At 41.0% G+C, this 288,358-nt stretch overlaps 2 protein-coding genes across 5 annotated transcripts; one reads left to right on the top strand and one right to left on the bottom strand.

The window, feature by feature from the left end:
* Nucleotides 1-32,549: 32,549 nt before the first annotated feature.
* Nucleotides 32,550-54,854, bottom strand: ZBTB10 (zinc finger and BTB domain containing 10). Its single transcript, XM_062502622.1, has 5 exons — nt 53,931-54,854; nt 45,967-46,864; nt 37,387-37,560; nt 35,304-35,479; nt 32,550-32,855 (listed from the first exon to the last, which is right to left on the bottom strand). Exons 1-5 carry the CDS (start codon nt 54,852-54,854, stop codon nt 32,550-32,552), a joined length of 2,478 nt encoding a protein of 825 aa, XP_062358606.1.
* Nucleotides 54,855-144,441: 89,587 nt separating this feature from the next.
* Nucleotides 144,442-265,886, top strand: TPD52 (tumor protein D52). 4 transcript variants are annotated; one of them, XM_062489814.1, is made up of 8 exons: nt 167,654-167,825; nt 172,825-172,940; nt 174,562-174,710; nt 175,597-175,698; nt 176,732-176,758; nt 181,108-181,149; nt 182,518-182,566; nt 183,690-185,031. In XM_062489814.1, exons 1-8 carry the CDS (start codon nt 167,654-167,656, stop codon nt 183,804-183,806), a joined length of 774 nt encoding a protein of 257 aa, XP_062345798.1. In that variant the 3' UTR covers nt 183,807-185,031. The 4 variants fall into 4 exon arrangements, with proteins under 4 accessions (XP_062345787.1, XP_062345798.1, XP_062345807.1 ...); XM_062489803.1 differs by lacking the exons at nt 167,654-167,825; nt 176,732-176,758; nt 181,108-181,149; nt 183,690-185,031 and adding exons at nt 144,442-144,509; nt 203,928-204,109; nt 265,595-265,886; XM_062489823.1 differs by lacking the exon at nt 176,732-176,758 and having other exon boundaries at nt 167,702-167,825.
* The last annotated feature ends 22,472 nt before the right edge of the window (nt 265,887-288,358 follow it).

Genomic DNA, 288,358 nt, shown 5'->3' with positions numbered 1-288,358 from the left:
AAAAAAAAGAAAAAAAAAAACCCAGACAAAACAACAGAAAAACCCCACCAAACAAAAAGCCCGGCAGACACCGGCACTGCGTGGCGCTGCTTTCTCTCCGCTCGGGGCTGGGTTCTTGGGCTCTCCCAGCCCCGGGCCGGGCCCGGCCGACGTTTCCATGGCGGCAGCGGCTGCTGAGGCGGCCCCGGCGCGGGAGAGGCGGCCCGGCCCGGCCCGGCATCCCCTCCAGAGGCCTCTCCGGCGAGCCGGGAGGGAAAACTTCAGGGAAAAGCAGAGATTATAGGGGCAAATCTTTGTTTTACACCCCAGAGGATTATGCAAGCTCAGGGTAGGGCCTGTGAGAGGGGCTGAGCACCTCAGTGCAGCCCTTTCCAAGTCAGTATTTTTTCCCATCCCCGGTGGATTAGCAACATCAGCTTGTTTTTTTCCAGGGGGAGGCTGGTTTTTCCCAGGATATTTCTGTGTCCCTGTGGAAAGCACACTGTTGGCTTCCCAGGGGCAGAAGTGGGAAGCTGTGGCCAGCACACAAGCACTTGTGCCAGGGAAGTCTGTGAGCCACTGGGAATGTGAGTCTCCAGGACAGCTCTTTTCCAAGTGCACTTCAATACTCCACCCTCAACCGTTCAAGATTTTACTAAAGTAACATATTTAATGGAAAACTCAGCGATCACTATCTCCTCGAAGGTGCCACTGCTCAGGATCAGTGGGGGAACAACATTGTAGTCAAATTGTTCTGAAACAAAAATCATTATTCATTCAAGGATATCTGCATTTTACTACTCATAAGCAATATTTCAGTCACAAGAAAGACCAGCAACCACAGTAGCACAGTCAATTATTTTCATTTTGTTCACTGTTTTGCTACTGAAATCTTCCATGAAAATGGAGAACGAAGTGTTTTTCCAAACACTAGGGTTATTGAAATCATTTAACTTTAAAAGATCAAGAGCATTAAATATAGGCATCAACAGTGTGTTGCTAGTGCTATGTCATTGCATGCATTATGTCATGTCTTATTCTAGGAAACTCAAGGAAATCCACTGCTTCCAAATGATTCACTCCTCCAGCCTGGCACCCAGTTTCAAGTGAGTAGTACAGAAGAGTAACACATCCTACACATTCCCTGCAAACTTCGTTTAAAAGTCAACTTCAGGAATCCAGGATGGGCAATGCTCTGCCACAGCCAAACTATATACAGATACTGCCTTGTGCAGAAGCCTGCTTGGCTATGTAACTGTATAAACTTGTTTGATATTTTGATTGTTATATTGCTGCTAAGAACTCTCACCCAAATTAAATAGTTTCAGAGAGCTTCTTTTCCAAGCACATGTGAAGATTAGAAGCCCCTTAAAGTTCCATTTATGGGCTATTTCTTCTTCTTCTTCTTCTTCTTCTTCTTATTATTATTATTATTATTATTATTATTATTATTATTATTATTTATGTAATTCTCTTCTGTGCTTAAGTACTTGTGACTGCATGTGCTTAAGGAGCTTACTGGAGGGATTCCAAAGTGAGGATGTTGCAAAGGAGGAGAGGGAAGAAAAAGCCTGCTGCTTCTTAGGGGAAAGCAGCATGTTGTGTAGGCCTCCTAGAAGAAGTTGTATTGAAGCATATAAAAGGAGGAAAGCATAAGAAGAAGGGACACTAGAAGGGTTTCAGGTGTGTGCGAAGACAGTAGGAACAAGAAGGTAAATTCACACTGGTGATTTAAAAGACACCAGCACTCCTTTGAACCTTAACTTTTAAGTATAGCAACCACAGATTTGAAATGAGCCCTGTTCCCTCCTGAAATGCCTAATGTCAGCAAACTGAGCAGGGGTCTTTCCAAAATAGCTGTAGGAAATGCCAAGGAGAGAGCCACAAGTTAACCCAAGGGGCTAAGGGGCTTAGGCTCAGATTCTTAAAGGTAATTAGGTACCTTTAAATACAAGTTAGACATCTAAATCTTTGAGGCTCGGGATCTTACTTAACTAACTCTGGACTGGAGGAAGTCTCCTTAATGGATTCACAGCCATGAACTCTTTCCTGGATTTGTCTTTGTCTTGTTTTGTCTTGCAGAAACTGAACAGGGCATAGTTTTATGATGACAATTAGGCTGGTGTGGTGACAAAGACTCTCTAGGAAACAAGAGATAGACATTTAGGGCAGTTAGGAAATGTATAATCACTGGTCTCATGTGGGGAAAAAAAATACTACATGGCTTTTGGTCAGCAGTGAGATTTTCTTAGTATAAGAAAGCCAGAAAAAGTAAAGAGAAAAAGCCCCAATTTATCATGGCATGGAGCAGGATCTCAGAATTCTCATAGGCCCTTTATTTTGATGGACGTTGCTCATTTCACCTATATTCCTGTATCCTTGGAACACAGCAAACTTGCTTTTATTAATCTCAGGCATAAAGAGCCTTGAAATTGCAGTATCAATAATTTACACTACACACAGGAATCTTATAGTATTTATAATTAATTCCTTGAAGTATTTGTATGCGTTCTTTGGTTTGGGCTTCTGGCATACATTGCATTCCACACACATGTCTTAAGGGATTCAAAAGGATTCTGACAGCTACATTATTAGAAATACAGTCATATATTTGCTTCTGTATAATGTTCAGCTTCTAATAAATTACCTTCTCTTTTTGTCTCTCTCTTCTGTCCCTGCTGCCTACTGTCATAAACCTACAGTTTTTCTCTTTAAGAATCTCAACATTCATTGTTTCGATATTATTTGCGGTGTAATATTCAGTATTTATGAACCCTTTCTTGCTGTAATGTTATGAGGTAAATAAAGAAGAGCTAAATTTAAAAGCATCAAAGCTCATTTTAGTACCACATGAGAAATTAATAGTAATAGAAAGGTTTCTGTGATTTGAAATCCAATTGAAATAGCTTTCTTTTAAGTTCCCTGAAGCGTTTACAGCCCAAACATTACAGTGTTGCAATATTAAATGACATACCTGCAAGAAATATAGTGTGAAAATACTTGTTTCCTTTCAGTCACTGATGGAGCAAGTCTGGAAAATTGATTTCATTTTTCATATTTCCATTTTTAATAACTTGAAATACAGCAAGCGGAAGAAGTCACCTCCTGAATAATGATGCACTGAACTAATTCGCTCCCTTTTCCACAAAAAAGATGTCAAGGAGTCTGAAGCACACTCCTCTTTCTTGATGAGCTTCCTGTGCAACATCTCCTCCCAAAGGACTGCAGCCCTTTGCACCTCCTTTCCTGATCTCCACACAGCTACACAGCTCACCTCTTCCTGCCCCTTCTCCCAACTTCTTTCTGTCTTGCAAGCCTTTGCAACCTCCACACCTGGTTAGAGTAGACCTGTGTATTTGTCCTCATGCTCTGTACCAGGGAACAGCACAGGAACCCTGCCAGTGACTAAAGATCACATCAAGGCCAGGCCATGGCAGCTGAGGAATTGTGAAGGATCACAACGAGAGCACAGAACTGTCACATCTTGAGTGCTGTATAGCACAGTCATAAACACTCCCACACCTGTAGCTGTTGTGCAGCTGTGTTCACTGTGGTGACTCTTAGGTACTATTTGGGCTGCTGGGATGAATCAAAGGAATTCAAGGGCTGCTGAAACAGATTCACTTCTTGATGTGTGCTGATCCCCTAGAACCCAAGCAAAAAAAGAGCTGCCTTAGTATGTTAAGCCACTTCTGCATCCCATTCCCCATCTGTGCCTTTGAGAGATGATACAGCTCAGCATTTGGTGTCTCATTATCCAAGTGAGCAGATCTGGTATAAATCTAAAAGATTTTCATGGCAGGAAGTAGTAGGTGGAAATAGCCTAAGGACCGGAGCAAAGCTAAGACACAGCTGCCAGGAAAACTCGGGTGGGTGAGTGGGTGGGAGGAGGCAAGAACATCCTGGCAAAAGAGTGCCTTCCCAGGGGTGAGCACAGCTGACAGAAAGTGAATGAGAGAGTGTAACTGTGCAGCAGGGGTGGGCTTTGTCCCCTGCTCACTTTAAGACCAGATGTGGAATGCAACTCCCTCCATTGTGCTGTAGAGAACTGAAACAGGAGAAGTGTCAATCTCCTCTCTTATCTCTCCACCTTTCTCCTCCCTCCAAGTAGAAGAGGAAATCTTATGGAATGAGGGCATTATTTCCTTAATGCAAAAAACAACCTTTTCACTCCTTCCCATATTCCTTTCACATTGTTAATTGATTGTGCTGCTGTTACCAGCAAAAAAGTCTGAGGAGCTCTTGTCTCTGCTGCAGCCGAAAAATGTTCTGAACTGAGGCCTAGCCCTCAAGTTTAGAAATGGAAAGTGAGCATCAGATGACACAAATGGAAATTCCAGCTGTGTTACTTTCTTTATAGGGCCTAACTCTATTTGTCTTGAAAGCAACTCTGAGGAAGCATCACTAGGAGGCTGCTGGCACCTTCCAAGGACTGAGTGGGCTGGTGCACCTACAAGCCACTGCTGTCTACAAGGGTATTGGGAGGATGTTTGAGATGCAGGCTGGTCAAAGGCCATGCTCCCACTAAATCTGATTGCTTACCAACTTCTCCAAGGGAAAAAAAATCACTAATAATTTGGTCCTGATTTTATTGGGAGATCTTGCAACAGTAATTGAGAGGTCTGCCTGTGGGCTAAAACAGCTCTTAGAAAGTTGCAAGTAAGGACTTGATACAAAGCACTTCTGTAGGAGAAAAATCCTAACTCCAGGTGGGAACTGTAGACTTGCACATTGTCAGCTGTGTCCAGGTGCTCACAAGCTGGCATTACAAGTAACATGGAGGTAGAGCTGTCCTTCCTGGAACTGGAGCGCAAGGGTGTATCAGCTATGGGTTCTGAGGTGGTTTTTCACATTCATGTGAGTGTAACAATCTTTGACCTTGGTTGTAAGGTTTATAAAGCTTGTTATTCAGCAAAAGGGTAATAGAGCTAAAGCAGATTAGACAGTGGTTAGGACTATTTTTTTCTTCTCTTTCCTAAACAAGTTGTACACATCTGGGTTTGGTCCCTTTGTTCTGGAGCAGTAGCAAATATTTGTCATGTGAACATACTCTCTACAAACTTCAGATGGTTTGTATTTAAAAAAAAAATGCTTTGCAGCTTGTTACTGCAGACGAACAGATTCTCCCAAATCAATCAGGGCAGCCAGTACAAAGAAGCTAGAGAAACAAGTCTGCCTACTGGGAGTGGAGACTTCGTTTCTATATCCTTTTGCAAAAACAAAACTGAAAGCATAGGACTACAAAATGCTGTAGTGAATGTGTTTATCTAGGAAAGTATAGTTAAGTCTCTTCCAGGGGAAAAATTATTAATTTGACTTACAATAGGAAAAGCAGATGATTTCCTTTGTTTAAGACCCAATGGACAATTCCTTATTTGGAAACTGTGCAGTTCCCCATATTTGGGAGAATCTGTTTGCTGTTTCCTGAGGGTGTGTTTCTAACTGTGAGACCAGCCTAGATTTTAAAAGCAGAGGACTTCCTGCTAGAAATGCAGGCTACCAAGCTGCTTCAGCTGCTTCTGTGTCCAACTGAACAGTTGTCTTTCATCTGAATGTTGAGTTTAGTTATCTGTTTGGAGAATACAGATTGAATTACCATCTTGTTACTGTGTCCTCTTTGGACTGTCATCTTTAAACAGATAGTAGTTTTAGTCATTTATCTGAAACAACAGGTGGTTTTTGATTAGGAAAGTACAGGATCTAGCAATAGACAAGAGATTATGCAGCTGGAATAAATTAAGTAATGCAGAAATCTATATTTACCATGGCTCCAAGAGTGTTTTACAATCATTCTCTAAAGTGACAGCATGGGATTTTGCAGAATGCTGTTTTTATGCATGGCAGAAAACTAGTAAATGTCGATGTGACTGGGAAAATTCCTTAGGATTTATGTTTTGAGTTAATGCTTAATCAGACTTTGCAAAAGTCAACCAGTCTGATAGAGTGGTGACACAGGAGTCAGGACAGACACAAAATCCCTATTATAATATCAGTAATAACATTATAGCACCATAACTAGTAGCTTTGTTTTCAAAGTATGCTGTAAAATGTATTCTGAGTTGAAATACAGTGTATGTAATTAGATTTTCCTGAAAAACTTGTTTCTGGAGGGCTAATACTTCCAACTGCTCTGGGTCAAAAAAAATCAGAGAAATGCTATAGAAAACGCATCAGAGCTCCATACAGAATGAAAAACCCTAAGTTTGCAATCTTCATGGTCTAATTAATCTGTAGGTACTTCTGACGTCTCCATTTCTGCAGTGTCAGAGTTCAGCTGCATCTCACTGCTCACCAAAAAATTGCTGGGATCAAATATAAAACAACTGTTTGACTTCATCAGAATTGTATTGAATATTTGCCTGTTACCTGATCACTGTATTTTCTCCTTGCGTGGCTGTGGCATTCATTGGAGGGGATCTGCAAGCCCAAGAGCTGGGTGGTGGGACCTGGGTAGATGCTGCAGGTTGCAAGATTAGAGGGAACTCATGCAGGGAGGTAGGTAAGTGCAGGGCTTCTCTTTCTTGTAGAACAGTCATGGTCAGATGTCTATTCCAAACCTAAAGAGCTTGTGGGACAGAAGAAAAGAAGTTACCGGTCTTTATCCTGTTCTGGGATAAAAGTAGCCATAGGCCTTATTTTCATGTTCTGTGTGTGGTCAGTAGCTGCATCTATGAAAGACACAGCATGGACACTGTACATGGGCTGCCCATTCTGCATCCAGAAAAGTTTCTCCTGGCAAAATGAAGAGCTGTTCCTGAAACAGCTGGGGGTCATGCTGTACTGTCAGTCCCCCCTGAGGACTGAAGGGGAAATTAGTCATCTACCATGGAGCAATTGGAACAAAAAGATGATAAACAAAAGCAAAGTCACATGAATTTTTTTCGTTTTATTTTTAAACCTGTACTTTCTTCTGGTAAGAAAGTCAGAAGCCAAGGATTTTGAAGGGAGGAGAGATACAAAATCATCCTGTTTAACATCTCTACTGATGACCTGGAGGAGGGGATTGAGTGCAGCATTAGTAAATTGGTGGAGAACTCCAAGTTGTGTGGGAGTGCTGATCTGCTGGAGGGCAGGAAAGCTCTGCACGGGGATATGGACAGGCTGGATAGATGGGCTGAGTCCACCTGTACGACTTTCAGCAAGGCCAAATGCTGGGTCCTGCACTTGGGTCATGACAACCTCAGGCAGTGCTACAGGCTTGGAAAAGAGTGGCTGGAAAGCAGCCCAGTGGAAAAGGACCTGGGGGTGCTTATTGAGGGCCCAACAGAATCACTGTGTGCCCAGGTGGCCAAGAAAGCCAGCGGCATCCTGGCTTGTGTCAGCGAAGGTGTGGCCAGCAGAATCAGGGCGGTGATCACCCCCTTGTTCTCAGCAGTGGTGAGGCTGTGCTGAACTGTGTCCAGTTTTGGGCCCCTCACTACAAGAAAGACATGGAGATGCTGGAGCCTTTCCAGAGAAGGGCAATGGAGCTGGGGAAGGGTCTGGAACACAAGTCCTGTGAGGATCAGCCAAGCAAATGGGAATTTTTTAGCCTGAAGGAAAGGAGGCTCAAGGGAGACCTTATTACTCTACAACTTCCTGAAAGGAGGGTGTAGCCAAGTGGGGATTGGTCTCTTCCCTGAGGCAACCAGCGACAGGACAAGAGGGTATAACCTCAGCCATAACCAGAGAGGTTCAGGCTGGTCATCAGGAGGAATTTCTTCACTGATAGAGTGGCTTAAGCACTGGATCAGGCAGCCCAGGGAAGTGGTAGAGTTGCCATCTCTGGAAGTAGTGGAGTGCTATAGTTTAGTTGGTGTGGTGGTGTTTGGTGAAAGTTTGGATTCAATTATCTTGCATGACTTTTCCCAACTAAATGATTCTGTGATTCTATCATAATTGTAGGTGAACTTGGCTCTTTCTGCTCTCCTCTTCAGTGGAGTATTGCAACTTCTTTCCTTTCTGCACATCAGATCAAGTAAACTGAAGAGTGTCTGTACTGCTGTGGAGAAATGTGAAAAATATGCTGCAGCCTCACATTACCTGAAGCCCACAGGCTCCCCTCATCACTTGGCAGCTAGGCAGAGCAGATCTTACCCACCCATGCTAGGGGCACAGTTTTGCCTTTAGAACTCTGTAGTTAAAATATAAATATGCTCATTCTAGATTCCTCCTTATGATAGCATGAAGATACCTGAAACTTTGCAATAACTAACTGATACTAAAGTATTCTGCTGTTTACACTTGGCAAGTCCCTTCATTACTTGTTCTTCCAATATTTCATGCTTTTGTAGAGATTTGGCCCTCTAATCACTTTTATGTTTCTGCTAGTTTTTTTCATTACAGCTATTATTTTCCTTTTGAAGAAATTGCATAAACTACTTCAGTGCAAAATTCTCTCAATGTATATCAGTCTCCTTGGTTTTATGAGTTTGCAGTTTTGGTGGTATTGGTGATTTTTTAAGAGATCACAGAGTTTCAAATCTTTAATATACAACTGTTAATTAGATTCTGCTGCAATTAAATCTAAATAAAGGTTTTCTAAGATATTTAGCTCTGTTAAGACTCTTCAGGTATCAAATAAATGTGCTTTGTTCTTATACCCAAACAGCACAGACCATGAAGATTCAAAGAAGCCCCTAAGCCCCTAAGACTGTTAGCAGACAGCTTCACATCTCAGAAAGAAATGTAAAGTTGCACTATTCATCAAGTTCTGATCAAATCAATATGGGCCTGAGCAGACAGTACTTCTCACAAAATAAGGGCAGTATTATGTTTGTGTGGCAAGTTTTTGGTTGCAGGGGGGCTACAGGGGTGGCTTCTGTGAGAAAATGCCAGAAGATTCCCCTTGTTCAACTGAGCCAATGCCAGCTGGCTCCAAGATGGACCCACCACTGGCCAAGGTTGAGCCCATTAGCAATGGTGGTAGCCCTTCTGGAGTAATGTATTTTAGAAAGAGAAAAAAAAAGCCAAAACATCAAGTTTGTTTGGGAGAGAGGAGTGAAAATATGTGAGATAAACATTTTTGCAGACACCGAGGTCAGTGCAGAAGGAGGGACAGGATGTGCTCCCCGCACTGGAGATGGGATTCCTCTGCAGCCCATGGAGCGGACCATGGTGAGGCAGCTGTGCCCCTGCAGTCTCTGGAGGACCATGGGGATGCAGAGATCCACCTGCAGCCCGTGGAGATGCAAGCCAGAGCAGGTGGATGCCCAAAGGAGGCTGGACTGCATGGGAAGCTTGCACTGGAGTGGGCTCCTGGCAGGACCCTGTGGCCCCATGGAGAGAGGAGCCCATGCTGGAACAGGTTTCTTGGAAGAACTTGTGACCCAGCAGGGGACCTATGCTGTAACACCTCGTGAAGAACTTCAGTCCATGGGAAGGACCCCTGTTCAAGAAGCTGGTGGAGGATTGTCTCCCATGGGAGGGCAGGGGAACAAGGAGAGAAGTCTTCTTGCTGAGGAGTAAGTGGCTTAGACAATGCTTGATGGGCTGACCTCAACCTCCATTCCCATCCCTCTGCACTGCTGGGAGAGAGGAGGGAGAGGAAATTGGGAATAAAGTTAAGCCCAGGAAGGAGGGTATGAGTGTGTATAGGCAGTTTAAGGTATGTTAAGATTTAGGTTTTATTTCTCATTATCCTACTCTGATTTGATTGACAATAAATTAAGCAAATGTCCCCAAAGCAGGTCTGTTCTGCCCATGATGGTAACTGGTGAGTGATCTCTCCCTCCCCTTCAACCCACGAGCCTTTTGTTGTACTTTTTTCTTCCCTGTCCAGCTGAGGAGTGGAGTATTAGAGCAGCCTCGGTGGGCAACTGGCATCCAGCCAGGGTCAACCCACCACACTGTTTTCCAAGTTTATCAGCACTTTAGACAGAAGTAATTTTATAGACAGTTGTAATCTGAAGTGAGAAACGCGAGGTGATGATTAAGGCTGGCTGAACTGTAAGAACAAACTTACTGTCATAATGTTCCTCAAGCCCTCTGGAAATAGCCCCCGCTCAGTTATTTTCAGAGCACATATTTGTGTCTCTATTAGGTCGATCCATTTGGTCTAAGTTAGGAGTGTTAATCTTTTGTTGGTTTGAGCCAGTCATTCTGACAGCTACTTAACAGTTTGCTCAGTGTTCATATGATCACCTTCTTTAGCCTAATGTATTGTCTTGATACTGAAATGTTACAAGCCAGCACTAACCCATGGAACAAATATAAAGAAATAATATGACATTTTCTGACAAATTTTGGCAAACTTGCTCAAACAGTTGCCATGAGTATGAAAGCAATTAGAAGATGAGCCCATTTACTTGTTAGCAGCTGTCATTGTTTTATCCTTGGTCTTGCACCATGAGTGGGTTTTTTCCCCATAAAACCACAAACTGCATCATTGGAGCTAAGATTATGCAGGAATTTAGCCTTTTATTTTCTTTGCCACTGATAATTCTAATGGTTGCAGAGAAAAAAAAATTGTATTCCCTAAAGCATCGGAATTTAGAAAGAAAAAAGCAGTGCTTAAGTTTTTCATGGCTTCTGATTTAGGGAGGCCAGACTTACTGTGACTGAGTGCTGCACATGGCTATGCAGGTACTATGATGGCAGGGAAGCCATGGAAGGAAGTTTACTAATTATTTTACAACATTATTAAGTGTTTATATTTCTCTATATGCATTTTTCTTAGTTGCTGTAGCTGATTCTTAGATTAAAACAAAGTGGTTGGATAAACATATTCCCAGGATTTCAGTAGAAGGTTTGTTTGGCATTTCAAGTCACTTCTTTGCAGAGCACTCACCTGTGACAGATTACCATGACTACTAATTTATGTCTCAGCCTGTTTTACATTAGTTGTCCCTTCCTGACTCCAATAACAATTTGTTTGTTTACTTTGTGGCAGATGTGCCAAGCTTGAGGATTAAAAAAAAATGAATAACTTCTCCACACGTCCCCCAGTTAGGTGCCTCTACACTGCGGTTATTTATTTTGGGCAACATTATTAGGTTCTTTTATTTGCCTTTTGGTTTCTGAGCTTGACAGTGGACCTGACTCACATTTTCCAAACGCTGTACAAGTGCTAGGAGGGATTGTTTGGGTTTTTGGTTTTCTTTTTCTTTAGCAAAGTTCTGTTCTACTGCAGTCTCCCTAGTCCTGCAACCCAGAGAAAGAAAACCTATTATAAAATGAGATGCAGAAAACCCACAGAAGCTGGCATCTTAGTCTTGAGCATTACTTAAACAAGACAGAGAGCTCAGAAGCAGTGCATGGTGGTCTCTTGGTTGCAAGATGAGAACAGTAGCTATCCATATTAGTTGCTGTGTCAAAATATTATCTTCCAGCCAGAAGTAAGACAGTTACAGCTGGTATGTGATTCCAGTTATCACGTGATCTTTGGAAAAAACAAACCTGTACTGCTTTATGGACAAAACAACAATTCCTGAACAGTAATTTATAATGCAAGCAGGCCAAAAAGGATACCAGCATCCAGCCAAAACCCACCACTCATGCAGAACAAGACTTGCAGAAGATGAAGGTAATTTTTTTTAATTCTAAGTACTTACAGCTCCCTGTTGTATTAAATCTCTGAAGTGTGACTCCACAGCTCACTGACAGGGGCCTCTTTCCCCTCGAGATGTTGTTTCTCTGGTGGCTGCCCCTGCTACACTTCACCCTCCTCCCCAACCACTTTGACAATGCTGTACAATCACCTCCAGTCCCTCCAGCCTGACTGGCCTAGTTTATTCAAGGAACTGTTACAGTTCTGGCTACAAAGCTATTATTCTGCAAAGAATCTGAGAGTAAAAACTTTCATTCAAGTGTACATGGTGAATTTCCACTCCCTCAGATGAAGCAGCCTAGTAGAATTCATTCCTTCCCTTTTCCTGAGATGTAAGTGGGAAAATATATTGCAATACATCACATTAAGGAAAATTGCTGGAGGATGTAGAGATTTTCTCTCAGTGTGGTCCCAATTACATTTATGTTTTACTTTAAATGTGGCCTAGTGTGCTTATAGCAGTTTCAATGCTAGAGTGCTCTGCGGTGGTCCCAAATAGAGCTTTGTGTATCCCAACTCCATTTTGTGATTCCATCAGTCACATATATTTGCCCAATTTTTTCTTCATGTCGGACAGACGCTGAGAGCCTAAAAATGCAAAACCAAAGCTTTAAACCATTGCAAACCCATTAGAATAGAAGGTTTGGAGATGCAACTCTCACTGCTAAACCAGTTATTGCTTACAATTTGCTACACAGCTCACAGTTTGCTACACTGGTCTAATTCCAGGTAATTTCAGGTATCATTTGTCCTCCTCCAGCATAAAACCACCTTAAAGGAAGAAAAGAACCTATATGGACTGGTCTGCAGGTAATATGCTATAGAGCTGTGGCATTAGGCGTATAAGCCCATATGTTTCTTTGAATTTAAAGTAGGTTTGTCATTCCCTATGCTTAAGGAAAGTAAATTATGTCTATGTCTGCATGCAGAAAAAGAAAAACTAGAAATAAAATACTGAAAATCTGACTGCAAAAAAAAAAAAAGCCGTGATTTGACCAACTTTCTGGAGCCTCTCAGCCACAATACTAAAATCTTAATGCAAATCAGCAGTCACAAGCAACATACTGTGTTTACTCTGCAATCAGGACAGAGAATGTGCCAGAAATGGCTCCTGAGGAGGAAATGAGGGTGCTCAAGAGTCCCATAAATTCACTGCAGGAGGTGCCAGGCTGGTGCTGCTTTTGGGTCTCAGCGCCGTTCTACCGAGTTAAATAAAACCAGTGTGGCTGATTCCCTCCTTCCTGGGGTGTCAATGGGCCCAAAAACAGGAAACCACAGAATCTCTGAATTGTTTGGATTGCAAGAAACCTTAAAGATCCTGTCGTTCCAAGCCCCCTGCCAGGGGCAGGGACACATTCCACTAGACTGGGTTGCTGTTTCAGCTACCTCTGGGGAGAGTGGATTAAACAGATAAAAGGAGTGTCACCAAAGACACAGGTAAGGGCTTGGATCTCCAAATGCACTTTTAGATACCTTGCTGAGTTTGGTATTTGTTCTGCAGAGCATGCCAGTACCAGCATCAAAGTACACGATAAACCTCAAGTTCTTTCCTTCCAGCAGCTACAGCAAATCTATTCCATCACTGGGAGATGGAAACTGGTAGGCAAACACCTCCATTTCTGGCTACCTAAAAACCGAAGTATCAAGACACAAACGTTAAGGCAATTTATGACTTCTCTTGCCTATAATGGCACTGTTTTCCAAATCTCTTCAAGTCTCCTTTTGACAAAAGACAATCTGAACCTTTTTAATACCAAATTTGTAGCTCCTCAGAAGAACACATACTGTCCTTTGGGATGGGGACAAGATGGTTAACAGACAATAGAGGTGCATACAATTTAAATTTGCTATTGTGTTGTCTAATTTAGAAAATATGTTATAAAATTGAAACTGAAGTTGATGGAGTTTGCAGTGGATCTAACATGACCAGTCCTTTGTAAAGAATTATACATGGGAAACTCCAATAACTGTACATACCTTTATGCAAATGCTTAACACGTGCACTGGGAAAACTGTGTTCTTCACCCAGATTTGATGATGACCCCAGGCCCTTGTCACTGTTGATGTATCTTTATAACAACACAGTTAGGAAGAGAAAAACATTTCAGATACCAGCATTTCAGCTTATTTTGCTTTTATTTATGGTACTGTACCTAAAATTTAAAGAGAAAAGCATGTTATTAAGGTTCAAGCTTTACTCCAATAATTAAAAAGCCTTGTGAAATGCTGAGAGAGGGAGCCCTGGCTTTTCTTTTACAGGCACTTGGCAGGTAATAAATAAAGCATGAAAGAAACAAAGGAAGTAAAATTGTGCCAGCCCCCAAAGCACCTTAAGGTTCATTTAATTGCCAGAACAATTTTCCCAGTGAAGGCAAACTTGTGTAAAGCAAGATGCAAAGCAATTGATACTGGCACTATTCAGTTTGCCTATATCTTACCTGTTTTGTTTCATTTTTCTGTTTCACTTTTTTTTTGAGGTGTTAGCAGCTGCAAACAGGGTTAATTTCAGGTTAGATTAGTAACGAACATGCCCTTAAAAATTCCAGTTTTTACTGCTGTGAGCAGTCAAATGCATTGTGATCAAACATGTATTGGATAGTTGAGCATGTCTAATAGATCAAGCATGTGGCTGGGGCAACCTACATCTTTGTGAAAGGGTCTGACTTGCAGTATGGACTGTTCAGCAGCAGTCTTCACCCCTCAAAAAACCCACAACTCAAAACTGAGGAAATCTTCATATCAGTCAGTTCACCCCTTTATGCATCCATGATTTGCCAGTTTGTTTTAATACAGTTCAGTTTTACTTTAATTCCTCCATTTAGTTTATTCAATATTCACAAAAGATGTCCATGATGGATTTTTGTCTGTTCTGTATAATTTGTGGTGCCTGATTTTGTGAAAAATTTAAATCAATTGAAATGAAAAGTAGTGTGTAAAGAATCCCTCACCACTAGTTGCTGAAAAATGCAGAAAGTTTTTTGCAAGTTACTTTGCATATTTTTAAAAGAAGCTGGGTCCACTGGATAGATAATTGAAATATAATCAGATATAGAGAACCAAAATTAATCCTCAGCTACAGATACAAAATTTCATTGACTACCAAGTGCAACTGAGAGTTAAACTGATATCCTAGGTTTTAACCTGTTCTATAGGCTTTTATTCTGATTATTTTTTATTATGAATCTGCTGTTGTACCTTCATTCATCCTGAGCTCATCCATGTCTGTCATGAGCTATCTGTATATTGTGTACAATACTTACTTGGATCTACAAGACCCAAAAGAAAGACCCTGTGCTGCTTCAAATAACATCAACGAGCAGTTTTAGTTCTCAGTCTAGAGAACCTGCTTAAAAAGCTTGACATTTTGCACAATTTTAGCCAAGTCAGTGGGACTGGCTTCAGATGGGACTTAAGTGTTCTCCTGCCTTTAAAAGAAGAAAGCCGTAATAACAACTTCAATTTGAAAAGGAATGAAGTGCAAAAAGTTATATATATATATTTACTATTGTACTCTGTTATTCTAGGACTGCACTGGCACATACCTCAGTTTCCAGAAGAAATGCATGAGACTGTGTGTATTTAAACTTCTTTATTAGACCTTTTATGAGAAAATATGACAGACTTGACAAGAAATTAATAGCTAAATATAACTTTACAGCTACATGTATTTTTACAGCTTCCTGAAAGCTGAAGTTTGTACAGACTTGCTTTAATTACCTAATTATAAAACAATACATAATGCCAAAAAGCTATCAGTTGACATTATCTGTGTATGTCAGCACCTGTTTGTTTCACTGAACTTTTGCTTAACTCCTGACTCCCTTTAATTTTTGTACTCTGTGGATCTATTACAGGTAAATAATACAGCTTTGCCCACAATAAATACTATGATATTTTCTGCACATCAGCATTAAGAATCTTACCGTAAGCAGCAGCCACTTCTAAAGAAGTTCTGATCTAAAGAATTGGATTCCAATCTGAAGATTTCCTTGGCAGACGTAGCAGTGCCTGATTTTCAGTGTCACTCTTTGCCATGTCTAACTCATACACACGTGAGAGTTGTTCCACCACATTGTTTTGTGAAATTAAGAATAAGGATAAAGGAAAAGCCTTACTCTTTGGCCCAAGTAGCTAAAAACCCTGGAGTTCTCTGGATTGGTGAAGGCAACAGTGGACTGGTTTTTCCATGCATCCCTATAAACTAACAAACCCTGATCTCCTCATCAGAGAACAGGAGGGAGCACCACTGTACATACCAGCACTTTAGCTGGCAAAAGCCTTTTCCAGGACTTTCTCAAGGTGCTGTTGCTGTGGGCTCCTGGCCATCAAGCCAAGCTCCATCCTATGGAGTCAATTCAGTATTTCAGTTCTTCAAACACCCAGATGGCTGAGATCGTGTGAGAGCTGCAAGTCACACACCCACCTGGCCAGCAGATGAAGGTCAAGGGAGGTATCCTCGAACATCTGAAATCAAGCACCTTTCCCATGAAAGGGGGTTCTTTTATTACAATTAAGAAAGCATAAGCAGCTCCTGGGTTAAGTATATGTTTTTAAGCAGACGTGTGAAATGGATGAGGTGAGCACAGAGAACCTGGGTAAGATGCAATCCAGTGCCGACATAAATCTGCACCTGACTTTGATTGCATGGAAAAGCATTCCTGTGTTAAGGGGAGAAATTGTGAATACTTAATATACATCATCATAAACTAAGAGTAGCAGCCACATTCTTCAATGCTAATTAAATGTAACTCTTCCAGTCTTCTCAGTACATGGAAGCAGATTCTTTTTCCTTTAGCTAAAAAATGTTTGCCTGCATGCTTTCTCCTTCTTTTTACTTAAGTTTACTGTTTGTTATAATGTCTGGCCTCTTTCCAGAAGGAGGAAGCTTTGATGACTCTCCTGCTGGCACAACCCAGAGAAACACATGGAATTTTTATTCTTCATTTCCATCTTAGTGGCAGCAGTCAGAAATAACCGTCCAGCTAACACATAGAAAGAATGACAGCCACACAAAGGTTTTAGGGACAGAAAAATCAAACTCTGCAGAAATGTCTGTCAAGGATTAAAACAGCATTCTAGAGACAGACCTGGGGATACCAAAAGGGTGTTTTGTTTACCAGAGGACCACTTTTATTTAAGAATATGAATATGCATATTAAGTAAGATAATTAAATACAGAGAAAAGGCTCTATTTGAACTAGTTGTGTTTTCTAAGAAGGGCAATAAAGCTGGTGAAGGGTCTGGAGCACAAGTCCTGAGAAGAGCAGCTGAAGGAGTGCCACACACTTCAGCAGTAGCCAAAGGCAGTTGCGTGGGTACAAGCGTGGGAGCAACACGGGATATGCCACATTTCCCTGGAAGCAACAGCAGCTCAGGGACTGGAGAGTATGAGACAGCACTGCACAGAGGATCACAACAGTATGATTCCACAACATGGGGAGCTTTAAAATCAATACTGGAATTTGATAAAGAAGTAAAGATAAATGGACTTTCTTGGTAATTTCACCATGGTAATTTATAAAAGAAAGATGGCAGACGAAGGACTAGCTCTTGCTGCTTCTTCATTTAGACACTTATAGCTGGGTCCATGCAGATTCCTGCAAATCAAAGCTACTGTTCCTACTTCACTTCTTAATGAGGATCTAAACCAAATATGCTCTGAGGAGATGCTTATAAGGCAATAGAGTGGGATTTCAGGAAGATATTTATCTCTAAAAAAAATAACTAATTGTTCAGTTAAAATGATCTCTAAAATTGACTTTGAAAGAAGGCTTTCTATCATTCTTAACACATTCCAATTTAATTGCAAACACTCTGTCCCTCCATCTCATTTTCCAAAAGGCTATCCAATACAGCAATTTAATGAAAAGTTAATTTCAGAATCCTTTGTTCCAATCCAACCTAAAGAACACAGATTAGAATCTATGCAAAAGCTATCTGAATGACTGAATATCTTGCAAATGCAAACAACAGGCAAGCTCTTTCTAATGAAAGGTGCTACACAGCTGAAGATAGTTGGAATTTCCATTCAAGACATTCCACAAATAAAGAAAATACCTGCAAGAACTACTCAAAAATGTCAGCTATGGAGGAAAAATAAAAGAACATGACATCCATGTTTTCAAAAATAAAGTTAGATAATTTCTTCACAATTCCTAAATTAATTTTCATGGATTGTTACAAGCTGGAAATAGGATGCTCAATCTAAGGTCTACCAGCCAGTCTAGTTAGAAAGCATTTGGAGAGTGAAGGTCTTCCCTGCATCCTTTGACTGATTCCTACAACTATCTTTTAGATTAGTTTTTTTTCTTCTCTACTGCATTAAAGCATTTGCAAACTCTTAGGACCATCAAGCAATTCCCCAAGACTCTGTGTAACTTGAGGTAGTGAATATTTCAATAGGAGTTCAGCATTTAAGGCTATGCAGTAAATTTCTGTCAGACTGGTCACTATCTTCGCATCCTCAGTGATCAGTATCACCCATCTCCCCCCCTCCCCCCCCCCCCACAGATACTTTCATAAATTAAGATCTGGATGTTTGAAGACATTTAAAGTAAAAATCAAGTGGTTTGAAAAATCAGGGTCTACAAACTTGTCAGATTTAATGAAACATTTGACTAAGCCTCTTCAAATTAAAGAACTTGCATTTTAAGAAGTTGAAATTAATGATCCAGAATTAAATATTTGCTTTGGATTTGCCAATTATCAAGAGTAACACAGATTTACTGTTTGTATCAGTAAGACTGTGCACAACCAGACAAACTAGAATGTTCCAATTCCATTACAAAGTGAAGCCCCTCAAAATCAGGGTAGTTGTTTTCAGAATGTCTCTTTGTACATGCTGCCCTGGTTGTTGCTGCTTTACAGTGACAGCCACCCTTCACTGTCTTACATGGGAATCACAGAACAACTAACTTATATAGGTTCAAAACGCTGAGGATAACCAAAACGATTTTTCATGCAGGCATAAAGATCCCCCACTGCATAACTGAACTAAGACACTGAGGCTTAACTGGTGTGCCTCTTTTGCTGGAGTCGGCTGGAGGGCAGGGGCTATGACATAGGAACTCAGAACCTAAAGTAACCCCCCCCCAGATCATTCTTCCCTGAAAGTATAGCAGCAGCAGGACACTCACCAACTGCCACAATCAAATAAGGGATTGAAATTCTTCCCCTGAATTTGCATCAGGTCCATTTAAGAGAAGCAAAAATACTGTTTGTCCTGCATAACCCAAGTTTCACCCTAGCCCAGCATCTATGGAGGGCAAACACTTTTAATCCTGGTGGGTAACAGACACTTCCACAATTAATTCAGCATCTGTTGGCCACTTGGAGTCACACCTAACAGATGGGCCACATCAGCTGAGAAAAAAAATTAAATGTAAAGGGCATCTCATCAATTCCCTGACTGAAATACTTTGTGACATACTGCAAATGGCTATTAAAAAGGAAGGAAGACAGCTGTAGGGGAGGATGTTATCTTTAAATTGTATCCATTAATACTGTGCAGGTAGGAAAAAACCCAGACTCAGTTTTGAATCCTGCACCCCAAAGCCATCCCCTTCCCCCTGTTCCCTCTCAACCTCACTCTCTTAGCCTGGCAAAAGGTGGCAGCTTGCTTCCTACAGCTGTAGGCATTCCACCCTCCGTCAGGGAGGTATGGTTGCTGCCTGCTTTGCATTATCACAGGACAATCAATCTCATCTCTGGAAGGTGCCCAACTTGTTTAAAATATGTCTATGAAACCTGCTTGATGAAATTTCCCACTTTGTGTGATCAATGAGAGTTTGATTAGTGATTTTTGTGACACCAGAAAAATTAGATGGCTGGTTTCCGAGCTAACCCTTGTTATGAGCACACACAGTTGTACTTCGAACAACTGGGCACAAGAACAATCAAGTACAGCTTAGCTTCTCACATTACCAGTCATCTTTTTCATTCTCAACCTGTTTCATAAATATTAATGATTGCCTGTCAAAATGTAGCTTGTACAAGTGCGATGAAGATTTAATCAGACCAAAAAACATTTACACAATTTACACTGACTGTAAAATCAGTGTTATTGTGAGCACTTAATGCGACAGAGACACAGTAGAAATTTTCTGAACAAGTTCTGCACTATAGAAATGCACTCCCTTGTGTTAAGTGACATTTTGACAAAATAATTGAAGTAATTTGTTGTCCTTTCTAGGACCCAACCTTCAACTCTCAGAATAAGAACGAAATTACTTAGTTTGAGAAATGGTACTTTAGCCAAGAGACAGGACATAAAAGCCAATGGTTACTCGGCTCTTCTTTGAGAGGTTTATTAAAAATAATTTAAAAAAAAGGATTCCAGGCAGGTCCAATCAGAGGCCTAAAGAGCTGCTGAGTTTCATCAGCTTTAGCTCTGTGTCTGCAAATAATTTTGCAGTTGTTTCTGTCCACCTTCCCCAAACCGGTCTTTTATAGACAAAACACAGAAAAGGCACTCAGGCTGACCCAGACAGCTCCTTCTGCATGCATGACTCACCTGGACATTGCTTGTGCTGCTCTCTCAACCAAAATTACCACACAGAGCACAAGGAAGTATTGCTATTGGATCCCATGCTCAGTCAGTGCAATTCCAAGAAGTATTCACCATACAGCCACAGAAAAGCACTAAGTGAGGGTTTCCGTTGTGGCAATAGCTGTTTCCCAGACAAACTTCTCCAGCAACATGCTCAGCAAACAAAGCACAAACAAACAATTTTATCCCTAGTTTTCAGAGGGATATTGGAAGCCCCTGTGAGAGCAGAGGCATTACAACTATTACAGCCATGAATAGTCTCCTGAAAAGCTCTAGGACAGAGTGGTTGTGAGTTCTTCCCCTGCACCATGTTAGAAATAGGCCACAAAAAAATACATCCATAACTTAGAACTAATCCTGCCATGGCGACTCCCCCCACCTTAGTCACTATTTCCAGTAAAGACACTGTCTGCACCAGAATGGTTCTAAAATGAAATGTAAATATTTTAACCTTTAAAGACATTTTGTATTGAAAAAGCCCCTAAGCCACAGCAGGATACTGAAGCAAGACAAAATAAGTGAGGACATGAAAGATTGCAGGTACTGCTTCATCAGCAGGAACATAAATACTCCTCTCACTCCCAGCCTGTGCAGCATCACACTGCTAAAGAATTTGGGTAGGGAACTCTACCAGTAGTTATCATGGTTTGTAAATTTTTTTTTTTTTTTCAGTAATTATTTTGGAAGTTCAGAAATTGTATGCCCTCATTTTGGTCTTTGGTAGAGTCTATGTAAGCAAAAGCAGCACAGCTCTAAGGTAGCACCATTTGCCTATGCCTTTCAGTTCTACGATCTCATAAAAGAAGATGTGTAAGCAGTTGTCCAGCCTATACACATTTCTAGGAGACTTTTCTTTAATTAGCTTTAATTTGGTCTTACAGACAGGGAAGTATGTGTGGTTGGAGCATATCAGGAACACTCCTGAAGTATGTCTTCAATTAGTTTTGTCCAAAAGGAATTCAATGAAGTGTTCAGGGAGCTCTGCAATGAAAACTACAGGTGATGGAGAGCTGAGATTCAGAAGTGACCTCCTGATCTAAACTAACTCAAGACCTGGATGCAGGTACTTCTTCTTTGACAGACTGCTCTGGAAAGCAGCACCTTTTCTTTGCCCAAACATACACTAAACTAGTTGAAATGTCTGCACCTTGACTCTGTAAGAGCTACAGGACAGCTCAAGTCCTGTGGTCTCTCTTGTCATCCCAGAAACAGCCCAGGGAAATGACAATGACCACCTGGGGTGTGTGAGGTTTTAATAGGATCTGGATGGAAGATCATCATTATTTCTCCCAGCACCAGTTTTAGACAGTTCTCTTCAGTTGCAGAAATAACCTGAAAAACGATCTTCTTTGCCTCCTCATCCCTTTGGATAGGAGTTATTAACATGCAGATAGTGCCCAAGATATTCAAGAACAGGAGCAAAAATTCCCAACCCTAGGGTGCGGTTGTTATATTGTGGGTTTTTTGTTGTTGGTTGTTTTGGTTTTTTTTAACTGAGCAATTATTTGCATTTCACTTTTGCAAGGTGAAAAAGTTAGATCCAAAAACTAGATCAGCTTTCAATTTCAATGAGAATGTGGTTCAAGTGGTATTTCAGAACAGTACATCAGATGAATTTATATACTTCATAAGGAAGCCAAAAAACTTCTGAAAACAGGTCAAAGAAAAGGGGGTGGGAAAAGAAGACTAGAAAAAGTGGTTGTAATTGCCCTAGATTTTGCTGGGAACAAAAAAGAGTGGCCACAATTACACAAGAAACTGGGCATAGATAAATTTTCAGCAAACAATTTTTGTTATTCTGAAAAGAGAGGTCTGAGTACAGTACCTTCTAAATAAGGTAGACCCAAGTAACAGCAGAGTTGCCTGTTTTACAGTATTTGTGCCAACTCCAGTATTTGTTTTACATGGTAATGATGTGGCAAGGCTGGTTTGTACTTTCCTTGACTTTAACAATAGTAACAAACTGATAAAGCTTAAGAGTAAAGTATTATTAGCACTGGCAGCTTAGCCAGAAAGCATCATAAAAAGGACTTAAATCAGAAATTGCATCTGTGCCCCTTGCTTTTGGCTGATAACAGCAAAATACAGAATACCAACAACTCAACTACATCAATCACCAACGCTGTGAACACTGTCAAGGAGCAAGATTAGTGCAGACCTGACACAAGATCTGTCACACTGAGCCTGTTACCCCTATCACCCACACAAGGTGTCATCTCTGTTAAAAGGTAAGGGAGAGCTTGGTGTCAAATTTGATAAGATGAACATAAACCACTTCTCATGGCAGAGTTTACTAAACATCTAAGTCTCAACACCGTCATACCCTGCCCTACATTATTCAAAGAAGAGTGCAACCCAAGTAACAGCAAGCTCAAAAGAATAACCCTCTTCCCTGGGGAGAGCACTGGATGCCTGATGCACTTGCCTTTTGTCCCTCGGGATGATGCCCAGGAGAAAGCCACACACAACAGAGGGTGAGAGTTCCTTCTTGGCAGAGAGCAAACACAGACCTGACCAAGCTTTCAGAGAAGCTTTCCATGTCACAAGGCTGGTGATGTTTGTGTCCCAGCAGCCCAAGCTTTAGCAACACCTTGATTTCTCCCACTTACCAAAAAAATCTGCTGCACTTTAATACCACCACATTCTGTACCATGTTTTATTCATAATTACAACTGTGCCTGAGGGCACACACCTCAGCGTGGAACCACAAGACATTATTTCAAGGCAAGCTGGCATTAAATTAATATTACCTACATTGATAATATATTCCTTGGGCCATCCTGAACACAAAGACTTCATATGTTCAAGAACAATCTCTATTTCAGCACCTGAAAAACCAGTACAAACACACAGCTTGCTTTTTTCTTTTCTTGACAGAATCTATGTAGAGTAAAAAATACCAAGTTTCAATCTGTGTGCTTACCAAATAAAGCTAAACATGGTATGAGAAGTTTGATGTTTGATTTGGTACAGGAAACGCAGCTGAGAGAGGTGGAGAGCAGCTGCATTTCAAAGGGAAATCCTGATCAAGGGTCCTCACAGGAACAAAGGGACACAACCTGAGCTCCAACTCGCTTATCTAATAACTGCAAGTTGAAAAACAAAGCCCTGTTGCATGTGAAAATGTACTGCATATATTATCTTTTATGTATCAATTTCATTCAACACTGAATACAAAGTATCAAACAGTGGATTCTGCTTTGCTCAATTAAAAACACCATTAGAAAAAAATAGTTAACCCTTAAGATGGGAATTGAAGTCACACTAAACCTAAAATCTGACCTCCACATAGCTACAGCAGGTTGCAGACTTACTGCTCCAATGCACTGAACTCTTATATACTTTTAAAAGGGATGCAGTGTAAGCTCAGACTTGGAATCACTGAAGCGCCCTAGCACAAAAGTTCAAATTCCAGCCGAGCTGACTCAGTCCTTCCGCCTTCCAAAGTACATAAATCTCATTCCATGTAGTTTTACTGTGAAAGGAACTCTTAAAAAGCAGGGGTCCTCCTCTTTGTGTTTGTGTCAAAGCTGAGGATTCCCTCTCCTATATTTTCAACTGTTCCCTGCCATTTTCATGCTAGAACTGACAGGCAGGGTCCATGTCAGATCCATCAATCAGGAGGTTTCTTGTTGACACTAAACATGCTGCTTTGTGAGCTCAATATCAAGTTACAGAAATACAACTGACCCGGTGCAGTAATCTACAGTTAGTGCATTTTAAGATGCATAACCTAAAACATTGTAGAACCAAATCCAAAATTTAAAAGTTACTGTTTACTTTCTTAGAAATACTTCACTTGCAAAGAAATGTTTTAGAATGCTAGCAATGTTCAGGATACACCAAATTTGCAATTTACAGGTAGAATTGTTTTGGCCAATGTCCATGATGCAGTCACAAAGGATTTACTGCAGCTGTTCTACCTTCGTTATGAGATGTGGGAAAGTAAATGATCTTCATTAACATCAGCAAAAGCAAGGCAGCATCACAACAAAATGCATAAAAGACACTAATATTAAATATTTTCATTATTCCTTTTCTATCAAGTGGGTTTTGCAACTATGAGCTCATGCTGAACAGACCCAGATCTCCCTAACTCCACTGAGGTTCTTTCCTACAGAAACTCATTTCCAGCATTTTTGCATCTCCAGCAAGGAAATAAGGCAATAGACCTAGAGAGACAATCACTTAAGAGCCAGCTAGTAGAAGTGAAAAAAAGATAAGCATATGCTTAATTGAAGCAACCCAGCAAGTGAAGAGAAGGGAAGAAAAAGAAATAAAAAGGGGAAAAAAATGTATCTGGTGCTAGACCAACAGTAGAAGTGTGTCTGAGAGAACAGTTGTTTGAGATTTTATCCTGTGATGATAAAAAAATGAGTCATCATCCATCACTATGAATAAACTCTAAACTTAAATCATTTGATGTGGTAACTTAAAACCACATTCAGTTTTAGATTCTTTTCTAAAGCTACATCAAAGAACAGGAACTTCCAATAATTCTCATTAAACACCACAGATTTTCACAGGTACTACAGTACTTTAGCTCTTCAAAAACAATTTTCTCAGTGCTTCAGGAGAGCTTTATGAAATCTCTCAGGGAAAAGACAAGGATCTGCTCGGGGAAATGACACACATGGCAAAATCATCTCCCAAACATTACCTAGCAGGCCACAGGTCAAAAGGCAACAAAACAGCTTTAAGAGTCCTGTCAAATGTGGTAATCACATTCACCACTTCAATAGCCATGCAAATGCAATGCAAATAGCAACAACCAAACTTAAGAGTGTTCAGCATTATGAGTTCATACTTTCATTAATTTAAATGGTGCATGAGCATCAAATTACGCATTCAAACTTCCTAGTGGCCTCTTCACAATACGGTGCTGGTTTCATACCAAAAATGCTTCAGAACAAGGTGTAAGAAATTCCAAGGGAATTCTACTTCCAGTATGAAAATATATACATCTTTTTTTTAGATGGCAAGGGATTTTTTTAGCCCTATGAGTATATAGTGGTCACCATGCTGCTTTCCATATCTTCCAGATAAAAAACAGCATTCAAGGAGGAATCCAAAGCAGAATAATTATCAACAGAAACCCATTGATGACTTCTTTGTAAACATAAAATTATACCTTACTGTTTCTAGAAAGCCAGTAGATCCTCCATAGTTGCAATTTATCTCAGAGGTATCACAGGAAAGATAACTTTGAGATAAGCTCGCAAAAGCTATGACTGAAAATGGCAATAGTAATTTTTACAAACTTTGCCAGAGTAATATAATATATCCTATGCAGCTTATGAACATCTTGGCATATCCAGTCTCAGTAAGATTTAAAAGCAATCATTTCCCTGAATTCAAATTACTCAAAGGTTAGAGAAAAACCTTCCCACTCCCCCTCTTCCAATTACCTCAGTTTCTTAAAAAGATTATAAAAATGTATAGACACATCAATATGATATCCCAGGACCTCAGTAGTGTGATCTCCAAGTGGATGCAGAGGATAACTTGCAGAAAGATAGCACGACAACATCTAAAGAACACATGCAAGTCACTCACTAAAGCAGCATTTCTTAAGGAAAATAGTTACTTAAAGAATGTTTCAATTAAAGAAATGCTTCAGAAATTTATTTCCCACATTGCAGCAACGTGAAACAGGAAAAAACAGTCCCAGGTAAGATTTATTTTATGACACTTCTTCACTGATAAACTCAGGAGGAACTTAAAGCTAGTTTGAACAAGATGCAACCTATGCAGACAGTATCTCAGGAGAATGCAGCACACACTGACTCATAAAGGCAACGTTTCCAACCTAGAGGCATCCTAGGTTTATTGAAGTGGGATGCAGCTACCATTTCTTGTCAAGCTGGCAGTTTTGGCATTCAATATCAATAAAATTTCTGAAGGAACTGGACTAATACTATGCCTCTACTGCATGATTTTTTGGAAATAAGTGCAGTGAAGTGGTATAATCACTTACATGCTCAAAAAACCCTCTTAATTTAATCTGAAAATAATTTGGCTATTTTCTCAGCATTATCTTGGTATGTATCTCTTAACAGTTAATCCTGCATGCATTTCCAAGCTAAAGGGAGGCTGACTACTTTGAAGTTTGATGTTAGGTCTATACCTTAAAGGGCAGCATTTAAAGTGTTAAAGGTCTTACAGCAACATGAACTGAGCCCTGCTGCAAGATGAGCACCTTTTCCTTGCTGAATGCAACCAGACTTCAGGCCCATTAACAGAGCTGCTACATTCATGCAGCACTGGCTTTTCCATCACCCTCCCTCTAACTTTGCAGTTTATCTTCTAGAGCTCCTTGCAGTCCCAATGTTCATCCTTATTTAATTATATTGAATTTGCTGAATTTTAACAAACATACCTTTTCTGCAGCTTTCTAGCTACAAATTTAACACTATTATGTGGACTCTAAAGCTCTTTTCCTAATAGATTTAGACAAAATATAATAGTTCATATACATTAAACAAAAATACCCCCATATTACTGTATCACACTTAAAAAGTTTAAAATATATTCAAGTCTAAAGACAACTCTCTGAGAAACACCATTCAGATAATTAAAAATAATACTGAAGTTTGTTCAATGGCCTGGAAGTTATTTTCCAGGCTCTTCCCAAACTGGAGCTATAGTCCCCCACAAGACCATTTCCCTGCATGCTCTAGATACAATCAGATGTGCAGTGTACAGATCTAGGGAATAGGAAAAGCTAACTGGACAGAGGCCTTTGATTTTCAGTATCCCTGGTATGCCAGCCAAGACACACAGGCAGACTTGCCTGTCCAGGATATCAAACCGAAAGCTTTCTCTACAGGGCAAACAGAAAATTTCAAAGGATTCAAATCTTTCAAAGGCTCAAAGGACTGATCATCCAACTGAAGAAACCCACTTGTGTATAATCTACCAAAAATAACCCACAATTAGAAGATAACAGAAACCAATGCACTAGTTTAAACACACATCCAGCATTTTTCAGACAAACTTCTTTTGATAAATCCAGTTGAAATCACTTGCTTCAAAATTCTCAGGTTGGTGAGCTGGAGGGAGGAAAAAAAACTGCAAGAGAAAGCCTCTGGGCACACACAGCACTACTGCATTTCTGAAGGGGTCCAAACCTTCTGCAATGCACCAGACTGGGGCTGAAGCACCCCATCTGCAACCTGCTCAGCTTTGCATCAGTTTGTCTAAAATCCAGTTTTAGGTACCACCTTATCTGGATTCTGCTTTTTGGAAACAAGTCATCTTTAAGCAGGCATAATAATGTGTGTCTAAACCTGCCTTATTATGAGAGAAGTTTAAAAATACAGCTTAAAATAACTATTTTCTATGACTTCTATGTCAGAAGCAGAAATTATCTGCAGCAAGTTTTTGTTTGTTTGTTTTTGGTTTTTTTAAGAGTTGAATCTTAACACTTAGCCATCCAAAGAAATCCCTGCATCTACTTGTGGAGGGTGAGAAGGCAAGGCATGGAAAAATAGATAGAATAAAATGGTTATTTCTTCAATTTATTTGCAGCATGGTAACTTAAAGACTGGTGCACAGAGTATTAAGTCTTGAAATTATGTTTACACACCAAAATGTTAGTGAGAAGTTACTTATGTCTGTATCCTGAAGTAGCTATTCCCAATTGATTCAGGTAAGAAACATTATGTATAGCTTATTTAAAACATTCACTTCAAATTGCAATAATGTCAAATACAAAGTACTTGATAAGCCAATTTTATTTTCAAGTTTAAGTCAGCTCTCTAGTGTAGTTTTATGTTTTTTTCCCCAGATAAAATTATTTTTAAACCCCATGGAGAATTACACATGGAATCTTTAATGTTAAAGTGTTCTGCTCAGCAGCACCCCTTCCCCTGGATTTCAAACCTGTATTTTCTTTATTACAAATGAATATATTACAGGTTTGTTAAAAGATAATAAATGAAAACCAACTTATTTCTCTTTATCCATTGTGTCATTATTTAACCTTTACCATACTGTTCAGTGATGCACAGTAATGTGCTATTAAAAACGTATAAAACACAAAGAAGCAAACATTTATCAAATAAAAATGGGTAACAGATCACACAGTGAAGAGGATCTACAGTAAGATATCACAGTAAGATATCCACAGAAAGCTACTCAGTGCTACTACCTCTGCAGAGCCTGAACCACATTCTGAAGACACTGAATAAAGTCAAACCGGGCTTCTTGCATAGCTTCTGACGAAGAAGGTTGTCACCAAACAGTGCTAGAGAAAAGTACAGTGAATTGTCCAAAACATTCAAGTAACAAACCAGAGGAATTGTAACAATGCAAATTCAACAGCCTTTGTCTTAGTACATTGCACTTCAGGTTTTGCTTTTTCACTTTCTTTTGGCACGTGTTTTTTTGGGCTGCTGGTGGTATCAATTGTCTTGCTTTCATTTCAGTTTCTAAAGCTATTTAAATACAACAAAGTATAAAGGAACACCAAACAAAGTACAGTACTTCCAAAAGTTAATTTTTCTTCTAAGTGGAATCAGCAGACTACAAAAGTATTTTGGAATAAGTGGGAGACTTGTGTTACTGGGTGGCAAGAACAAGAAAAATCAAGTGAAACAGAACTCAGAAGCAAGCTAACAACCGAGATTGGCCTCATTAAACCAAATCCTATTAAAAGCCTTACCAACTTAAAGCTAGGCAAGGAAAGCATCTTCTGCTAGCAGCATTACTGCTGTGACCCACAACTAGGAGCATACAGCTCATGCCAGTGTCCCGGCTCCCAACTTCTCTTCACTTGATAATGCTTATTCTTTTGAGAGAAGAGTAGTGACATGCAGTGATACCTGAAAACTGCATTTGCAGAAGGCTACACGTCAAAAAAAACCCAGCCGTACACTATGGGAACCAGCAATTGCAACTTATACTTCTTAGGATGCATGCTGACAACTAAATACATACTAATACAACTAAATTCTGGTTTTCAAAACTGGTTTCACAGCAAAAATTACTTTACTAGAGAATTGTTTGCAAGCTGAACTACAAAATGTATCTAAGTAATTGGAAAATGCCATTTTCCCTGAAAGATGCATCTGTCATTGCAATTGAAAAATGCTTTCTAATGTACTATAGGAACATTGACGTAAGACATACACATTTTACATTGTGTGTCTTCCTTACATCATTTAACATACTTTAGCCAGAACTTCTAATTGTGAATCTAAAGTGAATTTACTTACTGATTTAAATTTTGTCCTGCATCACAGTGCCCTGCCAGAAAGTGAACTCTATGATTATCTCTAAAAGATACCCACCACTCCTTGAAGAGAGCAGAAAGCAAACAAAAACCCACAGAGAAAGGGGGAATCCCATCAGACAAATTTTGTTTTAATGACATGATTCTTTTCATAAAACTACTTGTGTGGCATTGCCCAAATACACAAATTGCAGACATTTGGGATAAAAATTGTTTCATCAGAAGACAAAGTGAAAGACAGTGTCTTTTCATTTGATAAATATGACATTTTAAGGGCATCAGTCTTCTTTTAAAACAGAAAAAAATCTCAAAACAGACAAAATCCATTGCTGTGTTACAGCAGCATAACTTCAGCATTTTTTGAGGGAAAAAATTTCTTGCACAGAGAGAAATCTCTTCCTAATTCTTATAATAGTGAAGAAACTTGGGTTGTCCCTCAAGAAGCAATTCCTCAGAAGTTTTCTTTTATTAGTTTAGAACTACCCAAGCTGAAATATTTAAAATAACTTCTAAATAAAACAACTCAGAAAAGCCAGACTGGAGATAGCATCTGAATTCTTATGGTTCTCCAAGTCAAGAACAGTGGACCTTCACTTAAGTATTTCACACCATCTCACTTCCTAGAGACAGTCACCCCTCTCTCTCCAACCTACCATGGGCAATAACATGAAACTTCTAAAAGCAAGCAGTTAAGCTTTACTAAGGAAATCATGATTGTCACAATGCAACAGAACATTAAGGCCAGTGAATAAAAACTGAATAGTAATAAATAACACAAATGTATACTAAAGCCTGCTTTTCCAAATAGAACCAGAACAAAAGCACAACAATTCTGTAGTGTACCAAGTGTATATTTCAATTTACTGTAATGCAGTCTAACAACAAATTTGGTCATAATTTACCAGATATACATAAATGATTTAAGTAGTAAAAGAAAATTCAGTTCCAAGGGAATAAGTTCATACTTTGAGGAAAAAAATCCCAACAAAACAAGGGGGGGGGCAGGGGGAGAAAAGGAAAAATACATTAAGAATGTAGAGCCAGGTCCAGTTTCTAAGCATTAAGTGAGCAGTATTCTAATAAAGCAGATTTAGGTGAATTTCAGATATATATATATATATATATTTATATATATAGACAGATCTACCAGTTGTAAACTATGTTTTTAAAGGGATAAATGGGATGGAAAAATCTTTATGCTATACTTACATATTCACAAAGCAGAACATTACTTTAACGTTTAAAATACTTTTTCATTCATATCATCTTTGCCCAACTAATTTCTACTTTGGACCCCACCAGAATTACACATTACTCATTTCAGTCTAGAACAATGAGAATAAAATGTAATCTTCAGTGTAAGAAAAGGTACCCCGCCCTCCCCACCTTCCCCAAAAAAATGTCATGTCAGGTTTACAATGATGTGGAAACTACCAATGAAACAGTGGATGATAAAAAAAAAAAAAAAAAAGATTTTAATTCCCATATAACTGTAGTTCAAACTTATCATCTCAGTTTCAATCAGCAAAAACAATGTCTTAACATTATGTTACTGTTCTCTGGACAACAGTAAAGCTTGTCTCTTTAAATACATACCAGCTTTGATCATATGGAGCACCAGTAAGATTTTGTCCATCAAAGCATAATTCAAAGTTATCCACACAACTACCATAATTTAGTTACCTGACAAAATTGGAAAAATAGACTCATTTTAAAATTAAACAAAGTTGAAAAATATGGTGACCCTCAATTGTTTTTTTACAGTACTGTCACACTGGCCTAGCTATGTGTCATGACAAATGCTCTGCATATTTATTAACTGTGACATAATAGTACATCAGACTTATTGTTCCAATGATTGCCTGAATTCACATGCCTTAGGCTAGACAACACAGATGAGTTTAAGGTGAAGGTGTAATGCCCTCCCCTCCTATGAAAGGGGCCTGAAATCATTGGTACTATACTATAAGCTTAGGGGGGGGGGACAGAACAAAACCAAAAAACCCCAAAAAACTACGTGGCTACAAAAATTCAAGTTTCAATGCCTCCTAGAAAATCTGAAACAAAGAGCATAGGGAGCATATCCTCCTGAAAAGTAGACAACTCAGAGTATTATTTTGCTTTGGACTTTTGGTTTTTCTTTAAAAAAATTCCAGCAAATGAGCAAGTTAAATGTAATTTGTTTATATTAAATACTAACAACAACCCATGAAGTACAAAAGAATAAAAAATAGTTTGTGTTCAATGATGAACGATGAGCACAATAGCCTAGTGTCCAATTCACATCACATCAACTAGCCAAAAAACGGACAAGTAAGAAATTATTGACCAAAAAGTTGTTTTAATATGACACTTTCTCCATTCCTTGTATTTTTATTCTGTGGGACTGAGGTATACACCAGGGAAACCAAAAAGTTTTGAGAAGGGGGGCCTTAGAAGAGGGAAGAAACATTATTACATCAGATACCTTTTAGCATGACTGTCTCTTTTGACAAGTGGCACAAGAGTTACCCATGCTCTGATCAGTCTATTATTTTCATTACTGGTCATTTCTTTCGCATTGTCATTTTGAAACTGATGAATCAACAACAACCTCCTTTAAAAACAGACACTAAATTAATGCCATTAACAACTTCTCCAGTGCATATCACCCATAGCACCTGCCAGCACAGAGCCAAAAGTTTTCAACCCAAATTTCAATACGATGTTGGCAATATCTGTGACATATATTTAAATGATTGGCTTTCACCTATCAGATTATGGGAGAGGTAAGGTTTGTATGGCAAAGACATGCTTGTGGAAAATGAGCCACTAGCCCAAATTAGCTTCACTGACTCACTGACAGAAGTAGAGTGGATTTGGGAAAGCTGTCTTTGTATTTCCATACCAAGTTGCAATTTTCTTCATTCATGTTAACAGATACATGAATGTGTTAACATAATTACAGTTACTACTATGTCTGAATAGAACCCAAGTAGCTATAGCCTATAAATAATAAAAAATACATTTTTCTTTTGATAACTGACTGTAGATGTGAGGACTCTGTATAATTCAACCAAATGGTTGTATGCTGTACAGTCCTGTGCAAATATCATAAAAAAATTAATAATCCTTTTTTGCTATAAGGCTTTGACCCTACATTTTCACAGCAATGTAACTACCATCCAGCCTGTACCATATTTTGCAAGCCTTCAGTCCAAAAATCCAAACAGTCAATCCATACAGTGTCCATTTGCAGCACCCTGAAGTCATATGCTCTGTCAGTCATCTAAAGGCATACAAACTTCCCCGCCTTCATCCCATCGAGACTGATCATTCTGTTCTTCTACATCATCACCGAGCTCCTCATCGCCTTCTCCCACTTCATTTTCTTCATATTCTTCATCCCTAGGGAAATCTGTGTCCTGCACCTGGTCTGCTCCTTCTTGCCCTCCAGGCTGAGATTTATCTGCACAGTCTACACAAACTCCGTAACGTCGTGATCCATGTCTTATTCCAACGCTGGCTGCTAGCATGAAAATCTTCTTACACACCATACACTTATACTTTTTATCCTTTTTATGCACCTATGGAAGAGAAATTTGAACAGCTGAATATAGGCATATCAGGTTACATTCGCATATAGCACTAGAAAAATATTAATAATAACAATAATAATTATTAATATAAAAATTCCCATTTTTAACTTTTCCAAAAGATACTCCACACTGTTCAGAGTAAGGAAGGACTACTGGAGATCTATTTATGTATTCCTCAACAGATATGTGCTACTGGCCACAAACAAACCACCTCGTTGGAGCTCAGCAGGTCCCCTGTTCTGACTTGGTCAGTCAGTTCATGACTTCTCAGAGTACAGAACAAGGCTCAGAAGCAATGACAGAAACACAAACTTACTCTGCACACAAGATAGCTCATGAGGGAAAATGCTTTTTACGATTTTAAATCCTACAAATATTAAGAACAAGCAAGAGCTACTAAATTCAAGAATTCAAAGAGCAAAATTCTTCCATGATTCCTCCCTCCCAACACACAACGAAAACCAACTTTCCAAATCCCTTAGGCAATTTCTTTGCCCTGTATTTGAGTCTGCGTGCAAAATTAGAAGGCTGCTGTTGACTAACCATAAATTTTAATTTTTAATTTGGAAATGTGTTGCTTGTACAAGTAACTGAATTCAGCAACCATGTATATTAGTTATTATCTGTGAAAAAAATTAAGTTGAAGACTTCCTTCTTCTGTCTGGTGTTTCCACAACAGATGACAATTATGTACTTAAATGCCTCATTTGAAATCCCACTGAAAAAGTTACAATTTTAGATAAAAGAGAAATTACCACCCAGATAAGGGGGAAAAGAAATTAGGTCATGATACAAATAGTTACTTCAACTCTGCTGTATAATCTGTACAGCTGATACATGTGCTTTCTTCAGCCTTTAGACTCCTTACAATACATCACACAAGCCAAAATGTTTGAGGTTTGTTGAACTGAAAGGGAAGGGAAGGAGGTGAATAAAACCAAAACAACCCAGAAAAAAAGTGTTCTGACTTCATCAGGGAAAGTACACTTCAGTTAAAGCACTAAGTTCTCTCCACAGCTGTTTTCAGACTGTCTGACTTCATCTCCTTTCCTGGAGGGAAAAAAACCTTCAGCTACAAGTCCTGGTCAGGCACTGCAGGACAAAACTGGAGTCCCACTCTACTCTCTCTACTAGACCAACTAAATTCCCCTGTTGCTGTCTTCTCTGGTGAGCCACAAAGGAAGGAGCATGGCCATCAATGAGGCAATAACGTCCTAATTCTCTCAGCCTTTCTTCACATGAGAGATGCTCCATCCCTTCAGTGATTTGCATAGGCCTCCTCTGGAGTAGCTCCAACAGTTCCATGTCCTTCCTGTCTTGGGGACCCCAGAGCTGGATGCAGTTCTCCAGGTGGGGTCTCATGAGGGGCAGAATGCCTTTCCTCACCCTGCTGGCCACGGCGCTTTTGATGCAGCCCAGGATCCATTTGACTTTCTGGGATGAGAGAGCACACTGGCAACTCATGTCCCACCTCTCACTCACCAGCACCCCCAATCCTTCCCAGCAGAACTGCTCTCAACATGTTCATCCAACAGCAGGGATAGATACTAAGAGCTGCACCAACCCAGATGCAGCACCTTGGAGAAATGCAATTTATCCCCCTCCATGTACTAACCTTTTCTATCTAGAAAATATCGTGCAAAATTGAGTGGATTTTTTAAATCACAGCTTGGAGAAATACTATTTTCTTGCCACCAACATGAGCTTGATTTATTACTGCCCTAAAACACACCTTGGATTTTATATAGTATATATTAAAATGAAGTCTTAATTTCCTTATAGACTAGATACAAAGTACCTACAAAATGCCCAAGACAGATAATACTTTCTCTGGATCCTCAGATAAACAAGTACTCAAGTCAAATCCTGTGTTATGCAATGTGCACAGGACAGGGCAAGATGAACTGCTGGTTATGGTACTGGCAGAATATAAGTCAGACAGATGTTTACTTTCTGGATCAGATATTTTTCATTCTTTCCTAATCTCAACACAGATACCATACCATAGCTTTGTCTAGCTGTGAAATAAACATCTCAACTACCCCAAGATACTGTGCAATTGCTGAATTAACAGGGTACCCTCACAGAAAATGACGATGCAGCATTATAGACCAAGATGTGTTCTACTGCAGTAAAGCTAAGCCAAAACTGCTTTTCCCCTATCTATAGAATATTTATATGCACTATATCCCTTTATCACATCACTTCCAAAATAATCTTTACTGTCTTTATTGACACAGCATTTTCCATAAAGAAAACAAGAGGCACAGCTATCCAAGAAATGTTTAACATCATCCATTTCAGATCAAAATACAACAATTTACATTATGTCAAATCTGAGAACAGTTTGTTACAATTACCAAAACACCTGAAAAACCCCATAAAACCCCACTTGTACATGTGCATACATATACATGAATACTTGAGATTACCTACCAAGGAATGTCTCTTTACATGCTCTCTTCGTGTAAACAGCTTCCCACAGATGTCACAACTGAAAGATCTCACGCCTGTGTGAATGAGCAAGTGTCTCTTTAGTGTTCTTCTGTATTTGGCTACATAATTACAGTGTGGACACTTCAACTTATTCATGATTAAAGCAGAGGAATCACCTACAAGATAAGAAGCCATCAGGAGAAAAGATGATGAAACGCACAAAAAATATTTAAATATGTTCTGCCTGGTGCACAAAAATAAACAGGTGCCAAATAATAAAGCAAAACACATGACTTTTCATCAGACAAATCAGGACAATGCCTGTCTGCAGAAATCACAAATGCTGCTAAGATCTGCATGTACAATTCTATTACCTACTTGTAACCAAGGTATTTTTACCACAGAAGTCTTATTTCATGAATTGAATTAACCTAACTACAACTTACCAATATACCATTTTCCTAGACATCAGTTATACCAGAAGAAAACTTTCTGCTCAATTAGAAATCCTCTAACTCTTCAGCATTTAGACAGTCACAATCTACTCTCACAATATTCTACTTAAAAGTACATGCAGGAACTCTGTACCAAGATCTGACTTGACAAATCAATAAAAATAAAGTATAAGTAAGAATGAATATTGAAAAGAAGAGTAGGACACTAAGAGGTAGCCAAATTCTGAAATTCTCAAAAAGAAGGTATTGGTTCAAATTTTACTTATTTTCTACTTTGATCTAACAACAGAAAAAAAAAAAAGCAGAAAAAAATAAAAAGAGGCAAAAAAACTTCTAGAAACAGCAATATCTCACTTCTTTCTTATGATGGAGAACTCTTTATATAGTTTGCTCAAAGTATATATTTAAAACAGGTTTAATACAGCTGTCTATTAATATGTGAAAAGAACAACACAGGATTTTATGACATGGACAAGGCCACACAGGAATACAAGGATGATTTTGATAATAGCATACTGACTCAACTTCCTACACTTAAGAATTTCTGAACATAATTATAGCCATCTAGAAGCATCCATAAAGCACTGGTTAAGGCTACATGATTATGCACAAGAGTTTCTAATGCTCTGGCTGGCAGCAAGAAAATCTAAGTAACTGGGCATTACATGCACATGCTCTCAGGCCTGTATCTAGAGTTGCCTCCTTTCAGCTTCTAAATCCATCATAACATGGAAATTACATTTTGCTAATATTCACGAATTTGCATATTGGAGCACTCTTGTGAGTTGCATGTCAACATAATGCCACATAATGGCTTACAAGGAGAAAAGTAAGTCCTACAGAGGCAGATGTCAGGGCAGTAAGATATATTGGAGTTTAATGGTTTAAGAATAGGCAGACCTCCCAAGACCCAGCTTCTAATTTCTTGACTGCTAGCAAATTTCACCTTCTGATGACCAAATTTCTTCAATTGTAAACCCCAAAATACTTAAAATAAACCATAAGCCACATACCAGTAACAGCTCAAAGTTAAAGAGAAGAGGGAAGCATTACTATTACCCAGTACTTGATATCTTCTTTTTACCGAAGACTTTATGTATTGTAGGAATAATTGTTTTCAGTATGTTTTCAGACAGAAAAATAATTAAGATAATTTCTTGCTTGAAGAGACAGAAGAAAGCTTAATTACAGCTGCACTGATCTAAAGACATTTATTGCAATGAAGTTTTTTATTTTTAATAGCAAGACATATGCCGAACCTCCTTTTAAAATGATACTTAATTCCATATCTTCACCACCCAAGTTTTCAATTTCAAACGCCATTTATTTAGCTTACTAAAGTGGGGGGCAGCTATCAGGTTATTAATGGCCTCAGGTACCTTCATAATCAGTCACAATACAAGAACTGATATAAATCACATTCTGTTTTGACTCTTCCATACATTTGAATTCCTCTTCCTTCCTCCAAGGAAGTACATTATCCAGAAAGACAAATTATATAGAAGAATATGAAGTAATCGCATAACCCTTCAAATGAATGAATCAAATATTACAAGCAGTGACACAAAAGATAGAGAACCCCTATCAGAGGGAAAAAACCCAACCTACTCTCCATCAGATACACTTACCATTTTCCCAAGCTTCTTTTGGCCAAGATTCTGGCAGCAATCCATACTTAAAATCACTTGAAGTACCCGGTAGCAGCCCATACTTGAAGTCATTTGAAGTACCCGGCAGCAATCCGTACTTGAAGTCATTTGAAGTACCCGGCAACAGTCCATACTTGAAGTCACTTGAAGTAGCTATTAAAGACACATTCTTACTTTAGCTTCCTGTGTTCTAATCAGTCATCAATCTAATCTGTTTAGCGAAATACATATCCTTTTAAAACTGTGACAAAAAAGTTTCTAACCTTGAAACAAAAATTATAGTATGTTTTCACATAATATTCAATACTCAAACAAGAAATAACTGCATTCCTAATCTCAAGGAAAAGAAACCCCTGAACTACTCTCCACTACACCATTTCTTCTCACCCTGAGAAAAATTCAAAGCCTTTTTCATACTACAGGAACTTTGATGGTAAGGATATGTATTCCCTCACTATCATCATGAGGGGGCTGAAAGGTTTTCCACTGGATTCTCTTTAGAACTGTTTCATGTAGTGACTTCACCAGTCTAGCTGGTACAAAAGTGAGTATTTTCTACTAGAAGCATGGGGGTTTTTTATTGCCTTAAAATATCTCCAAGGTACATATATAGTGTTTTAAATACCTTTATTTACATAAAGGATCCTACAGCTATGTCTAAATCCTTTCCTGAATAATCATCTCCATTACTCCATAACCACACCAATTCAAGAGACCATAATTACTTTGAATATAACAGCTTAAAAGACTAGTTTGCATATTTACTCTTGCTCTTAAGATCTTTTGCAGTTTATGTTGTCTGTGTATCCTTTTTTCCTCTTTAAAAAAATGAAACTATTCAGATGTGAGCAATGCCTTAAAAAGATCTTTGCTTGTTTAATTCCATACTTTATAAAAAGGAAGAATTTCATCAGTGAACATGGCATCACTATGAGCACAGAGAAGAACTATAAATAGTACACAATAAACCTACAATAAGAATTCAACAAAATCGTATTTGTTGGGCAAAAGCTCTTGTGGCAATAGTGCAAACTGATGTTTGCCCCAATCTACAAGACAGGAGTTTGCTAGAAAACATGAACTTATAAATCCTTTACTTTTCTCACAGGCAAACAGTTGTTAAATAAACAAACTGCAGTGGTAACTGGCAGATTTCCTTTTATTTCTCTAGATGGTAGTTGGGTCCTCCCACAGGATTCCCAATTTTTCACTGTGAAAAGTCTTGAGGAGATGTATTCTTGCTTTCAAACCTGAAATGATATATTTTAATAGTACAACGACCTCTTTTTATCCCTACACTGTTCTAAGGATTTTCTGGGGAAAGGAAATTTTCTTAGGCTAAACCAGAATTTCATGCAGCTAGGGCAAGCTGCATATTTAAGCACTTCCAACTTGCAGTTTTACTGGAAAAAAGTCCAGATTACAAATCCTCACAGCATGAGATACATACAGTAGTTTCATTTACCGCTCAGGCAGCATTACTGTTGGCAGCAGTGACTGGTCTGCAACATAAGACAACAGTTCAAAAGGATATCACTTAACAAGTAGGAAGCTTATAATTCTATCCTATCCATTAGACAACAGCAAACAACAAGCAAAGCTGGGTCATGACTGCCAAACTAGGCATTCCACTAGAGCTTTTAACAAGCAGAGCTTGAGTGAATGAAGAAGAGAAATAGCAGTATTTTAACTCATCTAACTACCAATTTTGCTAAAAAAGAAAGAAGAAGGAAGGGAATAAACCTCCCTCAAGAAACACAAAGCAGAGAGGAAAACAATTACTGACTCTAATTTAATTACTGACATAACTTCTGTTATGTCCAAAAGAGGCAATAACTCCTTATACTAATTTGGAGTGATGGACTCCAGCAATGGCATCTCAACAGCTCAAGGAATAGAACACAGATACCCTATAGACATGCCAACTACACATTCCTTTGAGGTGAGGAGTAAGACTTCCTTCTGTAATACACAAGAAAGGATTAGTGAGGAAGCAGCGTTGAACAGTCTGGGTAAGAGCAAAGATAACTTGATTTTAAATGCTAAAAGCCTCCAAATTACAGCAGGCTTCAGGATCTAGCAGAAGAAAAAAAAACACCTACTTTTATAACGTTTAAAGTATTAGATATTCTTTTTTTATAAATTTTTCTCCCTGTATTAGAACAGCAGCTGAATGTAGCTGAACAGTGAAAGGTCAGTCCATAACAAAATATTTTAATCACTTTTCCCTCCTTTATAGGATGAATATCTTTAAGATCTTTACTGCACACAGATGTAACATTATGCAGCATACAGGCACATAGCTTCTTTCAGAATAAGCATACACCAAAGACTGACCACAGGTAAGAGTTAGACCAAGCTGAACACATTTTATAACACTGTCACTTTGACATCTCTTCTGTATTTAAGAGGACAAAAACTACATTTCATTAGGAAAATTTATGTACACAGCTGGCATTTAAGTTTGAGGAAACTTAGGAGCTCAAACCCCTGCATAATTCAAGATCTTAGCACAAGACTCAGCACAGAGCCAACAGATTTAAGAGCTGTCATCTAGTATAGGTAGTAGCTACTAAATCTTTCAACCTCCACCTGGAAGAGGAGACCCAGTATAACATGAAAGAACACCAGCACAGATACCACAACAGATAAGGGGTTGGTACACATGCTTCAGTCCCTGTATACATGACTAAGTAGATAATAATTAACCTAATGCTTATTCTTAGAATAATTCATTGACCTAGAAAACCTGCTTTCTAGATTAAGCACATATTTAGTGTGTTCAAAACAAAACCATGAAAAAGGCATCTTTAGTGTCTAATTGCACATCCAAACAGGGTAGACTTGAATTACACACAGACTGGAAGCTGGAATTGCAATACCTAGCCTCTACTACCTTCCCCAGCTGGATATAGAGCACACAGTCAGGTAAGCTTCCAGAACGTAACATATTTACAGATCCCTGTAGTTCATAATATCTCCTCCCATTTCTCCTCTCACCCAGGCTACTGCCCTCTGAAACTTGCTTGCAAAACTAGACATAATCATCATCTGACCTGCTCTGGTCAACTTAAAGCCAGATGATAGCATCTTGATAGGAGGCTGAAAGCAGCTATGAATGCAGTCATACTGGTAGACTGGGGATGGGGTGCAAAGGGGAAAAGTAAAGACAGGTAAGGTAGATCTTTGGGGGGCGGGGAAACAAACAAACAAACAAAAAAAACCCACTAATTACAAACAGTAGTATTCTGTGTCTCCAGACTAAGCCACCTGACCACAACTTGTCTCTGATCGAAGGTTACCATTTTACACTTTAGTTGATTTCTAAGAGTTGCAAGTTAATAATCCAAATGTCAATTAACCTCAAACATTTACCCATTCTTGTAGCCTGCATGGATAAAAGGCTATCAATAATCTGCTCTTTAATAGAAGTCAACAACAAGCAAAGCCAAAACAATAAGAAATAAAACAGAATACAAAGAAGCTGATTAACCATCATCACTAAAATTAACACTATGTTGATTTGTGAAGAGATAAGGACAGCGTGAAAGAAAATGAAGTGGTTGCATGGCTTTTACACCACTAACTAAACTCTCAAAAACACTGTGAAAGGATTTTGTTGTACTGCATTTGTTCTCAGGTAAAAGGATAACCAGAAGACAGGTACAATGATTTTCAGTTTTGAAGGCAAGAGGTAGATATGAACCACCAGAAAGAGGCAACATGTCTAAGCCAGAAACATCCTTAAGTTTGACAAGTTTCACTCTTTTTCTGCAACTAGAAATATGCTAATTTGGGGGGCAGAAAAGGATACATTACTGAGAAGGAATGATATGGGAAATAATGAAAAGATCACTGACAGAAGCCATTGAACAGGTCATTACAGAAAAGGACACACACACACACAGTGCACAGAGGGAAAAGATACAAAACTTTGCATTAGATAGAGTTGTTTGTAGCAAACTTAACTTCTGTTTTTCTTTACTGGAAACAGTGCCAAAATAAGAGAAAGAAATACTATTTTTCACTATATTTTTTGACACTGACTGCTCATCCAGATCAATTAAGAAAGTATACAGAATAAGCAATTAGGCCATAGTTTTCAAGGTTTGCAAAGAAAGCAGTGGTAATCTACTGATACAATCTGGATTGCTATTAGAGAACTGGATTTGTTGCCTACGTTAGGTAATATGACAGAGGAAACAGCACTGCCAAGACTGACATACTAGGAAGGTGGGGAAAAGAAAGTATCTTGCACTCCCTTTGTTCCCAGAGTATTCCTCACATATTTAACCTTTCTTCTTCTGAAAAGGCTTATTCTGCTCACTACTGCTCAACTGCCTCTTGCAACAGAGAGCACAGACAGATTTAAGATATTTTGCTAATGCAATCTTACTCATACTCTATCTATTGCTCCAAATTGCTCTCAATTTTTACTATTTTTCATTCATGAAAAAGTGGTATATTGCCATGACCACCAATGGATGCCAAATATCCACTTTGTTTTAAACTTGATTATCGTACCTTTCTGGAAAAATTCCTTCCCAAGAAAGTGAAAGCTATTTTGCTGATTTCCTCCAACAACAACACCAGTGAAACACAAGAAAGTAAAGAACTTTCCTCATGCAGGCCATTTATTTGTGGGGGAGTTCATTGTGCTCATGGACCACTTTTAGTTGTGGAGTTGCTATCATCATCATTATCACTATTTCACAAATGAAAAAAATCAGCACTTCAGATTGGTATTTTTTAAATAAGTCAATGCATTGCACTGGGACTCAAAATGATTTTCAGGCAGAGAAGATCTGTAGAGACCACGAAATCTTCTTCCACAACCCCTTCACAAAAAAAGAAGCAGCAAATTGACAGCAGCAATAGACAAAGCCTGACCATACTGTGAGAACGTGAGGAGAGGATCTGCTTGTCTTTGAGATGATCCCTGGGAGAGGTAAACTTAATGAATGGGGGAAATGTTGACCCTCAAATATTTTCAGATGACTTTTGAAAAACTTTTGACACCTTCAGTACTGGATTACATAGGGAATGGGGCAAATAAAGTGGTTAAAGGTCCACCAAGGAACTTAAATCTTTTAATCAGGGTATCAGCTTGAGGTCTAAAGAAAATCTGACTGAAAGTTACAGTATCATGGAAAAATAGGAAAAATATATTTTGTAACACAGTCAGTCAAGTGGGGTTTATCCCTACAAGAAATGTACACATATCCTGATTAAGTCCATCAATCTTTATTTCTTCAAATACAAAGATACCTGTCTTTATTGTAATCAAGTTTTGTTAAGCTCCTCCCTTGCATCATAACAAAAGCTGGGACCAGCACTAGCTTTTTTATAAACAGGTTTAGCTGCTGCTTGCATCCTTCTGAAAACTAGTTGTTTCTACAGCAAGCTGAATTAAATTCCTTAAAAATCCCTACAAAATCAGTCAGGACCCCTCTCGTTCCACCAAGGGCTATTTTAATCCTGTACTTGTTATCCTTTCCCTCACCCCCACCAGAGCACAGCATTTTCTAGCCTGAAAATCACAGTAATAGATTATACACTAGCAGCTTCATAAAGCTACTAGGATATTGCATACAAGTCTCCTAAAAATCAACACTGTCAGTTCCAGAAAGCATAAGCAATACTTCACAGCTGTGTTCTGAAGCCTGAGAATAGGACATTTGTGCAAAAAAACCCAAAAAACAACAAGAACAAAAAAATATCACCAAAACAAAACAAAAAAACCCCAACCAAACAAAAACCAGACCCAGACGAAAGACATACCCAAGAAGTGATGAAAATTGACAATCACCCTGTGAACAGACATTAAGAATATGATGAATTATGTTCACTGAGCTTTTATAAACTTTTGTAATACACTGTAAAGCTGCCTGTGATAAGCTGTCTGCAGGGTTATTTTCACCATGGTAAATGGTTAATTGCAGGATGAATGACAGCTGTAAACAGTAAAAGACTTCTTTAGCAGATTATCAGCTAGGAGCAAAAACACTGATATATGGTAAAATTAATTATTTTAGTTAAACAGCTACTTCAATTAATATAGATAAAACTGGAGAAGTCTTGAAAAATTAAGTAAAATGCAAGTAAAGATAAGTACAAGGAATTTCAAACCCATCCTAATGTTTTTAAAGCTTCTTTAAGGCTCACCAACATGCTACTTTTATAGGCAAGGTGTTAAATATAAACTCACTGGCAACACAGGATGAGAGGAAGAAGCAGCTGACATATCCTTGTTGGATACATGTAGAAAAACTCATGTTCAACAAGGAGCAGTTTAACATATTTGCTTTACTGGAACAAGAGGGGTAGCAGATGCTTCAGAAAGCTTTTATTGTTTATTATCTAATACTTACCAACTGTATGCAACTGGAAAATTCATTTACTACAGAATTCAAGGAAGTGGCTTCAGGGATAATTTTTTGTAGTGAGGAATGATCTTAAATAGGCTTCCCTTCCACCATATCTACAGTATATATTTCCCATCACAATCACAAAAGCACCAGACCAACCCAAACCTAAATCAAAGGCACAGAAACTCACTCTGCATGTAACTGACAGTTCAGAACCACTGGTGTTATCCCCATCAGAACATGGCAAAGCCTAACAGTAGAAGCTCATTGTTTCCCTTTTAGCAACCAACAGGACAGCACACTCCTTAGCTCCGCACATAAGAATTTACTATTCTTTATTTTTCTTCTTATAGAATTTGTCTTACATCTATCCCAGATGACATTTTCTTATGCATTTTTACCTCTCAGTACCTGTTATTTTTGGTAGTTTTTCATCCCCACAAGAAATTTAATCCAAAACTAAAAAGTTATTCTATAACCTGCGGGTTACTCTACAACTCATTCTTGACATTCTTCCAACTCTCCACTCCTCCCTCTTCCACCCTTTTTTTGGCATAGAGGGAGCAGCTAAAAGAAGAGTGTTTAAGAGTGGAATCTACCTGCAAAGCAAAGAAAGAGAGCTACAAATAGAAGAGAAATAATACCAAAAAGCTGAAGAAGATACTATGGGTGAAAAGTAAGTTATACCAAGTCACTCTTCTTGTTTCAAACATATTCATGCAAGAATTTAGTAAAAGTGAAGGTATTGTTACAAAAATATTAGATGTGGCTTCCAAAAGAATTCTGGCACTGTCAGAAAATGTAACTATGCACTTGGGAACATACATGCTGTGCTCTGAAAATACCAAGGAGATCACTAGTTGATCAGTATTTTAGAGCTCAGTAAAATAAACCTCCCCCTGCAGTCACAGAACTTTTAAGAGTTTTGGACAGAAACTGCAACACATATTCAGTATGCTCTGTCTCCAACACAGTTCTTTTCATCAAAATGCTACATGTATTTTGTAATTTAATTCCTTAGCATAACAAGCTACTGGAAACACTGGTGCTTCTGTCAAAAAAAAAAAAAATAAACAACAATTAACATGGACTAGATATACTGCACTGCCCATGTCCTCCATTATTTCTCCAAGAAATCTTCACAACACACACACAAAATTCCACAGAATCCAAGCAACTATTTCTATATGTTGTTGGTGCCATCATACAGTAAACACATTCTCTGTATTTCCATCAGTAAAAGACATTGAACATTTACCCCATATAAATTATCAACAGAAGTCACAGGCTTAATTGTATCAGAAATTTAGTATTTGTGCTGCTAATACACACATCCTTGGCTCTTGCTCCAGACCCTCTATTATTCTTTGTCAGGGCACAGCAATGAGAGCAAGCAGTGTAGCCCAGCAGAGGCAGCATTGTTATGTGGGTGCTGAGGACTCAACATCCCCCACTATCTACAGCTAAAAGTGCTTCATTTAGGCTAGATCTAACCTGGTGCTGTGGACCTGAGGCCTATTAGCAACTGTCACGTTCCTGAAACAGAGCTCCTGTCCTCAGTTCAGCCAGAGGGAATCCTGTGCAGACTAACCAAGCTTAGCCAGTAAGAGAAGTACAGGAAATTCACTTCACAAGCACACACTCCCAAGTAAAGCTAAAGCAGACCTACCCAGAGTTCAGAGATGAAGACCAGAGATAAGTAAGGCCCCTTGCATTCACAGAAGTGCTCCTCAGCACAGCTGCTCCGTTGTGTCACACTACTTACTAAGCACATGAAGGTCTTTTGTGCTGGAGAAACACATCCCCAGTCCCAGCCCACAGTACCCTGCAGTGCCTGCACAGCACGGCCATGTGTCCCACGTGCCCCCTGTGGCACCACTGCTTGCCTGTGTCCCCCAGCCCTGTGGGCAGGAGCAGAGCAGGACCCCTGGAGGAGACAGGACATACACAGTTCCTTGATGTTTGAAACAGGCACACATCTAAACAACTTTGTTCTACTTGGCTCCTAAATTGCAGTAAGTTTTCAGAGCTATTAATTCAGAACTGTTAATTCATCAAAAAGTGAGGCAGGTAAATGACAGTACTTCAAATGCATACCTTAACCATTCATACAGCATAATAGTTTAAAAAAAAAAAAGTTAGGTACTTGAGTCAATACTTTAATTTTCAAATGATATTAGGAAATATTTACCTGCTTCTTCTTTAATAAATGACAAATCTTCTTCTGGATATGGGACTGACGGTTGCAATACTGAGCAATCTTCAGAGTTCTCTTCAGTATTAGGTGGTATATTATAAATAAATCTCTTTGCAGTTTGGTTTTTCCTTCTTGCTTTTCCAGGTTCTTGAACTGATTGTCCCTGTGCACCCATGTCATTCCACACGAAAACTTTACCCTCACCTTGAGATTCATTTTCAGCCATTTCAGGTGAGCTGTCCTGGACCCAACTGCAGTCATTCATTTGGTAGCTTTCCATTTGGCCCTCGTCAATGGGGTAGGGATCATTCTCAGTTTTTATGCTACTTGCCAAGTTGGTAAGGTTTCGTGTTGCCCAGAAGCTGGCAACTTTTTGATCCCTTGGAGATAAACCATCCCTACTAACAGATCTTCTGTTGTAATCCACTACAACAGTCTCTGGAGCTTCCGATTTTATACTTATATTTAAGGCATCTTTAATGAAGTTGCGGCAGGACTGGACAACCTCTGTCATCTGAAGGTAGCTGGCCACCGACATCACTTCAATGGCGTTTTGGCTCGTAAGCACGAGGTTACCAGAATACAAGAAGTCCAAGATGACAGAAAAACCTTGAACAGCAACAACATCTAAATAGGTAACAGTGGTTTGGTTACGGTTTTCTTTGTTTGTAAAGCAATATAGAGTCTTAAAGAATCGGCTGCCTGCAACCAGGATGTTCTTGTGAGCTCTGAAGACCCTCCCACTCACCACAATATTAACATCACAAAGAATGCCTTTCTTCCTCTGCTCATTGAGCTCTTGCAGGAGCTGATAGCAGTAAGAGTTCTCATTTGGCCTGCTGTTAAAATCACAGTATCCTTCATTATTCAGTTCTGATGGTAACTCTGCCTCCTGCAATTAAAAAAAACCACACAAACATAATTAGCTCTTAATAAATGCTCTCCTTAGTTCTTCAACACTCTAATAAGGACATGAAAATAAACTAAGAAAGATAATTTTAATCAAACTATTTTTTTGTTATTTATATTCTTGGTCACAAAAGCAGACATTAACAACGTATTTCCAAAAACAAAATCATGCTCTCATTCTGCACCTTCCACCCCCAAGTTTGAAACACACAGAACTAGTAGATTTGCCTTGAGGGCAAAGGAAGGGAAATATCAGCCAAAATTCAGGAAATACACAGTTGAGTGTGAAGTACCTTTTCCTAAACCACATATATTAAAGATTCAGGAGCCTCTTTTTCCAAAGATTTAACTAGATGATTCTAACATCTCGAATCCCTTGTTCTTGCCCAGAAGTCTCCACTTAAACAATCAGCACAATCCTGATAAGTGATTTAACATTTTCTTCATGCTGAGATATTAATACATAGATTAAATCTGTATGTCCCATTCTGTCTTGGAAGTTTTAAAGAAAACATATTGCTAAAGTAGATATGACAGCAAATATATTTCTTATACAGATTTAAAATTAAGCATTTATCCTTTGCTTTTTAACTGCACCAGGTTTAGGATTAAACAGTATATCACATGACAAGCAGACAAAATACTGCAGATGACAAAAAAATCCCTGACTTAAGCTTCCATTACAATACTTAACTAAGACTTTCTTGAAACAAGCCTCCCAAACATTCCAGTGGCAAGGGGCACAATACTTATACACACACAACCTTTTTAAGATGTAATCTCAAACACGGCTTCAAAATTCTGCTAAATCCTGGCATTTTTCAGACAATCCAACACCAAGATATAATTCATTATTAAAGATTATGTCAGACAGAGAGAGGTCAAGAGATCTGAACTGGATTTCAGTGCACATAGTAGACTTCTAACTCATGTTTAGATAACAATGATTCAGAGATGCTACAAAACAGCAGCTAGGAGAAAGCAGAAAACACAGACTGGCATATTTGAGACCATACTTATATGGGTTGACATATGCTGCCAACAAAAGCAGCAACAATGACAGTCTGTTTCACACTAGATCTCCATGATTCTCTCTTATTTCCTAGCAAACAGGGAAAGTTCAAAACTGGATAGCTCCCAGCCAAATCATTATTTTCTTCTCATCTCTTAAACACCTCACTGATTAGGGAGATAGAGGTGGTGTTAAAGCATACCTGGCCTCAACATTACAGGTCAAAATTAGTATTAAGAAGGTAATGTTACACTGTTATGAGCCCATAAGCTATGCTGGGGCTAAAATACACATTGCAGGAAAGTACTTCTCTTAGTTTGGGACTATGGCAGAAACAAGCCACATAATTCAAAAGTTACTTTCCACTCCACAGGCATTAGTGGATTGAGTAAGTACTCATCTCAATTTATAATCCCAGTGTGGACCACTAGAATGACAACTGAGGCTGTAGCTACATCTAAAATGGTGTTTACACCTATCAGCAGCAAATACAACCCAGTATATCCAAAACAGAAACCGTGCCATTTCAGCATCTCCGGCAGAGAAACTACAGTTTGCTGACACATTCAAGGTGCTTCTGAATCTCTACTGGTCTCAGAGAAACACTTCATTGAAAAGGAAGAGATAAAAGCAACTAGGTTTTTATGTGAAAACAAGCAACAGATTTTTGTCCAACCTCTTCTTAATTTTTTCTGAACTTTCTGATACATCCCAAGTACTCCCTCAGATCAAGGCTGTGAAACAGTTTGCTCCAGATGTGGGACAGCTAAGCCTGTCACTCTAAGTTCTCAGCAGATTTTGGTTCTGGACTAGCTCCCTGTCACTTCAGCAACAGAGCACTGCAGAGTTTCAAAACACCAATTACACTGGCACTGGATCAGATTAAGATGAAAATTACGGTAGCCTAAAGTGTTGTCACGCTCGTCAATCATCAGTGACTTGCACCTTGCAGAGTAAATGTTAGGTAGATGCTATGATAGCTGCCAATTTCATTCTCTGAGAACACATTAAACACTGCATAAAATTAAAAAAAAAACACCTGCAGCAGAGTTCTTTTCTTTTGAGAAATGTCTGATTAAATAATGGAGATAGATTACTTTTTAACTGAGTGAGTATAAGTACCCAAGGAAGCTGGGACAAAAAAAATAAATTGATATTTACAATGTGGGATTTTTGTTTCCTGACAACAAGACAAGCCAGCATGGTGAGGAGGAACTGCAGATCACAAGTGTGCTACAGAAAAACAAGACTGAAATCTTCATTGTGACCAGGCCAGAAGGTTGAGTAGAAAAATGAGATATTATGCAACTTGTGTCCAAGCTATAGGTGTGTGTGTTGGAGAAAGATCAATCAGTATTACAGCTTTAATTAGTATTATAGCTTTACAGAAGTGGGTGCATAAACATTTCTAAAACCAACTGTTTTACTGCTGGTATGGTACAACAATTAACCTGAGTGCCACAACTCAGATGAAGTCCTGACATCTGAATAGTTATCAAGTCTATATACACCAAGCACAACAAGTAGAACTGACATTTATTATAAGAAAAATGAATAAAATAATATTACTTTGAGACATTCAGACACTGATACAGAAAAAATACAATACAGTTCAACAGGAGGCAAGGTGCAGAAAATAATTACAGGAAGAAGTGCATTTCCAAACTCCTGTTTCTTACATGACGTCATCATAAGGGTTCTGTTTTCCCAATGAGAACAGCAAACGATATTTGCTTAGATGCCAATTTTCATAACACAGACCCCATATTCTCATCTAAGTTACCTCAACACCAAACCACCTCATCCTTTAATAAAGGCTAATAAGAAAAAAAAGATAAAAATCAGGACAATTTCATTTCAAGTTGTAGAATCTTCAGTGTTCTAAGTCAAAACTTCTTTCTGTGGGTGACATTAAGAAATGCTGTAACAGAACAGAGACTGCTTAAGGAAACTAATATTGTGCTCAGTTTCAAACAGACTTTTTTAGTACACACAAAGATAAATTACTATTTTCTCTGTATAATTCATTAATTAAACTTGCCCAAAAGCTAATAAGAGCAGAAACAGATGATCAAAAACAGCTACTAGACGTTTAGTTTCTTTCTCCTACTGCTCCATCAGCATATCCTGTTCCTTAAGAACAGAAGAGGGCAGAAAGAATTAAAAAAAAAAAAAAAACCAAAACCAATCTAACCACAGATTCCATCTCAGCTGCATGTATATGAAAAGTTGTTATGCCACATTTTTAATCCCTTCTCCACTACCACATCTTGCTCTACAGCAGTTCCCTGTGCCCCTTAATTAATTCTTACCCTAGTAAATGGATCTTCTAAAATGTAAGCTATCAGTAGCTTCTTAACTACGTGCAGCTACAGAGGAAAATGATGGCAAAATATGGTCTCATCAGCTGCACACGTGCTCCAGTGTTACTGTACACACAAAGCACCACTCACAGACAACTCAGCAATTTCAGATTATTTCATTCATTGCCTAATATCAAATTGAGTAGTTTGAGGTTTGATAAAAACACTACATGAAAATACATTTAGAGGTAGTTTTCACTCTGAGGCCTGACTTCCTCCTCAACTTCTTTGCTCTGCTAAGAGTAAGTCAAGAAGTTAACTTAGAACACTGTAATGTAACTAACATCTAAAGCATGACTTCCATTCATCACTGCTCATATAATGCAAACAATTCCAGTTCGCATGGAAAAAATAACACATCAAAGGCCTTCCTCCTTTTGGAGAGCTTCTGCTTTAAACCAACATGCCTGTTAGACTGGAGAAAGCTTTTCTGGCAGTATTATCAAAGCTTAGCTTTAAATTATGTCCAGAGAGAAAATGTCTTAAGATGGTTTGAGGGGAGGAACCCCCAGCAGCCAATAAACCTGCATCGTATGGACCCAAATTAACCCAAGAATTAAAATATTTTGCCACAATTTCCCAGGAAGCATCCATTTCTTACGATTCTTGCAAAACAACAGTCTGTTCGCTAGGGGAAAAAAAAAAAAACCACCCCAAAAAAAAACAAAACAAAAAAAAAAAACAAAGGTAGTTTCAAGATGGTGATAGACTTCCTTAAGCTTTCATATAAGAATTAAATGGATAAAAATTATTTTAAAAACTAGAATTTTTAAATTTTAAAAATATTTTTGACTTTTTAAAAATATTCAAGAATTTAGTCTTAGAAAGAAGCATTGGCTGAACAGCTCAATACCCTTGAATCACAGCAGCTGCAACCACTTGTGATGTATTTTGGCATTCCAAATTAAATGTATCCCAAAAATAAACTGAGATCATCACTCATTTCTTCATGAGTGTAATATCCAGACCTACAGAAATTTCCACTACTTTACTGTCTTAACACCTACAATTTCCTTTCTGTGCTTGAGTGGTGGCTCTATGCCATATGTTTATTAACAGCTGCTAAACAAGCCCTGCAGTTGAGGCTTGTCAAGTCCATAATGCATGTGTGCTGCCTCTAACACAAAGGCTGAAAGATCTCTCCCAAGTTTCATTAAATCTAAACGGCTTTGCTGCCTCATTATGTATGTTGGAAATACGGTCAGAGTACAAATTAACTACTTTTGTTCCAAGTATCTGGTATCATGCATTTAGAAAAAAATGGGGCTATTGTTTTGGTATTAATTTAAACATATGTAACAAAAGAAATTCAAGTGCCATTAAGAGTATGAAAGGATACGGAAATTAAACATAGTGGGAAAGAAAACAGATTCTTAATCAGGTTTTTGATAAAGCAACTGTAACGTAAAAGCGTGCCACAAAGAAAACTTGACTGATTCCTGAAAAACTGCAATTTCTTCCCTCATGTGAAGTTTTTAACTGAAATGTAATTGCAGAAGGATGCACAAAACAGTTTTCCACTCAAAAAAGAAAATAAAACCAGATCTCTTTACAGCTACCTTTATCCCATCCTTATCTTTAGCACAGTGCAGAAAAACCACTGACTCATCTATCCTACTGTTTCATTTATTATCACTGTTACTAAAAATATTTTTTCTTAAACTATCAGTGGTATAAAAGCAAAGACTCATTTTTACAAATATTCCCATGACAATGAAAGGTCCTCAAACACTTACAGTCTTCAAATACATACTTACATTAACTTGTAGGCTACTCTGATAACAAGCCAATATTCTGTCCTCCCTTCCACCCCCCGGTATTTAAGTTTTACAACAGACTCGGGGTAAGAGGACAAAAGGACAAAAAAAAAAAAGTTAAATGAGTAGGAAAAAAATGCTTGGAATAGCTTTTATTTAAATACAGCTAAAATAGTGTGAGAGAAGCTTCCAAGTGTGGCAGGAATTAGCAGCATACACTAACACAGGAGGCTACACAGTGACAGAACATACTTCTACAGAGTAATCATTCCCAGCTCAAAGTTACAAACTAGGCAACAAGATTACAAGAAACATGCCGCAGTAGCGTTATACAAAACTTCAACATTTTCAAAGATATGAAGAATCAAAAGAAACTAAGAACGAAAGATTCTTAATTAGAAACAACTAATTAAAAGCAAGTTTGGCTAAAACACTGCAGACTGAATAGCAAACCCCAGAAGACAGAATGAAACTGATAAGATGACCTACTACCACAAAAAAAATCTGTAACAGTAGCTGCTATAAAACTACACTCACTGAAAAGGTAGGATTAATCATCTTAAAGGTGAGTGTTACATTTGTAAAGCCAAAAAATATTTTGGATAACCGGTATTTGTGCACCTTAATGTTTCCCTTACAGTCCTGCAATAGCTTCACATAAAACTTGCATACATTTTCCAAGTAGATCTATCGTTTTCCTATAAACTAACGTTTTATAAAGACATCCTGCAATCCTGATATCCTGCCCTAACATTTGACTAGCAGCTCTTGTCCAAGGTACCCCGAGCTCCTAAGAGTGCTCAAGCAATAACCACAATCTAACTTCTGCACTATTATTTCAGACTCCAAATAAAGCTACCCAACACCCAAAAGGTATTTTAATTAAAACTGAATTCTAAATGCAGAAGAACAGAGTGACTAATCGATTAATTCCTGCTATCAGCCTAACAATTCAAGGACTAGCCTAACCTGAAGCAACACTAGCCAATGCTCGCAGGCAGGTTTAACGCCAGAGAAGTGATGGAGTGAACTTCAGAAGTGCAGGCATCCTGGGAGAAAAGGCTGCAGAAGGCCGCGGATTCAACACAAGTATTCTTTAGGGGCTTCGTATCCACGTATGTTCTAGGACAAGCCCAACCTCATTCGTGAAAGCAGCCAAGGAACACGGTGATTTGAAGTTCAGCGGGGAACGTGAGGAGTTTCACTACTCCTACAGCGTTAGAGGAGCGCTGGCATAGTAACACGGCTTTCAGGAAACCACATGTTTATCTCAAACACACACCAAGCGATTGCAGACTTCTTGCTCAGCAACTCAATCTAAAGCAACGCAATCGGGGAAAAGAGATTTCAGCGCGAAGAACTTAAATACACGGAGTTATCTGATTAGTGCACCGGGGCCACACCACTGAGCACGGCAGAGCGATTCCAATTTCACGCCGCCGAGCCCCCATTTCACAAGCGGTCGCTGGCCGGACACTGCCCTCCCCCCGCCTGTACCGCAGGAGGAAGTTGTAACGAGCGTGTTTAAATCAGTGCTGTGACACTGGGATTCGTACGCAACTTTTTTCCCACATCGCCGGTTTATCTTCACGAGACACACGGATGAACTAATGAAAGCGGCACCCGACAGTGCCGGACGGATAACAGGAACGGAGTACAGCCACGAACAACTGTGCTGTGTCTGTGTGCCTGCGCACATCCAATTACCCCAAATCCCAGAGGGGGCTCGTCTCCCGCTCCGGACGAGGCGAGCGAGAGCAGCGCGGCGCGTCCGGCCCACCGGGCGACAACAACCACGAGCAGACACTTAAAGAAGTTCACACACGTGAGCACAGGAAAACCTCACCTATGAGAAAGGGGAGGCCGCGACCTCCCGCCCCTCCCTCCCCGCCGCCCCCTCCCCGTCCTGTGCCGTACCTGCTCGGTGCTGCCGGGCTCGTTGAGGCGATGCTCGGCAGAGAGGTGGTGCCGCAGGAGCAGGGCGCGCTTGTAGTTGCGGGTGCCCTTGCAGAGCTCGTCGTGCCCCCCAGGCAGGGGTGCGCCGGACATGATCAGCTCGGGGGGCGCAGCGGCGGCGGCGGCCGCGGTGCACCAGGCGCAGGACATGAGGCCAGTCTCCTGGCAGTAGTAGAGCCACGGGAACTCCTTGAGCCAGGAGCCCTGGAAGGAGATGTGCAGCTTCTGCAGTAGGGACTTGGGCCTGGCCAGCGGGAAGTGCCGGATGCTCTCCCCCTCGCCGCTGCCCTCCGCCTCGTCCCCTCCGTCGCCCCCCGACCGCCGGCTGCTACTGCAGCTGCCGCCCTCGGCGCCGCTGCCGTCGCCCAGGCTGCCCCCTTCGCCGTCCTCCTCGTCGTCGCTGCTGTCACTCAGCGAACCTCCGTCCTGGACCAGCTCCTTGCCCTCCAGCAGCCCCTCCGTCTCCAGTCCCTCCGCGCCCTCCAGCTCCATCTCTTCGTCCGCCCCCCGCCCATTGAAATGCTTCCGCGGCCAGGCCGCGGCCTCGCAGCCATTGTTGGCGGCGGGGTGGGCGGCCAGGAGCCCCCCACCGCCGCGGAATGCCAGAGTCCGGCGGTTCCTCTCGGCGAACATGGGGCCGGAGGCGGCGGGGGGCGACGCCGCGTCCTGGGGCAGCAGCAGCTCCTTCTCCTCGGCGGCGGTGGCCTCCAGCTCCTCGGCCTCCAGCCCCTCCAGCTCCGCCTCCTCGTCCGCCCCGCGCCCGTTCAGCGCCTCGGGGTCCTGCCGCTCCCAGGCCTCGGCCCCCGCCGCCGAGGCGGCCGCCGCGGGGGTGACGAGGCCACCGCCGCGGAACGCGAGCGTCCGCCGGTTTATCTCCGCGAACATGGCGGGCGCACCCCGCGCCCCCCGCCCGGCCGAGCGCTCCGTCCGCCGCGGGAACGGGGCGGGGGAAGGAGGCGCCCGGCTGCCGTGCGGGGGCGGCGGCCGAGAGAAACGAAGTCCGGCCGCTCGCTCCCCGCTCCCCCGGGTCCGGCCTGGATCGCGGCGGGCGCGGGGCTGCCCACAATGGATCCCGCTCGATCGCTCGGCGGCGGCGGCGGCGCTTCCGTCCCGACAGGCCCCGGATCGGGTCGGGTGGCAAATGAACAACGGGCTGCCCACAATGCACCGCGGCCGCCGCCCGCCGCCGCAGGGGAGGGGAGGGGGGGCGCGAGCGGGGGGCGGGCAGGAGGGAGGGGGGGGCCGGCGGGGGGCGGGCGCGCGCTGTGGCCGCGCCGCGTCACGCGCCGCCCGCCCCGCCCCGCCCCGCCCAGTGAGGGGCGGGGGAGGGGGGTGACGGGGTCGACCCCCTCCCTCCGTCCGTCCGTCCGTCCGTCCGTCCTTTCCTTCCCCCTTCCCCCCACATCTGCCCGCGCCGAGGGGCCGCGGCCCGGCCCCTCCGCTGCCGGAAGCAGGGAGGGAAGGGGGACGCCGCGGGTGCCGAGGGGCGAGCGGCGGCGGCCGCCGAGCAGCGGCCGAGCCTCCCCGGGGCCGGGAGCGGCGGTACCGTTATAGGCGCGCGGGGCGGCGCGAGCGCCTCCCGCACGTGCCGGCGGGGCGGGTCCCTGTGCCGGGCGTGAGGCGCGAGGCGCGGCCGGGAGGAGCAGGGACAGGGACAGGGACAGGGTCTGTGCCCTGACCGCGGCGGGCCGCACAGTATCGTGGAATGGCAGATGTTGGGAGGCACCGCGGTCGGTCGTCTGGGAAAAAAATCCTTGCTCAAGCAGAGTCAGCCTAGACGGCATGGCTCAGGATTGCTTCCAGACGGCTCCTGAGTAACAGGGACACTCCACGATCCCTCTGGGCAACCTGCTGACGACCCCACTTGCTCGTCTCTCCCCCATTCCCTGAGCGGTATGCCAGTTCCCAAGAAAAAGAGGGTTAATTTCCCTCTTTACCCGGGAGCTCGATGTTACGCAGCATGGAGTACTGCTGTCCTCGGTTTTGTGTCATCACCTGCCCCCTGTTTGGCAGCCCCAGTCTGTTCACTGGGGTAGCAGAGTAAGAAGCAGAAAAGGTCTCGGTGCCAGTGCTGTTCAGCAGTCAGGGGCCATCTGGCTGCTATGAAGAGCATTAAGTCAGATCCAGTACTACAGATAACAAAATATCTTAGAGAGGGAGGATGACGGAGCCTTCTAGTTGAAGAAGTAAGGTGTTGTCGAGTGTCGTGTAGTGCTCATACATACATTCAGTAGTAAAAACACAACCCCCTGTGGCTTGGCCTGGAAATAGGCAGGGGTCTGGGACAGCTGGCCTTAAACTTTTGAGAAGACTTTGCAAGAATGCTATAAGAATTCCATAAACCAGAATTATTTCCTCCTTCCAAATTGCTGGGGAAAAGGAGATATTTGGTAGAAAATTAGTTTATATTCTGGGAAAATAATTCTAAAATTCTTGGGGGAGAAGATACAAGATTCAGTCGTGGAGAAACAGAGAAACTGTAAAAGGCAGTATAAGATTTCTGGGAGAGGAACAAAGAAGATGGTCTAAATCTAAACAAAGAGATGGATCAATGATGGGAGTAAAACAATTTTTTAATTTGCCGTGCCTTGCTGGGGCACAGGGTGGAGGTAATGATTCAGGTCTGGGTCCATTGAGGTGAAGGGTTCCCATGATACAGCCTCCATACAACAAAAACCAGACCTGTACGTCATAAAGTTTTGTGCTTTATCCATAATTTTGCATTCCTATGGTACTTGATTCTCGCCTGTCAGCATTTGTCAGCTAACTTAGCCCTTACCTATGTTGGAATTTCTTACCTGCTTTATATTGTTTTTAAATAAATATTTCATGGTGTAGATTCTTTCTCACTATATGTTTAAATCGGTGCAGATGGCAGTGAGTGTATCCAGAAAGTTTGCAGGAAGTATCCCTGCTGGGATTCACTTTTACCTATCAGGCTGCTTGTGATGTCCGGGAGCATTAAGTGCACCCTGGACTGGCCTGCTAAAAACCTATTCAGTGGGCATCCAGGAATGAGCTGCCAAACACACAGGAGGAATGGCAGGATAACGAGCTGTAGGGCTTCTGTTCTGAAATGCAAATACATGTTACTTGATTGCAACAGGTAATCTCGAGTGGTAACAAATCGATAAAGAATCATAAAATGATTTAGATTGGAGGAAGCCTCTGGAGTTCACTCAGTTCAAAGCAGGGCCAACCTTACAGTTACAGTAAGTTTCTCAGAGACACCCTCACACTCTCCCCGGGTGTTTAGTTGTTGCAGTAGTTCCTCCCAAATGGTCTCATCATGCCTTTGCTGTCAACTCACTATGAGGAGTGCTCTCAGAAAAGGGAACATAACTGAATTGTTGTTGTTAATTTAATTGTTCTATAATGGCTCTGCCATGCTAGAATCAAAATTGCATTGGTCTATTTATTAATTGCATTTCACTGAGTGTCTTCATAAACACAGGGCTCCCTAGGTAATCTTAACTTTTGCATGATGCTTTTTGTTGCTGAGTAATTTGCAAAAATTTACAAACCACTTAATCTTCACAGCAGAAATTCTCTTTTTCAGACTGCTTTGCTGCAAATTCAGTTTTCTGTTGTGTTCATAGTAGGACAAAATGTTTCCAAAAGCATCCTGAGATACTGTAGCAAAAATGCATTTATTTTGTAACAACATCGAAGTTTCTTCTTCAACTTTTCAGTTCCCCTGACAAACCCACATGTTACTAAGGCTCATAGTTAAAAAAAATAACCATCGATGTACACCCACTGGTAATTTTTTAAAATACCTTTTTCACCCACAGTCTCTTGACAGTCAATAGTGTTTACTGCCAAAGTTAATTCATTTGGACAACAGCCAGGATATCTTTGCTTTTACACTCTTTGATGGGACAGTGTAGGTAAGAAATCTTTAGAGGTTAACTTTCCTAGTACTGTAGATGGAAAAGGCAGTTTTATTCAATCTGAAATCCAGTTGTCCAGAAACAACATGGACCTTACCTATGTCTGTGATAGTACTTTGATTTTTTTTTCTGCTTCTTTCTCCTGTGTTAAAGAAAGATGTAGAAATCTTCCACTCTTCTGTTGGGAAGAAACATAAACTGCATCAGCTTCTGGCAAATGAAAAGCCAGTGCCTCATACAAGACAACAGAATTAATAATTGATACCTCAAGGCTACATACACTATTGCAGTGTGCCATTTTGCTCTAAATCTAGAAAAATCCAAATATAACTATTCAACGGTCAGTGGTAGTTCTTTGTGCCGGATATACAGTCCAGGAAGGCATTACTTGTTACTTATTTTGTTTTGTCCAATATTTAAAAATAAATGGTCATAAGGCTATGAAAAAAGGAGTGAGCATCACATAGATCCACACTTCTTTGTGGAGTATTTAATAATTCACTTGTATTTCATAATGTATTTCATATTAAATGCTACTTAAAGCTCACTCTACCAAAACTTTTAAATGTGTATTTGTACATACGGCTGAATTAGGTTTTCAGTGAACAAATTGTAAGCTCCCACACAAAAGCGTAGGATATTCTGCTTTTAGAATATAAAACCTGTTGTGCAAGACTCTGAGGATTAAATTCTCATACTTGCATGATTGATGTCTTTGTGTTATCCATAGAATCATGTGATGGTTTTGTTGAAAGGGATCTTAAGTATCACATAATCCAAGCCCCCCACCATGGCCAGTGACTTTGTTACACACATCCAGTGTCTCCTTTTGTTGTTGAGGAAAGTATTTAAGGTCTGATCTAACTCTTACAGGAATGAGTAAGAAATAGATCATGCCATGAGAAACATCATGCCATTCCAGTGCGCACCAATCATAAGCATTTTCAACAAAAATGCACTGATACTAATAGCATGTTGGAACTGGAATGATTTGTGTCCTTATTGTGTCCAACGCCTGCTGTAACCTAAGAAACACTTTCATGATGAGGTTGACTCTTCCAAGATAGCTTCTGAAACTGATGGATTGCTGTCTGTCATGGTTTGAAAGACAGATGTTTGCTGAGGAAGGCAGGAGCCTCTCTTGAAATGGAAAATGGAAACCCCCCTCCCTCCGAATTATTACAGTTGTGAAATTAAGGAGCTCTTAGGCAAAGATATGGGAATAGGAATAACAGTTCTTTACTACAAAAATTAAAATAAAAATACAGTAATACAAAACCACAAAACACTGAGCGAGTCAGAATACACCCTGTCAGTCAGAGTGTTGGTAGCATTCTGATTAAATGGTGGCTGCAATCCTTCTGGAGTGACAGATGTGGTTTTGGTGGAGCAGTGGTCCTGTAGAAGGATACAGTTTTCTTTGAAAAGTCCATTGATGATCTAGAAGGGTCTGATTTTCCTCTGGGAATTCAGTGGAAAAAAGGCTGCTCTGATATTCCAAATCTCAGATTTTATCTAGGTAGGAAATGCTGGCTCCTCCCCCTGGGTGGAGCATCTCACATTGGGATGATGTAATTTTATCAGTCATGCAGTGAGACTCAATAGCACATTAATGGAAGATACCTTCCTGGAGGACGGATGGGTCCTGGAAAAGATAAAGAACGATGCCCCACCTGGTTTTCATAGATGTCCCATTAACAGAAGATCTCGACCACCTTTATCTCCCACTCCAGAGATAAAGATTACTGCCCCACCTGGTTTCAATAGATGATGATAGAATACATACCTTTGGTTGTATCCTGCATTATAACCCAAAACATTGTCCTGTCCCTAGAGTGCATCTCTACATTGAATGTTCAATAAGGAATATTCAAGCTTTCTTTTAAAGATCTCTCAAGGCTCACTAACATGATTTATGTATTATGAAATCTATATTCCTGGGCATGTGAAAGTTTCAGTTCAAATACTCCTGCATATTGAAGGATTTAGGAAGCTGGAAGTTCACTGATAGGAGAAAAGGCACTCTTGTCTCTCAAGAAAAAGCATTTCTCTGTTGAGGGGATCACATAGGAAAGTAAATGTATTGGAACTGGAGCCTTATTACCAGGGCAGGAACAAGTGCACATTTTTCCTGATACCCCAGCAGTGGAAAAATAGATCATAGCAGAAAATAAATTGTATAAGCTGTCACTTTTTAGCTTGAACTTTGCTGCTCTACAGCACAAGTACCAGGAAGAGAATACAATGATTGAAGTTAATGAGGAAGAACTCAGAAACCTTGATGCCATCCTTAGTCTGCAGTTCCACTTATGCTGTGCGGTCAGGTGTCACTGAAGTACACATACCAAAGTAGATTTTGGTGGCAGGTGTTCAGCTGTGTAGGGAGCACTAGATGCCTTGGGAAGACTTGTGTGTGCTGGAATTTCATTGCTGTCTAACCTGTCATGGACATATCTGGTCATTTCAAAATCCTTGGTTCCAGATTACAATTGGAGGAGGTTTGAAAGTGTAATTCCTATTAGTACAAACTCTCACATTGGTTGTGTCAGCAGAATGCTTGGACTAAATTGGCAGCTGTTTCTGACATAAATGGAACTCAAATTGAGCTAGTGCAATAATTCCTCTCAGAATTACTTTGTGATATTTGGAAAAGCAAATCACAAACTTTTCAGGTCAATTGCCTAATTTTGCACAATCACACACTGTGACCTTAGGTTAGGAAGGTATTATGAATGAAAGCTAACCATCCATTTTCTGATAGCTGTTCCCTTGCATACTCTTAGTACAAAACAGACATGAGATAATGTGCCTTAATTTAGCCCATGGTGGAAAAAAATCAGTGTAATGGCATTAACTTTGTATTTCCTGAAGAAAATAATATACACGTGGACAGGTGTTGTGTGTGTAAGATGCTACAACTTGTGCTAACTTATAAATCTCTGGACAATAGTGTGTATCAGATGTAACTGTGCCACTTGAAGGTTTTGCCAGTTTGTACCTCCACCCTTCCCCTCTGATTGCTGCCGTTACTGCTGCCATAGCTCCGCTGGTAAAAAGGTTTCTTTAGGAGCACTTCCATTTGCTTCAGGCAAAGCGAGCAGGTTAGTTTAAACCCTCTTTGTTGACTAATCCATCTGACTTGTTGGAAGCACGCGAGGGAATGCTCACTTAATTCCTTCTGCCAACAGAGCTGCGGGGGTGGAAACTCGGCAGAGGAGTGGTAAGGAACAACTGAAAGAATGATAATGTCACCGAGCAGCCGGCACACCTGTCTGCGAGCTGAGTGCCAGAGCATGACTTACTCCTGTCTGTGCCATGGGTATTGTAGCTCTTCCAAACAGGTCTATGCCTTTCCTGTTGCACATTCCTGGCCTAAATCTCTTTCGTACCAAGTACTTTTATACCGCTCTGGCAAAACAAAACAATTTGAAAGCATCCAGAGGTGCTAAAGCCGCCTTATTCAACAAACGATGTCAGAAGGTCTAATGGGTGAATATCAATGATTAGTCTTGCAAAATTAAATTTATCATTTCCTTATCCTGAACTCGAGCTGTTCCGGTCAAGGACGCCAGATGCACAGGCAGCACCTGGATGCAGGGTGGCAGTGCTGCCCCTCGGCCGAGGGACAGTCTGTTCTGGGGCTGTGTCACACTGATTTTACACTACTGGTGGAAGTTTACATCCAGTGATGGAGCTCCAGACTTCATTCCCAGTTTGTACATTTTCTCATGGTCATGTGAATGACCTGCTGCTATTCTTAAACCTACAGGTGTCCAGTTGCCCACAGGCCTCTGAGGGGAGTTTTGTCTGCCTGGCACTGAAGAGCTGTCCTTGCCACCCTCTTTGCAGGTGTGCCCTTCCTGTTGCAGAGCCTTCTCCTCTAGCTGCATCATCAGCTTGCCTGAAAGATCCATGGAATGCATAGTGGTTTCCTTTCTTTCATGCATCCCCCACACTGTCTTTTCCTAACCTCTTTAGATTCCATTTTCTTGTATTTTCATGTTGGAGTTCCTAAACATCCTTATGAAGAAATTGTGCTTTATCTACCACTGTTGTTGTTATGACTACTAACTATCTCTTCTTTCAGAAAATTCTGCTTAGTCTGATCTTAATGTTGTAGCTTCACATAACTGGTTTTTGTTGTTTCTTTCCCCCCCCTAGATTTTATTCTACACAAGGACATCCCTGTTATTTGTTTCACTAAGTCACCTGCATCCTAAATGAATTTTTTTTCAGTTAAGTAGTTGAACATGTGTTTACCTCCAGATAGGTGTATTTTTATCTGCTTCTGTGAAGAAAAAACACAGGATTTGGCTAAAAACATGAATATTTTTCTGAAGTAGAACTGAAAGACCTGATCTGAAGGGTACAGGAGGCTGAAATCTGCTCTCTCATTGTGACCAGCTGCCCGGATGATGAAGGGATTGATTTTTTTTATTCCTATGGGTACAGCTATGGCTAGTTTAGTGTTCACAAATGCAAGTTAGCTTCAACTTCTTTTAAAGTAATTTAGGAAGTTGATACCTAAGATTTGTTATTCTTTCTTATTCACAGGTTTCTGATCCTTTTGTCTGTCTGGATTAGGTGTCTCTTCTGAATGGTGGTCAGCTCTGAAAGCATCTGGTTTTCAACCTTTGCCTGACTGGAAAAATAGTACATTTTTGGTCTTTCATGTCTTTTGTTTCTTTGGTGAGCCTCCATAGTAGTCCTGAATTTTTCAGTCTGCAGATTGGATGGATGTGCTTTATCAGGTAGTGAAAGAGCTGTCAAAGATACTCTAATCAGGAAGGGAATGAAGTCCTTCTGGGTACTTAAACAGCTGCATTTTCCCTGTGACTTTGATCAGTGCCTCTTCAGTCAGGTTACAGCCTCCTCCTGACACTCTGACTGCTGATTTTGGGTAATGCGATGTATCCCTCTCTTTTTATTCAACGACCCGATTCTTGTTTTTCTGGGTAATTTTGCACAGTTTTCCTATGTCTAAATCTCTTAGTGGGCCAATGATACTCTACATTCTAAGTTGCCGAAGTTCACAGAAGGCATATATCTCCATTCAGCCTGCCTCATATTAATTACTGAGCACTTATTAACAGTTATCACGGGCTGCAGAATTTCAGCTGGGTGGAGTTAGTCCACACAGTGTTGAACAGGAGTGAATTTGAAAAGTCTGCTTATTAAAATGTCCTTCTTGTAGGACAATGTTTGTGGATTCCTTTATTGGGAGGAGATAAAAAAACTACACAAGCAATTAATTGTTGCCACACTTTGCTAATCTTGCAATTCTATACAGCAGCATAATTATAACTGTATTTACTGGAGGGAATTAAAATTATTCCTTGTAACATTGTCTATAGGATAGCTTTAATTGCTCAGAAAATCAAATTTAAATCAAAATCCCTAAAACTGAGTAAAATCTGCCAGCAAAAATGCTAATGCCAGGTCAGTAAGGAACAGGGCTAGCACTCTCAAGTGTTATTACTGCCAAATACATTATAGATGTTGCAATTTCTGCGGTTGCCAATACCAGACACAGTAGTGAAAATATTTTCTTCTGTCAGTCTGGCAGGCAATGCACAGGCATGGCTGCAATTCCACTGCGGTGTAACACAGGCAGGGACCAAAGAGAAGAGGAAAGTGAAGAGCATCAACTTTGATGCAGGTTCCAAGAGAAGGAGGGGCAGCCCTTGCTGATGCCACCCTGCTTTGCTTTCAGTAGGAGTTTTTGTCAAGGTCACCACCTGCAGTGTCTCTCAGTTGGCCCTGAGCCCAGACAGCCAAAACCTCAGGAAGATGGGAATGGGCTCAAGACCCTGACACTCTATTTTGTCCTTAGAAAAATCCCCTGCTAACTTCACCAGCCATTCCCTGAGATAATTAATGCTCCTTTTTTTGGTGGTGTTTTTCCCAAAGCAAGCTAGTGCAAGCAAGAGAAGGGCTCCACAACAACACTGACTGCCTTTGCACTGCCTTCATGCCATCCTTCTCCCTGATGTACATTTTCCCAGAGCCAAAGTATCTAACCCCTAGCTGTGCCAAAACATATTTTTCCAAACACAGTGCTACGAGGGGTTCCCAAATTCAGTGTTGATGATCTTACACCTAATGCATTCCCCTATCTGAATCAGAATCCTAGTAGGAATACCTATTGATATCTTGGATACTCCCTTTAAGGCCTGGGAAAATGTTGCTGAAATATTGGTCCCTGTTCCTTTCACTATAGCATGGACCTGGAGTGTGTCTCAGAAGCATCAGCACCTCGGGTGCCATCCTGAAGTGTTCTTGATCAATATACTTTTTTCCCTCCTCTTCTTCCTCTTTGTGGTACCGACAAGCAGTTGTCCTAACCTACTGCACCTTAATGTCCTGTAGGGAATGTTGTTGCTAAATGGGCGTTTCAAAAAGGCATCTCTTGTTTTCTCTCGGAACTCCTCCCTCCCCATTTTTATGGTATTGCTGAAGTGTGAACTCTGATGCTTTGTGAAAACACGGTTTTGTCAGGAAAACTTCAGGCTTACTTCAGTATAACTACTAGGCTTTTCTGGAAGGTGTGAGTAAACTGGAAAATATTTAATTGTTTTTGTATGCCAGAGAATGGGTTAAGGTATAGTACCATTGAGATTAAATCAAAGCGGCTACTTCAAGAAAAGTCTTGCAGACACATCTGTGTCTGTATTTTTGAAATTACAGTTAGTACCTTTGTAATAATTTGATTTGATCTAGGGAGGCTACATTTTCAAAACGAGGAGCTAATGCTAATTAGTGCACAGGTCACTCAGCCATATCAACAGTTCCATTGTGTTTTCAAGGACACGACATAAAGGTATCAGCTCTTGAACCAGAAGTCTCTGGAAGACAGAAGTGGTTCTTAGAGAAATTACTTTTGAAGTATTTACATGTCCACTGCAGTCTCCTTGGTGCAAATGCATACACCCAGTCAGTTCAATCTACAGTTTGGGAGCAATTCTGGGTTTTGCGCTGGTACCCTAAAGGCAGCTCATGAGGCCAGTGATATTTAATAATTCCTGGCCAGGAGACTCCTGTGTTGGCAGATCTGTTGTGCTCCATTCTCATATTTCTTACACCTCTTGGTTAGAGCACAGCTACATACTATTTCTGCTGGGGATTCTTGGCACCAGGGAAGTCCATGTGGTATAGGAAAGTTGTAGCAACTCTCCAAGACAACAGCATTTTTTAAAGTATGCTTGATGGTTACAATAGTGGGGTTTTTGCATTGGCTTACGAATACTGATCAAAATTTGGGATCTCAGTTTTATTAGGGTGCACTATCATTAGGGGACTGCCCTCTAGAATGGTGGTCTCAAAATGTTTTGATAGTGTACCCCATCACTAAAAAAACTTTGAGCATGCATTCCCAATATATTTTTATTTTTATTTATAAATAATATATATCTAATGTCATCATGATATATTATGTACACTAGAAAACATAGACAAAATAAAAACTAAACAAGGATGAGCTAAGGATAAAATTAATTAATTTATTTATTAATGGTACAGAATGTATTTGCTTGGTGCACCCCAGTGGATTATCTTTCAAACCCCTTGGGTTCACACACCTTGTTTTCAAAACCAGTTATCTAGAAGATGGGCTAAAACTCAAGATGAAAAATATATGACCAAAATGAAGAAAAAAAATCTACCCCTCGGCCTTAATGTATCTCCTTAATGCAGGTGGTTAAAAAATTTTAAAGCCTGGCCCAAGACTATGAAATTAATTCCCTCAGGAGCTAAGACAAATGTAAACAAGGTTCTTTAACCTGCCTTTATGACATAAATACATTGCAACATATACATTAAAGAGAAGTATCCAAATTATCAAAGCAAATCCTCCTACAAACGTCTCCCCTGGGGCAGAGGAAGAGAGAACAAAGGAGGAGTTGCTTAATCCACTACTGGAAAGCAATTGGGTGTTTCTGCAAAAGAGTGAGGACATGAATAGACTAGTGAGTACTAGAAAACCGAATCTATTACTGTTTCTACTCAATTAAAAAACATCACCAGTGTGAATTACATGTTCATTTCAGGTCAACAGGCATTATATATTAATTTTTTTTAATTGGCTACTACTTGTTTTGGATTTTTTCTACTGTTTTCTTCCTTCCACAGTGTCATTCTGACTGTAGAACCATGATTAAATTATATAAGTCATTGACTCCAGCTGTTTCTGGCTGTAAAATAACCCAATTTCTTGAATTCACTTCTGGAGGATTCTTGGGTAATATTTCAGTACAGCTGGATTGCTTTGCTTTGTTGGCACAGCTCTAAATATAGATCAACCTTTAAATTTATTTCTTCCAAAATTGGTTCCAAAAATATTCTGAATCATAAATTGAGTTAATACAGAGGACAGTGAATCCCAACCTTCTGGGTGGTAAAGTACTGTCTTACCCAAGGGTGACATTTATTTCATCTTTGCTGCCTGGCTAATTCCCCTAGCTGCTGCATGAGATGGGATGAAGCTGGAATCAAGAATTTCTCTGCTCCTGTGTCCTTTGCACAAGGGAAAGTACTAGAAAACACAGGTTGCATGCTCCCACCTTGTTTATATACAAGTTATTCAGCCAGGATCTCTTTTCCAGATGCATGTGGGAATGGGAAGAGACTAACTTCATATTTCATCCAATGCCTTCCTGATTATGACAAAAAAGCAGACTAGGTTTTTGAAGTGATTAGGGATGGCTTGAGACTTCCATTCTACATCAGAAACTATACTTTCTGGAAAAAAAATTGAAATTTTATAGGTAATTTTTTACTTTGTCATGATACCTCTATCGTGACAGAAATGACATCTCTTACTGCAGCACAGAGATTTCCCTCTGAGTGGTATATTATGAAAGATGGAATTTGACCAGCTTGTTCTGCCAGTGGGAAAGAATGGGACAACTTAACTTGGAACAACAAAATCTTTCTAAAAAGGGAGCTAGGTGACAGTGGAAAAATTGAAGATTAACACTGAGATGACTGGAAGCAAAGATTTTTAGCCTTGTTTCAGTGTGATTTTCTACCCTGATGTTTCCTAATCAAAAGCTTTGGAATTTGTGTCCTGTGCTTCACCAGGAGGTACCTTGAAACAGAACCTGTAAAAAGGTGAATACAGCTATTTACATATTTGAGTACAGAAGAATAGGAATTGGTGAAAAATAAAAACAATTTGTTTGACTAGTATAACAATAAGTAAAACTACAGCAGAATTTATGTCTTTTAATAGATTCAGGAATCACAGAATGGTTTGGGCTGACAGGACCTTAAAGATGTTAGGGGGAAGATGTCAGGGACATTTTCCACTGGACCAGGTTCAAAGGCCCATCCAGCCTGGCTTTGAACACTTCTAGACACCGAGTTCACAACTTCTCTGGGCAGCCCCTTCAAGTGTCTCACAGTGCTCATCATAAAGTGTTTAAGGGTATCCAACCTGGACCTCTTTCAGTTTAAAAACGTTGCCTCTTGTCCTGTCACTCATAGACACTGGTAAAAAGTATCTTACCAACTTTTTTTTATAAGCCACTTCTAGTACTGAAAGGCCACATCAAGGTCCCCCCAGAACATTCTCTTTTCCAGACTGGACAACCCCAGCTCTTACAGTCTGTCTGCATAAGAGAGGTGCCCCAGCCCTCTGATCATCTTCATGGCCTCCTCTAAACCCACTTTAACAAATTTGTGTCTTGCCTTTTGCTGAAGTCTTATCCTTGGTGATTATTACGTGTTTTTTGTTTTTCTTCATGAAAGAAGTGCAGGAATATCAACTGTCTTTGGGATCATAAAACAGGATGAAAAGGAATAATGACATTTCCCAGTTTCCTGAAGGAAGTCTGAATTTAGCTTGATGTCTTCCTTGACAAGTATTACATAAACTTATCACTTAACTTTTCTCAGGTATTAAATGCTTCTGAAGCTGACCTGAGCATGAAATAAGGCATTTTAGTAACATTCCCATAACGTGGTGTATAATAACTCAGGAAGTATACTAGCAACTTGCCTCTTGTCCACTCTTTTATAAATAATGCATGTTTTGTATCAAAGCCAATGTTTTAAATCTATAACAGACATAGAAGACACAAACAAATGTTCATGTGGGAAAACAAATAATGCAGGATTAGCTCTGTTGGTATGAACTATTTGAATCTTGAATATATTAAACCTTATTTGTGAGCAACTGTTAATTTTGCAAGTAAAAGGTTAAAGCAAAAAATAAGCTGTGCTATGATAGCAAGTAGGTGGAAAGATTTGTGATTAGAAAAAGTATGACTTTCTAGTATTTCTAGAAGCGTGCCTGAAGAAATCAGTGAATATTATTGAGAGTTACCATATTGCTCAAAGGGCTGTTACAGAAACATGTCTTTCTTTATTTTTTTTTCCTATGAAATTCTTGGCCAAAACATCACCACTAGCCTTATTTGTTTATATTTCTCAATTTACATATTTGCTTGTGAATTCTTCTATTCTTTCAAGTGAATTAGTTAATTGATGTTTGTACAATGTTTTCAAGACCGAACTACCTACAATGAACTACAGTAACTCATGACTGCTACTTAAAATCTAATCAAAATTCTATTTTTCATAACTAATCTGCAAATGACTCTCAGTAATAGTAGGATTTTACACAGTGAAAATGTTGCCTCAGACTTCTGGAAGAGTCACTGCTGAATGTTCCTGCAAATCTAATATCTATTTGGCCTTTATCCTCATCTTAAAAAAAAGTCATATTGTCAAGTTAAATGGACAATAAAAAACAAAAAGTTTCCTACTCTTGTTCGTTATCTATCAGCAGAGGTGGTTTTGTGCTTAATACCAGGAGGCTTTTGGCTGATGTGCAACCCAACAGACTGAGTACCCTGAACTGCAGCTAAGTACAGCTGTTTTTGGAGCTGAAAGAACAGGCACAGAACATTCTAGTATTACATTGCCTGGAGAGTATATCAAACCAGGTAGTGCTCATGGGGAGAAGAGGACTGCCAACCCCTTAGCTAGTCCCTGCTCCTTTTCCACTCCAAATACACGTATCTGTGGGCATTGTTGTTGATGATAATAAAAAGCTCTTACTATGGTCCTACTGTTTCGTTCAGGAAGAATAAAATTGCAAATTTGAGTGTCCTGTTTCAATTATACATTCAGTGGCATGAAATATGGGTAGATATTCATGTTACTGAAAACAGGCAAAGACTTAAATAGGCAATATTGCAGTTGCACTTTGATCCCACTGAATGTGAAACACCTTCATCACTCAGCATGTGGACTCACAAAGTTACTGTGATGTTATCACTCAATGTCCCAGTCTGTATCATGGGATAAAGCACACATGCTGCTCTTTACATAGTTTACAGCAAGTTTTCAGCTCCATGTCTTTAAAAAGTGACCAATGTTTTACTGTAGTACCCATATCTGACCTACCAACCCTCCAGGCAGCAGCATCAACCTGCTCCTGAGCTGGGGAAGGCGTTTCTAGTAGCCTTCTCCAATGTTAGATGATGGAATTACATGGTTTGCCTGTAAGTTCTGAAGGTGCTGTTATCTCTCTCAAATTTTCAGGACAGTGGAACTGCAATTCTCTGAGGTTATGACCCTACACCAAAGCTGGGAATTAGCATGGACAAAAATCTCACAACCTGCATCTGGTGTCTTCAATCTGTCACATCACCAGCAAACCCATATGACTTGCCTTCAGAGGTCGGGTGTCATTGCTGACACATCCTTTTCCTGTCCTGGATGTCAGATTTAAATCCTTACAAGGTACTAGGAGAGTTACATGCAGGAACAGGTCGCTTTCCGGTCTGGATCCACGTAGGACAGCAGGGAGAATAGAGGTGTGATGAGCCTGCATAGTGTGTCAGCATACACTGGTGGACTTGGAATCTTCTGCCCTGGGATCAGCAAGGGTAGTGCTGTAATTTTTATTTTTTTTTTCTCCTGTGGGTTCTCACAAAATGCCTTCAGCAAAGCTGCCAAATGTTTTATCTGTGGCATCCAGCCTCTGGTCTCCACTGGGGATGTGTGGCCTGTGGGGTCACAAGCAGTGTGCCACGAGTTTTGGCCATTGAGTCACACCTCTTGGGGTTCAACTCCTTTTAGATGATACCACACACTAGAAAAGTTTCTGTATTAAATTCTCCCTCAACGTGCTTGTCCTAGAATTTCCTGCAAATAACATGGTGACCTTGAATAGGCAGAGTAGCTGGTTATAGACTTTGTGTGTCTTACTGCTGTGACTCTTCAGTCTTCTTGTTTCACATTCTGGCATCTGTGACACTCCTTAGCATTGACTGGTTCCTGTTTTTCATCTTGCTCACACCTTTGGCTGTTGAATGGAGCTGGACAAAGTCCAGGCTTTACCCTGGTGCCTAATTCTTCAAATCAAATCCATCTTTGCAGGTTTGGTTTTGGCTTTTATTTTTGGTTAATGAAGATAATGATACTTATGTTGCTAACAATGATGTTTGTTATCTTCACATAATTGATTCTGCATTTCTTCCACGCTTTTCCAAGGTCTTTCTTTTGTTTTCAATCACCTCTTTTGCACATGTATTTTGCTGCGCTTTTAACTGTTATTCTTTCTTTACTGCCTGATCTTTTGTTCTGTTTATAACCTATATCAAAGAATTTGCCCTTTATATTTTATTGAGTTGTCCTGGTCCCATATCCAGCAAAATTCTAATAAAGTCTTCAGCAGGCAGATTCAGTGCAGCAGTCTCAGTCTGTCTCCAGCAAGGGATCCTGGCTAAAAGATCTTTGTCAGGAAGCGATTCCTGTGTCCCTGCAGCTCCAATGACTGAGACTTCCCAGACACCTTCTCAGTTTTGTGACCATCTTAGTTCAAAGGTGAAACTGGCCATATGTCCTGTGACAGGTTTTCTTCACCAGGGACAAGTTCTTCTACACCTTTCATATTTTCAGAGTCTTGCCTTGAAAAAACCCAACTTTATTTTTGCATGTGCATCTGAATCTTTTCTGCCCTGTCTTTATCTTCACCCAGTGGGAGGGTGAGTTCTTCTTTTCTCCAAGAATCTGTTTCAGCCAAACAATCATTGCATAATCCTTCCTTCCTTCCTTCCTTCCTTCCTTCCTTCCTTCCTTCCTTCCTTCCTTCCTTCCTTCCTTCCTTCCTTCCTTCCTTCCTTCCTTCCTTCCTTCCTTCCTTCCTTCCTTCCTTCCTTCCTTCCTTCCTTCCTTCCTTCCTTCCTTCCTTCCTTCCTTCCTTCCTTCCTTCCTTCCTTCCTTCCTTCCTTCCTTCCTTCCTTCCTTCCTTCCTTCCTTCCTTCCTTCCTTCCCCTCCACAGTTTTCAGTCTTTCTGCCATGCCATTTACTCTCAGAAATCCCTCTGAGCCACACTTTCTTTCACAATATTTTGCTGAAGATCTTTGCATTTTCTTTAGAGTGCTTCCTTGAATAAATTTCTCATTTATTCATATCCTTCTCAATCTTTCAGCTGTTACCATCTGTCATAAGCAGATGTCCACCTTTATGTCCACCTTTCCCTTAGCTACATAATATCTTTTATTCATATATCCCATCCTACATTTCTAACCAGTCCATCTCCATGACCTGCACTGATGAAACTTTCTCTGTGTGGTTGTGTTCACTCTCTTTTCCTCTCTTCACGTGCATTCTTCTGATATAACTCACTCCAGATTTTCTTAAGGCTATTTTATAGGCTGTTGGCACTTGAATCTTCTTTTATTTTCTATCATTCACATGAGCGCTTCTATGTATTTTTAGTTATTTTTCACAAAACATATGGCTTCCCTAAAATCTGCATGCTAGAACCTGTTTAAATAGTTAGCTGTTGTAGCAGTACTATCCACAGTATACTTGCACAATGAATATTCTGCATTTGAAGTAAAATGTTTGCAAAGGCTTTGACTTTTAAACTTGTAAGCTGTGGTCCATTGTCTACCACTGCCATTATCAGTGTGCTATTTCTGGCAAATACCTTGACTATGACGTTGATTATATGCTCATCAGCTGTGTCATGTTTCTGGATAGAAGAAATCATAACTTAGAGACAGCGAGTAAATTTTTTCCATGCGCAATCACAGACCAGAGAGCCTCTCTGCAAACTATGTGGTCAAAGCAGGGTCAGCTAGAGCAGGTACCCCAGGACCCCTGTGGTAGCCCCAGTGGCTGCCCTACAGCTGGGTCTTACTTGTGCCTCCCATCACAGCTCTCTGAGCCCAGCTCGTGGCCAAGGGACAAATTTGCATACATCAGTACAAATACACTTTTTCTGTAGCATTAGTGTACACAGCACTGGAATCTGGTCTTTGCTCTAACATTTTGCAAGTCACGCTTGGTAGTCGCAAAATTTTATCCATTTGCTATTCATCTCCTCCTTGCAAATTTGTGGAGTCTTTTCCCCATAATTTCTATATTTGTATTTAGTATTGTTTTTCCTTGTCCTCATGGGCCTGTCTGGCTATTGTGAGTGCTCTGCTCCTCACACCAAAGGATCAGGGTTATTTTGCTGGTACCCAGGGTGTCCTAACTTGCATGTGAGATACCCACATGCACTGATGGATGAAGCATGAGGTCTACAGGAAAACCATGCCCTATGGGAGGAGTAGACGGGGTCAGACAGGACTCTGTAGGACACTCTGAGGGACATAAATTACTGATTTATGCAATTCAGTTGCATAAATAAGTAATTTATGTCCCTATTGCTAAACCCATGTTTTTCAAGCCTTCCCACTTGCTGAATTGACTACAGGTATTTCTTTCCCAAAATAACTGTTTCCCCACATTTTATATTGATATTCTACAGTGCCCACCTGGATTTTCTTCACAAAGTCTGGATGGCAATTGCAGATACCAGAACAACCTGCCTGAAGTTTTTGCAGAAAATAATTTTAGTCTTGTAAATATAGCAGTTGTGAGGAGCTGGGGCACTGCTGATCTGAGCCTGTTTCTAGGCTGCAGACAAGTTTTTATCCTGCTTCTGGCAAAACAATCTTCTTGCCTTGTGAAGCCTCTCCTGAAGCTTTCACTTTTGCTCTAGTGGCATATGCTGTGTATCAATCTGTGGTTTGCTAATTTAAACTGCCGTTTGTTTATGTCCTTTGTCCTCCAGAATTTGCTTTGGGTTTTTTGCCAGGCAGCAGAGCACACATGCCTGCTTTGCAGAGAAAAAAATTAAATCCAGGTTTAAGTCAAGAGCATTTTTTTTACATAATTTTCTCCTTCGTATTACTACAGATGACATAGATATTCTGAGGGCACTGAGCAATGAGGTAGTTAATCTATTGTAAATGGCCTTAAAGTGTTGACTTTTCTATGTTTATATATGTGTGTGTCTGTGTGTACAAATACCTTAAATAAATGTAATATATATAATGTATATGTTTTTATTCCAAATTCAGTATTTGTAGGTCTATATTTGGTATATGTGTGTATATATATATATATATATATATATGTTTTCAGTATATTTGAGGGTATGTCATGTCATGATCTTCTCTCCATACATCTGCTTTTCAGGTCCATACTCTCTCCTCTCTGTCTGCCATCTGAGAGGAAGTGGACCCTAATGGACTGTCCTGCTCACCTCTCTCTGACATTAGGGAATGGGTGGGAGATCATAGAATCATAGAATCACCTGTGTTGAAAGGCACCCTAGGGACCATCCGGTTCCAACTCCCTGCCATGTGCAGGGACAACTTCCACTAGACCAAGTAGCTCCGAGCCCTATCCAGCCTGTTGAACACTTCCAGGAATGGGGCATCCACAACTTCTCTGGGATGTGTTCCAATGCCTCACCACCCTCACAGTAAAGAATTTCATCCTAACCTCTAATCTAAACCTACTCCCTTCCCATTTGAATCCATTCCCCCTGTCTTGTCACTACATACTCTTGTAAATTGTTGATGGCCAAATCTCAGCCTGACTTAGGACAGGTGTACATTCATCTGGTATAACAAAAGCAAAACAGGGAAGTGTGGTGAGCTGTGATGGCTTTTGGTTCCTCATTTCTCTGTATGTCAGGTCCCAGCCTTGTCTGGGAATGAGAGAAGAGATCATATGGGAAGTCACAGCAGTGAATGCTGTCGAACATCTTTGTTGAGGAAATACAGTGTTGATGGGCTAACAAGAATTGCTTCAATAAAAATTTGTTAACATAAGCCTGAAGCTAAAGTTGGGCTTTCAATATAACTCAGCTGATATAAAAACTTTTAGCATATTTGTGTCAGGAGGGCTCCTGTAGCCAAAAAGAAAAAAAAATAAAAGAAGAAATGTTCTTCTGTAAACAGAAAGGGTCACCACTTGTATATTTAGAACTGAATGTAAAAATAATAAATCTAAAGGAATAATACATATTTAGTCTAAGTCTCTGCTTAGAGAGATGTTTAAGTCACACATTTCACAAGGTTTTCTTATCTGGAGTGAATGGCAGCAGATTGATAGGACAGAGGGATTTCTTCACCACCAGTAGACACGCATTGTTGTGTACAAAACAGGTGTTGCCCAGAGTTCCTGTAAATAAAGGAAGAGTTTAATGATATTTCACAGTGGAAAAACATAAGGTTCTCGAGCCTAGTTTTCCCCTGTAATGACAGTAGAATGAGAGTTATCCAATGCCACTCCCCTGTGCCACAGCCTCAGCTGTGACACTGTTTTGAAGAGAAATTATGCCAAATTCATTTATCTCAGTAGCAGCAGCCATTTTGCTGCTCTGAGCTGCTTTAGTGAGTTACAATTTGAGGTCCAGCACATCCAACCTCCTGCTGTGCTGCCCTTCTCTTGCCTTGAAATACGTGCTGAGCTGCTGAAGATGAAACTCTGGTCTCCTGCATTCTTACAAATTTTAAGTGGAAAGATGTGAACTCTTCTGGCTAAGATTTTGAGGTAATCTTTCACTACAGGTCCCTTCAGCAAACTCCACAGTTTTAACACCAAGTAGCTGACAAAGTAGTTGTTAACAGGAATGTAAAAATGGTCTATGTGTTGTAAAGGCAATATGGTATTAGGAATTTGAGACCTTTTCTTATGAAGACCCTCAGCCAACCATCATCTTAGGGAGAAATATCAATGGCAATGATCCAGGCTGAGCAAAGCCATCCCTCATGGCAGCTGGCTCATCAGGCTGGTGACACCCTGGCTGCCGTGGCGGCTGAAGAGAGGAACTCAATCCACTCTGCAGTGGATTTGGTGAGAGGGAGTTGCAAGACCATATATTACTGCTCTCCTCAGAAGATGACAGCGCAGCCTGGAACATTTCAATATCTCTCTGTGTATACAGGGCATGAGTGTGAGCCACAGACAAAATGGCCTTTATAAGGCAACAATTCTGGGGCGTCTGGGGCAGCACTAAGGGGATGATCTGGGCTCTGCCACGTCCAGGTGGAGGAATCCTGCTCCCCCACACTCATTTCCTCCCTAGGTAAAATGGGGGCCAGGTGTGGTGACTGTAGTGGGAGCCTGTGCACAGGCACTGGAGCAAGGTGGGAGGGGAGGGGGAGCACAGGGTCCTGCAGATCTGCGTCCTGGCAGCCACTGTGCAGAAGGAGCCAAGACTGGATTGGAGCTGAGGGAGGGTGAGAGAAGTTTGCAACCTACATTCTTGGCAGCAGCAGAAGCTGAATGAAATGCTATCGGTGTTGCTACAGCAGTGATCTCTGAGCTGTGTAGAAGCCAGGATCCCCACTGCATTTGGAGCTAAACTCTTCCTACATGACTGGCTCGCTGTCTTCTGCCCTTAGCCTGTGCTGTGGCCACTTTTACAGAGGGACAATATAGGGCTCTGCTGGAAACGTTTTTTGTCCCTGACCGGTTTGGATTGGTCGCAGTAACCAGAGACTATAGTCTTTTCTCAAAGCTATTTGGTATCAGTCACTCCCAAAGCTTGCTGTCCCTGTGTGACCATGGCTGCCCTGCATGCATCCATGCTCCTGAGCTGCCTCCCTCCTCTTGCATGTCATGAGAACTTCTTTCTGGCACTCAGGGTCCAGAGCTACAGACTACCTGGGGTTCTTTTCCCAGAAGATAATCTACCTTACACCAAAACAGAAACATTTTTACTGAACTTCAGGCTGTTCTGGAAGTCTACAAAAGACAGAAGAATGTTACAGAGAGAATTTAGTACACATATAAGTGAAACAAAAAAACAACAAACCATTCAAGATCTGTAAGCAGTGGGAACCATGCATATGAGATTTACTTATGTTTCAGCTCTCTGAGGCAATGTAATACATCTGCACCTAAATCTGAAGTTTTATGTTCTTCCTCATGCTGAGAGGCTGAATGCATCATAATGCTATTCGGCCAGGCATGTTTTGGATTATAAAAGCAGCATATGAAACCTGGGAAGTGCCACAGGACTGCTTGACCTCAGACAGCATGGTTACATGGACAGAGATTTAGAGCTGGTGCTTTGTCCAGTCGAGGAAGGACTCTCTGTTTGAAACTGTCCCCACCATTCAGGAATAGCTGAGTCAAATATATATGGTGGAGATGAAGTGGTTGGATGCATTCAGTGTGTGATCTTCATGAGTGATAAATGGTGCACAAGATTTTTCATAGAATCGTAGAATAAACTGAGTTAGAAGGGATCCAAAAGGAATATTGAGTCCAGCTCCTGGCCCTGCACAGCACTATTCCCTGCACGTTACAACATGTGCCTGACAGCACTGTCCAAACCCTTCTTGAACTCTGCCAGGCCAGTGCTCTGACCACCTCCCAACCACTCTCTGGATGAAGAATCTTTTTCTAACACCCTATCTAAACATCCCCTGACACAACTTCAGGCCATTTTTTCAAGTCTCTGTCACCACAGAGAAGACATGAGTGCCTGCCCCTCTTCTTCCTCTCTCAAGGAAGTTGCAGACTGCAATGAGGTCTCCCCTCAGTCTTCTTCAGGCTGACCAGATCAAGTTCAGCCAATCCCCTCCTCATTCAGCTTCCCTTCAAGGCCATTCACCATCTTCATGACCCTCCTTTGGACACTCTCCAATAGCCTTATACTGTTATGTTGTGGTGCTCAAAACTGCACACAATATTCAGGGTGAGTCCACACCAGAGCAGAGCAGAACAGGACAATCCCCTCTGTTGCCCAGTTGGTGATGCTGTGCCTGTTGCATCCCAGGACAAAACTTCCAGAACTCATTGAGGAAATTGTAAAAGCCCATTAATAGCACTTTCACTGTAGTTTTATGGCCTTGTCTGAACTCACAGTGTAGCATTTATTATTCAGATTTCTTACTGTAGATTACATGTTCTTTAATGAGATTCAATTGTGCATGGGATTGAAACCTAACCAGGTTAGAAAATTAAACTCCCACCTTGAGAAACAGGTTGGATTCAGTAGTGTTAGATCTGTACAGGTTCCCAAAGGAGTGAAAACATAAACCAGTTATCTTTTGTCATATTAGTTTGTAAAGATTTTGAAAATGCCTTAAGAAAGTTCAGCCCCTGTAATGGTGAGTCTGGGGTGTTTCGTTACTGGGAGTGTTTGATTCTGCTTTTACTCAGCCTGGTTTTATTATCAACTTCAGGAGAGTTAATCCTGAGAGTTACTCCTCCACAGGTAATAGTGGAAGCAAAAATTTTTGCAACTCTTGAGACTAACAAAATACACCTTAACAGATTAATAGATGTGAGTTAATACTGAGGAGCTAAGGCTTGTTTGTACACATACATGTAGCAATGCTTCCGACTTCATTACATGGAAAAGTAAATATTATTCCCATTTTTCCGGTTAGAATAGGGACACAAAAAGATTCTTCAACCTGGTGAAGGTGGCAATTGTTGAAAGAGTTTGAAATAAGATTTCATTTCTTATTCTTCTAACTTCTGAGTTGCCTGCACACAGAGACATCATAGAATATGCCAGGACATGGATCTGCTCTGGTTAAGTCTGTGGATAACAACCCACTAACTACCTTAATGCAGGTCTGCTGTGAACTCATGGTTGTGTTTCTGTTGAATTAACCAGGGCAGTAATGTTAATGCCATCTGGACAAGGACAGCTTACACCTGACCAGGGGAAAAAAAAAAAAAAAAAAAAAAAAAAAAGCCTTTAGGGACAAAACTGCTCCTTCAAACATCTTTTGAGCATACTTGAACTGGCAGAAGAATTTTGCACCACTTCAACACCTTTTGTCAGATAGCTGTGAGGCATTTCAGCTGGCATCAGGAGCCCTCCCAGAGGAAATAGCACCCCATGGAGTCACTGCTGGGTGTGACAGCCCTGGAAGCTAAGGAGCAATCAAATGCCAAGCCTATCTGATGTTTTTTTCCATCTGTTTCTCTACCAGCATGCAACAGGAAACTTGCCACCATTTCAAGGGAAGCAAAGCTGTGTGATCCTCTCTATGTCTGCGTGTCTCTGCCATCACCTTCTTTCAGCCTACTGCCTGCTTTGACCACTCTTAATACAAGGATATATGTCTCAATAAAAAAAATATTTTCCTGCGTAATACAGTATAAATAATTTACTAAGGAGAGGAGAGAACTGAATCTGAGTGGGCATGAGATCCTAGGGATTTGTGATGGTTGAGTCAAACGGGTGAGCTTGGTGGAGAGCACAAAGCTGACAACCATGTGTGCCATGAAGTGAGTTAAGATTTTATCTACAAAAGACAGCCAAACAAGAAACAAAAATCCTCAAGGTAAAGGACTCACAAGTACACTACAAATGGAACCTGTTGGGGAAGAAATGAGATAATTAAAGTAATGAAGAGTGGATTTAAGGTCCACATTGTTTTTTTTTAATCAATATTTGTTTCTTATAATGTTGTAATTCTGGCTTTTTTCCAAGCTGCTCCACAGATCTTAGGTTTTAGACTGTAGTATCCCCACAGATTTTTGAGATAGGAAGGTGCTTAAAGAGTCCAACTGTATGTACTTAATTGTAAGTCAAACTAGCTAACGTATTTACTCAGGGAAATAAGTGTTAAGGAATGTCTATTGATGAAAATCACATAGTCAACTGAATATGTGTTCCTTCTCTAAGCATGAAGTATTGATTTTTTTTTTTTAATGTAGAACAAAGGCACTCAGAGTGTGTATTTTGAGGAGGAAAAAACCTGAAGTTTGAGAACTGCTAGGTTACCTCCTTCACTCAGCACACATGCTCCTATTTTAGTTTCTGTTGGAATAAAATTATACTGGAGACACCAATCCTTTCATTCTTCAGCTCCTAAGCAGAATGAAGTGGACAGACTAACCATGGATATGGTCTATGGCCCTACTACCTAACTACAGTGTGTCAGCAGCAATACATACAGCAGAATTTTTCTGATGTTTGCACATGGCAGAAGGACAATCTGATCAGACTTCACAGTGACACTGCTTTGGTCTTGATCCAGGGCTCTGCAAACTCTCCACGGCTTTAAGGGTGTAGCTTTCCTTCTTGGTAGTTACTGTCAGTCTTTAATCTCAGTTCAATATACAATATACAAGGTTCAGAGCTGCAAATGCTGCTGATATTTCAGTGGTGAGAGGTACTATGGATAGGAAGGAAGAGAAGGAGAAAGGAAGGAAGTGAGAAATTAGAGTGACAGAGGAAGGGTAGGAGGATAATTACTGGTTCACTGTTATTAGATTACAAAGACAAGTGTTTAGACAAGGAAATAATTTTACTGCTTGTGCCACTGTAATTATTTCTCCTCTGTGCATGCTTAGGATGGTGCTGATTTTAATGTCAGAGTCACAATTAAAGCAAATAACTCATGTTCTCACTGATAGGACAGCACAAAACTAATTTAAAGATAACAAAGCTGCAATTGGGCAGATCTATTATTTCCTAACTTCTAAGTGCCTGAATTTACCATCCAAGCATTAGTAGCTTTAAATAGCTTGAGTTTACTGAGTCAATGCAGCTTATAAAGCTCTTGGGATCAGAAGAAGGCAGAGGAGCCTCTCAAGTACAGTGCCAGGAAGCTTCACAGCCAAAGCAGTGACAGCTGGAGGTGGGAATTGGAGGCTGCTGTCAGTTTTTAAAAGATTGATGTGTTTGCAGAACAGGACATCATGTCAGTGGCAGAAAAGAAGCAATCTTTTATCCCACAGTAAGGAGTCTGATGCAGAAAGTAGCACCTGAACATCAGTTCTGCTTTGCCATAAGCAAAGCAACCCAGCCTCAGACTATCATGAGGATTTCTCTGACCAGCTTTTACTGGTCCCACAGGTTTCAGTTGCTGTCTGGCTTCCAAAGATCAGCCATGAGCGTGTTCCCCAGAAGGTCCTGCCCAGCTGCTTAAAGCTCTTTTCTGACATGAGGTTCAGTCTCAGTGGACTACAGAGATTCTTGAAAATGCAGCCTCTAACTTGTCTACTTTCAAGGCCAGTAAATGTGTACGTTTCAGCTGTGTTCTTCCTGGCACCTGTCCCCTAAGGAGGCTCTGTGAACATGATTCCAAACGGATGAAGAGGCATAACTTTTTCCCAGGTTGTGCATGTTGTCTGTGAAGGAAGTAACCAACACACCCAAGCAGACTGAGCTGCTGCTGGGGTGCACACAGTCCCTGTGGTATGTTGTCAGAAGAGAGGGGGAAGTGTCTGAACTTGATTATTCTGCAGTGATTGTACAGAGCATCTGAGCAATATGTCACATGGGTTGGATTGATTCCCAGGGCCAAGTGCTTGCAATTATGATGAAGTGTCATCTATATTCCACCTCTTGTTTTTTCCTTCCCACAGAACCTTTCTTACAGGACTTGCCAAAAGGAGAAGACAGCTTCCTTTTCTGCACTTAGAAGGCATATGGGCTTCAGCATGAGCAGAAGAAACTTAGCTAAAACAATCTTTTCTTATTCACCATGTCATTCCTGAAATTTGGTCTTGCAATGTGTTCGTAAGGACAGTTACAAACTGCTACAAAAATGCTGTTCTGTGAAGCATTAATGCATTTAAGTAACTTTAAGGAGAAAGGGTGGGCTTTAAGGTCAAATGTGTGCTGGAGTTAGGGCCAACATTGAGGAAACCACCAAGGCTGTAGAGAGAAAGCAAACAAGTTGTGTAAATTAATGGGTGAGGCTTATCAATACAGAGAAATACCTGAGGGGGGAATATAACAAGGAGCAATAATATGACATGAAAGATTGTAATATTTCTAATACTCACATCATAACATTATGATGTATTATGTTGCATTATTATATAAAACATAATAAAAAGACATAAGAACAAGTAACAGAGACAGACTCTCATGAGTAGTATTCAGTGAAAAGACAAGAGGAAATAGGAACAAATTGTAAGACAAAAAAACTGGTTTAATACAAGAAAGTACTTTTACTGTGAGGGAGATCAAACCCTGGCCCAGGCTGCTCAGAGGCATTGTGGAGTCTTTCCTTGGACATATTTAAACTCCAAAGAGACATTGCCCTAGGAAAGCAGTTCTAGGTGACTGCTTTGAGTGGGGTGTTGGAATAGAAGACCTCTGTGATTCTGTGTGTCTGTGAAATCCACTTACAAACAGGTGAAATGTGGCAGCCTTAGCAGCACTGTCTCCAGCAACAGCTCAGTCATCACACTGAGAGTCTAGAAGCCACAGGTTGAATGCTGAAAGGCATCGATGCACACTGGAAACCTTGCATTAGTGATGTGATATAATGTTTTCATTAAATAGCTTATGAAGAATTGTGGTAAACAACAGGTCAAAGAACTCTTCTGTCTCTGTACTGTGGGATTTGATCACTAGTAGGTAACACAGAAAAATAATAGCTCTGTGTACTGATCAAAACATCATAAGACAGAAGTGGAAATCCATGCTTTGGCCACAGTCCTGGGCCCCAGTCCTGGCCACAGTCCTTCGGTATCTGTACACACAGCTATGATTCCTGCTTAGCCTTTCATGAAATACAAGCAGTGAAAACAGCAGAAAATGCTTTTTAAACAAACGCTGCTATGGAATATTGTGCTTAAAACATTACATGTGTATTGTCACATTGACTTCCTGGGCACAGCTCGATAGAAATTGTGCAGTGTTTTAGTGCCTGCAGTTTGTGAGGCAGAATCATCATTAGTTAAGGAACCTTGAACTTTTCAGGTCATTTTTAATGATCTATTTCAGTGTCATTTTAATGGAGCATGCATATATTAATAAAATCTGTGTATCCTATTCTTTTTCTTTTTCACACTGTGTATTTTCAGGCTGAAGATCTTTCCTGTAATTTTTCAATAAGATTTTAATTCCTTTCTGTATCCTGTCTCACCCTTCCATTATTCCATAGATACCAGAGCATCCTATGATATCTGATCCTGTTGGCTTTAATCTTTGGCTAGCCATTTATGTACTGAATGGACAGGCAGGGCAGCTACAAACAAAGGGTGGGATCATGATGGGGAGGCAGGAAGAGGCAGAGCTTTGCAGGTTTTTCCTCTCTTTTTTATCCACTTTCTTTTTTTTTAAAGACATTTTACATTTAAAACCTTAGCTTTTGTGTGGTTTTGTTACTTGACATTGGAAGTAGCAAAGGGCCTACCTGCTACTCCTAGAAGTTGTACAGCAGCATTAATAGTAAAATACTTGTTTATAATAGAAAACCTTCCTTTGACAGCAAACATCTTTATGTTGAACCCCACGATGACTGTGTTGTGAATACATTTATCTCAGTCTTTCCATTAGTCTTTGATGCTAATCTAGCATAATTGTCAGATATTAACCATAGTGTTAAAATAGATTACTGAGACAAAGTCCATTAAAGTAATCAATGTTTGATCTTAGACAAAAGAACCTTCAGCTGCCAGAAGCTGGAGGAGAGAGGCTGAATCCACTGAACACAACGACACTTAAATTGTATCATTAGAATTTATGGACTATTCATGTTTATTTTGTGCTGAAAGGGTCTATTTCCGTTCTGGTATCGCTGCTAATTTGGAAGAACTCCAGCATCCGTGTGAACTCAGAGCCACTGCAGGAGGTGGCAACTGTGGTTAAGGCACTGAACTGGGAGTTGGAAAATCAGAGACAGATCTCCTACTCTACCTCAGATTTCCTGTGTAAATTCTCTATACAGCCCAGTCCAGAAAAGCAATCAGATGCCTAATGTGCAACCCAGGTGGAATTTGGCCACAAACCTGCTTTGTCCCATGGTACCTATTCTTCTGGGACACCTGTGTTTCTACCTGTAAAATTTATTAGGCTGTCTTTGCCTAGCCTATGCTGGGCACGTTGTTGTTATTTTATTTCCATCTTTAGTCTCACGAACTGCACATCCCTGACCTTCAAAGGGATTATTCTGATAGATGATTGTGCCTAACTCAGACCATTCACAGTCAGCAGCAAGTATAGGAGTACACATCAAAATGCGTCCTGATGTAGGGCTGCTGGTGGTGCCAGTAGTGCTTTCTTTATATGAAATATATTTTTCTACAATCCTTAACCCTTTTCCCATGGGGTAGAAACCTACAAACTTGAAGCAGTATGGCAAAAGCTTTCGTTTACATGACTTGGCCAGAGTTAGAGTCTTGCTTATTTAAACTTCCAGCACCAGTTATCTTCACCAGCTTTGCTTCATGAGTCCTACCACTACACCTCCCAGAGACATCACTCAGACCACTTTTCAACTAGCCTGGTCAGTTTTCCTGTTGGCAGAGACAACTGAAGCTACTGGATTTTAGGCAGTAATTCTGGTGTTTGATGTAGCAGAGGTCCATACGCAGTAACCTCATGTCTGTGCAGATAGTACATGCAGAGGAGGCCTCTGCTCCTGCAGCAATCTCCTCCAGGGACAGCTGGTTTTTACAAATCCCTCCAAAGTATCCTGGTGACAGCCCTGATGGTACATCTGCACTGCAAACTGCTGAAACCTTTTCACCACAGATCCATGTGATAAGACTGCAAGCAATATCCCTGTCAGACAATTTCAGCAGTTACAGAGAGGTAAAGCCTGGAGGAGAATGTGCTATTTCAAATGCATGCACATATATTTATTTTCTAATTTGCTAAGATTTAAGATTATGCAGATATACAGCAGTGGTTTGGCCCATAGTTAAGGCAGCTATGGAGTGTGTGCAAACATAAAGGGTGTGTAGTTCTGGCTTCTTGTTTAGAAAAGTTATTAAGGTTTGAGGGGGTTTGTTTTGTTTTGTTTTGCTTTTTCCTTTTTTTCTTTTTTTTTTTTTCTGAAATACATGCAGCAGGAAGAATAAAAACTGGCACAATGCTGTACAGAGCTGTTTTTAAAGGGTCATTTGAGAAACTTGTGCTCTCCCCTGACTGGTCTCGCTGAATGCTTGGCAAGACAACTGAGACCCCATGGTTCTCACCCATCGTTGCTGCAAAGCCCTGCCAGTTGAATGGCCACTGGTGCTGAGGAGCCAAAAGATTGCTCTGAACTGCCATGAGCATGATAGGAAGGAGACACTTTGAAAATGTGACTAATGGTCTTCAACTGTGTTATCAAAATTTGCTTTGTTTATTAACTACAAATGCCCATGCAGATCTAGACACTGTAGAGTAACACCTATGTCCTTTCACACAGAAGTTCTCCTAGCTAACAGATAAATCAGGAGCAGAGTGGACATTAAACAGCTTAATAAATAAATGAGTAAGCAAATAAATAATCATCCTAAGGACTTACAGTTAGCGGCCCAGCTTTCAGGCTTCGTCAATAATTTCAAATTCTGTGGGAGATGTAACTTCTGCACACTGACTGCAGCAGAGCTGGGAGGTTGTGAATTCCACCCACTGGTGACCTACATTTTGGCTGTCTAGTCAGCCTCTTCCCAAGAACTACCTACCTCAAGCAGCCACTCGCAAGTTACTGAGCCTGCATCTGACACTCCCAACCACACATTAAATAGCTCAGTTCAGGAGAGTCTGAAAATAAGCACATCCTCATTCACATTGGAATGGCTGTCTGAAGGCAAAAGTGGTTAAATATTTCTCTGAAACCTGTTTTTTTCTTGCTGGAAGGTAAAAGGTCCTTGTTTCCATGTTGATGTACTTCCAAACTCCATCATTTTCATACAGAAATCCTTGTTCTGGGATACATGTTGAAAGGCTTGAACTTTGGGTCTCTTTTTTTCCTTACACAGAACCAGGTGGAGTGAAGGCATCTTTGAAAGATAACGATCATGGAAAACCAAGTTCAGCATTCCTGAATTAAAGCAAAACAAAGTCCAGTGCACTCCCTACTTGAGGCTTTGATGTATCCCTTGCCTATGTTGGGCTTCACTCCCACCCAAAAGCTTTGTCCACACCTGAGGAGGTGTCAGGGTCAGAGTGAAGGTGGCCAAAGCTGTTTCCTCGGTTCTGTTGCTCTAGCAGTCAGCAGAGGCAGATTGTCATTGCTTAATCTGGCTGCTAAATCCTTCACAGCTCCACATGTGATATCTTACAAACATTTTGAAATGAATTAATGTGCAGATTTGCAAACTACTCATATGAACCTGTGCCTCCGCTTGCAGTATATCTTTTCAGAGCCTTTTTAGGTCACTGGCTGCTAAAAGTCACGAAGTTTGGGGGAGCAGAGTGGGAATGGGTTCCAATCAGGGGTGCTGGATGTCCTGAGTGACCAGTGGATGGATGGAGGCCGTGGGTGTGTGCAACATCTGGCATTTCTGTGATCTCTGCCCCAGGACTGGGTGAGGAATGACCAGGGTTAGCAGTTATTTTCGAGGGTAGGTGGAGTGGGCAAGAGGATATCCTGGTGCCTGGTGTCTCTGGTGGATGGGTAAAGGCACATACACTTCTGTGGAGGCAGTAAAATGTTCTGGAGGCTGTGAGAGAAGGGCTGTAAGTGGAACACTCTGGAGGACAGACATGTGGAGTTAACCCGTGATTATTTTAGGAGAACAGGAGAGCTGAAAGAACTTTTTCATCCAAAACAGGAGAGCTCTGTTCCACTGATGTAAGGAGTAACACTGATGGCAGGTGAGAAGATTTTAAGGTCTTTCTGTGCTTGGTTTTTTTGTGAGAAGAAAGAACCAGCATTCCTGTCCTTGACTGCCCAGGAGGCAGCAAGGGAGTGGTTGGAGGCACATGGCTTCTGCCCAGCTTCAGCTCTGCCCAAGACGAGGAAACCCTCAAGATGAGATAAGGCAGGTCTGATAGGGAGCTTGCATGCTTTCAAATTTTCCTTTCCCTCCACGAGATAAAAAAAAAGAAAGGAAAAAGGAAAGTCTTGAGAAAAAAAAAATATAGGGTTGAAGAATACCACTAAAAATCACTATTTTTGTTTTTTTGCCATTAAAAATATTGTTTTGCTTCTTTGAAAGAACACCAATTGTTTAATTGACCCCAAAGAGGAAATGGACTTTCTGTTCTTTTATAAAAACCTGATGTGCTGACATTTTCCATCCTGAACTAGAATTAAAACAGCTGTAGTGAGAAAACTCAGTGTATTTTATTCATCAAAGAACTGCGACTATTTTGAGGGAGGGGTTGAGGGAGGCTGTAGTTTCATGTTACATTTTCTTTGTGAGCAGTGCAGCCCTGGGTGTGTTTTGTTTTGAAATTTTTTTTTTGGAGACCTTTTAAGCCAGTTAAAAGATGGGCTCACTGATCCGGTTTGCCAGGCACAGCCATTGTTGGCACGACTGCCAGGGCAGTGCACAGGGGGAGAGACAGGCCTGTCAGGCTTTGCCAGGGAATAAAAGATAACATAAAACTATAACATTGCACGTTTTTCATAAGTGAAATGCAGTTAATTCTAGAACTATGATGTGCGGTTAACAATATTCACAGGCACTGCACAAAAGCAGAGGCTGGGAGGAGAGGAGGAATCCAATCCTGAAGGAAGAGACACAGATTTATTATCTGGCTGTACTGATTCTCACTATTTTGGGTTGGGCTACTTGTTTTAGTAAATACTCCCACAAGTCCAGCTCTAGAAAATAGATCTGTTTGTTCTTTGAGTTAACTGCTCATTGCCTTGAGATGCAGAAACTTCAGTGTCCCCTGACACTCTGGGAACTCTCTTAAATTTGCCTTGAATCTGTGTTTGTGCTCATAGGAGAGGCTGGCCTGAAACAATGTTTCTTTATGCAGAGGGACTTCACTTCTATCCAAAATGATCCAAGTTCAGGTAGCTGAAATAATTTGTGCTGGTGACTGTTGATACAGTAAAAGTCCACGGATTAATGTTGCATAGCCACTTTTTGAATAGCTAGAACAGGTTTCTTGCACGCATCAGTTAATTAAGGGACAAATTATAAAGGCAACTGAGCATGAATTACAGTAAGGCTGAATTCCTGTCATCTGAGTCACCCATAGAAGGAGGAATTCAAGGAGTCCTTGTGCAAACATACACTTAGCCAGAGTCTGGAGGGCTGCCTGGCATGCAGCAAGGGGTAAGGGACACCCTGGGAATTGCCAAGGAGTAAGGACACCCCATCCCTTTACACTGATGTGGGCTCAGAGACTCTGTCTGAGCTGGAGCTGCTTTCAGAGTCCCACAGTGAAAATGATTTATCAGTAGGAAACACTAGGATCAAGGGCACGAGGGAATGCAAGTCAGTGATGAACAGCTGGAAGTTCTATGTTAAAACATGTTTGTAAAAAAGACTTGGACACACAAACCTACAAAAAAAATCACCATGATCATATTTTTGCCCTGAATATTAAAAGAAATTACAAAGCATTGTCTATATATAGTGATATACCTGAGTTATGATATAAATTTAGTTTGTTATTTTGCTTCCACTTTTAAATACAAATTCTTGTAAGAGAAAAATTACTGACCAACATTTGCAGAGAAGACAATTCCTAAATTAATAGGCGCATATTTGTCTTGCATGCTTCCCTTTGAAATCTGAGGCCTGTAAATAACTGAAGAAGTAGATCCATCCTGACCAGAATGTTTGCTAAAAGTGTAACAGCACAAATCTACAGTAGAAATCTGATTCTCATACTAGAACTCTGATTCTCAATGTAAAGGCTCAGGTAGAATACTGAAGAATACTGAGAATACTGAGAATATTCAGAAGAACACTGAAATGGTGTGTGACCTGTTGGTCAATTAATGCATTAATTCTCAGATTTGTAATACTATCAAAACTTTTTCATTAATTGCTGACTTGTAGAAATAATTATTTCATATTCATTAACTCGTAGAGGAAATACACATAATCATACATTAATATTTTCTTGAAATTTAAATTCTGATTAGTCTACTTTTCAATGGAAGACAATAAAAATTTAATTAGTCTAGGGCAAAAAAAAAATTCAAAAGAGAGGAACAAATAGCAATCAAAACCTGAAACATCTCCAACATTTAAAACATATTTTACTTCTCTAAAGAGGCTGAAAGGAATAGAGGAAGACCCATGCAATGTTCCTGCTGCATTTTGGACATTTATTGGTATTTTAGAACTAATCAGAGGTGACAAAGAAGAGGAATTTAAAAATCTAATCTGAGAAAATTAAGATAAATATGCCATTGATAATGAGCTCTATCAGAACTTTATATACACAAGTATTAAAGAACTAGCATTTGCAGTCTAGTGAATGGTACAGGGAATATGTGTGTGAGTATTTGTATTTCTGTGTTTGGACATATATATATCTGTATATGTATATGCACAAATATTTATGAAAAATGAATGTGCACAAGTTGTGGTTGAAAAAGTTCTTAAAATGCAAAACCCAAAAGTGCAAATTAGGCAGAAGAAGACTGTTTTGAGGACCAATAACTTCTGTTTATATTTTCCTTGGTACACTCAGACCAACACACCTAGAACTGAAGGAAAGCAGCTGCTGGAGGAACTGTTATCTCAAGTAGAAAAGACAAGACAAACAGCTCGTTCTCAGTCATGCAGCTTAACAAAACACATTGCTGTCCTGCTTCTGTAAGATTTCTCCTTCTTCTAGTGTCCCAGGTACAGAGAAACCCCGGGCCACATTCAGAGGTGTGGAGGTCCTGGGGATGGCAGGTGTCTGTGTCCTGGCTCCCAATACCCACAGCAGGGCCCCTCTGCCAGCCCTGGCTGCACGGATATACTGCTCTGCACAGACCAGCTGTGCACAGCCTCCAGCAGCACCTCTTTCAGACCACAGCTTTGAGGTCAAGTCCTGTTGACTGCACACTGAGATGCAGCAGCAGCTAAAAGGCTGAGTCTGTCTTTTCATCTGGCTTTTAAGCTCAGCCTTGGGAAAGGCTGAATGCATCTGCTTCTGGCTTTGCAGCAGCTTGCATCCAGTGCTTATAGCACATCCATAGCCAGAGCTGTATCCAACCTAGTTTGTGCTGACCTTCTTCTGTCGGGGGGGGTTTTAGACACAGTTGGGCAGACATGGCAGCCAGTTTGATGCCTGAAGTTTTAATAAAGCCAGGCACTCACACCAGTGCCTGAGCTGCAGGAGGACAGGCTGTGGTGTCAGACCTCATGTGGTTTTGAAATAGTTTCTTGTGGCATGTGTGATAGCACTGCAGAAACCAACTCCCTCAGGCTTCTAAACACCAGTACTGCATGTGATTTCTGTAGGTAATGCATCCTTCCTCTGGTCCCTGACCCTCTATGCTACTGCAGTTGCATATTAATCTGAAATTTAAACATGGCTGATGCACGGAGATCCTCCTAACCAGTTAGCTTTTTCTGTCTTTCGATGTCTGTACATTAGTACGTGCTGACTCCTTTGTTTTGATCCTAATATGTTAACCAGGTGGATGTGGTGTCAGGCATATGGTAAGGTTTACCTTTGGCATCTGCTGGCAGAACTCACTTCCTAAGGAAATGTCAGAGGGGGAGTTGCAATGGACATATTGTTCCCCTTGGAGCCCGTGGCCTCTCCTCACTAGGAATAATTTTTCTGCTACATCCTTGGCAGAACAAAAAGCTAAAGCTCAGTAAATCTGCAGTATTTTCACTCAGGATTTACTTTTAAAAGTAGCAAAAAAATGTAAATAGAAGATGATTTAGGAGGGCTGAATGTTTGGATTTTAAAAATTTTTTTTCATAGTGCTCTGATCATATTCTGAGTGAGATCATTGTGAAGTAAGGCATGAAATGCAGATCCCATGTAGTGAGTAGAAAGTGTGCCACTTTCTTTGCAGCCAACAAAGTTTGTCATTTTATAAGACCTAGTACATTTTATTACCAGAAACAGGACAGCAGCTATGTTATAAACAGCTGTGCCTTCAGGAAAAGCTCAAACACCACTTCTATCCTTAGTGAACATGGAATTTTTTCTCTGCAAACAGCTGCCCTGAGTAAGGTGTATTCAAAGCCCAAGCCGTCCTTGCTTAGTCGCCAAAGACAGAGGAAAAGGGAGCTCCCTCACCCCATATATATGCCCACGGGCAGCTGCTGCTATCTCCCCATGTCCTGTTTCCAAGCCACAGTGCAGCATTCCTCCCTGCCTTTCCGCCTGTGCAGGCGGTGCAGGTGAGGCAGCAGACACCTCCCTGCTCCTTGGATAAGCTCCTTCTTGGAGCTGTGAAGGCAGTGAAGAGAGCTGGGGCATGGCTCCTTATCTGGCCCAGAGCCACTCTGTGCACAGCACCAGCAAAACACCATGTGGGTGGATTTGTTTTCCCTTTAGAAAATGGCCATCCAATGAATAAATGGAACAATTAATGAATAAATTCAGTGCCCTGGAGGCTTCTTCCCTGGTTATACCCCACTTCTTCATGCTCTTCCACTTTATGGAGGTGAGGGATGTAAACCAGTCTGAGAGAAGTCTAGCATGGGTTAGCTTACACTTCCTTCAGCTTCAGAAGACTTTGTTTTTTTGCACTGTCTTAACATTGTGCTTAGGTAAATTGCGTGTTTATAGAACTAGAAATGGCTTTGGTGTTACAGGGTGACCCTAGTGACAAGCAAGATTTCTCACTTATTCATTTCTCAACATTTTCTGCTACTAAAAACAACAAAACCTAATTATTAGAAATGCTGGAAGAATTGGAGAGAAAGTCAGAAAGCAGTATAGAGGAATGGGGTTGGTTACTGGTTACACCATGAGAGGGAAGGTTCTTTTTCTGTACCTTAAGTCCCTCTGTGCAACAGGAAACACTGAATAGCAAAGTCATCTTTTTTCATATGCCATATGAAGAAAAGATGACTTTTTAATTATTTTCATATGATTTATACTTTGTCATTCATTAAAAGGTGGTCATAAATGAGAATGACTTCGGAAAATTGAACTGGCCTAAGACCTTCCCTGCTTATCCAGTTCAACCGGTTTGTATCTCCAGAAAGCAAGATCTGGCATCTCCTGACCTGTCAGGAAGGTTTCCAGGCAGCTGAAGTTTTTCTATTCCAACCTCAAAATCTATCTAGTGATATCCAGTCTGGAAGGGTTAAATATTTGATTATTTGGTATTGTCCTGAGTTCCCATCTCAGCTGATGGACATCATAGACTGGTTTCAAGGATGGATCAGGTTTATTGACTGATGGGAGCTGTTGGACCCTGGCCATGTTATCCAGGGAGTGAAAAGAGGCATAGCCAAGAAAACAGGTGTTGCAATTCAGAACTGTGCTCTGTCCTTGGCTCTGTCACAGAAATTTTGGACAAGCTGCTAAAATCAGGCTTTTCCAAAGTGGCTATTGGTAGTGTTTCACTCTGCCAGACTGCCTGCTTGACAGCTGGCTGCTTCCTTCATGAAAATATTGTGGACATCTCTCATTGCATCTCAGCTGTCAGCTGTGAAATGAGAAATTCACAGAAATTCTCTTTGAGGCAATACGAAAAATTAATTAATTTGGGGTTGTGTTGTACTTGGATAATAGGATAATGCTTCTTCAGGATAATCTGGGAAAAAAGTAATAATTCTGCCTTCAGATCAGGGTCTCAGTAGTGTGTAGTAGATGAGGGAAGAGAGGCTTAAAACTGAGGATAGCCCAAATGTTCATGAGCCTCACTCTCCCATTCCCAGCTGGACAGCAATTCCAGCAAAATGGTATGTTCTTGTGTGACTAAGGAATAGCTGTAGTGTAAGTGTAATATCTTATTTCAATCCTTTTAGACCTAGCTATTATTTGTAAATATTTGGCTTTGCAGCTTCTACTGTTCTTTTAGCTCTTTTAAAATGGCAACTAGTATTAAAACTCTCCATATTCATCTACACAAATTTAAAATGTCATTGAGGAAATAGCAATGTTATCAGTACTAGTATCCTCAGGAAATAAAATCACATGGAAATAAAATTAAAAAGGTAGGGAAAAGTATCCTTTTTTTCCTTGTAGGTGTTTCTTTATCTCCAGCTCTTCTGCAAATGCATTAAATCTCCTTTTACTTTGGTATTCCAATTGCCTTCTCCCACTCCCAAGAGATTCACGCAGGTCAGAGGAGGAGGAAGTGAAATGGGGCAGTGCAGTTTATAGACCTTTTATAGCTGTAACTCATTAACAAAAAACCCGGTCTCTAGTGAGTGGAACAACTTTAATGTTCATTTTGCCCTTGACATTTTTCTTACACTGGCACAGGCTTAAGGTGATGCCTACTTTGAATTTCATTGTAAGTCCACTTCTGATTCTCTTTTCCCCCCCCTTTTTTGAAGCAGGATTTCTAGTTATCCAGTAAGTGGCAGCAAATGGCTTAAAGACTACTGAACAGTAAATTGTTATCCAGTGAATCTTTGACCAGAGAATGAACAAAAGTCATGGATTTCTGTACATGGCTACAGAAGGTGAAAGAGGAAGGGGAAGTGTGCAGTTTCCATGCTTGCTAACCCTCAAAAAGATCTTGCCCTTAAATTTTGTATCAGTAGAACCACTGCTGTTCACAAGACACATTAGCTAAAACTATGCTAAATTCAGTTTGAAAGAGTTCAAGCTGCCTAAGCAAAAAGAAGCTTTTTGGTGATGTCTTATTCACGTGTCCTTTGTGGGTGGTGAGGAAGTATAAAACTGAAGAAAAGCAATAAAAAAACAAAAAGAAGGAAAAATAAAGATAAATGTGAAAAACTGCTTTATCTATTTTTTTAAATAATATTGAGGAAAGTAAGTAAATAGGAATAAAAGAAACAGTCAGAGATTAATTTCAATTTCAATTCATCCTGCTTATTTTCACTTTCTTTTGTCAAAAAAGAAAACAAAAACCTCCAAACTGGATTACAAATTAATATATTTATTAAATAAAAGGAAATGTAAACAAATATTTAGCCACAAATTGTGGCTAAATGACACCTAACTGTCTAAAAAGGAAATATGAGAAAGGACTAAGAAAGAAGCCACATTTTGTAAAAGTTTTACGAAAAACCCAAACAATAGCATGTTGAGACAGCAATTAGAAATTGCTGTCTATCCTAAGAATTTGCTTCTACTTCTAGTACAGGCTATTTTTCGAAATGGAAAGATATCCTGGATTAATCTATTTCTGACATTAAAACTCCAGGGCAGTGGGCTGGACAGCAGTGCAGGCCATTCACAACCCATTCTAATGTGTGCCAGAGGCAACTGGCAAATTCCATGGGTGATTCTGGGCACTCTCATATGGGGTAAGACTTACTCAGTAATAAAAGCTGTGCTGGAAAAACCCCTTAGTGTGAAACATCGAGTGCCATTTGCCAATAGTAAGGAATGAGCTTTCATGGTTTTCATCCTCTAACCAGTCAGATACAACTGTTTATCTGCCTGACACATGTAAGTGGTTACTGAGCCTGTTTGTGATCCCGAGTGAGGCAGTGAAGCTGACAGGGTGTTGTGACACCATCGTGCAGAAGATAATCAATCCAGCATTGTCCTTCCATTTATTGGCGTGCACGTGGCTGAGACAGACATATGGATGACAGGGATGACTGTGAACTACAAGTGACCCACAGCAACTACAAAGGGAGTCATGCAAAGAAGCTGATTCTATGTGAAATGTCTTTAAAAGACATCCACTGAGATCACCCCTGAAATAGATGACAGATAATGGATCCTGCTGAATCCATCAGGATCACTCGAAGATGCTATGATTGGTAAAGGATTGGAGCCATCTCCAGCAGGGTGACCTTTACTGTATTCAACCACAATTTAGTTCTCTGTGGGTGTGGATGAAACAGTATCTTCAATTTTGAGTGCTGAAGTGCAGCTTGAAAAGATGTCTGGTGGGTATGAGTTCTCCCTTCCCAGCTATGATAGCAGTTTAGGATGATCGTATAATTCTAGGGCTTGGATTTCTGCTCTACAACTGGGTAGAATTCAAGAGGTTAATTTAGAGCTCTAGAAGAGTAATGACACCTAAAGTTTTGTTTTTGCCATGATAAAGTCCCAGACTGCAAATCCATGTGTGCTGATGATATGTGAGAGGTAGCAAAGAAATTTCCATCAGGAAGGGATTACCTTAGTCTTTCGTCTGACCCCTTCTATCATAGGCAACCCTATGACATGTTCACTCAGAAAGGCGTTTCTCAAAAGGAGGAGCCAATGCACCTTTTTTGCCTTATTGCAGTGCAACAGCATTGTTGCTTTGTACAACACTCTCTTATGTTAGGGATCCCACTCAGCCCAAAACAGAGGCTTCCTCTGAGCTTTCTGTTCTCTGAATCTCATTTTTAAACCTGTTTCTTTGCATGGTGGAGGTCTCTCTGCCATTTGGGTGTCCTGCTTCCTACTTGGCAATGATTGCAGGTAGAGTGGGAGGTGAGGATTAGCACCATTTGCTGGGGATGACAGCCAGCAGTGCACTGGGGCCATGAGGATGGAAGAGGAGAGGCAAGAGAGCACAGTGGAAAAATAAATCAGGACTCAGTGAAAAGTAGTAGAAGTGAGATGAAGAGATAAAAAAGAAGATAAAGAGATAAAACCTCACAGGCTGTACAGGTGAAAAGAGTAATGTTTGAGATTTCAGAGGACACCTCAGCAAAACCTTGAAGTTTGGTGTTCACATTCCCCTTTGTGTCACAATTACACCGCAGGAGATGCATCCTGTGGTCATGGTTTTCTTTTCCATGGTCATTTCACATTTTCACAGAGAAAAAAGACATCAGAGTATGTGATTGTAAGTACAGATAATACTAACCAATGTCTCATGTTTTTTTCTGTAGTTGACATCTGTGTGTGGATTTTGCTCCATTGCTCTCGACTTCACAGACACCAGGTCACAGTTTTCTGTTTTAAAGTTTTACAAGCCTTTGGCAGTTGACTTCCCCCACCAGCTATTGCAATCACTGTCACTACTGATGTGTGCAAAAGAAGAAAATGTGGATTTTTGCTATGGAAAGAAGTTTTTCCTTTTTCAGAAAACATGTCTGAAGTCTTGTCATTGTCTCTACTGTTGGACAGTGCTAGATAGTGCACTGTTTTCAGTGTGATGAAGTCAGAAAGGGGCACTGGTGCTGATGCTATAAATGGGCTCTGAGGCTTCTTGCTCAAGCTGTATGGCTTGGTTTAAATGTTCTGGTTCTTTCACACCTGCCAGGGCAAGCTGTGCTGTGCTCCTTGCATCGGGCAGGATGGTGTGTAATTAACCACATAGAATTATGCATGAGGACAAAAGACAGCCAGTAAACAAGACAATCTATGAATAGCAGTGAAAATAACTCTACAATTAACAGCCTTTTAATTACTTTCATGAAATCCTGGTTGCCTGTGTTCTTTAGTGACAGTCTAAGAAACCTGAGAGGTAAACCATAGGGTGGCTAGAAGCTTGCCCAAAGTTCTGTACCAGGATAAGATGTCACTTGCTCACATGGCCACTAGCCTGTGGCTAAGGGTAGTCATGGCTTTGTGGCCTCCAGCAGTAACATGCTCACTGAGGAGATGGCAAGCTGCTGAGGAACATCTGCAAAGCAGCATGGTAATCCTTGCTGTGATTTCCTGGAAGACAGGCAGGGTGAATACTAAGAAACGAGACTATTTCACACCCCTGGAAGTGTTCAAGGCCAGGTTGGATGGGGTTCTGAGCAACCCAGTGTAGTGAAAGGAGCCCTTGCCCATGGCAGTGGGATTGGAACTAGGTGATCTTAAAGGTACCTTCCAACCCAGGCATTCTATGTTTCCATGATTATTTCCAAAATGTCCCCCTTGCCAGCTTGATGAACAGGAAAATTCACAGTGCTTCCCACAGCTTCGGACAGTGGCAGGTGCTTAACTCAAGCTTTAGCCTGGTTCCCTGGAGAAACTGTGCTCTCCTGGTGACTGCTGAACCTGTCCAACCGCATTTCAAAGGACTTGAAAAGACACCGCTGACCTCATCGGTTTTCCATGAAGGTCAGCTACTGTGTAAGTAAGAGACACAAAGCCACCTCCTTTCTCCAGAGGATGGTCATCACCAGCAGCTCTCCTACAGTAAGAGAGATGCTGGGGCTGTGGGGAGTTGTGAGGGAAGATGTTGGTATCATGGGAGTCTGCTAGGGATGAGAATCTGAGCTTTCAGGATGCAAATCCATTGGAAAAGCAAGATTCATTAATTTGCTGCTTACAATAAATTTTCTGAAGTCGTTCTCACAGAGTTTTCTCATCTGTAGTGGAGGTTGAGGTTTTTGTCAGGAAAACGTAGTGAGAACACACAGGTAAAAGGCTTCGGACTGGAGGTTAGAAAGCTGCTCCTAGCCATGGCCAAGGCTTTCCATACAGCCTCAACAAGGCATTTAATTCTTCCATGCTTCAGTTACCTCATTTATAGAAGTGGAATAAAGATTACTTTTATCACCAATTACCATTGGTAGCTCAAAATAATATTTCTTAATCAGTGCCAGACATGTAGTATCTGACACACTTTTGACTAGATCTTTTCATAACTTGGTATCAGATTCTGACATTTAGAAAATAATCTGCCTTTCTGTACAAGTATTTAAAACAATGACACATAATACTGTGATAGAGATAATGGCATTTAAGAGGGCAGCTGTTTAAAAACTGCTGCCTGACTGAGGAAGATTAGTTGAGACCACACTATCGAAGTCAAGTTTTTTTTCTTCAATTTCTTCAAGTTTTCTTCCTCCAACACAAAGTTCAGAAATTACCAATATGGTGTGAGAGTCAGGGGGGAGAAATGTGCTTCCAAGTAAGACCTTGGTGTGCTTGGGTGGCCACAGATTCAGCCACTGACCTTTTCTTTCCTGGTGAAGTCCTGTATCCAGAAGGAACTGACAGTGAGTTATATCTTAGTTAGCCAGGAGTTTTGTGAATAAAATTGTGTTAATTTTTTTAAACATTTTCTTTAAAATTTTTTGTGATGATCTGTGTTTAATTATTTAAGGAACATTTGAATGTTTTAGTTTTGCTGGTTTTGATTTAGATCTGTGTTGGTTGAATGTCAGTAGAAAACTCAGATATTACCTCATTGCACCTGCAAAAAGGAACTCATGGACACCTATCCCTTAGAGAAATTAATCAATAGATGAAGAACAAAATTTGATATAGAATTTTTTGATGGTTATCATATCACTAGAGATAAATTAGATGTTATAGAGCAAGAAAAATACCATGAGGAAATTAGGTAGTTAAAGGTCTGTACACCCCAGAAAATTTGATTAATACATTGCAGGTGCATTAAGGGAGCCACTCTGTAGGTTTGTACACCCAGAAAACATAGTCAATAGTAATTGTCTAACTAGGACAGCAAATTTAATAAAGCACTCTTTAGCTGTATAAAACTTGAGTTATCCATTAAACAAAGACAGATGAGCTGTCCTGGTAGTAATTAAAAGAAACAAAATGCCTACACCATGATGCAATAAACTGGGTGGACTTTTGGGAGTGTCTATAAAAACATCCTGGATGTTTTAGGGTATATAAATGTCTGAAAATTGTTGTTTCTTTGAACATGTCTGTGGTGAATAAATTCTCTACATATTCCAAATTTTGACTCAAAATTTTTATTAGGAATGTTTGTCTAACAGCTATTTCCTGTTATATTTAAAACTCTTTGTTTCAGAACCTGAGCACCTGTAGAAAATACCATGCTAAGAGCCAGAGAGGTCCATAGTTCCAAAGTTCACACAAATCCCTTGGGAAGGCTGCTGGGGGCAGATGCCTTCACATCCCAGCAGGACCACCCTCTTCATTCACCTTCCAGACTCTTCAGCCAGCGTGAGCAGCACCTTGTGCCTGGCAGCTGTGCTCTGTAAAGTATCCCCTGAGCTTTCAGGTTTGGCAGCATTTCTGAAAGGGTTCTGCTCACCTTTCCCCGGTAAAGCTCTGCCTCCCTGACTCCAGCACAGAGCCCTTAAAGGCATGTGCTTTCCCTGAGCCAGCCTTCAGCCTCCTCTAAACCAGCAGTGGTTCTGGGATCTGCCACACCAGACTTAGCATGCTGAGAGAACAAACTTAGGAGCTTCTTGGCTTTGAAAGAAAGAGATCCTCAGGAATATGCTTGCTAGCCTAAGGAAAAGTGATTGCATATCTTTTGTCTGCCTCAAAACCTGTGTCAGGCTCTCTTCACCTACTCCCTTCCACCACAAAGCAGACATTCAGGTGGACTGGAGAGCTCCCTTGTGTGCAGGGAGACATCAAAGATGGCCCTTGTCCCTGTCTCCTGGGTAACCTTAGGACATGCAAACATGGATTGGATTTTGTGGTTGTGCTCATAGGATAAGGACTGAACTACTTTGCTAAGCTTCTCAATGCTCAAGGAACACTAAGCCCAATATAACTTGCATGGTGAAATGTTCTTTATGCAGAGGATTAGCAGATGGCTCATAGAGATGTGTTTGCTTTGATTGCTTATCTGCCCTGGGGAGGGCAGAGGAGCAGCCCACATGATTTTACATCTAACTTCAACAGCCTTTTCAAAGAAAACTTCAGTAGCATGACTGGAGTCAGACAGCAAACCTCCAGTTTCTGTTGCTTCCACTTATGGTACATTACATTCTCCTACTTGGCTTTTATTTCTTCTTTGCCTGTAATATGATTATTTGGTTTGGTTTTGTTTTCTACTTTTCAGTAGCGCTACACTGAGAGTTACCTACCTGTGTGTTCTGATAATTTTTGTCACTCTTTTGGAGATGGGAGAGGAAATAAATCATCATTGGAATCGGTTCAGGCTTTTCAGCATTAGACACACCACTGAGTATATTACTGCTCTTGTTTCTGGAAGCAAAGTCAGGCTACATCCGCCAAAAGCATCTGGCTTTCTGAAACTGGCATACGTAGTCCCCAGCTCTCCGCAAGTGCTTAATTTGTCTGTGTTGGGAGGTCAGTCTGCTTAATGTAAGCCTGATTTATCTAGGTTCTGACTCCCCCTTGGATCTTCTCTGTGATGCTACAGTTTCTAAGGGTTTATCCCAGTTATCATTTGCCAAACAAAGCAGCTGGTCTGCAGCACACTGTGAGATATCCCCTGCCTGGGTCTCCATTTCTTTCCTTCTAATACATTTACTGCTTTGCCAGGGCATGAACCTCCTCAGCTTCACGTGCCTGATAAGCAACAAGAGCTTGTCATGACAGTAACAGTGCTCATCCATGAGAAATGGTGAGCTGCTGGAATCACTGGGGATCTCCAGGTCCCTATGATGTCAGAGGATGGAGGCCAACAGGGAGACTGGGAGCACATGGCTGAAGGCAGCCTGTCAGGTAACATGCAAGTGAGCTGGAAGCCCTGCCCAGGAGCCCCAGGTCTGCACTCACCAGCCATGTGTGAGGGCCAAGGGACAAAGAATTTCTGGGTTACACCTTTCCTCTCTACAGAATGCTTACTTGTAATGTGTCAAGACTCTGGACCAACTAATGACTGTGGCCAACAACTTACGTTTCGTTTTGTTTGAAAAATGGACCATAATGGATTTCAATGTATTGAAATAGCTGTTTGTTTCAACCATGGTGTGGTAAATCTAAAACTCAGCTCTAACTGTTACCAGGCATCACAACCTCTGTCTGCTGCATCTCTCACCTGTCCCCTTCCCTCTTTCCTGCAGTTCATTGTGGGTGCTGAAGCCCACTGGAGGTGTGCAGTGGACACTCCAGCAGCTCGTGTCCCTGGCTGAAACCCACTTCTGTAGGACTGTGAGTGGGTAACAGGCCTGACCTTGCAGCCACACTGCAGCCTTTGGGTGCAGGAGGTGCTGGGAGCCCTGAGGACCTTCAGCAGCCCGCAGGTACCAAAATCCTCTCTGACAGCACATGAGGCTTTGCAGCAGGACAGCAGCCAGTCATGACAGGGTGGCTAGGATAGGGATTTATAAGCTGGATTTGAGGCAGAGGGCTTTGAGCTGCTGGGCTGTGGCATCCCAAATGGTGGAGAAAAGGTGCAGAAAGCATCGTGTTCAGGCTTCCTTAGGGATATGAATAGCTGAGAATTCTGCAGGTGAGCCACTTTGGGTGTTGATCGGTTCTTTGTTCTCAGGAATGCTGCACAGCTCCCTGGGAGAAGCCCACCCACCTCTGAATTTCACAGAGTTTCAAATTCATGGGTCAGATGACAATCAGGAAGACCAGATGCTTGTTTGTGCTCCCCCACTCGCCCCTCCCTTAGTAGATGAGATGAGCCAGTGTGGGAGGCTGTATCTGCTATCCAAGCCATTTTTTGTTCCTTCTTTCTGAGGTTTGTTCAAATGAAGGAACGAAGGAGCTGGTTGGTATTTCATTTGCAGGTCTCCCTTCCCAGGCAAACGGAACAAAATACAAGAGCTTTTTCTCCTCCACAGCTTGCTGTCCTTCCAGCTGAGCTCCCAGGCTCCCTGGGGCTTGTGTTCTGCATGGAGCAGACAGCAAGGGCCAGCAATCTGTCAGAGGAGCTTCGGTGCTGCCCTGCACACGACCTCACCAGCACAGACCGTGTCTCACACACACTGGATACTCAGGACACACTCTCTTACAGTTCATGCTAATTCTCAGTATCGATGCCATCTTCAGACCTGGACACAAGGGACTGAGGTGCACACTGTGTTCAAGAGCGTTCAGTTAAATTTTAGATGAAAAATAGTAAGGGACAGGTAGCTTCACTGACACCACAGAATGGCTGTATACAGCAGGCTTGCTTTGTCCATCTGTGCAGGTATAAATCTGTTGACTGGAGCATGGTGATGGTGCTTCCAATTTCCAGTGAGATCCAGCTGTGTGACTTCAAGGCTGTGCTGTAGATATGCATAAAACACCATCTGGGTATAAGGGGACATCCAGCTGTATGGAGTGGGAAGTTATATCAGCAGATGCAAAAACTAGAGACAATGATCTCCTGGGTATTGTTGGCTATTGAATTTACTCGGTCACAGCTTTGGGATCCAAAGCTTCCAGATATTGCAATTTTTACTGGTTCTTGAGCATATCTGACAACTTCACAACAGCAATTTATCAACTACTCTGTTGTTGATAAACCTCAGGGTATAAATAAATAAATCAAGGTATAAACCTCACCACAGTTTGATTCCCTAGGTCTTATCTTCTATAAGAATTTCTGGTTTAGGTGTAATAAAACTTATCAGTGTTAAGTGTATTAGGGAACAGCCCTGGCATAGTTAAGGCAACTGATAACAGCAAAAAAGGCACAAGCATATTCTGATCTTGTTTTAAGAGCTGAAATAACCCATCAGATAACCGATTTTTCAAGATGCAAACCGCATCTATAAAATGAGTGCCCGCCCAGCTTCCTGAGAGGAGATCTGGCTTTAGCTTGCAAACCATTTGGGGCATGAATTGTACCTTCTCTCAGACCCCATAAAAGCAGAGCTGTATCAGCGCTGCGGTTAGAAGAGCCTTCAGGCTGACTAGTCACACCACAACTTGGGTTTCTTCCATGTGAGCACTTAATTAGATTGAACTCTGCTAATTTAAGATAACAAGATAAGGTTAGCCCGGTTAAGTGTACGTGGCGATTTTATCTGCTATCAGCGGGTAGGCTTTGTCTTTTTCTCCTACGTGTGTTTAACTTGCAATTCCCCACAAGGTGTTATCAGCACTCACCTGAATGAGAAGGAATCAGGAGCTGCAGCTCTGCAGGGAGCAGGCAGCCCTGGAGAGAGGACAAGCCCTGGAGCACTTTGCAGGCTTTCAGGGGGTGACAGTGGAAACTGTTTAAAGCCGGGTGGGGGCTTTTTGCCCCCCAGTAAATAAATAAAGTAAATAGTGCTCACACGCACGGGCACATGCACACACGTGTATCCAGCTAGACACAGCTCTGCACTCTCTGGCTCCGGAAAATGTAAAGACCTTTTGAGCTTATTTGTTTTTTAAAGCCATTTGATACCATGTTTTGCCCTCTCTATGAGGTGAAGACAAAATGATTCCGTGAATCATCTCAGGGAAGCTGAGATTTCCATCTTATCAGCTACTTTCAAGATAAATGTTAAAAAAAAGTAAAAAGAGGGCGGTGATGTAAAATCATAGGCTGGAGACACCAGAGCTGCGTATTTGCTGAAGTACCAGGGATTTATTTCCAAGGTAGGAGAAGAGGTGCACGTTTGTGTCCAAGTGTGTGGAATCCTGCGGCTCTGACTCACACGAGGGCACGGGAGCTCACTGCTAGGACTCCGGCAGCTGCTCTGCTAAGCCAGGGAATTGCTGATCCCAGAGGACATACTGTTTATGTCTGAGCAATCCTGGAAACAGCCACCAAGATTTTCTCCAGAAGCTGGAGATGTGGAGATGCTCCCGGCTGAGCAGCGCCTCCTGGTTAGTGATGTGCCATTGGGATCCCACGTCTGCTCCTCTGTGCTGGTGTTGATGGTCCAACGCTCAAGAAATCAGGACAAACTCTAAGTGCTCTGACTGCTGGTTGGGATCAACTCTAAGTGCCCTGACTGCTGCTCGTGATCTCACTGCATCTGCCTGGACCTGCAGGGGAGCTACAGTAGGAATAGCAGCATTTCCCTAAGCTCCATTTACATTTTATAAGGGCTGACTTCACCCTACTTCATGGTTTGGAAGGCAGAAGGGAGAATAAGGATACAGGGCTCAGGTAACACTGTTCCTCTGTCTAGAGCAAAGAAAATGGAATTAATCAGCATAGATGAGAGAAAAGCTGTTTTTGCTTCTTTGTTCTTGTAATATTTATTCTCATTAGTATTATAACAATAATATAATAGCATAATTATATAACATATTAACTTATATAATAACTATTACATTGTATATGTATGTTGATTATATTGTTATAATAATAAATAATTAGTATAATTATTAACAGTATTATGCAGAAAAACCATGTACCAGAAAAACTTCTCCTGAGAATGGTGACTTCACATCCAAGTATAGTGAGAAATGCTGAAGGCATGCAGGGAAAATGTCCTCCTTTCTGCTTTGTGCTATCTCGTAATAAAGATTTGGGCCTTCAAATATGGAGCATAACCTCCCTCAATCCTGTACAAAAGAAACACTAAAAGGAAACAGTCTCACCCTAAAAGTGTCTATAGCCTGTGTATAAGGCATCTGTCCTGCAGAGAGAGGATGTTGTTTTGGAAAGCTACCACTGTGTCTTGATTTTAAGTACCATATTCAGCTGAATATTTGCTCATTATTTTACTAAAGTTCTGGAATTTGTTCAAGATAATGTTTCCAGCTTCTCATCATCCTTTGATTCATGCAGGTGTCCCAGTTCATTTAGAAATCAGTCCTATCTGAGGTCACCTATCTATAAAATTAGCTACTTGGCAGATGTTAGCACCTCAGCTATTGTGAATAACCTACTGCAGATAACATATGTAACCTCCGAGATATTTTTGTCATGGTAAAGATCACTACTTTTTCTTCTTTGTTCTGCCTGAGATTATAATCTGTAAAATTATATGAATACTGTAATGATTAATTTTTCTAATCTCTGTGGTTTCTTGAAGCTCTCATTTTCATAGTTTTTTCAGATGTGGCTGACAGAGGTTTTGACTCACAAGCTGTCCACTTCTTCCCAGCTGGTGTCCATGATCTTCTAATGTGCTTCTCCCCTCCCCTTTAAACATAGGCATTGAACTCTCTTTTACATGCTTTCAAAAGGTTTGGGTTTTAGCCATCAGCAGATGCAGTGATCAGCCATTTAGTATCCACATTTTCAGACTAACTTCAGGAAATGGCAGTAGCACAGGACAGATTATGTGTATAATGTATTGTCACTATCACATTTATCTAACAGTAATCAGATATCTGTAATTCTGTATTCATTAGTTCATTGGTAAATAAAGCTGTGCTGCCAGGTAACATTCCATTTTTTTTGGCCATAAAACTGTTTAAAGGTCCACGTTTGCCATTGAGGTATTGTAGCTCAGGAGAAAACAGTTGATGTTGTAAACTGGTGGTGCTGACTGAAATGAATGCTCCCCCTGCTCCTCTCTTTGTTTGCACTGAATGGCACCACCACAGAAGCAGCAGCCAGTGAGCATCGAGAAACAGCCACAACCTTTCTGTATGTGCAGCAAAATGCTATGCTGAGAATAAATATTCTTCATACCCTGCAAGTTCTACAAAGCTGCAGATGAAAAAAAAAAAAAAAAGAATCTAGTTTCAGGCAACAAAGAGATTAGTGCCACAGCTAGTCTTTCCCTATATTTATGTACTGCATCCCCATGTAATTTTTGCGACAGTTTCCAGCATGTTCCCCTGAAATATGAGAATGGGGGTCAATAATATTAAATATTAACATAGGAGCTGGCTACTAATGTCTGACTTTATCACTAGTCTAAAATTGGATATTTAATAAACATCATGAGATAGGGAAATCTCTTCTAATAGCATCTTGAACCTTTAAAGTGTGGCTTCCCCTGCTCCATTTCCTGCAATGAGCTCTCACCACAGCCTCTGCAAATATTTATCTAAAGCATGAACTTCATGCCAGTTCTTTTTAATCTTTTAAATATTGGCAATAGCAGTTTTTAGTGCATCAGGTCTTTTTTAGGTCTCCCCTCCCCTCCCCTCCCCTCCCCTCCCCTCCCCTCCCCTCCCCTCCCCTCCCCTCCCCTCCTCTCCTCTCCTCTCCTCTCCTCTCCTCTCCTCTCCTCTCCTCTCCTCTCCTCTCCTCTCCTCTCCTCTCCTCTCCTCTCCTCTCCTCTCCTCTCCTCTCCTCTCCTCTCCTCTCCTCTCCTCTCCTCTCCTCTCCTCTCCTCTCCTCTCCTCTCCTCTCCTCTCCTCTCCTCTCCTCTCCTCTCCTCTCCTCTCCTCTCCTCTCCTCTCCTCTCCTCTCCTCTCCTCTCCTCTCCTCTCCTCTCCTCTCATGTTTAATTTACTCATACAGTTGTAAACAGCGTTCCCAACCTAAGATGCTGTTGAAATGGTTATGCATTTAGCTCTTGCCCCTGAGCAGGGCCTGTGTTAGCATCTGTGTAAGCAATAAGTTTGTCTCCATGAGCCTGGATATCAGCAAAGATGAGCTTGGACTCAATTCCAGCTTGGGACTATTGCAGAATACAGTGTGTGGCTTTTTCTGTCTTCTCCTTCCTCTGAAATATTTCCTCCATGTTCCCTTTCTGACAACTCTCTGCATGTTTCACTACCAAGTTAATCCTAAAGCAGAAGAAGACGAATGTGGTGAGATATTTCTGGTGAAGACTTGGAGTGGCAGGCAGTGATGGCACCATTTATCTGCAAACCAGGACAAATACCACAGGGTCAGCACATAGCATGATCAGACGTGTGTGACCCCTGCTATGTGGAAGTGTCAGTGCTACTCACAAACTTAGGGGGGGTTGGGTCAACTCTTGGAGCTACTGTAATGAGTTATGCAATAAATGGACACACCTGGGAACTGGGATGCCATCCAGAGGGACCTAAATGAGCTTGAGGAAGGGGCCCATGTGAAATTGATAAGAGGAAACCAGGCCAAGTGCCAGGCTCTGATCTGGGTCAGGGCAGCTCCTGCTGGCAATACAGTCTGGGGGGTGAATAGAAGGAGAGCAGCCCTGCTGAGAAGAATGTGCTGGAGGATGAAAAGCTGGATGTGAGACAACAGTGTGCACTCGTAGCCCAGAAAGCCAGCCGTGTGCTGGGCTGCATCCAGAGAGCCCTGGCCAGCAGGGCAAGGAAGGGGATTCTGCCCCTCTGCTTCAGTCTTGTGGGACTCCACCTGTAGTGCTGCATCCAGCTCTGGGGTCCTCTGCACAAGAACCCCATGGACTTGCTGGAGCAAGTCTAGAGCAGTCACAAAAGTGACTGGAAGGTTTGAACACCTTTCCTATGAGGAAAGGCTGAGAGTTGGGGTTGTTCAGCTTGGTGAAGACAAGACGCCAGGCAGATTTCATTGCAGCCTTTCAGTACTTCAAGGAAGCTTATTAGAAAGATGGGGATAGACTTTTTAGCATGGCCTGTTGTGATAGGACAAGGGTAATGATTTTAAAATAAAATATGGTAGATTTAGACCAAATATAAGGGAGTATTTTTTTTGTTTTAGTGAAAGTGGTGAGGCACTGGAACAGGTTGTCCAGAGAAGTTGTGGATGATCCATGCCTGGAAATATTCAAGGCCAGATGGGATGGGGCTCTGAGCAATCTGGTCTGGTTCAAGATTCCCCTGAACATTGCAGAAGGGGTTGGACCAGATGACCTTTAAAGCTCACTTCCAACCCAAAATATTCTGTCATTCTATGAAATGACAAATGTCATTGCATGATTGATGTCTGTGACCTTCTCATGAGATTGCTTGTGTAGAATAGCTTGTTAAAACTATATTTTTATAACTTTTTTCCAGTACAAAACCATGGACTTCATTGGTAAAAACTGGTACTTTCTATCAAAAGAAAGTTAGTCCTGTAGTGGATTTAATAATATCAATGCAGCTTGCCTAGAAAATGCATGAATTTTCATTTCTTTCTCCTACTGGCTGGCCTTTGTAGCATGGTGAACAACGTGGTATAAGGAGCACTGGCTAATTGTCTCGAACCTGTTCACCTTCTCTTATACGCAGATAAGTAAAGCTTTTGGTTCAAAAACTTTGATACAAAAGCGCTGCTTAGCTGAAGGATGACAGTGGAGATTGAAAAGTAAGAGCTGGGTGTCAAATGAAAGCCTTCAGGTGAGGATTAGTTTGTGTGACTCATGTCAATAAATCCAGCCCAGTGTTTAGTGTGGGCTCAGCTGTAAGTAGCCTTCCTTTCAGGTTCCCAAGTCATCTGTGTAGGCTTAGGTTATTAGGGTTATTAACCCAGTTATAGTCTTGCTTGGCCAGTCTCTTTACTGCCTTTCTCAAAAATTCCAGCATCTGTAGTGGGGATCATGCAGCTCCTGGCATCACCTCCTTCTCTGAGGCATTCTGGGTGCCTCCAGGGGGAAACACAATGCAGAAACACAGGGCAAGGGAGACGATGAGCTCCAGTATGCTCGATGAGCTCCAGTATGCTCATCCCTGAGGCAGAAGAGTGCACTTGCATTTGTGTCAGCATTTGTGCTGATGTTGGCACAGTGCCTTGGCTTCCACCGCGGTGACCCCGAGCAGCCCTGCTCACGTGCAAAAGCCATGGGAGGAGGCAACGGGAGAACTACTAAACTAAACATGAACAGAGAAGGATTACTGCAGCAGAAAAATCTTTGTGGCTGATTTTAGCGGGGGATGACCACAGCAGCAGTCTGGTTACATCCAGGAAGGAAGGGTGTCATATGCAGAGATCTTTATGCACAGACAAGCAGTTCAGAGTGGTTAATGCATAATATAAATAGCTCCTGAAAGTCTAGGCTGGTGCAAGTTCACCTAGTCATCTATCCTAAAAATGCTTAGAAAGTAGTTCTAAAAATACCACGCACAGTTGCTGTGGGATATACTGAACTTAAAACTTCCATTATGTTCCTGTAAATGAACATTAGAGAGACGAGCACCAGTCCACTAAAAGGAAGGAAAGAAATTCCCTTCTTTGCTCCTAAGGCTGACTAAGGCAAGACTGGAGACACATTCACACACAGAACTGTACATAAACTGTGGAGTTTGAGTAAGGGAAATGAGATCAGTAACAGTTGTTAGTTATGAGTCATCTGTTCACTGTTTTTTGGACCATGGGAGTGAGCAGCATGTTGCAAGCAATATGCTTACTGGAGTAAAAAAATCAGTCACCACAGCCTATTTACATCAAACAATATTATTGTGGCTATGACCTCCAGGGAAGAACTGAGCTGAAACCATAATGCAACTTTTGATAACAAATAGAAGTAAATAGGAAGACTGAGAGGAAAACCAATTTAATGAATGTCATTTATTTAAATATTTATAGAAAAAATTTTGCTCCAGTATGCATTCTACTGAAGGCAAAATGTGGCTCTTCCCAGTTTAAATTATGAGGTGAGTAATATTTAATTTATCTAAAAATGCTTATTATTAGATCCTGTACGGTTGTATTGCAATATCTAATTTCTAGATGGCTGGCTTCTTTCTTCTGCATACAGAATGCAGAACTAAACACCCCAGCTTCCTTTGTGGTGTACCAGAGAAGGAAGAGAGGGATGCAGAAACTGCATACTTATTTGCTGGGCTTTTTTGTCAGTTGCAATTTATTGTGAACCTGCAGCTTCTTTGTTCCTACCCATCACACAGGGAAAACTTTTTTTCTAGTCTAAATTTAATCTATTTCAAGCAGTCTTTTGCCTTGCCAACATTAGTGTTTTAGTTAAGGAATGTGCTTTTGAAACAGATTGTTCCAGTTGTCCCCACTTTCTGCATCTGGCGTTGCATGCTTGGAGTCTGTAAGCTAGACTCCTTTCAGATTAAATTAAACCATGAGATCATCCAGGAGCACATTGGATGTGTGTCAACCAAAAGTGTGTGTTCAGTCCACTGGACCAGGAGAGCTGGTCTTAAGTAACCCTCCTAAAAAGCACCTAATGTAGATGTCAGCCTTTCAGCATGAGCTGTTTCATTCTGCTGATCCTTCCTATAATGCTGCATTACTTGTGGTGCAGAGCCCTTCCATCAGGTCATTGCAGGCTGTTTGGTCTGAAATGTTTTTCTGTTTCACATTTATCACTGGCCTAGTGATAAATGAGTGATAGTGAGCTAGTTCTCACCTTCACCAGCATTCAGCTACCTCTCTGGAAATCATATGAAAAAAAGTATATTTCTCTATAAAGTGCAAATCAAATATTAGCAGACAGCTGACACATAGTGAAAATAAGTCACCTGGTTATGGAAATAAAAAATGAGAACCAACACCTCATTGATTTCTAAGAAAAACATCTTCAGAATTTCAATATGTTCAAGAAGTTCTGCTTCACATCTCCTTAGCTGCATAGTCACTCATACTTTGAACTCTCCTGAAAACCTGGTAACACAGCTGCATGTGAGAGAGCAAATTTCTGGCAAACCCCAACTCCCCTGCATCAGTACAGGCAGGCATTTCTTGGATACCTGGATATGATTGTCCACAACTGTGATTAGCACTGTTAATACGATACATAACTGAATGCCCCTTACTCAGAGGATCAGGGATATGTAAGGGATTTATGACTCAGAGTGCTCCTATTGCCAGTCTGGCAGGCTCTCCCCTCTCTGTTCCAGCTATCATTTCCTGCATGAAGCACCAAACTCAGAGAGATGGAGCAGGAGAGCTTTTGTTGGCAGCCCACCCTGTGGGTGCGCAGGGTACACTCAGAGCAGAGGGTGTCTCTCATGTGGGTGCTGCTGTGCCTGAAAGAACCTGATTTCTCAGCCTCAGGCACTTCGGGGTTAGGCTGAGTTGCTCCCCACTGCCAAGGCAGAGCTGCATCACAGCGTGCTCTGAAGCAACACTTCAGGTGTTTGTGACAGGGTAAATAGGCAAGAAAACAGAAGCAGCTCCTGAAATTAAGAACTTCCTCACATAAGTAGAGCTATGGAGGTGGAGCAGGTTGCAATGAATGTAACTTCAGGGCACCTGAAGTTTCTGAACTGAAACCTCTTTGAACTCACTTCATTTTAACAACACAGGGGGGAGTACAGAATAATTAGTGTGCTGCAATACAAATTTCTGCTTATTTCAAATAATTTTCCATTGTAAAATTTCTCGGGAATACTGTCCCTTAATTACCATTCACAAAAGTGATTTCAAGCCTATCTTACTGCTCTAGTAGAGGCTATTTAAATTTGAAATCAAATAACCTTCTATAGGCAAAAGGCAGAGACCTCATTAAAAACAGTGGGTAATCGGTGTAGGATTTCTGCAAGTCAAATAGAAAGAGAAAAACAGCCTCTGAAGGCCATGACAGCTCAAAATGGTAGGAACTTATACAATACATTGCATGTAAGTGTATCAGGAACTAAAACCTGGCCGGATGGAATGAGCTGCAAATGGTGAGGAAAGCACGCTGGCTGCTGAAATTAGAGGCTGGAAGCCAGGAAAAAAATAAGGAAAAGTAATGGAGAGAGTTGTCCTGGGGCAGATCTCCTGGAGACAGAAAATTTGGGCATGCAGAGCTGAGAGGAAAAGCTGTCTTGGAAAGAGTGAGCAACACAACCATGTGCTGTTCCTTTCCAGGTGGTTTGGGGACATAGGCATGCATGCATTTCCCTGTAAACAAACAGGACTGCACAACCAAGAATAACCTCACTCATATAATCTTCACTCACAGTGCCATTGAGTATTGGCTGACTGAAACAAAACAGTCATAGGAGTGTGTTTGGACAGCCAGCTCCTGCTGCATCAGCTGTTTTGTTGTACCTGGCCCTTCATGCACAGGAATGCAGATGGAGGAGGGCCAGTTCCACTGGGAAGTGACATGTCTGGTGAACCAACTCACCTCTGATCAACATCTTAGCTCTGGAAATGGTGGCTTCTGATTGCATATTGGATATGCAATCAGACAATCTGACCCAGGATTGTCTTCAGTGAGCAGGAAGCAGAAAAGCAGCAAGGTATGAGAAGCTGAACTGTGGTCACAGGGTCAGCTGAGCACTCTGACAGTACTTCTGAAACCAAGTGTGTATGACATGTTTCCATGGACAGGCAGGGTGCTGGAGGTGTAGTCCAGCAGTAGTCAGTGGAAGATTGAATTTGTTTGGATTGGTTTGTTAGGATGCACAGCATTTAATGCATTTTACAATGGCCTTTTACAACAGAAGGGTGAGAACAGAAATCTAACTAATTCAGGAGTAAGCTTGCTGAATTTGTGCAGGGACTTAGATGATGTGATTGCTGTAATAGCAAAGGACTGGCTTCAGCCTGTTTAAAGCATCCCATGATCCTCCTGCTGCATTGTCTTTGAGGTTTTCTGGCAGTTTATGTGGTCTTGACCTTTAATATCACCTGGAGGTCACTATTTTCAGGTGCCACAGTACACTTGTGGTGTAATACAACTTCATGGCACACGCAGGAAGCTGGGCTCTCACACAAACATAACCTTGTTACCTCACAAGAAATAGAATCCACAAAAAGTGTGGTAGGGACCTGAGAGGGGTTTCCTGAGCATTGGAGGAGAACCTCACACTGAGGTCATCTTGGAACAGCTACAAGATGTGCCCCCACAAAGTTACGGAAGCACTGAGAAACAGAAAACTGTCCAGTGAGCAATAAACTGTACCACCTGTAATCCCTGTAGCTCATGCCTCCTCCATGGTTATCAAACACTGCAGGTCTTCCCTTGCTTAAAAACTCCAACACTGATAACTGAACCCCAAAAATTTGTTTTCCTGACAGATAGCTGCCATACAGAATCTGGGATGTGCAACTGCTTGGTGTTGACACCAACCACCTAGCTCCCTACATGATGAGCTCTGTGTGTGTTTACATAAGTTTAACACTATTTGGTTCCTCTGCATCTGCCACACATACTGAGGTTTGTGCCTGCTTATTGGTTCCCTCCTCTGTCTCCTGCCATTCCCTCTCTAGCATGGGAGGCAGGTCTGGCTTGCCCCTTGTTATTGTACAAGCACCAGCAGAGCTGTGAATGCACATTCCCAAGGGCACTGTGCACAAGCAAAGGAAACAGCAGAAAGGCACTTGCCTGTGGTATGTGGACCCTACCCACTTCTGCTGCTCCAGTCCATGTGTTTGCCCCACGGCTCTGTCCTCTATTCCAAGATGTGATGCTGGATAACTCCCACGGGATCCATGTGGAGCTGTGTCACTCCTAGGTTGGGCACTCCCATCTGGGGCTGTGAGCACACATCAGAAATACCATTCAGGACAGGTTGCATAGGATGACAAGTTAAAGTCTTGGAGACAAATAAAACCCTTTGGGGTCCATGATCAGCCATGCCACATCCACTCAAAAGTCCCTGCCTCCTTCCAGGGGCTGTCTTTGGCTACTTCCCAGCCTTAGACCCTGCAAAGCTTGATCCTGCATTTCTGCACAGCCAGCATTTGAAAGCAGGTAACAAGGCTGGTATTGCATCCTTTTGGGTGGGCTGTCAGGGAATTTCCAGGGGCTGCAGCTTGAGCACATCTGCCAAGCAAGTGGTCAAGGCATCAAAGGACCAGTTGGAACAGCCCTTGCAGAGTATTGTTCTGCCTGCTCTGTTGTCCTCACGCCTGCCAAGGTGGCACAGTGCCTGCCAGCCTGCTGCCAACTCCCTGTCACTGACAGCCCAGCCACTGTTACTGCCATGGGGTACCCACTTCTTGCTACATATTCACTCACTCTTTTATAGAGGTACCTGTAATATACTCACACTGTGATCTCTTTGGTCAAAGTCTTCTGTGCTTAGAAAATAAAAAAACCCACCAAATTCTTTGAACACTTCTGGAAGCATTTATGCAGAACTAGGGATGGTGAGGGGAACTATGCCATACCAAAACTGTACTGCAAACATACTTTATCCTGCTCATACCTGTACTACATTCCTATGAATGCCTGAGATAAGATCTTGTCCCAAATGGGAAATCTGTAGCATCCTGACCTGTACAGACTCCAATGCAGGATGAACCTCTGAGGTGGATGACCTTTGTAGCTGACATGTAGGTCAACACAAATGTATTCAGGTTTTGTGGTCACTGCACTGCACTCCAGACATCTAGCTCCCTGCCAGTGTGGGGGATCACCTTTATCCCCCCTGTGTTTCTGTAAGGACTTGGTGTGCAGTGCCCACTTGTGCATCACTCTCCATATGTGTGGTGTGAGTAAGTCACAGCATTGGAGGAGATGATACCTGAAGGGCCTTGCAGGGCAACTTGCAAAGACTTATGAGAAAAGTGTCATGCCAAAGAGCATGGGATTTGCCCAGGAGCTGCAGTTCAGTGCTTCTCCAGTGGCACCCTCTGGTTGACCTCCCAGAGTACTACAGATATGACTCACGATTGCTCACACCACCAGTCATCAGCAGGGGGATTCCTTAGGTGTACTTCATTTGCTGTGCCAAGTTATTGCTCTGCCGAGCTACCAAGGTCTTGGCACTCAGAAAACATGAAGAAATGTAAAGCTTTGTTCAAACATACAGGCCAAAGCTATGCGTGCTAAATATTCACATGGCTCAGGCTGTTTTGGGGTTGACTGTACAAACCATATGCCGGGTATAAGCTCTCTTGACAAGCCCCAGCAAAATGTATTTTAGTTTCAGGCTCAGCAAACTGTTACTGACATAATTCAGTCAAAATACAGCATGCTCTAAAGCTAAATACTGCCTGTTCACTTTCAGGGTAACACCCCTTGCCATTTGGCCATGAGTAGGCTATCTTGGGAAAACCCCAGATGTTTCAAAGCAGCCTAAAATTCATGCCCACATGATATAGTAACTTTCAGAAAGATTGAACCTGGGAAGTTTTACCCGGGTCTTGCCCAGGGCAGTCCGTCTCAAGACCAGATGTCCTTTTCCCCACAGATGTTTCCCAGGCAGATATTTCAAGACTTTTCTTTCCTTAAGTGTATTCATGTAGTTAGAGCTGTAAAAGCCTAAGGTGGGTCAAATTCCTATGGTCAGACATGGCCATAGTGACAACTTTGTGCTTTACTGACCCCCTGAAAGTCCAACAGGGAAGAGTCCTAAGTAACAATCTCTTGTCTGCTGGGAGTGGGATGGACAAATACAAGGGGGCTTGAAGAAGGAGCCAGGACACACACATTTAAATAGGGTCTTTGATATAAATGAGCCCTGAGGAAGCAGATCAGTTTGAGTACAATTGGTGGAGGCCCTATTTTCTACAGGGTTCTCTATGAAGACCCACTAACTGTTCAGATTGTGTCCACAAGGACAATGATAATGTTTGCTGCTCCACAAAGACCTCTGGTGTGTGCAGCAATGAACCTTCTGTTTTTAACATAAATGGAGCCCATTTTTAACACCCTGCTTAATGGTACTTTTATGGCAAAAGAATGACTGTAAGAGAGGATACAAAATGCTTTATTTAGAGACACACCTGCCTGTCAGTTGGAGGTCTCTAAGTAATGAAATTGCCACCTTAGACCCTCATCCGTCAGGAAAATGGGCTGTTCTATCAAGCCTGCAGACAAGAAGTGGTGACAAGACCAGCTCTTGCCAGGCAGGCCTAGATAAAGAGTTCTTCCATCAGCTTCACATCTCTGGCTTAGGAATGAGAGGAGAAGGAGAGAGGAAATTCTGCCCATCCTAACAGAAAGTGGTGACATCTTGGCTGTGATGCCATTTGCTTCAAAAAGGGATAGAAAGCAAAACCATAGGGACTTCTGAGGTTGTGTATGCAACTCTAATATTCTTAGTGATTTTTATATCACAGTTTTACCAGAAAGAGATGTGAACTTTACCCAAAATCCACAGAAGTCACAAGTTATTATTGGCTTCATTATAGGAAAATCCCTTTTTGAGTAGTAGGTTATAACTTGCATATACCATGTAATGAGTAAATACCCAAAAAAACCCCTGTGTGTTGCAAGTAATGCTGAAATTCCAATTAATGTGATAGGTAAGGAGACTGAAAATGCCCTTTCATCGAAAGCAAACATTAATTCTCAGTTCCATGGCTAGCAGTATGAGTGATAGCAGTGACGTGAGGAACAGACTGAATATAAATGGAACATGACCAACAGCAACATTTGAAGTAGCTTCTAAAAACAGGAACAGGAACTGCAGAAGGTCAAGCAGAAAAGCTCAGTACTTTCCTGATGATGTATTACGACCATGTAAAATGGGCTTAAGCCACAAAATATATCAAGTGTGTAAAGCACAGGCAAGCCTTCTGTTGAACTGTTGGCTGAAACAGAGGCCTTATTTAGGCAAAAAGAATCTCTATCAAAACAAACAAAGCAGTGTTACCTATCTTCCTGGGCATCTTTAATGGCCACAGATTTGTAAACAGGCCAGGACCTGGGTATAGCACAAGGAGAACTGCATTCACTGGAAAGGGAGTGAAGCATCGGTCTGACAAACCTCCTGCCATGCTGCAGGGCCAGGAGGGAAGATGCCTTCTCCTCCTGTAACTTTAGAGGGAATCCATTGACTGAAGAACCTAGAGAGTAGTCCAAGTACCATATGATCATGCAGGACAATAAATGATCCTCACTACTCAAGTCACTCATAGGCTGGAATCCTGTTTGTGCTTTGGTAGTGATGAAGAGCGTAATCCTACAGTTTTGAGGGTCATTTAGTCCAACTTGGTGGAAATGCTGCCTCCTTCTGTCTCCAAATATTTCAGTCTTATTTAGAGGTAAGCAGGAGGAGCCTCATCAGAGGTTACTTAGCTCTGAGCTGTTGCTTGCACCCCCTGCCTTACTGCCCATAAAACAACCCAACAAAAGCACTGTAGGCTCTGGGGCAAAAAAAGGAGTGTTATTCCAGGTTCTACTGCTGATCCTTGCTATTTTGGCACAGATAAGCCCTCTCTCCTCCCTGTTTTCACAGTCTTATTTCACATGCAGCAGTGACAATTGTAAAAGTATTTTGCCGGAATTCTGGACAGACAGCTCCAAGCAAAGGAACATTTTGAGGCTGTCCTGCCTGCTCCCCACTGGTATGCATAGAGCCCACTTACAGCTCTGGACAATCTGCAAGGGAATCTGTTCTGCGGTCATTCTTCCCACTCCTCACCTGAGGACTTTCAACCACATCTCTCACTTGGGAATCACAGAATCATGTAATGGATGAGGTTGGAAGGGACCACAGTGGGTTATCTGGTCCAGACTCCCTCAAGCGGAGTAATCCTAGAGAAATATTAACAGAATGAAAATGTTTAAACAGAGTGGAAGGGAATGCAGATCAGCCAGCACTGTTTTTATCTACTGTCCAAAAGGGGTTGAATCTGACAACCCTTAAAACCCAAGAAGCGTGGAAAACACAAGTAATGGATAACTGTGTATTTTCAAAACATTCTGACATACACTCAATAAATGTCAGCTGCACAATGAAAAGGCACAGTGCTGTGTATTTGTGGCTAGATTTGGAAGTGAAGTGAAATCTAATCACTGTTATTCCAAAAAAGGGGAGTTTTATCGACATACTCTTTTTGACTTACCACAAGAAATGAAAAATGGAAAGACTGGACTGCCCAGGACACCCTCCAGGCACAGTGCAAGTGAAACAAATTTGTTTGGCACAACATTTCAAGTGTTTAAGCTATTTTATTCTTGATTTGAACTGCCAGCAATGAAATGTGAGACTGGACTCTGAGAAGCAAAGATCAGGAAAAACCTTGAACAGTAATATGATGATAAATGGTGTAGAAATGGATAATAAATCACAATGGATTAACAGCAAGAATAATGCATGAGACCTAGCAACTGTCAAATTATGTGAAGTCATTTGCTGTGAAGCAATTACCTTCCACAGTATTTCCGATTCTTGCAGTAAGTGGCCAGCTCTATTGATTCAAGATATATTTATAACGTCAGGAGCTAATAAAAGAGTTTCCATGCTTTGGGAAGGTGATTTCTGTTAATGCATTACTAGCAGATACTGCCACAGAATATGGGATGAAGAAACAAGAGCACTGATGGATGCCAGGGCCAGGTTTACTACAGCTGTGTTACTTGTACAAAAATGCTGAAGAATATACTGACTGTGCTGATTAATTTATTTCCAGTTGTTACTTTAGCTTTAGTCTCAGACTTGTTATTGCCTTCTGTTGAATAATTTTAAATAATTTTAAACCTTTTTGTTCTTTTAGAGGAGAATCTCTGCACTTCTGTATTTATGAAATGTTTACCTCTGCTAAAAAGATGTCGCGATATAGCAACTGTTTGCCAAAAAAAAAAACTAAATAAATAATCAATAAATGCAAAACATGATTTACTATCACCTGAGAAAAATTTACCAAGTTATTTGCTGTTATTTATGTGTTAGTATTAGCTCACAGTTTAAAAAAAAACAAAGAAAAAAAAGGAAAAATGGATGTTTAATAGTACACAGGTTAGGCACAAAGAGATGAAGCGTAATTTACTCATCCAGTTTTTGCACTTCTTCCCTTCAGTACAATATCTTCACAGGCTTCGGGACTTAGGCTTCAGGACTTAGACTTCGGGATTTATATCAATGATACTGCATGGCTTATTGCTCTGCAAGCAAAGAGGCAGATTTCAAAGCTTGGGTGTTCACATCCTTTAGGAAGCAGGCACACTGCTGGGCCCTCAGTGTGCCCTTACACAGGAGCTATGTTTCTCAAAGGACATTATTGTGGTTGTACTGGGCTCTCAAAGGCCAGGGATGGACACAAAATGAAAGTGTAGGATTTGTCTTCTTGTTTTTGCCCAAGAAAATAAAAAAACAATATATAAAAAAAATGCCTTGGACATACATTTCAGTCACTGGACCACAGATCAGCAGCTGGAAAAATCTGAATTAAAACCCAGATTGGCAATGCCTTCTAATGAAAATGTTATTGTTCCCATCTGCTATAGCACTTTAGATGCCTGAAAGTCACAAAGTCAAAGCCATCAAAATATTGCACAAACAAACAGAAGATTTGAACTTACACGGGCAAATACAGTTAAATCATTGTGCAAAGCCAAAAGCCTCTGCAAACATGGAGTTCTGACAGGATTTATCCAGCTTCAGAAAATTAGAAATGGTGGGGAGGTTCTCATAGCATGTGCAGCTCAAATTCAGCTACATCTCTTGTTGCTTGGAAGTCCTGTGGCTGAGTAGGTCAACTTTTAAACTACCTGCCACTTCAAAAACAGTCTGTCTGGAACTGAGATTTCTTTCAGAAATCTGAATACACTGTGGCTTAACGAGGTATAGAGTATATTTTCTTTAACCTTTGCCTCTGATTTCTGCAGGGAATCTGCTGCTCTGGGTTCATCCTTTTCAAGGCTTCTCTGTCCACAAGCACCACTTTGAAAAGGAGCACAGTGAAATTGGGAAGGGAAAAGCAGACTGAAACATGCTTGAGAGCAGGAAAGTAACAAAGCTGCCTAAGACAGGGCATGGTGAAGCTTTAGCTGTGTTGAGACATCACCTACAGTGGGAAGCCACATACTACCAAGTTGCTGAGGAAGCTGGGCAGCAGGCACTGATGAAGGTCATGTCTACACTACACCCTGCAGTTCGCTGTAGTTACTGGTGCTTTTTAGAGCTTGGGCACCAAAGGGAAGTGGTATAATGTCTATAGATACCAAAAGGGAAAGCATTTAAGTCAGTCCTAAAGGTACAGCTGGAAACCCTCTGGCAGAATTGTGCACATTCCCTCCAGCTGTGGATGTCATAAAAGACACCCACCACCTTCCCATTCTTATCTGGGGCTCCTTTGTGCTCACCAGGTGTGGTCTCCAGTTGTACCGTCTTTGTAATTGTGCAGGATGTGATCTGCTTCAGGGATTAATTACAGCTGGTGAGGAGGCTGCAGTCTGTTCCCTGAGATCTTTGCTTTAAATATTGCAAAAGTTTGCTTTTAGAGCACATGAACGTGGGAGGGAAAGAACTTTACTTTACACTGCAGGGAAGACTAGAGATCCAGGCTCTGCATTCTCCTGGGAAGCAGGAAATTAAAAAAAATGTTAATGGGATAGAGTAGCAAGGGCATGCTTAACGTCACATGAAATGATCAGCATCACTGTGTCAGCATAGCTGTGGCTGAAAGTGTAAAACAAGAACAGACACAAATTTATTTACATACCTGCATCTGTGAAAACTATGTGTATATAAAGGGATAATGAAAGTTATCTTGTAGTCTATTTGAATAGGGAAGCCAGTATTAGCTGTGCTAATGAAACAGCACTTTTGATAATTTGAGCAGCATCTTTCCTAATCCTGCCCGGAGAAGTTAAGGGCTTTTGTTGTGAAAGACAACATACTGTGGCTTTGGGGAAAAAATGCCCACGGAAATGGTGTTGTTAAGAAGAAAAATATTTGAAGTAGAGATACTGCTGATGAAAGAGGGGAACAATTCAAACAAGGAAGAAGAGATAGAACAGAGCAGCATTCTTACATTCCTTTAGCAACGTCTTCTGAGGTGCCCAGTCACTCGTTTGGGAAGGTGTTTGTGCTCTCTTGGATAGACCTGCTCTTTCACCCTCTGTCAGGCTTCAATATGGAAACATGGAAACATAATCCTGCTACAGCTGAATGTATTTACAGTGAATTAAGAATACGGAGAGGAGAGCCCAGTTATTCTTAGGGCAATGACCACCATTATGCATCTTCAACTTGTTATTAAAAAGCTTGTTAACAGGCAGCTAGAATGGATCATCTGAAGTATTTACTAACACTTTTATTGGAACAAAATCACATATAATTTCTTCCAAACTACAAAAAATATTAAAACCTTTCTTTAGCATAGCCTTCAGGATGGTTAATTAGAAGAATGAACATTCCTTTAAGATACATAAGGAGGAAAATAGTAAAATACACGTAAGGCTCCATTGCTGTAGCTGAAGTGCAATTCCGATTCCATGAAGAAAAAACAGACCCAGAAAGGACAAACTTCTTAGCTTCGTTTTCACCAGAGGACAGATGTGATCCAAGGGACAAGGGGTTCAGAGAGAAAGGAAAGCACTGGGTACAAGAGGAGGCAGGGGAAGAAGCAAGACAGGTGCTCAGCCATTGAATTTCAGATTGTCCTGAAGGACTTGGCCAAAGCCCCTGTTTGTCTTGGTCACCTCAGTGCTGCTGGGATGGCAGATTTCCTCACATCCCAGAGGAAAATGTGAAAACACTCACCCTCACTGGATAACCTTATAATCCACCACTCACTAGGCTGGTCCCATCCCACCACCCCAGCCAGGAGCCACCTGGGGCCACATCCCTGGGGATGGGGACAGGCTGGGACATGGGCATGGCCTGGTGGGACCCACAGACAAGGAGGGCAGGGCTGTGGGAGACTGGGGGGCTGCTGGGGCAGCAGCTCACAGCCTGGGGGCTGATGTGGGGTCCTGGGCCCCGGCAGGTTGGGAAGCCCAGTGTGGCTGATGGGGTCAGGTAGGGTTGTGAATGCCCTCAGGGCTTTGATTCCCCCCCCCCCCCCCCACACACCTTAATCTTCTCTGGGATTTAAAAATTCTTTTGCTGTTCCTCTTGAAATTTTTCACTTTTTTTCCAGTCCCGATGAATAAATCATAGGTCAGTAGGTGGTTCCTCGCCATCTGACCTGGAGACAGTGGGTCCAGCTGGCACCTACTTTCCTTGTTCTGGGAGCCTCTGGGGAGGTGCAGGGCCAACAGACCTTTGGTTCAGGCACTGTTCAACCCACAGCATCAGCCTGAGGCAGAGGGGCCCCTCAAAAGCAGGGCGTGAGGGTTAGGAGGAATGAAGGGAGGATGAATGATGGAGGAGGCATTGACACATGGATTTCCTGTAGAGGTATCAGAGCTCTATTACTGTGGAAATATAATAGGGACAATATTTTGGGGAGAGAAGGATTATTCTGAAGTGCAAGGCTGCTTATTCTTTCAGTTATTTCAAGTGCTGTAATAAAAGCAAATGCATGGTCAACCTAAGGTGAGTGAGAGTGTAAACAAGGAACTGGAGTGACATCATTTGCAGTGCAATGCCTGCACTGCCCCTTCTTTACATCAACCCACGTAATTTATTTATGCATTTGGACTTGCTACATTTCTTTCTTCTTTCTCCCTGCTGCCCTCACTCCCTGCAGGACATCCATTCCTCTTTTCTGGCTGGTCCCCTGCGTTGCCTCTGACTGCCTGCCCCTGCCTGGCCTGGCAGGGCTGGACAGGGTCCCAGGGCTCCCCAGCCCTGCTGCCACCACTCCTGGGACCTCGGGAGTGCTTCCTAGGTGGCTGTGGAAATTTTGCAGTGCGATAGTTTTCATGGGAAGGGGGGGTTAATTAAATCATTAAATTCTTCCTTATCTCTGGCAGGCAAAATTAGAGAATCACTTTTATTGGAAGTATTTCAAAAAGAGCTTCACTGCTGTTTCCTCCTTGTTTCTCTTTCACACAGACCCCAACATTTTAAAGTACTGTTTCAAGCCTTAAACCAGCTTGTGTTATGTTTTGGTTCATCTTATGGTTTGCTGTACCATTTCTGATCTAGCATTTTGGAACATGACCAAATAATTTCCTTTTTTTCCTCCTCTACTACTGCATCTGTTACCAGGAGAGCATCACCATCTGTTTGGTTGCTTTCACCTATTTTACAAAACAAAGAGTCTTACCCATAAACATAAAGAATTTAATTTGAACAACTAACGAAAAACAACTCAATTAGAACCCACTGCCATAATTTTAAGACTTTTTTCTCAGTAAGTAATTTGGGGAAATGATGGCAGCTGGAGTCAGTCATCATTTGGTCTATTTTTCCAAAATGGACTGAGCCTGGCTAAGTTGTGTGCAGGATCAAGCTTAAACTGCTAAAAAGGCTTTCCAAACTTGGTGTGATGAAAACGCTGAGAATAGTGTTCTTTAAAGAAGGAAAATGTTGTTCCTTATAATGGCAGAGCTACTGAGTTTCTATTACTTTTGGAAAGAATTCAGTGCTCAGGAACACATATCAGAAGAGTTACACCCTAGATTCTGCAACAAACACTTAAATTGTAAGTTTTCCTTCATTATTTTGTGAAATATTCTTCTAATTTTTATTATTTTTATTATATTCCTCTGTTGGAAAAGAGTAAAGTAATTTTCAAACAGAATTTGCAAGTAACTTAATTTTAAATTCAAATAAAATATGGTTAAAATTCCAAACTCATTGCTCTGAAAATCAGCACATGCATTTCGCGGAATAGAATGAGATACTGTGTAGTTATTTAAAATTTTTAACTCTAGTGACTGAGACTTCACATTTTCAGGCTCTCTCAAATATGAAGGAGATTTTAAATTCCTTACAACCAAATAATTCCTGGAAGCTTTGAAGAAAACACTAGTCATTGGAACACCTTCGATAGAATTTCAAAAACACAAAGCAAGACTTATTAAGCAACTTTTGAGAGTTACTTAAAGCAAAAAGTATCTATATCTGTGATTTTTTGAAAAAACCTGACAACAAAACAACCAAACCCTTCCCCCCCAAACTAAAAACCAACACAAAGAAACTCAGCAAAAAATGAACCTGGAAAAATCCCAGCCTTCTCAAACAACACTGATGTTCTTCTCATGCAGCAATTGATCTGGTGGTATTTCAGAGACTGGGAGCTTGTGTGGTGGATGTCATCAGATCCTTTGAAGTTCCTCCCCTGCTGCATTTGGTTATAAATTTCAATGTTCAAGCATGGTACCGCTAACCTCAGAATAGTCATTATTCTCTGCTCTGCTATTTTGGTACTTATATATAAACTTAATTTCAAAATTAGGTTGAAAAGTAATCCTTTCTATAAAGATAGCCTTCTGAGGAGCTCTTTTATTTACTTGGTTGGTTGTTTGCTCAGGGGACCATCTTTAGCTGGAGTTGCCAAATCCTCTTCTCTTGTAATTAAAAGGTATGTTTGGAAGAAAAGGAAAGTATGTAGTGGTTTGTTTATTCAGGAGAAAATGTTTGATTTAATTTAACAGATTATATTCTTGAAACGGAACAGGGACAAAAGTAGATCCTGAGCCAAATTCTGCCTTGAGCTACATGTTGCTTAAGTCATGCTTGGGAACAGGTCCCTGAGAAAGGGAGGTTATGGTAGGGTTGTGTTCCATCTCTGCAGGAACATGATGGGAGGTGATAACCCTGCCTCAGGGAAGGGCAAAACTGCCCTTGGGTCAGCTTTTCTGCCAGCTTCAACATGTGCCCTTGCCGAGGTGATGAGCTGGGGAATGTTCCCTGCACATGTGGCACCCCATGGTGGGGAGGCTGCCAGGCTGTGAATGACTGAAGAACTCGCCGTCCTTACTTTCCTTCCCTCTCAACTCCAGGTCCCCGTGAACACAGCAACAAGGGAGAGGTGGGCAGTGGGCAAGAGTGCAGACAATTAACATTAGTCTTTACTGTCTCTTCCGAAAAGCCCAAATCACAATTAAAGGATTTAAATTTTTTGGGAGACATAGCTGCATATTTCAAGAAATTAGGATATTACAGTCAATTAGATAATGAAAAAGAGAAAGGAAATAAAAGATTTCCCATTGTCTGTCATCTACTATTCATTGCCACTATTCAGCTTTTCTCTTTTATGGGTGGAATGAGACAAGAATAAGACATTAATGTTTTAGAGCTGGACATCTTAGAAGGGGGAACTGATAACAGTAGCCAGTGCAGGGGTGGGTATTTCTCTGCTGCTCACTGAGAGAGAGCAACAGCTGCTCTTGAGGATGCTTGTGACCAAGCTCATCAATTCTGTAATTTTAAAGATTTTATCTTTTGATCCTCATTTCAATCCCTTCTTTACATGAGGTAAAACACTGAACAATAGCAGGTGCAGAAGGTAGAATAAAAACCCAGGGAAAAAAATGAGATATTATATAAGTATTTTTCTGGTCTACAGCCATTTGCAGCTTGGGACCACCTTAGATAGAAGGGGTGATTAATATTAAACAGTATTTGATGGCTTTTTCTTCCTTTTTTGTCCAATTGGTCTCTCAACTTAAAACAGCTTTCCAGACTCCTGTTGTCCTGTGACAAGGAGCTTTACAGCTTAATGGTGTTAAGAATTACTTTCTACTACTTTAACTATTTTGTTTCATGCCTTGTAATTTTTTTGTGTTCTAAGATAAAGTTATTATCTGCTTTTATTTTCTACATCAACGATGATTTTATCAGTCTCTGCCCCCTTAATTTCTTCTCCCTGAGGGACAGATGACCTGGAAAATGGAAGGCTATGAAATCCTCCCAGATTTAACAGAACACACAGTCACAAACTGTCTCCCTGTAAGAGCAAAAGCAACAACCTCATTCTGCACCACAGAGTCTTTCTTGAAGGAAGAACTTCTTTGTGCAGGGTAACACTCAAATCTGAGTTATAAAAGCAGGACCTTGACCTTCTGCCAGTCTAGTTGAACCAGCTTTACAAGTATGATAAATCCTGGGCTGGTTCAAAGCTTTTGAACAGCTACACTTTGTTTTGAATCACAGGCAGCAGCAGAACTTTTGCACTGCATTCCCATGATTACTTTAGGGACAAATTTAAACATTGGAGAAATAAAATTTTACTTTTAAGTTTTTTTAGGTAAAGTATCTATATCAGGAAAGCATTTTTAATATTAGCAGCTAGTGTTTCTCCTCTGGCTCTTCTTTCTTTAGTATTAGTTGACCATATTTCTCATCAAACTGCAGCTGCTCTCCAGTATGGGTGGGAGGCTCTATTTTCCAGCTGTATTTAGGATATGCAGGAATTTGAAGGTATTAGGAAGATCTGATGCTATTATGCAATGGTTCTACTGCCCCACCTGCAGGCCTTGGGGCTTACCTTTAAACCTGCTTTGTTTGAACCAAAGAATTCTGCATTTCAGGGGCAGAGGTATGTTCAAAGAGTGTTCTGACTTGAGTGGGACTGAAGACCTGACAAGACATTTTATTGCTTTTCGGTTTGGGAATAATTTTACTTTGGAGAAATTCAAACACTTGTATTAGACCTGTAAACCACAATATTTGGTTTCACTACAGGTGTTTTCCTGCATTGCTTTGCACTCGCAGGTTACTCTGGCTACCTCTGCAGGTGGCTAAGATGAGTCTAGAAAAAGGGCTTGCAGAAGTTGTAAGATAAAACCAGTCCTTGCTTCCCTGCAGCAGGACTTATGCATGAGACCCCAGACTGAAACCACACTTTATCTCAGACATAGTTGAGAAGCTCAAGGACAGAAAGGAAGATGGGACCAGCTGGGAAACACTAAACAAATCAGCCTGCATGCCCACCCCTCATTCTAGTCAAAGGGCCTTGAAATGTGTTTATAGACAAAAGAGCCGTGAATTGTGCTTTTTGACTGTTCTGGGAAATACTGTAGGAAATCAGTGTAGAAAGCCTGGGTTAGTTTATAAGCTTCACAAATCTTAGCAATTTATTTTGCTTTCTACGAAAATACTATTGTGCTAAGAGGCTTTTGATAGTAGGGCCTTTCTATGTAACATTACATTTGCTGCTGGTCTCACTCTGGTAACAAGCAGAGTACAAGGAACAAGCACATTGCAAAGCAAAGCCACAAACCCCTCTGACTCTGGAACTGCTTGCAAAACAGGACTGATGACTGGATGAGGAATCCGATCATGGCCACAAGGGAGATAAAATGCATTTCAGATTCAGAGAGGGCTGTAGCAAGGTGCTCTCGTTATTGCCAGTCAGGTCTTCCTCTTTGCTGGGTGGGCAGAGATGCCCTTGGCTGAGCACGCTGGCAGGAGGCTGCAGTGTGAGGAGTACTGGCACTGCACCTGCCTGGTTCTGGTGATGGCTCACAGGAGCACTTCATGTGCTGGCTCAGAGTATGGTGTCTAACAGGCAAGAAGGCTTGCAGAACATAAATGCCTAGCGCCCCTTTGCCTATCTTTGCAAGCAGCTCTCACCCAGATGATCCCTGAGACCTCTCTTGCTTATGCTGCTAATTAGGCTTCTAGTCCTGTAGCCAAGAACCAGCCTCTGCCAAGAATCAATAAAATGCAAAGCAGCCTGCAGCCAGTATGCAGCCCATTAGATACCAGAACCTCATGCCAGGGTGCTTTCCTGTATCAGCGTACTATGAAACCTGAGAGGCATTTCTGAAAAGGAATTGCTGCCTCTAGGGTCTTACACATATGTGCAGTGTCCTTGGGACATGGTTTTCCAGAATAGGATGTGATCAGATTTTTAGCACTGTAATCAGAAACAAAGAACCTGGAATGAGCCAACTATTGCTATCCCTCAGAGCCATGCTGCTCCTGGCACAAGAGATCTCTGCTCAGCCTCAAAGAGAAAATGTGCCCACTGTGACAGTGAGCCCTCTCCCAAACACACATGGTCTCAGTGTAAATCACTTTTATTCAGTAATTTAAACATCTCCATAGTGTACATGTTATCATATTTACTGATGTTTACTTTTTTTAGTACATGCATTTTGGGGATACTTTAATTGCATTCTGTTTATGTATAAGAGTATTTTTATGAACATTTTGTGTTTTCCACAGAGAACTGACAAAGCACTTTCAGGACAGCCTTTGTATGGATTATGAACATATCTTGGCCTTGTACCCCAGCACTTAATATTCACAGGCTACCAGAAGCACAACAGGCTGCACTGATAGCTCATAATGCAATCAAATGTGGTGCAGCAATGAGGTGCATGCACTCCATATAATGTGTCCCACATGGTCAGGTTTTCAGAAGGGACATCAAAACCACTGGAAATTAATCGAGTCTTCATGTCCCAGCCAAGGCAAAGTCCTCTCCTTTGCTTTCCCATGTGCTGTGCAGGATGCAGTGCAAATTATGACCCGAAACAGATACTGGTCTGTTTTCTTGTTAATAAATGCTGTGTACAGCTCATCTTCCCAGGCACTTTCAGTCTTGTCTTCAGGGAATAGAGGTAAACAAGTGTTGCTCTGCGAGGCAGTAGAACCTTCACTGCTTTCTGCAGGAAAGGATGGTGTACTGTCATCTCAGGATAAGTGCAGGAAGGCTGGTTTGGTTACCATGCATCAGACCAAATAGGTTATGGTGCTTTGGGCTCCCAAAGTGAGGGGACAAGCCCACATGTTGGAGGCTCACATGACCCTGCGCTCCACATCCACCTGCTCTATGACATTCATTCTCCCTTGGAGAAAGTACCTGAGAGCTCTTGAGACACAAGCAGTGGCATCTAGGGACCTAACATCATCATCACAGCAGGTAGAGCTGCCATGCCCAAAGCCATCTGTGGGGCAGCGTGGAAGTGTCGCAGTGTCATACACCTGACCTGAGCAGTCAGGTGAGGTGGGGAGAGGAGAGCCCTTCAATTTGTCCCATAAAATGATGTGATGTTGCCTCTGCCATGTACTCCAGTAAGACTTGCTGAACAATCCTGCAGCATGCAGAGCTCAGCATAGCACAGAGACATCATTGCACCAACCACATACATGATGGAAAATCCACAATGTATTTCTAGGAAAGCAGTGAGAAGTTCTTCTGTAAAAGGTTTTTCTAATGGGGTGCTCCTTTACACGTCAGATAGTGTAAACCTGTAGGAAATGATTTTGAGAATACAGTCACCCAGGCATGCAAGGCAGCCTGGAATTAAGTAACATTCTTGCCCTCGGGAGGAACTCTCCCTGTATGCCTCAGTATCTGGCCTTTTCACAGTATTTTTGTGGGGAGACACACACAGCAGGAAAGATGGTGAAAGACAACTCCTCTCTCCAGCATTTTGGGTAAGTGTGGTTCTGCATTAGAGCTGCGACATTTCTGTAGTTAGGAAAAGAGGAAGGAAAAGAAAGTGAGGTAGCCCTCACAGCTGGCTCTCCTCTACCTTGGCAAATGTTTGTGTGGGAGCAGGGAGAATCATTAACTGCCCCAGACAAGTTTTACTGCCTCAAGGTCACAGAGTAATGGTGCACTGAAAGGCCACAGAAATGCAGCAAAACAAGTCTCTTGGTGCTGTGGAGACCAGAGCACTTGTCCAGGAGAGGCAGAGCTCTGTGCACACCTATAAAGCTGCATCCAGGTTTGCTCCTGGGATCCTTCATCTGTCATGCTGACACAGCACAAGGACATGAATGGTGGACTTTCTAAAGCCAGCTTCTTATTTATTTATTTTTATTTTTATTATTTATTACAGTTCTGGGGGGGGGGGGGGGGGGTGGAATTAGCCCTAGATGTCTAACCTAAGTTATCACTTGCTGAATTTCTGACATCCTAGTCTAGTAGTCTCCACAGGCTTGCTTCCTTTTGGACAGTATAATCCCTGTTCTCTGTCTAGTACCTGAGTTGCTAGGAGGATTAAACCCAGTGCTCCCCCATGAACACCTGGCAGCTCCCTCACTTGCAGTATGATTAATGAAGCCTTTCCTCCTGACTGAGAACAAGAAACTCACCTCCTTTCTCCACACCCTTGAGCACATGCAGAGCCTTTATCTGAGGTCACTATTTTCTTGTAGTTCACAAAGCACAAGCAAGGCTTGTCCTCTCAGTGTGTGACTTGCCTTTTGGCCCTATTTCTACTCCCCAGGCCCAGTGAAGATAAAGAGCATTTGTGGAGGAGGAAGGCAGGTTCCACCTCCACATCTCCAACTGTGTGCCCTCACCAATAAACAGGTAGGTGCTGCCCTCCCCAAAGGATATCCCATCTCCTATCTCCCTTGGTTGTGAGCCCAACTCCACCTATTGCCCCTGCAGTGCTGGCATCCTGTTCCCAGGACAGAGGTCTGCTGCTTTCATCTGTGCATGGTGCCTGAAGTCCTTGAGCCAAGTTACAGCACTGCAAGAATAGCTGCTCTGCAATGTCCTGTGCTCAAGGCTTCATTCCACAGATGTCACAGTACCTTCCTCCTCACTTGCCTTCCTCCTTCCTTCTTTAGAACATGATGTGCTGCATGGTATCCATGTACAGCATTATCCATCCATCCATCCATCCATCCATCCATCCATCCATCCATCCATCCACCCACCCACCATCCATCCATCCTCAGTCTTAGAATTTACAAACTTAAAGGTCAGTAGATCGCACTTGGCATGAGCAGGAAAAACACACACCAACCTTGTAGGAAGACAGATGTGTTGCTCTGAGTAGGTTTCCTTTGTGCAATGTGATTTTCAAGGCTTCTGCTCACCTCCTTAAGGTGAGCTGTTAAGAGCTGTTAAGTTGCTTCCAGCATGCAATGCCCTCATATAATGTAATTAACATTTTGACCACTGGATGCTACTCTTGCTCCAAACATCTGCACAGGGGACTGCAGGGTGAAGACTTACTGGCAAGGCAATCTTGTAATTTTTTAGCCTAGAACCTAGTTAAATCAGTCAACGACCTGTGAAGAGGTGTTTATTGCCTGCCCATCAACTGAAGATGAATAGTTAGGAAGTCTTTAGGGGGATATGAAGGAAAATCTGCATCACCTACACACAAGTATATGATTAAATTACGGGTAATGGACTGAGATTTTTGTAGTGAAGAAGCAAGTGATTTTTCAAACCCTTAGGCCTGAGATTTCTAGCACATTGACCAAGACAAAGAAATGGTTTTGAATGTATTAAACAAGTGGTGCCCAAAGCCCAGATATAAACCACATTTTTTAGGTACTTTTGACAATTTATGCTGCTCTCTACTCATTATCACACCTGCCCTAGAACAGTTAGCAAGCTTTATATGTAAGCAGGCTCTTTGACTATTATTAGTTATTATTATTATCATTATCCTCCTTATCATCATAATTGGCAAGCATTCATGAACAATTCCCATTCTCTACTTATTTTGCTCTCTACTACATGCTTCCCCCTAGCCTTTCTGCATAGCTCCCACACACTTTGTCCCTGCTGCTTTCACTGATGAGAAGCAAAGTCTTCCCATCAGATGAACACAGTTGCTGTGGCTGAGATATGCCCAGAGCAATTCATCATTTATTGATTGATACCTCTGCAAAATACTTCCTTTGTGCACACTGTGTTGCAGCAGCTCCTGTTTTCATCTTCCCCAAAGGAGGAAAGCCTTTTAAGTATGCACAATAGTTTGTCCACCCTGGGCACCATGTGGGTAGCTGGCACATTCTCCTACAGGTGGACGCAGCCTACAACCTACACAAACTGAAAGGAATCCTGTATGTGGCTGCACACCAGCTGTGCACAAAGATGATTCTGCAGTTTTCAGTGTTTTCTTTTGATTTCTCACACATTGCAGGAAACATCCAGGAACAGTTCCCTGAGCAAGGCAGTGTTTTCTTACAGTATAGTTCTACCTGAAGACCCAGTAACTTATTCACATGTTGCCTTATCATTCCACAGCTCCAATATCTGCAAGTAGGCATCTAGAAGAACAGGTTCTGCACGCTTTTCTGGGATCCCCACGTGACCTCTGGGCCAGTTTGCCATGTCTGCAGCTACACCTTGCATGAAATCAGAGGTAAAACTCCTGTTCAAGACATGAAGAGTATGAATTCTCATGGACAATACCTAAGTAAGGAACAACTCAAGGGTAATCCACATTGCCTGTTTTAGCAGCTTAATGTAAATGCTTAATGCTCCTAGAGGGATGAGCCAACTGATAAATGGCAGGAACCTAATCCAGGAAGAAATGAAACTCATGATGGAGATGCTGGTTTCTGACCATTTGTGTGTTGAATGGCAAAGGGAAGGCTTAATCACTCTGCATACCAATGCAGCATAGAGTTATTAAAACCAAAACCAATCAAACAAAAAAAGCTTTCTCTTTTTGACTCAGTGTTATCACTTGCAAAGTGGTCAGCCAAAAATTCTGAACCACTTCCTTTATCTCATCCTGATAAACTCTTAGAGAATAGATACTGAAAATAGTATATCTATCAAACTTTCTCTCTCTCCATTTTGTTTCTACCTTTTCTGTGAAAGATTGCTAGTGGGCTGATATGATATTTTAACATAGAAAATTTGGGATCTTTATAAACTGACATGTAAAAGTTCTTGCGTGCTTGAACCTCCTGATCTAACTCTGCTTGCTTGCTAGTACAGAGCAATCTACAGCTGTTGCTACACACTTGCCTGTTGTTATGATTTATACACCAGATTAAGGTGAGGGATAATAAATTAACAAAGTGCAGCTCCATAGTGCATGATCCTAAGTGCTTTAAATTAGAACTGTCTCTGGTGGGCACAAGAGTGATTGGAGCAGAATTTTTGCCCTGCAGGCATATTTTTCTCCACCCCATCTGTTGCCCCAGATACTAGGGATGAAAATGTTCATTTTGCTAATTTTTCCTTCCTTTAAAACAATTTTTCTTTTCTTTCTTGAGACTGTTCCAAATGACACAGGAAAGCAACATTCAAACCAAGGCACAGTAGTGGAATGCATGCTACAAGCAAGAATAGCATTAAATATTCAAAGAAGGAATACGTGTGTATTCAGGTCAAGTAAAGAGAGGGATTCCTGCAGTCAGGAATCCTTTCGATGGCTTGAACAAATTGTTGCTCCTTACTAATCATTTGCCTGGGATGTTTTCTTCTTTTAGTTCTCTTCAACTGAAGAGCTGGCTGGTGGCCTGACATTTGGTCCCTGGAGCCTTTCCATAAGATTTGCCTTCATCCCATGTCAATCCTCTTTCCAAGAGCTTGAAGAAGCAACATCATCTACCTGTAACCCAGAGTAAGGAATGCAGGACACCCAGAATAGAACAGGTCATGTTCAAAGCATGAGATTTTCCCCCTGAATTTAATCAAGAGCTGGTTTCTTTGGAATTCCTCACGAGTTAGTCAAAGTGAGCTCTTAACCAGATTAGCTCTGAGAGTTTTGGAGACAAGTATCCATCTGCAAGCCAGAGCATCTATATCAGCTTTATCAATAAGAGTTTTGCTTTCCCCTCTTCCTTTTTTCTTGCTTCAGGACCATTATTTCCTGATATGAGCTGAAAAAAACATCTGCTCTGAGTGAAGATGTAAACATGGGATACTATTATTGTGACTTATTGGCCTTTCACTAAATCCCTTTGATTCTCCATTCTGGCAAATTCAGCGCAGTCTATTTTGAGGTTGCCTAATTGTGAAAAATCCCCTCCACACATATTTTTGCCTTTTTTTTCCTTCACATATTCTGTATGTGAGATTGCAGCAGTGACAAGCCTCTTTGCCATACTTGGATCTTGCTTAGAGCAACCCGTACGTGGCAGTTCAGAAAAGTTCAAGCTGCTCATTTCCCACAGCAATTTACCAACTCATGGAATGAAAGCTACTGGATTAATAAATAAACATAGTTAGGTTTTTAGGCTTTGCAGGTAGAAATACAGGCCTAACTCAGTAAATGTCCAAAGCTGAATGATTGGACACTCCTGCATGCATCATTTAATGTAACTTTTCAAATATTTATTCCTGAAATATTCCTGAGCTCCATGGCTAAAACTTGGCAGTTCCCTCCTGCCCCATGGGAAAAGCCAGCATGTACCAAATACTGATTTTGACTTACACAGATGTGGGATCCCTGGAGGTCCTGAGCAGCAACATCCAGGCTTCAGGTTATACCAGCTGCTGCTGAGAAAGAGCTTCTTTGGGGGATCTGTTAGATCTTAGCAATGTCATGAATGAAGATGAGGAAAATGTCCTAGTTTTCTTGATCTCCCATTCCATCACAAACCATACAGCCACTGCTATGTCTAGAAAAGAAGAGCCCTGGACATTCAGTCATTTGAAGTCCAAATTATCTGACAGTGAAGTGGTTGCTTCAAACACTGCTGCTCTCTGGTGGGATCTGGTCTCTGTAAATGCCAATTTCCATCCACAGAAGCACATAAGTTATACCATATTTCTGCTGGTTCCACAGGGAATCGCTGGCCTCCACAAGCAGGCAGGCAGTTCCCTCTTCCCAAGGCAGACACTGGGAAGTTACTCCACCAGTGAGGAGTCCTATGAAACATAAGAATTTACCTCTGGGTCAGGATTTGCCTGTCTGATTCTGCACACTCTCTTTCCCTTTCTTTAAACCTAACATATGCTCCATCTCCAACATATGACTGCTCACCTCCAAATATTTAAGTCATATGACAAGCACTGAAAAGTTTGTATATTTAATACTGTAATTGGTCCAGATGTCCCCTCTCTGGCTCTCGATGTGCCTGTTGCCTTCTTCATTACTGCTTCTTATCACCACACATATTTATGCCTGTACCTAGCATGAAATTAATACAATTAAAGCAAACACACTAATCAGACTTTTTCTCTTTTCGGAGGTATCAACATTTGTATAGAAGAATGAGGAAGGGGAGCTTGCTCCATATGCACCTTCATTTGGTACTGCTGGATCCAGACCCAGCACTGGTATGCAGAGCTGTTCCTGGCAAGGGAAGCTGCCAGGCTGCCCATCTACTTCAAGCCTACCTGAGACACCTGTCTTTAATTGACATTAAAGCCACAATTATAGCATGATGCCCCCAAAGTGGTAGATGTGCTTGGCAGTGGGAGCAATAGTAGCAGTAACATGTATTTTGTGTAATTTTTCACCCAGGATGGACCAGTTCCTCTAAATGGATTACTTTATTTACAGGGATAATGACCAACACCCCCCACCCCACCCCTGGTTTTCATAGTCCCTGCAAAGAGCAAGCAGTATGTTAAAAAGCTCTTCTTCTATCTAAACCTGTCTTCTAATACCACAGAAGTATTCTTAAAATTAAAATACACTTGCTTTCTTCTTTTATTGTGAAGTCGCTCAACACTTAGCCTGCCAAAGACTTGTGAAAATTTAATTTCATACTAATGAGATGCATTTCTGACTGACATCTGTAAAAAGAGTAGGAGAAGGTGGAGAAAATTGTATTTCTAAACAGGGATGGAAAAATGGATCCTCCTTGCCAGGACCATGGGCAAATCCCCTTCTGGAGCATAGCTGGCTATATCCAAGGTCAACCAGCCTCCACTGATAAGAGGCTGCTATGAAGAAACACAGAAGCACAGACCTTCCCTCCTGCCTCCTGGGAGATGTTTTCAGCTTTAGTGAGGCTTTACCCCTGGCCCCACCCGTGCTGCACTGCTGCTGTGCTGTTGTGAAGCCTTTGCCCTGGCTGCTGCTGCTGCGGTTCTGACCCTGATCCAGCTCCTCCAGATCAGCTTCCTGACTCACCCTTGTACATGTCCTGTTGCTACAGACTTGCTTGATGACCACTTGTCTGTGTCTGATGCTGGCTGCTGCCCTGGACCTGATCCTGTCCTGGCTTCTCAGCACCCTGGCTCCTTGTTGGTGAGGGCTCAGCTTTGCTCTCTGTGCTGCCAGGGAGCAACACTGTGATCTTTACAGCACCCTGACTCGTTTTTGGGCTTTCCAGAGAATGATTTAACCACATTCTCTAAAACTGCCTTTAATTCAAAACCCAAGTGAAACTGAATTGCCTCGTGTAGCTGAATCTGTTTCTGTCCAGCTCATTATTTCCAATAAATAATAGCAGATTTGTCAATATTTATATTGCATCCTCAGTTAGAAGTCAACTTGTCTAAGCTGAAGTCAATATCAACTGTACTGATTCATGCTGGTTGAAAAATCTGTTCACATATTCTAAACACTTCAGTTGAGTTAAAACCCTTGCAAGTTTAGAACAAGAAATAACTTGTGTTAATATCTCTGTGTTAGTATTTTCCCATTGTGTAAATCAGAGGCTCGAGGAACAATATTAGCACTTTCCTTCCGTGCCATTTATAGCTTCCTGACATTGATAAAGTGTGCTATGATATGCAGAGTCAACAGGCTGAAGACACTGACTGGGATATGTTTTTATTAAAAGCATTATTCAGCTGTCACATAATGTCACATGTAAATACCCTCATGACGTTCCAGCAAAGCAATGTCATATAAGCAAAAGGTCTCTGTTTGCCCTGTAGCCTTTGCTGTAAGAATACCACATCAGTTGGAAGAGAAGGGAACGGGGGCCCTGAAGCTTAAATCCACCCCTCCTATTGGCATTCTTGAGTTCCTGAGCACAGGACATATGAACTCTCAAGCCATATGAGAGAGGTGTTACCTTCCAGATAGATATCTCAAAATTTAAACAGATATTTAGAACCACTGTTTTGACTCAATTTTTCATGTGAATGAGTGCTGTCAGATTGATCTGCATTATAAGCTCAGCTCTGCACTCAATCATGATACACACTGTAGAGATTATCACCTCTGAACTGAGCTGTGATACACTCTGTGGAGATTATTTGTACTACTCCCATTGCAGTGCGTACCTTATGACAAACAAAGACACTTATTTGCATACTGGACTCACCATTAAAGCCATGTCTTGTGGAGGTATGCTCTGACTAGTTCAGGATCTGATTATATGTAGCTGTGCAAGCCCAGGGCTCATCTGCAGTCTATATTTCTGCTGTCCCATGGCTAGATTACAACCTGCAATTCAATTTCTCACTCTACAGCTACATTACTGAAAATCCCAGAGTTAGGTACTGCAGAGCTGGCCTGGAGTAGCTGTAGTGATTGGCACAGCAGGTCCTTCTGACTGCCTTGACACAACAGGGTGATGGACAGCAAGACAGTTACACAGAGCTGTAGAACAGGATCACAGAATCATTTAGATTGGAAAAAAGCCTTAAGATTATCAAGCCAAATCATTAACCTGACATCACCAAGTTCACCACTAAACCCTGTCCTCAAGTGCTACATCTACCCATCTTTTAAATACCTCCAGGGATAATGAATCAGTCACTTTCCTGGGCAGCCTGTTCAAATGCTTCTTAACCCTTTCAGTGAAGAATGTTTTCTTAATAACCAATCCAAACCACTCCTGGTGCATCTTGAGGCAACTTCCTCTCATCCTGTCACTTGTTACATGGGTGAAGACACTCACTACCACCTCCTTTCAGGCAGAGATAGTAGAGAGTAATAAGGCACTTTCTGAGTCTCCTTTTCTCCAGGCTAAACAATCTCAGTTTCCTCAACTGCTCCTCATAAGAGTTTTGTGCTCTAAAACTTTGTGTCAGAGTGTATATATATACATATATATATATATATACACTAATAAAAATTAATAACAATAAACAAATATATCTCTGTTTATTGCAACATCACAACTAAAGATGCAATGTGATTGACTGGGCCTTCAAAATGCATTTGTGTTTGAATTTGGCATTGTTTTGCAAGTAGAGATAATAGCTTGTAGGAATGATATAAAAATAGTAACTAATGGGTTTGGACAATTAATTCTGAGCACAAGACATTGGATTTGCAGTGAGCAAGTTGTGCAGCTTGATGTAAATGTAATACTTGGTGTTTTTCCCCCAAGTCTCACTGTCTCCCAGTTCTTGATTATGTATGGCATTCACCTCCATTTTTCTTCTTTTGTTTGTGAAGTAGCATTAGCTAAGCTGTCTTGACCCTAGGTTGCTCATGATCAAGATGAGCACTGTGTCATTAGAACTGTCCAGAAGGCAGAAAGGTGAGTCTGAGGGCATGAAGCTCCCTCAAGGTCCCTGATGGGAAAGCAAAGTTAAAAGAATAAAAATTACATCAATGCCATTTAAAAAAACATTTTCATGATTTTGGAGACTTTATCTTGTCTTCAACAGTAGCAATAAGAAAGCTGGAGTCTGGCCACTTACTACTGCTTACATGTCCAGCACACACACATTCATTAAGGCTGTGAAAAGGTACATTCCTGCCAAATCCTTTTAGTATCTATATTTCTGATGGCTACAGAGAAGAAAAGACAAGGTAAATAAAGACAAGCCACGTAAGAAGCTTCATGAAAAAGGAAGGCTGTTGGAGCTTTGTCTTTTTTTATATCTGGCAATGCTACCTTGGAATGCCTTCCTCCAGCTGCTGTGTTATTTTTGCTCTCTGGTCTGTTGGTCTCTCCTTTCCTCCTGTTCTGATGGGAGTGAGGGATCCATAGGGCTTGCAGGCTGGGAAGCTGCAAGCAATGTGTGAAGAAGCAAGAAGGGAATTCACTGTCAGCAGACGAGGCTGCTGAACTACAGCCCCTGTAGAAATGCATTGCACAGTGCCCAGAGCTGCTCCGGGGGAAGCTCATAAATATCACATGGAGGGTGCTGGCATTTTCCCTGGCTTGATAAATAATTACATGCATCTTCCAAATGTTATCCGAGGACAGTGCAGTGGCAGTGAGGTGGCAGCTGCCACAGAAATGGGTCTCTGGAAGAGTCATGCAGTTAAGGCAAGTAAAAGCCAAGGAAATCATCCATGTGCAAACTGACTTCCTAAACATCCACACCTTCTCTTATTGTGTGCATTTTTGTGCAGAGAGATGGAGTGTGTAAATAGGTGGAGTACTTATCATCAGCCAATCTGAGAGGATTGCTGCTTTGGGGTTTTTTTTGGGGGTAGGGCAGTGGGCAGGGCTGAGTGGAAGCAGTGTACATACTCTTTAAATATGAAAGAAATGACCACTTAGAGGAAGCTTTTCTAAAAGCTCTGTCTTCCCCTGTCCTTATTTATTATTTAGTTCTTCAGCGGACATATTTAATACTGCAAGGCACTTGGAGACTCTAGTTTGAAAGAAATATTCTGCTCAAAATCAAGCTGCCTCACAGGAGCAGGATACATCTTCAAATGTTAATTACTTTTTCACAGTTCGACAAACCTCTTTTTTACTGCTCTACTCAATAAGGAAAAAGAATGTGCAGCATGTCTTTAATTTCTTCAGGGTGCATGCTAAACTCCCCTTTCATTTTCTGTTTTGATAACAGTGAAAACTGCACACTGATGAGTAGACTCTGTCTGTGTCTTGGTACACAGAAGAAGAGAATTAGCTGTGTTATCTGTGATATTTCTCTTAATGTTGAAATTAGCTGGAGACAGAGTCACATAGTGATTTACTTTATTAGCCCTAAGGATAAACCATGTAAGAACTGCAAAAGAAATTATGGGCCTTGTAATAGGCTGCTTTATGTTGACAGCAGTAGATAATACAGCAAGTTGAATGCACACTGAAGATACCATTAAGTGCCATTATCACAAGAGAAATAAATTCAGTGTTCAGAGACAACAGCCCCAACTATTAGTTTTTCACCAGAAAAGCAGGGCCTGGCTCCAGGCTGAGCAACAAAACCCTTCACATGCTTGTTTCCTTCAGCAAAACAACATATTGCTCACAAAGCACCTCTGAAGATCTTGATTAAATGATTAATTATCATGAACTGGTGAATTGCAGGACATGTTGTCTTATAGCTTTTGAACTTACACGTGCTTTTATGCCTTTGAACTACACCACCCAGAGATGTCTGTGAGTGTAGGGCTATCACGCACTGATTTCTGGTTTTGAGTGAAAGGGAGTACATAGAAATCCTTTCAGCAGAAAAACAGGCAGTCAGCTGTTTCCTCAAACATCCCGTTGTGTTTTGCGTTCTCCCAGGGCTTTACATAATGGATTAGGAGTTTTCCCTTGTAGCACCCCTTACTGCAGTGCGGAGTGAGTGTCATTATGTGTAGCATGTCCCTGCTTCGAGCCAGGAGCTCACCCAGAAGAGATTTAAAAGCACAAGCCTGTGACCAAAACTCTGGGTTGCTTTGTGGGGTCCTGCCCTGCACTGGGGTAGGTACATTGACGTGCCTGGAATGACTTTCCTCCAAAATAACAAAGGAAAGCCATCTTGCCAAGTGCATGCTAGGAACAGTCAACAGCCTCTGCTGCCATGAAGGAAACAGAATCTGTACTGAAACCAAGTCTAGCTATTAGTCAGATTCATATGAGATACTCAGATACTATTTATTTAGTGAAATAATGGGAATGAAGACTGTGTAATGAAAAAATACAGTTTTGGGAGAGTAGGGGAGATTTCTGAGATACAGGAGCTTCACAGTAATTCACCCAGTTCACATTTATATATTGATCTGGGGAGCTGCTGCTGCTGCAGTGAGGAATGAGACAGAAATTCTCAAAGCATGAAATGAGGACAACCTGAGGTCAAGAAGGAGCTGAGAGATACAAATTTGGAATGAAGGCATAAATATCTATATGTGGCCCAGTTAGTGCTGTAGGAGTGCAGGGTACTGCTTTAAGAGGCATAAATTCTCTTTTGGAATAGTGGGCAGGTGACTGCATAATTTGCCATCAGCCAGCAGTGTGGCTTTATCACAGCTTAAATGCACAAACCTCAGTGAATGCATGGACAAACAAGAATGTCTTCATGCTTGCATTTATCACATACAGCAACGTATAATTGAGACACAAAACCTACAGGCTATTGCAAATAAAAGGAGTACAGTAATTTTCTCTTTGAAGGGAAAAAATAAAACCAGTACCCACTTGGGTTGGGAGGCTGGTTGGTGTCAGACTTCACAGAACAAGCATCTTCACAGAACCACATCTGTGCCTCCTTGCTGCTAATTGGCAGGGAAGTGGCTGCCCCATTTTTGAAAAGTTCAGATGGAGGTTTAGGCTCTGAGAATCTGGATAAACTCCATGATGCTTTTAAAGAAATGGATATGTTTGGGAAAAGAAGGGAGAGCTGCTTTTTGTTTTGTTGTGGCTGAAATTAGAAGTATGGTTTGTCTTCTGTAGAGAAATTTCAAGGCATGATTTTTGCAAGGAGTTTCAAAGTGAGCCTTATAAGATCAGGTAGGAAATATGTTAATACATGTAGCATAGCTGGCTTCACAACAGTCTGGAGGAAAAACTAGCTTACATGAGATACCTGATTTGTGCATCTTTTACTGGAAACATTTCTAAGTGAGACTGTGATGGAACTGCCTACTCACCATAATCATGGCAGCAGGGAGTAGACAGTGTTACTAGTAAAATATTAATGAGATGAATGAAAGTTTAATCTCAGTGTTTACAGTCTAATTTGTTGCTCTTATTTTCACTTTACATTGTCTAGCTCAGCCTTTTCAATGAAAACAGCTATACACTCAGAAGCCTGAAACACAGATTATGTCTCTTCAATAGGCTAGATTTTACATTATCGAGGAACTATGAGCCTTGACTTCTTGTTTGTAAAATGGTAAGGAAAAAAAGTCTGAGGGAATTCAAAAGGCATCTGTTATGAAAAGTAAGCAGGCTTTCCCATTCTTCTGCCTGTAAAATACATAAACAATTTGCAGCAATTTTAGTTAATTGGATTACTGTTTTTTTTCCCTTGTAACCTTGTAATTGCACTCCTACATATTTCTTCTGGCCCCAGTTCTGCATTTTTTTTTTCTCCTAAAAAATATTGAATAAAACTTGTGTTTTGGTTTACTAGTAATAAACTGGACCTGGTAGTAAATAGTCATCCCACAAGAACATACTGAAAGTTAACTACAATTTAAACCTAGATCCTCTGGTTCTTAATTACCATGTAGTAACTGTACAGCACTGCAGCCTTAAAAATAATTTAGTAATGAGTTACTGAAGACATGACCTCATTTTTTTCCCAATATCAATTTTAGAATGTAAAAATATTCCATTTAATCTATTTTCTGAAATAGAATAATTGTGACTAACTAATTAGCAGCAGTTAATTGACATGGCCTTATCTAAGTATATTATCTAAGGCCTTAGCTAAGGCCTTATCTACAGTATATTTACTACAGCAATAAAGCTTGCTGTAGATGATGATTCATGGTAAAAAGGAAAGATTATGTTCACCAATCAATATATTTATGTCATAACTGGAAACAGCTAGGAAATTTGAGAACACTTTATCACATCATTCCTGGAACTATAATTGAGCAAATGCTATCAAAGACAGTTGTGGTACAAGAAAAATAGGTAATAAGAACTTAGAGACATTTCTTCTGCTCACAAGTGAAAGTAGCAGGGATGGGGAGAGGGGGAAAAGAGAAATGTGTGGTATTTCTAGATACACATTTACAGCACTCGTGCATCTGCATGCACAGCTATGCTCAATTTCTTGTATGTATCTCAAACAAAATAAGATGTATTAGGAGATTTGGGGATGTAATTAAAAAAGCATGTAGGTACCCTTCCTTCGTTAGGAAATAATGAAATAACCAAGAGATACAAATTCCAAACTCATGCGGTGCTCTAGCCCTCCCTCTAGTGCCTCTGAAGCAGATTTGAGATTCTATTTATTTATTTATTTATAACTTTTACTTCCCACCCCAATTCCTTTTACCCCACATTTGCTAGCAGCTGTACACAGTGGGTGCCAAAAGCTGCTATAGGTGGGAGGCACAAATTCCCAGCCAACAGTCTTTTGCATGCACCCAGTCAGATTAGTAACAGGAAACAAATTCATGTAGGCAGTAGAAACTTTGTCCTTTGATGGAAGGTTTAGTTCCTGTAAGGATTTTGGGATTTGACAAATAACAGTCTCACAGCTAGCTGGCCACTCGTGGAAGCTTCTCTATGGTGGTCTACTCAGCTGAAGACCTCCAAGTTCTTTTGGAGGCATGTCCAACAGCCCTGGCTTCAGTGTGTTCTTGCTCAAATGCTTGGAACTTCAGGATGTTCAGCATTTAACCAGTTCAGAATTAGTTTCAAAAGTGCCCTGGGACTTGGAGACATGCAGGCATTTAAAGAGGTGGAAAGGCATTCCAGATATTTTCAGCAACGTGCTGCACTTTGCTTGGTGAGGCAGGAGCGTATAGGATTTTAGAATCCCACTAGGCATCTGCTTATCTGTCCCAGTGAGTACCATCGTATGATCTTGACCTGTAGACACTAAGAGGTGTGAAGAATTTATTTTCCACAAAAGAGTTTTAGCAAGAACTAAATCATCCAAAGTTATAAACTCTTAGACTTGTGAATCAGATGACACCAGCCTAAAATGGCTGTTACATGTTCAGTGTCTCTTTTTGATTGTACAGCTAATTTGGCATAGACAGATCTGATTTTGGGGACATTTAATGCTTCCTCAGGAGGGACATATTGCATAGCATTTCTGACCCAATGTATGTCCCTCTTCAGCTGCCAGGACTTTGATCCAGTTAAGTGCTTTCAGGGTTATGCTTGGTGCACCAGGGCAATAATGTAGAGGGAGGAAGTGTGCTCGCTTGTCTGTTTCTCTTCCACTAATATCCCAGTGATATTCACCTAGCATATGGTAAATATAGGTTTGTTATAGTTTATAAATATAAATATAAATATACTGTTATACTGGTGGTTCAGAACGTGTGTGTGTCAGGAGTTTCTGTGTTTGGTGCTTTACTCATATTCCCTGGCAATAAACATCCCTTGCACAGGACAAGCCCAGTACCACTCAGGACAAAGAATTCTCAAGTCCTGTATTAAGGTGATTCCAGGTTCTAATAGGCTTGCCTTCTATAGAATCAAACAATGGCTTGGGTTGGAAGGCACCTTAAAGATCATCTGGTTCGAGCCCAACTAAAGTGGACAAGGACACCTTCTACTAGACCAGGTTGCTATACATGTATGTGTTTGTTTTCATTTTTAACTGATTGGAGGAAGCAAGAAGTTGTAGGCACTGAGCTCAGTACACCCTAGTCCCATTGTCCTACACTTCTGTACTTTTTCATAGACATAACGGGACCTTCACAACAGATTCAGGCTTTTCCTCTCAGTTCACGTGTTTATGCTCTGTGAGCATAATTGAAGCCTGTAGGAAACATTCTTACAACTTTTAACAGGCTTCAATTTGAGTAACGCATGCTTGTTACAACAATTCCATCTCCTTGCTAGTCAGGGCAATGTGTAAAAAGGCAAAATACCATTGTATTTGGAAAAGGTGGGTTTTGACTGTCTCTCATGCATCTAAAATTCTGCTGGGCAAGACACCTGGGGAGCTGCTTGGGATCTAGTATCACGTGTAGCCCCAGTGCTATTTTGAGAGGGCCACAGCTATTAGGGAAACTGGACAGCAGATGATCCAGAAGGATTGGGAAGGTGGCACTTCTAAGCTTAGACACTGAGCTCAGCGAACTGGGAGTAAGACTGTGCATTCAAGCTGCACTTGCACTGAACAGGGCATTCCTCAGCTGGGTGGGTGGTGAGTGAATAAACAGTGCTCTACTCTGCTCAGACTTGGGTGGGCTGGTGGGACTATCACTAGCAGAGGGTACTGAATCAGCTCTCCAGGTAGTAGTCCTTTCCTGATGGCTAGCTCTTGCTTTTTTGGATGTGCTAGTGAAATATCCCTTCCCCTGCAAGAGGCAGTGAGATGCTGACAGCTTCACTGCTCTGCAAGTTGATTCTTGACAGGCCTTTCAGAGCTGCCAGGGCTGCTGGTAGTGAAAAGTACATGCAAAGGAGGGCAAATTTTATTGCTATTGATATTCTTCCATGGTGATTACAGATAATGTATCACATATCAGCTGGTCAGTTGGTAAGCTTGGGACTTCAAGTGGAGTACTGTGGGGGGGGGAATCTATTTTTTAATAAATAGAAGCAGATGTACCCTCTCAAGAATCTATTTGGATTTATTTTTTGAAACAGTCATAAAACATATCTGAGATATGTGGGGTGAGTTTGTGTTGAGAGTCATGTATTTGGGGAAAAAAATATAAACATACAGGGTATATTCTGATTGACTTCCTAGTTTCATGTCACCACTCTAACAACCTCGTGCTGCAACTATGCATATCCTAGAATATAAACATGCTTCCCTTTTCACTAGCAAAACTCACATTCCTCAGCTGCCTTGGGGATCAAAACTACCTGGATTTGCTGCTGCTATTTGTTATCCAAAGCAAGGACATTCTGAGTTGGCACCTCATGACTCTCTATTGTGCTCCTGCTTTAGCATGTGACTGCTTGCTGGACGCTGGGGACAATTTGGCTATTCACACAGCCCTGCCATGGAGGCCTTGCTGCTCATTCTGCACATTGATCTTTTCAAACAATCAAATCCATAGATGTCAAGGCCAGGGATTTGGAAAGGGTGAAGCAAAGATCTATTTGGTAGCTTAATATTCTCGGTAAGGCAGCTGCCAGTCAAAGTGCATAATGAAAGCTCTGCACTTATATTTTAATAGAAAGAGCTGTGATTGCAGCTGGGATCACAGCTAGAGTGGTTGTTGGTTTTCTGTTCAGCTGCTGAAGTCTCCTTAAGGCAGCCACGACCACCAGCTTGCCTGGTGTAAATGCTAATGAGTCTTGCGGGGCAATCTCTAAAGTGAGAATAAAATCACAATTTAACTTCTGTAATGCAGAGCAATCTGTGCAGGTGGGTGTATTTTGATATACAAACAGAAGGAAGATTCCACAGCTGCACAAAGGTGCTGGGGTGCATCCAGAGAAGGACAAAAGCTGGTGAAGGGTCTGGAGCACAAGTCTTGTGAGGAATGGCTGAGGAAGCTGGGGTAGTTCAACCTGGAGAAAAGGAGGCTCAGAGGTGATCTGATCACTCTCTACCGCTACCTGAAAGGAGGCTGTAGCCAGGTGGAAATCTGCCTCTTGCCCCAGGCAATCAGCAACAGGACAAGAGGACACAGTCTTAAAATATGCTCGGGGTAGTTTAGTTTACACATTAAGAACTTTTTCACTGAAAAGGGGATTAGATGTGGGAATAGGATGCACAGAGAGGTGGTTGAGTCACCTTCGATGGGAGTGTTTAAGCAAAGATTGGATTTGGCACTTAGGACTATAGTCTAGTTAACAAGCTGGTGTTTGGTCATAGGTTGGACTGATAACCTCAGAGATCTTATCCAACCTAACTGATTCTGTGAACCGGATCTCTTCAGTGGTAGCTAGCTACATTCTGACCCTCGCACCAGCGACAGGCAGCAGGTTGGCTGTGCCTCTCCGCACCGAGCCGGTGCCATGTGGTGTCAGCCAGCACAAGCCCAGGTGCAGCAGCACCGGGACCAGGACTGAGCCGGTGAGGGTCTGACCGAGGGGCAGGCTTGGGGCGGCTCGCCTATGCGGGGCCGTGCTGCGCTTACCTGTGCTGGGCCGGGCAGGGCCGCGCTCACCTGGGCGGGCCGTGCCACCCTCACCTGCTCCGGCCGGGCCAGGCCAGGCCAGGCCAGGCGGGAGGTGCTCGCTCACCTGGGCGGGCCGTGCCGCCCTCACCTGCTCCGGCCGGGCCGGGCCGGGCCGGGCCAGGCCAGGCGGGAGGTGCTCGCTCACCTGGGCGGGCCGTGCCGCCCTCACCTGCTCCGTGCCGAGCGGGCGGCGCTCGCTCACCTGGGCGGGACGTTCCGCTGAGTGACGGGGGCCGGCCCCGCCCCGCGGGCACGGGCGGTGCCTCCGCTGCCACCCTGGCGCCGGCGGGGGGCGGGTGCCGAGCCGAGCCGAGGCAAGCCAAGCCAAGCCAAGCCGAGCCAAGCCAAATCTAGCCGAACAGAGTCGAGGCAGCCGCGACGGGCGCTGGGCCGCCATGGAGCCCTCGAGGGACCAAGGTAGGGTGCGGGGCGGGCGCTGCCGCTGCACCCCGGGCGGGTGGCGGCGCTGGCGCGGGGGGACGGCGGTGGCTCTCGCAGCCCTTCGCTGCTCGGGCCGGACCTGCCTTGCCCTGTGCGGAAGGGGCTGCCCTCGGCCTGGACAAGGCTCGGAAATGCGGAACCGGGGCCGGGCGGCGGAGCCCGGGTCGGCTGCCGGGCCCCCCCTGGCCGCGGATGCACGGGCAGCGCATCCCGGCCTTCCCGCGGCGCTTCGCGGGCGGGATAAACTTTCTTTCACCCTGCAGTAAAAGTAAAGCTCTTCCATTTTACGAGTGCGCAACTTTTGATTGACCAGCGCTGTTGGCAGGGTTTGTTCCCTTTTAATTCTGTCCAGCCCGGGCTTGCTCCACAGCTGGCAGCTCCGTTTGCGCAGCTGCCCCTCGGCCCCTGAGCGGCAGCAGGGCTGGCGCCTCTGTGGTGCTTCACCGGTGTGCATTTTGCCTGGGGAAAACAGCCTGACTGTTGTCCTGGCTGCCGTGGCTGCAACACTTCCTTAAAACTTCATGGCTTATTGAAAGCTAAAGACCTTGGGATTGTTTTCCCAAGGGAATAGTTGGTGCCCTGATGAAAACCCATCTGAATGCAGGCCGAGCACGTTCTCTTGCTGTAATAAGCTTGTCCCGCAGAGGTGTGTTACATTTATCCAACCCATCACTTGGAGCCTTTTATATGGTGTGGTAGTGGGCTACATGCAGCTCCTTTCCTCTAGACGAAGTAGGGCAGGCTGGGGTCACTAAGTCACCTGCGGAAAGCTAGCAGGGCTGCTTGGCCCAGCTCGGTGTCTGTGCCCTTGGGCTGATTTCATTCAGGGTTTTCCTGCTTGGCGTGCTCGGGATGGCGGGAAGCGTGCGCTGGTGGCAGCTGGGATGTTGGAGGTGCCCGAGTTGCTGCGAATGTACCCTGTACTCTGCCAGGTGAGCTGGTCCTGGCACCAGCCTTGATTTGCTCCCAATTAAGTGTTTTGAGGATTGTGTAGTACACTTGTACAATTAATGATGCCTTCTGAGTTTATCTGTACCTCCAGAAAAGGTCACAATATCTCTGCCTGACCAGAAGGTAATCTGGTGAGGGTCTGAATTACCTCAGGGAGGCTCCTTCAACCTTTCTGAAGTCTGTGTCAATCTTCAGTGTAAATATAAATCAAAAACAAAAAAAGTAAAAAAGGAAAGAAAACAACCCCCAAGCCCTATTCTTGGGTACCAACAAACAGAATTGTGCCAGAAAATAGCACAACTGTCAGTTCATTCAGAATTTTCATTCCAGTTGCAGGAGCATTAAAACTGATTTCAGTATTTGTCCCAAAGTTCTTAAGGCTCTCCTATAAAAAAGGCAAAGGTCTTTATTGCAACTGCAGGGTCTTGAACAATTTTTGATGGAAAAGGAGAGTAAAATAACATCTTTTGAAAAACTGTAGTGACAGCTCTTTACACTTACTAGAGGCTTGTTTTGCTAATGTACTCATATCTGTAATAAATTGCTTCGTACAAAAAGGGTATTGCGTGTCAGGATGTTTATCAGAATAGTGTACCTAGTATGATGTAAGAGCAAACATGGTGCAACACCTTCTTTCTTTGCTGCCTTTTTGGAGTAATTATGCTGTTTTCTCTACATGGGGAGGTGGAGTTCTGCAGGTACAGTGGGAAAATCTAGAATAGACAACACACTTGTGCTGGTTAATTAAAGGCTTCTAATACCCTGCCAATTAGACTTCAAAGGCCACCTTTCTTGATGAACTGGAAACCGCTTGATGATACAATATTATTATACGCTAAAGCCAACATATGTGGTTAAAGTCCAGGCCATCAGGTCTTGTCTCTAGGGCCAGCTTAAACATTTTGGATTGTCTTTTCCAACCAGAAATTAATTAGTTTAAAATTGTGAGTCACAGGTTGCACACTTTGTTGTTATGGTGACAGTTTTCTCAGTGGTAGTTAGGAGGTAGGAAGAAAATCTAGGTTGTGGTTAAGACTTCAGCCAAACTAGACAAGGCTGGTGCTCCAGGTATAGAATGTGCTTGAGTCTCTCCTTTCTCTTGAGCAGTCAGGTTTGGCAGCAGTCCTTAAAAGTTGTTCCTAGCCTACCAGCAGCAGCATCAGAATCACTGAGCAACTTTTCACTTGAAGTGACTTTGTTTTTAGCACAGGGATATTTGGACTGGCTGGATGGCTCCATGTGATTCTTGGTGCACTCCAACAGCTTTGGAAATAGGGCTCGAAGCGCTCAGAATCTCTAGCTCTGTGATTACAGGCACCAAAGCAGCAGTGTCAGCTCAAGCCAAATGGATATAATATTATTCTGAGATGAGGAGTCCCTTGTTCTGTTGCTTTTCTTTAACTTCTTGTGAACAAAAATCTGATTCACTGTATGGACTTAGTTGCTGAATAGATTAACAACAGCAGTTGTGCTTTCACAAATATGCTGCTGTCCCCTCTTCCTTCCTCCTCCCACCCCAAAAAAAACCCAGACAATCAAACCACAACCACACCTGATTTTGCTTGCAAAAAGAGTCTCTCTCTGACTTGCCACTGTTTCTGCTAGTGCTGATAGAGTTTATCAGTGGAAAAATAAAGATGAAGCTGCCACTCCAGTGAAAGCAGTGTTCTGAATGGGGAGATTGTGCCACTGAGCAGTCTCACAAACACATGCACCACAGCACAGTTATCTGGTAATGATACATCTCCAATGTTGTGTTCAGGGGTTCCTCTTATGCTTGAGCAATACTTCACTTATGTAACCCAGTGTCTTTCAAAATCTTCAGGCTTTTGTGGTACTTGAAAGGTGTCCCAAAACACTACATGTGATTTCTTGAGAGACTGTGTAAGCCTTTATTTTCCTGGAGCCTTGACTTGCAGTTTTGGAGCTAACAGAATGGACTTCAATATACTTTTTTGTGCAGAAAGAACTTGTTACTGGCAGTAGGACAAGATTTCCCCCATTGTCCCTTCCGACAATGCTTCACCTTTTCCTACTGCTTTATTTGTTTTCTTATCACTAGTACTTGAAGTACTCTAGGTATGATTTTTTTTTCCACTTAATGTGCAATTGTGAAATCAAGCACTTGTAGGTAGATACAAGTGGACAGTTGTTTTAGGAACTGCAAGCTAAGAATAATTTCACTGAGCTGAGTGTCTGTAACAGTGACTTGAAGATGACAGAAATAGCAGAAGACTTACATGAGTAGGTCCCTTGAACAGCAGCAATTTAATTTCTTTTGAATGAAAACTGTATTGGTGGGGAAAATCTTGTTCTGACTCAGGCTGAGGGTCCTGACTTGGGGTGGGATTACATTGTTATTTGGGGACATTGCTGTCCTCCTCTCTCAGCCAGTGAGGTACAGAAATGTGGGGGATCAGTGTGCTCCATTGGAGGGATGCTGGAGCAGCTGATGCACAGCTGTTGGGTGGGCAGCTGGAGGCTGGAGCAGTGTCAGCTGTTCCTGCCTCTTTGCAGTGCTTGAACATTGAAGGGTAACTTGAACTCTTCATTCCTACTCACACCCACTTGAGTAGGATGTGAAGTAGGGGGCCAGGCCAATGCTCAAAGTGTGGAAAGAATCTGTTCCTTGTGGTATGCATGGATCTTTTTCCCTGTTCCCTACAATGAAGGCTGTCCCAAGCAGTCAATGCAGTCCTTCGCTCAGGCAGAGCAAGGTCTGCTCTCAGAACTTTTGGTGCAGGGAAAGCTTAGCTAAGGAGCTATGTCCTTTGATCCTCCAATGAGGCCAAGCTGTAACTGCTTGGGGCTTTTAAAATCCAACATAAAACTGATGCAGTTCCTTTTTGTTGCAGTTTCCCACACTTTGAAGCAGCCCACGGGTTCCCCCTTTCTTCCACTGTGAATGCTCACCAAAGCAATGGGAGGCCTTGGAGGCTCAGGCTGACATTTCTGGCCTAAAATAAAACACTGCATTTTGGCTTAGGTTTAAGAATGTGCTGGTGGAGGCTGAACAAGTGCCTTGCTCTGCTTGATCGGGATGCTTTGTGGGTAAAGTGGGAACAGCTGGTTTTCATGGTTGGCTGAAGGTTGGCTGCCATGTATTAACACCTCTCCTGGCCTGGACACTAGTGCTGTTGAGCTGCTATGAACTGTGCTTGGAGGCTGCAGAGCACAGCCCCTTCCATCTGCAGGGGCTGTCAGTAATCACATACTTCACTAGTCTGCCTTGGCAATGTTATCTTTATTCATTTTTATGTCATTCGTATCTCTATTCATACTCCTGTCTTGTATGTACATTTTTCCCCTTGTCTTCTGAATACAGCAGCCTTTGACTAACAACTTCTGCTTTATGAGCCAGATGTCAGTATAGTCCCAGGAGGAGCTGGATGATAAGGGAAGTGGGTGCTGGGGCTTCTGATGCTTTCTACCATGCACTGACCCAACTGAATGGCATCCTAAAATCTACATTGGCTGACTTGAGTGTTGTAAAGGCTGGGAAGGCTTTGTCCTTTTTCTTCACAACTGTCTGCTCCTTTAAGAGGAAGATGTCCTGGCAGTTTTTATTGGCAGGAAGTCTCTCAGCCAGTATAGAGAAGTCTTGCAGGAAGACAAGGGACTAGATTTGCCATGTAAAATCAGTGAGCTGTTTGTGGATTGCTGGTTCCTGAGGGTGCTGGACATTGCTGAAGGTAAGGGAGGATATCTGCTGTATCTGTTCAAAAAGTGATGTTTCCATGGCAGCAGATATAGTGCAGGGAGTGTTCTTGAAAGCAAATGTTTCTTGACCAATATTCAAAAGAAAATAACCCAAACTTCTCCTTCTTAATTTAATAAGAGAGAGCAACAGTGTCATTTGCTGAGCTCTGTACAGCAGACACCTGAGATGGGTGTGGGGTTTTTGTGCTTTTACAAGATGCTCACCTCCAGGTAGGAGAATGATGACCCCACTGTTGCCTCCACTGGAGTCTTTGTAATATGGACATTTCTGATTTGAGTTTTGCTGTATGGAGGAGGGGAGGTGTTTACTCTTGTTCTTTTAATATCCTGCAGTGAGTAAGCAGTAAAATGTCAAACAAAGGGTGACTGAAAGGGAAAGCAAGCATTAAGTGAGATTAAGCACTAAATTGAAATGCTCTTGTTCAGCCGACAGTGTCACTCTGTGTCAGCTTCAATTTAAGACTCCAGAGGGACAGCTTTCTCTCCTGTTAAATGTGGAAAGTGTCTTCATATTGCTCATATTTGGGGGGGTTAGCCAGAGTAATTGGGTACTTTCACTCAAAAACCTTGTATTGGAGTATAGGCTTTCTACTGCAAGCCTCCTTTGAAAAGGGCTGCATTAACAGACCAGCTGTCCAGAACTTTCTAATCTGGATCTCTCCTGAGGGTTCAATGTCACTCCTGCCATTTCCTCTTACTTGTCTTCCTCCTTTTCCTCTGCCTCTGGTTAAAGGAACAGAAGTGAAAGAATAAATAGCTGTGTGTTGGCTTTGGCTGTTTGGCAGGATGATACTGTGAGTCAGGTTCACTGGTCTGAAGTACCCTTGCACTGCTATAAGAACACTTATTTCTGGCAGAGGTATAGATGGCTATATGGATTTTCTGCTAGTGCAGCTACAAATGATGGCAATCAGCTGCAGGAGTCTGCAGCCACTTGTCCCTGGGTGGGATAGGGGGAGCACCACAGCATTGGCTTCCTGCAAATGCTGTTGTGTGGAAAAATGCTTATTGTGCTGTTGCTTGCTCTTGAACAGAAAGGGGTGGATTGATGCTATCTAGATAGAAACCAGCACTACTACTGTGGTGTGAGTGCTGTCACTGAAAGAGGCAGCTTTCTGTTTTGCAATCTGACTTGTCTATTCCAGAGTATGAGAGCAGAGCAATAAGTGTCCTTGGATGCTGGCTGACAGTGGAGTAGCCCAGCAAATCCTGCCTTGGCCAAGCTTGGAATGCTCCCTTTTCTGCAGGACTGAGGTCTGTAGGAATGTGCTGTGACACGTGTGGTTTGGAGTGACAAGCTTCTGAACTGCCCCGCTCCAGCTTGTAGCCTCCCAGCAGAACAACAAATGTGTGCTGTGCTTAAAAACTTTGTAGATAAAGAGGAAGCACACTTCGTGTGTGTACATGGGAAGAAAACCTGTTTATTGTTAGTATAATTGAAATTGTAGCAATCTAATTCAACAATTCGTTTATAAAAATACTACTCTGCAGATTAAGTCTTAATAATAATAAAGCTAACATACAAACTTAGTTTCTGCACTTTTTGTTCAATGGTTTACTCATCCTACCCCTGGTATCTGAGGCTGGTATTATCATTTTGGTGGTGGCAGGGGTATTAGAGCAAGTTGTCATATTGTGACTCCTTTTTGGGGAGGAATGGGATGGTGGTGGTTTCTTCCTCATTGTAGGGTTCACTGGAATCCTCCTGTTGTGTTTGCTTTTTACACATCTGCTGTTTCCTTCATGGTTTGCAAACTCTGTGTTTCATCTAATTCCATTATATAAAGTGCGTTTTATATATGCTAGATATTATTCCTTTGCTCTCTGTTATCTCTAAAATAATTTTGTCTAACTGCACCTCTCCACTGGTGACTGATGACTTTCTTACAACTGTGGGGTCTCCATTGTCAACACCGTGCTCTCTTGTATCGTGCCTGCATTCTCACATTCTGTGTCTCTACTCTGAGACACACCAAGTAAAACGGGGCCACAAGCGAATTAAGAAGGGTAGAGAGAGTAAGGCTTACAAGTCTCCAGTCCTGGGGCCTTGCAAGCTTGGCTCAGAGCTTATATCCTGTCACTAGCAATGGCAGTGTTATACTGTGGAGTAACCAAGAGGCTGGCGAGCGCCTGAAGCTTGCTGGGGGTGGTGGGTTAGGCAGGCAGAGGCAGAAGAGCAGGTGTTTTTCCTGTTTTGCTTTCCCTTGTCTAGCAGCTAGAGGGAAGTGATGCTTCATTAGAACCCCCTAACCCCCAGAGAGAGATGAGAAGATGTGCCAAGGGAGGCAACCTTGCCTGGAGTTGGTGTTTTCAGACAAATGCTCCTCCTGTGGTTTGCTAGGATTGGAGCCCATGTGTGTTAGTGATGTTGGTTCACAAGTAAAACCTCAAAAAGGTTGAAAACAAAGCTTTGTAAGAAATGTTTTTTAACTGCTCCTTAGCCTGGCAAAGCTGTATATTTCAGTTGTGAGCACTGAGGATGTTATTTTTGTCTGTTTTGCATTGTTTACTTTTTGCCTAAAGTATTTTAATTAAACTACTAGCAGGGGTCCCAAGATCAGCAAGAAGTGATCCTACTCATCTTTGTCTGTTCTCTACCTAAATGCCTATCACATAATGACATTAGAAAGTCTTGATTAATTTGATCAGGATAGCAGAATTTAAATTAAACTCCCCTTATGCATCTACTTGAGCTGTCTCTGTCTGATGTTCATTGCAGTGTTCTACAGCAATCCAGTCCCTGGGAATAACATATAGTAGTGGACATCTGCAGCTGCTGCCAGGATGGGCTGCCTTTGAAGAAGGCCATTTCACTGAACTCGCATCTTCTCATACCCTGTAGTCCCTGCAGGAGTATATCAGAGTCCTGATGTGTCCCCTGCTTTTCCTCATACGGGTTCCCAGTGATGGAGCTGTACAGGGACTTGCCTATGAGCATCTTTAAATAAGCTGTCCTTTAAGAAGGAACCAGTACTTCCTACTCCAAAGAAGGGTCAGGGTTATGAAATGGGCACAGCTCCCACTGGCTAGAATGCACCTTGCTCTCTGGAGTCTGTATTGTTATGCAGAAGAGAAATCCCTTCAGCTCATCTCAAAAGTGTTTTGCCTACATCTGAGGAGTCTTGAGAAGCAGGCTGAAGGCAGAGCAGAAAGCCCCCAGATCAATCACTGTTTTTAACTTGCTGACTGCTCAGAGGGCTTTGATTATTGCTGGCAGAGGTTAGTTCTGTGCCTGCACACACACAGGCCCTTGTGTGCAGGCTGTTTCCATAGCACCAAAAAAATCTGCGCCACGCAGTCCCTGAAGAGGCTTGGCTGAGCAGCTGACGTGGATTCAGAGATGAGGAGCATCAGAAGTAGTACCAGCCTAGGGATGGGGTGGGAATGGAGCCTGATTTAAATATTGACTTTTCTGTTGCCAGATGTCACTGTCTTGGCAGAAGTAAAACAGGCTGTTTTACTGCAATGTGCTTTGCTTGGAGCTATGAGCTCTTAAAAGCACCATTCATGCTCTGTTTAGTCTTCTCAGCAAGCTGCTTGCAAGAGTTTGTTCTTGAGTGAAAGGAAAGACCTGAAATGACTTCTTGTCTTTCTCTCAAGACTGCTCTGGTGCCTGCATGGCAGGTATGTTTTACCATTTTGTGCCTTGAGTTGTTACAAGCCTTTTTGTCTGTTGCTGAGTGGACTCTACAGGTGCTGTGCAGCTCTGGTATCCCAGGTATGTTGTGTATGGGCCCTCAAGAAAGGGATGAGTCTGCCTGCTGTGTTCAGAGCATTGCCATGTGATCTGTCGCCACCTGTGGAGACACTTGAAGGAATAGGGAACAGAAGTTCCTGTACAAGAACCCAAAGAGAACTGTCTGGACATCTGAAGAAGGTCACACCCCCAGCTTGCTGTTGTCTGAAATGGCAAACTGGTGTTGTGCTGCTGTTTGCCAAGCAGGTATTCATCCCTGATCTTCTTGTTGGGCAAAACTGAGCACATTGTGGTCAGGCTCCCTACTTCGTCCGGGGCTCAGGCCACAGTTGGGTCCCTGCACACTATCTTTTTCCAACAACTCCTGGTCTAGGGTGTGTGGGGACCTCAGCCCCAAGCTTGGGCTGGGGGGACGCATCCTAAACCCCGATTTAGGATGTGCTGGGGGGATCCTGTGTGTCATAATTGTTTATGTATGCCACAAACTCTACTGCACTTCTTGCTGGCTTCTACTGTAATATGATTTAAGTGCAGTAATTGGGGAGGAGGGGAAGACTCTGAAACATTACTCTTATTTTTTCCAGTAAAGCAGTCCTTAACTGCAGTAAAGATGTTTTTTAGATACCCACTCTAAACCTCCTTGCCTGAAAACTCTGATGAAGGAATAAACAGCTACCATTTAAATAACTGTTTATAGCAATCAGTCTTAAATACTAGCCTTCCCTAAAATACATTTCACTTTCTTAGTGTACTTCTTATAAATGCTGAGGTACAACAGAGACACCTGTCTGTACTTTGTGAACTGCCACTTGAGCTTTGTACATCGATCTTGTTAACATGTGATGTAGCAGAACTAGTGTGGACACTAAGCAGGTAGTAGTATGCTTCAGAAAAGCAAAATGCAGTGGCTGAATGTCTCTTTGAATATAGTCTAATTTTTAGATGCAAACAAATCTTGCTTTCCTGCCATTCAGGTTAATCTTTAAATACTCTGACAACTTAGTTATTTTTTATTTTTTGGAGGAATCTCTGATTATCATTTGGGGAAAAATTTGGTTTTGGACTGTGGTGTCTCCAACAGTTGACTGTTTCCAAAGAAATCTATTTACTGCAAATGCACTGTTGATTACCCAGTTTCAGTAATCAGTGCTGATACTCAATATAAACTTGTTTAATTATGTTTAATACCAAAGGGGGGGAAAGCCAGCAGCTAATCAGGTGTGTAACAAGTGCCAGAGAGGTGCTGCATGTATTGCAGGATGTGGTCACTGTGTGCTGAGCTGCACTAACTGCCCACTGATTGGGTTGGTTGGACAACACAGAACACTTCTGTAAAGAAGCAGGAGTTTCATGGTGTTGCTGGTGTACATATGGGGATCCTTTCAAGTTCCAATGTGGTTTTGAGGACTCAGTTTTAAGAGTCCAGCAATTCTGCAGGGAAGGTGGTTGGTGCTCTCAGAGTACAGGTGCAACGGTAGGCAAGCCTTCTGCCTACTGCACCCCTCTGTATGCATTGCTTAAAACACGAACTTCTGAGCTGCAAATTGTTCACACTCTTAAGTGTGTAATTTGTTCCCATAAATTATTCTGGGTTAAGGCAACCTGTGGTATCATTACAGGCTGAGGAATGAAGGGATTGAGAGCAGCCCTGCAGAGAGGGGCTTAGACTGGTGATGGTGTTTGAGAAGCTGGACATGAGTGTACAGTGTGCACCTGCAGCCCAGAAAGCCATAACACATCCTGGGCCTCGTCAAAAGCTGCAGCGGCCCACCAGTCAAGGGAGGTGATTCTGCCCCTCTTCTTGGATCTCATGGGATCCCACCTGGAGTGTTGTGTCTAGTTCTGTGGTCCCTAGAACAGGAAAAACTTGGACCTGTTAAAGCAGGTTCAAAGGAGGGCCGTGAAAATCATTGGAGGGATGGGACACCAGTTGTACAAGGAAAGGCTGAGAGGGATGAGCTTGTTCAGCCTGGAGAAAGGAAGGCTCCAGGGAAATCTTATTGCAGCCTTTCAGTAATTAAAGGGGTCTTATAAGAAAGATGGTGACAGACTTTTTAGCGGTGCCTGTTGTGATAGGACAAGGGGTAATGGTTTTAAGATGAAGGAGGGCAGCTTCAGGCTTGATGTAGAGAATTTTTTTACGATGAGGGTGGTGAAATACTGGAACAGGATGCCCGGAGAGGTGATGGATGCTTGATTCCTCAAAACATTGGAGGTTTTTGATGGTCTACTGGACATTTGGAAGATCCAATGGAAACACTGGATGGGGCTCTGAGCAGCCTGATCTAGTTTAAGATGTCCCTAGCAGGGGAACTGGAGCTCCCTTCCAACCCAAACCATTCTATGGTAAGACACACGTACTGACCAAATCTTTGATTGGGAAGCTTACACCACCCTTAAAGGGTATGTGGGGCATCCTGCTTTGCTACCCTTGCATATGAATTGCAGATGAACATGAGTACTATGGTTCTTGAGCAGCGGTGAGCAGGGAGGATTAGTTTCTGCACATTTCTGAGCAGTAGCAAGTGAAACCTGTTGGAGTTGATGCTTTGAAGCTGAGTGGTTTTGATTGCCTTCTGTGCCTGTCACTGTGCAGGTTTTTTGGTATGACAGATTTTTGGAGATTGTATAAGAAGAAAAACAACTTGAGTGTCAGTGGAATCAGCAGAGTGTTGTGCTGAGTACATCAGTCATCTGTGATGAGGAAATGTTTTTGGGTAAATGGCAAAAGGGAGAACTTTACTGGAGTGAACATACAGACTTCTTTAATTCTGCTTCAGCACACTGATACCTTAAGTCTTTAGTATACTTCTGTTTCTTATTTACGATTCAAGCTCAAACTTCACCTTGGTGAATCCCGGAAACATACCTCCCTCCCATCCCCAGTGAAGAGTATTTTCCTATTCAAAAGCAACTTTTGAGAAAGTGAAAATATGAGAAGAGTCATACAAAAGTCAAAGCCAGACCTCTTGTGTTTTGTCAAGAGGAGCTGAGAAGATGTTTTAATATTTTTAGAAGTGAAAACTGATAAATTAAGGATAGAGCAAATGTCAAGTAAAATAACTTCTCTAGTCTTCCTGTTCCAAGGTAATATTACTGGAGAGGCCTTGTTTCCCATTCATGCGAGGTGGTGCCAGCAGCATTTCTGAGGGGTGTGATGGCTTCTTGCACAGTAATATTGCTGTATCACAGCTCCCTGCTACAGGGTACACCTGTGGATTGACAACTGAGGACTAGCAGTATGCAAGGCAGTGTTTCCACTTCCACCTCTTCAATATCCTGGTTAGGTTTTTACCAGAATGAAAAATTGTGGATTGCATTATTCATAGCTGTTTAAGCTCTTTGTTATTCTGACTGGCTTTTTGTTCTGATGGCCAAGCTGTGATATGCCAAACCTGATGTAACAATAACCTGGGTACCAGCTAGAGCAGTCCTTAACCGTAAAGTTTGGAAAGTTTGCCAGGCTAATCTGTTAAGCACAATGGATCCATTAAACTAGGGCATGACCAATACTCAGAATGGCTACGAATATATGTATTTTTTGTTTGACTTTTACAGTTTTGAAATGATCTGTGTGGTGGATTAGCTTGTGCCATAGGGAGTGATGCTAAACTTAGATTTCACATAGCAGTGTAAAGCCTTATTCTTGGAGTTTACACTGATATTTGGTTACAGGTCAAATACTGGGAGGAGGCAATTTGTGGAACAGTGCAGTTCTGGAGCAGCTGCTCACTAAAATCAGTGGAGGCGTCCTTTATTTACCAAAAAAAAAAAAAAAAAAAAAAGCCCAACCACAAATCCCCAACATAAAAACCCACAAACAGCCAAACCCCCATAAAATTAAAAAAAGCCCCAGTCACCCCCTTCCCTTCCTTTCTTTCATTTCCTGTCTGCTTTTAGAGATGAAGCTCAATATCCTTCAAACTTTGGTCCTGTAAACCTGCACTTCTTTCCTCCCCTGTAGTTTCCATCACATCAACTGCACCAGAATCAGAAAAAATGCCTGCCTGACTTTGTGTTCATTAGATAGGTCTTTCCAGTTTCCAGTTTTGTCCACTACTGTATATTTCAGTAAACTGGATGGTTGAACTCATCCTACTTACTTTGCTGTGAAATATAAATGAGGAGCCTGGATGCTTATCTAAGCATGCAGATATTTAGGAAAATTTCCCTTTGTGTGGAATGGACTGGAACACAACTAGATCGTACATAAATATATTAATATTGCTTGGACATCTTGAGAGATTAGTACTTCCATGATCTGAACTTGCTTAGATTGTTAAAAAGGAAATACAGCTTGCCTGTAATGTCACCCAGCAGCAAAAAGTGGCATCTCAAGTCCGAAGTCTGATCTGATGGAAGCAGGTATGCTCGAATCTTCGAGGACCTGGAAGTCCTTTAAAGCTTTATATCTTTTTGTGGAATCATCACTGGACAAACTAGCTCAACCCTTTCCTTTGCCACCTTTAGCTTTTGGAGTGATTAGTGCTTTATGACTGATGGTTCATTTATGTGACAGGAGTATCTCTCTAGGCTAACAGTTTCATTTAATTTACTGTCCTAGTGTGACTTGGAGTAGGGGCAAATGTCTCTTAACAGGATTTATTCAGCTCAAGCAGCATTAAAAGTCAGTCAAGGACATATCAATTGGATAAAATCTCAGAGTACTTATTAATATAATGGCAATTTCAGTAATACTCTAAAGGTAGATGCATTGTCTGCATTATATTAGGAAGAAAAAGCTGGTCAGTGCAGTCGGTTTGTTAGAGAATTGCTGCTGGCTGCTGTATGCACAGTTGCAGGATTCTTCCTCTTATCTCTTAAATGAGATTAAGAGCAGTGCAGAAGTATTCAAGCCCATGTCCTGAGTTTGTCCTATTTGCAGCCCTGGCAAGATGTGCTGAAGTCCTTTAAGCAGTGATAGCAATTGCTCCAAATCAGTTTGGGAGCACTGTAGGAATTGGTGCTGCCCAGTTTGCTGTGCAATTTGGCAGTGTGGGCAAGCAGCAGCCACACTCCATTTGGAACAGGACACTTCAAGCACTACATAGTTGAATGGGTTACTGGTAAAGTGCTGGACTGTAAAGGAATGGGTAATGTGTCTTGTTTGATGTTGCAGGATTTATTCTGGGTTTTCAAGTGAGAGATTCCCAGTAATAATGAGCTGCTGCACCACTACACCAGCAGTCTGGTGGTGTTCTTTGTTAGGTCTTACTTTCTTAAGTTCAGGAGGGTGCACTGAAACTCCACAGTGTGAGAAATGTAGATGAATAAGGGTGTGTCTTTATTATGGACTTATCTGCTTGGGGAAAAAAAAACAAAAAACCCAACAGCAGTGTCTACTGTCAGCTTTTAGGTTCCTGATGGACAGGCTGGTTCTCAGAAGGGTTTGTAGCAAAACCCATTACTGGTCTAAAGGTGTGAATTGACTGGTTGAAGAAGGGGGATCAGGAGCAGGCTCTTATGACTGGAGACATTTCTGGGGCATTCATGTCTGTGAATTGATTGTGCACTTTGCTGCTGACTAGGCAGAATTTTTCAGTTTCACAGATACTTCATAGTATGCTCTCAGATAAACCAAGAGCAAAAATGTTAATAGGATTTCTATACAGCTTGCTACTTGCAGTTGCTTGTCTTTGAGAAATGGTACTCTTAAGTTTTATGTAATTACACTAGTTTGACTGCCCAAGTCAAAGTCGTAAACTTACCTAGTCCTGAGAAGGGAAAAAAACGTGGTGGTTTGCCATTATTGCTAAGCTGACCTTTATCATGGATAGCCAAATAAGGTGCCAGGCTACAGGAGTGCACCTTAATCATGCAACCACTAACTTGTGTGTGGTAAAATTAGCAGTGCATCTAGAAAATGTCACTCCTTTTGGTGTTGTGTGCATCCTTTGTGGAAGCCCACACTGAGATTACTGTGCTCTGACTATTTTGGGGAGATGTGTATGGTTGTGCTAGCAATTACTGTGTCCTGAGAGCAGAAGTGAATCTTACAGTGCTTATGAAGGGCAAGCTGACATCTCTAGATGAGCTGACATGTGTTTGGAAGCTTTTGTTTAAGCTTTTTTCTGGACTGAGGAACTTTACTACAGGAACCTGAGAGCATGCACTAGAGAGAGTTACTGGAGGAATAAAGAAAACTGCACTGGAGTGGATGAAAAATAAATTGAGGAGTCTGAGAAGGAAATTCAAAGACTTAACTCGAGCCTAGTTTCCTTGGGCTCTGTACAATTGATAAAGGGTTAAAGGAGGAGAGGCTCCTGCTGAAAGGGAGCTTTAGCTCAGTGACACTAGTAGTTTATTTTTATTTCTGTACAAGAGTGAACTCTTCCTGCTGCGGGGGCATACATTCACTTCCCTCCTGGAGAAGGAGTGTCAGGGGGAAGTAGATGGCTTTTGTACTTGCCAAGAACTGCTTATGTGTCTGGAGTCAGGCTCAAAAAGTTGCTTGCTCATTCATTTAGTGAGCAAAGTGTAAGCCTGTGTCTTTCATGAAAATACAGGAGACTTTTTTTTTCCTCCTCCCAGAATCTATAAGCTACCTTTTTCCTGCAGCCTCATAACAGAAACCAAAGTAGTTTCTACTGCTGCAAATGCTTTTCCTTTGCTTGTCAGCCATCATAATACTCCTACACACTGGGGAGATGTGCAGAAGTGAAAAGTCTCCCATGAGGTCTCTGTCCATATCTCAGTTTAGAAAGTATGGGAGAAAACGGAACTTTATTCTGTAAGCAAGTAGCTTCACAAGATGAAGGGTAGGCCACAGACCTCCCCTAAAGCAGGGTGCCAGGACCTTTTGTGTCCCTGAAGAAGAGAGGTCCCTGGAGGATCCTTGGAGAATCTGGGGGAGCAGCCTGTGACTTATTACAGCCATGACGCTAATCACAGGATAGTTGAGGTGGGAAGGACCTTTGATCGTTCAATCCTTCTGTTAGGGCAGGGCCACCTGGAGCTGGTTGCCCAGGACCTTATCACAGAATGGTTTGAGTTGGAAGGGACCTTTGAGCTCATCAGTTCAACCCCCAGGCATGGGCAGGTTGAACTAGATCAGGTTGCTCAGCGCCCATCCAGCCTGGCCTCCATCACTTCCAGGGATGGGGTATCTACCACTTCTGGGCAGCCTGCCTCACCACCCTCTGAGAAGAGAATTTCTTACCCTGTAAATTTCTCCTCTTTTAGTTTGAGACTGTTCCTCCTTGTCCTGTCACTGTCTACCTGTGTAAAAAGTTGTTCCTCTTTTACAAGTTCCCTTTAGGTACTGGAAGGCTACAGTGAGGCCTCCCTTGAGTCCTCTTCAGGCTGAACAGCCCCAACTTTCTCAGCCTGTCTTTGTAGGATCTCTCATAGAGAGATCATCTTTGTGACCCTTCTCTGGATCAGGTCTAGCAGGTCAATGCCCTTCTTTGCTGAGAACTTCAGAGCTGGATGCAGTGCTCTAGGTCACTAACCCACCTGAAGGGCAGTGTAGAGATGGGGAGTCACCCGCTGGTCACTCTGCTTTCAGCGCAGCCCAGGATGTGTTTGGCTGTCTGGGCTGTAAGTGCACACTGGTGGCTCATGTCCAGCTTTGTATCCACCCGAGTCCTCCTCTGCTGCTCTCAAGGACTTCTCCCAGCCTGTACTCATATCCGGGATTGCCCCTACTCGGGTGCAGCACCTTGCACTTGGACGTGTTGAACTTGATGACGTTCCCGTGGGCCTACTTCTCAAGTTTCTCCAGGTCCTTCTGGATGGCATCTTGTCCTTCTGTTGTGTCACCTACACAACTCAGCTTTGTGTCGTGTACAAACTTGCTGAACGTGTAGTTGATGCCACTATCTGTGTCATCAATAAAAATATCAAGGACTGGGAATTTTTAATATCTGGCCCACCTTGATGATGATGTCCATATGGCTTCTGAATGTCTTCAAGAATGGATTTTGTGAACTACTAACCCTAAACCCTTGTTGCTTGCATCAAATTGTGTGCTGCTTGGTTGCTTCTGTCTTTCTGCCTTTGACAGTAAATGATGGAATTTCTCTGCTACACCAAAACCAGGCAAAAATTTGGTAATTACATGGTGGGAGCTGCTGTGTGCCACAAGAAATGAAGATTTTGTTGGTATTATTAAGGTCCTGCTAAGACTACAGAGGGTGCTTTTTTGTTGCTTCTTTATTTTTGAATACCACAATATGTAATTCAGCTTAATGTGTAATTGAATTTGCTTTGTTCTTAAAACCTGAGGGTCAATTTCATGGTAGGATCTGGTAACCTGGAGTAGGGATGGTGGACTTTTCTGGAGCTGCTTTTCAGAAATGGAGGCTCTGGGATGCTGCGTTTGTGAGGGAGGCTTTCTTGCTTTAAGATTGCAGAAAAGCAGACTTGTCTCCTGAGAGAGGCTGGGAGTCACTCCAGAGCCACTCAAGTAAAACTTTTAATTAGATTGTGAGGTTACGTACTGAAACTTTGAAACAGCCCCATTTCTGTGTTGCAGTTTTTAATTCCTAACCTTTTCCGGCTACCATCTATCTAGCTTTAGCTCAGCATTGTTTCTTCACTTTTTTGACAGGATCAGTCTCTTGCCTGAGGAGTCTGTAGAGAATGACAGCATAACTGGGATAAGCAGCTGAAGTGAAGTAACTAAATACATTCCTCTAAAATCTACCTGACAGTGTTTTGACTCTATTAATCTCACTTGGAACTGTTCGTCTGTGTTTTCAGGGTTTGATCTGACTTCTCCAAAGTCAGTGCAAACTCTGATCACTGGTTTTGGGGTGCTGCTCTGTCTTTTGGCCTGGACCTTTTCCATAGATAGAAAAGCTTTTCAGCTGTGAATGCTGGAGCTGACAAACGTGGCTGCTTTGAGCACTGTTTGAGACACACAACTTTGTCATAAATCAGGGATTTCTGCCTAATCTTCTAAATGCTGAAGCACTTATAAGGTAGTAGAGAATGTGTGCAAATACAGAGAATTTTGTCTGACATGAATGGGTTAAGTATTTTACTGTAGTATCAGCTTGTCTAGTTGCAAAATATGCTGGAGTGTGGATCTACTCCCTCACAAGAGCTCAGGAAATTAGTCTGAGTTTATAATTGGATTGAGAGGAGAGACAAGAACTGCTGCCTTTGCCAAGACATGCATCAACTGTCTGAAGTACTGTGGGCTGAGGCTTTGGTTTAAGAGAGGAGCAATACTGGCAGCCCTGTGATCCCACCTGTAACATTTGGAAGTGTTTATGTTGCAGGGAGGTACATCTTCGAAGAGTTTGTGGCTGTTGGTGGTGGTTTTTTCTTTGGGTTTTTTGTTTGTTTTAATAACAGTAAGTGAAGGCAGCACTTAGGCTAAATAAAATGTTGGAGAAGGTATTCCTGTACAAAGAACTGTACTGAGTGATGCAGTTGTATCAGGCAGAGCTTGTCCAGAGAAAGCATGTGGGGGAGGCTGAAGTACTGAGATTAATATCACAGTATTGAGTTGTACCCTGCTAGAAGACAGCAGATACTTAACCCCTCAAGCTACATTCTGCTGACCATTACTAACAGGGCTGCAGAAGCCTGTGCTCATACTGTTCAGGAATTGCTGTAGCTGTGCAGCTCCATTCACATAATCCACAAATCTCAAGGGACTGAAGGAAATGTCTGCTGTTAAAGGAAGGGGAGAGAGCACACAGTGTGGAAATAGGAGCACTCATGGACAAATTTCTGGCTTGTTTAGTTTTTGGGCTTCTGTCCTATTGCTTCACAGCATCTTTTTCTCTTAATGCGGTTTTAAGGTCTCAAATCAGGTGCTGAAAGGCTTTACTTGTCTGTAAACTGGTAAGACTGAAGATCAAATTGATGCTACAGAATCTAGATTGGCTTAAGATGCTTAAGTAGTTTTATGGCTCTTAAAATGGCTTATGCCATATAAAACTGTTGGAGTAGGGAGAGGAGCCTGACTGTTGCTGCCTGATTGGGATCTTCCTGGGAAAGATGAGGGTGGTAGAAGACCATCTGGCTGGAAGTCTTTGCCCCAGACACTTACTGGAAGGCCTCTTATCAATCTTGCCTCTTAACAGACTGCAGAAGTTGAAATTCAAAGCAAGTATAGGCTGAGAAGGCAACTGAATCTTAACAGGCAACCTTGAAATAAGAGACTGAATATTTTTGCTATGCCCCTAAAGAGCAAGTGCTTCTTGCACTTCTTCCCTCTCTTTGTCAACAGTCTTCCTATCATTTCCCCCAATTTTCTTTTGCTTGCTTGATTAAGTGCTGGAGTCATGATAGCCTTGCCAAAAGTAGGAGCTGTGGTGCACAAGTTTGGCAGCTCTGGGTAATAATCAGGACACAAACACAGGCTGTTCAGTGTGGTGAAGGTGCCTGTATAATAGCAGAATTCAGAGTAGATCTTGTGGATTGGTTATTTGGATAGCTTTGTCCAAAATATTATTTAGATCATATCATAGGGTAGCTTCTGCTTTCCTCCTATCCTGAGGCTTGAGTGGTAGCCTTTCTTGATTTTATCTGTTTGTATTAAGCACTACTGAATACCTCGCTTGGTTTCTTCAAAGCCCAGAGATGGTACTCATTCATACTTCATCAGGGTTTAGTTTCTGTAGGGAAAGAGGGATATATGATTTCCATGTATAAACAAGCTATTGTTCTGCTAGGCCTATATGTGGGAAAATTAGCTTCTCCACAAGGCTACCATAACATTCTACCCTTGCTTAGCTGCTGTCATGGTAGAAGTGCTTCAATACTATATTGCATTGCTTAAATTGTTGCTAGAGCCTTGGGTTAAGGTGGAAGATGCAGACCTGGGTAGCAGGTGCTAGCTGAAGAAAGAACCACACTGGAGACTAAGCAGGCAAATATCTGGTGAAAAGCGTTTGCTCAAACTTAACAGCTTTTCTAGCTGCGGAGGGAGATCCTTATGCTACATGAGGTTCACAATCTGTACTGACTGTTAATGCTAAATAGTTACCTGGGAGAACTTGAAGTACACTCTGTAACCTTAAGAGAGGAGATTACAGCATGGTTAATAGTAGGAGTTGTGATGGCAATGCTTTGCTGAGGCTTGCTGAGTCTTCCTGAGACACTTTTTGACATTCAGTTGAACTTGTCAGTAATTGGTTCAAGAATCCTTGACAGAAGGTATCTACCTTTGTGCCAGTCTCTCAGACACCAGCTTCTAAAATGGCATAGATGCCTTAAGTACTAACCTCTTAGTTTTCCTGAGGTGTTAAGGGCAAATGAGTGCTTGTTCTGGAACTGGAAAATCTTCGGTTTTCATCTCTTGCATGTAAGCAAAACCCCACTGCTACTTGACTGTGCAACAGCTCCTTCCTCAGGCTTCAAGATATTTGCAGGTACTGTCTTGCAGCTGATATCTGCAGTAATAACCAAGGTACACAGTAAAACTGAATTTGTAATGCAGGGCAAAGAACAGAGATACTTGTGGATACATGGTTAATTACTCTAAGCCATGTAACAGAAGCTGTTGAAGCCATGAAACTTCAGCTCTGAAATGTGTGTGTCTTGCCCTGGGAATGCAGCATCTATCTATTAGGGTATGGCTCTACAGCCTCAGTTCCACCTCCAGCCAGCTGCATGTTCTCTGAATTATTGTGAAGGAGAGAAAGCCTGTCTAGCAGGATATTTTGGTCATGAGATGTCCCTTTAGAAAGGCCTCATAATAAGCCTGTTTTCATAGTGTAGAGAAATCTTGATTGCTGTGACTGTCAAGAGCTGCTAAACTGGTCAGAAAGCTTCACACTGCAGGAAAAAACCTTGCTTTTTGGCTCTGTGCAGCTGCTGTTTGTCATCCCCATCATGCTTTTTTTTCCTTGGGCCATCACTTGAATTTGGAAAATCCCTTGGAGAGGGATTCATTCCTGCTCCAAATGCACCACAGCGAGCAGAACCTATCTTCTTCAGATTGGCTTTAGGCAGTTATGGGGGACTGCTGTCTTGCTCTGTCCTGAATCTGGATGTGCTAAGGAACTACTGGGGAAGAAGCAGATAAAATGATTGTTATGGCTGGATCTCTCAAAACTAGAGCTTGTTTTCTCTGAAGTGGATGAGTTAGGCATGACAGCCTCTAGAAGTTGTCCTACAGCAGATTTGGAAGGGTGGACTGCAGTCCTTTCTCTTTACAGAGAGATTGACTTGTACTTTGCTTTGAAAACTTTAAAATTTCCCTAAGTGATGGAGAAGAAGCTTGTTCAGCAAAAGAGCTTCCTTCATCACCAGGTAGGATTTGTACCTGAGAACAAGTGAGGAGCAACACTCCTGTAAACTCCAACAGGTAAGAGAGCAGGAGGCTGATGTGTCTAGGTGATGTATTTGGGAGGTGCTATAGCAACCCATCTATATGGCCAACTATAATTGAGATTCATCTGAGCAAAGAGAGGAACTTGAAGTAAAGAGCACTTGTATGGTGCCCCTCTCTTGGCAATGACCTTAGACCAGTAGTATTTCTATAATATTTCTAAAAACTAGATTGTCTTGGGTGACTTCTGGGCTTGTGCTCAGGCTGTGCATAAGGAAGAACAAAAGCACCATTCAGCCTCTCAGGTGGATGCTCAGATTTGAAATTCAGCAAATCTTCCCTGCAAGACAAATGTATGTTCCAGCAGTGGGCCACGTCCTGTATCTGTCTCTTGAGTACACTGAAGAGGTGCTGAAGAGTTTGGCCCATACAGATTTCTGTCAGTAGGGGTGGCAGGCCAGGTTGGTGGTTGAGACTGGCAATCCATGTGTCTCTAGGGACATGAAAACATCTTTTGCACTATAAAGATACAGAAAGAGTCTCAGATTTGTTTTTGAATGGTTGGCAATGGGTAAATCTGAATGTAAATCTGAATTTCCTGTAAAAGACAATAATGTAATGTTTGCTCCAGGAAATGCCTAGGAAATGGTATCCTTGATTGTTAGTAGGGATCAACAGATTTTCATTGGGGGTTCTTTTTCCTATAATAGCTACTTGCAGCTGTTGCCTGCTCGTGCTGATGAGTGTTAAACTGAATGATTATCTAGGGTTGGGAGAAAGTCCTAGGGTATAACCTCCCCTTCCCTCTCTTTTTGTGCCACATCTGATAACTTGTCATTTTGCCTAACCCAGTTAACATAACTACTGCCTGAGCATTTTGTACAGAAGGCAGCCCCTGACTGCTGAGTTACACAAAGGAAAGCTGCAAAGCACAATCTGTAGGTGTTCATATTAACTAACTTGGTTAATAGAGTATATTATTAATGTAGCTGTGTTATAGTTCTCTGCTGCATCTAGATGCTTTAACTACAGTCTGTGACCAAAGCTTTGACCTTTGCCAGGTGAACTTTGCAGTATTTCTGGCAGATGTCATATCCATGTGTCAGAAATGCAGAGGGGCATTCTATTTTCCTCTTCTCAGTGGGTTTGGAAAATAGCAGATACCTGTATTTCAGGCTCCAGCACTCTCATTGTTATGAGCCTGCAGGTACTCTGCACCAGAAGCAAATGTAGGTCTTCAGGAGTTGCTTTATAATTAGCTGGAAGGTCTGTTCCTATGCCAACTGACTGACTGCAGGGGAAATGGGAAGTCAAAATTCCAGAAGGGGTGTGCTTTCTTCTCATATGCCTGGGGATTACTTTGCTTGGACTTCGGTATGCTGCAAGGCTCCTTCATTATTCCTTCTCTGGAATAATGCCTAATCAGCTCTGTCCATACTATGCAGGAAAAGATTAACTTCCATTTGCTTATGTTCCTCTGTGTGCAGGCTGCAGTGAGGATCCCAGGTTTGGGAGGAAATTGTTGCTCAGCTGTAAAGCTGCTTTCCATGAAATAAGCTGACCTTGAAATAAAAAGAATAAAATGTAATGAGGTGCTGCAAAACTGTGCTGAGTGCCTCTTTTAGGTAAGAAGCATTTTTGCCTCCCAGAGTTGAATCTTAAAGGCCTGGCACGAAGTCAGATGGCTTATGTAAGTTGATCTTTCTTTGTTGTGTATGTGTCAAAACATAAATTTCAGGCTATGCCTTACTGCCGTTACTGGCTGCTGTAAACAATGCTGGTTGAAGCACCAAGGACATAGGACAGTGTATTTCATAAATATTTAACAACCCCCTCCCCTAGACAAAACCCCCTCAGACCCAGATATGTTTAACCTCATGAGTAAAAATCATAATGCATATTAGAATGTTCATCAATAAACCTAGGTGGTGTTTATAGCCCAGCCTTCAGCGAGGAGTGCTGCTCTCTCCTATTCTGAACTTGCACTATGGTGTGATACCTGGGCAGCAGAGACTGGGTTCTCACTAGTGGTTATTACAGTGATGGAACCAGCTGTAGAAATAGTTACGCACACAGAATTTTCCATTAATCAGAGGAAGAAGTCCAACACAGATGGTATATGGGATAGATTATGGCTGGTAATCCTTTTGTGTCCTAGAAGATTAAGGATATCCTGGTGTAGCTGCAGTCAGCTGACCTTTTTTTATTTTAAACGATTGAACGTAGTTGATGCAGTTCTGCAGAGGACCAAGGCTCTTCCAAGAAGCCATGAGTGGTGCACTGTGAATGTTTGTTAAAGGAACGGTCTGTTTAAGTCCAGCCTCAGTTATAAATTTACAGGAACTTAACCTTGTGCCATGTAAACAGCAGCAGCTACAGGATGGCTAAGAAATCACTTGCTGGACGGCTCTATCATATGTAGCAGAGCTGAATTCTCTGAGGAGGCACAGTGAGTGTCATGTGGAGAAATGGAGGGTTTCTGAATCCTGCTGTCTGGGTCACCCCAGAGAGCAAAGATGAATGCTTCAGTGGAGGAAGAGGATGGCTGCGCGCTCTGAACTCTCTGGCATGGATCTATATGAGGATTACAAATCCCCCTTTGATTTCAATGCTGGAGTGAACAGAAATTATCTTTACTTGTCACCTGGCATAAACCTTTCTCCACCTGGATCACCTACACTGGCAAAGTCTGGTAACTTCCTTATCTTCTTTAAAATCTCTATGTGAAATGCTTAGCAATTAATACCTGTCAAATTTCTCAAATTAGAAATCTATAAAAGTTGGCCTGCTGTTAATTCCAGTCATGTATTAGCTTCAGTGTGTCATATAGGTAAATCTCATGTGTTATACATTTACCAGCTTTATATTATTTGTTATTTATTCAATAGAAAGGCAGTTTGATGGAAAGTGAAGTGACAAAAATAATTAAGAACAAAATTTCTGCAAGATTGGAATAATTTGCCTAGTTTGACTATTAGATTTTTTTTGGGAGGAGGTAAAAATTGCATTTAGTAGGACTTCAGAGCTCTGGGTAGTCTAAAATCTGCTTTTGCCTTAATACTGTAAATCTCACTGATTAATGAAAATGCCCTCTAAAACCTTTACTCCATTCCACCTAGCATTTAAAATGCTGCAAACCTTCCACCTGCAGATAAAAACTGCACTGAAACTGCCATGCTGTGCTGCAGTGGCATCTGTTTAGTGCTTAACCCTGTGGGTTTCTTGTTGGTAACCTGTTGTGCAGAACACCTAAAGCTGTGCCTCCCAACACATCCTAGTCTGGTTTTACTATTGTCATTCCTTTGATTTCCTTGTTGCCAGTTGTAATCTTCCAAAGTAATTTTAAATAGAGAACTTAGACCTATTTCATGTGTGGCAAAGCAAAGTTACACAGGTGTTAACTTTTTTAAAGGTGCTTGTTACTTAAAATTTTAAAGAAACATGCATCTCTTGGGGAAGCTCTGTGTGAACTATAACAACTCTCTCTGTGAACTTGATGAGCCAGGGGCTACTGGGAAACAGTAGTCAGCATTCATTTCTGCATCTCCCAGCTCTTCTAAAGGAGAGGGGAAGCAGCTGTGTCAGGTGATGATGCATCACCATTACCACCAGCCTTTTCTGGGCTTTATTTTCTTTTTCATTTGCTTTGAATGAGCATCTAATTAGCATTTGGAAGAAGCCCTAGAATTTTCTCCCCCAGTTTGAAGAAATATGTCTCACTTTGGCTTCTTCACTGAGATAAATGGGAGGTACTTAAATATGATCTTTCTTATATACTGCAGAATAAATATGCTCTGTAGTACTGTATGTTACGTAAATGTTGGAATTGCCCTATAACCTTGCAACAGCCTGTTCTCCTGAATTGTAACAAGCACCTTTTTTCTTTAGCTTTGACAACTATATAGTGATAACCACAAGGCTCATTCTAAGTGTTGCATGCAGAACATGTCAGTGTAAAAGAAATCTTTCTGGAGATTAACCCACCTCTACCCTGAGGCTTTTTATCCAAAATGAAAAGTGCTTCTTAAAAACTGCTCCTGTTTGCTGCTGATCTCTGACTTTAGGCCAGAGAGGTAGGAACTTCTAATCAAAATAGAACATGAACTTGGATTGAAACAGGCCAAAGCAAACCCCAAATTAGAAAAACTGACTTTTAATTGAATTACTTTAATGCTTTGCCTACCCTGGCAGAATAGTCCCTGGCAGGGACTTAAATACCATTTCCCTGAATGTGATCCATGGAGTCCTGATCAACCAACTTGCTCATGTCTTTATTTGGTTCTTTTAAGTAGATCTAATAAACTGCTGGGGAAAAAAAGTTAATCTTAAAAGAACTGACTTAAAAACTGACCTTACAGCTAGGTAAGTTTTCTCAATACTATCTAAGCCATTATGATTTTTTCCCCCAAACAGATTTCTTATTCTGTTTGAAATGTTCAGTTAAATTTGTTTGTTACAGAGTACTAAATGACTGAATTTTAAGTCTTTCACAAATCTAATGAGGCAAGAGAACTAACATAATGAAAGGCAACATGTTGAAAGCCGTAATAATAATTCTACATAACAACATAAAATAATAATAGCAACAGTTCTGTTGGCAAAAAATCCCCCACAAGTGATAAATGCTCTCTTATTAGTAGTTTGAGCCAAAGCATTTCCATCTGTTGGCTGACTGCTGATTTCCTGGTTTCTTACCCCATGCCCCATAGAAAGATCTAAGTTGGGTTGTGCACATTTCCTTATGAAGTTTCTTGAAAGCCAGGATCTTGCTGGCTGTCAGTCCTAATTTATGGGATACCTTTGGGTTGTAGCCACACCATTGTGGAGGCCTGTGTGTTGTTAGCTGTGTAAACGTGCTCCTTGGTCAGAGACCCAGCACAGCCTTGCCCATAGCATGGATGTATTGTGTGTCCCACAGGTATTGAACTGAGGAATGGGCTCAAAGGGAACAGAGAGGTGAATAGTGACAGGGAGATAGGGGGGAGGTGCCAGAATGAAAATTGATGGGAAGGTGTTAGCATACTTTATGTGGACCTCAAAAAGTAATAAATGGGAGGGGCTCAGAAGGCAAGAAGAGGAAGGCATGGTCACATATGCAGGGTGAGGTATGGAGGACTCTTGAGTAGCAGTGATTTCCTGTTTCCCTAAAAACTCTAGGAATGTGAAGGGGAGGAAAGATCATTCTTTTGCTTCTTAGCATTGTGCCTTGAATTCCATTTGGTAGGCAAGAAACAGAACAGTCTTAAAAAACAACTTTTCCAAAGAGAAGCTACGTTCCCCAGACAAAAGCCATTCCTGCGGGAGACAATCCGGCATGTTTTCTTACTGGTGGATTTTCTTGATCTATTTTTGGTTTAATCCAGATGACTCCTCGTAATCAGATTGAATAGGATTTCAGCTGGTTGTGCTAATGCTCTTGGAATCAGTGTGGTTTTGGTACTTGCAAACTTTCTGAAATGGCTTTGTGATGGCAAGCAAGTGGTCCCTGAAGGGCTGCAGATGGGAGCAAGGTCAGGAGTCATGGCAGAACATACTGAGGAGGTGTAGGATGTTGAGGAGAAATGCAGTTCAAATTGTTTTCCTTCAGGGTAGGTTTGTGTAATTAATAGGTTAAATACCAATTTGACAAAGAGGTGTGGCATTCTTAAAAGTTAAGGAAATATGCTGATGTGTAAAACAAAAGGTGTTTGATTGTGAGGCATAATCCTTTGCTTTAGGTGCTGTAGTGCTATGCTTTGGTTTGGGCATTAGACTTTGAAGTTCTTGCCCCAGATTTGTGACAGAAGATAGTGTATTGGAAAACTCACAGGACCTACGTTATGTTTTTGGAGAAGACATATGTAAATCTCTGGGAAAACATGGCACAGATCTCATGAATAAATGCAGAATGAGGTTTAATTTTCTTCCTGTAGTCTTCCTTCTCAGTGCACTCTGTGGTAAAAGCACTCACAGAAGCTCTGTCCATGTAGCAGTGTGCTTCTAGAGGGCAAGTGTTCTGGACACAAATACGGGCAGACAACATACTGTTTTGGAAAGAATTTGTGGAATTGGGTTTTATCTGAGTTCAGTGATTTGATCAAGAACAAGGTTTCTTCTTTTTTTCAGCTTGACAGTTGCAAGGAGCATTTTTCAAAGAATGCTTACAACTAATTGCAGACTCACAGAATATTTTTTTTCCCCTGATTTTTTTTCCCCTGATTTTTCAGTTGTTGGTGATGTAGCTGTTTGATATGAAACATCACAGCAAAATCATAGTGGTAATTAATGACTTTTTGATTCCCAGACCAAAGGATAGTATTCAGTGCCATCAGAAGCTGCTGAAATGAGAATGGAATTTTATTGGTTAGATGGTTAATTTCTATAGTGATTAATAGGAAATGTTACTTAATGTTTCTTCAACTTAGATGAATTATGTATTTATGTACATATATACACACACACATATATATGTATACATATAGTCTTCCTTGCTCCTTATTAACGAACAACCCTGATTTCTTTCCTCTTGCATTTTAAGATTTCTATTTAGCTTATTTTTTTTTATTATTATCTGTAAGGCTGTTTTACCTCTTGAATAGAGAATTAGTTCTGGTAATCCACAACCATTCCAGCATTTAGTCTCCCTGCAAACTGGTCTCTGCAATAAGAACAGAATTCCTTGATTTTGGCAAACTTTATGTTTAAGTGTCAGCTACAGAGACTCAAAATGGGAAATCTTTTGCTGGAAATTTTGTCACATAAAAGGTGTTTAAAATGGTCTTACTGCAAGCACTAAGGACTAAGAAAAAATGAATCATTAAAGTTATTGCATCATAGTAATAGAAATATAATTCTCCTTCCTTTCCCTGAAGCTGTGAAAGCAGAAGTTGAGGAAGACCATAGGGATGTTTGTAGTTTATATAGGAATTTGGCAGAGGTTTTGTATCTGGATTTGGAAGGGGAAGAGGCTGCAGTTTGAATGGATGCACATACTTATCAGTCCCTTCTCGGCATTTTCCTGCTTTGAAGCAGCAGCCTTTTGCTCCTGAGCTCTGTCTCTGGGTTTCCCGTCTGTCTTAAGGTCGAGGTGCAAACCAGCAGTTTACTTCTAGTTCCGTGTTATCTGCAACATTCTAGCCATAGTGGTCCCAGTTACTAGGGTCAGAGAGATCAAGCAGGGAACAGAGGAGGAGTTCATACTTGCAGTGCAGTAGTTTTCCCCACTGTTGTTAACCTTGCTTGTGGCTGCGCCCCGTGTTTTCAGAATGGACTTTTAAATCTGATCCAGAGATTAAGGGAGCCTCTGCATTGCCCTTGAGCATCTCCAGCACTTCCAGAGTTTCTGTGCCAGATGAATGAGACCCCAGAGTGTGCACAGACTCCTGGGCAGGATTGTGTAGGAGACACTGGTTGGGACATAGCATTCTGCACCTTGGTTTCTCTCACAGAGCAGTGGCATGTGTTGTTCTCAACAGGTTTCCAGTGTCCTATTACAGCAGCAGTTGCCATTATATTGAGCTTTAATACAGCTTGATAGAATGAAATATAAAGTGCCTTGGGTTTCCTTCCTATAGTTGGAGAGCATGACTTTGATGACCTCTTATCAGTTTTCTTTGTGCACTGGCACAAAAGAGCTGGGTGCTAATGTTAGCTGCTGTTTGGCAGCTAACATTATTGTGATAATCTGACTTTAATGCTTTTTTCATCTCCAGGGTTGCTGAGGAGTGACTCTATACCTGAGGTTGGAGAGGATGCTGCTGCTACAGTCAGTATGGCAGAAACACTCTCAGAAGAAGAACGGGATGAGCTAAGAAGAGAGCTTGCCAAGGTAATTCTTTTGCAGATAGCTCTTAACATTATACCAGATTTTCATTATCAAAACAAGTTTATCTTTGAACATACAGTTAATGCTTTGCATAGTTATTCTGTGAGTGTCTCAAGGTGGTACTCCTGTGTATTGCAGATAGGAAGGAAGGTTGTCAAGAAAAAAAGAACAGCCAGTTTTAGTGATGGGGAATTAAGCTGGAAGTGCTGAATGTGCAGATTTCAAACTAAGATACATAAATACCTAACCCTGTTTTTTTTCTCGAGTGAGAAGGGGGTAAATCAGCAAATAAAAGCAGTAAATCATGGTTAGAAGCCAAAACCCAAGTGTTGTCTCAACTGGTGTGGAGTAGCTAAAGCTGTTTCTTTCATAAAAATGCTTTGTAGTAGTATCTGTGTGGGTGCTGTATTGCTAATGTGTAACCATGTTACTGTTCTTGTCCATAACAGAATATTTTTAAGAGTGAGAAAAGGTTGCATTCTTTGAAGGACAGACAGGCAAATATTCAAGCCCGATACATGGCAAAGTCAAGCTTTATTAAGCAGCCAGTCTTTTTTTCTTGAGTAGCTCTGTGGGACTTTAGGACCCTTATCAAAGACACTAACTTAAGGATAAGTTTGGTGAACAAAAGTTAGCTTCAAATTAAGCACATTTAATACATTCTTGTGTTTGGCAGTCCTGAGTATCTTTCATGCCAAAGGTAGTGGGGGTGAGCTGGTCCTGCTAGGGTATGTCATGCTAGACTTCAGACAGATATCCAAAACTGAAGTGCATCGAAGATACTGTAAGGAGTAAAGTAAGGAGCTGTACTCCTGTAAGGAGCTTACATGAGTGGGCAGCCTGATACTCTAAAGAAGGGTGATCTTGCCTGGAAGAAGGGATTGGAGGTAAGCCCTTGCCTTTGTAGGTATGGCCTTAGTGCCTCTGTCACTTCTATGAAGCTTATAGAATGGCATTGTAGAACTGTGCTGACATCTCTGGTCGTGTTTCCAGGAGAGGCTTAAGTGACTATCTGCGTAAAGAAGGACGTGTACAAACAATATAGTTTCCTAGTGACAGAGCAGGTGCAGTTTGTTTTGTGTTTGTGTGGGTTTTGACTGCTCAGTCTGCTACCATTTCCATACCTGCTCTGGGGAAGGCACTCCTGTGGCTGGATCCAGTCTACCAATGCTGGCTTAAGCTACAAAAGGACTTTTCTGTTGAAGCAAGGAGACAAAATTTGTGTATGGATCAGATGTGCCCTGAGCTTCCTGATACTGGTCACACATTGGTATATCTTCTGACGTGGAAGTAGAATACAGGCTTGGCAATTTTCCCGAGTTTGACTAATCGTCACCCTTTACATACCATAGATAATAATTTCTAGCTATGCAGTCTCTTAGTTACCAACTTCCTTGTACATATTCCAGTAACAGATATAGCTGCAGGTAGATTACTTTCTCACTAGCTCTTGTAGTCTCTGTTGCATTTCCCTTTTAGGATTTAGGAATGACTGTGAGGCAGTGTTAAAAACCTCTGTTAGCTCTCCCATTACTGATGTCTAGTAGATGCTTTAAAGCAATACGTAGTTAAATGGTTGGATATATTCCTTGTTAACCACTTGTTAACAACTCTTGTGCCACAGGTGGAGGAGGAAATCCAAACACTCTCACAAGTGCTAGCTGCCAAAGAGAAGCATCTAGCAGAAATCAAGAGAAAGCTGGGAATTAACTCACTACAGGAACTAAAGCAGAACATTACCAAAAGCTGGCAAGATGTTACATCAACCACAGCGTATGTACCAGCTCATGATGATTGTTTAGATTGTTGAAGTGAAAACTCTTTAGATCTTGTGTCATGTCTAAACACTCTGTTCTTGTGAAATGAGTATAAATAACACAAAGTTAAGTTTTATTAAAACTTCTCTGGGTAAATCAACACACATTTTTTTAAAAGAACACTGCAAGCCATACCTCATAAGAATGAAGAATGATTAATCAAAATATGAGCTATTCTAACACACCTTTTTTGTCTGATACCTCTGAGATACCAAGGTGTCCCAAGTCCAACAGAATACTCTTCCACGCTGAAAAATTGTTGTAAACTGAGCTCATGCAGGAAGAATGCGAAGTCACAGTTACTGTTCTTGCCAAACACAAGTGTTATCTTAAGGTCTAGAGCAAGCTACCATCTGCAATTAATGACCACAATGTCACAAGATGTACCTCAAACTTTTTATGGTGAATTTTATTTACAGGTATTTTATTGACTGTGTGGTACAAGAATTTAGACACTTGGCACAAAAAATTAGACCTTTTTCAGTGTGTGTGCATAGTGGTGTTTTTTTTGTGTTTTATTTTCTTTGGTATTTTTTTTTTTTTGACTGGAGTGTTTTCTGTGTGAGTTTATTTTTTATTTTACTAAATCCTACAATAGCAGATAGCATCTATTCTAGGAGCGGGATTGTAAGTGCATGTTGATGAACTGGGTCTGGTCAGAGGTAGCAGAGATGCTGTAGCCAGAAGGAACTGCAAAGGCTCAAAATAATGTCTTAAGTAGGTTTTCCATTAGACCCCAAAGCTGAAGTATACCTCTGCATTTGATACAAATGGACACACTCTAAAAGTTTCCTTATATGTTCTGTTAAAATAACTAAAAACTAAATGTTTTTTAAACACAGATACAAGAGAACATCTGAAACCCTGTCTCAGGCTGGTCAGAAGGCTTCTGCTGCTTTTTCTTCTGTTGGTTCAGTCATAACCAAGAAATTTGAAGATGTCAGGTAGGTTTCTTTACCTTTTCTCAAGTGATTGAATTTTTTATTTAAGCGAGTAAATCACTGCAATAAATTTATGCTGGTAACATACCTAGTGTTTCCAAAAGCTAATCTATCAAGAGCCTTCAGCAACTGTTTTAGGGGAGGTAAGAGACTTGCTGCAGAATCTGCTTGTATGTCCTGACTGATGCTGAGGAGTTCTGTGGTGTTTATTTTACTTAGGCAAGAGAAGCAATGTGTGCTACCACCTCCACTGCTGCTGTTACTTTTCTGGTGTGATTGCAGGTGGCACTGTCTGCCTGCTTCTGTGGGATACACATAGCACTATCATTTCTCCTCTCTTTCTCAGCTTGTGGAATGTCATATTTAAACAACTGATATCCTTAACTGTTTCTGTTTTGTTGTTTGGCTATTTGTTGTTGTTACTTTTGGGTTTTGTTTGGGTTTTTGTTTATTTGGGTTTCTTTGTTTTGTGTGTCGATTCTTTCCAGGTGTGTTTTATTTCTTTCTAAGCTGTTCTGCCTTATACAAGTGGCTTGATTTTATTACATTTTTAAGAGACTATTGGCATTTTTTAATTCTATACTATTGTTGGCATGCAACATATTTTGACTTTGTGCCAAGTGACACAGCCCTTCATACACATTAGGTAAGTCTGCCAGTCATTTTTAGAACTGTTTTGGGTTGCTTGCAAAAATCCTGCTGGATGCAGTACAATCAGATGCTTAGCTTACAATTCCTTGATTGTGTAATTCTTACTACTGGAATCTATACAATTATTCATATCCACAGGTAATTTGTTGTTGTTAAACTTATTTTTCAATTATTAGGCAAATAAAAATGCACACACTCTCACAGAATGTTGCTGCTTTGGCAGCAGTGTAATAAAATCAGCCATTTTAAAGTGCCTGCCATTAACTTCTTGCTTTTTGAAGTCTAGTGAGAAAACAGTTTGAGTACAGCTACACAGTTACATATTTTTCTTCAGATTTATCAGAACTTCCTTTCTCTCTTTAATGCTTACTCTGGCATTGTGCAGACTACAGGCATTTTCACATTCCTTTAGGTAAGGTGGGCACAAGAATTGCTTCTGCAACTAAGCATGTAGTCAGACTGTCTCCATAAAAGTTATTGATTAAAGTTTTGTCTGTAAAATGTAATTTCTTTTTTTCTCCAGTATTAGTAATGGTAAAACTGAAGCTCTTTTAGTGTCAGGGAAGATGTTTCTTCATGTTCACCTATCTCAAAACATTAAAACTTGAGTATACATAATAATTATTTAGTCTCTCTTCCTTGTTAGTAAGAAACCCACTAAATAATTCTGCAAGGATTTTTATCGAGAGAGAGTACAGTGTTGAAGTCAATGGCATGCAGGATTCCTCCCTCTTTGTCTGTACAATGTTTGTGCTGTGGCAGAGTAGAGATTTTCCCCTCTTTGTCTATTACAATAGCTGTTTAGCATTGTGATTCTAACTAAATTACTGAAGTCTAAATGTAAAATAGTTTATACATTCTTTGCTCGTAGTTTGTCCAGTGAAACAGTCCTTGAATTGATTACTTTAGCAGTACCAGTATTTTAGTTACTTCATCTACATTACCTTTGATCTGAGCAAATACTCAGCATTTTCAGTAGTTAAAATTTCTGTGTAAAAGCTTCTGTCCATTTCCTCTTGCCCATCCATGCCCACCTGAGTCTGACTTAATCTTTTCTGCACTCCCCCACTAAGTAGCTAAAGACAGCAGTAGGATCTCTATAAAGATGTTGGGATTTGGCTCCTAGAGTACTAACTGGGAGCTCTTGTCCCAGGGGAGGAGATGGGCAGAGGCACAGGTTGCTATGAGAACTTGGACTCTGAAATTAGCTCAGTTTGATCAGGTATAACAATAGCAGCCGGTCTCAAATATGTCCTGTTAAACATCAGTGAGACAGTGGGAAGTTGGAAGACTTCTCTGTTCCTTTTGGATGCAGAGCTCCAGTGCTCACTTAATAGAAGTCACTTTTCTACCTTAAGGCTGTGGTGTTCCCCAATTAATATGGACTATTGTACTGGACAAGGACAAGCCCAGACTCAGAGCCATCTCCTACTTCAAGCATACCTTAAGAGTGTCCTAATTATTCCAGCTAGTGACTCTGTGGGTGTTGAGTACTCTATCAGAAACTGGGCCACTGGGAAGGAATGTAACAGTATCAGGGAAGTCTGCACTGTTGGTGTGCTTCTCAGGGAAAATCATGGTGGTGGAAATGCAAGGTGTTGTTATAAATTCAGAGGTAGCTGTGTTTAGAAAACAAAACAAAAGTATGAAGAATTAGTGCTATTGAAGATCTTTGTTGTGCTTGAAGCAAAAGATGAAAAGAGAGAAGTGTTTTTGTTTTTCATGAGAACCAAATTAATCTGAAATTCACACAGTGAATTCAAGTCTGAGGATTATATGATTACTCAAGGACAAGTCTAAAGCTTCAGAAAGGTTTAGATGCCTAAATTCTTTCCTGGAAGTGGAAGTTGACAGGCTTGATACTTACTTGAACTAATACTGAATATGCAGGTGCATTTTTGTTCTTAAACTCTCACATTGGCTTCATTGTGGCTTCATTTTCCCTTTTATTGTTTTGGTTGAGGGACTTTTTCTTCCATGTTGGACTACTTCTATGTATTCCATGCAGCAGTCATCATGCACAGGTCTTTATTTGAGCACTGCAAAAGTGATTTGATAGGGAGTTGCAAAAGGGAGTGAGGCAGCTGCTGGAGCTGTAATTTTGGAAACTGCTGAAATGGAGAGGAAGGGAGGGCAGGTAGCGCAATGTCAGTGTGTTCTTGCTCTCTTTTTGTATTTGTTTCTTCTGCTCTTTGTTATGATGCAAATGAACTCTGTTCCTTCTTAGGTTTCTCTTAATACCTTTATTATCTTTATAACAATTTGTTGAAGTTTTGATGAGCTCACCTTCCTTCTGTAGGCAACATCAATATTCTGTGCAAAATAGTAGAACCAAGATGTAGCTTCTGAGTAGTCATGACTGCACTTGGCTCTTCTTGCACTGCATCCCTATGATGGAGCAAAGTCCATCTTTGCCATGCTCTGAGATTGCAGAATAACTTTCTTTGCTTGCTTTAGACGTCTGGTTTATGATCATGGACTCCTAAATACCATAATTCGTCAGCATATCTTCTGGAAATTTAACTACTAATGAAAGTAACTTGCTACTGTATATGTTAAGAAAACTAGGCAGGGACTCTGGCATACCTCCTTGTGCATTTTCAAAATGCAAGGCAATGGAGTAGCTTTAAAAAAATATTGTGTAGAGGATAAGAAAGCTTTAATGCAATACAAAATTATACAAAGTACATTTAATGCAATACAAAATACAAAATGCAATACAAAATACATTGGAGAGCAGCTTACTGTGCCTTTTTTATTGTCTTTTTTTAAGCTAGGAGTTTGCTTTTGAGCATTGCAAAGGGGGCTTGTCTTTCAAACTGCCCAACTTGATGGCCTGGTTGAGTGAGTGCTTTATTGTGGGATTCTGTCATTTGGGAAAAGAAATAAAAGTTCTCTTCTTCATAAGCTGTTCAAGGCTTAATTGTGCCTCTTTGCATTACCTGAAGAGCAGGTGGTTTATGTTAAGAAATATCAACTGCATTTATCTAATTCAGTTCTCTTGCACACCAAATCATTGTGTGATAAAACTACATGGTATCTTATGGTGTCATTTTGCAGACTGGTTACTGAGGGTGTACAGAAGCGTATTGTACATCAGCAAGTAAATTCTTCATGAGTACCTGAATAGTTCTTATACTAAATGATGTCCGAGGTTATATCGGAGACACCTGTTAAAATATCTGCAATGCACTATAGGTTGTTGTTTTTCAGTGTGAGCAGTTCTGCAGTTTGTATATATGTTTGTATATACAGTTTGTATATAAGTATTTCATCCTCTTTAGCCTTAAACTTCTTGTAGGGAGAAACTTCTTGCAGCATGAGGGGAATTGGCTGAGCATTGACTAAAACTAGCTGGTGTCAATGTAGCTCTATAATAAAACCTGCCATGTAGCAAGGCCAGAACTTGTAGTAATCCACATCACAGTGAAAAATATAAATTACAGTCCAGAAGAGAGTCAGCTTCTCCGTGTGCTGGAAAAGCCTGTGGAAACCAGACAATCCATAAGAATGAAACACAGGAGAAGTGGCGTTGGGGAAATAGATGAAACATGGCTGTGCATTACTGATGTGTCAGGAAGACATCTGGCTTTGTGTGTCTGATTCCCAGTATGCTGTAACTACAAATCAACCTGTAGTTGTGCATCTGCCTTAAGGGATCCCAACCTTAAGGGAACTGTCTGTGTGTGTGTTTTTTTCTGTCATGGCATTTTACTGATGAACCTTTGTAAAGAATCTCTTAAAACTTGTTCTGCAATAAACATAGAACTTTTTTTCTTCTGTGAATGTATCTTCTGTTGATTGTGCTGAGCCGTTAATTGAAAGCTTGGAGATACATGTATTGAGAGAGTTGTTTTCCATCCCTCCTCTCCTCCCCCAGCAACTGCCTGGATTTTATTCTCTTGAAAGACATCATAAAGCCCAGACAAATTTTGACATTCCGTATATAGTTATGAAAAACTGAGATCATTACTTGTAATAATTCTGAGTTACTGTTGTGGTATTTGGTAGGAAATATTTAACATATAAGGCTTGTTTGTATCTGCAGTAAATGGGGATTTTTTTGTATGGAAAAATCTAATTTAGATGCCAGGTGGTGTTGAGGCTATTTGGGAGCTCCTTCATCTATATCCAGTTACCTTTTAGGAGCAGAGGTGTTTTCTTGCTAGGTTATGGAAATCCTCTGTGAATTTCAGAACATGGGACTAGGACTTTATCCCTGCTCCCAGCATAAACCTGACCTTGAGTATTGACTGATGTGATTGCCTTGGTTGGATAATGTATATTGATGAGTAGGTAATTTCTATCGATGAGTGTAAAAAACTGACACTGAATTGAAATGGAAGCCTTCTGGATGTAAAGATAATTCTTTCAGTAGGAAGATTAGATGATTTAAAAGACTCTCAAGTGTTTGCTACTTGCTATCACCAAAACTGTAAATGCAGCATGACTTGCTTGAGAAACTTGAGGAGCAGACAGACTGTTGCAGCTAAGCAGAACAAGTACTAACAAGCATGGCACTTGATTTTTTTTTTCTAAGAGAAAAAGGTTGCTACAGCTTTTGCACTGATGTACTTGTATGTGTGTGTGCATGGCTAAGCAATTTAAGAAAGCAAACCCAAGCAGTTACTAAGACTGTGTAAGACTGTTTGACTGTTTACCAAAGACAGTTTACAGAAGTCAGCTCTCTAAGCCAATTTCTTCTCAATGTAATAATTAAACTAACTTTTCACTTTCTTTTCTCTTAATGCTGGCCTTTAGTATACGCTCCATACAACATTCAATTAGTATGCCTATTATGAGGTAATGTATACATAATCTAGTTGTTTGGTGTATTTATTTTCATGTGTGGAATCAAGTCAGGTTCAACTTAAGTCAAGTAACATAGTTTTATAAAAAAAAAACAAAAAACCCACCCAGCTTTGTAATGGATTTCCTGTACTAGCATATAGGATAAAATTTGTTTTATTTCTGGTAAATGGAGGTGGTTATCAAATATCTGGAAAGTGACATTTCCCTACTGTTTAGAAAACTGCAACAGCTTTTCCCTGTCTGTTAGAATGTAGTGCTACTAAGTGATTCCAAGTTTAAAAGGCAGTAGCTTGGCATATGTTTTTGAGAATGAAAGTGAGTTAAAAAACCCCTGTGGTTTCACGAGGTCTCTTGGTGATCTGGGGTGCTTGCCTTTTCTGTCTGCTTGCTCGGCGTTGTGTCCCTCCATCTCCTGAGAGTCTAGTCTGATGCATGTGTCACTGAGTACTTTCCCAAGGGAAAAAGTGCTGCTAAGTGTGGGTGACCTACACAGATGCCAAGCAGTAGAAGGAGGGAATCTGTGGACTTCTTTTGAAAAACACTCTTGTCTTCAGTATTTATACAATACATTTTTGAGTAATCCTTAGTCCTGGTCCACTGAAGGCAAGTGTTTTCCATCCTACGTAAATGCAGAAAGTGTACAAGTGTTGTACAAATTTGCACATGGCAGTAACAGCTACTTGGAGCATTAAACCACTCTTCTGACCCAATTGAATTATACACCAGCCCTCAGCAGTGGAAATCCCAAGCTGTCATGCTTTTTGTATACAGAACTTACTATTTGTAATTACAGCTGCCTTTGGTGCTTAAAGGCAAGGGGGAGGTCTCACTTAAAAATTTAACATTAGCAGAAAATGCCACTGTGAACCATGTTTTATTTATTGAACATGTAGGAAAGTAAACTTAACTAGTTTTCCTATAAAAAGTGAAAAAACTCTGATGAGCTCTCTTCAGCAATAATGTAATAGGCTAACCAGAAGTGATGACTAAGATTTTCTGAACAAATGCTTTAAGCCAGAAACATGTTTGAAATGACTGGGAATAATAAGCTAAACCTAAAATGCTTCCTAGTTCTCCCTTCCATGTTGATATGAAGGATCCTATCACTGGACCTGGTAATGTTTAGATGCCAAAGATGAAAGTGAGCCTGCAATTTGAGTATGTCTGAATTTTAGTTTTGTAGTAGTTGGGGGAGCCAGATGTAAACTATTTTTAGGCTATCTTTCAAACAAGGAAAGAGCCTCTAACTAATCTCATGTTGCTATTGGGAAAAAGCATCTGTCTGCTTGTTTTGTGATGTTTATAGTTTAACTAGATGTGGTTTTAATTGTGTTCCTTTTTTTTTTTTAATTTTAATAGAAATTCTCCTACTTTCAAATCCTTTGAGGAAAAAGTTGAAAACTTCAAGGTAAGAATTTCTAAAACACCTTGGTGATTGTGGAGCTGTGGACGTGGAGAAGACTCGAGTGGATTCTGGATAGCCTATTTTTTAGTTACTGGTGAACTGTTGAAGAGGTACTTGGATGAAGGTCTTTTTAAGTGCTGTGGAAATGGTTTCTCTGCCTAATGATTTGCAAATACGATAATGGGCTGCCTGTACCTCATACAGGAGGATGTCTTTAGAAGAACTAACAGCCAGCTAACCTGCACAAACAGCTAGTATTAGTTATCCAAAATAATTAATACCTAATACTAGGTATCCAAAATTGTCTAGGCTGTTTTTCATGCCTTTCTAGGGACTAGTATCCTGCACAGGAGAGCAGCTTGGGATACACCTCCCATTTCTGGCATAAAAGACAGAAGGCCTTTGCACCTTTAATTTTAACTTTACTGCCAAAAGCCTCAAGTGTCAGAAACAACCATCAATAACTTCTCCAGGCAAAAACTCACTTTAAAAATAACTAATCTGTGTAATCAGAACCAGATTTGACTTCTCCTGAGCACGCTGGTCTGGATGAGAAGCATGTAAATGCTAGCAAGGGGAACTAGGCCTTCTCTTGCATCTAATTAACATTAACACCCCTGCAGTCCCACAGAGCGTATGCTGCAGAGTGAAGTGAAAAGGTAAACATGTTACCTGGAAAAGGTAAAATACTTGCTGTGCTCCTCTAAAGAGCTGGGGAATTGCTGTTGAGACTCAAAATTGTCTGAAGTTCTTTATTGAGAATTAAAGTAGTGAGTTTTAACTCTGAATTTCCTAAAGACTTCATGGCTTGAAAGGCTGCATACCTTTATCCATTGTAACTGAGGGTGTGTCAATCTTCGGGCTCTGGAATCAGCCCTGGAATAAGGACTGCTTCGTGTATCTCTAAGTCAAAGGGAGACTGCTGAGTTAATCTCCTGGTGCATGTTTCCTGACAGATTTGTAGAGATTTGTTTTAAGATTATTGTGGAGGTCTCCTAGACTTAGAAAAGCTGCTTTGTTGAAGAGCGTTATTAAACTCACGCAGATGTACTGGCTTTGTACAGTTAAGCGTGTTTGGTGTGTCAAGTAACTACTCTGCTTTGTTGGGGCTCTCTCTGTGTTCTAGTCTAAAGTTGGAGGAAACAAACCTGCTGGAGGAGACTTCGGAGAAGTTCTCAACTCTGCTGCCAATGCCAGTGCCACAGAAACTATTGCAGAACAGACAGAGGAAGAGACCCACTGAGATTTCTGCCTCAGTCTTGCTACTCACTGCCAGATGCTGCAAGGAGAAACCAAGCACACTTGTAACATTCTCTGCGCTCTTTCCACCAGATGTGCTTTTATTTAGCACGTAGTTATTTTACCTGATCAAGTGATACCAAACTTGTTTGTGGGTTCAAAATATTTTTGAAACTAAAATACATTGTTTGGGGTTTTGTGTGGGAAGGGGAGTTTCTATGCCTTTCGAGCATTTAAAGGACTTGCCTGTAATTTGAAGACAACCTTTAAAATATAGCAATGAAAAAACTCTTTTGAGAAGTTAACTATATTGTACAGATACTGCGGATACATAACTTCAGTCCATAACTATTGCTCAACTTAATCCTTATGAATCTACTGCTGCTGCCAAACTGAAGCTTATTACTTCGCTCCCTTGTGATTGTTTCAATTTAGTGTTGCCTGCAAGGGACACTGGACTAGGAGTCTGGACCACCAGGAGGAAGGATCACTCCCAACTAAAGAAAGAACTTCAGTTTCAACAGGCTTTACACAAGTTTTGGCAGGATCACACATGAGTAGGAATGTACTGTCTTATGAATGTGTTCCTCATAGCAGGTGTGGATAGGTAACACAGAACATGTAAAACTTACGTGTCTGTCTGTGCATAGTCCACCTTGGAAACTTCTGTCCAAGGCAGATGGAAGCAAGATGTCTCATAGTGCTGGTTTGGTTCGGTTAGCATAACATTTTCAATCTTGTTTTTTGTACAGGATGTCACTGTGGTAAGATAACACTCTTCTGAACATTTGACCAGACACAAATAGGTTCATCTTCATTCACGTGTGATGGTGTCACATTCACAATAACAAAGCATGGAATGGAAGAATAAGCCTGACCCCAGAAATGTTTCTTTTTTTAGTCATCAAGAGAATTGCTCCTATATCCTAATGTTGTTTCCCTTGTAGGCTGAACCCTGAAAACATCTGCTTGACCATCTTACTTTTTTTTTAATGTATTTAAGGCCTGTACCTCAAGCAACACCCCTGTTCTTGACCCCAGAAGTCTGTTTTGAGAGGTGCACAGTGTCATTGCTCAGCATAGCTCTCCTAAAATATGTGTCCTCCTACATGTTTTTTGTCTGCTGTATTCCTCAAATTTCTTGTGCTTCATGTGTTTATGCCACATGGTTAGAACATTTTATCACCATGCTTAGAACTGGAAACAAGTTTTGCTACATTTGTGTGAAATCCATGAAGCTTCAAATGCCACAGGTGTCTGGAGGAAAAAAATTGTCTCCTGACAACCTTGCTAGCATGTCAGAATGTATGCTTGATTTCATGTGAGAAGCTTAATAAAAGTGTATGTGAGGAATGTACTGTCCTGTGAACATGGAGGATAATGTCAATAATTTTATTTCTAATTGAAACAGTCCTTTAAGTGTGGTTCAAAGAAGTGCTGATAGTATTGTACTGCCAGGAATCTGCATGGCTGAGCTTGGCGTTTCTAGAGAAGACTGAACCTAGGTTGCCTTCTAGTGGCTTACATAAAATTACAAATCACAGAATTGTTAGGGTTGTGAGGGACCTCTGGAGTTCATGTAGTCCAAACTCCCCGTCGAGGCAGGGTCATCTCTAGAGCAGGTTGCACAGGAGTGTGCCCAGGTGGGTTTTGAATGTCTCCAGAGAGTGAGAATCGACAACCTTTTTTGGCAGCCTGTTCCAGTGCTCTGCCACTATTTAAAATTAAACTGCCCTGGTTCATGAAGTTCAGAAAACAGGTTATGTTCCCTCAGCCTCTGACAGCTCCACCTTAACAAAGGAATAGAGCATTGAATGAATTGGAGAGAGAGAATGGAGCTCTTCCTCTTTTAGATCAGTACTAGTTAGAGCAGGTTTTTCCAGGAACATGATCCTTATTTATTGGATGGGTCTTTTATTTATTTATCTAACTGACAAAGAGGTGCAGAGTTGAGCTTTCTGTTTTCTAAAGGAAGGACTTTTTTTTTTTTTTTGGGGGGGGGGGGGGCACATGGCAGTCATCTTATTGTAATATATCATTACACTCCAGGAGCTTCTGCTGCATCTTCCTCTGCCCACGCCTTCCTTTCCTTGTGTGGAGGTGGCTTTGGGGCCACTGTGACCACTGAAGCTTTGCTTTCAAGGCTGGTGTGGTAATCACAGAATCAATTAGGCTGGAAAATACCTCTGAGAGCAGGGAGTCCAACCTATGGCCGAACAGCACCTTGTCAACTCGCCCATGGTACTGGGTAGGCTTCCAAAAAGAATGGCACAAGGCTGTGTCCGGGAATGTTCATGTTGGGTAGAGGAAGGTGGTTTTTCACGCAGCAGGTGTTCGGGCACCGAAAAGGCTCTCCAGGGAAGTGGTCACAGCACCAAGCCTGGCAGAGTTCAGGAAAGGTTTGGACAATGCTCTCGGGCATTCTGTGAAGTCCAGTCCTTCCTTAAACCTTCAGGGACGGTGCCTCTACTCCTTCCTTGGGCCGCACCTCGCAATGTGCCTGTTCTGTGAAGAAATTCCCCTTGGATGTCCACACCCCCCACCCCGTTCCCGGGCGCAGCTCCAGCGCTCTCTCCTTTCCACTCCCTGGCGCCTGGGGGCAGCACGGCGCGCGCCCTCCCTCACCCAAGATGGCGCCGGCCGCCTCAGCCCGGCGCGCTGCGCCTGCGCGCGGGACGCAGGTACCGCCCCCAGGCAATGATGGCGGCGGCGCTGAGGGGCCGCGCGGCCCGGCCATGGCGGGTGCTGCTGCCCGCGGTCCGCATGAGCAGCGGGGCGGCGCCGGCAGCCGCCGGGACCCCCCCGCAGCGAACGGAGCAGCGCCCGGGCAGCGGCACCGCGGGCTCCGACCCCCGGCAGGTGAGGGCGCGAGGGGATCGAGCCGGGGAGAGGCCGCATCTGGATTGCTGTGTCCAGTTCTGGTCTCAGTACAAAAGAGACGAGGAGCTGCTGGAGAGGGACCAGCGGAAGGCTGGAGAGATGAGAGGTCTAGAGCATCTCTCTTACTAGGGGAGGCTGCGGGAGCTGGGCCTGTTCAGTCTGAAGAAGACAAAACTGGGAGGGGATCTCATCAATACATGTAAATACCTGAAAGGCAAGTGCCAACAGGATGTGCCAGAGTGTTTTCAGTGGTGCCTAGCGACAGGATAGGAAGCAGTGTCCATATACTGAAGTACAAGAAGTTTCCCCTCAACACGAGGAAGAGCTTTTTTGCACTGAGGGTGGCAGAGCCCTGGAACAGGCTCTATCGTGGAGTCTCCCTTTCTGGAGACATTCAAAACCCAGAAACTCACCGGGACACATTCCAGTGTCACCTGCTGCAGGTGACCCTGCCTTGGCAGGAGGGGTGGACTGGATGATGGCCAAAGATCCTTTCCAACCCTAACAACTCTGATTTCAGTCTGCATAATAAAATAAATAGCCTGCAGAAATGCGAACAGGTCATACTTCTTTTTAAGATGCTCCTACAAAAATGTAATGTAGAAAGCATGCAAGCAGTTTAGGTTGTCTAGACTGCAAAGTACCGCAGCACGGACAAAGCTGTGTTCTGGCTTTTTACAGGCTGGCAGGGAGGATGTGGAAAATCTCTTAATGCTTTTATTGGGTCAGATCAAAGACCTGTTAAACCAGTATTCCAGAGACTTTTAGAGGAAATAAAAAGGCTTTTACGAGTGAAACACCTGTAGAATTGCATGTGTGTGAAGTCAGCATAAGAAACATGAGGACAAGGGTTGAAAGGATGCTGCATGTTGTTGTGAAAACACACAGTTCTCTGAGAAGCTGTCCTTGGCTGTAAAATTAGGATGTTGTGCCTGCATTTTGGTAAGCTGCAGCCTGAATGATTCGTCAGGAGCAGACCCTGCTCCTGAAGTGTGCAAGGAGTGTTACAGGATTGTGTCCCATATCTTACATGCTATTTGTTTTCCTGTTATTCCACCATGAATCAGTCACGGACAGAGAGCTGATGAGCAGTAGTCTGCTAGTTATTGAGGCTGCAGTAAGTAGAATTCTAGAGCAAAGACCACCCTGTCTACAGCTGTTGGCTCCCGAAAGGTGTAAAAGATTTGTCCAACACCTAGTTCACCATTGCCAAACAGGAATAATGGCAGAGGTGTGGTGAGGCTTTGATAGCTGGCAGCTTTCCTCCTTGTACCCAAATTGGTTTTCTCCAGATGCTTGTTGGAAATCCAGGAGTATGGGAATGTGCGTGAATGGAACTTGGGAAAGAGTGAGTGGTAAAATAAATGTAGAGATTTTATGATTGACCATCACTTTCTCTAGCAGTGCATTCAGTTTTCTCATGCTGATTTTTCCCACAGACTGTGACAGTACCTGTTAGCAGAAACAGAATAAAGCTCTGTGTGTGTACTGACATATTCCAGAAGATCACTTCTGAACTGAAAATCCCTGACCTTTGCTTATTCCTCAGGTGGAAGTGATTCCATGCTGGTGTTTATCCTTGACAGTCATCATCTTTTGGTAACCTTTTTCTGTTCTGTTTGATCACACCTGTATCTGTGATTATTTGAAATGTGCTCAGTAGGATGTGGAGATTAAGGCTGTGAATTACTATGACAGGATTTGCTTGGTACCACGAGTGTAGAGCTGGAAATGCCTGTCACTGAATCCACGACTTGATATCCCAAATTACTGCATAATCTATAACATTCTGTTTTCCACTGAAAATCCACTCTGGCAAGGCTGTCTGTGCAAAGATCAAAGGTTTGCCTAGCCCAGGGGCTCAGGTGGTGTCCAAGGGGATGTCCACAGTAGAGTTTAGGAATAGAATCACTTATGTAGCTGTAGCAGATACTGAATGCTACTTTGGGGACTTGGGATTTTAATTTTTTTCCTTTTTTGTTTTTCTGTTGAAGTGAGATCCTGGAAACATTATTTTCTATCTATATAATCTCTTTCTATCTGTAAATGAATTGTTATCAAGCCTTTAAAACTTCTTAACTAACTCAAATGTTACATTGTATTCACAACATCATTTTCAAGTGGAATTGCATACACAAATACAAATAATGCATTACTAGAAATCAAAATAGAGTTTTAAAATGAATATCTGGACCTCAACTCTGAATTTCTGTACACTGTACTGAGCTACTTTTTCAGTTGAACCAGAAGAAGGAAAGTAGCTTGCTTTGCAGTGCCTAGTGATGTTCAAAGCATAATAATGAGATGAAGATTATCATGAGTCTACTTTCATGCTGTTCTTAGCCCAGGTAGTGCTCAGTGAGTCTGAGTGGGATTAATATTTATTCACTGATTGGTCTTTGAGGAGTTTACTGAAGAGGGGGTGGGCTTGGGTGAGAATGAGTTAGCAGTAGAAGGTGGCATGAAATGAGGGAAATTAAAGGGATCTGAGTGCAGTGTAGTCTGTTCATTTTGTGTAGTTTTCTTGAAATCACATTATCACCACTTTGCTAGAAAGTATATTATGTGATAAATAAACATTCCACAGCTGGGAGCAACCGTGATGCTACTTTGGTAAAGCTGGGTAATGCTTATGGTAGGATGCACTGGTTGCTAATGGGAAAACTCAAATATTTAGAAGCTCTTTTGATAAGATCCTCTAAGGGGATGACACACTTCTCTCAGGAGAGTGTGTGGTGGCTCTAGCTGCAGTCCCTTCCTGGGGTCCCAGCAACTGCAGGATCTGCTCTTTGAAGCAGGAGGAATAGGGTCTTGCTCTTCCCTTACCTGAGCTACAGTCAGAGGAAAACTTGTGTTCCTTATCTCAGCTGACAAGTGCTGCCTGTCTTTTGTTGTGCTTTATCCTGTAAGAGCCAGAGGTGGTGTTTGGATTCTTTGTGTTTCTCTTTCTTTCGGGAAGAGGCTTGATAATATTCTTTTATGGGTTTTCTATCTCAGTTGTTCCTTCATTTTTGAAATGGGATGAACTGGCTGGTACTTGGTTGGCAATGGCTTAGTTTAGGCACATATAACTAATTTTGATAAGTGGGCATGTTGTCATGTGTTTGTGTTCAGATGATTCAAAAAGCATGGTGATGCTATTTTTCCTAGGTGGCTCTTTAAGCTTTTTTTTTGCAGCAATGTGTGCTGCTGACCTTACCTCAGAGCTGCCTGGTGGTGTCTCTGCTGTGTTGGTAATCTTTTAGGGGTTTGGATTTGTGTTTTAGCTTTCACCTTCAGTTTCCAGTTTTGTTGTTACTGTTTTGTAAATAGTGAAACTTACAGGCAAGGCACTTAAATGTTGATTAAAACTGTTGAAGAGGTAGCAACTTGATAAGCCAGATATCCTGATAAACCCACATGATAGCTGTCTACAGCAGGCAACTCACTTCTTACCTTCTTACTGTGTTTCCCTTCTTCATTTTTGTATTTAAATCTTGCATTATAAACCACGAAGAAAAAAAGACAGGTTTAAAATACGTTTTTTTCCTCTATGGAATTGCTTAACTTTTAGAAGGACCAAATGCTTTAAGTGTTACCTTCTTTAATGGATTAAAGCTGCTTGTCTAGTAAAATAGGAAACCTTGTCTTTAGGAAGGATGAGATGATTTTTAATACAGGTAGATAAATGTTATTTTGTGTTATTAGCTCAGTTACCAAAGTTTGAAGAAAATGTAAGAATAAAGTCTCTAATTAAGAATAAATGCACCTTTTTTTCTTCACTGTGAACTAAGTAGTCAAATATGAGCGAAGTTTGTCAAGCGGCCTTCTAGGTAGAAATGGGCTATCGTTAAGTGAACTTTGCTGCTAATCCACTCTGTGTGTCACAGTGTGATGAGGCTGCTCTGTTGGGACTTTTTCTTGTGAGAGTAGCAGGATACAACCATTAAGTGCACGTCAGGGACTGGTGAGAGGAGCAGAAAGTTGTCCTTGCTCAGAAGGAGGGATCTCAGCCCCTGGCTCGGCCAGGCTGCTGGGCCCAACCGGGCAGGGATGAACATCCCTGAACATCCCTGCCCGGCACAGCAGAGGGCACCTCTTCTTTCCAGATGTCGCAGCAAAAGCAGCACGTTTGAGGAATTTCCTATTTTATTCCTTGAATACCGTGTTTGTAGGGAAAGCATCTATTAAGAAGAAACGTAACTGATTTTGTCTAAAGTCCAGATAGAAAGGATTGGATTGGTATAGTACATTGTAATATCTAATTTCTGAAAGAGAGAGATTAGAAATTATTCTTCCAGACACATACGTGTTTTTAAATTAACTTAGCCATGGGTTCTTTGCTGGAAGGATTAGTAAATTTGAGGAAGTTGTCTGTGTGTTTAAATGTTACTATTTAAAAAATAAAGTATCAGTATTCTTTAAGAAAGAAAATGAAAAAATATTTTCATAGGCCATATAAAGAGCTGGTTTATCTGTTTATGTTTTAGAAATTAAAACTAAAACACAGAAGTGACAATTTAAAAGGAACGTATTAAATTTCTGAAAGCTACATGGGTGTTTTTATAAAGAATGTGTAGTTGTCTTGCTTGGGCAGTATCTGGGCATCCTGAGATTAAAATAATATGTGACACTGGATGTTTTGAAACCAAACAGTAAAAAAAGTTTAGCATTATTTTCGTCTAATAATTTATTGGAAATATTTCTCTTAATCTGTCTTCCCTCCTAAGTTAGCATTTAGAAGATGATTTTCCTGAAGTTGCAATTATTTGAGAGCAAAAATGCTGATTAATATTTAGTGAAATTTTCACTTGTAATTTTCATAGTGTAATATTTCTTAGTATACCCATAATCTTTGTGTGACTGGAGTGCTTTGCTAGTGCTAGTAAATAACATAAATAATATTCTTTGTTTGCTTACAAATATAAAAGCAGTTTATAAAACCTATATGCTAATCACAGAGGTCACTGTTTTAGTTGGATTATCTTCTGGCCAGCATTCAAGTGCTGGAAACTGCTGACTAAGAGAGAGGGACTTGCCAATTTTGGGGTTTGTGGGATCTTGAGTGAGTAACCTTCACCTGGAAGTTTCACTTGATTTGCTTTGTCAGATTGTACTTCTCTGTTTGAGCAACTTGGGTTATGTGTGCTCATGCTATGCTGTGAACATGTCCTGGTGCTTTCAGGTTCGTGCTAAATAAGGACAGCCTTCTCAGCATCCTCTCAGCTGGATCTGCTTGAAATGCTGGTTTATATTAAAGTAGGGATGAACCTGTTTGTTCTTCTTTTGACCTCTATGAAGAAGCAGTTCTGTCTCATGAATGCTCTGGCTGAGGCACCAAAACGTGTCTGTTTTGACTTGGGTTTGTCCCAGCTGAAGGCACAGCTGGGTCTGTCAGATGACCTGCTTTGTCTGTGACAGAAGGGCTTGCATGACAGTATTTTGTAAAACTCACACGGTATTGGAGCAACACTCTGAAAGGGTGTAGACAGGACTTCTGATGTTGGACAACAGAGGAATGATGTGTGCTGCCCCTCTGGAGGACTTAATTGTAGTCCAGTAACATGCCACTGCTACCTATCACAGCCGTGTACTCAGACACAAATTCATGTGGGAAGGCCCTGGGCCCTCTGTCCTTGGTTGACTTGAGGAAGATGAAGATTGCAGCTCTGGAGGAGTTGTCTCTGGAACTTGCTACTTCAGATAGCTCTAGGTTGGTGAGTGGTTGCTTTTGCATTGCTGGAGGTCCTGAGTGGTAGGTGATAGGTAGCCTTTGGTGACTGGCTGTCAGAGTGAAATCCCCAAAATCAAACTTGGGACTGCCAGTATCATGGAGAAAGGGAAGTGCATGTCAGCTGCCTAGACTTGATTGACTGCATGTGAGATACCTGGAAGAAGGTGCATGTAACCATGATGTGACAGTTAAATAGGAATTGAAATCCTTTCTTATTGATTACTATTATCAACAGGATATTTACATCCCGTTGCGGTGGGAGATCCTGGTTATTCTTCTGTTATGACTATTGAAAACAGCATTTTGTCCCCCAGGAACCTGGAAAAAAAAAGTGCCTGGAAGAGCAGGGTAGTGATAAATGGAGAAAGGAGATACTGGGCTCAAAAGTTGTTCTCAGGACTCTCTGTGCTCATCTGGTTAGATTTTCTTTTTGTCATAATCCATTGCAGTAGCTTCACCTACTTTCTGTGATTTAGATGCTAATGTTCTGTTTGCTTGCTATAAAGTTATCCTTGAAAGAAATACATAGATAAATACTTCACGTTTTAAATTCTATATAGAAGTTACTTAATTTCAAGAAAAACAAGCTGCTTTATTGTGACCAAATTCTGTGCTATTTTGTGTTGTGAAATAAAGTCTGAGCTCAGCGTTGTTTAGTAAATGATCCACCTGGCTAGGCAACAGCATATTTTCAAAGCTGCATTTGAAATTCTATATGAAAGTCTTGTTTTGCAGTTTCTTTGCTGTGTATCCAGTCAATGTGAAGATAGATGGAAAACCTTCCTTTTACTACAAACACAAAGAAGCTGATATTGAGTCAGCCAGTGCAGCAGATTGTACATTTCTAAGACTTGTTGGGTAAGCTTTGGTGGTTTGGGTAGCATTACAGTATGTAAGGAATATGACTTTCTGGTTTTAAATGGGCAGCTGATTGATGAAAAGGTTTCAAAAAAGGGTATAGAAGCAGCAGATGATTAATTTTTGTGATACAGCTGTGCTGGCCTTCCCCTCCCCAGATGTCCTCTCATGTTTTATGCTATTCCTCCTAAGAACATACTTACATAAAGTCACGTTTTATGTTTTTAAATTTTAGTTATGTGTGTCACTGTATATAATAGCAGAACACCCAGACTCAAACACAGTAGTGTAAACCTTTGACTCTTCTGATAATGGGCAGAGATACCCATAATTGACTAAAAAATTCCCCTTAATTTTCATTTACTCTGATAGCACAATATTTGTTGTAGGACATATGAGATTAGTCTGTTAACTGAGAAAATTGACATTTTTTTTGTGAACAGTACTGCTACACTTGAGTTAGTAGCATGTAGTAAGGCATTGGTAAGTTAAATGTGTTTACAAATATTCTGAACAATTATGCTCTTTCATGAGTTGAAGAAGAGTTTGTATACTGCATCCCAGTGATAAGGTTAAGAAATACCCCTCTTCAAATAGAAAAAAAAATTACAAATGGCTTTATCAATGGAGATTCCTAGACAACAAAGAAGTTCTGATACTAAAAGTACAGTTCAGGAGAACCCGTTGAATATTAGGCACAGCGCTCAAATCCTATTCTTGTGATTCCTTTTTTTTTCCTTTGAGATCTACACAATCCTTCATGAAAAGTGTAATTATGAGAGACAAAGGTAGTTTTGACCATGGTGTCTTACTGGCTTATTATTGTATGTATTTGGTTAATTTTTATTTGCATATCTTTTTAAAATGTACATAGTTCGCAGTATTACGTTGTTCAATATTATGAGGGAAGTATATATACAAATCTATACATTCAAGCATATCATGTGTTCTCTGCACAGCTGAGATATTTTTAATTAGAAGTTGTTCTGTATGCAAAAATAAGCTAGGTTTGGAATATGTTGTATTCATCAGTCAGCATTGCAGTGAGTACCAAAGTATGGAGCTTGATGGAAGGTTGTTAATGAACATAAATTTATATCAAGTAGTGTATGGTGAAACTTTAGTTGTTTTTAAAATTGAAGTGTAATCCTTTCTTAATCTGCAATCAAGATATTATTTTTAAACACTTTTAAAAAATGTATAATTTCACTATGGGAAGTTGGCTTAACATTAGTGTCTGTAGTCAAGCAAAATGCTCTTTGCCAAGTCTGACAACCCTTATAACTTTTATAACTGTGTTTGCTTCCCTTTGGACAATGCTACTAAATATGAATAATCTTGTTTTTGTTATAACTGGAGTTTAGTATTCTCAATATTTTTTCTTTTTAAGATGAGAAAGGTTGGTAAACAGGAACTGTAATTTGGACAAAATTAAGATACTCTTCCGTAAAAATAATTTATTCCTTCATTACATGAATTTCAGAATACCCCTGTAGATATTTTTGTGCAGTAGCCTCTTCCTTAATTAGTTACAGTTCTTCCTAGGTAGAAGTCAGTGAAGCAGTACAGTTCTTATATTTCTTTTTTAGGAGTTATGTGCCAGAAGGTTTTATGGTTTGAATGGTATTTGTATTGTTGGAAGTGTAACATGTACTTATGTTACTGAAGCTTAGACTGTTGATTTTTAGGCTGGAAATGATCACTGGGGCCATCTAGACTGACTTTGACTGACATAAGGCACTGGATGTCAGCCAGAGACTTTTGCATTTACCCTAGCAAGTGTGTCTTTCCAATTAGTGGACTTAAAAATTGATAAATACCCTTTGTTCTTGGGAGACCCCACCTGGAGTACTCCATCCAGTTATGGAGTCCCCAGTATATGCAAGATGGAGCAAGTCCAGAGGAGGCCACAAAAATGATTGCAGGGCTAGAGCACCCTTCCTGTGAAGACGACAAGCTGAGAGAGTTGGAGTTATTCAGCCTGGAGAAGACAAGGATCTGGGAGGACCTTTCTGTGTACTTCCAACATAAAGTAAGAAGTCTCTCTCAGTGTTTATTAGTAGGGCATGTAATGATGGGGGTAATGGTTTTGGACTGGAAGTGGGTGGATCTAGGTTGGACAAAAGGAAGAATGGTGGGGGTGGTGAGGCACAGGAATCTGTGGATGCCCCATACCTGGAAGTGTTCAAGGCCAGGTTGGACAGGACTCTGAACAGCTGGGTCCAGTGGCAGATGTCCCTGCCAATGGCAGGGAGCATTGGGATCCTTGTCAGGGCAGTTGGATATTCAGTTAATGTAACTATCTAAATGGGATTTCCTAGAGGCTTTTTATTAGTGTTATTGTAGTTTATTTAGGTCTAAATTGATAACTAAGTAGGATATTCTACATATTCCAGTGCTTATAGCTTAGATGATTTCAAATGAAGTGGCAAAAGCAGCTCTAAGTTCACTGGTTTAAAACTGAGGTTTAAAGTACTGTCAGATTGTTTTGTCCAAGCTGCAAGGAAGGATTGTGGAGTAGATCATGCTGTCTGAGATATTCCACAGGGGACAGGGTGCTCTTCTTCAGAGAGTTCAGTTCTGTATGCTCACAGGTATGCTGGGACTTTGAGACTTCCAGCACACGTATGCAGCAGGCACTATGAGATTTTGCCTTCCAATTAGCAGTGAGAGTGGAGTTCTGTGCTCCCTAAAGCCTAATCCTGAAGTATGAACAAAAACAAGGATTCAGGGCTTTCATGAGGTTTTTTTTACAAAATACTATTATGCTTTAACAATAAAATCTGAAATCCACCAAAAATCTTAATATCTGAAGTGAAGTTGGAGTGATGCTTTGCCAAAACACTTAGTTACTGCTTCTCATCAAGGGATGGTTAAATGCCTCATTTCAGCTTCTTACTTCCAGCCTTTTTGGCTGATGACTTTTGTTGGGTTTGTTTTTTAAAATAAAACCATATTTCTTCACTGTGCTGAGGAGAATGTATGGATGTTCCTCTTTTGATTGAAACAGAAGAAGTTTGCTTTGCTTTCTGGTTGTCCTTTAGGGGTGCTTGCAGTTTTAAAATTTTGATAAGAAATAACTCTGGACAGCTGAAACCTAAAGTATGCAAAGTTTTTGAAAGTTAATAAAAATTTAATAAGGAATGAATATATAGCAGTCAATTTTCCTCATCCTCTTATAGGCAAAAAACCATTGTTTACCTTGCTTATTCCAATCATAAAATATGATTTTTTTTTTCCCTCTAAATGCTCCAGTTTTGCAGGAAAATCTTCTGGTGCTCACTGTGTTCTTCTTGAATATCACTTTTGTAGTACCACAATTTATTAAAAAGTGGTTCTGTTTTCTTCTCCCCTCTCCTATTTTTTTCAAAACTTACCTTTAAAAAGTTGCGTACAGATACTATCTATATTTATTTCAAAACTATAAAATTAGGAGTTTGCTACTGTTGATGGTGCAATTCAAATCATTACTCAGACTGGGAAGAAATGAAGGCATATGGTGTCTGCTGGAACTCTTAGTTACACAGTTGTTTCTTCTACTGGCCTGTCAATATTAATTAATATTAGACTGGAATCTTTATAACTAAAATAATTCTCTTATAGAATTCAGAACATGCTAGTTGGTGGGGAAGTGCTGTATTCATGGAAATTTGGCCTTGTACCAACTGTTGCACAGGAAGTAATTCATATGAAGTTTTTTATAAATATCTTGTATATATATCTATATATATCTGTATATCTTGTAAATATTTAGCAGGGAAGCTTCCAGTTTTCTCCTTGACTACTTTCTAAGCTCTTGTTTGTGACTTTGCAGTCATTAATCTTATTTTTTTCCCTAAATAACTGCTTTGAATCACAAATCCTTGTTTTATGCTTTCTGTTTGGACTATTTTCCCTTCAGTAGTTTTATTAAATAATACCAATCTTGGTTTTATTTAAGCTTTGTTTGGTATTTAGTCTTCAAAACCTTTTGGTAACAAGAAGCTTAAATAAGTTCTTCACTTTAATCTTTTTATACAGACTAAAGTGGAAAAGTCTCTTGTTTAAAGGAAACTGAAGAGATGTTCCCTCTCTTTGTGGTTGCCCGCTTCGGGTTGTAAATTGAATCTGTGGGGAAACAACATAAACTTCAGTTTTTTGATATATTTTTTAATGGAACAAAACCTCAGGCCACTCATTTGGGAGGAAAAAGAGATGTATTCTTGGAAGGATAAATGCAAAACAGACAGTGGACTTCAAAGAATAAACTCTGTGTTCATGCTGTCTTTGGTTACAATCGTGCCTGTGCTGTATGTGGCATGATGTGCTGTTACTTATGAGCATTAGCAGGTGAATTTTGTGGCTTTGTATTTAGTTATGTGTATGCTAGGTAAATTCTGTGTCCTTGTTTATTCTTATACAGCTCTGCCTAATCCAATCTTCCTGTTTTATATTCTGTTCGTAGTTTCACCTGTCTGTTTTATCCATAAATATTTGGAGTTTTAAAATAATAGTATTTTAAAATTTGCCTTGGTAGGTGTTGTAGAATTAAACATTCGTCTTCAAAAAATTCTAAAATAGCTTTCTAAATTTTAAAATCACTGGCATCATGCTGGTGTCTAATGTGTATGTTGTCCATGTAAGAGTGGCATATATTAATGAGCAGTTTGCAGATTGTCTTCCTTAATACTGCACAAGATGAATGCCATTGGCAAATAAGAGGATAACAAGTAATTTGGTACTTTTTCAATAGTTGTGAAATGCCAGAATAGAGATGGAGGAGAGGTAGTTCCTGTCTTTGCATTACTGTTCATACTCAAGTCCAAAAGATGCTCCTGAGTTATATTTCATCTTAGACTTCTGATTTCACAGAATCATAGGATAACCTGAGTTGGAAGGAACCTTATGGATCATCTTGTTCCAACCCTCCTCCTGTGGGTAGGGACACTTTCCACTAGACCAGGTTTCTCAGAGCCCTGTCCAGCCTGACCTTAAGCACTTCCAGGGATGGGGCATTCACAGCTTCTCTGGGCAACCTGTTCTTCCATGTACTACAGAATACAAGCAAGTCATGTACTGTATATTGCAAGTACAAGTGTTTATCAGATTTTGTTCCTCTTTTTTGTTTACTCTTTATTGTTATATCTGTTGATAATAAACAAGTAGGTGCAGAGCTATGGTTTGTGTTGTTTGAAAAAATAATTGTAGGCACAAATTTTCTCCAGAGGAGTAGGTTGGATAATACTGTAGGTGGCACTGTATACTGAGATGGTTACTGATGGTGTTTTCTGCATTTCAGGGTTTATCTAAGTTGTGGGACAGGTTTTAAAAAATTTGGAGGAAGAAAAAGAACAATTATGTGTCACCTTGTCCCTTGGGTAGAAGTACAAGTGGTAGAGACACAAGTTGGGCAGTGCAGGATGTTTTGCCCAGTGCAGAATTATTTTAGAAGAGGAGACAAAATGTCTGTGACTGCTTGAGGTGTGGAGAGCTGTGCAGGTTTAGTGGGAATGCTCTCTTGGTAGACAATGGCTATACAGTGGAATGAGCCTGAATATTCAAAGCTTAGTTGGTTTTTCACAAATATACCTTAGGCATGTACTAGAGGTTTGTTGTATTTTTCGAGTAAGTAAGTAGTAAATGTTAATGTCAGCTCTTACACTTTAAAAGTATTTTTCCCTAAACTTTTCTTTCCTACTAATATGGGAACCAGAGTTTTTTTTTCTTTAGGAGAGCTCTAAGAATCACTGGTTACTGCTAGGCACAAAGTTGTGAACATGTTCAAAGTTGAAGGTAGAGAAGTTACATGAATGAACTTACTTGGTCGGGAGGGAGACTGAGAGCTGTTCATCCCTGAGATGAGTTAAAGGTATGATGCCAGAAGTTTGAGTGGTTATATTCTGAGATGAGAATAAGATACATGGAGCTTCTCAGTAAGGACTCATCAGCACTGGAACAAAGAGTTTAATGTATAAAAAGAATGCAGCACCTAGAGAAAATTCTTTGAGATGCAATTGCTTGTATGCTTGTATATTGAAATTTCAGTCACTGTAGTCACATGGTGCTCCTCATGAGTGTTCAGTGCTGTCTCTTGGGATAACCTCAATGGCAGGGAAACTGTGCTGGTGAAAACAAAGCCTGGTGGTTATTCTTTGGTAAATTCAGGAGAGTTCATGAGTTGGCAGTGCTTCTTGATGGAAGGCCATTAACTGTTGGATGTCGGATTTTGTGATATAGAGTTGGTCCTGCTGTCTTTAAGATGATATTCTTTTGCATGATGCAGTTCTGACTTAAATACAGCTTTTTGCATTCAAGTAAAAAGCAATAAGAGAGAAATTTGGTAAATAAACAGCATGAATCTCTATGACCCATTACTCTAATAATGCCTTCAACACTTAAAACAATCCTGGGATTTAGGTTTATATCTAGACAGCAGTACACACCTCCAATAGTTATAAGGTATGGAAAATTAAATTTTGCTGAGCTAGTAGTAGAATTTTTTAGGTTGCTTGTTGAAATAAGTGCCTTATCAATATATTCTTTTTCAGTGGCAGCTTAATATATTGGGTTTTGTTTTTTAAATGTTCTTTATAGCAGGCTTTAGTCATCTTTCCTAAGTAAAATAGTATATATTGAAAGGGATCTCAGGAGGTTATCTGTTCAGATCCCTTGTTCCAAGCAGGATGAGCTTAGCTGAGATTGCTCAAGGCCTTTTCCAGTCCTGTTTTGGGTATCCAAGCTATTTGGGCCCTTAGCTATTGAGAATTCACACTAACTTATTACTGCAAATTGGTTTTTCCATTTTGTTGTTTTGTGTAGTTGACTTTGAACAGAAAAGTCTGTCTAGCTATTGATGACAGTGCTGAGGGAAAGCAGTTTGATAGTTGCAGAGGGTTGTGTTCTTTGCATGCTGCTTGATGTTAATATGTCATTTACCCCCTAATTGTAGCAATCAGATTACCAGTCTCCCATCTCTTCTCATCCATATCTCTCACATTCCAGTGTGCATTCTACTTGCCTTTGCAAGCATACATAAAGCACGTAGCCTGGGTTTTCAGATATTTTGCTCAGTGGGTGGGATAGGGCCACCCTGCTTGTACAGTCATAGGCTTTGCTCCAGAAATAGTATGTTGCATTCCTCCATTGGAGTTGCTTCTTTTGTTTGGGTCCTACTGGGGTTTAAGTCTAGGACTTTTCCTACTCTGTGGTTAGTATGTATCATCTTGGAAAGTTCTCTTGCTGAAAGAGCTGCTGTTTTTTCATTGAACTATGCATGCTGAAAGTGATTGGTATCCAAAAATATACAAAAAACACTTTAAAATCTGGAAATTAGAAGGAAAATTAAACAGATTTGTCATTTAAGGAGTGTAGGGGGGTGTAAAAAAAAAGCCTTTATACTTTAGGTACTTGAAAAGAATGTGTCATTTGTGCTTCTGCATTTTGTAATAGTCTCCAATTTTTGAGACTTGACACATTATCAATGCATCATCCATCAGAGCTGCGTGGCCAGTACTCCTTGAGAATCAGAAAAGTAGAGTGCTTAATAAAGTGTGTTGCCCTGTTACTGTACAGTCTTACTGTTTTTCTGTAATGCTACTGTGGAGAATCCAGTTAAGGAGATTTAGAAGTTGTAGAGGAAAGCACTCAAAATGTCATTAAATCTCTTTAAATGCTTGAGATAAATTACTCTTTAATGAGATCTGCTGTAGGTTATGCAGAAAATGGGAGAAAATGCTGCATTTTATCTCACTTTATTTCTAGAATGTCCACAAAAGAGTCCTTGATGGCAGCAACTAATGGCATCTCTTGAGGATTATTGTATACATAAATCAGCTATTTGTGCTCTTGAGAAATTCCTCTCCAGGATGCAGAATAGTGAGTGCTGCAGACTTGCACGCCTGTGATAGGATTCTAACGGATTTCCAGTGGCATCTTGGAAAACTGTCCACAATGAAGAATGGCAAAAAAATTATTTTTATATTATCATCTATATCTTACTTTAATCTGTTTCTAGTAAGCAATGAGCACATCTGTCAGTGTGTAAAGATAACATTTGTCTGTTGTGTGCAGAGATTATTTCACAGGCAAGTTTGCACATAGCAGATTTTTCATCTGTATTTTTTCCTGCTAGGGACCATTTTTAGGTGATGAAAACAGGAAATCCATAAGATATTAGTGTACTCATCTTCATCAAGTGCTGTGAGATTTTTTTTTTTAGTGTAGAGAGCCCTACCGAGTGTGCCATTTTATGAAGTCAGCATGAATGAGGTGAATGCCATTTGATGAGTGTAATTGCTGATTTACTGTGAATTGTATGAACTGCTTAGCAAAAAGCATCTCAGTGTTGCCCGGTGTGTTCAGATGTCATTGCTAATGACATCTATGTAGATAATGTAGGAAAATCTCCTTCAGACCAAACTTAGAAGGTCTCTTGATCCTCCTCTCTTCTAGCTCAGGCTTTGTTCAAATGATCTACATGTAAGAAAAGGCAGTTCATTTGGTGGTATGGATCATCTGTTGTAGTGTGTGATTCAACTAGCATTGTTTAAATTAGTTCAAACCATAGGTGGACCTCCTCATCTCCTGTTGAAGTGTCAAAACAAAGCTGCTCTTTACCCAAGATACGAATTTAGCTGTGGAGTTTATGTTTATTACCCTGTAAATTATAACATCCTACCATTGTGAATGTTTTTGTTTGTTTTTTTTTATTTGTGGGTTGTAGGAGGGTTGTGTTGGTTTGTTTGTTTGTTTTTTTCTTGACCAATTTTCTTACTAGTTTGCCTTGCAATGAAAAATAATTTAAAATAATCTGGAATGATATGATAGTAGTCCTTGTCATTCTGAGTTTGTGTTGCTGTCCTGCCCTTCTGTGGAAGACCTTTGAATTTTGCATTTTTTTGTGCCTTAATTTCCCTTGAAACAGGTTTTGGTATTTCAATAGGAACATTGATTTGCAATCCTCTGCCCAGAGAGAGTCATTTTGGGGGGGATGTTAATTTTGAAGTGTTTATTTCTGTCTTATGGTTTATGAACTGATTTAAAAGTTTCTGCTGTCCCCTTAATGAATACAATAAATCACATTTAAATATGTCCTCTTACTGTTTCCAGCATTTTACATCTTTTTCTTGGTGCACTTACAAATGCATCCTGTGTAATTAATTTTCATGTATTTAAATTTAGAATGCATAGTGAAATTCAAACAATACTTTGTTTGGAACCCTATATGGTAGTAGCTTTCCCATGTAAGATCCTACTGCTCTGTTTGTGGCTTACCATGGCCAGATGCTTTCTTTTTGTGGTTTGTGTGCACGTTTGCACGTTGCTCATTTTTCAGCCCTTGTCCTTGGGATGCTGCATTTAACAGTTCCTGTTTCCAAAGCAGCAAATGTACCAGGTGTCAGATCTCTAGCTTGTAATTCCTGAGGCTTTGTCCTGTCAGAACAATCCATGCTGTTTATGTCTTCCAGCAGACCTGGAATTCAAAGCTGTCTCTTGTTTTGACTTCTCTAAGAATAAAAGCTTCCGAAAGTACCAGTGGAAAATGATGGCATTATTTTCTGTTCATATAAAATGTAGATGGATTTTCAGCATCCATTTGAAGCAGTCAATGGGAAAGTGTGTTGTTGAAGCCTTCAGAGCTCTGAACCTTTAATTGCTTGATTATTCAGTTTAGTTCTTTTCCTGGTTCTGAAACAGTTTGAAATCTTGCACAAAGTATTATTATCAATTAATTATACTAAATGTGGGGAAAATTAATAGGTTCTAATTTTTAAAATCTATTTAGCCATCTATAAAATAATTTCCTTAGATTCACTTTTGGGTATGTGTTGCTTCCAAAATGCTTCTCCCTTTTCATTTGTTCCTGGCAAGTAGCTTTTCTTGCTAATTGCATTTCTAATGTGACAGTCTTGAAAAGTGGTCATACTTGGGGTATCAAGGACAGCATGTGGGAGACTGAGTCTCACTTTAATATAACTGGATATTTTCGCCCAGCATGTAATGGTAATCTTGGGATAGTAAGTTTTCTCAGGTTGCAGAACAGAGATCTTTCACTCTGTGAAGCATAGCAGGAAGGTTTATGTTCTTGCATTTTTCCAAAGCTCTGTGAGAAGAAACTGGCTTTTTGTTTATATAGTTACTTTGATTTTGTAGAGTGAAAAATGAGAGAAGTGATGGTTCATTTTATTTTTTTAATGTTAGATCCATCCTGTGCATGCTTTCTACTTTTGCTGCCTTTGCAAAATAATTTTATTCTTTAAAATAAAGACTTAAATATTATTCATGTTAAATAGTTGCATGAATAACTGCAAGGTACTGGTTCAGGTTTGGATTTCACTGAGGAGATAACAAAGAATTGAGAGGTATTCTATTTGGGACTATCTCCTACATTTGAAATGCATTTTTAAATTAACTTATCTAACCAGTAGTAGAACTGGCAGATGTTTTCAGGAGATGCACAGTGTTATGCTTTTCTTTGACGGAATTAATGAAAGCTTTACCTTTAATGTTTTGGAGTTGGAGAAAGGTACCAGATGCTTCCTTAGAAGTCTTGCTAGAAATGTGATGAACATGTGAAATCTTTACTTGCAATTCAGTGAATGAAGCCTTTTTTGTATGTTGAAAATTTAATTTAATTCCTCCTTCAGACAACATGTTTTGTGAAATGTTTTCTTCTTTTTTATTATTCATCTGTAGGTTCCTTCAGAGAGATCGGAATCCTTTGCATCCATGTTGAGACGCTCTCCTTTAATTCAGATGGGGCCTGCCAAAGATAAAATTGTCATTGGTCAAATATTCCATGTTGTAGAAGATGATCTTTACATAGATTTTGGTGGCAAGTTTCACTGTGTGTGCAAAAGACCAGAAGTTGATGGAACGTAAGTAGAGAACTTATGGTAGGTGATTGATATCTGTGCATGACATCCTGAAATGCTGAGCTAGAGGGACTTGAATAGCTTCTGGTCTGACCTTGGATAAACTATGGAAGTTGAAGTATTGTGCAGAATGGAAAATATGGTCATGAACAGATCTGCATAGCTCATCATTGTCTGGAATTCAGAATCCTTTTCATGTTTGCGTTATTGCTGTCTATATTATTCCAGTTTACAGTGACCAAAGGAAGTTACTAGGTGTTTAGTCACTGAAAAAAGAAAGGGAAATAGTTGTAAACCACTGTTTATTAAAATACTTGGGAATTTGTGGAACTTCAGTCCCATGTAAGCAGTCTTCTTAGACAGTAGTTGTCTCTGCTAAGCATAGATGCACGAGGTGATGTACTGGGGAGTTTCCATGTTTTTTGTGATAGTACTTTTCATAGCAGGTTATCAGTGCTAATGTTGTCAAATATTCCATATTGTAGCAGGTGATTATATATAGATTTTGGTGTCAAGTTTCACTCTGTCCTGAAGTAGAACAACTGTGGTGGAACTAGAACAGTTGTGCTGTGGAATACAGTGTTTAGAGAGCTAAAAGATAAGAAAGCAATGAATTCTAGTGGAAATAGCATTTATAAGCTTTCTAAACTGTCTTTGGCACCTTATAGTTATGTATTATTCAAAGATCTCTTGCATATTTCATTTGTCTCCAGATCGCTTTAATGCTTATTTTTTAATACATAGGCAAAACACCATCTTTTCGAATTCATAACATTAGAAGATTTTAGTCCATCTCTTTTCCCTCTGTTTCCCTTTAGAGAGGAGGAGTGTCTTTGTTAATGTGCACCATCACTGTCTTTGAAACATTAAATATAATGATAGTGATAATCAGTTCTGAAATAGTTGATTTAACAAAAGGAGATTTAACAGAAATAAGCACACATTTGTGTGCAAGTCCACGATAGTATTTTATCAGAGCATTTTTATACTTAGCTTCTTTTTTTGACAGGTCTGTGACTTTCAGAGCAAATGTGTTTGATGTCCCAGGATGAACTGAGTCCTTTATGCCCATCCCATTTGGCAGCAGGCAAAGATTTTCTTAGTCTGTTGCTGCTACTCTAGTGATAAAGGCCTTGTTGCTGTTTGCATCTCTTGCTAATTCCAAATCAAGATTAACTTTGCTTTTCCCAGTCCCATTCTTGCATGCCTGAGGAGTGTTTCTATATCAGTCTCAGTCTCTGACCTTTTGTTTGGTTTTGTGGTCGAGTTCAGACTGAAACTCCCTGTTCAGCTGCACCAGCCTTCTGCCAGGCCTGCTCATTCTGCACATTGGGAAAGACCCTTGTGAAGCATTGAGGGGTTTGTCCTTATAGATTTTTGATGTCTTCTGGGCACTCTTTCTTGTCAGGACAGCTTCTCTACCCTGAATAACCCCAAGTCTACTGTCCTGAAGCCTAGATCTGTCTTCTGCTTTCCTTTCTCACTTTCCTTCAGCATGGAAGCTCTCATTGGTAGTCTCTGCAGCTGAGATTGACATCAACTATCGCATTCCCAAGCAGTTCTTACCTGCTTGTGTGTAACATGTCCAGCAGAAAACCTGTCCTACTTGGATTGTCTGGCACCTCTGGTACGAGACTGTCACCCGGGCACTCACTCTGATTGCTTGCTCCTCTCTATGTTTGTTCCTGCTTGAATGCACATCAGGACATTTGAAGTGCCCTGTGACAATGAAGGCCTGCAATCATGAGGTGGCTTCTGGTTGTTTGAGGGAAGCTTCATCCACTCCCTCTTAGTGATCATACTGCCCACAGCAGATACCCACCATGAGTCTCGGTTAGTCTCCTCCAATTTTGGCCCATAGCTCTGAACTACCTCCTTTCATGATTCATAGCAAGGCTTCATGCTCTCATGTCCCTTTCTTGCTTCCACTGCAGCCTCTTTGCCTTGACCCATGTTTGCTTGCACGGTTCTTCCCAGGTTTGGGGAGTGTTTATCTTCAAATCCCTAACTACGATTCACTTATCTTGTGAATGCTGAACCTACCACTTGCTGTTTCCTTGTGTGGTGTTATTATTTTATCATGATGCTCTGGAATACTGAGATGGCAAGACAAACTGGGCAGAAGGAATGAAAGATGTCTTCCTTAAAAAGCTCACAGACAAACAAGCATCTGTCCACTCCTTCTTTGCTCTCATCTTACCCTCAGTAATTTACACCTTTCCTTGTGGTGCACATTGCAGAGGTACAGGGGAAGATGAGGTCCAGGAAAGCTCTTGTTGGAGCAGGTGCTTTAGAGTCAGTTGTCCACTGAACATTGGTAGCATAAGCCTAGGGCTGAGAAGATCTCGGCCAGTTATATTTTTGGCTGCCATTTATAATGATAAAAACAAGGAGATCCCTATAAAACTTGTTTATACTTCCTTCTCAGTGCTTTTGAGTGGGAGTGGAGAGGTGGAATTTAACAGCCTGAGTATTTTTAATAAAATTAAATTTGGTACTAAAGGCAGTAGTTCCCAGAATAGTAGAGGCAACATTTACAACGCTGAGGATGTAGTGGCAGAAGGATATAGTAGTGTTGCTACTTTATATTCAAATGACTTCAAGCATTCATTTGAGATGTAGGTGATTGATTGAAATCCCTTTTCTCCTCAGTTCATACTAGAAATCTGAATTTTTCTCAGACTACTTAAGTGTTTAAATACTATTTAGAAGATCTAATCCTCTAAATAAAAATAATTAAATAAGAAAGCCAATAATTTAAATAATTCTTGCCAACTTTTTCCAATTAATTGTGTTTCTGGAACTGGAATTTCTAAAATTTACCTGAATTTACAAAAAAATTGCAGTAGCAAGAAATCTTTTACCATTTATGTAAAGAGATATCTCTTGAGGATGTACTTTTGATATTTCCTTGGTCATCTGGCTTTTTCCTCAGTAGAACTCAACTATTTTCACGATATTTTAATACAGTTTTCTTTTTCTTGTATGATGTCCTGTGTTCTTTGAAAATGCTACAGTTTTATTTGAAAAGAAACAAAAGGTTCTTCAGTGTAAAACTTGTTCTTTTGAGATGCTCAGTCCTGTTCCTAACAGTTGTGATTTTTTTGGAATGTCCAGGTGAAAGGCCCTGTAGTGCTACCACTCTGTGGCCTTAAGAAAGGATTTCACCCCCAAGACTGTCTTGGGTAAAAAAGTAGTTGAAAAAAAAAAAAGTGTCCCTGACTTGGAAAATTCGAAGTAGCTAAATAAATACATTTTTCTCCCTCAGCTCTTCTAAAAGAAATTTCATCTTTTAAAAAACCCCAAAATACTCAAACTAAAACCCCTAACAAAACACTGTAGAGTTTAAGGAAAAGAAACCTTAATTTAAATTGAATAAACATTTGAAGAACTAGGTATTTTTGTATGGTTTTCATTGATTGTTTTCCTTTTTTTTTGGACATCGGTTTCATAGAATTGCAGAAAATACATTTTTTTATCAGCATTGATGGTAGTGAGATTGGAAGAACGCATTGGGTTAGTTAGAGATCAGATATGTTGTTGGTAAAAGCTCACTGGGGTCAGGCATGGATGCATTTGATTATAAATAACAGTATAATTTTGTTATTTGGGGTTTATTTACTGTGTCAGAAGTATTTATTGCCCTTACAATTTCAAGATCACATATATTATATGCTGTACTTATTAAATATATACTACAATTAGTAAATATGTTTCTGGATACACTCTGACTTCAATGTTTTATTGAATTTGCATTTTTTGCCAACAACACAGCAATTCTGTTGAATATCCAAAGTTTATACAAATGAGAAAGGGTCTGTAGTAAAGTAGGATTCCTTTTCAGCAATGGGAAGGAAGTATGTTCTTTCTCGCTTTTAAAATGCAGAAGAATTGAAGTCCTAAAGAAGAAAGTGTCTGTCTTATATCTCCAAATAAACAACAGCTTAATCCATGGTAAAAAGGTGCTGTTAAAACCTGCTTCTGTCATTATCAGATGGAATTCCTGAGAAGCAGAAAATATGGGAAGGGATTGTGCTGACACTACCTCTTGCATGGTCTCCACCTGTACTATTAATGACCAATTTCCATCAAAAGCACAATGGCTTTCAGCGATTTTCTAAAATGTGGGATTGCAGGACCAGCTTCCAAAGAGGATTAAACTGCACCTCTCCATGCCAATGTAATGAAGCTTTATTTTCAAAGACTGCTGTAACCCTCCAGCAACTCCAGTATTATCAGGCTGTAGGATCAGAAAGACACTTCCTTTATGCTTGAGTATGCAGCTGGTGCAGGGATTTCCAGTATATCCTGTGGCAATTTTACTTGACACCTTTTATACAGTGCATATTTGCCAAACTTAAGTAGTAGAGAAGGGAAGAAATCATTTCATGCCAGTTGTGATTTAGAACATGACAGCTTAATGAGCACCATAAAATATTACCTAATGCTGTTTTTGCAAATTGTATCAAAATATTTACTCTGTTTGAATGACTGCCAGGGTGAATTTTATTTGGGAAACATTTTAAATTCTTCTCTTTTTGTACTATTTTAAAAATATTTTATAGATAAGGTCAGCATGGAATCCAATTTAAATTAATCTAGTTTCTTAGATTAGGTAATGTGAATAAGGCTAGTTGTTTTCTGGCACACTCATTTTATTAAGACAGTCTTAAATTTATGTTGAAAGTAATAGGGGAAACAGTTTAAACGATCTTGTAAGATTAAAATTTTCTAAAAAAAAGAAAAAGAGATGCATGAAGAAAGGCTCTTCATGGGAGAGGATTTCAATAAGACACTGCTTGGTTTAGTTCCAGTTTGTATATTAAACAACGTCCATGTGTTAAGCTGGAGGGTGAGTTTGGAGTTACCTACTCTATTTTGATGCCACGTGAATATGTTTTTTGAATGAGTGCATCTCAACCAGAGTGAGCTGCCTCACACAAAGCATCCTGCTCTCACCACCTCTCAAGGGAGAGACCCTTGTACAAGGGGACATGTCAGTGTCTGGTTCAGTCTTTGCTTGCTGAAGCCCCCTTTCCCTGACTGTTGTGTTTGTAATGGTACAATATTACTACGAAAAGGTTTAGAGAAGTTGCCAACATATCTTTCTAACTCTTCTTTAAAATACCTAGTGGCCAAACAAGTGGTGGAAGGCTGTACTGATTGAAAGACTCAGCATTCAGCTCCCATTCCCAAGGCCTTTGCTCTTTCTTTGCCAGGGGAATCACAGGCATCAAATTAATGTTTGACCACGTTTACTCCTTTGAGTGTATATTTCTTCCCTGTCCTGTACTGTTGCTGACTGGAGTGGTGCTGGTCTGCCAGCCTGGCACATCCTTTGGCTTTCAAGCTTTGAATGTTGATGGAACTATTAGAGGTAAATAAAAAGTTTAAAAAAAAGGACAATTAATGTGATATATAAATAGCACATATCTTGCCACAGTAATGATGGATTTAGTTGTACATGTTTGCTTTTACAGTGGTCCACTTCCTTTTTACTGTCTGTTGCCAGCAAAATAGCACTTACCTGTAATATGTAATTCTCAACAGGAAGGAAGGAAATTGCTAACCAGTAGTCCAAGTGATACAGTAAATTATGCTTTTGCAAGTGCCATTTTCAAACTTACGCAGATGCAGAAAGAAAAGGTCATATGAAAGAGAGTTACAGAAACTTAGTAATTTCTTAAAAATTATTTATGTGTGCTGAAGTTGCTGGTAAAATGCAGAGGATGCTGGATTGGTGTGGAAAACTGCTTTTGATTTCTGTGATGTTGTCTTGCAAGTGCACTGAGAGATGTTTTTTTAACGCCCAGTTTTGGTATGTGAGGGGAATGAACACAGTTCTGACAGAATTTTCTCATTCTATTTAGATGGTCAAATTATTGCTGTTAGCTCACTGGCATTAAATCAGTGGTTTCTTCCTTCCCTTTATTGTTTTGTCATCAGCTGGGATTTTTTGTATTGTTTAGTTTTTTCATTTGTTTGGAAAATATTTTTTACCTATTAAAAAAACCAAGTAGGACGTAAGTAAGAAACTTGGGAGAATTTCTAAGTCTCTATGACAGAGATTTCCTTTGTGCCTATAAAGTCAAATGGTTTAGGTCTATCAGTGCCATGTTGCTGATATTTGTAACACTGAATGGCTATCTGAAATCAAAGTAGTCTTTGTACTTTTCTGCTTCTTCTTCCAAGTTTCCTGCCTATCAGGTAAGCATCTTCTTATTGGAGGGCAAAATTCCTCTGCATTTTGAAAGACGAACTTAGACTATGTTATAACTTTTGAATTGTTAAATTATTATGACCTGTTCAAATTTGCTGAAGTATAAAATGATGAGTGTACACGCACACTTTCCTGAATCTCTTCCAGTTTGTATCTTCTGTGGAAAACATAACCAGACAGCTGGTCTCCACATTGTGAAAACCAGTCTCTTTCTGTGATTAAAATTATGAGAATGTAATGTTGAAATTTTCTGTGGACCAAGGTGGTTTTTACCAGTCATCAGCAAAGTTGGGTTTTGGCACTCTGGTCAGCCTTTGCTCTCCAGCTATGCCCAAATACCAGGGAGAAATGGTAAGCAGGACTGTCCTGCTGCTGATGTTGTCCTGTTCCCACATGCCAACATTGCTGCTTAAAAAGGAAACTTTATTATTTATACTGAAGAGGACTAAATTCAAGGAGGTGGCAGGAGCTGCCTTTTCTACAAAGCTTCCATATAGTGCAATTCACCATTGCTCCGAGCCCAAACAATGCACGTGGTGCCACTCTGTCTGCTGTTGAACAATTTCAGCTTGCTTTTTTTAAAATGGGCATGAAGAATAGCTCTGTGATTGCAAACTTGGTCTGTGTGCTGCAGCAAATAACCTCTAACTTATTTATAGCAGCATGCATTTTGGAAATTATAGCATTTTTATCCCCTATGGACACAGCTTATTATTTGCTTGGTTACTTTACAATTGTGACTGTTTTTGCCACCCACTGTATATCATTCTTCAGTGGTTATTTTCAACCACAAATTGAGGTGTTGGCTTTGTGCAATTCTGTAATACACAAGACATTGCTTCCAGAGTTCCTGGAGCCCAAAGTCAGTAAAATTTTATTTTTTTTTTACTATACTATTAGTTTTTCATCCTAGATAGGTACTTTAGAGTTTAGTTATGTAATGATACCATGGGACAGGTGTTAGTTTTCAACAGTACAGCTAGTTCATACTAATGAAGCACCCTGGGCAGCATTTGGTACAGAAAATACAACATAGACCTAGGAATATGGCCACATCAGTGCACTTGAGCCTGCTAATCAATTTTGATCCTTAGTTTTTGCTTCTATCATTAGTTTAAAATAGTGGTGAGTTTTGATATCCGATTACTTTTGGAAGAAAAAACCCTCACAAAACTAGTAGCATTTACTGATAAAAAAGTTTTGCCAGCTCTGTTTTCCCAGGGCATCGTGATAAGTGAGAGATGAAATATGCTGTGTAAAATGTCTTGGGAGAACAAAGCAGACCATAGGTGGCCTGGAGCTTTTTTGGCAATGTCAAAGTCTGTAAATACTCTTTAAGCCACACGTTTTTTTCATATGTAAACGTGCACACATACGTGATAGGAAAAAAAAATCTTGGGAAACTTACTACTGCATTGGAAGGCTTGAGTGTTGTGTGTAGGAGATGAGTAGTTAAACTCTCTCTTTTCCTCTAATACAGGTGCTGGCTGTCAAAAACTGCAGAAACTAGAATTATAAACTCATGACTTGGCAGAAGAATTAAAATTGTTTCTAGTATTGTGTTCTGACATTGATGAGAATAAATTACTTGAATCTCTGTGTGCAGTATATTAGGAACTTTTCCCCCTCACCTTTGAGAAAGCCTTGCTGTTAGCACACAATTTCACTTAAATACCTCTAGTAAAGTGTAATTGATTTTCTCAATAGCTAGACAAGGTTCACAGAATCTCAGCCAGTCCAGATGCAGAAGATTATGGATTTTATTGAAAACTCCTAAAATGCTCCCCGACATGTTTCATTCATCAGTGGCTCTGGATCAAGTGGGTGAGGTAGGCTCCTGCCAGTTAAACAAACATGGTGCTTTTCAGGAGTACAGGCAACTGTATTTGACTAAACCACAGAGCAAGTTGTAGATGTTTCTGGCTTAAAGCCTGCCTGGTCAGTTTGACCTGTACCTGTAACAGAGGTAAGGGTTAGATGAAAAAAACAGTTCAGGTTATTGTAGCAGTATAACTGCTTTTATTAAGTTGGGTGTAATTGTGCACTAAACCTTCTTGTCAGCATAGTGAGTTGAGCTGCAGTGCTGTGCTGACGTGGCCTTTGATTTCATTTTGGGAGACAAATTTGGCCTAAACTGCCTTGTGTGCTCTGCATGGAAATCCTCTGAGAGGTGTAGACTTGCCCAAAGACAGAAGCTATTTAGTTTCTAAGTTGAGAAACTGAATTAATGATGTTTGGGACCAAATGTGAATTATAAGTCTGCATATAACAAAGATCTTACTCAGGAAAATTAATGCTATCATATAACCATGGAGTTGTAATTATTTACCCCTCTGGAACAGTTTCAGTGAGTGAGTCTGAGAAGGGAATTAACACAGCTAGGGAAACAGTGCAGGTAATATATATCAACCTCGAGCTCTTAGAAGGCATGAGTCAAGCCTCCCACAAAAAATGATTTAAAAGTTGTTTTTATTTTTTTGGTTTATGTCTTTCTGGGTTATTTAGTTTTCGCGCTCACATATTTTTTTTAATTTGGTAGATTAGGAATTTTTAATTAAACCAACTTTTTAAAAAAATGTTAATTAATCTTCTTCTGTAACTGATAAAATTGTTGATGTTAGTAAGGCTGGAGATGTACAGAATTATTTCACTGATAATTCCTCTCAGTCTGCTATATAATGTGAAGATTACTCAGGCTGGAGGCCAGTACCTAGTCATATACTTCAGGAGTCAATAATGGGTCCAGTCCTGTTTAACATCTTCATTCATGACCTCAGGGATGGGACAAGAGTGTACCTTCAGCAAGTTTGCACAGACTACAAAACTTGGAGGAGTTGTTACGCAGGGTGGTTGTGCTGCATCCAGAGTGGACTTAGGAGGCTGGAAAAATGGTGTGATGGGAACCTCACCAAGTTCAGCAAGAGAAGTGCTTAGTCTTTCTCCTGGGAAGGTACAGCCCTGATACTGGCATCAGAACATACCGGGGTGACCAGGATGCAAAGCAGCTTGACAGAAAAGGCCTATGGGGTCCTCGTGGACACCCAAGGTAAGCATGGGGCAGCAGTGAGCCTTTGTGGCAAAAAAACTGAATGGTGTCCTGGGCTGCCACAAGCAGGTGGCAGTATGCAATCCTTCTCCTCCACTTTGCCCTGGTGAGGCCAGACCTGGAATGCTGTGTCCAGTTCTGGGCACCACAGTTCAAGAGACAGTGCAGTGAAGGGCCCCTAAGATGCAGAAGGGACTGGAGCGTCTCTCTGATGTGGAGAGGCTGAGAGCTGGGGCTGTTCAGCCTGGAGAAGAGAAGGCTCAGAGGGATTTCATCAATGTGTAGAAATACCTCAAGTGAGTGGTCACAGAGTACAGAGCCAAGCTCTTGCCTGCAATGCCCAGTGATGGGACCAGAGGCAGGGGGCACACACCAACACAGGAGGTTCCTTCTGAACATCAGGAAAGAGCTTTTTACTGTGAAGGTGACTGAGCACTCACAGGTTACCCAGGAAGGTTGTGGAGTCTCTGTTCTTGGAGATACTTAAAAGCTGTCTCTGGCCATTGATGATTTATTCAGTCACACATTTTTATTTGAAGTCACCAGTTGGTATAGAGGGATAGTTCAGCAGAGGGAGGAGTGGGTGTTTACTCCAGCTTGGAATAGGCCCAAAAGACTGATAAAACTAATTCTGTTATTCCTACACACCAAACCCATGACAGATGCTTTTCTTCCCCTGATGCTCTCTGTAACTTGATGTCAGCCTATTTAGATGCCGTTATCCAACCAGGGCACAAAACCAGGTAAATTCCTACAAAGCAAGGTAAGGCTTTTAAGGCTGAGTCACAGCCAGGCTGTGAAGGGGGTTTGGCTGCTTTGCTGCTACTAGGCAGCACAGCAGTTCTGAACTAAAAAATGTGTGGTGTTTAGAGGTAAAAATAAATAACATTTTATTACATGTCTGTCATGTAAGACTAATTTATTCTCTTTTTCTGCTCACTAATATGCTAACAAAACCAACAGTCCTTGCTTCTTGTCTTTTCACATGCACTCGTGTGGAGCTAGGACAGGAATAGCAAATGAGTACAATTTCTGTATCCAATGTTTTGGAGCAAGAAGCAGAGGCAATAGTACTAAAGCAACACTTAGGTAGTATGTATATGCCCTTACTGTGTAAGGAGCATCTGCTAACACTGTCCCTGCTGTTGTATTTGCTTGCCTGACTTTTCTTTATAACAGATATATGTTTAAGATAGAACTTAAAATTCTAGGCAGGTATTGCTGTTGTGCTGGAAGAACTGCAGTGTAAGTAAAGACCTGTATATTTAAGAAATAAAACGGGGTTTGGGAAAGTGTTCTAAGAGTATTCAGTAGCTGTTCAAACTTGCCTTAATAGATTTTGGAGTCTGTGTGTGGTCATTGCTGCCATGGCTTTGTCAGCATTTTAGACATGATAGCAGCCAAGCAGGGATGCAGATGTCTTTTTCTTTGTGAACTTGCTGAACGTAGCCATGATTTATGGACACTGAAATGTGAAGTATTATGAGAACCAATCATGGAGCATTTTTTTAAACCAAAACCCTTTTCCCTTCTGTGATAGCTGTCAAGAAAGGCAAATTTTTCCATTTTCCCATCTTCGCATTTTACAATTCTTTTTTTTTTTTCCCCTTATCAACTTAAAATCTAATTCCAACTTGGGTGAGAAATAACAACAGCCCCCCGGTTCTTTAAATACAGAAGGGATTTTCCTGAAAAATAGTGAAGCTATATTTTGAATAATCTGCTTTGAGACTTGGCAGGCTCTGATCACATGGAAAAGCACACATAAAGTGGTCACACTGTGTGAGCATGTACCCACTTAACCGAGAAACTGAGATATGATTCTAAAGGCACAGAAATTTGGTACAACAAAAAATGCTAATCGTTTATTAGTATTTGGTGACTTTTCATTAGTAGGGTAAAAGGAAAAAGGATTAAACAATTTTTCTTTGATTAATGATCTTATTAGAAGAAATGAAGGATTGTGTACGTGTCCTCTGAAACCTCTTGTTCTTTATTTTCAGAGTAGTTAGCAGGCCTTGCAAAGGCAGTGAGATCTTACTGAAAGAGTTTAATGATTCCTGTAAAACTATGTAAAGCATTTCTTTATGGAAGTGCTCAACATGCATGTTTGACCTGTCTGAAATCTTCTGGAACTAATGGAGTATTAGTTTAAATATTATTTAAAAAAACTAAAATCTTATCTACAATGTCAAATCCCTATCAGAATTTTCAGGTTTTTTCCATACATCATAAGGAAATGTAAGTAGCATACGAGTTTAATTTATCTGCAATTTGTACTCATTAACTTCAAGTATTAACATAGAGATCCTAATCTCAGTGGTAATTATAAATTGATTGCTAATCTGTCCTTCCACTTGGAGAGAGAGATAAGTTACTTCTTTTCCCTTGACTTTATATATTTGAAGTTATGTAAAAGTGTTTTAATCTTTCAGATCGAGTAGTGCTTGTGCCACCTCACTCATCTTTGGGTCCCTGGTGCTGGACCAGCCTATTACCACCTAAGTACCAGATTTTGTTCCCCCGAAGCCTTTCAAGACTGTTCTTGGCAGCTGGCTTGACAGGGCTGCTGGAGACGAGACTGAAATGCACTCTGCTTCCTCTAGACACAGCTCAGTAAACAAGCTGTGATCCTCTGCTTGGCAGGAGGCAGAGCTGCTGCTGCTGCCAGCCTGGGAGGGATGCAGAGCAGCAGTGATGCGTGGCAGCAAATACAATATCCTTTTCTGGGACTTTGACTTGAATAACACATTGCTGTAATGTGGAAGTTTGTGAAATGCTTGTCTGCTTCTGTGAGATTTATTAAGAGTATGCTTATCTTGGGCCTGGAGTAGACACCAGTGGTGCACTTATCTAAAACTAAATGATAGTAAGTGAGAGGAAAGGAATAATATATGACAAGAGTAGATTAGGCTAATGTGCTAAGTAGTGATTTAGGCTTAAAAAAACAAAAATTAAGAAAGGAAGTTTGAGGGGGTTTATCATAGAATCGTGGAATAGTTTGTGTTGGAAGGATCATTAAAGATCATGTAGTTTCAACCCACCCACCAAAAGCAGGGACACCTTTCCCTAGACCAGGTTGCTCAGAGCCCCATCCAGCTGGGCGTTGAAGGGATGGGGCATACCTTCAGGGATGGGACATGCACAGCTTCTGGCAGCCTGGTTCAGTATCTCACCATCCTGTGATTATTTCCATGACCTTCCTCTGGTCTCAGTCCAACAGGTCCATGTCCTTGTCTTTTGGGCCCAAGAGCTGCGTGCAGTACTCCATGTGGGTGTCTCAGGAGGGCAGAGTAGGGGCGCAGAATCAGCTCCCTTGATCTGCTGGTCACACTGCTTTTGATGCAGCCCAGAGAACAGCTGGCTTTCTGGGCTACAAGTGCACATTGCTCGATCATGTTGAGTGTCTTGTCCACCAATACTCCCTCCTCAGGGCTGCTCTCAATCCATTTTCCACCCATCCTGTACTTGGAATTGCCCTGACCCATGTGCAGAACCTTGCACTTGGCCTTGTTGGCCTTTGTGTTGTTCGCATGGGTTTATCTCTCAAGCCTGTCAAGATCCCCCGGATGGTGTCCAGCATATTGACTGCACTGCACATCTTGGTGTCACTGGAAAACTTGTTGAGGGTGCACTTAGTACCACTGCTTTCACCCTCTGTAAGCTTCCTTTTTGTGTTTGAGTTTGTCCAGAAGCTCCTTGGGCATGCACTTAGGCCTTCTGGTGTTTTTGCTTAAATTCCTCTTACCTTGAGTATTAACCAGCTTTCTTGAGCTTCACTTCCCCATAGAGCTTTATCCCATGGTCCTTTCCAAGCAGAAAGTCTGATCTCCTGAAGTCCAGGGTAGTGAGCTTGCTGTGAGCCCTTCCCACTTGCCTAAAGATCTTGAACTCCACCATTTTATGGTCACTGCAGCTCAGGCTGCCCTTGAGCTTCACAGTCCCCACAAACCCCTCCTTGTTGGCGAGAGCAGGGACCAGCACTGAACCTTGGGAATGATTAGGATTATTCAGCCTGGAAAAGAGAAGGCTTCAGGGTAACCAAATCACAGCCTTCCAGTTCCTGAAGGGAACTTACAGGAAAGATGGAGCAAGACTATTTTCAAGAGTATGTAGGGACAGGACAATGGGGAATGTGTTCAAATTGAAGGAGAGTAGATTTAGATTAAATATGAGGAAAAGATTCTGTATTGTGAAGGTGGTGAGGCACAGCTGAGGTTGCCCAGGAAAGTCGTGGATGCTCCATGCCTGGAAATGTTAAAGGACAGATGGGATGGGCCTCTGAGCAGCCTGGTCTAGTTGAAAGTGTCCCTGCCTATGGCAGCAGGCTGGAAGTAGTTGATCTTTAAGGTCCCTTCCAACCTAACCCCTTCTATGATTCTGTGACCTCTCCTCCTTGGCTCCTCTATCACTGAAGATGGACATTGCCACCAACACATTGCAGGAGCTTCCTGGATTGTTTATCCCCTGCTGTGCTGTCCCTCCAACAGCTATTGGGGTGGTTGAAGTCTCCCATGAGGCTCAGAGATTGTGAATGTTGATTGAATCTGCTTGGTCTTCTCAGTCAGCTGACCTGTAGTAAGCTATAATGTCACCTGTCCCTGTTGCCACTTTAATCCTGACCCACAAGCTCTTGGTCTGCTCCTCATCCCTTACCATTTGGAATTGGTAGAGTTTGTCTCCATTTTCTTCACATCACAGATCAAATCTGAAAGGGCTTTCTCCAAGAATTTCCCATTCATTATAAGAAAAAATAATTATGCTAGATGTTAGTACTTCTAGCTTTGTTCATCAGCTTTTAGATCGATGAACATTCCTGTGGCAAGATATTTAAGGACCCTAATATGAGTTGAAAGGTGAGGATTTTCTTCCTTTAAAGTGAATTAAAAACTGTTCAGTAACATCATTGATCAGATCCTTGATAAGATTGCAGATATACTTTGGCATCAGGACTTTTACATAGTCAGTGCCAGGATACTCAAGTGCAGTCATATGTCTTATATCTAGTGTGCAGAGCAGGCAGGCCTGCCCTATTTAAATAGAAATTCTTGTGCTGTTTTAAAATAAAGTATGTGAGGATAAAGTCTTCATGTATCTTTAAGGTTACTTGTTCTCCACTTGCAAGACTCTCAAAATCTTTCTGACTAGCTCATACATAAGGAAACTTTCAATTTGTGGGTTCAGTCCTTTTTTCTGGCATTAAGCGCATTTTTTTTTTAGTATTCTGGAGCTTTCTTCTGTAGCTGCTTAACATAACAACATAATAATCATAATAATTTTGAGCTTAAAAACTGAAATTGAAAGAGCAGTAGAGAACATGTTGTTACTATCTTTGCTATTAGTGATAAAATGAACAATATTCTTTGTGTTCCATTAATGGAAATCCAGGGCTTTTTTTTATTTTAGAATACAGTTTTCTTCTTCTCCTTTTTTTTCCTTTCTGTTTTTAAAACTAATTCAGAGTCTTAAAACATACTCAACAGTTCTCTTCAACTTAATTATGTATGGCTTTATCTGTAGTATGGTCTGCATGAGTTAAAGAGCAATTGCTAAATCTCTTATTAGCTTTATGCTAATAATTCAAAAACTTTAATACTCTTTGCAAGCAAAGATTTCACTCCTTAGAAAAATGCACATTTTGCATATAGCGAGTTGTGTCCCTGCTCACTTCTAGGGGATTGGGACTAGATAATCTTTAAGGTCCCTTCCAACCCAGGCCATTCTGTGATTCTGTGATAGGAAGCAGGTGAAGGGAACACTTCTGATGTAGTGCTTGAGGGCTACTTTGGTTTCTTAAACATGCTCACAAGCATGGTAATGCAAATAATAGAAGTGCAGTTTCCATAAAAGGAAAGTTGACAAAAATAATTATTTGAAGAGTAGCAGTAATCTACATGAAGTGATTTTTTTTTCTGCTAATAGATAACTAGTAATAGAGATGGCTGTGCAGTATCATGGATGTGTTGCATTTTCCTTGACCCATTATTTGTACAATGTAAATGTGCATGAAACACAGACGTACAGCTGTGGTTGTCTTGTTACACTTCTCAGTTCTGTTGAGCCTTCCCGATGGGGATTTAAAATTACAAATCCATTGTTACCGCCTTTGACGTGCCTTTTTTAGGGACGTGGGGCTTCTGTTATTCCAAATGCCACGCTCAGTTTTTCCTCTCGTTCCAAGTGGCAGCCTTGAATTGGGTGCTGGTGGGAGGGAAGGGCGGGAGGGCACCGTGTTACCGTGTTCCGAAGGAGATATAAGATACATTAGCTGGAAGTGGCGGGCTGTCTGCGGAGCCTCCAGCGCCATCTCGGGAGCCTCCCGAGGTCGGGAGCCGCGTGACCGGCATCTCCAGGCTCCCCGCTGCAGCATCCAGCGCTGGGAGAGCCACCGCTGGCTGCCGGGGTGAGCGCCCAGCCATTCTTCCGCCTTCACTTCCTCGGCTCTTTAGCCCCCATTGAGCGTGGAACAGTGGCGGGGGACAAAAGCTGTATACACTGTACAAACAGAGCACTAAAGCGGCAGTACACTGACTCATTCTTCGCTCTGTGTGAGAACTGAGGGGGACTCTATTCACCGCCTTTGTGCCGGTGTCTGTCAACAGCGCTGTTTGAGGCCAGCCCCATTGTGCCGGCCAATGTTTCTTATTGACCCGAGTCTGTGCCCGCAATGTTCCCAGGGTCGAAGTTGCGAGCGAGAGAATGTTTGAAAAGGGGTAATCGTGGGCTAAATGCGTTTTGCTGCATTGTCGTCTGACCTATTAAATCTAAACTGCGGTCCGCGTTCATGCAAACAGGTAATTATGTAGTCACAGCTGCAGCCATTGACATCTGGTTACCGCCCCGTGGAAAAAGGGGACGGGGTGCTCGCCTCTCCCTCCAGGCTCTCAAACGCTGAACTTTAATGATATTAACTGAAAATAGATGGTGGATTAGCAAGACTGACAGGTCATCAAGGTGGATACTTTATCCAAGTAGGCAGAAATAAGTCTGAGTGCAGTTGCTTGGCTATTTCTGCTGCCTTATGCATCAGATTTTTCCCATAGTTGCTGGCTATGACTTGGGCTCTAGAAACAGTTATTATTTAAGGGTTTTAGATCAGGAGAAGCAGCAAAATACTTCTGTAATCCTGTTGTGCGAAACAATTCTGCACACAGCCACTTTTTTTTTTTTTTTTTTGCAAGCAGCTTACAGTGGTTTGGTCCCCACAGGAAGAGTTGCCAGGATTGTCAGATCACAGACCCTCATTATCAATAAGCCGGCATTTCAAAATTTAGTGGTAGGTGTAGAAGGGTGATAAAACATTCCTGGCCATAAATTATTTTAGGAAACTGTTTTTTTTCTTTCAATGCACTTTGGACCTGAGGGCATAGTATTTGCATGTAAATTAGTCTGACACATCCTTTCTCATCCCACTCTCCTCTCTCCATTTCTGCTGAAAGGGAAGAGATCTCTACATAGCATGCAGAATTATTAAAACAGCTTGCTTTTCTGTCCTGCACCACTTTGAGTGATGGGATAGATATACCACTATAGAAATTAGGAGAGAGGGTTACAGGGTCCTGGGTGACTCTCATGGCACATCAAAGCTGGGAGCACAGTCAGTGCTGGGCAGGTCTGGGTGCAGTGCAGGAGAGAAGTGCAGATAGATGATAAATCCCTACTTTAAGGGATCACTTGCAGGAAAATGGTTATCTGCTTCTTGTTGCATTTGCATCCCATTGTTGCTCCTTAGGAGTAATTTATTCTGAAGTGCTGTAGCAATGTGGACTATCACAAAACAGGGAGAGTAGGTGTTACATATTATGATATAAATATATAGATACAGATATAGGGGTGTGGTCTTCTGATACATGATCTTCTAACATTATGGGAGGACTGTAATTTGCAAAAGAGTGAAATGTTCTCCTTTAAAGGTATATCCACTGTTACAGATCAAAGAGCTGGTTCTTCATGGAGCAGGGAGGAAGAAAAGGTGGTCAGTTCAGATTTAAGGGAACCTATTTGTGTTGTAGATCTCTAAAATTTCCTTGTGCAGGTAGGCATCTGTTATGTAATTAGCTTTTTTTTTCTTTTTTTGTCGGTTGACTTTTACTTGATTTCTACCTTTTTTCTATTCCTTACAGGCCTCTAGGGAATGGACTGAGTTTCTTTTGAAAAAAACAAGGTTAAAATGTGCAAATCCCAGAAGTATTTTAAGTGTATGTAGAAGTGCATTGACATTACTGTGTTTTTCAGACAGAGGACAGTAGGGAAAGACTGAGTCCATCTGCCAGCAAAAGACAGTTCAATTGCATCTTCAGAATTATTTGATTCTGTGACTCTTCAGTACTCAGTGCTGTAGGAAAGAATAAATTTTCTTAGCAACATTTCTAGGCTGTACCAGGATCATATGCAGTCTCTGCTGCTTCTGTGTCAACATGTTTTTTTTTGAAATATGTAGAAAGTTCTATTTGTGCATTTCCCAGTAGATGTATTAAGTTCATCAAAGTACTAAATAGTCTTAAAATTTTGTTGTTTTTCACTTATGTAGCTCTGTCTTCTAAATCACTTGCCCAATTCTCTGCTTAAAAAGTGAATATTCAAAACCGAGTGTTTCCTTTACAGTATCTGCTGTTATTTTTTAGTGTAAAGGGAATAACAAGGAATGATGTAATCTAAAGAACTCAGTTGTCTAAATCAGTTCTCTTCAGCTGTATTATCTGTAGAGGAGATAAATGAGACTAAAGATTTATCCCATAGAGGTCTGTAAATACCTTGCACTCCTTAAAATACTTTAATTCTATAACTGATAAAACCTGTTCCACTTCAAATATGAAAAGTCAGAATGAAATTGTATGAGAATTCTTAGCATAGATCAAGAAGCTTCCTGGTTTAATTGTCCTTTTCCCCTGTCCTACCTAATAAGTAAAACTTGGTCAAACTTTTAATTTGGGTACTCCCATTTTGATGTCATGTGCATCTTGTGATGTCTCAGCTGACATTCTCAGTTGTCTCTTTATGTAATTCAAAAGGAGTTACAAGAATACACTTTTCAAAAAGACAGAGTTGACTTGCCTTTGGATACATCACCTAACTTATTGAAATAGGCATTAACCACTATAGCATTCTTGTATGTTAGGAAGGTGGTGCTGTAGAATGAAAGAAGAGTTGAAAACTTAGATACAAGAATTATTATGTGCTCAGTAGTTTGGAGCAGTAAGGTAGTAACATCAATGTAATCAAGGGAGGTCTTGCATAGTATGTATAGTTTAGCTCATGCTTCAGCAAACAAGACATTCTAGACAAAATTCTTATAGTTCTAGACAAAATGAGAGACCAGAAATATAGAGTTCTTGGATGTGCACTGAAGACTGATTACCTGCAATATGTGTATTCAGCATTCTGGCCTGCACTTGATGGAGAATAACTTCAGTGTGGGCTCTGAGGTTCTTTCTGAAGTTGTTATACTTACTAGTAAAGTCAACCTTGAATATGATGCATATTTATGCAATTTATATATAGGCATAATCTAAATGGCCTTAGTTTCATGTACCTTAGAAGGAGAATGAAGTGTGATTAAAAAAAAAGTTTCTATGAGAAATTAGTTGGCTTGCTTCAACAAAGGGCCCCAGGATATCATAACCAGTGTGTAAAAAATCCAGCATGCTTGGCACACATTGCCCCCATGAGTTCAAAAGAACCCTATAGAAACTGAAATGACCCTTCTAAAAATATATTTGAGGGCAGACCCTTTGAGTACAGGAAGTAATGTTCCGACAGCACCAAGTGGGACAGCCCTTTTCCCATACATGACATTTGTGGATTACAGCTATATAGAAAATATGGCAGAGAAGCATAGGAATGTACAGTACTTATGGATGAAGGTTTTTCTGCCACCACTACTCCTTCTAGGATTTGCCTTCGCACAGCCTGTGGGAAAGGCTTTATGGTTCTGTAAACTCTATCCAGCTGAATGTTAACAATTTTCCTTATAAAAATTTTCTTTAGGTTTTTAAAAAGTGCATTTGTCTCAGCAGAAAACTGAAACAGCACAAAACATTTGAAATTATTCTTACTAAATAAAAAAACCCCTCAGTTCTTAAGGCCAGTAGGTGATGTACATCATCGTCTAATAATGAGGCAACTTATGAGTGTGTTCATGTAACCTGTGTAGTGTTCTGCATGTGTTGAAATTAAGAACTCAGTGTTGCTTTAGAGAAACACAGCTATAGGGAGGGTCAGATATTTTAATTGTTATTATACTGTCTAAAGCAAAGAACTTAATTTCAAAGAGGGAGAACTTGTACACAACTGAGATCAGATCACTAATGGCTTTGGAAGCTCTGGTTTTCCTGCCACTGGGGCTAATGCACAGTAAGAGCAAAGGAGTGGGATTAGCGTACAAATTACCTTGTTTGGACTCTGTAAAATTCAAGATTTATTTCTGCAAAGTAATCAAAGGCTCCATTACTAATGCCTTTTATACTCTGCAGTATGAAGGCAGCTGGCTAGTCAACTACATTTTCTGGTTTTGTAACTCTCTAGAAGTTGACACAGTTTTCTTTTTCCTGTTGGTTTTATTGCATGTGGACATTTCCCATATTCAAGTTCAGATGATTTTTTTCCCTAGTTACCAGAATGAAATGAACTTAGTTTTTCTCTCAGTCACATTGTGACTTATATTGCTTTTCATTAGGGAAGATTTCTATGTACAGACAGGATGCAGTACTTAAACAGGGTTTTTGAACAATAAAGTATAGATGCAGACAGCCTCACATGGGTTTCCTTTTACCCCCTCTGACTATTGTCACAGCTTCCCCTCATTCAGTCCAGTGACAGTTGTTCTTTGTGTGAGACTAATAGATAGTATTGATAGATGAGCAAATGTGTTTATGTTTCATCTCTTGTAAAATAAAAATGCAGCTCTGGATTCTTCAGATTTCCTCATTTTCCTTATAAGAACATTGCTGCTGCTCTGCAGCCTTCAAGAATAAAATGTTTGGAGTGTAAAGAATTTTAACAGCCTATTCTTGCTTTATTTTTTTAAAGGAATTTCTGCTCTTTGGCCAGTTGAGGTATTTTTCTTTGAAGGAAAACATGGCAATACACACCAAATTAGTGCAGGTGGAAGGCATGTTCACTTTTAGAAATGCTGCTAAAAGTTACAGTGCCAACTACCTCATTAATTCATTTTCATTTATGGAATTGGTGAGGTAGAAATGTTAAGGGCTTGGAGACTGCGCAGCACTGGAAACAGGAAAGCTGCTGGGGGATTTTTAGGAGGAAGATGTTTATACCTTGGTGCTTCTGGAGAAGGTATGTGCAGTGGAGGGTTAACTCCCTGACACACTAAAGTATCTTAATTAGAGCTTGGCAAAGAGCCATGGTCAGTAGAAGTATGCAGTGCCTGAGACAGCATCAATAACTGGTGGTTTGAGCCTCTGGCGAAGTCTCTTGCATTCAGCAGCACACTCTGCCTCTGCCTACCTGTTGTGGGAAAGCAAGATGCTGCTCAGACCTGAAACAAAGCAGCCAAGCATTTTCCCATCCAGCTTCACCATTTTAGACTTTAAAAGAAAGGATGTGGAGATGTGGAGAGGGGGGAGATACCTGTCAATAAAAATAGCTTTTGCAGCAGCTCGCTGCATGTAGTGGCGTGCAGCAGAAGGAAAGGCAAGGGAAAACTGCAGAGCAGATCTGGTTTTGCACACTGAAGGGAATGGTTGAAATACTTGCCTTAAAGTAGGAAAATAGGAGAATTTGAAGTTTGAGGCTGAGAAGATTTTAAAAGATTTTAAAATTAATGACCTCTGGTGATGCTTTTCAAATTGGGAATTACTGCATGTGTTTGAGAATGATTTACTTTTAAGCATTTGTAGATACTTTTTTCCTAAGGTGATAGCATATTTACAGTCCTGATAGGAAAAATATAATATCAAGTTGCCCAATTAATCCTATATTGTCATAGGATGGATGATGTTGATTAAATGTAAAACAAAACACCAAACCTGTTACTAAAAAATTGAAAATAAAACTACTTATAATTTCAGGACTAGGTTGCTGGCTCTTACAATGAGAAATACAAAGATACAGATTTGGGATAAAACTGATCTGATAACGTTGTGTCTATAGAGACCCACATTTAGAGAGACAGTAGGGCACTTCTCTAGCTGGTGTGTCTATAAAGTGCTTAGAAAGGCTTTTTACAATGTAAAACAAGCCCAGAATTTGTAAGACTGCACCTTGCTATCTCTGTGAACGCTGAAATTTCCCATACTTGTGTTAGAAAAGAATAAAAATGTGTTGTAAATTTGAGGGATTTTCCAGAGGTACAAATAGTAATTGAGCTCTTCTGTTTTTCTGTAAATTTCAGTGGAAATTGAACACCTAAATCCAGTCTGTGAAGGCCTGAGAGTTATCTCCTTTTAGGTACAACAGCGTCAATAATGCATTGCAGTCTCATTATACAAAACCACAGTACCAAAATAGTCTTTATTGGTATTAATACTTAACGGTAAATAACAAGAATTAATCAAAAGCACCTTAGTGTGCCTCTTTAAATCTCTAGGTAGAGATTTACTTCACTTCATCTAGACTCTGTATTACATAGTAAATCACATCAGTGACTTGCAGGTCATGGCAGAGTGCAAGTCCTCATAATTACTGAGGCACTGAATGGTAATTTAATCCATGCCAGTTGTGTGTACAACAATAATCTTTACTTTAGCATCTCACTGGAGCATTTCTGGAGTCTCTATCCTCACCTGTTGAGGGACAGCAGAGTGGCAGTGCCAGCGTTGGCCATGTGTGTCAGGCTGGTGGGTACCATTATGGAGCTGTATGAGTAGGCTTTTGCTGTAAAGAGAGAAATCTGAAAAAAACAGCTGTTAATTGGAATCTGCAGTTTGCCCAGATAAACCCCACTTGTAGTAAGATGGTAATGGTTCTGGAAGGCTGTCTCCTGTTTTATGCTTTCGGTTCACAAGTTTGACTTTTGCCTGGGATTATGCATCATGTCAGATGAACCCATCAGAACTTTGTAGCAGTGATATTCCACCCTGCAAAGCATAAAATAGGATCTGTTCCCTTAGTATTCAATCACAGCCCTGGCTGCTGGAGATGAGAAGGACCTTCTTTGTGAAGAACATCACCTGCTTAGGTCTTATTGTGTGAAGAAGGATCACCTTCTACTTGAAAAAGATGATCTCTTTTAATTTACAGTAAGCTTGGATAGCAAAGAATTCTGAGTCCTATGGAAGATTTTCCAGTATGTATGTGGAGTTTAAGGAATTGAGCTTATTGAGTTTACCCACCTGCATGATAACTCTGAGACAGCCAGCTCTTCTTGTGTGGGCACTTAGTTGTATGCCATGGATAGCTGAAGTGTCTCTTCCCTAGTGAAGATGTGGGTTATCCCTTCCTACAGCATCCTTGAGCATGGATATACTTTCTTCTAACCAGATTGGTCTTGGGAATGTGCAGCTACTTTCAAGTTAATTTTACGGCAGAACTTGTGTGTTTACATTTTCTGCATATGTTTTCTAGGATAAATATTTGGACAGTCAGTGATCTGATTTGCTTTTTCAAATATTTGTGCAATTATTTAAAATAAAGTGGAGGAGCAAGGTCAGTATTTAAATATATTTTTGTAAACTGTTTGCATGTGTGTTTGTTTATTCTAAGGAATATCACAGATCTATGCAAATTTGTATTTAGACTCTTGTAAAAATGACATTTTGACTGCATTATCTGAAAGCAGTTACTTTATGAAAGAACTGCTGAGGATCAATGAAGACCTACCATGAGAAAATACAAATTTGAGTGTATAATGAAAATTTACAGTAAAAAACTCCATGGCTAAATTATTTGAAAATTAGGTATATAGCATGTTTCACTCAGACTCTTGATGTTTAATATCAACACATTTTGTGGACAGAAGGGAAAAAGTCAGTGTCAGAAGCTTTACATAAGAAAATGTTTTTGTGCCATCTCCCTGACCTTCTAATAGCAAACTAGGAGGGCAGGAGCTATACAACACATGCAAAACTCAGTTAAAACCATAGTGCATTAATATTAATGGGTGGTTCATTGTCTGAATGAAAAGATTCAGTGAGTTTGCTTCCACAGGATGCTGGCTTTGTTAATGGTAGCTGCCAGTATTTTCATTATGGGCCAGGATGCTTGAATCCTGAATGTGCTCGTTAAATGTGGAGGTGATGCCCAGGTGAGAGTGTCTGCTAATCCAGTTTCTGGTTCCTTTAAACTAATACAGCCTTAGGCTTCAAAATTAAGTCAACAAGTTGGAGAAGGGGTCTGAAAAAACCTACTAGCAATCAGAAGGTACAATTGCAAAGTGTTGGACATAGGCAGAGATGGGCATCAAATAGTAGACAGTGATGCTTCAGAGTAAAGTCTTGTAGTTAAAAAAGTATGGATAAAGAAAGAAAATCATATATGTCTAGTTCTCCCCCCTTCTCAAGAAGAAAGCAATAAGGAATAACTTGTCTGGATAAACATAAAGGGTATTTTTGTTTAGTGTTACTTTGATCCATGATGACTTTTTCACCTTTCTCATGATGGTGATCCATACAGCTCCTTACTCCATCCTTCATCTCCCGTTGAGAAACCAGTGAGTCTGTCCTTCTGTCAAGATGATTTTCATTTTGTTGAGGGGATTTCTTAGGACTGCAGGTGGGACAAGTCTGTAGAAGTCATGACAATGGGTTGGGAAGGTGGCATTGGCCTGCCTTCATTTTGTTGGGAGGAGCCCCATAGCTGCCTGGTGATATCCTGTGATATCCTCAGGCTGGGATAGAGAGTCACTGGTCAAAAGACACCTGTGACCTTTCACACTGGTATGTGAGAGTGTTTTAATTCACTGAGGTACTTTTGCTGTGTGTGACCTCCTGCCACATCAGATAAATGTCAGTCACAGTGAGTTTGCAATGAATTGTACCAAAGGTTTCCCTCAGAATAAAGACTTAGCTCTGGACAAACATGTATCTACAGCTATTCAGTGAAAATGAACCTTTTTAATGTAGAATCTCTTGTTTTTGATTAAATTATGTTAAAACAAGTGCTGAGTCGTTGTTTGCATTTTAATAAGTATAAGTACATGAAAGGAATAACGGTTTGTTCATCATGCATTTTTCAGTCACTTCTTCAGGTTTTTATTACTTCAAATGAAAGAGGTTATATACAGACTTTAAATTTTTTTTAAAAATTTAAACCAATTAAAGGTTGCATTACTGGTGAGAAGAAGGAACAACTTTTTGCTGAATTACTTTCAGCTTAGATTTATACTGAATTTTTATATCAGTATTTTTATACCAGTGATTTTTAGAAGCTTTAAATTTTTGTTTGAACAGAAAGTTTCCAGGGTGGCTGTGTTTTGATTTTTCAATTACTAACTTTTTCTTCAGGTAGGTGATGAGATTCCCGGCCTTTGAATGTTTTTGTTTAAGGGTAGGTTTTAAACCTACCTTTAAAGCTCCCTTTACTCACAACAACTATTTAACTTGTGTCTGGGGCTATTTGAAAATAATTGAGGTTTTTAAGGTGTTTTGAGTGGATGCAGAACACAGAATTGAGAGAAAAAGAAGAACTTCCCAGCTGAGCTGTTGCGTTTGCTCCCTCCAGCCTGCCTGGGAGCTGATTGCCTACCCTTAAAGCCTCTCATTGTGGTTGCCTGAGGCTTCTTGTGGCAGAAACAAGAACATAAAAACAGCTATTTTGGATAAGACAGCAATACCTCTTGCAGTACCCAGTCTCCAGCAGTAGCCAGTGCCTGGGGAAGGTTTATAGACAGGGCAATAACAGTGCAGTGCTTTTGTTCAGCTTCCAGCTGGAGGGGCTTCCAGAGCAAGAGGTAGTGTTCTCGTGGTTAATAGCCCTTCACTGGTCTCCCCTGCCCCAGTAAAACACTCCTTGAACTTCTGTCAACTGTTTCAGCACCTGCAATAACTTACGGCAGAGTATCGCAGCCTGTGTGATAAATGAAGTTATTTTTTTCTTAGCTTATTATGCCAGTTTTATTTAATGCTTGCTTATTCCTGCATTAGAAGAAACAATGAACCATTTTACCCACTTGGAGCTCTCCATGACTCAAGATTCAAATACATTCCTGTTTCTTACACAAGATTGAAGTTTGCCAAGGGTCAGGGGCTACTGGTCACACCGTTCAGTCCTTTCTTTTTGAGGCTGAATAGTCACAGATATTTTTTTCACTGTTCTCTCCACACTTGGAAGTTTAACTAGATCCTTTCACAGGCAAGAAGATCAATAAAGGGGACACTTTTAGAAGCCATTATTTTGTGTAGCAGCATAAAATATTTTCAGTTTAATTTTTCTTTTCCTTGGGTAAACTCAAATACTTGATTTGGGTTTTGACTGCAGCAGAGTCTGAAGCAAATGTTTTCTTTAAAGTTGTCTCTTGTAACCTCACAACGTTAATCTTTCTGAGCAAGAGAAAGTAGTTAAGTGTGCACATGAAGTTTAGATATTTTTCCCTCAGTGTGACCTGCTTCACATTTACCTGTGGTGACTTTGATTTGTCACTTTATATCCTTATCACTAGATACTCTGTGAGGAGCTTATGTAGCTCTTTCTGACCAGCGGTAGTTTTATTAATGTAAATAGTTTTAAGTTTCTTACTGATTTTAAGAGGAGATAGTTTGTACACAGAGTGTTGTATTTCAGTGAGACTTGACTGAAGATTTCCCTTTATTGAGAAAATGAACCACTTTATGCTTGATTCTATCTTTTCCAGTCATTGATGTGATCATTAGCTTTCTTATTCCAGGACAGCTTAGCATGGTGTTCTGTGTGGGGTGGGTTTTTTAATGATCTTGGAAGAGACCTTGTGACACCCTCTGCAAATTCAAGTAAACTGTTTTGAAGTGATACTGATTGGTAGCTCGGCTGCTTTCAGCCTCACACCAATCCATCTAATCTGAGTTACACAGTCTCTCTCAGTTTTCCCATTGAAAAAGGAGGCAGGAGTCGAAGGACTGCCTCTAAGGACTGTCTCTTCTTCCCCTGTAGAAGCTGGAGTGGCTCTTGGAACACCATTTAGACAGACTGCCCCATTATTACATGGTAACTAGTGCCCTGGGCTACGGAAGAGGAAAAGCAAATTGAAGGCCAATCTAGTGAGTGAGAAATGAGATGCATGGAAACTGAAAAGAACATAAACGGAATGCTGGCAGTCATTGCTAGCGTGCTTTAAAAGTAAGGTTCTTCTTGCCACCTGGGCCACTCCTGTCCACACCTTGAGCAATGTGGTGTGATACAGAAGTGTTTAGGGAAGCCAGAGAAGCAGTTTCTTTGGAGTGGTCCTGTTGGCTCCAGTGGAAGTTTGATCGTGCTGCACATCAGAGGTTGTTTAACCACCTTGTTTAACCACTGTGTGCCCCTTTAGCCCAGCCAGCCTGTCTATGAGTCCATCGTTCAACACTCTGTGTTAGCTTGTGTGTTGGAGAATACTGTCTCTCATAAACATGCAAGAGTGCAAATATATAGCTACAATTTCTAGTTTGCTATTAGCTTTTAAAAATAACTTAGTGTACTGGTTATTAGAAACTGTCAGTAAGAGATTGGATAGCAGCTCTCATGGTGGGCTCGGTGTGTGGGATTATTTTGAAGACTACTGTTAAATTAACACTTGGAACAAGCAGAAAGACTCCAGGGTATGCCAGAACATAACCTGTAAGGTCAGTAATGTTATATCAGTAATAAGAATCCATGATAATCACAGCTATTGTAGTAAATAAAATAAATAGCATTCTTAACAGATACCCAGTTTGGAGTAAATTTGCTCAGAAGAAATAAATACGATTAAACCTGTGAATTCTTTGAAGTCTTAAAGCCCAGGTCATCACCTTCATATTTTCTGTCTGATTATTTCTGGGATTATTCCTGGTTCTGTTATGTCTGCTTTCATTTCATTACAGACACAACTTCATCAAATATTAATAGTAAGGGGGTGTAGGATAAAGCCTTTGCATCTTGTTCCTTGCTCAACTGCTCCTGCAGAGCCAGCAGATGGAGAGCAAGAACGGGGCTCTGTTTCTATGTGAAAATGAAATAAAGAGTTGCTATTGTTTGAGGGGGAGGAGAACTAAATCAATATCATGAATAGAAAATGAAGTTTGAGAAAGTTTGATTTTGAAAAGTCCCACTGCAGATAATATGTTCTCCTCCTCCTCAAATCAGTTACTTTTTCTCCCCTTAAAATATTAAATGCACTCAAAACTTTCTGAGTGGACAAATTGACGGTTATGCATGCAAATTAAAGCGAGCAGTGTGACTAGCTTCTCCCTGAATAGTTTATTTTAGCTTCTTGCATTCTGCAGCTAGATAGAAGGATATGATCACGTAAGTGCTGCTCGTAAGAATGCTTGTGTTTCACCTGGACTTGGAAGTTGGCACCTTGGGTATTCATTGGCAAATGATTATAATTACGTGGGTAGTGGCACAGCCTCCCTCTGCAGGCAAACACCTGGAGCAGCTGGCAATATAGTACATACCCCATTTTATCAATCAGCTATTTCCATAACAGACTGTCTACTGTTCTGGTACTCCTTTTTTCTTGATTTTAAAGTACAACTTCTAGGCATTTTGCAGAAAGTCGCTTTGTAGCCAACTTTAATCATAGCAGAAAGCATTAATTATATAATAACCTATGTGATGTGTTCTGACAAAAGTAGAAATCTTCCTATAATATTCTTTTTAATAAATCAGATAACTTCTAAGGAAAAAAATATGTTTTTACAGTAAAAAAATTGATTCATGAGAAAACCATCTTGTAATTCAGATAATAATGAGCCTGTTAAAAATCCCTGTTAAAAAACAGTCTGTGCACTTACTCAGGATTCTCACTTGTGGCAAGAAAGATTTATTATTTAAAAGAACTGATCTGTGGACTGACACTGATGTTATCAAGCCTAAAACTTCTCTCATAATTTTAATAGGTATTTTGTGGGCTGTTCATAGCAGTGAGCCTTATGTCACACAATCAGTGCATCCAGACTCAGCTGCTCATGGTCTGTAAATCTGCTGTCTTGAGGTTTTAGTCACTTTGAGTATTAGTTCAGTATGATGGATAATGATAACGACTGTACTTGGAAGTTTAACAGTGAAGTTTAAAAGCAGAGTTTTGCTCACATCCCTCTGTAGATTAGGGTCATTGGAGTTTTATGTTAGCAGGTCCCACCTCCTGCACCCATCACCATGTACACGTACACATTCCAGTAATGTGGGAGGAATAGCTAACATCTGTCACAGGCAGTCCATTCTTGTTTCTCTTTGTTTTTCACAGGGGTAAAGTTTCATATGGAATTTTGTTTTTAAAGATTTTAATTTGTATCTCATTTGTTAAGTTTGTTTCCTAGAAGGAGCCCCAGCTGAAGGAATGCAGCTTGCATTGAAACACAGAGGCATGCTGCAAGGTGGTTCTCATGTAGGCAGGCACTCTTTTCAGAGCCTGTGTCTTTGAGAATGTAAGTTTTGATTGGAGAATAAGTAACTGTATGAGCCTCAGTGTGATTAATATCTTTAAATAATAGATGTCTGCCCACTAGAAGATCTTTTATATATCCAAGCTCTGTGTCTTGAAACACCTTGAATTCCAAGGGATGAATATCTTCTAATACAGTGCTGTGTTTCGTAAGTCAGTCTGCTGATCACAGGAGAGATTTGATGAACTTCTGGTAACCTGTTTTGCCAAGGAACTTATAACTATTGCTTCCTCAAGGGTGGCTTAATGCCTGGAAGAGTGATGGTGCTGTTGGTAAACACCTGTTACTCACCTCGCTCCTATTCTCTGACAATTGAGAAGTCTGAGTCTATGGGTGGTTTGATGCCTTCCCAGAAATTAGCAGGAAAATGCTGTTCACAGGCAGTGGTGGAATTCAAGTGCTCTCCTCAATTCCCAGCACTTAGAGGAGGTCTGACCATTTTGTCATCTAAGGTACATTTGTCATGTACCTTTGCGAAACAGTAAGAAAGCAGAGTGTCTGAAATTGACCTTAGAAAAAAGCAGTAACCCTGCTTGGCTAGTTTAAGATGTATTTGTTTCCGAGCTCAGACCAGTATCAGTCATAACAAGTTTTTCAACATCTTGGATATCACAAAGTAGTGCTTTAAATTTTGTGTGAGACTTCAGTGCAGTTAGGACTTCACTATCCATAATCAAGTTTCTCTTCACTGAGACCAATATTGAGTCTTCAGTTACAAGATGCCCCACTAGTACAGAACCAGGAAATACATGGGTCAAATTTGCAGAAGTTGGAATGAAAGCACTTGAGCTTGTTCACTGTTGCCTTACGTATTCAAGGTTTCGTGGACCTGTTGGAGTGGGTCTAAAAGAGAGTCATTAATATGATCTGAGGGCTGGAGCACCTCTTCTGTGAAGACAGACTGAGAGAATTGGGATTGTTCAGCCCTAAGAAGAGCAGGTTCCAAGGAGACCTTATAGCACTTTTCACTACTTAAGAGGGACTACAGGAAGGCTGTACAAGGACATTGACTGGACAAGACATAATGGCTTTAAGGTCAAGGAGGGTAGATTTAGATTAGATATTAGGAAGAAATTCTTCGCTGTGAGCATAGTGAGGCACTGGAACAGGTGTCCAGAGAAGTTGTGGATGCCCCATCCCTGGAAGCATTCAAATCCAGATTGGATGGGGCTTTGAGCAGTCTAGTGGATAGATGATCTTTCAGATCCCTTCTAACCCAAACCATTTCTGGATTCTGTGACTGAGCTGGAGGAAACTTGGTGCATTGTTTAACTAGTGATGAAAGGATGGGCTCATAGTAGCAAAGGAAGATTTTAGATATCTGACTAGATAACTTGGATAATTGACAAGAACTAGACCGTGCAGTGTGCTGGAAGCAAAATTAATGAAGCAGTGCTGAGTAACACTGAGCTGCTGAGTTATTATTTAAATTGTATTTTAGTAACTTATACAAAAGATTGTCCTTTTTCAGTCTCTTCAGTCCTCTCCCAGTCTCTTGCTTTTTGGATTATCTGTCCATAAACAGTCATCACATATGCATTCTTAGAAAATTAGGCTGCTCTAAGGTGCCATGAAGAGAGATAAATGCATGGTGACTAGTGTTATCACCACTGATAGCCACCTTCTTTATTCATCGTCAGGTAGAACACAGCTGCCCTCAAGTCAATTTAGTAATTTTATCTAGTTGAATTGCTGAAGTTTGTTTATTTGAATGAATGCCTGGTTCTGTGTTTTCCAGCTCTCTTAGATCTGTTTTTTGTCAAGTTTTTCAATGCAAGTTAGTATTACATATGCATTAAATATTTGAAGTATTTTGAAAGGGTTGCTTTCTCTATGCCTTCTCTCTGCCTTGTATTTTTAGAAATCACACCTTCAGATTAAAGATACGCAAGATATTCTGCCATATATTTATGCTTTAGTGACTAATTTAGCATGATTAGAGAATTCTGCTTGTATTATAGATATACTTTTCAAATTAATGTTATTTTTAAAGGGAAAAAAAAGCTTAATACTATTGTTAGTTGCATAAAAGAATTAACATCTCCAATATGTAGATTTAATTTGATTTGGAAAGACCTTAAAATGTATCTTTGATACTTCTTGTCCCTTGCATAAGGTAGGTGCTGGGTTTTTGCCTGCTGTTTGACTAGAGGACACTGGGTTTCATCTCAGTCTGGGATTATGCATGTCAGAAATTGAGCTCACAGGCAGGTCCTTCTCACCAGGAGCAGGGATGTGCATGTGGGAGTGCCGTGCAGCGTATCCAGAGTGACAGTAAAAAAGTAAAGGGAAAAAAATAAAAAGAAATTTTAAAAAAGAAGGGGGTTGGAAAAAAGACTGTCTGCAGCCTGCTGAGCATAAGCAGCTGCTGCTTGCTGTCTTGTGCTGTGAGAGCACCTTTCTGACAGGTTCTCAGGCTCGGCTCCGAGGTCAGTGCGGGATTAGGATGGGAACCCACTTTGCCCCTCCTGACAGCTGCAATGTTTAGTCACTGCACAGTGACTTCAGCCCTGTGGCTTCTAAAGAATGTTTAATTAGTTTGCCTGCTATCAAAAATTATCTCAAGCAGAGACAAACATATGTTGGAATTGGAGAAGACATGGTAGGGGGGCTGGTGAAAGATGACATCCAAAATATTATGAACAATTTTTTATATAGGCTGTTACACTGCTAAAATTTGAAGTTTCCTTAGGTAGTAATACTAAAGCGAAGAGATGCTTTTGTTCCATGTAATTATTTTTGAGTCATCCCCTGAAAACAATGTTTCTTCTCTAATAAAAAAGTATATTGAAGCAAACAAGCACGCTGCTGTTTTCTCCTGTGGAGTAAGAGCTTGGTGGGAACTTGAGGAGCCTTGGGAAGACACAAGTGCCGTTGTGCAAGGAGAACCAGCCCTCCTCGCCAGCACACTGTGAGCGCAAGCGAAGTTGAGCAAGTTTGTTATAGATAAAAGCCTTGGATCTCTCCTGCTTTCCCTTGGGACTTGCAGTGTCTAGCTGTAAATTGTGACTCCATCGCACCCAGAAATACTTCCTGAAAACCCAACTCTTTTCCAAATAGCTTTTAATACATTAAATGGATCAGCATTCCCTCCTTTGTAAGCTTTCTGTAAGAAAACAAACTGCATTTGAAGGTTAAAAGCCTTTTCACTGAAATGTGTAGCTGTATGACTTGTGGTGGGAGCAGGGACACAGGAGACAAAACGTGGGAACAGCCCCTGGGTTTCACAGCCTGGTATGAGACACAACCTGCAGCCACTGCTTCCACTCAACTAAACTTCCTGAGAGTGGTGCATTTCCCTACCAGGAGTAATGCTAAGGAGCCAGGGCTTAAGAGGAGTTCACTGCCTTATGGGGTGAGTTGCTGAATATTTAGGTTGGATTAGACCAGCAGACACTGTGGTATAGAAATATGTGGATACACATTTATAGGAACCCTAAAGACATATGCCCAGCTATCAGACTGCAGAACAAATAGGGGTTTTTTTCTATCTTTGTCTTCTACTTTTTTTTCTTACTTTCTTTTATTGACTGGTCTTAGAAATGTGGTTTTTTCCCTACTATTATTTGCAACTACCTCGTGGTATAGATAATCCCAATGAACTTCAGCCTGTATTATTTTTTTTTAATTGTTCTGAGTTAACATTATATGTACTTTTTAAAACACATCCTGTGTGGCCTATTTTTAATTTTTACTTGTCCTCCCTCCTGCTATTTAAAGCTCAGTTAACTTTTCATTAAAAGTTTGTAGGCTTTACGGGATAGGAACCTTATCACCTTGCATGTTGGGCTCCTCTCTGGGATAAAATAGCTTTTCTTATTTGTGATCTTAGGCTCATATTATGGGTTGATGACATTGTAGGAGGAACAGCCTATTGCATATCCTAGGCTGTACAAATAGCTGTCAATAAGATGTATCTCTGTACAAGTTGTCATGTCAAATTACTAATTTCTGTCGCTGACTTTGCAGTTCTCAAGAGGAATGTTGTAAATATTAATGAAACATGTTTTTCAGTCTCACAGTGCTATAGTAAACTATTATTCCCATTTTTATGGAAAAAAATAAAATTACAGTGTGGAAACTGTAAGATGCTCATGAATATGGACATTTTTGGCAGGAGTAGGAAGTAACTGAATTTCTAATGTCTGTGTTTTAACCAGGAGACATTATTCTTCTGGCTGAGATTCGTTGATTCACATCATAATTGCAAAGGACTTTTCTGATAAATGGCATAAATGTTGCTATGGCTTTGCAGCATCTGTTTTCTGGCAGTCAGACACAGTCAGACTGTGGAGCAGCTTGGAGTTAAGTGAAGCATCTACCTCTGCTTGTGCCAATTTACAGAACTGTGATGTAATGGAGGGTGTCAGCAGGATTCTTCTCCTCTGCTTTACAGCAAGAAGAAGAACTCAACACTGCCTTCTTCTTTTGTGTCTGAATTCTATTTTTGCTTACTTAAGGTTTTTAAGAATAAGCTAGGAGGGTAAACACTTTAATATGTGTAACACCGTGCATAATAGTATGCAATTATTTCGTCATCCCTCAGTCAGTTGCTAAACACTGTTAATGTTTTTAAAACGTTTTTAAAAATATAACAAGTATTTCTTAATGCTAAGGTATAAATGCTGTATATGGTCCTCTAAACAGGTGTTTTCTTGTGTTTTGGACACAAATTTATATGGAATTGCAAGTCTTTTTTTAAAAATACAGATTTTGTTATAAACCCTGTAGGCATTGTCCATTGTATATTGTAATTGTTAGTGTGCTTATTCTATTTTAGACTTGTTTGTAGGGAAAGGTTGTTATTAAAACTCATTTCAGAAAAGATAAAAGCTTAGTAAGAGTATTGAACTTCTCCTGAGAGCTGTAGAAACACACGGTACCAAGGAAAAGAAAATGGAGAAAGTCAGATTATTTTCCCAACCTGTGTACAAGCTGGAGTTGCCATTTGTAGACTATAATGAGAACAACCTATATGAAGCAGCACAGTAATTATGCAATGAATGGAGGAGCAGCAGCTTAAGACTGTTCTCTTCTCCACAGAGTGCATATTGCTGTGTACTGGGCTGTTGGGGATTGGCCTCTCTCTGCAGTGAGCCTGAGAGTGTTTGTTATGTGACGTTTTCCTACCTAGGATTGGGTAATTTGCTGACAGTTGTTTAGAGATAGGCAGAACAGTGTTCTTATTTCTTCCTGTTCCTGTACATCCTCCAGTTCCCCATCAGCCTGCCTGTTGTCTCTGTTACCATAGAGACAGTACTTCACTACCTGTCAGGTGGTAATCAAATGGAGAATCTTTGGGAGAGCAGTAGAATACCCAACAGGAGGATATGAGTAAACCCTAAAATGTGCTAAAAGTCTTCATATCATTCAATGGTGTTCTGGGCGAATGGGGGAAGTCATCTTTTTTTATAGAACTGGTGTGTTCTGACTGTCACATTAGAAGTCTGGTCTTCAGTTAGGAGAATCATAGAATCACAGAATGGTTTGGGTTAGAAGGGATCTTAAAGACTGTCTTATTTGCACCCCCGTGCCATAGGCAGGGATACGTTCCACTAGACCAGGTTGCTCAAAGCCCCAACCAAGTGGCCTTGGATCCACAACTCTGGACAACCTGTTCCAGTGGTCCACCACCGTCATCATAAATATGTATTCCTTATGTTCATCCTAAACCTCCTCTCTTTCATTTTAATACCTTTGGCCCTTTTCCAGTTGCTACAGACTTTGCTGAACAAAGTCCTGGTCACTTTTCCCATGTCTCCAATAAGCCCCCTTTATATGTTGAAAGCTGCAATGAGGTCTCACCTGAAGCCTTCTCTTCTCCAGGCTGAACAGCCCCAACTCTCAGAGCCTTTCTTTGTAGGAGTGTTACAGCCCTCGATAATTTTCAAAGTCTTCCTGGTCTGGCAGGTCCATGTCTCTTGTGGTCTCAGATCTAGATGCAATACTCCATATGAGATCAATGCTGGGGTCTCAAGGGAGCAGAATAGAGGTGCAGAATTCCCTTTCTCAACTTACTGCCCCAGTTGATGTTGTCTTTCAGCTTGTGTAACTTGCCATTCCTTTTCTGCTCTAAATATTTGGCTTTGGAAGTATTTTGAAAGTTTTTACTTGATTTCCTCAGCTTTTATTTCAGTGTATTTTAGCATTCAATGCAAGAGATGTATTCCAGAAAGAAGGAAATACCATTCCCATTTTGGGAAGAAATTACAAAAATCTTTCATTTACAAGAAAGGAGTCAAGGGAGTAGTGGAAGATAACATTCTTGGCGGGGAATTAATTTTACTTTTGTATGTAGAGTATTGATAAAAATGTGGCATGTCACACACCGATGTGTTCCCTTTCATTAAGTGTGTTGTGTGAGTGACAGGGAAATGAGTAGGAAGCACTAATTATCAACCACAGTTTTGTGTATAATTGGGTCTGTAATGAGAAGTGAGAGTGGTTTGTTTACTGTGTGCTTCAGTTCTGAAACATAAAAACACAGCCAGCAACACAATTAAGAGTTGTCCTCATAAATTCACTCAATTTGATAGCAGAATTGATACCAAAAATTTATTTGGTATTAAAACAGTGCATTGCAGGTATGCATAATGGTACCAATTACTTAAATGCACATTTTATACAATATATATAGTTATATCCTCAGTTTGAGGGAAAGGCAAAAAGAATGGAGGAGATTGAAACCACAAAAGCCCACCTCAGCTTCTTTGGTCATGTCATGTGCTGGTTATGCCATGTGATAGTCCTGTGTGGTCTCTGTTCCTTGTGAGATTCTGATGGGGAGGGCTGTGCAGTGGAATGAATTATATTTGGGCAGTCGTTACTCATGAGCATGATGTGTTATCTGCTGGCTGGTGTTTTGTGTACAGCTGTTAAGGTTTATGTTACTGCTGGTTTATCTGCAGAAGCAGTATTACTGAGCAGGAGGAAGGGAAGTGAATATGAGTGTTTCCTATGAAATATGACATCTTTCAGCAAGGGCCCATCTCTGAGGTATTACACTGTGCTGTCAGCACTGGGGAGAAACCCATCACCTTGTGGGATTTGACCTGAGGAGACTCCTTTGAGCAGATGAACAGCAGAACCCAGGTACTTCATGTGATGGGTCATCACACAGCCATGGCTTGCTGCAGCAGCAGCCTACAGTGCTCAGTTGTTCATAGTGACTTGGCAATAAAGTTCAGGAAGAATGTGTTACAGGTGACCAAGGCTGGGATACATGTTTCTCTGAAGAAGCTTTGTTCATTTTCTTGGTGTGTAATTTTCAGTGTGTGGTCTTTAAACTTCACCAAAAGCCTAGAAAAACTGAGGAAGAGTAGTTAGTAATATTACAAGATTTCATTTTATGTTTTTTTTCTCCTTGTCTTCTTTAATAATATGAAGAAATGTGTAGGACTTCTTCATCTAAAAAACTTCTTGATCAATTTATTTCTTTTCTTAATAGTGCTGTGTGGAATAATCCAAGAGGATATAGAACATTTTTGATGATTTGAAGATAGACAGTTTCCACTGTGTATCAGGTACTTTTTGTGGAAACATTTGAAAGGCCCAGTTTCTATTAAGTCAGTATGAAAATATTGGCTGTCCCTGTTGCCCAGCAGGTAATTGTATATGACTAGTTGAGAACAGAGATGGCAATTTCCAAATGGTTTCCTGGACATTTGTTCATACTAAGCCAGAAACATAGAAAGGTGGGTCATCTCATCTTTAGCTAAATGAGGATTGGGGTGTTCTGGAGAACTGTGGTATTGGTACTGTGGATTACACCGTGGGCCTGGGTCAGAGGTGCTGACTGCATGGAAACCTAGCAGTTGTGCCAGCCCTGTGCTGGTTCTCACAGAGGTCCTTTGTGCCTGAATCAGAGCTTTCCAACCTAGGAGCATCCCCCTAGTCTCTCTGGTCTCAGTAATCTCTCTGGAGATGAGACCTGGAGTTAAGAAGTGGCACAAGAAGGAAAAACTGCTGGGTCGTTTCTCATCCTGTCTTCTGCCCTCAGATTTCCTCAACTTCTGATTCTTGTGCCTCATATACTGAAGTCCAGCATAGATACTATAATTCTGAGATGCCTCCATCTGTTTTCCAGTTCTGTGTCCTTTCTCCCTTTCCAGCTCAAAAATCTGCTAGCCCTGTAGTTGCGCTTTCAACAAGGAAGGGGATCAGAAAGCCCCTTGTACTAGTAATTATATGCAATTTCTGTACCAGTTTGAGAATATAGCTTGTCCAGTGTTTGTCATCAGCTGCAGGATATTGATGGAGATTGCTTTTTCCTAAAGCAGTAAAGGCTGCATACAGTGTTTATGTTATGCAGTAAATACAGACTGCTACATCTGCCTACTGAGTCAGAGTAGAGAAACGGGGCATGTTTCTCTAATTTGTATGTGTTGTGCACTTTTTCTCATGCACAAGCATGCTCAAAAAGCAAAGACATCCTTATAGCTGTTTTCAAAATCTGACCAGCCGCCAGGAACTTAAGAATGCTTTATTTTCATCTTAAATTTTTCTAATATTAATGGAAATAATTAATTCTAATATAATTATAATATTAATATAATATAGTAAATAAATAAATATAGCATATATAATACTATATATAGTATATATAGTATATATAATATATACTATATATAATAATTAATGTATAATTCTAAAATTAATATAATGTGTTGAAGGAATGGTATTTATGTAATGAACAGCTATGCCAGGCTTTGAATAGTCCACAAAGAAAACAGAATTCCCTATTTCTTTTTGGCATTGGTAGTGTATTGCTATATTAATATGTTTCACAGTCACAAATGGATGTAATTTTTCAGGATCCTGTGAGCAGAGAGGCGTATTTATCCCATATTTACCCCAGTTCACAAATGGGCAGCTAAGGATCAGAGATTAAGGATGCAAGCATCTATTATAAATTCTGGGAATTATGATTACACAGTTTGAGCCATTTCATCTTCCATTTCTCCTCTTACTTTGATACCTAGCACTCTTCCTGCAGCTGTAAGAACCAAGCAGCTGCCTTTGCAATCAGAGCCAGTATTAGATACTGGCCTGTGCCTGCAGCACTTTTCCTTCAGCTGCATAGGCAGGCGGGCAGCTGCTTTTATGTATTAATATGTGGAGTTGGCATTGGTTATTAAGGCAGCTGCTCGGCTGCCCTTACAGCTGGAGGAAGGGTGTTTCCTACTATGAACAGCTCATAGGAGCAGAGAGACTTCAAAACAAGGAGGGAATGGCCTGGCTTTTCATCTCTAAGCTATATTGCTTAGGGCTGTGAAACTGTGTGATTTCATTAGGAAGTGTATACAATTAATGGAAGTAATTGAATATGTCGAAGTTACCTACAGTTTTTTTCTTCTGCATTTTATGGGTTTAGACTGGTGACAGAAGTCACCATCTGACTTGATTTTTTTCTAAAGCAGAAATGTTTATATTGTTTAAATTTAACCAGCTGAGTTGAAGTTTTATACTGGATTTAAAACTTGGTAGCCCTACCTCCTTTAAAAGTGTCTGTTTAGAAAAGTTTTAACATCGTTATGTGATTTTCCTACGCAGAGGTGAAATTGGAAGTCATGCATGTCCAGTCTTGCTTGTAGCACTTGGCTGTTTGTTCAGGGTACTTCTTTGGTGTTTAAAGACTCGAATGAGTTTGAACTTTGAGCTCTTAACTTCTTTCCTTACTTAGAGAAAAAGACTGAGCACTTGCACCACGATTTGTGCAGCCTTTGACAGATGAAAGCTCTACTCTGCTGTATTTCATCTGGGCATCAACAGCCAGTGGCAGCTTGGTTTTAGAAAGCCTTTTCCATTTGAAACTTCCTCCTGTCAAATTCTCGAGTAACATAAGGCTTAGGTGAAAAGAAGAATGGGGATTAGTGAAAAGCCTGAAAGTGCCGTGTGTGACATAAAGCCATGCCATCACTGGTAAGTGACATAAAGCCCACAACTAAGCTACTTCAGACTTTGTGGACAATGTTGAATGAAATAGCAAAACTCTACAGAGAGCACCGAAGTGCTTCTGGAGAAAGGAAAGTAGTGGAGAAAGAGTAAGCAAGGCAATATTTAATATTCTGTTGAGTGGACAAAGTAGGCATCAATGGTGCAGCACTGTGCACCTTTTGACTAGTGAGCTTTCATATGGGGCTGGTGAAATAAAAGAGGTCTTTGAGGAGTAAATAGGAAAGCGTGAGAGGACCTCAGTGTTGATGGGAGCACGTTCCTCTATGGGACTGGGAGTCCTACACACATAAACTGCTCTTGGAGCGTAAACAAACACCTCTTGGAAGAATGTGGCATGCTTTTCCTTTGATGTTGCTGAGAGGTTTTGAAGTATGTGTAAGAAGTAGTCTTCCTCTTTTTCACACCCACCTCCTCACACCACATAGTTAAAATTAGTTTCTGCTCTTTCCTACGTTATTTGCAGTATGTCAAGTGAAAGTGTTTTTTGCTTTTTGGTTATAATGAAAATCACTTCTCCCTTCAAAAGTCTTCAGACCAAAAGTTAAGTTTGTCCAATACTATTTTTAGGTGCCAATTCAAAGAAACATTATTACTGAGTGTAATTTCTCCTTTGATATACAAATGAGGTTCTTTTGATGTGGGGTGGCTGTTCCCATAGCAAAGTAACTCTTCAGGGCAGTTCATTATTAGCAAGCAATTGTTAAGTGTATTCATCTGTTTGTACCATATAGGCAAAAGTGATTGTGGTGCTCCCTAAGTAAGCTTGTATCATACCCCATGGTCTGTATCTCCTATTACGTGTCCTACTGAATTCTGTCAGATTTTGACTACTTGAAATAAAATTATCACTGCCATTTTCCCTTGCTGGTTGTTTATTTTTCTTTCAGTGCTGCAGAAAGTGTCAAGCATTTCTGAATATATATTGCCTTTTTTTATGGGGTGTTATCCTGTCCAGCTTCTGGACAACACCTTGAAATTTGACAGGGGTGACCTTCATCAGGGAGGTGCCTCATCCTACTTGCTTGATGGCCCATGTAGACTGAGCTAAGATAGCAGATGTTGGGACACATACATGGATGTCTTTAGTGTCTACTGGTTTTTCTCCCAGACCAAAGGCAACTAAAAGCAGAAACTCACGTCCTACAGCCCAGTGAGGAAGGATTGATGGTAGCCAGGAAGAAACTATGAGTTCTAGACTTGTTTTATTTCTCCTGGTCAGAAAAAGAATGATGTGCATTTCACAGTCCCTTGATCATTGTGCCAGTTGTCAGTCATATGATTGGAGAATCAAGTACTGGTTTTAATGTCAGATGGTAGTTTGCATGGGGTGCCAAGAGTAACAACTAGCAGTAGTGCTGATCTTCTCAGGGGAAGAAGAAAAAAAAAACTGAACTGGGATTTAGAAGAGTTAGGCTCTTCTTTCTGCTCTGTGCTATATTTCTATAGCAGTAAAACCACTGGTGTTGAATTAATCTTGAGTGTTTACCTAAGGGGCTGAATTGTGAATGTTGGAGGAACGTTTTTCATTCTTCTCTTTAGCTTTTGAAAGTTTCTTTTGCCACCTTAACTTTCTTACAGCTTTCCTTCATGTCATAAATACCAGAACTAATGAAGTATTAAAGGGAGTTTATTTCATCATTTCTTTTTTAATCATTTCAATATGAAAATAATTAGTATATGGATGTGAATCCTATTTCTAGTATAGAAGATGATTCAGTAATTTCTTTTGATCTTGGCTGGAGGAAGAACAAAAAAAATTGGCTTGGTTTAGACAATTAGCTTAGATATTTGGTAAACAAGTTCAGCTGTTAGGATGGTGAAACTGTCAGAGGGTTTACCCAGGGCCAGTTGTAATAAACCTTTCCTTCATAGAAGTTTCTTAAAAACAAGTTAGATGAATTTTTCATCAGGGTACCTCTTTAGGTGTAAAAGATAAGACTTGATGTCTCATCCCACTTTCTCTGATTTTGGTCAAGTATTTAGAAAGTAGTCAGTCATTAAAGAATACTTGCTTTTGAGACACTTTGAGTAAGTGCAGTACAAAATCCAGCCTTTCAATATAATAAGTGCAGCAAACATTTCAAAATTCCTGAAATAAATATTTCTTTGTGCTGCTTGTAAAATACTGGCTTCTTATGAAGAGTTTGTGTTACCTTGGAAGTGATCCAGATGAATGAGAAATGCTCATAAATGCACTCAAAGTAATCTGCTCAACATCTTTTGTAAATGACCATGAAATAAGTAGGAGTGAGATGGGGAAGCATTTGGCTGAATTATTGATACTACTGTTACCTGGGATTGATTCTGCTACCTCAGTTTGATTTTTTGCATTTCAGTCAGCTCTCATTACTTTCCATTTGCTCAGTAATTGCTGGAAGAAGCTGAGGTGGTCAATCATACAACCTTATCTCTAAAACAATTTGCTATCAGGCTTTGCTAAACTGTAACTTATGTAAATATATTCTGGCTCACCAAAGGCTTGTACTGTTTAACAAGAAATAAGCTTTTGTTGGGGTTTCTCAACTTCTGTCCCTCCAGTTTCCTGATTTTTTCATCTGTGCTTCTTACTGAAGAATGAACACTACTCACAGCTTTGTACCTGCGTTGTTTTCTGTTGAAGCTTAAAAAAGCTTAGGGAGAAAAAAAAAAAAACAACAAAAATATGTGAGCATCCAGTATCACAATCAAATAGCAGTATCTGGTATGAGCCTACATGCATATTATAGTTTAATTAAAATCTGTCACTCCTTTAATACTTGTGTGTGCATGTGCACACATGCACAAACCAGTTGACTGCTGAAAGGGAAACTCTAAGGCGGTATATTGTTATTATTTAACCTATCAGTTAGTCATTGCATAGAAGCTCTTTAGATATCAAAATCAGAAAATAAATCTTGAAAATGCTTAACAGTTATTGACTTACTTTTTCCCCCATTACTTAGTAGGACACGTTCTAGCAGCTTGAGTTAGAGCAGTCTCACTCCCATGTGTTGGAGGGTGGCATTTTTCAGACTAATACACTGCTACTCTGAAAAATCTAAACATTTTTAATCTTTTTGGCAATGCAGTTTAGTTACCTGTGTTTGATATCAAACAGCTAACATGTCTATTACTGCACAATCTGCGTAATTACTGTGCAAAGCAGTTTGCTGTGAAACTCTTAATTTTGCAGCTGTTGGAATATTAAATTTTCTATTCCACTAGTCCTCATTTTTATCTGTTTGCTTTTTTTTACCTTACTTCTTAAAAATTTCTACAAAGTATTAGTTCTATAGAACATTTTTAGTCCGTTACCTTGACAATTATATTATGTATGAACTTTAAATGTAGCTGTAATCAGAGTGTTGCTTGCACTGCACTGTCAAATGACAGAAGTGTTATGAATTGTTCTTTTTACATCACAAAGATGGGTAAGCATGTATTTGACATCCAGGCTATGATGATGGTATTCCAGGAACATTCGGTATGTACTTTCTCTGTGTCTTCCCTGGTCCTTCCAGCAAAACTAATTTGGTTTTCTAAGTGAGGCTGAAACATTCCAATTATGCCTGATAAAGCTAGAAAAAAACTGCTGAAATAATTATTTGGAGCTAAATCTGTTCTCTGTATCATTACACAACACGAGTGCGAGGCATTAACTGTTCAGGAGGCAAAAGGGAACCCTTGGACTTCCCAGAGCCATTTTGCTGACTCTGTTGCAGCACCAAGGTTATGGCAGCTGCTATTACCCCAGCTCTGCAGTGACTGGTCCCCCACTGCCATTCAGAAGTGATGCTGCTGTGTCTCTTGCCCACAGAAATTGCTCTTGGGACAGATAATCTAATACACAGACAAACCTAAGTCTCCTGCCAGGGATTTCCAGTTCCCACGCAACAGTAATTGCTGTGCTAGCTGAACTCTAAAACTTCTGTGGCTTCTTTCTGATTTTTACTGCAGTTGGTGAAGCAAAGCCATCAATCTTGAATTCATTTGCTGTTTTATTGGGTGTTAAGTATGGCAAGTGGCTAAAATCCTATGTTAATTAAAGCCGACTTTTTAGATATTTTTTGTATATTTATGCATTAAGCTTTATTTATATATGATAGAAAGTACATTTAATAAATTAAGATTATTCCTATTCAAAGAGTGATACTTTAAGGTTCAGTAATTACTCCTGTATTGTCTTATCATGTTACTGGGAAGCTTTGATCTAATCTGTTCTGCCTATGAAAGGCAAAACAAATAGATTAGGTTTTGTAAAAAGAAAGCTAAATCAAGTATTTAAAATTTTCCATTTAAGACTTTTTATTTACAGTGTAGAATAAGTAGTGGCCTTTTAACTGTCATATTTTTCTTGGTGTTATTTGTGTGCATCCATCAGTACTGAGGTTGAATAACCTCACCTTAACCAGCATGCTTTCTTCGAAGTTTCTTCTGGGGTTTCATGTAATTTCCTAAATGTGGTTAATGCTGAAACAGGACAGAGTGAGATTGGGTCTGAAAGGGTGCAAGTACAGCATGCTTGAAGTGCAGTGTGCTTATTACACAAACGAGGTGCTGAAATAGTGTCAGCATACTGGAGTTCAGTTCTAGGCTTGGGTCCATTAGCGTAGTGGTAACAGTGGTGGTGACAGTGCTGGAGGTGCATCTCTGTGTCCAGGTACTTAAGCACTGTGTCCTGGCTGCAGGCTGAATTTCTGCCGGTGGTAAATGGCTGAGCAGGTACTGATGATCAGTCTCGTAGCAGCCCAAACCTCTACCTGCCTCCTGGTGCCCTGCCTGGTGCCCTGCCTCCTGGGCTCTGTGGGCATTTTATCACGCACGTAATCTGAGCTTGTTCCCAAGTATAAGAGAAACTGAATTTGACCTGGGTGACTGAATGCCTGTTCTTGCTTTGTCTGGTCAATAATGCTATAACCAACACCACTGGCTTCAAAAGTGATTTATTACAGGCAGGGTATTTTAAAATGCACAAAATCCTTTCAGAGTTGGTAACATTTTAATGGAATTGACACACTAATAGGCAAAATCGTGTATGTGTTGTTTTACTTTTCCCTATGTGAGAAAACTTCAGAACTATTGTTTCCACCCCATGAGTATTACAAATTGCTTGGACCATCAATACTTTCCTTAAATCTTTTGTGGAGTACAATGAACCTCCCTGTCCTTTTTATAGGGAGAGTGGTAGAATTTCACCTGCCATTTAAAATGCAGATAATACATTGTTTGGAGAAGTTTGTTTGAAAAGGTAGGTTAAGCTGGAATGAGTCATCACCAGGGTGCTCTGTGTGTGTGCATGTATTGGGAACTTGATACTGTGGGAAAGCTGCAAGGCGCCTTCTAAGGTGATGGAAAAGAAATACTGTACTACAATTAGTTTTACTCACAAACAAGAATAGGATTTTGTTATCATGATTAATTGTGTCTTACTGTGTTCCTCCAGTAGATAAGCAATAACAGGAGTTGGAATTCTTGGACGATAGTGGGAAAGAAAAGACTAACAAAGTGAAAGGTACGGAAGCAGTCTTGAGATCTCCCTTGTTTTCCCTAACAAATATAACCGTAAACAATAGCAAATGTAACAGTGTCCAGCTTCTGAAATAAATGACAGTGTTAAGCAAGTCCCTTTTCAGTGACAGAGCTTATTTGAAAATGGGTTGGGACAAGCCTGTTCTTTGTTTTATTAGTATTGCTGAATCTTTAGTATAAAGTTGGCATTTGAAAGGAGGACTGCCTTTAGTACAATATTAGTTTCTAACATTTTTGGTTCCCATTGTATTCCAGGTTTATAAATTTTGAACATTCCATTGGTTTTCATTTGCTTTAATAAAATCCTTCCAATATGAAACATTGGAAAAGCTTGTTGTCTTTTGGGGTGGTAAGTTAGGCAGCGAGATTTTCAAGGCAACTTGGGAAAGAAAGTTAGAGTAAAAGGTTTAAAATGGAAAACAAAAAAGGTGTGTGACCTGGAGAAGTAGATGGAACAGTGATGGGTGGATGTGCTGGGCTTCTTTACAGTTATTTCCACTCTGGTTCATGTATGCCACCGCTCTAAGTCTGCAGTAATTCACTGGCAGAATGTATTTAGTTTGTTATTCCAGAACATCTTCAAAATCTATTAAAATACAAAACCCTTTCTTACTTGTCAGAAACAAAAGGTGAACATACCAGACATTATTAGTTTGCTGTAAAACAGTTTCCTGCATCTATAAAAAGGCATAGTGAATTTTATAAGTTTTTGAAATCTTTGGATTATTGAAATGTATTTTCATTAATTTTTAAGGATATAAACATAAATGTTCAGTTGAATTTTTTGCAGAGAAAAATGGGGAGGGGACTTGAATATTGTTTGGATATTATCAAGGGCTGGGTGTGGAACCTACAGAATGTACAGCAGTTGCAGGTAACAGACGGAAAATGAGACAGAATCTTAACAGCTTCCATTTTCCAGTTCAGGAATGTGGGATATAGACCAAGGTGCTTGATCTTCTAGGAGCTGGTGTGAGCATTGGTTAAGAAAGAAGCTGAGTGCTTGTATCCCACAACACCAGCTAGAGAAACTTTTGGTGCCATTTAAAAAATAAAATAAATTCTGATAGGGAGAAGGGAGGCAGTGAAGGAAGTTATATGGGGAGTTTCAGTTAAAGTGTCTAAAGTTTGGAGGAGAATATGAAGAGTAGAGTGGAAATGTGTTACATTCATAAAAAGAGATTTACTACTGTGAAAAAAGTCCAACAAATTAGAGATGTTGCCTCCCTACTTTGTTCATTTGTTCTTCCGATTTTGCGGGTTTAGTTTTGGTTTGGTTTTTTTGACCCCTGTTCAGCAGCCACATTACAGAACTGTATGTGTAATCCCATAGAAATTGTTAAGTTTATCTGTGTCAGTGACATGGACCACAACTCTTAGAAAATTCAAACACTAATTTGCAAATATTTCAGGTTTTGCTGTCTGTACACATCTGTACAAAACCTAGCACAATCATGCTCTGGAACTGGGAGGATTTAGCAGTAATTATGAGAGAGAAAAATAAAATTCTCTGAAAATCAAATTATTTTTTTGCAATTGACTGGCTTACATTTTAATCTTGGTTTTATGAGCACTTACTACTTTCACTGAAAAATGCAAAATAAGAATTAAAATATATTGTCTGTTCATACACAGATTCTATATTAAGCAATTGTTTTTATTTTCTGATAATTTTTATTCATGCATAGAACAGGTGAAACGTTTTTCTTTCATGCATTGTAAGCTCAAGTAAGTGCTTTTAGTCAAATATTTAGTTGTGTTTTATCTAAATGAGTCCTAGTTTGGACATTACTCTTTGCAGTCGCCTCTTTTCCAAGGTGATAGGGATGGAGATGCCCAGTTCATACAATTTGCCAGGATTTCCTGGCTTTCACAGGGTGTTTCGGGAAGAACATCCGAGTGGTTCCATGCAGATGCTGGCACCCACTCACCTCAAACCCCTCCAGGTGTGGGCTGGTTTCTGCAGTGCTGTGTTGTAGCCATTCGCATCCCAAGCTCCAGCAGGATGTACTGGCTGACCTAGAGCTGACTCTTCCCATTCAGGTATCATTAGATTTGGGTGAGTACAACCTTCTGGACTGTGGAGAGCAGTGCAAAAATGTGTAATCATTCTTGATTTGGCAGGGTCAGGGCTAAACAAGAGCTAAAAAGTTTCCTTGTCCTGAACTGAACTCTTTGAAAAGCCGCTTTCACTGTGCCCCTTGGAGCCCCTGTCAGTGGGAGTCTAGTGCAGCTGTATCAGGTCTGGCACCATAGAGAAGCAGTCTAGATGTGTGTGGTTGGGTAGTCAAGAGGCTGTTGGAAGTGTTTAGACTAATTCCACACCCAAGGAGCCCTGCCAGACCTGAACTCTGCACAGTTGAGTCATACCTCTCTGCATTGAGCTTCCTAAAGTGCTAGACTGGTGTTTCCAAACCCAGAGTAAAATGCTGTGGACACCTGTCCCAGATGACAGAGCTGTTTTATTCCCTTGCTTTGTAGAACAGGACTTGTAGGAGCTCCTGTAACTCAGTTTTCTCTCTGGAAAAGGCACACTAAGATAACAGTGCATACTGTTACCTGAAAATTCTTTTTCTCATGTCCAGCAGGTATGTCAAAACCTGCCTAGTTTGCACGTTCCTAGCAAGGTGAGTGTTTGAAAGGAAGATTGAAAGGCTGAATGTTACTCCAGATTTGCATCTCCTGGTTCCATTTTCCCCTTTAGAAGGAAGGGGATGTAATTTCAGACTCTTGGTTAAAGAGATACAAATACTTGGGGAAACAGATAAATCGCTGCTAATTGATTCCCTGGCCTCATGCTCCCAGTTTTGGAGGTGATGGCATTAAAGCTGAGGCATGAAGTGGTTTGAGTTAATGGTCTCTGTCAGATGATTAGATGGCACCACACATGTGGGATCAGAGTAGCTGGAGAATGGGCAGAAAGAAAAGGAGAATGTGGCATTAGCAGGCACAGATCCAGGAAAAATCCTTGCAGTTTCTTCTGACCTTTGAATGTAGCCAGGAACTTGAACGTATTTAAATGAGACTGGGCCAGGACAATCCATCAGTAAAGAACTGTTGGAGTGTTTAAATTGTAAATTAAGTAGGGTTTTTTTGTTTGTTTTGTAAAAACAAAATGAAAATGCTTACTGCTAAGTGATAATCTTTGCCCTCTGTAGAGAGGCTTTTTGTAATAATTTGCTTCCACTGGACTGGTTTTCATTGCTTTACAGCATTAATTTCATGGTAGTACAAGTTTGTGGTTTACATTCTCTTATGCTGCTGCTGAATACTGACCCAGTATTCAGAAAGGCAGTAGTATTTGTACTTTTTTTTTGTCTGATTATTTTTTCCTCCTTCTTAAGCTTCAAGTTGTTAATAATCAAAGCCCACAAATGCATCCATCATGTAGGAGACATTTTACTATCTGTAGTTCAGCATTTCGTTTATTTCATTATTACAGTCTTAATAATTTATGATAAAGGGACAAGTAGACCCAGAATCCTCATATTATTTGATGAAATGTGAATGTAGGTATTTAATGCCTAAATAAATTATTTCTGATAAAAATAAATCATGTGGGAGAAACTTAACCCTTTTCACTGGGCTTGGGGAAGTAGCTGATAACTGTTATGGCTGTTTGACTCCCTTGTTGAGATTAAAAAATAAATTAAAAGAAGGAGGAAGGGAATGAAAGAACATTTCCTTACCATGCAATCACATAAGCTATTGTCTGTGATCTCCCTGCCCCCATCTCTTTCACCCAGGCACACACACACGCACACAAAAAGCCAATTTTGTGTCCTTCTGAGCACACAGATGTTCCTCTTGGCATCCCTACAGTATGGATAGCGGGGTTTTTTGCAGGCACAGAATGTGAGGCTTCTTTGTTGGAGACAAAGTGTTGCCTGTGGTGGGAATTGCTGCAGTGATGGGAAAGTATCGTAATGTATTGTTGGATTACTGTGTTTTTTACCCCAGTAGAGACAGTACATTAAAGTAGCTTTGTGGGCAGTGAATTGTTTGAGCCAAGCCTGGCTAATAACACCCTCTCCTTGGCAAGCAGTCACACAAGGTATGGTTGGCATAGTTTGGATGGTCACAGGATTTGTCCCAGGCATCTGCAGCAACTCTGCTGCCTTGAGTACAAGTCTTAGCAGCCGCATGTGGTGAGCTAATGAGAGTGCTCTGACTATGAAGAGAGAGCAGTTGTACTCTCAACTCTTCATTTTTTAGTGTTATGAAGATCTGGTATGATACCAGCCTTCTTCTAAATTATTTTAAGGACATCTGGTCTGGAGTTTCTGTTTAAAGTGTCTAAGAAAACAGCTTAAAATGTTTAAATTAATTTCTAAGTAACATTGGAAACTAACAGCATTAAGTGTTTGTCTGAGCTTGTATACAGAAGAGGTTCAAAATGTTTCTTGTGCTAAAGTCTGCCAGAGAACATGGTTCTTCTTTGGGTACAGTTGATGACATTGTCTGCCTAAACCTTTGAATCCAGCTTTTCTGTTGTTGATGGTACCAAGCACAGTGAACACAGACCTGGAAGCTGGGGGTCTAGATTAAGTTTCTTTTGTTCATATCATGTTATTTTTCATTTCCTTTTTTCAAATATGCACACATTTTGTCATGACTTTGACTCTTTTGGTTGGCAGTTTTGTACCCCCGTAATAAATCTCTGTGTGATGTGAAAGGTCTACCTGTGTAGATCCAGTTGAAAGTTTGCACAGTTTTAGTTGGAAAAAATGGGTTCTAAAAAGACCTTATCGGTGGAAAATTCCTTGAAGAAACTGCTTCTAGGAAGAATTTGGAAGTGGAACTGTAGATGGGAGAGTTACCTGACTCAGTATAATAATTAATTCTTTTATTTCTCAGTTGCTTCTACTAATGGCAGAATCTCTCTTCATTTTTCCCCTAAGTACCTTTATCTAGCTCTAATTTTCTCACTGTGGAGAAAGATGTAATATTTTAAGTTTCTGTAGTTCTTTCATCAAAACCCCGCAGCCTTTTTTTGGTGTTATTTCTCAGTTCATGTGTGTATGTTGTGTTTAATAAGAACTTAGCAGTTGTTCTCTATTGAGCAGAAGACAATAAAGTGGTTATAGAAGAAAGCATAAGCCAAATCATGGGAAGATGGCTCTTGTCCTTGTACAGTGTCACAACAGTTGTTGCTAGTTCATTTCCAGGTGTACTCCACATACTGAATGCAGATCTGCTATCATGATTACACCTACTTTTTACTATTTTTAAATTAGCTTTTTTCATCATTGAGGCCTATTTCTTGTTTGTCTCTCCAATTTTACTGAATTGCATAGACTATGCTTACTCTAAGCTATTGCCTCTTCTTTCATTCCCCCTTTTAAAATTGTAAGCATGCTCCTGTTTCAGTGTCAGTGTCCCCTAAATAGAATTCCCTTTAGAAACCCTTCCTACCCTTCTGCTGTCTTTGGTATTAGGATCCCAGGACGTGTTTTGATGTGGTACCCAGCAGCTTTCCTTGGAGGCCTCTCCTTGTCTACTTCCAATCTGCAACTTCCATTTTTGCCTGCATGTTTCTTTTGATTTATCCAACCATTCATTTCTTCTTTATTGCCTCCAAAACTAAATTTTCTGAAAAGTTCCTTTTGATAGTTAAATTCACTTGTAGTCCATATTTCCTTAACCTCAAGCATTATAGCATTAGGTCAACCTTTGTAATTTCTAGTATCTTAATAGTCAGGTAGTACCTTCTTTCATGCTCTTTTGGATGGTTCTCCCCTCCATTTAACATTTCTAAAAGCTGCCCTTGGCAATATGAGCTCACTCCTGATACCATTGTGTGCAGCAGGTGAGTGGCTTGTTAGGTGACCTTTCTTACTGATAATGCCTTGCCTTGACCCACCAGGTTCTTCATGGATATTCTTTATGTTCTCCTCATCCGTTTCACACTTTCATGAAGGAAATATTTTGAAAATCTGAAACACATTTGAACACTGTCCTATCCCAATTCTGATTAAGATCTATTAATATGTTAGAATTTTTTTAGCAGAGAGTGCAACCGTCAAATATTTGCTCCTCTCAAAGGCAAGTGAGTAGCATTCTGCAGAGAAGTCAACCTTCCCTGTGCTTCACACTCTTCCTTGCCAGATCTGGAAAATAAAACCGATAGTGTCAAACTGGTTGCATTTTTAAGGCACCATTCCCCAGTAAGATTTTCATGTTGTCTCTGAATAGACTTTTATGAACTATGAAAGCCATTGAAATGAATAAAGCAAGTGTTAGCTTACAAAGAAATGTTCCTGACCAAATCTGAAAATGTTCCTTTTACAGGAAGCACCGTGAATTCTTTTTCATCAGAAAGTCTGTTCAGTGTTTGTCTGTATTGTTCACTTACAGTGTAAGTAGCTGAAATTGTTCTTGAAGCATTCATATAAATGGATACTAACAAGGAATTGAAACTTCAAGAAATATTGTTTGATGTACCTTAAAATGTTGGGTAATGTTCTGTGGTGTAGAAATGTAGGCATATGTTCCAGATATGCACACTTGGTGATGCTTCAAGATAGTTTAAGAGCACTGGAAATAGTTAGGTTTATAGTCTGTTGTTACAGGGGGACTTCTTCTCTGCCAGATCCCATTTTATCCTCTTTTAGCTTTTTGAGACCACACTGTCAGACATTTTTAGCTAAAATCTTTATCTGAGTGTCTTGCAGTTGCCTGAGCAATCTGCATATGCTGCATCTTACAGACCAACTGTTACATAAATATGACTTTACTTTTGCCGCAGTGAACAGTAAGGGTGAGTGAGCAAGCCAGAGGGCAGAAGTCACAGGCAGTGCTTTGTGCAAGCACCAATAGCCACAGGAAGGGAAAAGACTAGAGAATAAGGAGGAAAAAGGGAAGAAGCTGGTACTTTTCAGCAGTCCTTTGGGAAGGAGCAGTCCTCCCTTGGCCTTAGCTGATTGATAAAGAGGAATTGTGTGGTACCTCCGGCTCCTCTTGTCTTAGACTCCCATCCAGTTCATTGTCCTTTTTGCTCAAGTCCATCAACTCTCTCCACAGACCTCACCCACATTCTCCAAAGTTGTAGTCCCTAACCTGCATCTCCTCCAGACCCCTCTCTCCCTGCCCATTCTTCCTCTGAGACCCAAACCATTAGTGCCCAGCCTTCGCTCATCTTTAGCACCTTTTGCATCTCTCCTGTGGCATTCATTTGCAACTGAGAATTCAGGTATATGTTTTAGCTGTTCAGCAGCACTATCTTCTGTCTGTCTTGGTATGCCAGCCTTTACAGTAACATGGTTACCATGGAACAGCCACTGGAGCAGCCATTATAGCTGTCTCTTTATGTCCTCTGCGTTAACTGTCCCAAGAAAATAATAAATCAAATTTATGGCTGTGATGAGTTTTAAATACAAATAAGGGGCATGCACAGTATTTTCCATCAGTGCAGATGGGAGCATCAGAGCAAGGTTAGATGATGTGTCTGCAAGAACCTGCTGACAGTATGTGAATTATCCTGGTTTGCTGAGGATTCTCCTGTGTCACAGCCACTCCAAGCAGTAAAAAGTCTCGGAGTTGAGCACTAAAGCTGGGCAGGTTTTTAAATTCATTGCCATTGTTCCCCTAGTTAGTATCATTACCCAGGTAGTAAAGGGGGAGTCTGATTTGAATTTTGATAAAGAACCAAGTCTGAATTATCAAAATGTACCATTTTTAATCCTTTATAAGAGAACCGCCAGGATGGCTGGTGTGAGGGGATTGGAATCAGCTGAGTTAGAAAACTGAGAAGCATTGCAAGATAAGGAAAACAACTGAACTTGGTACTGGTGAGAGAGAAAGTTATGATGGGGTAAGAAACTGAAAAGAAGGTGAGGTTGGCTGGATAAATGGGCTGGGACTAGGATGAGTGAGGAGGCAGTAAGTAAGAGAGGGCAAGAAAATATGCCTAATAGGTTTTTGTGTAATAGAAAAAGACGACTGGAGATCCTGAGATCTCAAGGAGACAGCAAGAGGCCAGAGAAGTTACGATTTAGGAAATGGAGTAGGGGTAGAAAGGGAATAAGATGGAAACCACATCTAGGAAGAAAATGAAGACAGTATTGTGGAAAGTGAGTTTGAACTGTAGAGGGCTGAAGGTTTAGGTCTGTGTGAATGAAAAGTATCTGACTGAGCCAAAGTCTCAGCATGGGAAGGAGAAGGGATTACAGCAGTGATTACTTGTGGAAGGATGGAGAGAAGAATGTGAGCTAGAGCATGCTTCACATGAGTTTGTTTTTTCGGTTTGTTTCCACTTGGGTACCTTTATCTTTCATCTTTTAAGCAGTTTGCCTGACTTCTGGTATGTGTAAGCATGAAGGGCTATGGGGTTTTTTAGTGTTTTGTAAAATCATTGACTAATTTTTTTATATATATTGAAATACATAATTTTTAATTTTTAACATTTTGTAAGTTACTAAGCAATATTTTAATCAAAATTGTTAATTTCATAGTTTACCCAGTGGAAAAAAATTAAAATTTGGACTGAAGACCCAGATTTCTTTTTTTTTTTTCATTTTCCTCTCAAGTTAAAAGATATGCTTTACATTGTAGACTGAGAAAGCAACTGACATAAATTACTGTATGATGACATATCTGATACAAGTTCTTAGATGACAAGAGCCACCTCTTGCAAGTTTCATTTGTCAAAGCTTACCTCTCTGTGCCATAGAGAAAAGGTTACAGCCTTCATCTTTGATGTGATGGAAGTACATTTAAAAATACAGATTATTCTGTGGATTACTTCCCTAAAAAAGGGAGTGATCCTGTAATAAAAGTTATATCAAACAAATTGATTCTTGTAGATACTGTAGCAAAAGTTACAGAAAGATTTATTTTTGCTTGTTCTAGTAATTAAATATTGGCTGCTTTGGGTTTTGTTTGAATTGAGGACAAGTGGGTTACTTTTTAGAAGTGATTTACAACTAAGAAATTCTACGTAGACTCTAAATGTCCAGACTGGAACAGAATTAGATTTAAATATTTGACGCCTTTGGCTGTATTCTTTTGCTGTCACAGGCACAAAATGCCATTGATATAATGGCAATAGCAGAGCTTGATAGTGTCTTCACAATGGCTTGTTTGATGCTTTTCTGTGACAATTATAAAACAGTTCTTGTCAGGCTTTGTGTTTACCTTCTTTTAGCAATAGGAATGAAAATTTACATGTTTCATTCACCTATGTCTGTGCCACTTTGAGTCAGCTATTTGGCATCTCAATAGTCAGCAGCGAAGACACAGGGAAGGGTGACAAGGTCCCTGAACTTGAGTCCCACAGGATGAAACTGCCAAGGCTTGACCTATAAATTATGGCTTTGAACAGCTCCATAAGCATAACTAGAGATATTATTTTACCCCCAAACGATGGGATGGACTCTCAAACTCTGCTGCTTGTACCAATCTGTTTAGTAGTTTTTTTTTTCCCCCCAACTGTCCATAGATGCAGTGACATTAGCACTTCTATAAGCTCCAGCTGTCCAGGGGGAATATTCAAGTGCTTCAGGGTGTTTTTCACATCAGCATCTAGATACTATGCCCAAACTCTGTGTATTCATTTCCAATTTTAGATGGTGCTTTAGATGGTGGCCAGTGTAAAGTAGGGTTTAGATTTGGGCTTCCTCAGATGCATAAAACCTGCTTGTTTTAAGGATGTTTACAATGGGATCTGCTTACGCACTGTTGTTCCAAAACGATAGGTGGCAATGGCTGTTGCTTAAGTTGATAATTTCACACACTCATAAAGCATTCTGCTAAATGCTTCCAAAAATATGAGAGGCTTTTATCTGCTTTCATCTAGCAGAGTAATCTAGATCTCTGCTTCTATCTAGCAGAGTATAGCCTGTTTCCTTGTGGAAGTATGGATTTGGCAGAAAGATCAAAAGTATTCTGAAAAATTATTAAGCAGTAACTGCTCAGAAGAAATGAGAGCATGTTTGCTTTCTTAGTTCAAGGGAAGAGGAAAACAAATGGAGTAGGAAACAAATACAACTGAAGTGTTAATGGGTTAATGACTCACAAGAAGTGAGATTGCATTTTCTGACAGAATCTAGCCAGCAACCTTGGAGCATTTTTGTGAATTGTTTGTCTCTAGAGAACAGAGATGCTTTGAAAATCCTATTTTGAGCATCCATGCTTATTTGAATGACTGGATGCTGTGGTAATAAATAATGGATGAATAAAATTTAAGCCAAAAAGGACCTTCAGGTCATCTCTCAGGACTTCATTGTATCATGAGACATGACATTTCAGCAGGTTATCCTGAACTGAACTAGCACATCTGTTTTGACATCTCTTCAGTTGAAGCCATCAGTGGCTGAAAAGTCTCAGGGCTTGTTTTTGTTTTTTTTTTTTCTATTAGTTCATCAATATTATTTTGAAAATTGTCATTCTTATCTGCATTAGTTGGACTTTGTTTTCTGGATTATTACATGCTTTTCCCAGACAGATTTAAGCAGCTTTTAATACCAGTATTTTCTTTCTGTATAGACAGCTCAGTCTTTTTAATAACATTGTTATTCGTTTTTATGCATGTTCTTTGTCCTCTCTTTAACAGCCTTTAAAGAAGGGCAGTCAGCAGGATACTACTCCATGATATTGCTCTTCCAGTATCTCTTCCACTGTCCATGTTCTACTCTGTGCAAAATTCATGGTACCTTTCTACTGCCACTTTCTTCCATCACTGCTATGTACAAAACTGGGATTTGGCCTTTTTGCCCCAGCATTGCCTAGGAGCTCATTCTGAGTGGGAGGAAGTGTGTTATGACTGCTGTCTGGACCTGCTGGATGCAGGGTTGCCATCCCCATCACATGTGCAACGTGTGCCTTGCTGCAAAAAGCCACTTTACAAGATGTAGATTTTTACATAGAAATCCATTGACTTCAGCTTGACAGCAGTCTGCTTTTTTTTTAATCCATATTTTCTCTGAACAAGAATTTTGAGTATACTGGCAGTGAAGGAGAAGTTTCTGGGAAGTGTTGTGCTTTTGCAGAGCTCCTTCACTGTGGGGCATCAGAGGGTGACCTGTACAGAACTCATACAGAACTGAGCTCCTCAAGCCAGCTGTAGGATGTCCCTTTGCTGATAAAGTTGAGACCAGTGTGGGCTCAGAGAGCATCTGGGAATGCTTCAAAACATTTTTTAGAAACAGGATGGATTGTTCCACACACGGTTTTGTTCCACACCAGCTGCACTGCTTTGCTGCTGGCTGCAGTTAGTTAGAGGTGGGTTTGCTTCTGGGGATGCTTTATCATTTCAGTATTACTAATGAGGAGCTACAGGGTGATTTGAGTGGATTTGAATGGTGATAAGAATGGTGAACACAAACTCTGGAGAGAAAGTGATGGTCAATTTATTTCACTACCTTTGCTGCTCTTGTATTTTTTCTGAGGTTGATAATGTGGTGTCTTTCACATAATAAAAAAAACGAGAAAGTGAAATGGTTTTGAATTTTGTAAACTGTTCTGTACTGTGCTAAGGCATTGAAACAAAACCTCTTGAATAATGGATCTGAAAAACACACTTTGAAGTTCTCACAGTGCAAAAATGAAAGGCATCAAGACTTCTGATGGCATTCACTGAGAGTACCATGGCTCAACTCTAACCGTGTCTTTGGAGTGTTTCATATTAATTGATTTTGTTTGGAAGATAATCCAGGGATTCCTTTCATTGCAGAAAGCCGTCACTAGACTGTGCTGGAGGACATTAAAAAATAATGATGCAAAAAGTGTAAAAAAAAAAATAATTCTCTAAGTTACACCATCAGCATAGGAGTTAAAGCCCAGGTTTGAGAGTTGCCTTCCTACTCCTTTCAGAAATATACATTCCTGAGAGGTGGGACAGAGGACATGGAAGAATGGACAGTGGATGAGAATGGTCATAGCCAGCCCTAGCAAGTTCATTCATCTTTATATTGCACAGGTTATTGTTCCTAAAGGAGGCAATGGAGACTGAAAACCCTTAACAAAATAGAGGATATATTAGCCAAAATATTCTGCTTGTCTCAAAATACCATTCCTGTATTTTTATAGTATGACATAGATGGTATCTGTGAATGCACTTTTGAAATGAGTGGGAAATACAAGCCAAGACCCAGTGAGACTCAACCATTTCTGTAATTGTGTTGTTATTTTTGTAGCAATGTTTCCAAGAAGCTTTGTTGCCTTAAATTTTAAACTAATAACTTGAGTAGCTTTAATAGAAAAAGGACTGCTTGCTAATTTGTGATCACATGCAGTTTTAAATGCTGCCTAGTTTAACAAAATGCTTTAATGTCTATACCTATAATTTAGAGTTTGAATAAAGTTCTTAATGCCATTTAGTAATAAGGATGCTTCCTTTGCATGTGAAATTGCACACCTGCAAAACTACTGTCCCATTTTCTTGGCCAAAATTGGTATAATTAGGATCCTCATTTTTAGTTATAGTCTCCTTCTTTTTACATGCTCATCTCTTTCCAAGGCAACTCCATTTGTAGACCTTTTGCTGTAACCTGGAATGGCTTTTAAGTTAAAAAAACACTTCCCCCCTCAGCATGCTTAATTAGCAGGAGCTGAAATATGTCATTCCATATCCTCCCCCTCCAGTTTTATTATGTAAAAATATTGGGGTTTTTTGTTTCTTCATATATCTTTCACATAGTAAAATTACTTTAAAATTACAAGTTTAAAATCTTGACTGAAGAGTTTGGGGAGTTTTGGCTAAACCCTTTAATTTAACATTAAGATTTTGAAAGATTTAAAGCTTCAGTGCTTCTCTATGCTTAAAGGATCAGCATAGAGATCAAATTGCAATAAATGTGATATAGATAGTCAGAAGGAAGCTTCCAAGCTGCTTGAGTCTGAAAGTGCTCACTGTTCTACTCATGTTATTAGCAAAGAGAAGACCTGCTTTTTGTAAGTTCAGACACAGTAGTTTAATATTTGCATGCAAAGATAATAGGCCCTATTCTTAATGTAGTAACAGGACATAAGCTTTAATTTTTGTATTTATTTAAAAAAATGTTAGCACCATTCACAAGGCTGTGCTGTGTGCTTTCTCTGTGGTCTTACATTCTGTTCTATTGATTTGTGGTTGCACAGACTTACAGTTCAAATAAGAAAAAGGCTTTTCATTTTGCTTCTTTTCTAGTTCTTCTCTATGACAGTTCAGAAATTACAAAGAGCACTGAAGCAGTTATTTGAGTTGCCTCTAACTTAACTAAACATCATCTTCTGGAAGTGTGTGTCTGAGGGAAGGTACACCTTGTACCTAATGCTTTGCCCACTCCAGAAGAATCTGAGAGACGCCTGCAGGTTTAAAACAGAGTTTAACACGTTTAAAACAGAGAAAGCTTTTGGGAACCATTGTTTCTTGGCTGAAGTTCAGGCAAAAATTTTTGGTGGTGCTTCAGTGGGTGCTCTGGACACTGGCTGGAGAAGGTGTCATGGCTCAGCAGCAGCAGCCAATGGATTCCCACCTCTGAATGTGGGTATTGGGTGGGGTCCTTCCATTCAAAGTTGGGGCTCCCAAAGGGTTAAAATTCATAGCTGTTGTAAATTAATTATGTGAAAATGAATCAAGCTTTGAATCTACTTGCAAAATTATTTAAGTTCTAGAGAAATTCTTATACGTTCATTTATGTATGTGACTAAACACCTTTGTCTTCTTCTCAGTGAATTTAATACTTTCACCTGGCAATAGGAAGTGGTGGGAGGAAAACACATGGGTCCTTGAGAAACACAGTGCTTGGGGGTTGGGTGAAGGTCAGTGGTACCTGCTGATGGTCATGGGATAAAATGATCTTGAATACCAGCATTGTTACTTAAAAATAAAGTGATTCCTTTTGCAAGGTGGAGTAAATGGATGATTTCTTTCCTTTTACACTGGTGTCCTGTGTCTCCTAGGCCACTATTCCTGAAAATAATAAAATGCCTGCTTTGTTTCTGGGTCCTGCTTCAAACTTCTGCTTTAACCATAGGATAGTTTTATCTGTTTTAAGGATAATTACCCTTGTGGATAGAATATGATTGCTATGCATAGAGCAACCTATCATTTCCTCTTGCTCTAAAATGTGGTGGATAGACCACCACTGCATGTTGTGTTCATGTTTCTGCTTTTTCTACATCATCCACATACTCTTGAAGTGTTTTAGCTGTAGGGAACATCTGTCACAAACCCAAATGTTTATAATCACATAAATTGGCAGTTGTGTCAGCTCCTCAAAGAGATGTTCATCGTGATCTTTTTGTAAGCAGATGTGCTGTGACTGGAAAACCTTCTTTAATAATTAAGTATGATTAAAGTATCTGGAATCTCTTCCAGTTACTCAAGCAGCATTGAAGATTGCAATTCTTCTTACAAAAATACAATTGCTTGGGTTTTGCATTACAAATATATGCTAAAGTCATGTCTGGAAACTGGAGCAAAGTTCTCTGCAGACTTTATAGTAAGCAGTGCTAAAATTGGGGGACTTGTGCTTAAGATTATTTTTTTTAATTTGTTTATTTTCTATAAAATTAGATACATTAATCATGAGAAGTGCAGTTTCTTCACAGATTTTCCATATGGACTTCCCTGGTTATAAATAGTACCTTTAAAGGCTTGATTAGAAAAAAATTGGTTTCATCTATTCACTTGTAAAACATCACTGTAGTCAAGCAACCAGCCCAAAAGGAACTGATGCGTGATATAAGTAATATTTTGTATTTCAGTTACAAAGATGGAGCTCAATATCTCTCCCACTGTGTGCTGTCAAATAGAGAAAGGACTTCTAATTCAATTTAAACCTCATTCAGTTCAATCTCTGTAGAAATGTGTTGGACCCTGAAGGTAGTTTTCTCAACAGCTTCCTGCTGTAGGTTGCTGGTAAGCTGCTTTTCCTGTAGCAGGAAAGACAGAAGAAAAAGGCAGAGGGATGACTGGTCTTTAAGATTCGTTACAGAACCACTAGTTTAGTCTTAAGTTTTATTCAGATTTTTTTAAAAAGCAACACAGAGTGCAGTAGTTCAAAGATCTGAGTTTAGTGTCAGGTTTTAATAGTTTTATGCAGTCTTTTCAGTGATGTTTTCCTCTTCTTGGCTCTACTGTATGTAGTATAGTTTCCTAGATTTCTACACAATTCATCTGTTTTCAGTGGTTTTTGTCACATGCTTTACATTTATCCCTTTCCTGTCTTTCCAAGGCACCTATTTTCTCATTAAAAGGTATCTGCTGCTTTTTTTCTATTTCCACAGACCATTTCTTCCTCTCAGATTTCCTTCTCTCCCTCTTATTTTGCCCTTCCTCAAAACCTAATCTCTCCCCACACACATGGATAAAGGCAGTAACGTCTGATATTTTATGCTGAAGATATTATTAGAGATCAGGATAACTTCATGGTTAGAGGAAAAGGCAATCCATCTAGCCAGAAGCTGTCAGTAAGATGAAGATTTGGTTCATGCTACAGAATTTTCTGGGAATTTCTCCCATATACCCAAATGGCTAAAACTAATAGTCAGCTGGTCTTCACTTTAGATACTTCAATAAGGAGCTTTCCTCTTCATTCTTCTTCTTGTCCCAAAACCATTTTGGGGACCTCTCTTCTCAATAAGCCTAACAAATCCTGGAAGATACCATCTGCTTCAAGGTCTTAAGCATTGTCTTTTGATTTCAGCAACACTGAAATGCTGCACGTTAGGTTTTGTAAATAATTCTCATCAGTTCTGAAAGCATTCTGTTTTGAAATGCACATATTTCATAGAGAAAAGGTCAGAATTGATCCCTTCCAGCTATTTAGGGTACAACCAGACATAAACTGCGTTCTGTCTTTGGTAGCTGTGCCGTGTTCTTTACTGCATCAGTGGTTATTTGCATTTTGGACTGGTGAGGGCCTTCACTTTTGTGGGTTTTTTTAAGAAAATGTGCATTATTTCCACTGTACGCATTCAGATCATTGTAGGATTTGTTGGGATGAGTGTTGGCAGAACTCTTGCTGACTGAGTATTCTATGTACCCACATACCTGCTCAAGGTGGAGGTATCAAATGCTCTTCCTTTGCAGTCTGGGTCATAGCCGAGTATTACCCAGGATTAACCAAGAGGCAAAGGAAATGAATGTAAGATATCACTGACAGAAAATGACAACAAAATGAGACAAAAATACAACCCACCATAAATGCAAATCCAGGACCTTTTATTAAGATGTTTAATTTTCCAAATTAATCTTGGTTTGATGAGCTGAAGACAGTTGAAATCTGGTTCAGTTTTGCTTCATGCTAGCAAACAGTTGTCATACAGAGAAGATTGTCTGCTCAAGATGGAGGTGAAAATGAGCAAGGTGGAAATGGTGCAACCAGACCTCCCTACTACATTTTTTTCTGTTGGTAACTGGAGAATGTGTCAGACTTTCTCTTGCTTTTGCTCAAGGTAGTCAAGCTTGCTGCATCTTCAGCTCTTCAAGCTTTGACATGGGGAAAAAAAAAGTTCAACTTGAACTTCCAAAAGAAGAATAGTTCTCAATTTTATTGCTGGATTTCAATCAGTAGCTCTCCAGGTGCATTATAAAACCTGCTCATTTGTTTAAAATCTTCACTCATTTGGCATGGCCATCTTAACACAGGGTCTGTTTTAAAAACACGTTGAATGCTCACATCTTCTGACTCAAAAGGAAAAGGAATGAAAAAAAGGGAACATAAAACAATAAAACCAAGCCTGTAGGCAGAATGTTTCACTACAATAGTTGTGGGGTTTCTTTTTAATTGTATGTAATAAAAAACTTGCAGATGATGCCCACTCTTTGGATGAGGGGATAAGACAAGAAAAGTTCCTTGCCTGAGGCCCAGGGTTGGAAATATAAACCATAGTTAGCTGGCATTGTACTTTTTGATAATAGCAATGTCACCCATGATCTAATGATGACTTTTCCTCCCCTTTGATGATATGTTGTCCTGCAGATAATTATTGGCATGATAGCAGATGATACAGTAAAATATTTTGAAAGAAGACACAAACGGTTTCCCATATAATAAAATGCTTCTTTGTAGAATTTGCATTCCCACAATGGGATCTGGTGGTATCTGTTCTTTGATAGGTAGGATTGTATCAGCAGAGACTGGCTCTGTGGTGGTACACAGTGTGTCCCAGCAGTTTTAGTGCTGATGACATTACAGCAGCGTTGGACTTCATTGCAGCACTTTGTTTTCTGTGGGGCTCCTACTTAGATCTGCAGAGAGGAGAGGGCCTTAGGAAATGCAAGACCAGTGTTTAAAAAAACTTACCTTTTTCCCCCTCTCCCCTTTTCTTCACAGAAAATACCAGAGAGGAACCCGGGTACGCCTGAGACTGCTGGATCTTGAACTGACATCCAGGTTTTTGGGGGCAGCCAGTGATACAACATTGCTGGAAGCTGATGCAGTGCTTTTGGGACTTGCAGAGAGCAAGCAAACAAAGCAAAAGGAGTAAATTTACTGCAAAGAGATGCACTTTGTGCTCTATAACAAATTATGTAAATTAAATGCTTCCTCAGGAAATAAATGAAAATTTTCTGTCCACTTAGTCATGTAAAAAATGAGATCAATAAAAGACAGTAAGCACATTGTACCTAATTCTTGCTTCATTTTTATCCACTCATCTTTCTGATTCTTTGCCTTTAGATTTAAAGGTAAAAGTTAACTGAGCTTCTGTAGGTTTACTGACTGTGTTCATATTCTTGTATAAAGAATTTCAGAATCCATTATATTGTCCCAAAGGAATGTTGATTTTCCATGGAGGAAATCCAAAGCTTGCTGTCAGGCTGCTGCTTCTAGGATGGTGTTTCATACACAACAACATCAAGGGTTTCTGATTTCTGAGCTGCAATGCAGGCTGTTTTACTGCTGATACTGAGTTTAATATCTGTTACAGTACATCAAGCTTTTATCTCCATCTGCATGGGGAACTAGAGATTATTCTTTGCTTTAATCAACACTCCCATTTCCAATGCATGTTAGTAAATTATCTTTGGTGGTTCATAAAAATGGAAAGAAGCTGTTTCAGTGTAGTTGGCCAAGTGTAGGTCTTAGTTTTCTGTAAATATATTTAAGATAAATATAGTGGGTGTTTGAACAACACACAAAGAATCATGCTATGGTATTTCCTATATATTTTTGGAGCTTTTGTTATTAAAAAACACTTATTTTGATTTGTGGTATATCCAAGCCTGAATTCTGCACAGTCATTTATGATCTGCATAGTGCCTAGCAGGTTTGCTGAGGGGAAGTGAAATTTGCCATTCATACCACTGAATTGCAAAAGAAAGCCTACTTAATTTTAAAATATTTCCCCAAATGTTGGAATGAAATGGGACTTGTTAAGATAGAACGCCTTGTTTGTCTGCAGTGACCATCCAGTGACAATATGTTTCATTTATATGTATGTTATTCAGCAAATTGCATGAAATTCAGCAAAACACATAACACATAGCTTAAGCACGTATTACCCAAATCCACAGATGCCTAATCTTTCTGCTGGAGCAGGCCACACAATCAGTGATGGGTGGTGTAGCTCCTTCTGCCTTTTATGACGAGTACATAGATATCTCAGTCCTGTGAGGGAAGAGGAGGTTTCCCTAAAGAAGCAGGGTGCCAGAGAGCCAGTTCCAGGCTGCCACAGCTCACTCATCCCTTTCCTTGCCTTCATCTGGGAGGTGCTTGGATAAGATGGCATCAGTGCAGAAATGGGGAGCAATTCTGCTAGATCACAGCTGGCTGGTGGGTCAGGTTGACGCCTAAGCTCAGCAAGTCTTCTTATGGTCCAGCAACATTTGTTTAGAACAGGATACAAAAGCTTTAACCTGTTTATAGGTTAAACATAGTAATTTCTTTTTTAAAGGTTTTTGTATTTTTTTAACATGTAGAAAGAAAACCAAAAGGAAAGCTGAAGTTCCTTTTTACCTGGAAGTACAGCCGTATGCACAGTGGTTTGATTGTTTCTTATACCTCTGGCTAAAAGAAAACCTTTGACCAAATAAACAGAAGAAAACTAACTTCCTACCTTTGCCCTCTCATAACACTGAAACAAAAGGTACAGTGCAGACAGAATTGTAGAATTATTAAGGTTGAAAAAGATCTCCATGATCATTGAGTCCAACTGTTAACCTAGCACTGCCATCTTCACCACTAAACAATGTCCTTAAGTACCACATCTACAAATTTTTTGAACAATTCCAGAGGTGGTGGTTCCACCACTTGTCTGGGCAGCCTGTTCCAATGCCTGACATCAACTGATATGGGAAGTTTCTGAGATACATCTCATGTATGATCTGTCAAGAATAATATTTTTAATATAAGGTATTTATTTATCCAAATACTAGGAGGAATCACATGGTAAATGCATAAGGAAGGAATTCTGAAGGAATGGGCACGTTTCAGTAGATCATTTTATACTTTTGCAAACTGAATTTTTTTTTCTGAAATCAGTATGGATCCAAGCAAGAGAGAGGAAACAAGCAATGAGAGCTTATTTTGTTGCTTTAATTTGCTCATTCATCTCAGTGAACTTAATTAGGGGATTTTGAACATGAATTTCATTGGGTATTAGCCTCCAGGTAAAGAGTTATTCTGTCACTAGAGAAGGAAAAGAAGTCCTTTTTAAGAAGCCAGGAGGGATTTAAAATATCAAAGAAATCCTGTCTGTTGAACGTAACTCATCCTACATGCTTGATCAACCTTCAGTAAGAGTGATTTGGGAGGAAGTATAGGTGTTCATGTTTTGGGGCAGAATAAGAGTTATTTCACACTAGGGTAACAGGTAGTGATTTTATCAAACCTTCCTCTGGATAACCTTTAGAGAAGTAGCTTTTGGAGGCTGTAGTGGCCACTATTTGAAATCCAGCTCAGTGTTCTATATGGAAACCAAAGGGTTGATGTAAATTGACCCAGGCATACAAATTGCAGGGTTGAACCTCCAGTGGCTTTAGGCTGCTGCTAGTCTTCGTGGCCTTTGGTGAACCAGTTGTTGCCCCACTTCAACTTCAGTGACTTTCAGTTATTAACTAGCCCTCCAAATTCTTCATACAAGAGTTGTCTCATGGAGGAGTCTCTGTTTGGGGTAGCCTGCGCCCATTGCACATTGCCTCAGTTCTGCACAAATCCTAAAGGCAGAATTGCAAAGGCAGAGCAGGGAATTCTGAAATGTCTTTGTGGTGGGCTGTTGCAATTGCATTTCATAGCTGTAATACCTGTGTATACCAAGAATATGTGGAGACTACATGTCCTTAACACAGTAAGAAACCACCAGCGTTCATTACTGAATGACCACAATGGCACAGTTGCATGACCTGTGTCTTATTTTTTACTCCAGTCTTTTATCAGAGTAGAAATTGATAATGCAGACAGATATTTCTAGCGCCATCCATACAGAAAAATAAATGCAGACTCTTTTCTGCTGGTGATTTCCTATCCCCAGTAGTTCCATTTTTTCTTCATGGCCACATTCCTTTTTGCTCCTCTCTGCATTTTCTGCTGTCAAGTATGCACTTAAGTGGACAAGAGCCATGCACAGTGAAATCTCCTTCTCCACGTGGTACAGATCCCCGAGTGGCCTTTTGTGTGTCTTGGTTTGGGCAGTGGTATCAATCTGAATTTTTGTTTGGAGGTCATTCTTATTTCAGGTTAGAGGATAACATAAAGAAGAGTTCTTTATGTTAGCTCCTGCTAGCATAAACAAAGGCTAAAGCCAGCCCAGCAGCTCCTGTGGCACTGTGCCTAGCCCAACCACTGCCTGGAATACTCTTATCACTACATATATATATACTGCATGTACTAATAATATGAACCTAATTAATGCTACTTACACATAATCAAGATTCCAGCTGTAAATAGGAATTCATCATTTTGCTGAGAATCCTGAGGGCAGTATAAACCAAGTTCTTCAACTGTGTTCATCTGACTGCCAAAATCAGGAATTTCTCTGCATACCAATGCTGTGTTTTCTTCTAAATTTTGTCATTTTGTCTTATGCTGAAGCACAGACCAGATAAGCAGAGTTCATTACTAAAATAATATGGATTTATTCTCTCACCTTTTTTTGATGATGTGGATGAGAAGATATTTGTTTCTTCATCTGTTTTTCAGACATTTGGGGTTTTTGTTTCCTGTAACAATCTTGAATTTTGAAAGTGTTAAATGTTTTGGCTTTTTCTCTGAAATTTTTCAAGTAACAACACAAACCCCACTTCATTAGCAGATACTGAATTTTCATCGTCCTCTATCATATTCTGTTTTGCATGCTGCCCACATCTCAGTTGACAAATTTCTCAGATTTGGATGAGCATGACAGATTCACTTCAAGGAGTTGTAATTCATGCTTGGTGTAAAATTTGCACTCAGAATTGTAACACTGAGATCAGCATGAAATGCATCCTCAGCAGAGGGAAGAGGAGGCTGCTGCCATCCTGACCTTTCCTCCATGCTTGGTTGGGAGCTCTGTGGCTGATTCTGGTGGGCAGGCTCAAGTCTTTCCTTCTGCACAAGCAAGGAATATTTCCACATTCTGCTAGGAGGACACTTACCTCTTCTAGACTGTAAATGAAGTGCTTGTGAACTTCACCCTAACCAGCTTCCACTTCTCACTCCATTCATGTGCCTGAATGTCCATGGTGCTTTCTGGGTTTACAGATGTGGTTATAAGCAAAGTTAGCTTTGATAAAAACTGAATCAAAGCTGGCTTGGGTTTTAGCTGAAGCAGTAATTTCTTCTTTTTTGTATATTCTGGTCCTGCTTTGAAGGCTTTAATAAGTTGTTCTAGAATTCTACATTTTATTTTGTGAATAGAACATTAAACACTTTATACATACTTGGAAAGCAAAATATCTTCATCATGAGTTGGAGTTGGAAGAAAAATGATAGATGTTCAATGTTCCTTTGATGACTAATGTGCTATAACAAGTAAATTCTCCTAGGCTTGCCTGCCCTTTCATATTCCAGGCCTTTAGGTGATGAGCTGGGGAAAAGGGGAAACATTGAAGAAATCAGACCTGCCTATTGAAAACAATTTAGCATCTTGCCACCAAAGCTTTGGCAGTGAGCTTTTTTCTTAAGAAAAGAATACTTCACATTTTACTTTCCTTTAGGGCATTCTGGAAAGTTTGGGTTCCTCCTCATTTCTTAATACTGTCACATTTATAAATCAGGCAAATTACTGTTCAAGCTTTTTATTCTTTTTCTGGCAGTATTAATCCCATATGCTGGAAAAACTATTCCAGTCTTCTATTTTGGCTAGAGACCATTTCTACTAGATACAAGCATGCACTCTATATGTGGTTTTTTTTAGTACATTATATACTCTGGGGAAGTGTTTATCATATAGGAAAGGTCTAGACTGCCCAAATGGGGCTATTACATTGTCATGTGGCCGTAACCCAAAATAAATATTGTCCCTGGTATGACTGCATTAGACTAACATGAGTAAGATCTTAAACACCTCTAAGTGTTCTTGTTGCCTTCTCGGTAGTGCCTCATTCAATCAGAGTTAAGCACCCTGATGCATTCACTGCATGGTGGCTCTCATGAGGAAATCTGCCATTTGCTAACTTCTGTCTGCAGTAGGCTGCATGTCAAGAGCAGCCAAAAATTACACTTCCCACCTGGGTTAAGGGATCCAAGGCATCCTTGGAATAGATTCTGTAGTCACTCTGTAGCTTTGGGTTAGCTTCTGAAAGTGGTGGCATATAAAAATGGTTTTAATATGTTGACTTTCAAAGCAGTAAACTGGGTCTTTTCTCTCCTGTCTTACGAGAAATTAAAGAAGGACTGAAATACCAGCTGTGTTGATGTCTTTGTTGCTACAGCAGCTCCACTGTTTCAATCTTTGAATCTCCACTGATTGAATCTTTGCACATCTTTTCCACCTCAAACCTGGTTTGTGTATAACACAGGACACATATGGGAACTGAAGTGTTATTTCACTTTCTCAGTCCATTAGCATGGGGAAGAAATGTAAGGGGTTCATACTTCTCTTCCCTGGGAGGGGAGTTGTTCAGTTCTTCTCAAAATGACTGCACTGAATACAAATAAACCCCAAAATTAATTGAAGTTGTAGGCCACAATCTGATATGCCAATTACCCAAATGTACAAAGACATCAGAGTAGAGAGTTTGTGTATGTCCTGACCTGCCTCACAAATTAACATCTGGACACCATGCTGGACATCTTCAGATGGTCATGGTGACTGAGAGGGGTGCCTGAGCATTGGAGGAAAGAAAATGCAACTCCTACCTTCAAAAGAGCCCAAAGGAGGATGCCAGTGGTGCTCAGTGCCAAGACCAGAGGCCGTGGGTACACGCCGAAACACAGGACATTCCCTCTGAACATCAGGAAAAAGTTTTACACTGTGGCAGTGTCTGAGCACTGACATAGGTTGCCAAGAGAGGTTGTGGAGTCTCCACTTGTGGAAATAGTGAAAAAAAATTCTGGACATGGTCCTGGGCAACAAGGACCATGGGGCCCTGTTTGAGGGAGGAATGGACCAGATGACCTCCAGAAGTCACTTTCAACTTGTACCATCCTCTGATTCCGTTTTCATCTTACTTGGCCACTCTGGTTGAACATTGCTTCTTTTTGTTTCTCTACCTTTTTGAAAGCTTGGAGCTCCAAATGCCCTGGCCTAGAGATGATTTTCTGCTGAGCTAGGGAGGGTACAGTCTTTGCATTGGAATCCAGTTATCAAAAGACAGCAGGGCATTGGGGTTCTCCAGAAGTAGGAAAGGTGGAAATCAGTACCTTCTGTGTATCCTTGAGGCCAGTTTGCTCTTTGTTTGCATTGGCCTTCCCTGCAGTCTAAAGGAGACTGTGGCTACTGCCTGTGGCTGCTGCCCTCTCCCACTTCCAACAAAGGTATCATTCCTCCTTCTTTATTCCTACTGTATATATGGGCAAACTGAGAATAATCTCAATAAGACACATTCCCATCGGTCCAGGCTCTTGTGCAGTGTGAAAAGGATGTCCATCCCAGCTCAGAGTTTGGTGCCAGCCACGCCAAGGTAATGGGCAACGTTGTCAGTGTGGCTGGCAGAAGCATGTGGCAGCTATCCTTCAAGAAGGGGTGATGGTCCTGGACTTCTGTATGTAAATATCCTCTCCTGGTAGTCACTGGCTACCTCCTGCCTGGCCTGTCTGCCAAAGCCCTTGACTAGCATGGGTCTAGCTGTTGAATTGCTTGACCCAGAGAAGGACATTTGAATAGCCCAGGCACGGTTTGCTCAGGTTCACCTACGAGCAGGTATTGATGTGTGGTTTCGTTTCCTCTTGGGGGCCAGGCTTTGCTCTAAGTGACAGAAGGTCTCACTGATTTGGGTTCCTGTTTGCCCTAGAAGATCACTGCTAAATTCAGCGTGGTGATTGTTCCTTCAGCACGCCTAGGGAGGTTGTGCAGCCCCGGGGCTGGGGCTTCCCCCGCCGGGCGGGCGGTGGGGAGGCGCGGCCGGGAGCCAGCACAGACGGGCAGCTGGAGCTGTGAAAGAGCAGCGTCAGCTCGAAATCCTCGCCGTGCCCTTTGCACCTCGGGCTGCGGCATCTTTGCACACGCTGGATCACCGGGGAGCTGGAGTTTCATTTACCGAGTGAACGACTCTGAAAAAGGCCCTTCCCGTGGCAATTAGCGCGGCCGGCCGCCCGGGCCAGCGGCGGGTTAAAGCGAGCCGCCCGCCCGGGCGCTGGGGCAGCGCGGAGCCGGCGGCGCTGGGGCGCTCCGAGCGCCCGACCCTTTCATCGCTGCGGCGCGCCGGGCTCTTGTGTGAAAAAAAACGGGCACAATGCTGGAGTCGTAACCTCCTCACCCCTGACGGCATGGGAAAGTGCACTCCTCAGCTGTTGGGTATAGAAAGGCTGCTGCAGGCATGAGAAATGTTCATAAAAATGCCGTTTAGAGCCTGCCCTTCTACTCTGCACATGTCATCTTGCCTATCAAGCTGCCTAATTGGAAATTAGGCTGGCCTTAATTTAGAGACCTAAAAGTTCGTGCCAATAATTTCCCAGAGACTTTTCTCCCCCCCACAATTATTATTATAAGTGGTTTCAGCGCATTGGAAATCTTTATTGAAAAAGAAAAAAAATACACCCGGGAGGAGCAGATCTTGCATTTCAGAGACATTCTCTGATTTCTATGTATGAAATTGTACTGTTGTGCAACCTGGGAATGATCACTAGGAGACGAATGTGAGCCCCTGTTGTTTTCCATGCATCATTCCTTATTTGACTGAACACAAACAGCTCATCATACTTTAATTTACAACATGTTATAATCTTATTTTGGAGCTTAATGCACCTGCTATTTTCTATCTGCTGGGGCTCTGAAAGCAGCAGTAAGCAGAAGCTGCCTTGCAGCTGTAAACATTTACCTCCCAGGGTTGTGTGTCTGTGGGTACCACTGATCCCGAGTCACCTAAGGAGACCTGAGATGGTGTGTGGGATCAGGCTGGCTGGCTGGTTGAATACTTCCTGACTTTGATCAGGGCTCAACCTTGCAGTTTGGCACATCCAGGTAGCTGCACTCAATGCCTTTGAGATTTCTGCTGTGAACTGTGTTTAGGTGGTGAAGATCTCCTCTCTGAGTCTGGACACTGTCCATCTGAGATCCCGGATGGAAGACAGGCAGTGGTCTCCGGGCACATCAGGCTGTCTTGCTTATCCTCAGCTGGAAAGATTTCTCCTGGCTCCTATTTTTACCCTGTGGACAGGAGCTGTACTCTGCTGCCAGCTGGGCAAGGGCTGGTGCAGGCAGGATGGCCGAGTGCTTTTGTTGCTCCTGCCAGTCGCAAGAGCAGTTGGCCACGTTGGAAGCTGGATGGTCTGACAAAACCTCTGACCTTGTCTCTTGGCGGTGGTAAGAGTGGCTGATGTGTACAGCAAGGGCTAAAGCATGACTTAATAAATCTGACAGCCCTTCAGATTTTTGTCCTTTCACTGAAAGCTGCACACTGGAAGCATGGGAGCAGGAGAGGCCCATACCTAAGATGATTATCAAAGTCAATATTGGGTACCTTGACATAGATGCAGTGTCCTAAGGCCATGGACACATCCTCCCTGGGTCCTGCTAAGTCATTTGGAGAGGTTGCTACTCTAGCGCAGCTACTCTGCTGTTTCCCACCCAAGAAACTCATTCCCAGATGAGGCCCCAAACAATTTTAACCCTGCTGTTTGTTCAATGTAAGTCTAGTTGAAGATGTGCTTATAGGGACAAGGGTGGGGAGATGGAGGGAGAGCATCTGGCACAAGTTGGGGCTGTTGCCTTTCCGTCTCCAGGACGAGAGCACTACTGAGCAGTGGGGCAAGAGGATACCCATGGGTGAGACTACCAGGCACAGATGAGGGGCAGGATACAACCCAGGATCATGGTTTGTGAAGTTCAGCATTCTCTTGGCTCATCTCTCATTTCTCTTGCAGCAAGCCATGCATGTGAGCAGGACCCTGATTTCATCTCCCCTTAAAACTGTAACCACACAGGCTGGGCTGAGATCTAATGCTGGTGCAGAAAGCAGGGTTCACCTATAGAATTCCTGTGGGTGAAACCCAAAACATCAGGATAAAGAAATTACAGAAAACAATGTGAAAACAAAGCAAACAAAACTCCTGCTCATCTTGGGCTAGAGCCCTCCCTGCAGGCATATAATGTTGCCATGGGAAGCCTTTTGGTGATAAAGCACCCAATAGTCCCTGACAACATCGTTACCTTTCCCTCTTGCTGGAGTTGAAAACCAGGCCAGGATGGGACACACAGAGCAACAGGCCCTGTATTCATGACAAAGAAGTGCTCTTACTGTTCCACATTTATTAAGAGGTTTTGAAAGGGCAGGAGGTCTTCCTGGAGCAGGATTGAGTCTCACATAAGTGAAAATGGGCAGAGCAGGAGCTTGTGCAAGCCTGAGAGGTGTACAGTGTACAGTAAAGAATATAAATGTACATGTGTACTGAGGGGAGAAAATAGGCAGTAAAAGGCTTCTTTCTTCTATTTACACAGAAAGACAAAAGCCTGCTGCTGACCCTTTGCAACAGTGCTTCTGGCAGGACCTTACTGCATCTCGTCTGCGTTGGTTAGAGCCGGAGCTCAGCTGAGCCCCTCCTGTGAAAGGGTCAATTTCAATGTCTCTAACCTTATTTGAGTGCCTTGTTTTCTGGCAGCAGTGAGGGCAGCAGGCTGGAAGAGCTGCAGCCAAGCACCTTGGTGCAAACCACCAGAGCACCTTTTGAGTTCTGAAGATGGGCAGCTGGGGAGGGCCTTTTCGCAGTCATTAGTCCCAGCTTACCTGCTCTTTATTGAAAAGCATAGTTGAACATACATATTGCCCTATTCTGCAGGACGGGGGGCTTGGTGGTCAGCCCTGCCAGGGATGTGCCCTCTCTACTGCCTTTCCTCTAGGCAGGCCCACACTTCACCAGTGTGAGGTTAACGGGAGTTATCCTCCCTGCCCTCTGCCTCTTACAATGGAAATCAGTTCAACAGGATGAAAGGTTGATGGTGGGAAAGCATGTCAGAAAATACAATGCAGAGAACACAACTCTTGGGAGAGAGCTCTTTGTTTTTTTATTTGAAAGGGCTCAGGATTTAGTCAAGGGGGTGTAGTTATAATTTACTTTAAGGGATGCTGACAACTGCATTTGTCGAGTCAGATTATGTTCATACTGTCATAAAGGATCACTCTGTTGTTTTACTGCTAGTGTATAGATGCATAAGTACTTTGGACCTCAAGGAGGATAAAAATATGGCTCTGATGTGTGAAAACCCATACTGCTGCCTGAATTTCTACGCTGCTACATGGCCCTTTGGTTGTGATAGGACTGTTCAGTGCATACTTTTGAGCACTTGAATGAATTTTAATTCCTTGTAGATCTGAAATTGTCTGACCTTCTGATAATCACACTCTTAATTACTTGTCCTAAATACAGTCACACTGAATGGGATATACCTAGACATTTTCAAATACATGTGAGCTCAAGAGATCAGGCTGACATGGGCACCTTGATTTGCCCGTACATTCTGAAGTAAATAGTTATTTAGCAAAGTGACCTTGTGCCCCTAAGCTTCAGTTTTGCTATCCGTTATCATGCCTCTCCTACCAATTTATGCTACTGTGCTCACAGAGTATTACTATTTGCCATCTGTCTTTTGTTTCTCTTTTTTTTTTTTTAAATTTCAAACTCTCAAATCTGAAGATTGATCTATGGTGTTTTTGGGGTTTTTCTTTTTAGCTTTCCTTAGAAAACTGTCACTATTTGTATTTCTTAATCAAATGTTTCCTTTCCACTAAAAGGCCTGCACGTTTGAGAAAGCCAAGTACTCCCAAGAGAGCTGCCAGAACTGCAGCCCAGCATGTTCTCTGGGGGGAATGGTGCTTAGCAAGGGTACAAGTTCTTCTGGGGTATTGAGGCGCATGGGACAGCTCTGAACCATTTCAAGCTCCTGGGATGAAATACAGCCCCTCTCGGGCTGTGCACCAGTGAATGTGGGCAGGGCCCTGCATGAAGCAGGTCTGATTTGAATGTAAATGGCAGGGTTTTGCTGCAGTTGTCCACACTGAGGTGCTAATGAAGAAACAACTTCATCCTTCTGAATTTGGTGTTGTGTTTGTTTCAGGTCCGTTGGCATCCCTTCTCTTCACGGAAAAACAGGGATGAAGAACTGCATCTATGCATGAGTAGACAACTGCCTGGGATGTTTTTTTCTCTTCACGTTACTTTACAAATAGCCCTTCCCTTTCTGCCTCATGCTTGCTATTCTTCGTGCTGTGCTCCAGGAAAAAAAGTACTCAAGATTAGGAGAGTTCAGACTTTCCACCCAGAAAGGTTATTCTGAATTAATTAATTTTGCATGAGGGTGCATACAATAAAACACACTTCCCACGGCCAGGTAGGCAGAAGGGTGTGCTGGCAGTGTACATTTAGTTCATCCAGCATGGCCTGTGGGTACCCACTGGGCACTCACCTGAACTGAGGCCCTTCTAGAGCACCACCTCTGGCTTTGTAAAAATCAGGTTTAACTGGCAAGCCCTGAGTTTATTATACGATGCTGTGTTTTCAGTAGAGGAATACTCCAATTTTGAATCCAGCCATTCATTTAATTCCTGAAAAACCTGTCCATGTCTGGAGGTTTGGTCACTGGAGCCGGCTCTCTGACATCATACTCTCCCCATATTCCCAGCTTCACAATCCCCTGAAATGTAAGCTTGCCCGGGTGGTTTTGGCTGCCGGGAGGGCAGTGGGGCTGTGGGGCCGTGCCGGGGACACAGCTGTCCTGGGCTGGCGGGCACACCTCCCATTAGCCATGTGGCCAGCTTTTAACCGCGGCGTTACCGAGCCACATCCGAGCAGCTGACAGCCTGAATAATTTACTGCATGCAAATGGTGGGACCTGCTGTCTCCGTTAGTGCTGGGATCCGATTGCCGCAGCCCATTAATCGCAGTCGCTGGTGTGCGCTGACAGCAGCGGGGCCGTCACCCTGGGCGCGATTAGGCAGCTCCCGGCCCCCTCCGTGTCCTTCCCCGGCCAGGGAGCCTGGGGTTCTTGCTATTTAATCGAACTCCAAAGCCAAACCCGGTGACTCCCGTATGCTGTTGCCCCCGGGCCATGCAGTGAAGCCCCCATCCCAGGGGAATGCTGTGGCTGCGCAGTGTGATTGTCTCCGGAGAGGTTTGAGATGGTTGCCCCAGGGGCAGGCAGGATGCTGGGTGTGCAGAAGAGGCTCCCTGGCACAAATCCCACTGCAGCCTCACCTTGCCGGCAGGAGATGGTCTCCAGGGCCTCCCCGCTGCCCTGCAATGCAGCGTCTGGCACGACAATCAGCCCTGTTTTAAACACCTAAAGCGAAGGAGCATCTGCCCCGTCTCATCTCTCAGATTTCTTTGCCAGTAAGCTTCTTCATGGCAGCCCAGCTTCTCTTTTTCATTTGCCATTTGCCACATCTTCCTCACCCGTAGCTGAGCCACCCTCTACCATTTCAGGTACCTTCTCTGCATTGCTCAGGTATTTTCTCTGCTTCCTAAACCCTCTTGCTTCTGCAAAGCAGGTTTGGTCCTCAGTCTCCTTTGCTGATCAACCAACTCCTTGTGAATGCACTAGCTTTCAGCTTTGGGTGCTTTTGCTATAGGGCAGTGGCAGGATTAAGCTCCCAACACACATCAGTCATATTGATTGGGGTGTTAGTAGCTCTATTTCACCTATTACAGCATCCTGAGCAGCTGGGAGGGCGGGTGGCACAGCTGGGCCAAGGGAAGAGGCAGAAAAGAGTAGAGGAAGCTTTAATCTGTGCCAAAGTCTGGGAGAGGCTAGAAGGAAAGAAGTGGGGGAGGCAAGAGGGTCGGACAGTGAGGCAAGAGAACACACAGCCCTGGAGCAAGCCTGGACCTGGGGAAACTCCTCATCAGAACTGGGCACAAAGAAACAGGGCTGCTTGTTTTGGCTTGCAGTGACAAATGATTGCTCTTCAAGTCGTCACCTTGTAATTGATGACTGTGTGAGAGAGCATGCTCACAGGAACAACTGTTGTTTGAGTGGCTGGGGGATGCAGAGCTGGGCAAAAAAAGCCCCTCTGGAAACGGTGTAAGGAGACTTTTTGGCATCTCTAAGTATGTGAGCTATTTCAGGTATGTTTGCTCAACTTCTCCGTTACTTGCCAGCACAGGATACAGCTATGCCTGTGTGTGCCTGCAAGCCGTGTATGAGAGAACTTGTACCCTGCTGCAATGATATGCAGATTTCTTTTAAAGCTCTCGTGATGGACCCCCGTGGACAGCAGATGAAAATGAGATATGCTGGTGGTTTGCTGCTCTTGTTGATGCAAACTGAATTTAGCCTCAATCAGCTCTTGGGCATTTGAGAAGTGGGAATTATTTTTCCGATTCCCTTTATTTATGTAGTCTCTAGCACAAATCACAAACAGCACAAGCTCTCTGTTACCCATCTGCCCTCCCTGTCAATCCATGTGCTTAGAATATGCAGCTGAATCTAAGCAAAAACTCTGGAAAATCTCTGTTGGAGGGAGGACTTCATCTGATCCCTTCCTAATTAGAATGTAAGCTTGATTTGTCTATCTTGAAATGTGACAGGCATTTGTATGTTCAGCAAATACTTAACAAAGGATTATTTCAAGCCTGTACAAATGAATGCAGTTCTGCCTACTCAGTTTTCCCAGGAATATGAGCATTGACAGTGAGATGGAATTGGTTTGTGTCCTTCTGGTGCTGAGAAACAGAAATGACTGAGGGCAGGTGTGATAGAGGTCTCTAATACTGTTTTATGCTAGGGATTGATTGTTCTTTCAGTGTAAGGAATAACTTTGCCCTCATGCATAGAAGGACTTTTTCCCCAGAGCCCTGATGCTCCTCATGCCTGGTGGAATTGTTCAAGCTTAGAGGAGCTGTTTCCCATCCCATATGAACACTGGTCACTGAGCTCCAAACTGCCACCTTTTACCAGTTCAGGCCTTTTCAGAAAGCCCCTTCAATTTTCCATGATAATGGGTATGAAAATCTACTAGGAGGAAAAAACCCCAAACCACCACCACCACCAGCAAAACAAGCAGCTTTTTAAATTCAGTTACCAGATGTCATGGTTTTCCATTGTTTTAATCTGACACAGCTTATTTCTGAGCCATAGATACAGCATGAAATCTCTAAACATCTAGAAATCTCATTCAAAATGCTAGAAAAGTGGACTTCTCCTTATCTTATTCTGGTTTCATCTCCCACTTCTCTGTTGTACCAGACAAGGCACAGAAGGATGCTTGGCAGCTCTGCAGGCACACAGAGTGCTAAACACACATTTTTTTTGCAAGGACAAATTCACTGAACAAGTTTTGTTTGGATGTTTTTGCTCAGGTGACAATGCAGTGCAACCCTCTGTGGTGGTGGGACATCCCATGTACCTGCTGGCTCTGCAATGTGCCATTTTCTCCCTCTCCTGGTGTTTTGCTCCCCCTTCATGCCTGGCCTTTATATGGAATTATTGCAACAGCAGCCTGGGGGACGGGCAGGAAGAAGTGACACTTTGATTGACCATTTTATATAATCTTTAACAATAGAATGGTTTTAGAGACTTGGTACAGCCTGTACTCAACATAAAACCCAGTCTGTTATCGAGAAGTGCTTAGATGGGGAGATAAGCTGTTAATGCTAGTGGAGGAACATTACTGCATAAGAATACAATGATGATATTTTTTTCCCACTTCCACTTTTTTTTCCTTATTTAAAATGTTCCCTTGAGCATTACCTGATAGACTTGACTTTTGCATCAGGTCATTGTTTTGGTCAGACAGGCTGAGATCTTTTCCTTATTTTAGCTATTGCTAAAATTGCATTTTTTTCCTTCTTTTAAAAGTATCTCGAGATACAAGCTGATCAAGATGCACATGTTCCAATCTGATAGAAAGAAGCTTTTATATCCTAAAAAGCAAACCCTTGTTCCAGATTACAAGGATAGGTATTATCTAGTGATATTAATACTTAAGTAAAACAATGTAATGAGAGTTCCCCCCCCTTATTTTTTTGCTGAAACTCTTGCTTAACTAGCATCTCTTGTACTCCATACAAGAATGTGTGCTGGTGAGTGTCCAAATAATATTTATATTATGCACATTGCATACAAGAATGATGCTTGGACAGTCTCTCACCAGAGCCATCCTTTGGGATTCGTCATGGACGAATTAGAAAGAAACTCACCTGCAGTTACCTCACAGGTGCCCAAGTTTGCCAACCAAGCAGTGGAGGAGCAGGGAGCAGGGCTCTTGGCTTCCTTGTGTGCCAAGGTGAAGGAAGTGCAGTCAGCCTCCATGATCAGTTCTTGGCATGTGCACCTCAGTTCTGGAGTGCACTGGCTGTCTCTCAGCTCTGCAGAAGGAGGACGTTCTCCAAGACAGTGGGAGCTTCTGGTCTGGCATCAACAGAGGGATCTTTGCCCTCATGAAACTGGCCCTTCCCAAGGACACCTCCATGGCATCAGGGATGCTTGTCCACACACAGGACACCTTAGCGGGTCTGTCACACCACACACATCATTTCTGTGTCAGCTCCATCCTGCTCTGCCGGGAGGGAAAGTGCTGTGCAGTCTGGAGGGTGCCAGGGGGAAATTCTGGGTGGGAATTTCATTTTCTCAGGGGAGATGGAGGGTTCTGTGAGGGGAGATGAGGTATGGAGAGATATCTGGATTGAGGAAGGATTGGTGAGAAGAGCCTGCCCCTTGGGAATAGCAAGATTTGAAGGAATCCTGCCCAAACCCTTGGTGCACAAAGGGGTGGTGGGGAAGCACCTCCTCCCAGTGTCTCTCCTGACTTGTGAAGTGATGAAGTAAGAGGCACTACTTCTGCAAAATGGCACTGCAGAGGGGAGCAGTTCAGCCTTGTCATGCTGTGGTGGGGAAGGCAAGTGTCCCACCGGGACATGTAATAGGGGAATGGCTTGGTAGGACCTACAACCTCATCCTTCCACTCTGCTCCCACCTGTGTGGCCTCCACTGGGACAACAGTTCCAGTTTCAGTTTGAGCACTCCAAAAAGGTCAGTTGTTGAGAATGCAGAGGGAAAGAGTACTCAGAGACCTGGGATACATTTCTGAGGAAACACTGACCATTCAGCATCGTTTGGACTAATGAAAATACGGAGGGGTTCAAGTGAGTACACATCAGCTGTGGGGAGCAGTGTTCAGTGTGTCCGTGGAAGACAGGAAAGAAAAGTGATGGTTTAAATTGCAGCAGGAGAGCATTGCATCAGACTTTGTAAAATAATTTCTATCAGTAAGAAAACTGAAGGAGCAGGATAAATTGCCAGAGGGAGCTTGTGCAACTTTTGTTACTGGAAGTCTTTAAGAACAGCTCAGACAAACATCTACCCAGCTGCTATCCCGCCCTGACTTCTTGAACTCTCTCCTCATCTAGGACCTATTCAGCAGAGGGTGTTAAACGTGTGCTTGACTCAGGCTGGAGTCATCGGCTTTGTCTTGGCTAGGATACAGGCGTTACAAAAAGTGTTAAAATTGATCCATATTCAGGAAAGCATTAAAGCACACGAATCATTTCAGGCACGTTTAGCACCCGGTGGGTTTTGTCTTGCGTAGGAAGGAAAGGGCTGGTAACAGAATGTCTTAATTAACACATTTCAGAACTCCAGTGTGGATGCAGTCGTGTAACTTTCAACATCTCCTTGCTGGCCAAGTTGAAAGCAACGCTGCCAAAACTTCCCAACACGTCTTTAAAGCCTGACCAAGGACCAACCCAGGGGGTTGAAGCATGTATTTGAAATGAAGCATTTGCTTAGCTCCCACACTGGCTGCAAGGGCACCAGGAGGGGGGTTTCGTGTCTGGAGTCAGTGTTCATCCAGCAGGAGGACATGCCATGGTGGATGTGTGCAGGGTGCACCCATCCTTTGCCAGCAGCCCACTGCCCTGCACACAGCTCTGCCGCTGGGACACACAGCCTGCCCACGGGCTGCTCTTCCTAAATCTGCACTGGCCTGGAGTTTCTGCCCAACAGGATCACCGTGCCCAGGGCTCCTCAGGGCACGTGGGGTGATTTCTGCTCTCAGCAGAGTGCAGCAGGCCTGCTGAAGTGGCAGCCTGATGGTGATGAAAGTTTGGTGTAACATCCATGTGTCTGAGACCACCAGGATGTGCAGGACTTTGCCAGCTGTGCTGGATGCTGGGTACTGAGAGCAGCTTCTGCCAACACTCAGCCCCAGTAAGTTGGTTGCCTCCACTTTGTCTACTCACATTGCTCCATTTGTTACCTTAGTACTGATGTTGTTATGCAAACAATGCCTAATAAATGATGAAATGTTAATGAATTAATTTTTTCTTTTGCAAGTTTCTATTTTTTTTTTTTGCAGTGAAGGTCCTTCTCTAGATCCTGGATCCTGCATGGTGTAGGGTACTTTCCACTTAAATTTTTGTGTGTGATGTTAGTGAAAGAATACAAATCATATACTTTCATATTTTAAAAGTCAGTTAGTTTAGAGATAGATAGAGGTTAGAAGACTGTAACATATTTGACGGCCTTCATTCAAAGGGAGATTATATGAACAATGTTTTCCTCCACCTGTGGAATGAATATGAGCAATTGCTTCACACATCTCACACTGGTACTTTTCATTTCCCTTCCAGAATATGATTTATATCAAACTATTGTTGTGTTTTTGTGTCCCCTCTGATTTATCACTTTTCTTAACTTTTCATGCTGGAGACTCTCTTCTCTCTTGCTTTATTTAAAACCATCAGCTTTTTCTTTTACTGTAGGTTCTGTGGCAGGGTTTTATATGCACTGCTTGTATCTTTGCTGACCTTCAAGGCTCCACAGGATATATTAATTTCCTTTAAGGATTTGCAAAACCTTATTGGTTTTTAACAGGACTTTATCATGCCCTAAAATGTGTGTGTCCAGTCTGAAAAAAATGGTGATTTTGTTCAAATGCCTTGTAGATTTGCTTTTTTTGGAGTCTTTATGGAGGTGCTGAATGGCCAGCATCAGGCAGATGCTCCCAATAGTAATGCTTGTATTAGAGACTGTTTTCAGTCTAGCAATTGCTTGACACTCATGGAAAACACTTAGCTACAGCTTTCATCATCAAGAGAACCCTTTTTACAATACATGGATGGATGGATGGACAGATAGATAGATAGATAGATAGATAGATAGATAGATAGATGTCAGCCAACTTCACTGCAGTGTGAGGAGGGTTCCATGAACATGCAGCTTCACCTTCTGCTGTCTGATACCAGAACGAGGACTTGAAGGATCATGTCCTTTTGTCTCCACAAAACCACCAGGGAAGTCCCTGCTCTGTTGTTGTGAGTGGCAAAACCTCTGTTAAAATCAACAGGACCTGTATTTTTCCCTCTGTGTTTCCTATAACACACGCAGCCGTACAAATCAGAAATAATACTGTAAATATTGAAGTAGCCTGGTGTAAGAAAAGGCTGGCAAGACTCTGGGGATGAGTCAAAACTTCATTTTTAATCCCAGGGCTGGCCGGCAGTTGCTATTCTGTTATCAACCTTTCTTCACCCCCCAATATTTTGATTCCAAAAAAAGAGACTAAAAACAATAATTGCTTGCTTAGCAGTGATTTCTTTATAAACATTATAAATAGATGAGTACTGCACTGCCCTACACTGAGAGTTTGAAAAGGGTATTTAGAAGGCTTCTTAAGTTAAATGAAGTATAAGATCTTTATTGGTCTGTGGGCTGTAAGTGCCTGTGGCAATCCAGGGACAAACCAACAGAAAAAAAGAAAAAAAAAAAGTCCTCTTTGATAAATAACCTTTCCATATTAAATGCACATCAATCTGACATCAACAATTAGCTGTCAGGTGCTTGGCTTTGCTAGCAAAGGCCAATTTTCAGATTAGTGCTAATTGCAGGGCGGGCTGACACATCAGCTCAGAGCCCCGGTAGCCAACAGGCTGGGCAGGAGTGGGTTCAATAGCAGGAGCAGGGGAGGGCTGAGGCTGCCTGTCTCCAGCTTGCTGGCAGTTTGACTGTAGACTAAAGTAATGGAGCTGGCAGGGTGGAATCAATTACTGGCCAATGAAGATTTTCCCACAGGTCGAGGCTTGGGAAAAAAAGGACGTTCCTGCTGCCGAGACAGCTGGCATGGACTGTCCACTGGGAAAGGAGCCTGGAGAATGAGAAAAAGAGGGACAGTTCTCGGTGATAAACTGGTGACAGACTATAAATTATGAAAAGGGGATTTGGCAGAGGATTTAGAGCTTGCTACCTCTGCTTTTCCCTCCCCCAAGATTTTAATGCCAGTCATGCTCACTGAGTCATTCAATTATCTTAGTTAGAAAATGAGAAGTGTTAAGAGAAAAAGCTCAGAATATATATATATATATTTTTTTTTTTTTTAACAGGGTGTGTGCACATGTGAGCTGAGCTTTAAAAGCCTTTACACGAGCAATTTCCTCTGTAAGCAAACCATTGGGCTGAGCCCCTCAGTGCACAGCTTACTAATGCTGCTGTGTCTGGTGCTTGCTCATGAGACAGCTGCATTTCTGCAGAGCTGTTGCAAAGGTCACAACACATTTTGCCTTTTTGAGGCATCCAAAATTTCTTTTCCTGCTCCTTTTCTATAGCAGAGCCCTGAAGAGGACAGGAGCAGGGCAGGAGTGTAGCCCCTACGTCTGTGTTTTGTTGCATCTTGGCAGAAAATCCAGTGATCTGCTTGTTCTAAGAAACACTATCCTTCACTGGCTGAAAGAGCTGGTCTTTTTGTGTGGAAAATCAGATGTTTATGCTATAAAAATTAAAATACAACAGTTTAAGCATGCAGCTAAGTGAAATCTGTGTATATAAGAGTGACAGAAATGTCAAGCAAAAGGTTCAAATTTTGTTATTTCTTCTCTTTTTGAATATATTTTCATATTAGGGTGAGAATTAAATTGCTTCTTTCTGTCTCCTTTTTTGTACTTGGGGAGGAGTTTTGTTAGAAAAGTCAGGAGGTAAAATGTGAGCACTCGTCAATTTTTGCCATATTTTGAATAGTGTGAACAGAAAACTAAGAATCTTTGGGCTATTTTTGTAGCCTTATTTCAACTGAACAGTCTCTGTAGTGGGATGCTTGTGAGGATGATGGATTCATCTGGGTTTTATGTTGGTGTGACTGTGTCTACACCAGCAGGTCTGATAGATGACGTGGGTCTGTGCCTGTGTCTGGACGTCTCTTGGTAAATCTCTTTTTACATCCGTGCACTCCAAAATAAGGTAAAATGAAGGTGTCCTATCACCCAACAACTGCTAAAGAAAAGTTTATGCACCTTTATTTTGCAGTGCAAGCTGCCATTGGGCAGTTTACCTGGAGTGGGGTGCTGGCCCTGTCCCGGTTCAGGAGCTGAGTTGAGCCATGGCCACAGTAGTTATCCTTGGCTGCTTTTGTTTTGCCTCCTGTTTTCTAAGCCAGCATGATTTTCTTGATTCACAGCTTTGAGCTTTCTTTCATGGCCCTGAGGGATAGAAATCTACTTTTTAATGAAAGCTGAGATTCTCATGCAATGATTTCCATTTGGAAGCTGGGGCTTTAGGAAAAATACCTGTTATCGCAAGACATTGTCAAGAAACATCACAGGAGAGCTGGCAGTGTTGAGTTTAGGTTAGGTATGAAAGGCTTTATGGGAGGCTGGTAGAAAAGATGAGTCTGTGGTTTACATCAAGTTTAACTGGATCTTTCTGAGACTTTTAATTGTGCACATCAGCATGTGGATGGAAAAGAGCTTGACTGGCATGTTAACTTGTCAGGGTCTGGAAAAGGATTTCTCTTATCTGTGCCAAGAGCTGGGAGAAAGAAAAATTCAGCAGTCATATGGCTCATGCAGAGCCCCTTTCTCTTTCCCACTCCTTGATGTGGCTGATCCTCTTCTCACCTTCCTGCCTTTCTTTTTTCCCCTCTACAGACACCAGAACAACTCCCACTGCTGCCTCTAGACCACAATGGGGGAGGCAGCTACCCCAAGAAACTTTTCAGTTGCTTCATCAGTTCCTGTCACCCTTCTTGGCTTCAGCTTTGGCATTTGCATCAGCTCTGCTCTGTCAGGATCTCACTGCACCCAGGCTCAGGCACCCTGCACCACGGCCCCTGCCACCCTCACCACCACCACCATGGACTACAACAGTCTAACGTAAGCTGAAGCCCACCTGCTTCTTTTTACCTCAAGCTGAAGCTTTGGCTAATTTGAAGGAGGTTTTTCAGGGTGAAGAATGAGGGGTTGCTGCTAAGGCAGATAAGAGAGAGGTGATGTTAGTGTCAAAGAAGGTGAAGGCTCCTCTTGGTCCTGTCCTGCCTTCCGTGGTCTCTCCTGGCTCTCTTTTTCCTTCCCTTGCTCTCCCAACAGCTGCACTGACATGCAGGCTGGGGCAGACATAGAGGTGTATGTGGGAAGTACATGCTGCTTTCAGAAGTAAGGTCATATAGTATCTACTGTTGTTTTCTTTGTGAGGGATGACAGATATCCTTGAGCCCTTGTGGAAGGAAATCAGCATCTGGTGATCAAAGTTAAAAAAGGAGCACAGTGATGGTCGTGCTTTAGATGTGCTTCCTCAAAATTACTAAGTGTGTCTGGTCATGTGCTGCTGAGGATCCATCAGATCAGATCATCCTAAGGCATGCTGGGTTATTCCTAAAGCTGATGGTGTTCTGGCCTCACTGCTTTTCCTCTTCTCTCATTTTTGGCAAGTCTGTTCTCAAAATTGTATTAAACATATTCAATTTCTGAAATAATTTATCTGATACTTGTTTTTCTAAAGTAATTTATCTTATCTAACCCTGCTGACAGGTGTGGAGACTGAGCAGTTTCTTTTCCAGGAGAGGAAGACTGGGCACTGCTCCTTATCAATCATGGCCACGAGCCACTATTTTGAACTGCAATTTGCTTCCTTCCTGGTGGGATGCCCTGTGGGATGAGTAGCCCCAGTGATTGTTTTGGGGTTAGCCAGGCAGGTGAGAATGGTGACACCAGTACCTGCTACAGAGAGTGCTGGCAATTAAATGCCAGCAAGACTGAGCTGTGCCATATCTTCCTGAACTCAAGACCTGCCCTCTAAGAGCATGCAGGTTGAAGGGTTTTTAAGTGTGTCATATGCATGTTGGCCTGGCAGCAAATCAGTGTGATTGAATGGAGCAAAAATGCACCCTTGGAGGTTTCTCTTGTCTACACTGAATCCTGCTGGGTACCTGCAGCTCCTTGCCAGTGTCTAATGTCAGGGTAATGATGGACTTAGCTAAATTAGGTGATTTCTTGGCTGCAGAGCACTGTAGTGAGATAAAACGAGAAATTCAAATCTGACTGGTGTCTTGGCTATGATTTTTCATTATAATTGCTGAAAACTCCCTTCTGTTGGCTGCATCATGCGGCCATTGCTTGTTAAGGGAGTCTCTGTGGCTCCTTCTGCTTGGTTTTGACTGTTTCATGACTCACCTTTTAACAGATTCACCTTCCCCGTGTGACAAGTAACATCCAGAATAGAAGACAGGCTCATTAATGGATGTGAATATGGGGCAAGCATGGCACTAAGATGTCAGGCACAAATCCAGCCATAGCCTGGTGGCTGTAAAGAAAGAAAAGCTA

The sequence above is a fragment of the Cinclus cinclus genome, chromosome 1, assembly GCF_963662255.1.
Source record: "Cinclus cinclus chromosome 1, bCinCin1.1, whole genome shotgun sequence".
Taxonomy (NCBI): Eukaryota; Metazoa; Chordata; class Aves; order Passeriformes; family Cinclidae; genus Cinclus; species Cinclus cinclus.
This window is presented reverse-complemented; position numbering and strand designations above follow the sequence as displayed.

Bases quoted from the DNA above. Each gene is read 5' to 3' on its own strand.
- ZBTB10 (XM_062502622.1), bottom strand. From the start codon at position 54,854: ATGTTCGCGGAGATAAACCGGCGGACGCTCGCGTTCCGCGGCGGTGGC. The intron at 37,561-45,966 runs GTAAATATTTCC...TGTCTTTAATAG, and splicing joins ATTTATTAAAGAAGAAGCAG to CTACTTCAAGTGACTTCAAG. The intron at 35,480-37,386 runs GTAAGTGTATCT...CTTATCTTGTAG, and splicing joins AAAAGAAGCTTGGGAAAATG to GTGATTCCTCTGCTTTAATC.
- TPD52 (XM_062489803.1), top strand. From the start codon at position 144,488: ATGGAGCCCTCGAGGGACCAAG. The intron at 174,711-175,596 runs GTATGTACCAGC...TTTTAAACACAG, and splicing joins GATGTTACATCAACCACAGC to ATACAAGAGAACATCTGAAA. The intron at 175,699-182,517 runs GTAGGTTTCTTT...TAATTTTAATAG, and splicing joins AAGAAATTTGAAGATGTCAG to AAATTCTCCTACTTTCAAAT.